Below are 210,393 nucleotides of genomic sequence, written 5' to 3' on the forward strand. Positions count from 1 at the left end.
AATAAACCAAACGCAATATAGCACCCAAATCGGTATACCTTTTCTGAGATTAATGCTCACAAATACACGGATAAACCGACAAAATATCTAACCATTATTGTTTTGGTATCTCTTACATTAATAAAGTCTAGTCCAATAATAGATTTTCTCATATATCTTAGTAACTGCTGCCGGATTTTTTAATGGAATTATATTATTAATCCGCAATACGAATACATATAAATGTGTTATGTGCGACTTTAAAATATTCATCTGCGTATCTGTTATATTCTATATATCAGGCGTGTAAGTTGACTATCAGTCACCGAGCAAGCATTTGTGGGAACAAATTCTTGCTTAGATATGAATGCACTCGACATCCAAAATTCTTTAAAACTAAAAATCAAAACAAGTAACAGATTATTTGCACCCAACGTTTAAATCCCGAAGCCTACTTAGAAAGTGTGTGTACCTATATATACTAGTAAAATCCACATTTGTTTACTTTCCTTTTAAAAACTGCTTTGTTGCTGTTATATATATATATATACATTTCTGATTTATTTTATATAATCTATTTAGAATTTATCAGATACTCTAAGAACAAATAACCTATTAGTTACATAGATAACTATTTTTAACTTAACTATTTTCTTACGCCAGAATAAGAATAAAAATACATAAAATTAGATTTTATATAGAAACTTATTTTTAAGACTGAAGTGATAAATCAATCGATTGTGGTCGGTAGGTATTTTCGAATTATCGATAACACGGTATATAGGACATCTGCACTGTCATCATCAGACATCGCGACATTACGTATACATACTTTTAAAAATGTAGATGGATATCGAATTCAATATTGATATATTGAAATATTGAATTCGATATCCATTTTCCATCCAATTTCATCCATTCGACTTCAAAATGTGAACATTCACTGAGGATCTCTATTTTACATTCAATAATTGTAAAAATCTATTCGCTTGCAACTTTTATTTATACATTTTAATTGATATATTTTCTAATTTGATCCAGTTTTGATTTTTCAAATAGTATTGCAAACTATACTATAGCGTTATGGAGTCAAAAAATCATAACACTTTTAATGATGTGTTACTGTGCTACAACTTATAACTTTCAAATTAGTGACTTGAAGCTGAATCAAATTTATTTTATTACAAAAATGAAACTGTAAGTTCAAAAAATGTAAATTACACAATACTTCAGAAATTGTATACCTATACAGTTCAACACTTCATTAATGAATTGATATAAATCTTACATAATATAGAGTTATATCTATCACCTAATCTAATGTATTGCTTGCAAATTTGATGTCTAGTAATAATAATCTATACCTACTATTCTAAGTATTGCGGCTGGCAACGGCAGTGAAATAGGGTAATATAAATAAAATTACTTACCAAAATTATAGATGTATTTAGTGGTAGCGTATATGACACAATGTAGCAAAACAATATAATAAAAAATATATGTCAAAAATTGTATATAAAAATATATGGTTTAAAAATAGAAATATCTATAAAAAGAGGTCTGTCGCCAACATGGCACGCCCCGGTGCAGAGCACCAATCTATAGTGGCGACTGTGCGCAGTTTTCTTGGGTGCCCTGCTCTAGGAGTAAGGGCAACACTTTGCGCACTGGTCTTTTCAAGATCCCCATGCTTCCCCGGATCTCCACCACCCTGACCACTCCGTCAGGACCGGTGAATATCTTAGAAATACGGCCTTTGGGCCAGGTTCCTCGCGGAAGATTTGGATCCGCCACCAGAACTGGATCTCCCACTTTGAATTTGGCTTGCGTCGATCCGGCCTTTCGTGGAATCAACGTGGGTAGGTATTCATGAAGCCATCTGGCCCAAAACAGCTCCGCTAACCGCAGTACCTTCCTGTGGTCTAAGCGACGGCAAAGATCTGCATCGGTGCGGGGACGGACCAACTCGGTTGATGGTGTGCCCAATAAAAAATGGAAGGGTGTGAGGGCCTGTAGTGTCTCCGGCTCTACTGGTACGTGTGTCAGCGGGCGAGAATTGACTACTGCTTCCGCTTCCAGAAGTAGGGTACTCAATACTTCCTCTCTTGGAGCTTGTTCTTTCAGGGTTACGGAAAGCGCAGACTTTATTGATCGCACTAAGCGTTCCCACGCACCTCCCATTGATGGTGCCGCTGGACAAATGAAGACCCACTCTATTTTATGGTTGGCCGCGAAGTCGAAAACGTCTGTGAGTTGGTTGGCTGCGCCGACAAAAGCCGTGCCGTTATCTGAGATGATTCTCGCTGGACATCCTCTACGAGCAATAAATCTTCTTAGGGCCATGCTAGCAGCATCTGCGGAAAGGCTTCCTACGATCTCCAAATGAACGGCTCTGATGGTAAGGCATGTGAATAGAGCTACCCAGCGTTTTTCTCGTCTGCGCCCAACGGCAACTTCAACTGGACCGAAGTAATCAAGACCGCAGAAGGAAAACGCGCGCTGATGATGGGATAACCTATCTTCAGGAAGATCACCAAATTGAGGCGTAGATGGGAGAAGCTTCCTAATCCTACAGAAACTGCATTGTTTGGCAACAGACCTGACACTTGGGCGTAATGCTATTATATAAAATTTGCCGCGCAGGAAGTTAACGACGGTCTCGATATTACCATGACCAAATTTCCGATGATAGTGATCGAGAAGGAGTTTTACAATTGGATGTCGACCGTCTAAAACAATAGGGTTAATGTCCTGCGCGGGAGCATCTAATACAGCACGAATTCTTCCATTTAAACGGATTAAACCGTCTTCTCCCAACATCAACACAAGACCTCTAAGCCTCCCTTGATTAGTTGGGGGAAGACCCGCGATAAGACTCAAGAATTCGTGTTTAAATGATTCCAATTGAGTATATAAAAATAGGTGCCTCTCGGCCTCCAAGATTTCTGCGGCCGAAAGAGGTTTCAAAACTTTGAAAGAGACCTTGGAGGCAGCACTCTTTGATTTTGAATTTGGAGGTTTTTTCAAAAACGACCGAAATATTTTAGCACAATGATGTGCACGAGCGGTTGCTCTAACCAACCGAACCCAACGACCGAAATGATCGTGATTCGCTACGACCGGAGATGGCATTTCCGGATGTTCGGTTAGCAAAAATGTTAACGCGTGTTCGGGTTTTAGTTCCTCAATTACTAGTGGAGCAATGACCGCAGGCTCGCGAGGCCATTCTTCTGGTGGAGACAAAAGAAAATCTGGGCCAGTATACCATCGAGAGGAAGAGGAAAGAGAGTATAGACCGCGTGTAGCATCATCTGCTACATTTAAGGCCGATGGAACATAACGCCAATTGGCAACGTTTGTAGTCTCTAATATTTCTCCTACACGGTGAGCAACAAACGGCTTAAACGTGCGGGCATCGCTACGCAACCACTTTAAAACCGTTAGGGAATCCGTCCAAAAGAAAACTCTAGAAGCAACAAGACGGTGTGCCTCCAGGATGTAAGTTGCGAATCGAGAAGCCATGAGAGCCGCCTGTAACTCGAGCCGTGGGATAGACACAGGCTTTAAAGGGGCTAGGCGCGCTTTTCCACCTATAAGAGCCAAATGAACAGATTGGTCCTGGTGGACAAAACGCCAAAACGCCACACAAGCGTAAGCGGATTCACTTGAGTCGGCTAGGACGTGGAGCTGGCATTCCGCAGCAAATCTGGTTCGGTAACAGCGTGGTATTTTAATTTTGGCCGAGACTTCTGCTATACCGGCGAACCAAGTCTGCCACTTTGCCTTAGCAGAGGCGGGCAACTCCTCGTCCCAGTCAATACCCATTCTCCATGTTTCCTGAAATAAGATGCGACCGGCGATGGTTAGTGGCATCAAAAATCCAAGAGGATCGTAAACCTTCATGAGATGGGACAAGACTACTCTTTTTGTCACACTGGTAGGTAGTTCTATGGACTTTCTAAAAGAGTATCTTCCTTGATGTTCCAGGCCACCCCTAAAATTCTAACTTGCGAAGGAGATGTCGGTCCGAGACCTACCTCGGATGTGTCGGCAGCCCACAAGTCAGGACTTATTGTTGTAAGCGCTTTGGGGTTGTTGGATACCCATGAGCGCATCTCTAAACAGGCTGCTTTATGCACGGTGACGATATCTGCAACTAATCGAGCGGCGAGTTCTGGGCTGTCTACACTTCCAAGGTAGTCGTCCATATAATGGTCTCTAACAATAGCCTCTGCTGCTTCGGGTAACTTAGTCTGGTGCTCTAAAGCATTTTTATTTTTTAGAAAAATGGCGGTGCACGGACTGGAGGTGGCGCCGAAGATCATGGAAGACATTCTATATTCTGCTATAGGTAGAGAAGGATCGTCTCGCCAGAGAAAACGTTGTGCATCTCTATCTTGTGCCCTAATTTTTGTTTGCGGGAACATTTCACGAATGTCTCCGTTGAGGGCTACCTCACCTTCCCTAAAACGCATGAGAATTCCTAATAAGGGTTGTAAGAGGTCAGGGCCAGGGAGTAGCAGAGAATTTAGGCTAACTCCTGAACATTTAGCCGCGGCATCATGAACGAGCCTCAGCTTTTTCTTTTGGGGGTGATATACCCCAAAATGAGGCAAATACCATAAATTACCTAAAGGAGGTACATTAGTACAAAGCTCTGCGTAATCTTTCTCTATCATCCCATTTATATACTGTTTATAAGCTTCGGCATAATTTTGATCCTTTTTAAACTTTCTTTCTAAACTATGAAATCTGGATAAAGCTAATTTATAACTGTTTGGAATTGAGATGATATCAGGTCGCCAGAGCAAACCAGTCTCAAACCTACCTGAAGGAAGACGTTGGGTGGTTTCATTTAAAATAGCCAAAGCCCGCTCATCGTTTATGCTGTGGAAGTCCTTTTTTGTAATGCCAATCGAATCGAGATGATAATGTTCTTTTATTAAAGATTCTAAATCGGAAACCGAGCTATGATGGATAAACTCCGCGGATTTACCCGGAAGCCTACCGAACATTGTCCATCCTAGAACGGTTTGGACAGCCACAGGTTGGTTACGAGAACCGCGTCGGATGCCATGCGGTAATGACAAATGCCAATTGTCAATACCAATTATTAAGAGAGGCTTGGCTTCCTCGTAAGACAGTTCTTTTACCAAATCCTGAAGATGTGAGAACTTTGTAACATCTACAGTACGAATTGTTTGGCATGCTACACCCAAATTAGGTATTGAGCGAACCCGTTCTAAATTAAAGATTTTGTCAGAGTGTTTGCCTTTGATGTTAATATCAATGTAGGTTACTACAGAATCTTTCGCCAAGCCGCCCACACAATTAACTTGAATAGTGCCTTTCGGCCCTTGTGCACCAATTGTGTCGGCTACTATTTGGTCAATCAGAGTAACTGTAGACCCGTCATCCAATAAAGCGTAAATATCCATCTCACCCTTTGGTCCAGTTACAGTTACCGGCAGCACTTTAAGAAGTGAGCGCGAAGGAGAAGGCGTCTCGCATGATATCGCACTGCTGCCGTGAGCGTGGGCCACAATTACTGGTGCGACTTCACTCTCCGACTTACTTCACGTTCGCCAGTTGTTGTTGAACTGTAATGAACAGAATTTGTTAACTGTTTGTGAAGTAACTCATGATGGTAATATCCACCTTTGCAATTTATTACCCTGCAGTTACCTTTGCAAGTCCTATAATAATGTTTGCCCCGCTTGAGACATCTTTGACAAACTTTATTATTTTTAACCCAATCCCATCTATCATTAACAGAAATATTTTTAAATAAATCACAATTTGAGACCTCGTGACCATTCTTTTTACAGTATAAACAATAAGCAATAGAGGGAGAATTTGAGGGCCTATTGTTATTAACTGCGGCCGTAGATGGAGTAACTTTGCCTTTTGACAACTTACGAGCTATGGAGTTTGAGGCGGTGGCATAACATATGTCACTCGGACTTTCGTCTGAGCTGACATTAGTCGTGACATGCGTGCGAGCCTTTTCTATGGGCTTAGGGCGCGAAATGTCATCGACAATGCCAAACCTCAAATGAACTCGAGACTGATGTGTGAGAAAGGCGGAAAGTAATTCTAATTTATATTGGAACCCGGTATCGGCATTTATGAATGCATAATCAACCCATTTCTCACGTATCAGTGGAGTTAGTTTAAGTAGCACACTATGCAATAACTCTGGAGAGGCGAGGTACTCCACAGAACCCAACATCTTTATGGTGTGGACACAGTTGCGTACCACACAAGCTAACTGGTGGAGTTCCTTGCCACCGTCAGATGCTGACAGCTTGGACATGGCCTTAACTTCTGATACTAAGTGACGGATCAGAAGCTCAGGTTGACCAAACTGCTCCTGCAGAGCCTCCATGATTTCCTCTGGGTCTTGCGACAAGGCCAGGAGCGAAATGACAGCATCACGAGCGGCTCCTCGGAGTGCATTATTTAATCGACCTATATTTTCCGTCGCCGAAAACATTTTTTTGGAATTTAGATATGAACTTCTAAATGTTAACCAATGAGTGGGTGACGTGCCGGAAAATATAGGCAAGCTAACTACCGTACCTGGGTTAATTTTTCCACTGCTACAACGGGCGAGGTCACTTATGACTTCAGCCAACTTCAGGAAGTCACTGGGTTGGTTTTGTGAAGTGGTAGGTACATGTGAGCGGTCATTTTTATTTAGGTTACAAATAAATTCGTTTTGTGTACCTAACGTGTGTGTCTGTGTACAAGGATTATGAACGTGAGAGGGCGGCTTAGATTGAAACGCGCCAGCTTCATTTGTAGCTCCCAGTGTCGCAGTAATGCCTGGCTGAGGCACACCGTAGCTGTAGTTTTGGGTGGAGGTTACGCCGTGGGCACTTGATGCTGCCACTGCGTACGGTGCGGGCGCAGAAGGAAGCGCGTGCTCGCGCGTCGCAAATAATATATTTGCAACGCCTGGCGAGGCAGCGCGCTTGCGGCCGCATCGTAATGATGCTTCCGGTACTTCCAATGACGGTTGGACAGATGCGATGTGGGGCGCGTGCTCGCGCGCCGCGGCACTGACACTGATGCCAGCGACACAGACGCCAGGCGAGACCACACGCTCGCGGTCTGTGGCCAGCATTGGGCAGGAAACACCAGGCACTTGTGGCGCAGGTGTGTGCTGGGTCGGCATAATCTGTCTCTCAGACAAAGATGTGTTAGTATGAGATACCCAATTTTCTACTCTAGAGCTTCTAAACGACTGTGAGTGCAAGCTGGCAGCTTCATCAATAGCCGCTAATTCAGCCTCTAATTCTAAGTTAGCTACCATACGGTCCCGATCGGCGGCGGCTCGCTCGCGCTCGGCGGCAGCGCACTCCCGCTCTGCGGCGGCACGCTCTCGCTCAGCGGCGGCGCGGTCTCGGTCGGCCTCAAGTTCGGCTAAGCGACGTGCATGTAGTGCTTTTGCCGCAAGACGTTGAGCTCGGAGTGAGGTCGATGAATGATGGGAGCCGCGATGTGAACCGTGGGGATTAATAACACGTGAAGCGCTAGCGGATACCTCTGAAGGAGGGATATCTAGATCCGTTGGGGCGCTTTGTGCCGCTGCCATACCTCTTGTCAACACCATTTGTTGAAATATTCGGAAATAAATTATATAAATTTTTGTTGTATATAAAATATTTAATATTAGCTGGTAATTACACCGGTAGAAGGACCAATATTGCGGCTGGCAACGGCAGTGAAATAGGGTAATATAAATAAAATTACTTACCAAAATTATAGATGTATTTAGTGGTAGCGTATATGACACAATGTAGCAAAACAATATAATAAAAAATATATGTCAAAAATTGTATATAAAAATATATGGTTTAAAAATAGAAATATCTATAAAAAGAGGTCTGTCGCCAACACTAAGGGTTCAGTATTATTTTAACTACATATATTCCTCAATTCATACAAGAAGATTAAGTAGATAGATTACGCAGCATAGTAAAGTTTCAAAGTATATTCTAAAATATAGGAACAACAACAAAACTGCACAGATACAGGTATTTTATTAGAAAATTGAAGTTTTATGGAACACAAGTTCTATAAAAAAAATATACTTTTGGTAGGTCTTGTGAAGTAGTCTATTATTAAATAAACAGTAATAAACCTACTTTTAATAGTTTGATATATTTTTATATCTGCAAAATGACAAGTGCCTAACAACTATCTTATCGGAACACGTGTGCGGACAGGCGTTAAATAATTTGTGTCTCGACTTGGTGATAGAGGACGTAATAACGTTTTATTTATTATATAATTTTGACTTCAACAACTTCACTCTATACAGAAACAAAATACTAACACGCCGATCTTTCTCTTTCCTTAACTTTACCTTCTCTACCTAAAAGTTATCTGAAAGAGCGATTGTTTAGCGATGAGACCACCCGTTGTATTAGTTCATTTAAATTTATTATTTTAATTTTTTCTTCGTCTGGTGCAATAAAGAATATAATTAAAAGAAATAATAAAAATATGTAGACCACGGGGTAATTCACAAAAGATCTGTTATGTAAATCTTTCTTTTACCTAACTGGGCTGGAAAACACGACGGCGTAGGTACCTACTTTCATAGATATCTTGACCTTTCCTATTTGAAAAGCTTCAGGAACACAATCAACGTCACAATGACGTCCATAGAACCCCCGATACGTTGTCATCCCTCCGTACCCTGTGATTTTACTGCTATATACTGAAACCGAAACAACATATTGCTTGGCAGCCAAAATAGGTGACACGCAAACAACATTGTCTGTCCTTTTGTGGTAAGAGTATTCGCTAATAAACATAGAAATGTTTATATCGAAATATAACTTTTCTAACGCCTACACAGAATTGTAAATATTTTAGCGCTCGCTACCCATCTGACAAGACGAATCAGTTGATACGTACATTGCTCGTAGCCGACACACAGGATTTGGCCATTAGCAGCTCCATAAGATCTGTGAGTTTGGAGTGCCATCTACTTGCCTCCTATCGATCGTTGAAACTTTGCTGCCAGCTGCGCAAAACAGCATTAGAATAGTTTGACTTTCTTCAGCCATTAATTACCATCAATCACACAAAGTATTACTAAAATTAATGTAGCTAAGTACAGATTAAATAAGGCTTGAGCCATATCTTGTCGTAATTTATTTGCAAGTAGCTTCGGATACGATACGATAAAGGAGACATAAAATAAATACTTTGTACGTCAAATTATATTTCTGACTGACTCTCCGGTAAAAGACAACAGACCGATACGAAACCGAGAATAAATATTAGAGACGGTAATAGTAGGTTCATCCCCTGCTATGTTTTTGTTTAATGGATGATAATGATTTAATACTGATTATCTGTACGCCCGCCTGCGCTAACGGTTTACGCTGGCAGAGCACCAATGGAGGATGATGACATGAGTATAAGGGCAGGTCAGTTTGCCCATCGTGATTAAATAACCAGGAATTAACCATGATGGTTTCCAGGGGAACCGCGTGGAGGTCGACCTAACATGGTACATTGCTAGCAAAGTGCCCATTACTGACAAACCCCTTCCTCCCTCCTCTGCCATGTAAAATTCAAATATACTGAGGGAAATGTGGGCATATCAAGATTTGCGTTCACCACACCACAATGCTTCTGACTACCCCATCTGGGATAACAGTCCCGGCGATATGTTATATTTTTAGGTACTGATATGATAATAAATAGGTACATACAAAATATCAAGGTCCTCGCTGTTAAAGTCGCGGATTTCGATAAAATAATCCCGAATGTATAAACATTAGTAGATAACTAATTTACACAAATGATGACAGAATACAAATAGCGACATTGACATAAATTTGATGACGTTTAATAGTACCTACATATATTCTGAGAAAATTAATAGTTTTTCGAGACATGGATTCGTAAAATTAGTTTAATTATCTTACTAAAATGTAACCCTGTAACCTGTGTACCAAACTCGTCCAACCTTTAAAAATCTTGAACATTCAAATATACAATCATTGTATTTATATTTACATAAGTAGGATCAATTATAGTCTCTACATTGAAATAATACGTTAATTAACATTTCCAGGACAACTACATTAATATTAATTGAGGGACATGTAGGTACTGTAAATTCAATTTACTATGTCGTAATTTTCCAACATTTCCTTCGACTAAATGATGTTAACATATGTATGTTTTCAAATTAATCCAGAAATCTTTTTCGGAACAATTATAAAATGATAAGAGTAAGAGGAAATTGTCGGAAACTGATAACAGTAGCAACAAAGACGGCGACTTTGCGCCAGAAATTAAACACATTGCCTTACTTTTTGAAAGTAACAGGTTCGATGCCAACTCAAAACAAATATTTGTATTTGGTATATATTGTATAGCCGGTACTATATTTTATTATTGTAATCTTACCTAAGTTTATATATAATAAATAATCAGTCTCTTATTGTATATTATTTAGACCTGTATATTTAAGTGGCATTAAGAAGTATAAATTACTCGTGGATAGATGGGCGACTTATATGAGTTCATACTTTTTTCAGATATTTAGTACAAACTCACTCAATAATATGTAATAATCGGATTATATTTCTGCTCTACATTTTAGAAAACAATCCTTTCACGTCCTTTAAAAATCCTTTAAAAACTTTCACGCCATATTTTAATTACTTTGTCATTTGAAATGATCGTAAGAAATGTACTGAACCTTCAACATGCCTCAATAATAATATAAACATTTAAAATGTAAACGCAACAGTTCATTGGGCCGATGTAGAAACCGGTCTGCCTTTGTTCGGAGTTTACTACGGCGCACGACTTCCCAGTAACAACGGGTATAGCTGACTGTACGATAATGATAATTAGTGGTTAACTGGTGTGGTGGACAGCTGACTAAAGGGGGGAGAACGACCGATAATCTAACAGTAGAGTACGATACGTACGAGTCTCTTGCGCAGTGCGGTCGTATCTGACGGTTTAGGCGCACGTTGGCGTCGCCTGATTACTCTTTGTTTACATCCAACGCGATCCTTTGTTATACTAGTAGCGCGATGGAAAACCAACGTATAGTTTATAAGTTTTATTAGTTCTGTGTTATTTGAGTTTTAAAAGTGAAAGTAATGTATTAAATGCAAAAATGAGCAACGATTCAGAGTCTCAAGATAATTCATCGTCAGAGTTCTCTCTGAATCTTGGCTTTGAAGATTTACAATACTCCGTGAGACATGGCATCTTCACTAGAGGTGAGATTACGATACATTTTAATATAATAATTTTAATATATGCTTGGTAACACAATTATACTTGTCAAATGAATATTTTCTAATCAACTCTACAAGTTTAGTATGACCGAATAATTCGTATCTATGGCTTCATATCAAGATGTTGTGAAAGAGCCCGTTAAAGCGATTATGTAGCTAGTTTATCTACAGTCGAGCATACATTTATCTTTCTGTGATAAATGTACCGAATAGTGTTTCAAGAACGATTCCTAATGCTGTAAATATGTATATAAAAGTTTATGACCTATTGTACCCCATTTCTGTAATTAAATTAACTTTTCAACATTATTGAACACTTATAACGTAATTTAATAAACATATCTTTTTCATCAGTAACGATATTCCGTAAATATTATTTCATTTAATTTTAATTGCAACTTGATAGTATAAATCTAAACGTATCTTGTCTAGTATTTAAAAAGGTGACAATGGATAAAATTATTTTGATAATAAATTTAATTAAATACCTATAATATAGCTATATACCGGCTAGTTGTAGTTGTAGTACCAATGACCAGCATCAAACGATACTAGTAATTATAAATTACGTGGAAGGTAGGGAATCATAGTTGCATTCTTTATACTAGTTAATAAAAAATCAATTAACAAAAACATTACCAACAGACAACATCCACAGCTCAGCTGATTAGTAAAGGATACTATTAACTGAATCATTAAATATAATCTAATTTACATTCCACAAATATCATAATATTGAACACTTCATTGTTCCTCGAATGTGTAAATATGGGTAAAATTGTCATAATAATTTAGGCGAAAAATACACATCAAGTTCTGAATGTTATTTTATTATATATTATATGTATGTATTATATTAAACATACAACATTCTTTAAGTTGCAAGATCACAATAAAATGACCTGTTAAAGGTGCCCATAACCATATACTCATTTGATTTGACATATTATTCGCAACTCTCTCGTTTTATATTAGGAGCACCTACCAATGCCTCCAAATGAAAATTAAAAACTATTTATATACTTTAATACAAGAGCTTGCTATTAATAATCTATTATTATTATGATATAGTAAAACTCTAATGAAAATCAAACACCAACGGAAAACAAATGTTCCGGTGCGGAAGTGCATATAAGGTAAATTGTCATGTCTTATGTCTTTACTCGTACATATATACACTATTATAACTTTGATAACGTATTCAATAAAAACATATGCAATTCAATTATTACTACGATAGCTGTAAATATAGAACTATCCTGAATTGGTGCTACATTACAAGGCAATGTCCTGCTACGTAGAATTTCAAAACTAGGGATCAAAAAGTTTTACCATGAAGAAGACTGAGGCACAAGTGTTAGTTATATTTATGGTTACATATATATATATATATATATATATATATAAATTAATATGATATTATATCTTACATAGAAAGTGCTAAAACACTATTTATATATGTAGAGCAGTAAATATAATAATAATACGTTAGCGTACCAGAATAATTGCTTTTTAACTTTAATGCAACTTCTAAAACTAATATTCTCGTCAAATTAAAATTTATATCATACTAGCTGTGCCCGCAGTTACACCTATGAAATTTATAGTCTATGTGTAAGTAAGTTTATATTGTGTTAATTAAATAAATAAATAAATGTGTTATTCTGATGTGTATGCTATATTATTGTAAAGTTTTATCAAATTTCGTTCAGTAGTTTTTGCGTAAAAGAGGGACGAACATCCATCCATACTCACAAACTTTCGCGTTTATAATATTAGAAAGATTATATAATAATTGTAATAGGTAAATTATATTGATAAACAAATTTCATGCCTTTGTGGTTGCAGGATTAAAAATAAAATTTTAAAAATCTTAATAATCCTAATTCATGATAAACAATCGGTAACTTTGAGCAAGAATTAAATGCTCATAAATTTGATAACTTAATTTGACCTTTGTCCCACAACGGTACTATATATAATCTCTTGTTTGTTGTCAATATGATAAAAAAAACCAAGCTTCATAATCCCATACAAAAATTGACACCAATTGAAATTAAAAAAGTGGGTTTTAAAATATTTCTTTTATTTATGTAATATTATGTTATCTATGATTATAATAAAATAATGCTTCGCATAGAAATTTTGAAAAAAAGAAATTCCAAAAAAATTTCATTCGTTCAATGTGGGTTACGAACAAATTTTTTACCTTAAAAAATGTGTAGGTACATGTACTAAATATCCATACAAATATTATAAATTTGAAAGTGAGTCTCTGTTTGTTACATTTTCATCTTGTTATTTTTGTCGTCTAAACGACTGAAGGGATCTTAATGAAATTTGTCACGTAGATAGATTGAGCAATTAGACTAAACATTGAATATTTTACACAGTTTATCTATTAGTTTTAAAAAAAGCAGTTGAAGTAGCGATTTACAGCTACGTTATGTTTTGATAATTGGTGATTTCTCAAAAACTGTGTTTTAACGAATGTTCTTTAGGCCACGGTATTTTGCTTTTCTATGTAAGATATACCATTATATTTCTTATTTCATCTAAAACATCGAATATTAGAGAAAATGATTAAATTTTGCATCATCACGCTAATAATACATATAAACAATTTATTACTAAGTGTTACGTGCCCATTGGAAATAGTAATACTCGTAGTTAGAGTACCTATTCTTTTATCTTTCATATAAATGTTTTTAATTGTATTTTATTTCATGATAAAAAGGTTGTTAGGCCAGGAGAACTATCCCTAATTTTACAACTATGATAATTTTAGTTGACCCCAATATTAATGACCTGTTCATTAACATTTTGCATTTTACATTCAGGTAACTAATACCACAGATAATATAATATTACATACTAATACTATTAAGAGTTCTGTAGTAGTACACTAGTAGATAATTATAATTACTCTTTTGCAAAAGAATATAGGGTATGGAAATATGGTATTGAACTATGATGGACAGGACGCCTTTTAATGGTATTTTAGGGATTACAATAATTGAAACACTGTGTAGACTTGTTGCTCGGTCGGCTTTTTCTCCTAAAAGGAAGATATAAAACAGGACCGTGCTTTTATTGAACATTACCATAGACAACAACATTTTGATAGGTATATATTTTTGAATACTTATCGATCTTTTTAATTAATTTTATATTATTTTTATATGGTAATGATATTGCAAGCTGATGGCTCGCCTGATGTTAAATGATCACCGTCACCAATACGGACATCACGTTATCATTCTACAGTTATAAGTCTCATATGTAGCCATTGTAGCCGTTTGGTGACTGAAATAGATGAGACTGAGGAATACACCGACGAACAATTCTAATTCATCAGAAATTACCTTCGAAAGTTGCCATTCCAGTAGTAAACCAACGATTAACAAAACGCCAAACCTGAACCTAAATAGACAAAACCTCAAAATAATGATAGGGACAACAACGGGCCACTGTTTGTTAAACAAACACTTGTAAACAATAGGTGCTACAGACAGTACCCATTTGTCGGGGCTGCTTTTAAGCCGATGAAACGGCCGCTCACGTACTCCAGGAGTGCGTAGCAGTGGTTGCTTCTGCAAGGAGCTTGGCTGGTTACTTTAGCAGCATCGGCAATACACGTACAACGGCCCAGACGAGAGGCTGATTGCGGAAATAGAGTCCAATTTACATTTTCATTCATATTATCGAATGTTTCTAGGGGACTGCGTGAAGTTCGTCCGACAGTTAATTGCTAGACTATGACAAACCTGCGCTGTCGTCATATAAAAGCACAAACAAGTTATCAACTGGGCAAATCATACCCGTTATGTAGGGCAGATGAGAAAAATGATGTGCAGTATCTAATCATTTACTATTCATTTACACTGTTAGTATGGGTTGATTAACACTTCCAGTTGTATCGAAATGGTTCAATTATAAAATTACAGTTACGCTAAATGAACCCAAATCAGTTCAGATCAAGATGTCCTTACTAATATAATAAAAGTAAAAGTTACTATATTATTATTTATGACGATTGAAAGTCAATAATATTACAAACTAATTTATTAATCGAATATAAGTTAAATAAAAAAAAGTTGTAAAATATGTTATTATAATAAAACAAATAAATATTTGCATAATTAGAATAAATTTTGATACATATTTATTTAGATACATTTTGTTTTTTAAATACATAATATACTTAGAAAATACCTTTTTTATCGTGTGGAAAACTAATACAAATAAACATACTCATGGATTCAAACGTTTGTATTATGCGAGGAATCAAACCGCGATAATCGGAAGAAATGCTAAACCAGTAGATCACCAAGGCCGTACGTTCTAACTTTTTGTAATCCTTTTCAGATTATAAAACTCAATTATCTATATCTATATGAGCTCATTAATATATTAATGCACATTAATTTATCAACAGAATGTTTGTAGCTAGCATATGCTTTGACTATTGTCTTTATGTCACAATTATCTCTATTCTAATAATTAATGTCAGTCTTTATCAGATTAGAGATAACTGAGATGTTGTTATTAGATCTTCTCAGTATTGATGAATAATGTAATGTATACGTAATAAACATATAGTTATAATTATTACGCAGTAAAAGTAACATAAAATTGTTTGAGTATAATAAGTAACCGATGTAATTTACAATAAAACTTATTCTATATCATATATACAGGTATACAAAAAGGTACCTTATAGGTACATTTTTTGTGTGCCTGTGTTGTATGTAGGACTCCATTTTCCGCAATCAGTCTCTTATTTTGGCCGTTGTTTTCAACTCGTAAAATGTTATATATATATACACACTCTCTCATTACGAGTTAATACTATAGACACATTATACTTTTCGAAAATAACTTGGACGAGGTTGTTCTGGGTTGTGTTGTTCACCCACCCTTTTTTTTATTTATTTCTAAATTTAGGGACTTTTGTAGCATCTAAGTACATGTCGTTAGTTACATTTTAAAAACGTATGATAGGCACATCCGTCAGGAATGCGAACAAAACCATTATTATAAGTAACTAACTACCTAGCCCATCATTTCGGTGCGTCTGTGCTTGTAAAATATAAATATTTTACATTTGCATTAGATTTTCATAATTTTAGACATTTTCTTTAATAAAATACTTTTTAAACAGAGAGAAATGTACTAAAATTATTCGTAATAATAATAACCCAAAAAAATCTATAGTTAAGTTATTATTCTTACAACAATAAACTAACAAAAAATACAGGTGTATCATTTAAGACTGCCTCCTTTTGCAGTTACAGTGATTTACTACTTCAAAACAAACTTATTATTCATATAGTATAATAATATGGGTAATTTTAGTACCTAAAACAGTCACATATGTATTCTCAACTTACGCAAATTGAATAAAAAAATGATTGACATATTGTCAAATCTAAAACAATAATATTAGCTATTTTTAATTTAAATAATAATTATGTACTTAAAGTACATAATTATTATTTATGAATGTATTTGAATATATGACATCTCTAGGTGTCAAATAGTAAAAATGATCTCGGTCCTGTCGTCTATTTGTTTCTCCGCTTACTCATATGACGCAGAGCGGATTTAGTTTCTAGTCATTTCTTCCTGACTAGATAGTCTATGTATACGGCCCATCTGATAGTAATTGGTTACTCTAGCCTATGGACGCCTGTGACGTGTGCGTTGCCGACCCTGACTTATTATAAGTGTCTCAAATAGACCGTGAATTATAGATATAATAAAACGATATTTTTATTTTGTTTCACTTTAAATATATTTATTTATCATCTAACCGTTCTTAAGGATATCCCTCAAGAACGGTTAGGTTAGAAAAGAGAAAACGGTTGCTATAGATTTCTTTACTTTCGTAACTTATCACTCGCCGATACCATAAGCCAGCATATGATTTATCTCATTATGTTTTATCTATGTAGGCCTAACTCGGTGCCTGCATCCATATATTTTCGCATCATTTATATATCATTCTATATTTTTTAGAATACTTCAATTAACATAACATACTAGTTATTCCCAGGACAATAATCAAATCACTTAAAATTAATACTATTTGTTTTGCGTAAATATCTTTCAATATTATGATATAAGAAAAGCTACATATAAATAGTTTAAATTTTTGAGAGGTTTTGTTGATTGATTTGAGAGGTTGAGGTTGATTATTATCCTGGAAATAACTAGTATGTTAATTTAATTATGCTAAAAAATATACATATAGTAAAACGTAACTGAATGTACATGCAACATATAGTAAATACTGTTACTGAAGTATATATTAAATCAACTTAATATAATGCAAAGCAACCATTATTAGAAATGTTTTTTCCTTGTCTGTATATTTATGGGCAGTAAACACATAAATAGCTTAACCGATTTGTGTGCGATTTTCACTAATGTATTGCGGTAAGATGGTCTTAAATTAAAATGTGGTATTATTTCATTCTAATTGATTGATGGACAAAATAGTTATAACAATATTATTATCCTTCCGAATAACACGGATATGAAGTCGCAAGCTCACCTAATTTAGAAAAACAATTATATTGTGTATATACTTACGTCATTAATAATGATTACAAAAAGTTAAAAATATTGCTAATGTTCTTTTCTTTATTTTGTAAAGGGCGCAAGTGCATTCTGAATAACATTTCCGGCACTTTCAATGCTGGGGAGCTGACAGTTATCATGGGACAGTCGGGCGCAGGCAAAAGCTCTCTCATGGACATCCTAGCGGGATATACGTAAGTAAATAATAAATTACATTATATTACATTTCGTTATGAACTATCTCGAACTTAGACTAGTAAATGTTCAAATCGGTCACCAAAAAAATTTTTTATGTCAAATTATTAATAGATTCGTAGATTTCTATTATGCCAGGTGTTGGAAACACCGATAACAAATAAAATATACTACAGACGATATTGGTAAGCGTACTACACTATTATGCAATCAAACGTAATAATACAATCAATGGTATGACGTCTATAATTCATAATGTCTCTAACTAAACAAAATTCATAATGTTGTGCAGTTGGGATACTGCACAACACTCGTAATGGTAAAATTATAATCATAATATGAGTTAGAAACATGTTTTAATTACACAAAACACATTAATCATTTTAAAACTAAGTATAAAACTAAAATGAATTAAAAAATATGGTCCGAAAAAGCCTTCAGATACAAATTATCATTTGTCTTCTCTATTTCATGGAACAGATATTAAATCTATTAAGCAATTTACATCATACACCAACATAGATATAGATAAAAACTAATAATATTATCTTTAGGATTATATATACACCACACACATTCACGTGTATGTGTTTCTATGGCAACTGCCTATAGGGGAGATAATCAATGATATAGATTTTGTACAAAATAGTATGTATGGGTACTTTTGACTCGCCTCTATTTCGACTATTAAATAAAAAGTAAGTGACAAGGATTAGTTACCGCATTATTAGCTACGTACCTACCATATCAGGTCTATCTCTACATATCTCTCTACCACCATGATGACGGGTATACTTTAAACAAAGTAAATTTACCCGTTGCCGAAATATCGGGAACTCAATAAAAATCAAACGCGGTAAGATCCCATGATTTACTAATTATACGTAGATATAATGACCGCGTCAAATTTAAAACAGTCTATCTCCAAGAGGGAATCCTTTGAAATCCTGATGGTTACGCTGAGATGGGCTACCTAACCTGACGTCATACTTATCCTATTAAAACCCCATTCCAAATTCATCCATTAAAAAAATAATACCCGTCTCTAACTACGAAATATTTTCCCGCTAGATTAACCTAGTATTTACATGGATGTGTTATTAAACATATTTGTTTAGTATTTATATATTTAACGGCCTCGGTGGTCTACTGGTTATACACACCGCTTATTTTCCGATGGTCACGGTTTCGATTTCTCGCACGATACAAACATTTGTATTCATGACTATGATTGTTTGTATCGGTCTGGGTGTTATATGTACGTATATGTATATTATATATGTATTTACAAAAAAAAGTATTTATTTCAGTCGTCCCATAACACAAACTCTGGTTAACTTGGGCTAGATGGCGCTATGTGAATTGACCAAGAATATTATTATTATAATATTTAATTAAAAAAGACACGGGTATAGGTATCTAATTTGTTTAAACATAAGCGGTGAAACCTATAGATTAATCGCATACTATATGTGCTCATTTATTAGCAGAATACTGAAAAGTTTAGTTTTAAGTAACTATCTATTTATATATAAGTATAATGATAAGTTTATTTACATCGTTGTCACCATTTATCGTTTATAATAACTATAAGCACGGTTAAGATAAAACAATATTTACTACTATTAAGTAGTAAATATTAATAAAGATTGCAATTTATAATATAAATAAAATCTATACATAATTTGCATCAGTTAAATTTAATTATTGCTCACTATTACTACCGTATGATTAGATTTTCATAGAAAGGATTACCAACCTTCATAGAATTATTAACCTCTTAAGGCCATAGTAATTTAACCGAATTTCATAGGTCAAAATCTGTTACAAAATTGAATGTGTACAAGAATGAAAGGATCCTCATACCAAAAGCCAAAATCTCGAATTTGTACTAGGATTATCTATCATCTACTTATTTAAAGATTAATTAAGGCTGTTTGCACACACCACTACGCGGACGATTGGAGTAGGTACAGTGGAAGTTTATACTGTAATAGATTCATTCATTCACTTACATCGGTTCTAATAAAAATAATAAAAAAAGTTGGCAAATATAATAATTTCATATCATAATTATGTGTAAATTATATTTTTTTACATTGACAATTTAAATAAATAAATGTTAGTCAAATTTAATGCTAAGTTTGCGGTGTTACCGTAATCGATACTAACCCTAAAAAGTGTACACAAATGTTTATCTGTTAATGCTATCTCTATGTTAGGTAGTATCTACGAGTATGTTATAGAATCAATATCATGCTATACTATGTCTATGTATATCTATATATATACATGTGTAGGTAACATCCATGATGACTAATAAAATACATCTATACTAATATTATAAATACGAAATATCCGTATGTTACCTTTTGGTGACTAAATGACTGAAATCGATGTACAACGAAGTTGGCCATGTCTATCAAACTCAAAAGAGTTAGAGAGTAAAAGTTAGTCCCGTGTTATTTTTCCAAAACTAATTAGTTAAATATTATTCTCCTCTTGTGGCTGAAGGACCCGTGATGCAGTGGTGCAGTTGCAGTGGGATGTCAGTGCGTGGTTATAGTATGGTGTATTGCAGTCTTTTTTTTTAATATGGTTGGTATGTCAAACTGACGTTCCACTTAATGGTATCCAAGTGGTCAATAAATGAATAGCATTGCAGACATCACTGTATCACGGGACGGCCGCAATACTACGCATATAGGTATACGTTGCCATTTCGAATGACTAACATGTCCTACTTCCGTACTCTGTATTTCATTACCATATCTCACTCGCCCAATTGAAATACAGCATACGAAGCATGCTGCTTTATAGCAGAAATAGATGGAACAGGTACCCACACAGACGATTTTGCACTAAGTGTACCTAAATATAAGTGTAAAAACCCTACCAAAATAATGATAATCGGCGTGTGATCCGATTAATTAAATATTCAATAACTTTAACAATGGAATATGTAGAACGCTATTGAACCCAAGTTCATACATTGAAGGCAAGGTCTGGGCTAGATTATGTTTATATTCTGTGAGAGCATTTAATTGACTTTTCGAATTGTGAATCTTATTCAGAATAATTTCAAAGATTTGAATAAATATTTGAAGACCTTTCACCACACATTTCGGCAAACAAGGTGTACTTCTCAGATGTTCTTTGTTTTTTTGTTCTCTCAATAAATATTTTAAAAATATAAGTGTAATACGCAATAATGACATACATACATCGTATCGTATACATATGGATTTTAAAACTGCTATTATAATTTTAAATTACTCTGTTAATTTCGACCGCAATAGAGCGCATTATACAAAAGTAATTATTTTAATTGTTTAAAGTATAATAACTAAATGTTATGAATACCATATACATTTAAATAAAAACTTAGATGCAATGTTCAACGATATCTATAAGATGCAACAAAGCCAAATTTGTAATTAACACAAATAAACAAAGAATAAACACAAAAATAATTATTATATTGTTCTAAATGCCTGCACTATGATCACTCTATACGTCACTCACAATTATACACAATATATCATTATTAGGTAACTACTGAAACAGTATACTCATACAAAATAAAGGCGAAGTGCATTCAACATTGTAAACACTTAAATGAATTTATATTATTTTTGATAGTTAGAAAACATTCACAATTTTTATTCTTATCTTGTCTACAAAATATATAACTGTCTAATACCTAAACTTTAAATATAATTTAAAAGATTAATCAAATAGTCACATTACTTTTATTGAATAAAATTTATCGTATATATATTATACTCTGGATTAATTCCCTCAGTGAATTTTAATATTCAAATAAAACGCAGAAATACGAATTCATTAGATACTACCGACTGACTTTTACAAACATTACCTGCGTGTAACACATTACGATCAAACAAAGCCATCCAGCATGTCGGTATCTGTATCAAGTTATATGTAACATTCTTAAATGATTTTATGATACAAAAGAGAAAGCTGAATGTGGATTTAATTTCGAAACACAAAACTCCTTTCCAAACAACATCTCCATATACCAAACTCTTTTAAATCTACTTTATTTGGCAATCATCCTAGTGACAGGACCATTGCCTGTGAAATTAATTTAATTTCACGTGAAACAAGTTTCTCTGGTACTACAAAGTTGAACTTGTTTTGCCTGTAATTCTGTTGATATCAGAACTTTCATGTTAACAAAACTATCTTCTTCCGATTCACGACAACGTTCTTGTTCTAAAATTATTTTCATTTAGAATGGACAAAACTAATAAATAAAAAAGATTTGAAAATTTCAATCCAATTAAAATTTAAATTCACCGACAACAGCCGAAACATAGAATAAACAATGCGAAAACAGCAAATAATGTAGAAATATAGGACAACATTTTTATTATCCATACATTAACATATATTCACTTCATTTTTGTCTATTATTTACTGATTGCTCTAATATCTACAGATATAAAAAAGGTTTAAAATATTTAAAAGAAAAGCCAGTAATACTTGTAGTCATAGTTAGTAATAACCCAACACGGTCAATGACTCTTACAAACTTTATATCGCATAACTTGATATAATAGAATTTAAATAGTTTGTTAACACATAGGAGCTAACACGCTATATGAATGCAAAAATTATTCAAAATGTTTATTAGGCCATATCTACACTGAGTAAAACTTTTAATATTTTAAATATGTATTTATTTTATTTATTCATAAACAATTTTAATTGTGTTTGAAGTATTAAAATTAAGGATACATTTTCATTTATTATAAAGTAATGATAAACAATGACAAACCTAACTTAAAAAAATGTCAATTTACAATTTTTTTTATATTTTTAACATATAAGACCACAACAAATTAGTCCACAGATAAAAATTCATTTATATCCTAATTCAAGATATGTACTATGTACCATGTCAGCTCGACTTCGACGTGGTATCATGGTAGGTGAACTAACTAACATGACTTCATGCTCATCCTATCATGGATCACTGGTACCCCACCAGGATGTCCCGTTAGCACTGGCGATTAAAAATCATCCTATCATGGATCCAGTGATCCATGATGTTGATTCAGTTCCAGTGTCCACGCTAACGGGACTTGCTGGCAGGGCTGGTACCCCGCCAGCATGTCCCGTTAGCGCTGGCGATTCATAATCATCCTATCATGGATCACTGGTACCCCGCCAGCATGTCCCGTTAGCGCTGGCGATTCATAATCATCCTATCATGGATCACTGGTACCCCGCCAGGATGTCCCATTAGCGCTGGCGATTCATGGTCATCGTATCATGGAAGACTGGTACTCCGCCAGGATGTCCCGTTACCGCTGGCGATTCATGGTCTTCGTGTCATGGACGACTGGTACCCCGCCAGGGTATCCCGTTAACGCTGGCGATTGCGGTATTCTATAATCATCCAATAAATCCAAAAATATGTATCTACGACAATATTATGGAGTATTAGAGCTCCACAACTTAGTTTTTTATGGAGAAATAGCGACTTTGTGTGTACACATACCCTTACATGTATTAGAACATACTGTCCATCAACATTATTTATCAAAAGTGTAAAGTCCAATCACAGTACTATTTTATTCCATTGTTATACAGTCTCGCAAGTACAGTTGCTTGCACCAATATAGTAAACACTTTTGTACTTGCAACAAAGAGATCATTGAGGTAATATTTAATAATGTTTGGAATATACATAATATAACTATGACAAAGTACTAAAGTGTTTACGTTACATTGCACGTGGCTGTGTTTCTTTGTCTTAAATATGACTTACATTCAGTAATTTATGATATTGCATCCTATTGTAGATATAAATTAATTTCTATTAACTCTACAAACTTCTTTGATACATAATGGCTATATAGACAGTATACTATAAAGATCTTTAAAAACAAAATTTAAACCATATTAACTAAATTATTTTTGACTTAAATTAGTTATGTTAGTTAAACCGTGTTATATTACTTTAAAACTTTTAAAAAATATTTATAAAATTTTCAAGTTAATGCATCAACATATTATAAAGTTCTGCGGACACAAACATACGGAAACTGTTATTTTTATATATACATATTATCATAACATGTAATAAGGAAACATGCCTGAGGTATGGTAGCAATGGCATCACCGTTGACAAGACCATTCTGGAATCTATATTAATCTAAAAGTCAAACAGTTAAGTGGAAGTATCAACTACTGGAATACCTATGCACAATAAGGTATGTCCTTATACATGTTTTGTACAGACAAAATGATTTTTCAAAACTAGATACAACAATACAAAATAACAAACCGCCCCCGGCCCCGGTGGTCTAGTGGTCCAGCTCACTGCTTTACACCGATGGTCGCTGGTCGATTCCTAGCATAGTACAAAAAATTGTATTCACAAGTATATTGTATTATTTGTATCGATCTGGGTGGTTTCTATGGATATTCTGTACGTATGTATTTTACAAATAAATATATGTAAGTATTTATATACCGTCACGGCTGTTACATCACATACACATACCATCACAGAGGGCTAGGGGTAGCCAGAGGGCATTGTCAACTATCCATGTTATAGTAAACGCAACAATGGGCATGTCCATATATGTATTTGAACCCAACGTGACAGGAGGCGAGCCTTTCGCATCTCTCAGCCTCTTATTCAATATTTCCTTCGCTGATGTATCGGTCAACAATATTAATTTATATAAAATTATACAAAATACAAACCAATTATTGTATTATTTAATTGTAATGACCTATAGGCTACTATAGTATATAATACACCAGCCTTATCGGATTATTGAACCATAATAACCAATAATCAGTCAACAATACATCAGCCTCACTACATAAAAGAACTCTCTTCTCTGACACTGTACTGTGCTGTGCTTTGTTTCACTTATAGCCCAAGAGCCCACGACGGCCAATCATACGTCTTATTAGTAAACGTGAAAGTTCTTGTATGTATGTCCCCAACACAGGTAGGAACAATCCCCAAACATGAAACCTGGATCGTGGTTCCTTTGGAAGGTAACAGGTAACAAAGGTTTAAAAAATTTCATATCAAATTCGTTATTTTAAGAAACTCCATTTTTTCGTATATTGTTCGTAGCAGTATTATAACTTGCGCTGCTTATTGCCAGACAGAAAATTTTGGGGACACACACACATAAGACGTATGTCAAGAACTATTATGGATAAGAAAAATAAGTGATAACACGTTTCTTACTTCGTTACCACATGGAAAATCATGTCCAATTTTTATTTCTACATAAAATAAAGGTTTTATACTAACTAGATAATACATACATTCACAATGACGATGGAATAGAAATATGTTCTCGTTATAGAAACTGTAACGATAACGATATACGGTTGTCATCAGTGGAGGATGACAGGACAACAATGAAGTCGGCCCTCGAATTTACCAGGTATTCATGCTCTTCCATACCAAGATACTTCTGCAGATATTATGGAAACCATTAGCATTGAAAAAAAGGACGAAATTGATTTAACAAAATTGGTATTGGTATGAACACTAACATTAAAAAAAAACGTAACTTGTACATATTTAAAGTATAGGAGAGAGGATTTCAACCTATAGATAGTTAAGCTTCGTTAATAAAATTTTGTTTAAGAGATATAATATAACTGTTTTTGTATTAAGATAAGATTAAAACTAAAACAACTTAAAACCCAGAATAATTTCATATCAAGTTTTAGGTATCTCTTATTATACTTAGCTGCTCTCAGGAATTTAGAACACGAGGAAATATTCATTCGTGGCCTCAACTAGTTACCTTCCAGTATGAGTTACATTATGGCACGCAACACGTTCATGTAAACGCTAGTTATTTCTCGCTGGTTTGTTTGCATAAACCCATTCTCTTCCGTTCGTGCTGAAATTTCCATGGCAATATACAAAAAATGCATTACCTCGCTTTGCCTAAGTGAATTAGATTTATAATACAGTATATTTTGTTCTGAAACATTATCAAACCTGTACACAATTTTTACATAAATTAGTCAATCATTCAAGCGTGTTTGTATAACAATCGTCTAAATATCCTAACAATCTTTAATTGCATATTAAGTAGTATAACAATTAAAATTACTGTTGCATAAATGTTTATTTACTAAAATAAGAAAATTTTCAATCAGATCAATAAATTTAGAACAATTCAAACTATTATAATTCCTAATTTCAGTTCCCTAAGGAATTATTCAATCTAAAATATAAGTGTTACGTTACGTGTAACAAAAAGTTTTAAATTTCAAATTTTAAAAGGAAGTTACTGTGTCTAAATCTTTTTTAAAACATTGTGTATTTTAATTTTAATTTTTTCATAAGGTTAAAGTTTCTATAACCGACTGCTTTTTGTATAAATTATAAATTATATTATTTATACATAATATATTCTCTAATTCTGTATTCTATAACTCCCTTGTTGGTTCCATACTATTTCATCATGATTAAAGTTGGTTTTTAGCGAAAAATACGTTTATACCATCAGTGTTGCATTAACAATAAGTAAAACTGCTCGTATCTATATCATAGCTAAACGATATCACGCATCATATAAATCGATGAACCAAAACATACGCAGAGATAATATAATTTTATCATAAAGTATCCGCAGATATTAAACTTACCGACAAATTCTGTCAATTATAAATTCAACGTGAAAATGAGATACAAGTAATACTATAGAATAGAAATAATTTTTATTTAAATTTGCGTACTTTTAAATAGTTACCTTTTTTTCGGTCTACCATCTGACTGCTACGATGGTATAGCGGTTTAGCACACCGCCTTATGATGTCGCGGGTACGATTCCTCGCACGATGCAAAAATTTGTACTCATAAATAAGATTATTTATACAGTCTGGATATTTTCTATGTATAATATATACGTATTTAAAAATTATATCTAATCCAGTACCCACAACACAAGCTCTGTACCGAGGGACTAGATAGCGCTGTGTTAATTGTCCAGGGGTTAGTTATTTATTTATTTAAATATATATTGACAATACAGTTCCAGACAAGAAGAATGAGCAAGAAACTTGCCTGTTGCTCATTATAACAAGTGTTGTTACATTTTTAAAAATGTTAAAATTATGTATGACAATTCATATATATATGAATTCATTAGAGTGAAAAGGTTAAACATTTAACATATATATTTAGTAAATGTAGGCATATATTGTTATGTATCTATATGTTACTAATGTTATAATCGTAATGTAATCAGTTAGTTTAAATAATCCACGTTGAAATATATGTATACAAGATAAGAGGCGGTAAACTGAGATAGTGATAACGTCACAACCCAAAATATTTAAAGAATTACCGCGCGAATTTATCATATAGCCTCTTATGTCTTTCTCAATTATGATAAACTAGTTGACTGCCGTAACCCCGTTTATGTCAGATTAAAGAGAGAGAGGGTTGAAAGTTTCAACAATTTTCTCAGTTTTAGCAAAGCAAAAGCTGCATCTTCAAAGCTTCTCTCTTCTTCTCTTTTTACATAGTAGGCCGACGAATAAAATTAAATTCTTCTATCCAAAACTATAATAAATTTTCAATTCGAACTAGTAGTTGCTGAGATTAGCACGCTCAAATAAACAAACTTATTTATAATATTAGTATACTCGTAGATAACACGTTAGGTATGGTAAACACTGCGATTATTAGACACGTCTACTATTAGACATTAGTGCTGCATAAGTAAATATTTAAGAATAGATTTTATACTAAGGAAATTACCATTTTTTTTCTATAAATATAACTGTTATTTGCAAACAAAAATCGGCGCTCAAGATGGCATTAAATATCATCAATAATATATGAGAGATTATTATCAAATAGAATGCATTCATTATACAGTCTACACGTATAACATTGATACAAAAGGTGTTACACTAAAATCTATTACCTAATAATTGTACAATTTTTACAGGAAGCCTACAAGTGGTAATTTATACGTGAATGGCCAACTGCGCAACGAGGACTCTTTCCGACGAAGATCCTGCTATATCCTGCAGGAGGATCAGGTCCAGGACATGCTGACGATATACGAGTCACTCACAATTGCCGCTGAACTTAAATTAGGAAATCATGTCACAAAAGAGCAGAAGAAAAAGAGGGTATGTAATTTTAAAAGTAATTATGAGTAGATACATATATTAGTTTTTACCGGTGGCTTCTATTATGGACACATGGAATGATAATAGTGGAAATGATCTTTCGCCTCCTGTCCAAATAAATAAACTCATAAAACACCACTATGCCACAATAACAAATGTCATCGTATGGGCCTCAACATACTGTTCCGTAAAATGGTGAATAAAAAATACAGAAAATTTCTAAGTGTGATACAAGTCATATTCGTCTATGAGGACATGTTTTATATGTAGCACCTGTAAGAAGACAAAGGTTGTTTTGATGATTATTAATTATTTTCTGTAAGAAGTATGTAGTGACTCTGTCGAAACTGTGATATTTTTGTTACAAGTTACAAGCTTGTAATCATATACCTACAAAATTTAACATTACGGCTCCAGAATATTTGGTAACAATGGTTATTAATTATTTGCCCATTGCAGATAGATGAAATAATTACGTCACTCAGTCTTGAACGTGCACAAAACACTAGAGCTGGTGATTTATCTGGAGGACAGAAGAAAAGGCTGGCTATAGGACTGGAGTTGATTAGTGATCCACCAATCATGTTTTTAGACGAACCCACTAGGTATGTCATTTATATTAAGTATTATTATATATATTTTTATGAATTAAAATCACAAATTAGATATACATATATCAATAGCACTGTAGTCCTCATTGTGATCATGTGACCGTATACACCTCTTGCAATGAAATATTTGAGGGCTAAAACATTAAGCCTCTGAACTTAAGAATTTCACTGTCATATCTCACCCTTCAATATAGACGGTGATTTAAATATAAATTATAAATATAATCGTAGTAGTAGTATAAAAAAAATCATAAAAACACACCAGTCACTAGATTGTTTTAGTGTAATATATTTCTTAGCAAAATTTCAATTTCGAGCTTCGTCTGCCATACCGGAACAAATGTAAAAAATCTATCTGTATTCCATTTAATATCAAATACGGGTATCATTTGATATTAAATGGAATACAGATGTGCCATATTTTTAGTAAATTATTATAAATAATCATCGTGACGAATTCTAAAAAAAAAGTACTGCGATAATATCTAGGAAAGATTGCGTGGAGGTCGCCCTGATAACGTACATATTTTGGAGGGAGCCATCCAGAGGGGACAAATTAGGATTGGATTCACTCCTTTCTGTTTTTTTTTTACTACAATGGTGGCAACCAAGCCAATTCATAACTTAAACTACCAATTTAATAACCACGCCCATATTTAAAATTAATATTAAGTAAACGTATTCTAAATTAAATATTAAAAAAAATTAAACATTGTCATCATTATTCTCTCATTAATCATTATCAATAGCTCAGGTTATAGAACCATTTCACTGCACCAATCGACTTTGTAAAATACTGCAAGTCGTTACTTCATTCTAATTCAGGCATTCTTGTGTGAAAGTGATTTTTAGTACCGAGGACTTTTTTAGTGTATAATAAGCAAGAGCGGCTGAATGTTCATTTATGAAATAAAAATACAGCGCGTTCTTAGTTTTTTCCCTGCAAAGGGTCGTACTACAGAATGTTATTTAAATAATCACAACTATTACCTATTGAAATCCAACGGGGACATCAAATACTATCCTATATATCGACTCATATATATCGACTTAAGCCTTTTTATTGTCCACATAATTAGTGTCTGTATGGTGATAAGATGAGATAAACAATGATTCATCAACCTACAATACTGATAACTCGTAGCCGCTACTAAATAAAATACAAAAAACTGATGTACACATACGTAACCAATGTTGTATTTGATGACAGATAAAGTGCACCTGGATAGAATTAATTATTATTATCTCTGAATTGAATATTAATTTTGTTTAAACTAGATAAAAGTTTTCCGCTACACTAGATTGATACTTATAATGATGTATGGAGCGGCTAATTATCGAAGGTTCAGTTGAGGGCAAACGCCCTCGGGGTCGATCACTAACGCGATGGACTGACCTTATAAAAAAGCCTACAAAGCATTGTACAATGTTATCGTACAGGCAAAAACCGTACCAGATATAGACAAATTGCGAGGACCTCTACGAAGAAATACCGTCATAAAAGCCACGATCACTCTGACATGAGTGAACGACTAAAGAAGAAGAAATTTGATAAATCAATGTTTAGTTCCAACTGGAAATCATCATCATTAATTACTACTGTATTCACCATAGTGTGCTAACTGATTTAAAGTGATTCTGCAAAGATATCTCTCATGGATGATTATAAAATAAATATGATCTTCCCTATCAGTGGAAGATCATATTTATTTTATATTCATCCATCATAAAAAATACGTATTGTAACCAAAAACAAAAAGTTGTGAGAATCCACGAGTATATATTAGTTCAGTATGCAACATTCAATGAATATAAATAGTAACTTAATATAGATATAATTATGATTTGTAAGATAATTGCTTCAATCTAAACGTATCTGTAATAATTGATTAAGTGATGGCACAAAATTGATTGAACGAGTCGATGTCTGAGCTTGATGCGGATATATATTTCCTATCTACATAATAAATGGAAAGATAGATGCTCTGTATAACATGTATTATTATATTTACAAAGCAAAAAGAGTTTAATTATTCCAGTTTTATATAAGGATTTTTTTTTAATAGGTTCCTTAGGAAAAACGTAGACCAATACTTATTTACTAAACGGAATGTATTCGACCCCTACTAGGTCACGAACTGACATTGCTTTGTCTCTAAAGTTAAAGATTAATATATAAGATAAAGTATTGTTAATGAGTAGATAAGGTTTGTCGGTTTGTCACCATTTGCAGCTGTAGTTAATGATAACGTCTCCATTGAACAATGAATAAAAACCTAAATAATTTTGTGCAATAATAGTATTATATATGTAATAAACGATGATTTATTTATATTCTAATTATCAGATCTTATTTAACATCTGTTTAATAATTACTACAGCTAGATTGTAAAAAGTTGTCTGCGCAGCAACCTCAACTATTTCAGCTTTGCTTTTTAGGCTGTGTTAGGGTAAGATTAGGGAGTTAAATTCGATTCCTCGCATGGCACAAACATTTGTATTCATGAGTATGATTGTTTGTATAAGTCTGGGTATTTTCTATGTGTAGTATGTATGTATTTACGAAAAATAAATAATATCTATGTATTTGTATCAATGATTTAGTACCCATAACACAAGCTTTAGCTAGCTTAACTTGGGTCTAGATGGCGCTTTGTGAATTGTCCTGAGATTATTATTATTACTATTATATATAAATAACTTGAATAATTCTTTTATATTTTCAGTGGCCTCGATATCTCAATATCAAAACAAATATTATACCTGCTACATCTTCTGGCCAGGCAGGGAAGAACGGTGGTAATCACCATGCACCAGCCATCTGCCACTCTCTTACGTATGGTCGACCGACTATATACCGTGATAGCTGGCAGGTGTGCCTACACGGGTTCAGTAGACTCACTAATTCCGTACCTAGAACAAATGAATTTAAGGTGTCCGCCATATCATAATCCTGTGGATTTTCGTAAGTATATGTTTAACAACAAATAATTATTATATCCATACAATTATTATAAAAACTACATCTGTCTGCCTGTTTTTGCCTTTTAACGCCTAAACGGCCTAATAAATCGTTTGCATAAATAATAATACAGACGAACTCGCGTATAACTAGTAATAAATAAATCAAACTTAAAAAGTGACTTTTATCATTTGTCTAACATCTTTAAATAATAACATAAATAGGTAACTAGACAATATCTATTTATTCGTAATAAATAACACAATAGCTATATAAAATAAACAGCTATATAGTTTAATTGTCTAACATGTCATGTTAAGTGACCATTCATTTGTTTGTTTCAGTTATCGAAATATGTGCAGAAAATGCAAATAAATTAGTAGAAGCTTCACAAAATGGAAATAATAACGAATGGAACATTAATAATAAGACTGAAAATAATCTTAAAGGTATACCAAATTAATTTATTAATAAATCAAATAAAGCTATTTGTTTATACGTACGTATCTACCAAATAAAAATCATTAGCAACTACACTGAGGAAAAATGAAAAACTGACTACCAAATTTTAGTAATAAATCCCAATATCATCAGCTTCTTCATCAGCATTATTTATTTTTTTATAAATATTCATGTTTATTTCTAAGGTTTGATAAATTCTAGAATAATGCAACTAATTTAATTGAATCAGTGTAACAGTACTTTCCTTGTAGTATCCTATATACCTTGCTTTAAAAAATACACTAATATAGCGGTTTATTTAATTTAATAATAAGCGATTAATATTTTCAGAATCAATAAGGAGCGATGAGGTGTTTCTAACCACTTTGCCTTCGCCAAAGGAAGATCCCACCAACAAAATACTATTAGCTTTAAAAAGTACATATTCAACATCGTATTGGAAACAATTCACCACATTAACTAGAAGATCCATATTGGTAATTTTTTTATAATTTTTAGTTCATATTCCATATCTTAAGGACATGGTTAAGCAAAACCAGTTTCCTTTATATATAATACTTAAAACTGTCAAACCAGTCCGTTTAATTGCGAATCAATACATTTATTATGGGTAGATTAGCATTTAGTAAGGTATAGCGCAATTTTATAAAACGGTACCGGCAATTACTGTATCTACTATATGTACATTAAGATTTGAAACGAATTTAAACATTTCTAAAAATATGAAAAATTATCACAACACGGTACATTTCAAAAATTTGTATATACGAGTTGGAATGAGTAACTATCGACAACCTTTTATTTCTATACAATTGTAGTCATATGTAAATTTAGTAAAGTTTTGATATATATAAACATGTAGTCCAAAAATATCATTAAGAAATATTTGTATCGTTCCTCGTTTTCTTTATACAGTATAATAGTTTCATTAATTTCAACTTTTTACTATTTATCTTTCAGTCTCTATGGCGAAATCCAGTGTTCACAATCATAATAAGTGGAATACATTGTTCAATGGCATTATTTGTGGGTTTGCTCTTCTATAACATTGGCGGTGACGCCAAATACATAAGAGACAACTTCAGCATGCTCAATTACTCCCTTATGTTCCTTATGTTCACTGCCTTCAGTGCTGTTACTATTACCTGTAAGTAAACTAAGACAATTTTATATATTTTCAATTTTATTGATAATTTCAAGAATATAAAAATATTACAACATACCTTGAGATTAATTTAAAGCACGCGTTATATAAATCGTCTGCATGGATACATCATTACTTTAAATAACTTCGTCTAATTTTCTGTAATAATATTAAATCATTATCAATATTAAGTACATTTTTATATCAATTTACGCAATTTATTATTCCTTAGCTATGCATCATCAAAAAGTTTTCTTAAAGAATACATTTATTATTTCAGTCCCTGTACAAATACCAGTGATCAGACGAGAACATTTTAATCGCTGGTACTCCACCAGCGCGTACTTCATCTCCACGTTGATATCAACGCTGCCCACCCAAACTGTATGCACACTGACCTATGCATGTATTGCATACTGGCTCACCGGCCAACCAGTAGAAATAAAGAGGTTCCTCACATTCTCTTGGACTCTTCTAATGGTGTCGTATGTTGCTGTTTGCATTGGTCTACTCAACGGTGCTATGTTTAATGTTAAGGTAATTATACATACTTATAAAGCAGAAAAGAAAACAGAGGAAATAATCTTTTATTTCAGATTCCTTTTGATAGTCTAACATAAAAGTCAAAAAAGGATTATGTACGAAATAATCAATCGTACGTAACAGATGCATCTTTTAATTGATTCTATTCAAACTGTAGCTCTAAAATTCTGTCTGCATATTATTAGCTTTACATGACCAAACTGCTGTTATAAAACACTATTCCGTATTGTTAAATTTGATGTTTAAATACTAGTTTATTTAAAAATACTATAAATCCTCAACAAAAACATTTATCATCTAAACTAAATTCAATTCTTTGAATTAAGATTGTATTTTGTATTCTGGATAGCTAGGTTCTCTATTGTACAACTTCACTTATATAATTTGTCGTTTAATATTTCAGAATGGTGTAGTCTTCGGCCCTTTCTTCATAATGCCATTCACAATCTTCTCTGGCTTCTTTCTTCGATACAGCGACGCACCATTTTACTTCAGGTGGCTGTTCCACATTTCATTTCTAAAACACGGCCTAGTAGGTTTAATCTTTGCTATATATGGTATGGATCGCGAGAAACTCCCGTGCTCCGATATATACTGCCACTTTACAATACCCAAACAGTTCATAACTGAAATGGAATTAGCAACTGAGAGTTATACATTCGTAGTATTACCATTACTTGCTATTGGAGTGTGTGTTTTTTTATGTTCATATGTTATATTAAGAATTCGGCTCAAGAGTAAATGGTGAGTTTAGTTAATTTAACAATATACGAAATATTGCCCTAATTCTTGTGTCAATTTGACAGTGCAAAAGTTATTTTAATCTTATATTGTAATGTGTATAGTTCAATGTTAGTATAAACGAGCAACAGTAATTTTCAGAAGACTAAAAGAAGTTTTCGTTATAAAGATACTGGCCTTTTTAATACTAATGGCCATAAAGTCATTAAAAAAATTGTAATTAGTACGGGTGTATTTTATAAATCGAAACAATTTAGTCTGAAATTAAAAATACTTAATTTTTACACAAAAACCAAAACGCATAGTTTTAATTAGCTAGTCAAAATGTTGCTAATATTTGAGTAACTACAATAAAGGCCAATAAATATTAATTCTAATATAGGTATAAATTAATTCCAAATCTTGATGTTGGTACTTATGATTTAGTTCAGTTTGTACTTATGATAGAAATAGATACAACTAATTAAATAACTGTATAGAACATAAATATTATTACATTAATGTCATGAACAATATTATATTAGGATAGATATAGTAGATACATATTAGAAGGGTATAAAGTACAATAAGAAATATTAGAAATGTTATTTACTATATTTGATTTAGATTTTACATATACTAGAGACCAGTCAATTTACTTTATGGATGCTATTTATATGTACTTACCAATTTTCACTTTCATTTCCATTGGATCTAAATGTAGTTGTAAATATGAAATTTATAGAGATTTAGGTTGATTGTAAAGATTAAGAAGACAGAAAGACAAAGATGTTTGTCACGAATTCCGGTGCCAGAGAAGTCAATATAGTGGTATATCAACTAAATTTATAGGACAGGTTTCAAAACAAGTTATAACAATTAGATACTAGCCTACATGGATTCTTTTTTCAATTACTACTTCAATTTATATTGAAAAATAATGAAAAGGATATTTTCAAAAGCTGGATGTTAATTTTAAGCACCTCAGTAAAAACAGTATTCGAAACATGTGCATCAAATTAGAACGAGTCTTAATTTATAATTGTAATTGGTACTCCCACCAGAATTGCGACACTTGTGTCTTAATTCTTACTCTTAAAGAGACACTGAATATTTCTGCCAAACAACTATTCAAAGTGTACAAAAATTAAAAAATATTTAGTGTAAATTATAGATATTGAACTGTACCTATAATAATAGTTTTTATTGTAAAAATGCAAATAGATACATATTTGTATTTAAGCATTAAACTGTGATGTAGAACATTATACAATAATTTTAATCTAGAGTAAGTAAGGAACAATTAAACCTGAACTCTGAAACTAAATAAAGAAGAAGTATAAAATTGAGTTATCTTACATTGATTATAAGACTTTGTGTAATAGGATAATAGCCCGTTTTCCAAGATATATAACTTATTAATGGGTAAACAAAATATATTATATGTTCTTTTTGTGCCGTACATAAAATTCTGATTCAATAATCATGAAACAGTTATTTTCTACTATAGTGTTCACCAAAAACCAGTAAACATATTCTAAATTCGAAATAAAAAATTACGTGACAAAATTAAAAATATAGATAAATTATGATAGTTACGAATATTTTGAATTGCCTTTTCTGACAATTGTAATGACACGTCTGAGCCATATTTCTAAAATTATTTTAACTTTCAGCGTTAATATATACCCACCTAATCACTAATGCAATTGGGGACAAATAATTACCGATCTACATAGACTTGGGTGCCTTAATTTTTATAATGAGACATAATTTTGAGACAGACGTAGTTTTGATATTTACATAAGTCAGTTGGCGTAAGTTTACGACAGCCAATGTATATTTCATAATTTTGTAATGTTATAAAATAGAGTGTATTATATATTTCTGTTATAGTGATGATATTTCTTTGCTATTTTCATAATAATAAATGTTCTTTAAAAAGTATCGTTGCTAACTCAACTCAACTTAACTAATTTTACAGATTTTATTTTATGTAAACTTGCTTACTGTACATATAGATAAATTTACTAACCCTTGATCACTCGTGCTGTCAACACCTCAGAGATATTCGAGTATAAAAAGGGATGATAATACCTTCCACGTATACTTTACATACTATATATAAGACAAATTAATAATAGAGTGTTCTAGGTGTTAAAAAACTGCAAAAGTGGTCACGGGTTAAGCGGACCATGCCCCTTATCTCCTTATAAGTTCTTATTATTCCGTGTACTCATGTTTGTACATTGTACATATTCTTTCCTTAAAATAAACTCATTCATTGGCACGTGTATGGTGCTACAATAACTTACTTATATCACAATAGTGAATTTATAATCACAATATTAAGAATATTTTAATAACTTTTACAACATGTATAGTGATAAATTCTTAATCTACTTGTACAAAAATAGAGAGTCGGAATAGTATTTTTTTTTTGTGATCAAATATTTGGACGTGTTATATACTAATAACTTTCTTATAGAAAAAAATTGTTACAGAAATTATCATATCAAATTATATTGCAATATATGTATTTATTTCACGTAACTTAATGTTAACCTAACCTAATATAGGCCCATATTTTATATACCTTAAGGACTAATATATATAGGAAATAATAAGACTCAAATGAAATATGAATATGTATTATACATATTCATATTTCATTTGAGTCTTATATATATATAAGCACACAACCATTATTAAAATAGATTTTTTAATTTTAATAATATGACACTTATTATATTATAAATATTATATTACAACGCTTCATAGTAAAACAAACTGTAAATAATTTAACATTTTAAATAGTCATCAATTGCCATTTTATTATAATAAAATATGACGAAATACGTGAAATTGAATTTAATAAGTTAATTAGTTATGAAATGACAATTTTAGATAGTAATTAAAGTAAAACAAGGCCACCAGATTATAATGACTATTGATTGTCATGCTAACTTACTTGGAAATACTAGTTGATTTTTATTATTTGAATACATTTATTTGCCTGCGCTAACTGTACATGCTGGCAAGACTAGTACAGGTGAGTCTCAATAAGGTGACTAAGAGATCAGCTCAGTTAGCCCATCGTAACGAATTCATCAGGAAACCACGATGGTTTCCAATGGATGGATGGAGGATAATGTGTAGCTCGACCTGACTCGACCTAGTATATTGCTAATAATAGAGTCACTGGTTTCCATTATCAACAACTCTCCCCCCCCCCATTAGTGTAGATAATAATTGAATACTTATGCGACATTAAATATCAAATCCTCTGAGTTAGATATGATATGCATGACAACGATTGGCGTTGTATTCATTTTCATAGCAGACTTGCTGTTACCCGTGACTTGGTCTGCGTGGATTTGCTTTTTTACTAATTTTTTTAAAATAAAAGTAGCTTAAGTTACTTCAACACTTACTTACGTTAAAACTTTGCTCTACCAGTGCAGTGAGTGACAATCCCGTCAAATCGATCCACCGATTCAGAGATTAGCAAAAACAAACAGACAGTCAAAAATGTATTAAATTATATTTTTGATGTAAGTACCGTATATATATACTATCATATGCATTTAATGAAAAACTGTTTATTAGAAATTGGGAACAGATACTTCAATTTAATTTATTCATATAGTTTACTAATAGGTATACAACCGTATAAAGTTAAGATCAAATAATTGGTATGAATTTGTGAATGATAATATCTGTAATTTACCTACTGTAATAAATTATATTCTAGTAACAAAATCACAAATGACTGATTTTGACATGTATAGAATAATTTCAATTAGAAAAATTATAGTCTTCTCATAATTATAATAAAATTAAGAAGGTCTATCACGAATTTTACCAAAGTCTTGCCGTTGTGTATAATATAATTGGCTCATATATAATTACTTAAATATGTATGGTAATCATTGCTTTGGCATGTTATTTCGTCATTTAAGAATGATTGTAAAATCTAGTATAATGGAATAAATAATATATACATTTTTAATTATTTACTATGTTATTTTATTTTTAATTACACTTATTTGCCATATATATATATTTCAAATTATCAATTAATATGATAGTATAAATATTTGACGGCCTCAATGGTCAGAAGTTCAGCATCGGAAGTAAGGCTACACCTTACTTCTGATGATCGCGGGTTCGATTCCTCGCACGGCACAAACATTTGTATTCATGAGTAATATTGTTTGTATTGGTTTGCTTGTATTTTATGTATAATATATATGTATTTACGAAAAAAAATCAGTTATCTAGTACCCATAACACATACTTTAGCATTGTCCAGAGACAATTATTATTATTATGTTATAATAAAATGAATTCTGAAAAAAATATTTAGTAGACTATATTTTAAATTAATTAATTTTGTTTCACAACTGGCAGCTTCTGCTTCTTTGAGTGGTATAATACCAGTTACGATCAATAATATTCTACTTTTCAGGGATAATATTATTATGATACTTATGTATAGCAAAAAATATATAATAATATAGAAATAATCTTTAGTGAAACTTAATATAAACATTTTTAATAGTCGTAATCATTTATTCTACTACTAAATCGATAAACAGCCTCATCGCAATAACGGGCAAAAAACTTGCGTGACACTCGTTCAAATAAATCTTACTATAAACGCGAAAGTATGTGAGTATGGATGGACGTTTGTTACTCTTACACGCAAAAACTACTGAACAGATTTTGATGAAACTTTACAGTAATATAGGCTATGATTTAAAGGGATATTATGGGTGAAATATAATGATAAATGTCAAGTGACGCAGACGAAGTTGCGTGGGTCAGCTAGTATTACATAAAATAAAAAAATTTAATTAATTACATTGAATGACAAAAGAATGGTGAGATGTATTAGAATAAATTATCAGTAGATAAAATATGCGTTTTTAATCTGTAAATAATCTTACTTAATCGTAGTTACTCATGTAATAAATAATGATATTTTACTGTATATTTATTGCTTTATATCACAAAATATTTAAATATATTTTTTATTATCAATAACAAATAATAAATTAATGATTGTTTTTTATATTAATCTTACATAATACGCATTGTTTTTAATAGAAAACTATTTAAAACAATACGTAATATATTGAAGTTAATTAAAATTTTACAATAATAATCATATTAATGTATTATAAACAAATATCTTGTCTCTAGGTTCAGTTAACTTTGCTATACGTTTCCACACATTTACACACTTATATGTTCCAAGTTCAATTCTCGCTCCAATGGTAGTAGATTCCAACTAGTCTTAACTCGACAGCTGCCTAATATAACTCTCTACAAGTCACAAGAAGGTTATGAATTGTATTCAAGTAATCATTCAATATTAGATACGAAAATAAAAGCTGCAAATTATTAATTTGCATACAAGGGTGCTGAGAAGACCCGCGTTGTTGGCAGGGCAGACGGGTAAACTGGGAAGAGTATCTCTAACTTGCAGCAATGAGTAGGATTTACTCACGGATACAGGGTTTACATCACTGAGGTAGCGATAGAATACCTGAGGAGTATGACAAGAACTAATACCGTAGTGGTTTTATCCGTGATGCAGGCAGTTCTAATATTAAATATTTCCCCACGTAAAAAAAAGCGATGACAGTATAGTAGTAGTATAGTCCGCTAAGTAGTTACTGAAAACCATTGAAAGTGCTTAATGAGCCCTTAAAGGCTTCTTATGATTATTATATACAACATGACCCAACAAAAAATTCACATCAATCATAGTAGATTAGTTAATATGAACATTGTCATAAACAATAACGATGACAACGGAAATGTAAAGTCTAAGCACAATTTGCTTTGCTAGCGCGTCACATAAAATACACAAAAATTGCTAGAGAATTGACAACCTCCTTCTTGAAGAGTGTAGTACGTATATTAAATAGTAGCCTAAATAATACAATGTATTGCACCTATATCCCCCTCTTGCAACTAAGTGAAAGCTAGTACCCGTCGAGACGAGAATGAGCAGTATCAAAAAGATAACGCGTTCGTCAAGACGGTGCACGCGGCGCCACGGCAAGCAATTTTTCAATTCCGCGGTCTTAATAAATACCATCCGGTCTTATTCTTGAAATAACAAAACGTAATATCTAAGTACCTACTTATTCCAGACAAAATGGACGTTGAATCAGGAAAGGATGATTTAAGTGTTGAAGATGGGAAATTGGTTGTTTTCGTCGATATTGCGTACAAGCTCGAACAGGCTGCAAGTAAGAAATATAATTTATTTGTCATATTTGTTTTATATCATTAGAACGCATTATTGTTACCATCATCCTATATAAAGTGAGCAGGATTGAATAATTTCAAATAATATTAGAGTATCATATTAAATCGAAGCTGCAAATAAATGTAAAGAAAAAATTAAGAATGTAAACATTAAACATCAATCGAAACAAACCATAGGTTAGTAAACATATATTAGCATTAACATCCAATATAATCTACGTCATCTATATTATATGAAATTAATTTGACCGCGATTCCATTATATGAATAAAATACATTTTGTTCTCCTAAAGTTCAAGTCCGGAAGTTTATTAAGTTACATACTTTGTAATTGCGACATACTCGTACATTAACAAATTCAGTTCTTTGTCACATTGCATATACACTATTTAATTATATTAAACCTAATAGTCTGCTGTGGCGCCTTTTTGGTACATTTTTTATACCTACATAACTACCCAAAATATAAACAATCTTGTTCGTATTCTTCCTTTCATGTGTTGTAGGTACACTTGTACACTTTCTATATTCTTCCTTTATCTTTTACATTGCATTAACGTATCAATTAAATTATGATTAGTACTATTAATGATAATATTTATGCTGACAACAATTTTAATGATTAGTATACACACGTATAAAATCTAATGAAATATTAATATTAAGATACGTTATAATAGGTTGATAGGAGTAATTATTCAAATAAAAAATGAATAATCTAGCAAAAGATTAACGTATGTGTTACTACGTGGAGCATTACATAAAAAAAGACGAAAGATATATAAGAAATATTTTCAATTATTATAGGAACTATGGGTGTATGTATATCTTATTTTTTATTATATTTTATTGTGTTGTATTATAATAAAACTTAAGAGTATTTTTCTTTGTTCACTTGATAAAGGCTAAAATATCAGTATGATAACAATGTGATAGACTAGATTTTTAAAATAGAAATTGGTACATTTCTACCGCCTGTTCAAATGTATGTGTATATAAGAATCACATTGTAACATTAACATAATTCAATTGGATAGGATTAGGATATGTTCTCTCCATGTAACATTAGGTAAGACAGTAACAATATTTAAAATAACAAATATTATTCCAAACATACAAAAACACAGGGTACTTGCATATTACGCATACTCATTGTAATAAAAAAGGAAACTTATTTACATAACCCGATGAACAACTTAAGGTCGACACCAATGACTCCATCTTTGAACAAAATCGTATAACATAGATGTATTTATAATCTATATATCATCCATTAAGATTGAATCTACGTGTTGGACAGATAACTCCGAGCACTGGTTTTCTTCTTTAAAACGAGAATTTTACAACCCACAAATTTAAGTATAACACCGTTGCGTAAATTTAATAATCTTACTTTCTGTTCTCTTCCAAGGAACATCAACATCTTACATCAAATAAATCTGAATAAATATATAGGTACCTAACATATATTAAATTTACAGATTATTTATAACAGAATAATACATCAACAAGAATAGTCTATGATATATATGCACAAAATATATTATATACCAATTGACCGTGGTAAGTATGTAAGTAAATTCGTCACATAGTATTCAACATTGGTAATCAACGTCTATGTGACAGATCGACCCATTGGCTTTGCGGCGTGATATTATATTTTCTACCGCATATATCACAGGGAGTGTTCTGAGGAATTGTTCGGATTAATACCAGCTACTGAGTTTCACCACCGTACCACCCGCCGAAACTGAAATACCATCCTGATCATCTGGATGAATGGCGGTCTTCCACAGTACGGTTTTCTAGAAACTTTTTGCCTCGCACAAGCACATTGTGGAATCACCTTCCAGCAATGGTATTTCCGAACCGATACGATATTGAAACCTTCAAGAAAAGAGCTTATTCCTTTTTAAAAGGCCGACAACATACATATAATTCCCCTGGTATTGCGGGTATGGGCGGCGGTAATCACTTAATGAGCCGCATGATCGTTTGTCTGTGTTATAAAAAAAAAACATAGGTAATAAATAACCGTACGAAATACCAAATATTATTAATGAGTATGGATGGATAATGCAAAAACTACTGAACGGATTCTGATGAAACTTTACAGTGATATATCTTATACATCTGAATAATATATAGGCTATAAATTTCACGCAGGTGAAACCGTAGGCACCCATAGTATTATACATATAGTAACAATAATCATGCGTCTAATTGCGTTGAATATCAAACCTTAATGAACCGAACTAAATAAATATGTAATAAGGTCTGGTATAATAGCCAATCAATGCAAATATTGTAGATATCGAGGCAGCTAGATGCGATAGAGAATGCAATATACAAGTGTTCGTCTTGATCTTTCTGCCCTATAGAGATATACATATATATATCTACCTACAAATCAACCTGTTACAATAATACTGTTATCATAGAAAAATATATTTAAATATGACATAAAAACAAAATTCTCACAAAACTATCTCTATTAAATTTCTTTAACAATCTGAAACCTTTTTCTTTATTAACAAATTATTAAAAAATAGCAAAGACAGGACAGTACAGCCACCTATATATTTTTTTATACATGATAGTGGAATGCTGCACCCGCCTGTGCTAACTGTTTACACTAAACAGCACCACATGTGTTGCTATTTCGTAGGACTAAGAAAGCAAGGACTAAGGTGACAATAGACAGTGAAATTACAGGATACTTTTTTTCGAACTATTTTAATGTTGTTGGTCGCAGTTGGGCTTCACACCTTCACCAAACGATAGGGGGCAAATGCAAATGACACTCCAAGCTCGTGGAAAAACTTATGGAGCGGCTGAAGGAAGTAACTCCTGCTGACGTATATATATTTCTTTAATCTGAGGGCACACTAGGGGTTTGAATCGTAATTTCGATCCCCATTTGAATTCGTCGGGGATCGATCGGAAGCCGGATACTGTCTTATCCTGTAATTTCATAAACTAATGCCAACGTACACGAGTATGATGATAGTGTCATCATAACTAATACATTAACTATTATTTAGGTTTCGTTTAATATTACTATATATATAGTATATTTTTTATTTGAAAAAACCACAGCATGCTTGTATTACAACACTATATTGCTAATGTTAAACATATCTAAATAAACTAAAGTTGAAAGATCATTATGAATTAATATTAAATTACACTATTGTAATGTGACAAACATTTTTTCTGCGAGATCATTGTATTGAGGTACTGTACAGATGACAGGTGGATCACGATCCAAATTAGATATGCATTGTTTTTAAATAGTTTGCAAGGATATATGAGTACATTAAAAAAAAGTCAGCTAGGGAGGACAATCTGTACGAATATAATTAAATAAAAACTTTGAAAATTATATTCGTTAGCGTCTTTAGAAATGGCAACGTAGGCATGATAGACAGGCAGCACCGGTATCACAAAATATATTCATGACATTCATCTCGTGGTCAGGGCTACTGATACTTACTGATGTACTCAGTACTAACATAGTAAGTAATACTTCAAAGTATGTTCACATGTATAGGCGCCACATTCCGTTTGAGAGGTCAGTTTTATCATATATAAAAACAAAGTAATTTTGACACTGCGATATATCGATAGTAAAAAATTAATTGGACAATACTTATATAGATAGTGTTATTATCTACTAAAAGTGTATTGGGGCATATGAAGTACTACGATACGCCAGTTCACGCGTAGCGTCGAATGTGTGCAGTAATTATTAAGTGACAAATTCCAATAATAAACAAAGTATACATACGATATATGTCTACTGCGATTTCTATGGATATTAAAGTGGAGTCTGAAGACCACTTAGATAAAAATGGATCGGCATTACATTTCGATATCAGTTGCAAGGTCCCAAATCATGGTAAGTAAATGGTTTATATTTCGTGGTGTAGTGACAGAGAGAGAGATAACAGTATACATTAACAATGTGTCCCACTCGTTGCCAGGATATCATAATGTGCGATAGGGAAACGAAACAGAATATACCAATGCCAGAGGAAAATATATCATTACTATACTAAGATAGTCGATTGTCCGGCATGTAAATAATAGCCATTACGCTTAAAATGTAATAATCACTAGCACTAACTTTACTGGAACATTAAAGAAGGTTTAAGATCTTCAGATTATTTTCAGTAAAAATCTCTTTGTTTTCTATGTTTCATTGTATATGAATTTTTACTAGTTAAAAATTTACTGAGTTCAAAATATTTTTTCATTTCCAGTAAAGATTTTGTTAAATTATTATATTTCAAGTCTTAGAAGATTATATTGTTAGAATCCTAATTGTCAGCAGGAAGGTTTTCTTAATTGAACAACCTTATTTAATTTCCGCTAAAAATGAATGCATTTCTATAATGCTGTGTGCAAGTATTTATTTTATGACAATTGCTATGTTTTTTGACAACAAAATGACCATGGGTGTTGCTAAATATATTGTTACAATCAATTTTATAATAATCATAATAATAGCAGATTATATGTATAATGTATATGTACTTAAAACATACATTGTGATTATGTTAATTGTTTTTTTATCTACACAAAATATTCATAATAATTGGTAGATCTAATGTACTTATACATTTCTATTTTTAGTAATAATAATACACACAATAAAAGCCTGCAGGTTAAAATTATAAGTACATACGCGGCATAATTTTTAAACCTAATTTATTTAGGTATACGGTAAAAGTTACGAAAATTGCGAGGACGGCGGAATTTTAAATTTCGCACACTTATAGTTAATGTAGAGATATTATAATTTCTGTTTATTAATGTTATACATATTGTATATATACTAATGTTTAATTATTTTTTATATATTACTGTTTATATACACTCATACACACCCTACGGAATGTGGGTATGGCAACCCCATCTAAGAGTCGTCACATTATTTTATTTTAGGCTCTTATATTCTATTTATATTCTTAGAGTTACTTATCAGATACATGGCACCGAACATCATTATGCTTTGTCAGCTAATAACACTGATAAGGGAATATTTAGGTAAAAACGTTTTTCAACAATTACAAGCCGAAATTAAAATATATATAAATTATATCGAGTACGTCATGATGTCAGTTATATTTTGCAGTCATCCACACCACTATTTAGCTCTGCTTAGCTTCGTACTAGATGGCACTGTGTGAATTATCAAAAATAAAAAATATATGTTCACCTGTCTGCTCGTTATCTTTTCATGACCAAGGAACATAATACTCTAAAGAGTTCATGACTAATCGGATGAGATGATGTATCTACCGCAACTGATAAACCTATTCCTAATATAATTCACTTTAGTATCATGTATTCAACTACCGACCTCCGTATTTATAGACCAAAGTCAATGTAGTAGGTTGGTCTATAAATACTAGATGGCGCTATTTACAATTTTCGTAATAATCCTTACATTGGGTACTTCATTAGTACTAAAAACAAACTACCTTCTTTTAATATATTTTTAAAATATAGGATTTTTTCTACGATAATGAATATTTATATGAATATATAATAGATTTTCGCATATATAATATAACTTTAATATTAATGTACCATAATTAAACAATTTTGAAGTTTTGGACTTTTGGCATTTATCATATATTACAATTAAAAAATAAAGATATGAAAAAATAAAGGTCACAAATATATATAATGGACTAATTACGTTATCATTGTAACAGTGTTAATTATTATTTTTAATGTCATGTACAGTTATACGTATGATAATAGTGAGATAAAAAATAAGTTCATAAACTTAAACCCGATAAAAATCGCACAAGAAAATATTCTCGAAGTACTAGTGTTAACAGCGAATTTTTCAAAATTTTTTAAATGAAAAGTATTTTAATCCGTCCTAGTTACACTTTATCTGCATATCAAATTTCATTAATATCTAGTCAGCCCTTTAGTCCTGAAAAGGTAACAAACAGACAGATTCTTAGAACAGAACAGTTTTTAACCCGGTTTACAAAAGCGTAGAAACTGGTCCGTCAGACCACTCTTCAAATGGAAAAAAACACATGACGGTCTCTAATAAAACATTAAAATGATATTGTGTTGAAAATTTTAATGCGTGCCTTTTAACTATAAAATTGGAGTGTCTGTTTGTGATATTGAAATAACCATTTTTTACTACATGCATACGGTACATACACCAAAGTATCATTTTTTTATAAATTTTGTCTATCTGTCTGTCTGTCTGTTTGTTCCGGCTAATCTCTGAAATGGCTGGACCGATTTTGACAGGACTTTTTTTGGCAGGTAGCTGATGTAATAAGGAGTCACTTAGGCTACTTTTATTTTAGAAAAATAAAGTTAAATTCCACGCGGACGAAGTCGCGAGCACAGCTAGTATACACATATATATTAATGGAAGAGCAACCCCTAATGAAATTGGTGGTCATTGGCATGACAGGTTAAAAAGGACTAATTGCTGAAAGGTTAAAAAGGAGAAAAGATTGTCATACGACTTTGTAGGTTATGATTTCAATGACTTACTTCAATATGCAGCATATATAAATATATTTATATATTTTCACCTGCATCAATATGCAGGTGAAAAGTGTATCTGTTGTCACATGCATAAAATTTAGTATTTGACGAATTATTAATTTTTTGCTACATATATACGCACTTGATGTTAACAATAAGTATGATTAATAAATAAAATTTTGCATTATTGTGTCTTAATACTCAGTATTATAGTAATTTTCTATCTATATCTAAACAGTACCAGACTTTAGTTGAAAACGAATGCCGGTATTGGTATCGCTACAAAGATTTCAGTGATTTCTGTAAGAAAGTTGCTGTATGTCCTGGTTCTCCCATGAAATGTAAAGTGAAAATATCTGTCAAAACATAATGCAACATAATTGTAACTACAAATTACTAAAGATAAGATAATTATATATTAGTATGTCTCGTGTACAACAAATATTTGGAAAACCCTTGCTAATGTTCTTAGGCAATCTTATCTGTTATCTCACCAGAACCGTAATTATATGGTACCTATTTGTTTTGTCGTGTAGTCAGAATTTACTGTCGTCCTATCGTCTCTGTTATACATTATAGACAAAAACTTGGACATTTTGTAAGATGTTTACTACATCCATATTTCCATATTCATTTTATAAATGTCAAAGTATGTTTGTATCTTTGTTACCTTTTCAATAAAAAGGGTGCTTTTTCAAAATTAAGTGAACAGTTAAAAATTAAATTAAACGTTAAATTAGATTTTTTCACAAAGACGTTCTAACTCAAAAAAGCCGACGAAGTCAAGGTAACACTACAAATCCATCATAACACCTTTTAATCGCAAAAGGCGATTAGGGAAACGACAGGAAACCCCTGAATTAAACTCAATACCAGACGTATTGTGTTCCACGTAATAATAACCGACTGCTTATAAGACTAGACCCTAGTATTTTCTGATTTAATGTTAAGAAACCTGTGCTCTGCAGTTGATTTTGAACAACTTGCTGAGCTCCTACGAGGAGCAGAAAACAGTTCAACCATAAATAATAAGTTGTAATAATTATAGTGATCAAGTCTATCAATTTAAATACGAATAGGATGTTTTTACTTTTTAATTTTCATTTGGTTTCCTAAAAAATGAAATAATATTTAATTAAAATGTTTCGTTCCAGTTCTCTTCTCTCAATTTTTAATATTTGAGTATGCAGGCCCATTTCTTAAAAATATTGCCATAAATGTTTGAAGGTCTCTTGATTTATTGATGTCTGATATATCAACGTTTTACTTTATACAGAAAGAGGTGGATGGATTAAAAAGAAAACCGCTGAAAATTATTCCAGTATCTTGAATGAAGCATGTGGCGCCATACGACCTGGCCGCCTTACCTTCATCCTAGGCCCATCTGGCGCCGGGAAAACTACTCTTCTGAAAATATTAGCTGGGAGAAAGTAAGTATGGTGAGAAATAACTATTATTTTACATTGCGAAATCTTCTACTCACAAAAACTTCACAAAAATTTGTTGTTTGGTTGTTTTATCATAACGTGTAAGGGCATTATACCTATTTTATAATTAAATTTGGAACGCATAACTTTCATTTGCCACCGACAAGAGCGTGGATGTTTATTCTTAAGTTCATAACTTAAGAATAAACATCCGAACGAATATTCAATTGTTTCTAGAATAAATTATAATTAACTGAAATGAAAAATATCATTACGGTATTTTATTTATCTTCAGAATTGAAAGTATGACTGATACAGTTTAAGTACCTACATAAATATAATGTAAATACAATAATGTTTTTCAGAAAGACAGGCGTAACAGGTTATTTACACGGTGCAGGTCGTAACTCGGTGCTTGTGAGTCAGAATGCTACGCTTTTGGATACGCTGACAGCAGGGGAGACGCTATTGTTTGCATCCAGACTCAAACTGCCCAACGTCAACAACCGCGAGCGGTCACATGCGGTATATTTTAATAACTATTGGACACAAAGTTGCCTATATTGCAAAGTTTTTTTATGCATAAGTTATCACATAATGGTGCACCCTTCTGCGCCCGAGGGGCGACCGTTGAATGATAGGATGAGCATGAAGAAAGGTCAGATAGTCTATGATAGCAAAAGTTTCCTGGGGATAAACGTGACATGTGAACGTGAACAGACAGAGCTAGTAATTACGTATTAATTAGTAAATACATTATTAAAAAACTTCTCCCTCTCATATGGTTTTATACAACATTTTTACCTACAGAAATGTATGTATATTTGTATTATACCAGACAATATATAATACATTACCTAAATAAAAGTATATTATCTATATACACCGTAAAGCCCACACTAGTTCCCCATCTAAAATATTAAAAAAATTACCTACGACATTTTCTATCTTTTTTGTACATACAAAGTAAAAACTTATATGATTGGCAACCCTAATTGGATATAGTAATGTTTATTGAAATTATGTGATCAGAATATTGAATTCATGGTCACGAAGTATTTATTACTTTTGACACTTAGATAATATTAGGTAGGTATATATAATATTATCTAATATAATAGTGACTGTAATAATTTCAAATTATACATTCTAAACAGAATTTTTCTACAGAGGCATAACATCTAATATAGTTTATATAGTCATTTGACATAGACTATAGTCGCAAAGAACAATAAAGAATGCTAAATTACTAATGCTAGGATACCATGGATCATAGTTTTTGATTTTTGGGTATATTGGAAAAAAGGTGTAAAATGGCAGTGAGGGGTTATTTTAAGGGTGCATATTTATTTTATTATGTGTATGTCATTTGTATATTTTTTGTAAATGTTTATAATATATGTATGTTTGTATTTTGATATATACCTAATTATTATTCACGTCTAAAATAGTTTTAACATTTCCTTTCATTCCCTTTCATTTACCTTCTTGTCCATTCTCCTCTACCCTAAGGTTGTCTGGTAGAAATTTATTAAGAGAAGAGATCGTCTTTTTCACTCAATAATTATGTTTCTGGTGCTAATAGGTAATAAATAAAAACAATATATTTTGCAGATATCAACAATATCATTACAGTTGGGTATACACGAGACACTGAATACTAGAGCAGGACATCTGTCTGGTGGTGAGAGAAAGAGACTTACCATTGCTTGTGAACTGTTAGCTGATCCTACCATACTATTATTAGATGAACCGACCAGGTTAGTTAAAATGGGACTGAGAGATAGTTACATTTAAAGTAAATTGGGGGCCGGTCGATTTACTGCCGAATATTGAAACGAAAAATTTCGAAATCATTTCGATATCTTAGAGAATGTAATTACAATGACCATGTTGGTAAATAGTTCTCTATAAATCTTGTTTATCTTAAATACTCGAACTTAGTATTTGTTTACAACTTAATTGTTTAAGTTGTAAACAAACCCTGTGAATAGATTTAAAAGATTTCTGAGCCCTCACACCTTCCAGTACCCTGTTCAATATGTGTTATATTGAAATGGATAATAATGATAATGCCACATTTAATCGTATCTTGTGCCATATAAAATCTGAAATAGTAAATAAGGGCATTAAATTGTGTTAGTAATTTTATTAAATATAATGAACAAATTATTTAAATAATTTAAGTACCTAATTTAAAAGTGCTGCTATTCCACAGTGGCTTGGACTCAGTATCATCCATGTCAGTGGCCCGAGCTCTACAAGCCATAGCTCGTAGTGGCCGAACTGTAGCCTGCGTCATCCATCAACCCTCTTCTCAACTGTTTACGTCAGCAGATGACGTGATACTGCTGGCGAACGGCCGCACTCTATACGCTGGATCTGTAGCTGACTTACCTGACACACTAGCCAAAGCTAACTTCGTATGCCCACAATACTATAATATGGCTGATTACTGTAAGTAATTAATGTTGTAGTTACCTATTAGAAAACATTCTAACAAAACATAAAAATATGCAAATTCATCACACTATTATAATTGAATTAAAAAGAAATACCTACATATATTCATATGTTTAAGCATATCTTATATATCAAATTCTCGTGTCACGATGTTAGTTACCATACTCCTCCCAAAAGCTTGATCGATTTTATGAAATTTTATATGCACATTCGGGAAGTTTTATTTTAAAATTCTTTAAGCAGATTCATAATTACAAAAATCTTAATTTAATTTATCCAACCATGTTAAGGAAAAAAAATTGCTAACTCTCTCATCGTACTAAGTACGTAGTAGTAAATTCTTTTATATATATATATATATATATATATATATAGTGTTATACAGAATCTTATATATTTAATGTAGAGTATTCTTCATGGCAGATACCTACTGTCAAATTCTTTTCTCAGTAAAACCCTAGCATGATTTGAACACTTTTCCAAAGTTACTTTTCTTTTCTACAGCGATGACGCGTTCTTTTAGCAGGCTCGTCCTCGCGTAGAGGGAGCTTCTCCCATTCGTGGAGTTAAAAACAAAGAGTACTCGGCATTGCTTGGACTCCTAATATGGACAATATCATTAAGTCACCAACCCCGTATTTGGTCTTTGCTAAAAAGACAAACAAAAGAATGCATAAACTCCTTCCTTCAAAATTACTGATACTAGATAGTATAGATCTAGATGTATGTGAAACAAAAAAACGCAAGACATAAACATACCTAGTAAATTTAACACAAAAGTCATGAGTTGGATGAATGAAGTACAAAGTGAAAGATAACTTTAGACGAGAAACAATAGGTACCTATATTATAATAAATATACCTATAAATATTACTACGTACATTGTAAACTATGACATATGTAAAAAATAAATTATATGCATAAAGTTCAATAAGTTGACATTTACTTAATAGGAATAATATACCTACCTATAATGATTTGTTGACGACGGCGACGGTAGCGTTGTATTAATTACTTTTGTATAGGGTCGCCACTGTCATATTGGATTCAAATGTATTCAATAATACATCAAATAAAACAGAACATTTTAGTCGCTTATGAATGTCTAGTTTATTGTATTAATATTTTTTCCGTGCCGTACAAATACTCGGTAGGTACTAAAAATATAATATACTACAGTAATGCCTCTGACTACCTCGATATATTATCCATTGATTTCAAAGTATAGGTATTTATTCAACTCTAAAAATAAATGAAATTACGTATTACTTGAATTGTATTTGTTGAAGAGTACCTATTTACTTAATGTACCTACATTGTATCGTTTAAGCCTTAAACAATACAATGTAAGGTACATTGAAGTACAACACGTCTATTAACATTGCCATAAGCTTTAACTTTAAGGAATATCAGTAGATTTGAAACATTAATTTTTACAGTACTAGAAATAGCGAGCGGTGAAAGCTCTGGCAACCTAACACTCCTGGAAACTGAAGCTAAAAGTTTTACATATGAAATGAAAAGAATTGCGAAAAATGACATCGAAGAGAAAAGTGGAAAAGGTAAGGTTATACATTTTGGACGATATGGAAGATTAACTGACTAAGGCTATAATTGTAATCATTATACAAAAGTTTTTTAAGTATTAAAGCTATAGGTAGCTTTAATACTTAAAAAACTACTTGTTATGTAATTCGTTTTAACGTTAGAAGGCATATCCAGAAACTCTACATTACTCTACGTAACTATAAAAATAAATTGATTGTTTGAAGATTAATCTTAGTAGTAAACAATTTTGAGTGTAAGGTAAGGGTACATTGCACTCAACATTAAAAATCGTGATTATGTAACTTTAAAACAATTTCGCAATAATAATGTGACAAATATGTATAAATTTTAGTGATAAATACGGAAGCGGAAGCTCTTCTAAATACACAAAGCACACAATCACATGGGTATGCGGCGAGTTCATCTCAACAACTAAGAGCTCTTCTTTGGCGTTGCTACATTGGGGCATTGAGAGATGTACACTTAACTCAAGTATGGAACACTTATTAAACAGTAATAATACTCTATATATCTTCACAACCATCATGATCAACCAGATGGTGTAATCAAGTGTCGACGTTATGATGAACAGAACACTTCACTTTCCTACATTTAGCTAGGTAAACTTATTTGAATTGTGGTGTCCGACCTGATACGAACTGACGACTTTTACGTTCTATTCTAAGACAAAGTAAAAAAGTAACGAGGCCACGACTTTCCTAGAAATAAAAACTGCCATTTAATAATATGTCGTTTAGTGTAGTCCTCTTGAATATATTGTATCTTGTACTAGCAACCCGTCCCAAACTTCGCACGAGCCCAATATTTGTTTAACATTTAAACAGTTCGACACATTTTAGTACGAGTAAGTAAAAACATTTTCGTAAATAATATGTTGTTTTAGAAGAAATATGATTACCATACAAAAAGTTATAATGAGTCAACTTTAAAAGTCCGTGACAAAATAGAAATATGTTGTCACGGACTCTTTTTAGAACTTTTACAGAAGAACAATTCTGGCATACTTTTAACATACGCGTAACTACGAGTATAACCGTTTACGCAGCGCACGCAAACGGAAGCATTAATTTTTCATTGCTGATCCGCTCCTATAGGTCGTATCGTAATGTTATATAGCCTATAGCAATCGACCTTCTTTTTGAAAGATTTTTTATAATATTTATGTATAAGTAATACAGATTACGAAATTTAAACAGATCCGGCTAGTCTGCCACTTGATAGTGGCGCTGCTGCTGGGGGCATTATACAACGGCGCAGGCGCCGATGCCGCCCGTGTTATGTCAAACACCGGTTGCTTGTTCTTCTTCTTACTCTTTTTGTTCTTCTCTAATGCCATGCCACCGATACACACATGTGAGTTATCATACCTACAACAGAAGAATTAACACTACGTTTTATGAGAGTTGGCGCCGCCGTGATAAGAATTTTATCAAAATTAATTCTATATCTTTTCAAATTAAAAGAAAAGTGTTTTATTTTAATTAAGGCGTGCTTATGAAATAATATCTATTTTTAAGCTATATACTATTATTTTACTAATGTGATACTATTTTTGCAGTTCCTGTTGAAGCATCAGTTGTTCTACAAGAGCATTTGAATAAATGGTATTCTCTGACAACATACTGCGTTTCCAAAGTCTTAGTAGATTTGCCCGTACAGGTAAGCTTTGTTCTAGAAATCAGGACATACTAATTAAATAAGAGGCTGGTATAACCCCTATTTATGGCTAAGAAGGTACCATAAATTAACTCAGTACCATAATTCTTAACTCAAGTAGGTATATAACTAGTTTTTCATTAAAACAATTTATTAAAATCGATAATAACATCACTTAGATAGAAGTCCACATGATAGATACTCAATATATAAGAGAACATTTGCTACCTATCATTACTCACATCATCAATTCTTCTCTACTCTCCTCCGAATTTCCTACATCCTGGCTTAAAGCATTTGTGCTTACCCTTCCTAAAGTTTCCTCCCCACAACTCCCTAAGGACTTTAGACCTATTTCAATCCTGCCCTTCCTCTCAAAAATTTTAGAAGCTGTTTCCCACAAACAATTATCTGCTTTTGTATTGACTAACAAACTGTTGAGTCCTTACCAATCAGGTTTTCGTCCTGGACACAGCACTACTACTGCTGTACTGAAAATCACCGAGGATGTGAGGGAGGGCATGGAACAATCCAAATTAACTGTTCTGGTCTTGGTTGATTTTTCCAACGCATTTAACACGGTTGATCACGACATCCTACTCGCCATCCTTGCACATCTTGGGATTTCATCATCAGTCGTGAAATGGTTTGCCTCTTATCTTCGTGGTCGTCAGCAAGCAGTCCGTGTAAGCCAGTCTTTTTCTGACTGGTGCGAGCTTATCGCTGGCGTTCCACAAGGCGGAATTTTATCTCCTTTACTTTTTTCTATCTTTATTGATTTTATCACTACAAATCTCAAATGCTCTTATCATCTATATGCGGATGATCTTCAGGTATACTCTCAAGCTGTAGCTTCTGAGCTTGGTGAGGCCATCGATCATTTGAATATTGATCTCGATCATATTCTCAAATGGTCCAAAAAGTTTGGTGTTTCTATTAATCCTTCCAAGTGTCAGGCTATAATCCTTGGAAGCAAACAACAACTTAGCAAAATTGAGTTTGGCACTTTGCCTCCAGTTCTCTTCGGCAATCAAACTATTACCTACAGTGCGCATGTTAAAAACATCGGCTTGTTGATGGACAGTACTCTTAGCTGGAACAAACATGTTAACGAGATCAGTCGTAAAACTACAGTGACACTACGTAACTTATACAGGCTTAAAAATTTCCTCCCCATAAGTACCAAAATCCTGCTTATTCAATCCTTACTCCTTCCCACCATTGATTACGCCGATGTGTGTTGCTCTGACATGAATGTAGATCTTTTAAACAAATTGGATCGTCTTATCAACAACTCTATCCGGTTTATTTTTAATCTCCGCAAATTCGATCATATCTCTTCTTATCGTTCTCAGCTTAAATGGCTACCTATCCGCTATCGTAGGAATGTCCGTATGCTTTGTACTCTCTATTCCATTCTATATGATCCAAATTCTCCTGATTATATTAAGAATAAATTTCATTTCCATGGGGACAACACCAATCACTGTATTCGTACATCCAGAAAATTTTTACTTCATATCCCGGCTCATTTGTCCGGTTTCGTCCACTATTCTTTCGCCATTCAGGCAATCAAACTTTGGAATGACTTACCTCTTGATATCAAAACTGCTACGAATAAATTATTTGAATTTATAACTTTCTCTCTTCTCTGAATTCACTTTTTTTCCATTTAACTCTCTTTAGTTCTGTGACTGTCAGACTATTTGGTATATATTTAAGTTTATTGCATATATATGCATATATTTATGTGTATATAGGTATCATATTTGTATATATATATATATAAACACCTCTTTGGGCACTTTGTTGATCACGCCACAAGCGAAACACTTGCTGATTCCACCTTTTGCACTGAATAACTTCACACCTATCGCGTATATCTCAGGCGGTATGGCAACGTCGCATTCTATTTTGCGATGCGGCCATATATATTCGTCGATAGTACGATATACTCGACACTTTTTTTACTAATAATTCGTGACTGAATGGCTCCGAACGGCTAAATTTTTGGTATACACAAAGACTTTTTGGCTCTGAATATATTCCAAAAATCAATTAATTATGTTGATCACTTTATATACTCGTCCTTACTGCGATACTTATTTTCATCCGAATATATATAGATACCGTAACGGTCTATCAATTATGAATTTATTAATTTACTAATGTAGATAATTTATATTCGCAATGCTCCATACATGCAAGCTCCAGCAACGGTGGAGGCAGGGTCCCCCCTGCACCGTACACCGCACCTCGCGCACACAAACAAATTAGATATTTTTTGAATACACAAAGACTTTTTGGCTCTGTATATATATTTCAAAAATCAATTAATTGTGTTGATCACTTTATATACTGGTCCTTACTGCGATACTTATTTTAATCAGAATATATATAGATACCGTAACGGTCTATCAATTATGAATTTACTAATCTAGATATTTTATATTCGCAATGCTCCATACATGCAAGCTCTAGCAACGGTGGAGGCAGGGGGGAGCACCGTACACCGCACCCCGCGCACATAAACAAATTAGAATAAATTAAATTCATAAGATTATTTATATATTTCGACTGCCTCGGTGGTCACACCGCTTTACATCCGATGGTCACGGGTTCGATTTCTCGCACGGTGCAAACATTTGTACTCATCGGTCATCGATTGTTTTCATCGGTCTGGGTGTTTTATATGTATATTATATATGTATTTACAAAATAAAAATATCTATTTATATCAGTTCAGTATCAGTCTGTGTTAATTGTCCAGGGCTATTTATTATATTTTTATAAACGGTTATCTTTTTCCATCGCACCGCTCGCTATCGACAGTGAATTCATAGAAATGTCACTCTAAAAACAAAAATAGTTTTGTGTTTTGTATTTCAAATACTAAATGCAAAATAGGTATTTTCAAAATACTTTTTCAAAATAAAGTACCTTTTGAATTTTTGTCCAAACCTCAGATATTTTATTTATTTTAGGTATATCAATCATTACATAGTGTAGTATAAAACAAAGTCGCTGTCGCATCTAACAGTACATAAACAAAGAAAGAAGACTTTTTGGCTCTGATACCGTAACGGACTATCAATTATGAATTTATTATACCTAATCTAGATATTTTATATTCGCAATGCTACGTACATTGTAATATGCGCCTCCATTCATTGTAACGGTGGAGGGACTAAATAGTTGAATAAAACTGAATAAGCAGTTGCTCCACTCTATAGGTATGCGTCGTCGTCGTATGCTGTTCATTTTTTCACTCGTTTTGGCGCCAAGAGAGGGTCACATAGTCGTGGTCAAGTTAAGAACTTATAATTTAATTTTAATGACAATAGATACAAGTAAAAAGTAGGTATTATATTAATGTACGTAAGTACTGTACTTAAAAATATTTATTCTTTATTGTACATTTGAAAAACTTAACACTTAAGGACTTGTACATATACACGTACATACTGCCATTTTCTCTTAAAGACATCCAGAGAAGCACTATTTATCAAATACGCGGGGTGCACCGACCTTTGACCTTATAACACCTGATTCGCGCGTAACGAATTACATTGCTACTTACATTACTATTTTATAGTGGATATTTCACTATAAAATATTATTATTTCTTTAGATTATGACGTAATAACATAGTTTACATGATTTTAAGGGAAACATACGATAAAAAAAATTCCCGTAAAATGTAAAAGATAAAAAATGGTTATTGTTGGTTATCCTTAAGAGATAGACATATACCATCACGGACTTTTTTGTTGACCTTATATTGATACATCTCGAAGCACTAGACAATACGCATTTTCATTAAACAGTAGTGTATTTTTATTTATTTATTTAACTTTAATGCACAAAAAAATTTGTACATGTGGTGGACGTAATATCTTGCCGCGTTAATTACCAGGCAACTATGAGTGGTGCAGAAAAAGATTATTGGCGGTGCACTAATATAAATAAGAAATGTCAAAAAAAGATATATAAATACAAAGCAAAATATAAATTTTTATAAAAAAATAACAATATACATACATAAATATATATGTAAATATAACCCATAAATGTATAAATATTCTATATAAATGAATACATAATGATCCGATAATCAAATTATAAGTACAGTCTCAAATTGAAAGTAAGAAAAACATATAGAGAGAACTATAGGGATATAACAGAAAGATGTGAAAAAAGGAGAAGGACAGTAAAAAAGTTACAAATTTAAATAATGTTCCCGCAATTTCTGTTTACATGAATTTATTACATTATTATATATATTAGGCATACGACTAGCCTTATGACTGTTACTTTTTTTTTAATCTATACATCTATACATGTAAATAAAATTGGAGTGTCTGTTTGTAATATTGAAATAACCGTTTTTTACTACTTGCATATGAATATAAATACGGTACATACACCAAAATAACATATTTTACAAGTTTTGTCTGTCTGTCTGTCTGTTTGTTCCGGCTAATCTCTGAAATAGCTGGACCGATTTTGACGGGACTTTTTTTGGCAAGTAGCTGATGTAATAAGGAGTAACTTACGCTACTGTTATTTTAGAAAAATAAAATAAATTTTCACGCGGACGAAGTCGCTTTGGCCAGCTAGTCTATAGATATACCGAGATTTAATATTTAAGTTGCTATTATGTTGTTGACAAAATTTTACTGTAATGTTACTATTACATTATCCTACACAATTTGTATTATTTTGGATGAATAAATAAATAAATAAATAATAATCTATACATCTATACATATAAGTAAAATTGGAGTGTCTGTTTGTAATATTGAAAAAACCGTTTTTTACTACATGCATATGAATATATATAAGGTACATATACCAAAATAACTATTTTTATAATTTTTGTCTGTCTGTCTGTCGGTCTGTTTGTTCCGGCTAATCTCTGAAATGGCTGGACCGATTTTGACGGTACTTTTTTTGGCAGGTAGCTGATTTATAAGGAGTAACTTAGGCTACTTTTATTTTAGAAAAATAAAGTTAAATTCCACGCGGACGAAGTCGCGGGAACAGCTTGTTTTTAATAAAAACGGTTTATTTGATAGAAAAAACATCTTTTTTGTGGTACTTGAGAATGTTGAAGCCTGTTGTTTGTAATATTGAAATAACCGTTTTTTACTACTTGCATATGAATATAAATACGGTACATACACCAAAATAACATATTTTACAATTTTTGTCCGTCTGTCTGTTTGTTCCGGCTAATCTCTGAAATGGCTGGCCGATTTTGACGGGACTTTTTTTGGCAGGTAGCTGATGTAATAAGGGTACTACCTAGTAACTTAGGCTACTTTTATTTTAGAAAAATAAAGTTAAAAACCACGTGGACGAAGTCGCGGGAACAGCTAGTGTATAATATATTAGAGATACCTACGTGTTTTTTTATTGATGACTAGCTGTACACGGGATTTCGTCCGTGTGGAATTTAACTTTATTTTTCTAAAATATAAGAAGTTAAATTCCACGCGGACGAAGTCGCGTGTACAGCTAGTTGTCGGTAGTCTAGCGATTTAGCTAGCACACTGCTTTGATTCCTGCTTGGTGGTCGAGGGTTCGTTTCCTCGCACGCTGCAAACATTTGTATTCATGAGTAGGATTGTTTGTAACGGTCTGGGTGTTTTCTATGTATAGATAATAACGAAAAAAAAATCTTTATTACTATTATTATTAAATGGTACACAGGTAAACTACTAACTAGGCCATATTGGTGTTGTTTGTTATGGTGAAAAAACTAGTATATATATAAGTTACACGTACAATTTCAAAGACTTATTTCTTCAAAACTACTGGCCATTCTGAAATAAAACTTTAGGGTTTGTATATGTAATGTTTGCATATAAAATATGATTAAAGGTTACCAGTGTATTTACACTTTTACTGAACAAACAGAGTTGTTTAATACTGAAAATATTGTGTGGAAGGCATCAATTACTTTCAGTGCATGTATAGCTTTTCTCTTTTCCTAATTATTATTATTATTAAGTTTAAAGTGGTTGAATTTTACGTAAGGGGTATTTATACATTATTTCTAATTTACCATTTATTTTAAGTTTTTTAAACTCTATTCATCGAGACCTATCTAATGAGTCCAAACACGATATTTCTGCTGTAAGTTTTCGAAGAGTATGTTCATCATCTGATAATACTGGTGCCAGCATGAAGTCAAGGTTAACAGATAACTAATTACTTTTATTTCGTCAAAATCTTTAGATTACGTATAATAAATTCATAATATCGCTACCTATTCAAATCAAAACAAGTATTAGGTACTTCATGTACTAGTATATAAATTCATCAACACACAAGTAAATGATTTTTAAATATATTCAGAGCCAAAAAATCTTTGTGCATTTAAAAAATTTTGCCGATACGGATTCACTATTGCAGGAAATTGTTGAAAAAATATATATCGAGTATCTACTACTATCGACGAATACATTTGGCAACAACGCATGGTCTCGGCCGGAACGGCAACATCGCATATTAGAATACAAAGATAGTGGTAGAACGCGGAACGGCAACATGTTGCCGTTCAACCACGCTACCGTTATAGTGGTAGAAAGAGAGAGACAGTGGAATCAGCAATATCTACGGATCGTGGCTGGATCAACTAAGTGTGCAAGTTTATATAAATGTATATATATATATACATTTGTCTTTAATTCAAAGGAAATATAAATAATGAACGCATCACATTTAAAACAGTATAAATAGTTAATAATTTAATAATAAGTTAATAGTTTAATTAGTACGTACGTAATATTATCACATGGTAACAGCACGTATTATGGCAAAAATAAACATCGGCTGATTTGAAAAGATTTATTATAGTAATAATAGTAATCTCAAGACAATTCACACAGCTTCGTCTAGACCCAAGTTAAGCTAGCTGAAGATTATGTTATGGGTACTAGACAACTGATATAAATACAAAGATTTTTTGTGGTAAATACATATATATTATCTATACATAGAAAACACCCAGACCGTTACAAACAATCATACTCATGAATACAAATGTTTGCAGCGTGCGAGGAATCGAACCCTCGACCACCAAGCAGGAATCAAAGCGGTGTGCTAGCTAAATCGCTAGACTACCGATAACTAGCTGTACACGCGACTTCGTCCGCGTGGAATTTAACTTCTTATATTTTAGAAAAATAAAGTGAAATTCCACACGGACGAAATCCCGTGTACAGCTAGTCATCAATAACAAAACACGTAGGTATCTCTAATATATTATACACTAGCTGTACCCGCGACTTCGTCCACGTGGTTTTTAACTTTATTTTTCTAAAATAAAAGTAGCCTAAGTTACTCCTTATTACATCAGCTACCTGCCAAAAAAAATCCCGTCAAAATCGGTCCAGCCATTTCAGAGATTAGCTGGAACAAACAGACAGACGGACAAAAATTGTAAAATATGTTATTTTGGTGTATGTACCGTATTTATATTCATATGCAAGTAGTAAAAAACGGTTATTTCAATATTACAAACAACAGGCTTCAACATTCTCAAGTACCACAAAAAAGATGTTTTTTCTATCAAATAAACCGTTTTTATTAAAAACAAGCTGTTCCCGCGACTTCGTCCGCGTGGAATTTAACTTTATTTTTCTAAAATAAAAGTAGCCTAAGTTACTCCTTATAAATCAGCTATCTGCCAAAAAAAGTACCGTCAAAATCGGTCCAGCCATTTCAGAGATTAGCCGGAACAAACAGACCGACAGACAGACAGACAAAAATTATAAAAATAGTTATTTTGGTATATGTACCTTATATATATTCATATGCATGTAGTAAAAAACGGTTATTTCAATATTACAAACAGACACTCCAATTTTATTTATATGTATAGATGTATAGATTATTATTTATTTATTTATTTATTCATCCAAAATAATACAAATTGTGTAGGATAACGTAATAGTAACATTACAGTAAAATTTTGTCAACAACATAATAGCAACTTAAATATTAAATCTCGGTATATCTATAGACTAGCTGGCCCCAGCGACTTCGTCCGCGTGAAATTTTATTTTATTTTTCTAAAATAACAGTAGCGTAAGTTACTCCTTATTACATCAGCTACTTGCCAAAAAAAGTCCCGTCAAAATCGGTCCAGCTATTTCAGAGATTAGCCGGAACAAACAGACAGACAGACAGACAAAACTTGTAAAATGTGTTATTTTGGTGTATACCGTATTTATATTCATATGCAAGTAGTAAAAACGGTTATTTCAATATTACAAACAGACACTCCAATTTTATTTACATGTATAGATGTATAGATTAAAAAAAAAGTAACAGTCATAAGGCTAGTCGTATGCCTAATATATATATAATAATGTAATAAATTCATTTAAACAGAAATTGCGGGAACATTATTTAAATTTGTAACTTTTTTACTGTCCTTCTCCATTTTTCACATCTTTCTGTTATATCCCTATAGTTCTCTCTATATTTTCTGTTTTTCTTACTTTCAATTTGAGACTGTACTTATAATATGATTATCAGATCATTATGTATTTATTTATATATAATATTTATACATTTATGGGTTATATTTAAATGAATTTAATCGATAAAATCGTTGTTAAGTATTAAATTAATTTTAAGTGATATTAACTATTATATTATGCATAAAAAATATTTGTAATAATAAAGAAAATACATTTAAAATGTTTTACTTGTTGTGTTAGTTATTTATAAGATCTTACTATAATTGTTAGCTGCTTTACAATTTAGAAAGTACAATAGGTAATGTAAATTAAAATTAATTGAATACTTAACAACGTTTTGTTCGATTAAATTCATTTAATTATTAAAATAGTTAATTTAAAATTAGAATATAGACAAAAAAAAATACCAAAAAAAATCGGTGGCGGGAATCGAACCTTGAGCGTCCGTTTGGTAAGTTGATTCAAAGGCTTATTAAAATCAAAATTCAAAATTCAAAGGCTTATTTCTTCGAAATTACTGGTCATTTTGAAATAATACTTAGGGTTCGCATACCTTTATCGGATACTACTACTACACGGAGTTTCGTCAAAATAAAATATCTAGGTTAGGTATAATAAATTCATAATTAATAGACCGTTACGGTATCTGTATATATTCGGATCAAAACACTATACTATGAAATAAGAACGAGTATGTAAATTGATTAACACAAGTAATTGATTTTTGAAATATATTCAGAGCCAAAAAGTCTTCTTTCTTTATTTATGTACTTGTTAGATGCGACAGCGACTTTGTTTTATACTATACTATACTATACTATGTAATGATTGATATACCTAAAATAAATAAAATATCTGAGGTTTGGACAAAAACTCAAAGGGTAATTTATTTTGAAAAAGTATTTTGAAAATACCTATTTTGCTTTTAGTGTTATAGTACTTTAACTGATATGTTTTAAGTAACAATGTTTAATTATAATTAATACTACTGCACCAACACTCCGATCGTGCAAAAAAATTTGCTGTTTCATTATTTTTTAGTTCAATTAGTGGTCTACCTAAGTCCTGGGCTAAGGGGGGGAGAGTCATGACGCCCCCATGACTCCCATGACCTCCATGACGCTCCCCCCTGGATCCGCCGTTGCGTCTTCTCTTTATTCGCTTAGTAACGTTGTTACAAAAGAAAAGATTCCCGTCCAAAAAAATAATAAGTATTGAGGTTTGATCTGGAGTCACGTTACTCCAGACTGATTTCTATGAATATTTAGATTAGATAGACTATTATTCTTGAAATACTAGCTAGACATTATTAAGTTACTGTAGCCATAATGTAGTAGCCCAAACGTGCCAATGAGGAAGCCCTTGGCAAATGCTGCACCCTGATTGGCCCGTTTGAATTGGATCAAGAACTGCTCGTATGCCAAAAAGGTGGATATATATATATATATATATTGTATATATATTGTATATATATTTTTGTTCTGTTTATATTTTGTTGCATTTTGTTTATGTTTATAATTTTGCACCGCCAACAATTATTCTCTGCACCACCTATGGTTGACTGGTAGAAAATACCGCATGGTGTTAAGTCCGCCAAATGTACTATACTATATATTATATTGTGTGCATTAAAGTTAAATAAATAAATAAATAAATATTGGAGTTTTGTATCCGAATTTATTTTGTTTGTTTGATCGTGAACTGCCCTCACGATAGTAACCAGACATCATATTGGTAGACAAAAATGCCTCACGTCTTTTGAAAACATTCTAGAATTTGAGCACAAAATACGAGTAGTTCCTAATAACAAATACGAGTAGTACTTAAGTTTATTAGAAGTTTGTAGAATTTATAAATAACATTTGCAATACTAATGACATTAGCCAAGCGTTACGGATCCGTATGTCATGAAAGTTTATATATTACAGTAACCAGCTAGAACTTGCACCATTATAGGGCTTATACCTCACAATTATTACTGACCGTTACTACCATCAAATTATTTAATTAACATTTCAGCTACTATGTGCAACCCTGTTCGTGTTCCCAGCGTGGTACCTCACATCACAGCCGTTAGATTTAAACAGAATGGGACTGGCGTGGTTCATATGCGTCCTACTCACCATACTAGCTCAAACATTTGGACTTGCTGTAGGAGCCGCGTGTGGCGTTAAGGTATTCATCATTAATTATTATGGATTAAAAAAATATATTTTCAATGTTTGGTACTCAATCTTTTCTAATAATATATAGAGGTTTTGGGTTTGGATAATTGATGTAATTTACGGTACGATGATCCGATTTTGAATGTCTTGTCGTTTTAGATACTCCGTTTATTAAGGAAGGAAAAATGTGTAACAGAAATTACACATATCAACTATGACTTTTAAAAATGACAAATAAAGAACTTAATGCACAACCTACAAATTATTATTACCTTTGATTAACAAATAGGACACTATTTTTAGCAGAATACATATTCACATGTATATTAGAAGTTTTTAAATTTTACATATGCTGTTAAGACTTCCGTAATGGACGTATGTATATTTTTTCTTTTATTTTCAGCTCGGACTATTCGTTATCCCGGCAGCAAACATACCAATGCTCATGTTCTCCGAATTCTTCATTCCTTACCGTGAGATACCGGTCTACCTCCGTCCTTTTGCCGCCATATCATATTTTCGTTACTCCTTCGATGCATTTCTGGAGACGGTATACGGACTAGAACGGCCAAAGCTTCCGTGTTTAACAGAAATATTCTGTATGTTTAGAAAACCAGAAGATTACCTAGAATATCTCGGTATTTCCAGGGATATTAATAGAGATATAATAGCTTTAATAGTGTGGATAATTTTTGTACAAATACTACTAATCTCAGTTTTACTGTTCAGAGTTTACAGAGCCTGTAGATAGTGATCGAATAAGGTGCCTAACCTTATTTACGAGTTTAACAAGAATGAAAGCCCTATATATGAGTACATTGCAAATATTTTATACAGAGGTGTTACAGTTAATACCATGTATAAAAGATGCTTCTATTCAAGACGCCAATTATTTCCGTCTGATAACAGAAACAGTTTCAAATATAAATAATCTATATTATACTAACAAGTGAAACCAAATAAAAACTTATAAACGCTCCTGTACTAAACTGTCTTTTTTAGGTATTTGTTTCGTTTAATAGTTCTGTTATAATAATAGACAAAAGTGGTTAGATGACTAAATATTGGGAGAATAATATATTATTTAGGTACTTACATATTACCTATTAAGGTATTAGGATAACAGGGTTACAGCGTGGTTGAATGAACAGATTTTTTTAGTTATTTATTAACATTTAATATTTAACAACTGTTTAAGACTGGTCTCTCTATTATTTTAATAAATATAAGATTATATAATTGCATTTAAGTACATTACAAGTTATGATAGCGAAAATATATTCAAGTAATAAAGCTGTTGTATGTATAATAATTATTTAATCTTTCTATAATTTAGACTATTTAAGAATAGTCTTTAAGCAATAAAATTGCGTTATGTCCTACACTTAATCGTTATCAGAAACGTGTTTCTCTATGAAAATAAATAATACAACTAAATAATAGACGTAGGTATTTATTGTGTATTTTGTTGCCGTGAATTGGACTTATTTTTACATCTTTGAAATAACAATGCATAAAGCTGATTTCAGCGATAATTAAAGAAGCATGTTGTTCTTGAGTATTTATGATGAAAAACTAGATTAATAGATAATACTATAGACTAGACTATATGACTATTATGATAACATCTATAAGTAACAAATATGCTAAAGCAAATTGTTACAATTGACTCTTGACAATAAAAACTTTATGGTGCTAATAATTTTTATATTTCTGAACTGAATACAATCATATATAATTACGGAGGAATTAATCGTTCAATATTAATTACACAAATATTTCATTAATAAAGATCTGACTTCACTACGAACACTGAACGGTAGTGAGGCAACGCAACATGACGCGAGCACAATATTGCACGACACGAACTGTTTGTGACTTATATGATACAATGAATTACGTGACAAATTTTCTTTTATATAAATGATGTGACAAACAAGCGACTTCTGTGACTACCCGCCATATGATAAGTCATAAGCATGGTCAATATACATGAACAGCTTTCCATTCCAAAGGGCTAAGATATTATTATTATGTCTCTTATCCTGCACTGTGTGCTGCGTGCGGACCTTAATAAGAAAACGTTCAATTGTTTTATTTACTATACTACGTTGCCCGCTACAGTGCAGTGTCTCTTTAATACATACTCAAAATAAACAAAATGTACATCACAAACAATAAACATATAGGTATTATAGTCAGAACCCAATCAAATGTAAATTAACAAATTGTCACGTCCATCTAATTTCTAGTCCATGTTTATAAACTAATACACATAGGTACTTCTACGCATAAAACATTACCGATATAAAGCTGGAGCGGTTCATATCAGTCTACGAACAATAACCATACAACTAAGACGTACGTAATAGAAAAATTCGTTCGTTAATGTTACAAGTTCAAAAGATATCACAAGTTCCATTTAGTAACTTGAGAAATAGCACTGTTTGTCTTTCTTAAACCCATAAACTGGATAGAGCTTGTTACCAGTTATCTCGATATAAGCACAGCCAAGTAATAAAAAATCGTCTTGCCACTGTGTAATATTTTTTTAGAACGTATTAAAAATATTCACTTTGTATCTAAATGCTAGAAGCCTATATGTATATCAGTGTATTAGCTAGGCAAATACGATTTTAAATGTTCCGAAAAATAATATTATTTTAGATAACTTTCTGAATAACTTTGTCATTTCACAGCCTTATAATGTTAATATTGTTGTATACTTACGGTTTAAATATTGTAAATATCTATTGTAAAGCAGACGTAATTATTTTTAATAACTTAAAACATTAAAATACTCATGAAGTGTTATCATTGCTGATATTTATTTAATAGCAGCACCACCTACAATATTCCTTCTAATATCTTTACATTTTTGTTAAGGACCGGTCTGCGCCTACTTATCATCTAGTAAGTTCGTTACTTTTCACAATTAATTGGTAGCATTTACAGGTTTATATAACTTGTATAGTAAAATAGAGCTGAACATTTTATTTATAAATAGCGTTTTGTTTTTTTAAATTTTAACTTAATTAATTAAAAAACTTATCTTGGCGATAAATTCTATAATACGGCTGCAGATTTCGTAACACGGCCAATATTAAATTAGTGGAGATTTAATTTAACGTCAAGTTTTGATACAATGCATCAGCGAACGTAGCTTAGATATTAATTTGCAATAACATTACATAACGCCTCTATATCATAATACGGCTATTAGCTAAAACGACAACTTATATTTGATAATAAACATTTTCACTACTATTTGTTATAAATAGTGTTCTTATACACATGTGCTGTTTACAATGTTTGGAATAAGTCCAGTCAGTAGTTCTTAATTGTCTACCTCCTTACGTTACTATAGATATTTTCATACTCTCCTACTCTACTAGATAGTAACTCGGATAGTGTATCTATGTGTTATTTAATTATTTTGAGGTGGACATTCTATATCTGTTATGAAAGATTTTTTTTACAAATTTTCCACCTTTTCATGATATTATCTATGCCAGTACCCTGGCTTACTATAACCATTATAAACTCCATTGAGATATTGATATGAACCACCATATATAACAAATCAAAATCTAATACAGAAGAAAAGAACCTAGTTTATTTTATTTCAATAAATGCTGTATGAAATGCGAACTCGGCGACTGTAGCGCTGTTGTCATCTCTTTTGTTTTCTAATAGCTACGGTGATCCTGAGTATATATTTTTATCAGTAATCTAGCATATAATACCATTTATAATTCGCGGTAAAAATTAAGTACAAGTGGCAACGATCACCACGAATATAATGTAACTGGATTCTAACGCGAGTTCTAAGCCATTAAAATGTTAAGTGACCATTAAAGGTTATTTCTATTCTGTATAACTTTGTATAGAGAAAAAATATCCATAAGTTATACACCGTAAAGAAGTATAAGAAAATACTATACATTTATGAATTACTCACCTATTCCAAGCATTGTTTTACGTAGGTAATCTTACAAAGTATTATACGAAAATATATCTATACATTTATACTTGAATAAAAAGTGTTTTTAGAAAAATACACAATACAATTATTTCTCCAGTTTCATGTTATGCTAAATAGATGGGTATATACATTATTAATATTAAGACACTAAAAAGTTCATATTACGTTTGTTAATTTCTATTAAAGTTCATTTCACAAATTAAAAGAAAAAATATACCCAGTTAATTTAAATAGTCATGTTTATTTCAAACTGACTAGGTTGTTTTGATACTTAGTCAATTTATACTAATAATACAGAATAATTTAATGTTAAAATACTACATGTTGTTATACTTATTAAATAAGTACTTAATGCAATATTCATTATACAAATAATTGGAGATTGACTATTAGTTGTAAAATTATCACAGCTTTAGGTAGTTACTCCAACTATCAATTTACATAGGTAAATTCAACGTATACTCCGCGCGTTGTAGCATGATGCGGACGACACCTGATATTTTAGCAGTTCAAACATTTACAACTATTGTTTTTAGTGACGTGTTCATGTGTCATGCGCATCGCGGTACTAGGCGCGAATATCAAATTATAAAATACATAAAACGCAAATGAGTAGGAATGTGCTTTAGTACAAACTTTGGCGTAAACAATTATTTTAAGCGGCTAAAGCCTCTTAACATCTAACATGTAACATGAGTTTCACTTGTTCGATAAAATTAGGTATTTTACATTCTTCTGGGCGAACAATTTAATTATTAAGCACTAACACATCAATTCTTTGGAATACATTCCGAAATTTCAAATACTTTGCCACACAATTACTATGATGACAAATTATTTAAGTTTATCAGTTTTCTGTAACAAATAAAAATACATAATATAAATAACTATTAATACTCAAATTATAGTCAGAAACTGGACACATTATTAATTTTTACTTACCTGCCATAATCTGGGGGTAGATTTGTAGTTTTTAACCACAAGTATACACTCAAGGGAATACTCCAGGTTCTCAATGGACCAAACATAAATGCCATTGTGCCATACTCCAGCCAAAAGAAATAGGCTAACAGTAACTGTATGGATAAAAGAAAAATGAATGGCAGATTCTTTATTAATCGTTTTAAACCTCTAACATGATGATAAAATAGTCTATTTTCCAAACAATGTGCAAGTACAAAAATAAGTGGTATTTGTACAAACATTAGTTGGACACTACCATACATGTAAGTAAAGGCCTCTGGCAAAAATGCACCCCTTATTACGATGCCCCAAGCAAAAACAACTCCTATATGATCATCTATTAAATTACCAATCGCCCATGGTCCAAAGGGCAAATAAACTGTGTATAATATAAGTGGATAAAAAATTCTGTCGATTTTGGTGAGTAGCCAAATTCGTCTAAGAACATGGCTACCAAATCTTCTATGATATTTTGGTGGACGTTTCTGCAGTCGTAAGATTATTAAAGGCAGAATATTAACCAAAATAAGTGTTGCAAATATTCCCTGAAACTGAAAACAGTAAAATGTATTTAACAATTACTTTTCTATATGACCAATATAATTAAATAAGATTTACACTTACCAAAACACCAGCATCCATCATAAGTAGAATTCTTGGAGTTACATCAAAATTAACTAGAGACCCATCTAATGAGAATGGATGTTCAACTACTGCTTCTTTGCCAATTTCATCTATAACTATTACATGTAAAATGTGTAAACCTTTTAGAAAAAGGTGTGGTAACCACTGGCAGACATACAGTGGTCCTTTTGTATGTTTGCATTTCATCCAACTAATTTGGTCAAAAGAAATTTTTACCTCTATAATGCTGACATCACTAAAAGCTAATATTCTAATATGAGTTGATTGAGGAATCAATTGAAGAGGTTCCCGCCCAGGCATCATATACTGTGCATGTTTTGGATTGGTCACCAAAACAAGTGGCCATGCATTGTGTTTTTGGTCCACAAATGAGAAAATACCATGATCTATAGCAATCAATCGAAACATTCTGTTGTCTTTCCAATCCCCTAACTCCAGTTCTAAATAGCCTTTTTTCTGTTTAGTATACATTTTTGGAACCAAACCTCCCATAGAATGCAAGTGCCCACAAACATATACCTGCGAGCTTGGGCTGCTACCCATTAGTTCTCGTAGGTTCAATCTTTGAGAATCCTTTTCTAAAGTCAATATACATGATGTTGGATAATGCCCAAACCAAATAATATGGTCAGCTCTAACATCAGCTTCTGCTTTTAATTTCTGTATATGTTGTTGTTCTTGCATATCTAAAATTCCTATAAAGTTGAAAGGTCTTCTTAGACCTGGATCTGGACAAGCATCAATACCCAAGAAAGCAACATTGACACCATTCTTGTCTTCAAAATGCACATATGATTTTGTGTGAGTAGGTCCTTGCACAGAAAAATTTCTAAAGTAATTCTCTTTAGAATTTATGGTTTGGATGTTGAAATTATCTGTAAAATCATTCATTTAATTATTATCTCAATATACAGACAGAAGTTTTAATTAAATTTTATTACTTACGCCTGTGAGGACTTTATGAAAAAATATTCTTAGGATAACTATACATTGAAGGAATATAATATAAGGTGAGATAGAATAATAATTTTCTAAACTTAATTAGATTAAACATTCTCTTCTTAAGTATGTTGACTCACAAAACTTATTAAGTATATATAAGTAGTAACCATGAGTAAGTAAATTAATTTCAATCTCAAACCTACAAATGATGATTTAATTTATCTTACCATGATTTCCTCTGATGTCTAACCATACTGTATTTTCAGTAACTCCCGATTCCTTAATAATATTATGATAATATACCCACTCTGTTTTGACTTGCGAACTACCTAGGTTGTCTTTGGCTTTTGCATCAGTCAAGTCACCCGTTGCTAAAACTAAGAGTGGCATAATCTTTCTTATAGTACTGTCACAGAACTGTTGAAATTGTGATATTCGGCCTGGATCACGGAATATACTTATATGTATGTCAGAGATCTGGAAATAAAACAAATACATTCTTGTTATAATTATGACATCTTAGCTTGAGCATTAATAATACAATACAACACATAGTTTTCACAATTATGACTAGGCAAATTATAAATAGATTATATTGTTCAATACATGCAAACACAAAGTAAAAATAACTTCTTATCAATAAAAAAAAACCAGTCACTTACTTGTAAGAACCAAATTAAATTTTTAGTATCATCACCAACTGGACCGTATTTACTACCAAGGTAATTTGTGTGGTTCAGGCCCTCATTCTTACTTTCAGTATAAAAATTGTGGTCAGTCGCAATAGAATTAAGGAAACTTGACATCATTATTGATAACAACAAAAGAACACATAACACAGATATTGCTGTCTTTGATAGAATCATTATACAATGTAAATTGTAAGACACGAAAAGACCATCAATATACACTTGTAAGTAGTATAAACCTACAACTTAATTTTTAATAGTCCTCTATATATGTTGGAATAGTAAAATGATTAGATTATAAATGTTTATTGAATCAGCTGTTTGTTGATTTCCCTATTTGTTTTCTATTGTGCTAGTGTTATGTTAATTCATTCAAAACACAGATTCAAAGTCCGTCATTAATGATTTTGACTTTTGGTATCACTATTCCCAGATCAGTCAGAGACTCAGAGAAATTATCAGTGTTGCCATTAGCAGTTTAGCTATCCTCTCAGATTGTGCTCAATAAAAAAAGTAAAATGTACTAAAACTTAACTGACATTAGAGGAATAGTGGCATATTATTATATGCTAGAATAATAGGCTTCTAGTTTTAATGTCTAACAAGGTTTAATCTAATCGAATGTATAACAATTTCGAGTAATAGTTATTGAACAGCTCGATTTCAATAATTTTTTTGCTTATATATATATATATATATATATATATAATATATATGTTAATAAATATGACAATGTGATAGCTGGAAAAATACTGTTCCCTCACTCTAATTTTTTCCCCTTTAACATTTGTTTCCCGTAAATTTTCGAAAATTGTTTTTAAATCAACCTAAATTTAGGGAGCTTCTCACAACCTGGCATCATTAATTATGACTGTTCAGATTTATCCAAAGCCGTAAAAGTTATTGGAATGATCTTCCAGTCTTCGTTCTTCTCTGTAGTATCGATTTATAAAACAAAGAACTAATGATAGATAAGAGTATAATGAACCAAATAAAATCCTTCTTCATTTCATGATACTTATTCATTACGATTTTGTTTACATTATTTAGTTATGACGTTCTTTAATTATTTTAAAAGTTTTCTGACAAAAAAATATTATATATTACATAAACAGTAAAGCATGATATTCCATTCAAAAATAATGAGATTGCACTGCTACTGCTGCTGCTGCTGCGCAGACACACTACAGTTAGGAATGATATCTATTCACAAAGTAAGTGTTAGATAGAGAGTGCAGTCATAGTCTGACTGCCACTTTAAAAATTAGTAACAACCAAGAAGAACTGTCATCTTCATAATAATAATATAGTATATAAAAGAATTAACAGGATAAGGTAAATTTATTTTTATTTATTGAAAAGAAATATTAATTTAGTAACATGACGTGATATCTAAAATAAGGGGCAAGAATACATCAATGAAAATTTAAATACTAAAATTGCGTTCTTAAGGATAAGGTTCTTATTATACAGATGACGATGAAATCAGTATAAATGATGGAGCCCATAACAGCATTTTCGTCAGAGACTTAACTGCCATTGTTTCCACTTGGAGTACGAGCTACGAGTACATGCTAGCAATATAGCTAACAATGCGTTAGTAACCATACCCCAAATTGTTGATATCGGTTATTAATAGTAGACTAAACTTATATAGATACTATTTCTAATTGTTATTTTCTCATTTACCTACAATGAGAATCACGAACAGTTTTATATATTCGTTTATTCAAAATATGAGTATTCTTTTTATATTGTTTTATTATATCACTTCAGTCATTGCGCTCTGCTGTATTAAATGTCTCTAAGCATCTGTGCCTTGATACCACATTTACTGGACCTGCCAACGAGAAAGGCGAACATGCATACGGACCAGAAGACGGGGTTCTGTCCAAACTGTTAAAAGGTTCTACAAATTGTTTTAAAAGTTATATTCTAACTTCTATGCAGATATAAAAATAAAATAAATACTTATTAAATATTTTTGGTACGGCTGTTGTGATAGGAATACATAAGAAGTTAAAATATCACAATTTTAACTTATGTAGAAATACAGAAAATTATTTTACAATTTAGATAATCATTATACGGATAAGATAATATTACATCCATTACTGTCTATTTATAGTAGGTAAAAACCTAGTCCTTATAGTAGTACCTATCTAGGTCCCTCTGGTTTCTGAATTCTATAACTAGTAAGACATAAAATATAATATCATTCTGTTATACCTAAATTAAATTTACTCCTAAAAGTAATATTGTATAAAATTAATCTAACTGTAAAACCGTTCATGTAAACTAAACAAAACATTAGTAGTGATCATAGCTAGGTCACCGTGGTCCGGAACTCGCGGCATTTGAAAATTGTATTTATTTTAATGGGCAGAAGTTGACCGCGCGCATTCCGTCGGGGCGACGACGCCGCGCCGCCGCGCCGCCGCGCCGACGCGTACCCATACCCTACCCAGTGCCCACACGAAGGCTCCGGCGCGGCGCGTTGTACGCCACAAGCCTACAGCAAGGCTCGGTCTATACCCGAGCACCACTATCTTACCGCATTCCACTGGCTCAAAGCCGCGGCGCGCCCCGCGCGTGCCTTCGCCGACCCACGCGCCCGCTTCGCTTCATTCGAAACTCAGTTGCTCATGCGCGTTCATCGTTTCTGTTCGTTTAATGGATTGGTGCACAACCTCACATATGAGATCGCGCGATTAACAGTGAAGTGAAGTGCCAATGGATGCGGTTTACCACGGAACATTGTGCTATTATATTTAGGGGCATTGGATTTGTCTATTCATGGTAAGTTAGATGGACACCTACGACATTTTCGACGACCGCAATGGATGCGCGCGCTTTCTCGATGCGGCCACTTTCATTTCATACGCATAGCTCGAATTCCGCGCGCCCGCGTCGACCGTGCCGCGGCCGCTGACCCTGCGCCCGCGCGCCAAGCCTCTAAAGCACAACCACATCATGATCACCATGTTTCAAACGCTGGTACCCCGCGGCACATTCCAAAGTGTATCTATCCACTATTATGTTTTTTCAAGCTCTACGGCGTATGAAATATGTATACCTATTTATATAATATATAACAGATATGATTACAAAGATATAATGCTTAATTGCATTAAACTTAGATAGGTACTTCATCTAAATTTAATTATAAATCAATTACTTAAGTAATTTTAAAATATTATTCCAATTATTTACCAAAATCATAATATTCTATAAGTACTGTTACGATTTTTCATTCCCCACTTAAAGCTAAACAAAATTTATCTATATAGGTTATTTAATAATTGGAGGTACAAATTTTTGTTAATCAGATGTATCCTTAGTAGTTATTATAAAAATTATTATAAATATACATTAAATAGGTACTTATTGAAATAACTAACCCAAATAATAATTGGGTACCTATAGGCAACATTTTATTAAGTTGACACTAGCTTCTAAATGCTTACCTAATAAAGTTTTTTGCAAATAAATAAAATAGAATAAAAAGTATTACACCACACACAGTTACGACAATTATAGAGCATTATTGCATATTATAAATGATTGATAATCCAATTTAACATCTGAAAACTACTATAACGTTAATACTTCGAAATCGTTGCCCAAAGTGCACACAAACACTATATTTGTGTCAGAAATAAAGAAATATATGTACCTATATAGTTGTAAATACTATTTAAACACTAGTAGGTACTGAATAGAAAAAATCTAACACAATTATTTAATCTGTGGAATTCCTATTTACGCAATGCCGCAGAATACCTAATAATATATTTAGATAGACCTATGTAATGAGTACTCCCTCATATTATTTATCTGTATTCATTATATAATTTGCAATATTTAATAACAATTCTCATATGATACAGATTGTAATAATAAATTTAGTATCATGTAGGACCATTTAACAGTTAAATTTAAACGTAAGTAACACTAAAATGTTATGTACAATATTTACAAAAATATAAGTTTGATTTGTTTTTATATAATCATCTGTTGGACTATACCTACATATACTTTCATAACCACTAAACATCAAGACATCAATCGCCGCCAATCCATCATCAACAACCGTCATACGAATCGCGTGGATTCGTATGACAACCTGATATGGTACATAACTAATAATTGATAAATTCCATTACTAAAAATGGACACTGAAATATTTCCTCGCTGTTGTTAACACACGTTCTACCACTGATGATGCAGATGAAGGCTGTATTAGGCGGATCGTATGCCTAATTGTTATCATTGTTTTAAAGTCTAAGGATGATCGATACTAAAAAAACATCGATGTGGACATTGATACACGATAAATATCGAATGAGAAACATTGATACAGAACAATTTCCTCTTGACCTATCATTGAATGACACTGTTTTATTAATATTACCGAATATTTACTATTAATATATATGAATAGAATACTACTTACTTGGTACAGTACCTACTGTGAAATTCTTGATAACTTCCTATATTACAATACTACGTTCAGTTATCAGGGGCCTAATTATGTAACAATGCTTATTGAGTAAAGGCTATTACGAATAAGTATACTGTTTTGAAAATGATTACTCAAGGACAGCCATGTATGGCACTAGTTATTCAGGCACGAGATTTTTTATATAATCAGTACTAGCTGTGCCCGCAGTTTCATCCGCATGAAATTTATAGCCTGTGTTATTCTGATGTATAAGTTATATTACTGCAAAATTTCATCACACCCCGTTCAGTAGTTTTTGCGTGAAAGAGTAACAAACATTCATCTATCCATCCATACACACAAAATATAAGATGTTAGACATACAAATAAATATATTCATTCATAATTTAAGAACTACCTAAATATTCAAAATAAATTTATTTAGCTTGGAAATTCTTCTTAACTAGTAAAGTAGCTAGTCTATTTAGACTTTGTTGACTTGATGTTGACTTAAGACGCGATAGTGATTTACAAATAAGTCCTTAATTGGCAAAAAAAAATCTATAAGTATTAATTAGTTTGTCTGTGAACACCGTTATAAAAATTATTTTAAAACAGATTCGTATTTTGTAATTAGGTACGTACAGACAATTATACATTGGTAATTGTAAATCGTATAATTTAGTTTGCATGTGCAACTCTCAAATGTGGAAATTGAGTATTTATAAGCTTAATTCAGCATTTTAACACATTTAAATCTACATATTATGCAGAAAAATAAATATAAAGCAAAAAAATAATATACCTAATTAATGTTCACAATAAATTAATTGCAAATTGTAATTATGTAAAGAGAAGCCAAATATAAACTGATACAATAAGATTTTATAATAAAATCTTCTTGACAATTCAAGAAGTCGGCAAGAAGTTTAAAATTGTAGGTAACTCTATCTCCTCTCTTTCCTTGTCATTGTTTTTCTCCTTTCATCAACTGCCTATGATGAGGATTATTCAGTTGTCTATAATTTCCTTTCTTATACAATTTGAATTGTTAACAAATGATGTAATGCTATACAAATGGCGAAGGAAACGGAAACTAACCTAGCTAGATATTTTTTCTAGCGACATCCAAATTGTAGCTTATGGGCTCATTTATATTACTTGCATGACTAATTTATTCACTTCTTATTAATCATAGATATGAATAATTCATTGTAACCAAATCTGTTTAGGTATTTTAATGAACAACAATAACTCAGATGATTGCATTGCTTAGATTAGAATGCGATTCTTGATTCCTCTAGAATAAGATGTATACATTTTTTAAACGATTCTCAAAGATACTGTCAATCAATTTTGAAAGATATTGAACTAGTGACTAAGTTACTACCTCTTACTTTATGATTTATATCAAACAGTATCAATGAGCTCGGTATTCTTTCTTCTCCTATCGGAATTTGCACTGTAGTGAAATAACAATCATATAATTAAATATTTTATGTCCCTAGTAACCACTCCAATAAATTGCAGCAAATATCTTCCATCTATCCATCTTGATGAGGTCAGCTTTCAAACAAAACAAAACACATTACGTTTGCTCCGTTATGTTAGACGCTACTATGCCAAAGACAGACACAAAAGCATGCGTCTTTTGCTGCGGCCCAGGCGTAGGAAGGAGCACTTCTCACTGCCAACCTAGATGTATTGACATCAAAACTTATTGACTCCTACAGTAAGGTTAAAATTCGCTATTTCTTAAATTCTTCTTTCTTGCATGATGATGGGAGCAAGACATGCCTACGACAAGAAAAGAGTTTAGGTTTCATAGTCGCAGGCTTTTGAGGTTACAGTCCTTTGCACTAAGTTGTCCCTACAGCGGATCACTCACTCTAGAAACTTTGGCAGCACTGCCCCAACAGGTTAGGTACGGGTAGATTTGACTATCAACCAAAATGCCAAACCGTTATGGTTGGGATTTGTACGTGGCTATGTACCACTGGACCTTCAAAATAGGTGATTCAAATTGCTTTTACATAATAAAGGATCCTCATCACGTCTGTTTGAGGAGAGTAAGCTATTCAAAAATATATTTAAAAAAAGCATCTAAACTAATCACGTCACACTGGATAAATACCTAATTACTAAGATACATTCCAGTATAAAGTCCTGTAAAAGGAGAAAAATATTTCTGTCAGTATAGTAGTAAGTATAAATTAATATAACAAATATTTTCCGAGTATTTAACTAATGCTACATGCAAACAAAGTATTTTACGTAGATGCTCAAGTTGTTTCACATTGAACCCTATTTACTTTACGCATTGTAACACTACAAGGAATTCGTATTGTCGTCTTCAGTTATGTGTACCTATTGTAAGTGTAAATAGGTATTATTCTTTAGAATAATTACAATTTTATGTAGAAGTCGTAGCTTCATCAAAATGTATTATTACTATCCGTCAAAGTTTTACATTAGTTTTCGTTTAATATATCATTTTTTAAATATAGAATGAGATAATTTTAGACCGTGAAATACTCGTATATACAATAAAACATATTTTATCACTACGAGTAGATAAAACCATTTCCAGTGGACAGCTAACCTAGCAAGATCGTTTCTTATGGGAGTGTACAGAGGACCATAGACTCCTATATTGTGCGGTCTTGAGCTACCCCGCATCCATTGACTTTCTGCAATACACTCGTCTCTTCATATTGCCTTTAAGAGGCTATTATCCGAGAATCTTTTATTCACGTCAGTAGTCAATTCTCCGGTCCACCATAACCGTACTATCATATCAGCTTACCATTAGTAGGTAAATTATACATGAAGATAATTTTATCATTCACAGATTCACGGCCACCAACATAAACAACAGTAGATTAAATGAAGATTATTATTGTTATTATCACTATTATATTAGCCCACTCGCGTAATCATCATGGCCTGGCATTTGTACCATTCTTTGGGTTAGCGCTGTATGTCATCTTCTTCCACTGATCCCTATTGGCCGTCATATCCAAATTTACTCTCCTTTTTTTGCATATCGTATGTGCACTTGTCTAATATTTGTATAATAATAAATAAGATTGATATATTTATTATATTTATTATTATTGATATCATAGTTACCATGAATTAGGTGTATGGTAAAGGTACCATAAGAATTAATCATTATGCTGAGCTAAAGCTGCGTAGTTACTAGCTCTGCATATTATTATTGATGTATGAATCTACCTACACTAGGCATTATGTGTAATTTGTGGTACTTGTGACAAATCATTAGTCATTACGTTATGTTATTTACCTACAATTATACTAAGTACAGAACGTATAGATAATAATTTTCATGATAATTATTTATCATGACAGTTTTGACTACATTTAAAAATCTTAATTTAAACCTAATTTGATTTCCTAAAGGCTAACTAGTAAAGTACAGCTATTTTTCTATAATACAAGTCAAATTGACTTTAACTTGGTTGATCCAGTAAATATTAATTTTCCCAAAACTGATTATTCAAAAGCAAATCTAATTATGGGCACTTTTTGGATTCAAGTTGGCATTTGCACAGTAAGCCAAATTTAATAATAAATGGTTAAGTTGTTTCAGTGTTTTTCTTGGACTTAAACACATATGTATAATTTAATACGAAAATTAAGTAATTAATTCGATTTTTCTTTTTCTAAGTCAAATATTTAGCGGATAAACTGTAGCGGATCCGTCCGAACAAAGTTAGTATGTCTATAGCAGGTATATACATACTTAAAACACAATTTATATAGGAATATACATTATGGTTAAAATTGACTCTATTAGTAGATATTATATTATCAAACATCGTTGCAGTGCCTCTTGCGTCCTGCGTCATTGCACTACAATTAATAGAATGTGATGGAATGTCGACGAATGTTAATGATCTTTACTAATTATTATGACCTACCTAGTTAATAATCTGTTCAAGTAAAGAATATTGTATACATATATTATACGTATCCCATTAATCGTAACGGTGTCATAATAATCCGTTCCCGCTTTCCACTGTGCTATCGATATCTGTTTAAAATTCCGTCCATTATCGTCCTGACAATTTGTGGGTGTCAAAAGTGGTGGCGAGATGTCGAAAACTGGAGGCAACGACGGCTTTAGGTATGCGAGGACGCAAGATGCGGCTGGCGATGAGGGAGGGGCGCCCGGCATCTGAAGGTCGTCCGCATTCCTCGCGTCGCCGTCCGCTGCTACCGCGCTTACGTAGCGCCCCCCCGCCCTCCGCCCCGCGGTGATCACCCCGCCCGCACGCTCACGCCTCGCCGACCGGTCTGACTCTGCCCCGCGCGCCCCTACCATCATCACAAACTATCGCGCATTTACTAAAACAAAAAACATGTTCTTATGGCTATCAAGAGCTGAGGAGCCGCAGAGGTACCGGATGGGATGAAATTTATTCGCGTCTAGTTTTTTAGAACCTGATCTTGTGGTTCTACATTCCAATAAGCGTTTTTATAATAGGTGGGTACCTACACGTAGGAGTACCTGACTTATTCATGCTAGATGGATACCTACAGCATGATTCGCACTCTTCGGGAAGGATACAAAGTGTTATGAAACAACTTATTTGTTGTCTTTGATTTTTTAAATTTAGACTATAATGGAATTGGTAAATAATGTTAGTGCAAGCGGCACTAACAGTATATGACAGGGGAGTTGCAATGGAAGACATTAGGAATGAACTCAGGTCAGTTACTTAGTCTACCGTAGCATACCTATTCATGCGTATTTGCTATTTGCGTACATACCTATATCTATTCGTATATATATATATATATTGACCGTCAATTTATCAATTGGTAGCAAAGGAGCCACAGGTCTATTAAGTATAAACTAAAAGTCTGTCTTTAAAAGTAATTAAATTAAAAATGAAAACCAGCCTAATAACAAAAGTCAGCGAAATTCCTTCGTCAACTAGAGATAGTTTTCAAACGCCTAATCAGATCTTTATAAATGATAGCTAAGAACCATTTCGATCTCATCTGCTTCTAAACAAAAAAACCGCATCACAACCGGTCCGACCTTTTGGGAGCTATGATGCCACTGTCAGATACACAGAAAAGTTAAACTTATAATACCACTCGTCGTCTGGAATAAAAATTGTGTTTCAAGTTATACAGAAAGGAGAGTGCATTAGACTTGTCATTGTAGATATGGAGATATACAACATTTTCGCACTTAATAACAATTACTTCTTTTATTACATGCATTTAAGTGGGAATATTATATACATATAATATAACTTCACCAAGACTTAGATCAAATTTTCTGATGTTTTTTATAAAGACGCGTAAATATAACAATGTCAACATGCCTTAGAGGCAGCAGCAGGTAGCAAAAAGATTGTACTGTACGAAAAAAGTTAATGGAATGCACAGATGGCGCAGAACCGACATTCCAGGTGCCGCGGCCGTAGCCGATGTGAATAGGAAGATATAAACTTAAACGGATGTAGCTACCCAAGTATTGTTAGTTACTGATTTTTAGGTACTCCAAACTAAGTTTTCAAAGTTTAATAATAGTAGCCCGCAAAATCATTGAAGATTTTATAGCAAAAGTGTTGAAGTACAAAATAACGTACCATGTACTAAAGTAGGTAACATTAATAAGTATTAAATCTGGTATTTTAATTAATTTAATATAATCTACATGTATCTATATATGAAGTCGCTTTTGTAATTAACACTTTATAGATAGATAAGTATTACCTAAGATGCTATTTACCTGTGAGTTGGCAGGATGACAATGCATATCTAGCTACATTTAAATATATTTTCTGTGATAAATATCTAAATGAGTATTCATGAGTATGGTTGTTTGTATCGGAAAACACTCCGTTTTCTATGTATGTATTTACAAAAAAAATATATACGTATTTGTATCAGTTATCTACCCATAACACAAAATTTAGCTAGCTTAACTTAGGTCTAGATGGCGCTGTGTGAATTGTTCTAAGATTATTTATTTATCTGAGATTATTTATTCCGACTTTGGCCTTCTTTAATTGTTCGGATTTATGAAATTTAAAAAAATAATATAAAAAAATATAACGTCCACGAAGACCTCTGTGGTCTAGCGGGTTAGAACACCGCCTTCTTTCCAATGGTCGCGGGTTCGATTCTTCGCACAGTACAAACATTGTTATTTATAAGTATGTTCGTTCGTATCGGTTTGGGTGTTTCTGTGAATTATACTGATAGATTACTATTATTAATCTTATTCAAAGTAAATGATATAAAATAGTTACCCGGATTTTTTTTATAACTTATCACGTCTCGAATATATGTCATCGAGTAATATGCGACCGTATACGTAATACCTAAGTATACGAAGCTGGATCAAAGCAACGCTTAGTAAATAGCCTAAGGTGTACTCGAGCTTTATATAATTCACGCTGTGTACCTACTTATTATTTGTTATGTGATGCCGTAGTAAGTGTATAGTGTGGGTAAACATAAAATAGAAATCCACAAAAATACGTACGAGTAGGTACGTATTTTTGTGGCTACAAAATTTCACCATACATTAACCATGTTCCATATGTTTGAGACAAGGAGTAAAGTTAACGTGTTTTGTTGCAGGGCAAGTAACAGGGGTCTCGAGATGCGACATGCGTGCTCTGTGTTCGGTTCGCGGGCCGCTGGGCGGCGAGACGCGCGCGCTAGCCGCGGGCGCGCGTTTGCTTTCTCTACGCATGCCTGGCCAGCCTCAACCTCTGCATTTCGTCGTCGAAGCCAAAGCAAGAGTCAAAGAATTAAAATCCTTGGCCACCAGTCATGCCCAGTTACAAGGCATGACCGACACCGACCTCTTTGGCTTAGCCATAATGCAAAGTACGTACAAATTGCTATTTTAACTTCTATGTAAATACTATTACATTGAAATTAATGTGTTAATCCATTAGGTATTGGGATATTCGTTTATTATAAGAGCATTCAAACAGAATCACTTAACACCTTGACACGTCTAGGATCTCTATGAAAAACTGGTCCAGAGTTCTAGATACTCTCAAATGCTATAGATTACAGTAAAAATATCTTACTCTTTATAAATTTTGTATCTTATTCTAGAGAAGTCTCTATCAATATTAATCTAAACATAGCTAAATACGCTAAAATAATTCTTTATTTTTTCGTAGGTAATATAAGTGAACGTACTCGCAATATATATATACCGACAATATTTTTAATGGTAACAAAGTTACACACTGTTTTTCCTTAATTCATTCCAGGTAGGCTCTCGGTTATGATTTACAAACATATGATCAAATAAACAATGACACATTTACGAATCCTTAGGCAATTACCAAACGCTACTCCAATCCACGACCATTGTACTTATGTACATATGCAAACAAAAGGCTATTGTGTAATCAGGGTTCTGTGCATGTTTGTACCAACACAACACCGCATCACCGTGTCGCATTATAATGACAATCTGATAGATACCTACACTGGTGTGATGCTATTGTCATATCAACATACCCTTATGTTGTATTTGGCCAATCATTTTTAGTTATTTCTTTTTATGAACTGTTGTTAATTACTACGTTTGATTTCAGATGGAGAGTACTTGTTTGTTGACTTAGAAAGCAAATTGTCAAAATATGCGCCAAAGAGTTGGAGATCTTCCCACACACATGTAAGTTATTATCATTGATCAAATCAAATAAAATAAAACTCGAATACATTTTATATATACCTACGCACATGGTGTTCTTGCATAGAATACAGCCAATCAACACAAACAATTACTCTCATTACTCAGTCAATTATGTAGTACCCACAAAAATGTTTACATTGTACGGATATTAAACCCTTAATCTTCCAGATACTGTGCTGAAACATTACGATATAAAGGTTCATATAGTTTTATATCTTTTTTTAGTCAATCTGTGTCATCTAACTATATAATATTTCTTTTTATTTCAGGGATTGGATGCAAATGGAAAACCGCTCCTTGAACTGCATCTAGTAGTTCAGTTCCACGTGGAGAGTCCACTGCTTTTGCATGATGAAGTTGGGCGTTATTTGTACTTTCTGCAAATGCGGCATAATGTGCGGACAAGAGACGCTTTACCAGCGGAAGTGCTTTTGCTCCTTACTGGTTTAGCACTACAAGCAGAATATGGTGATGCAAATTCTTATGAAGATCGTGACTATTTTAAAGTTGAAGAATATGCACCGCCTTCCCTTACTGGAGATTGGGTATCTGCAGCAATGAGAGCCTGTCATCGGGAGCTCTGTGGCCTTCCAAAAACAGATGCACAAGTTAGATTTATACGCGAAGTCTGTCTACTTCCTGATACTATCAATTCTCATAGATACCGCTTGAAACAAAATAAATCAGAACCAGATACTGGAACAGTATGGCTTCTTGTTACAGCTAAGGGCATCAAAATTTTACCAGATAATGGGCCGCTGTCTAATTTCGTGTGGAGTGCAATTGGAAAACTAAGCTTTGATAGGAAAAAGTTTGAAATAAAAACAGACGAAGGAAAAATCACACTTTATTCAATTAGTGAGGAAAAATGTAAATATTTATTCGCCTTATGTAAAGAAACACACCAATTTTCGATGAAGATTGCACCAAATTTTAATGAAATCTTATTGAAAGAAGAAGAGGAACGTAAAATTTGTTACGGATATTCCAAATCTTTAAACTTTCAATACAATCAAAATAAGAGTGAACAAAGAATATCCGTCATCTCCACTACAAGCTCAAATACAACTTCTGGAATAGTGAGTGACAGAGTTCAATCAGAAGATGAGTTGGAAATTATGATAGATTCACCCCCTGCACCTTCTACCGAAAGTTTGGCATTTGCCCATTTACTAGATTGTTCCAATTCCTACTTTATTCGCCACATTCCACAAGATGAACCACCAACAAAGACATCTTCACTAAAATTACAAAAATCTAAAAGCCGAATAAAAAAATCAAAAGATGACTGTGAGCATGGGGCTAAACCAGATAATAAAATATGTGATACAAATATAATTAAAAAAACTACAAATCAATTAGAAGAGTCTACTTCTTTGTCTGAAAAATGTGTTGCCGAAACAGATAGCCCTGTATCAAGTAAACTAAAATGTACAGGATCACAATGTTCTTCATCATGTAGCACAGTCATAATGGCACGAGCTGGCCTCAGCACGTTAAGTAGAACCTCTGATACTAGTAGTTTAGAATTGGGTTATAGCCACACAGCACAAAATTCTATGATAAGTGATAATAGCGTAGTGGGATTAGATGTCGAATATTCAAGAGACACTGCTTTAACTTTATATGATGGCATAGGCGAAGCTGTGACTGTAGCTGCCTCTAGTGAAACAAGTGGTGTATACACACTGGGTAGTTCAGAATTAACAACTCAATCAAAAATTGATACTTTATTTGAAGATAGTCGAACAGACTATGGAAGTTCGCATTACGACAGTTATAAAACATCTAAAAATAATGATCTTGCTGATTTCGATAGCGTATCATCAATATTAAAGAGTAAATCAGATAGAAATTGCCATTCATCTGAGACGTTACGATTACGGGCTTCACTTGCAAATACCGATTGTGTGGACGGCGCTAATAACTTTTCAATCCAGGATCACAATGATAATAGTAATATATTCAGGGAACGAACTAATTCCAATGTCAGTGCTGTTTCATTTCATGGTGATGGTAGTGATCCCACAGATAATAAGCACAATTTACTAACAGCTACCGAATTAACAGATTTGATTGTCGGGCGAGGTGTTTATCCAAAAAGCCAATCTGTAAGTGATACATTAGATTCCGTCTCGGATTATGTCAGGTTGCCCTTACCTTTTTGTGGAGACAGTTATATACAGGGACATGAAGACACTGCTCCTTCAGATGATAACTATCCCAATACATCTTTCTTTGACCGACCGCCAACACCACCAACAAGAAGCGATAGTCGCAAATTACTTAATTTATCTCTACCCAATATACTTGACATAGACGAAAATGTAAGACCTACCGTTCACGATAAACCGCCCCCGCCTTATGAATTCAATCATAATACATTGTCATCTTATCACGTCAGTCCATCAAAGTTACCCCCTGCATACCCCGGATCATCATCTTCAACTGTGTCGTTAAGGCAAACGGGAGAAAAAGAAGAAGTGGCGGCCAGATTAGTAACATCTAAACCTATGATAACAATTCTCAAAGCTGAAGCAGGTGAAGTTAATACTTCTATTGAAAGAACATTCGCCAGTCCAATGGTAGTGGAACATCGATTTCAAAAATCAAAAAGACATCAAGCGTCTAGTCGTAGAGCTGAAAGATCAAAATTAGCTCAAGGCATTAATAATAACCTTTCACCATCCAGAGAAATACCTCCTCACGCAGTTGACTCCAATGTATTGGTCGCTATGATGAAACTGCCACCACCGCCACCACCACCACCTCGGCGAACACGTTTACCACCCCCTCCGCCTGCTGCAAGATTACCTCCACCGCCACCGCCACATAATCCAATTTTCCATCAACAATTGTACAGTGATGTAGATTACGTTTATTATCCTTTACAAGACCCGGTTGTATCGCAACAAAATTATATCGATCATAAATTAACTGAATCAAGACTATCTAATATGCATAAAAACAGTGTACAATACAGAAGCACGCCCTATTTATCAACTTCTATATCAGGAACATCCTTATATGGTTCGATACAAAATCTTTCAGATTCCTATGTGCAACTTCCTGGCACAAGAACTAGCTGGTACTCCTTGACAAGTAGAACTTCATTGAGTAATCATTCCATAAATTTCGACCGACCATTAAGGCCCACACGTATTTCTGAAATACCAAATTTCTCACGAACAAAATCTGACGACAACTTATTAAATAATAAGGATCCACCGCCAATAAAGATGAGACGCATGCCTCCACCGCCCCCACCACCATATGAACACAAGAAAAAACTTCCAACGCATCTTAGGGAAATAAAGTCTTCAAATTATCCTACAAATATGAACAATATTCCGAGTGCAAGTAAAGTGAAAGATAATTGTGATTTGGACATAAAAATTATTAGAGAAAAAAGCAAGAATTTAGACTTGCCTCTCATAGCAGCGTTGTGTAATGATCGTTCGTTATTAAAACAAACTAAAGCTTTTGGTGCTCCAAAATTAAGTAAACAAACAGGTAGTGACTGTGAAAGTGAACGTAAGTGTGCCAAGTCTGTTCTAAACACCACCGATAACATAGAATTTAAGAATAAACAAGAGTGTAATGTAAAAAAAGCAGTGCCAGGTTCTCAAAAAAAAATGTTAATACGAAATCCTACAGATAAATTACCAGCATTACCGGGTTCCGATAGTCATACGCCTAGAGCAATGTCGAACACTTATGTTACCCATCCAAGTGTAATAAAAGTTAAAAAAAATCAATCAAGCTCATGACATCGGTAACATGTGAATCCTTCCAGTGCTATGAGCATCCTTCCACCGAATTTTATGCCAGAAAGACTGAAATAACATTCTATAAATAAGGTTGGTCTACGCTTGTATGTTTTCTCACATTAATATTTATTCATTACCTAATACAAGTAATATATTACGTACTAAATTTACCTTATCAAACCAGAATTGAAACCTACAAATGTAGACCTATCTTAATCATTATTTTAGGACGTAAATGTATCATTTTTATATAATTATTTATAATATAATTCTTTAATAATAACGGATTAAATAAATCTGTTGTAATACGTAACAATAATCTCATTTATTAGTTATTTAATAAAATGTTATCATGAGAAGTAATGTAAGAAAATCCAAACCAAAGCTGCATCTGCTAAATTTATTATGCAATATTATAATTGTTCTTCCCTTAGTTAATTCCAAGAAAACACATTTATTTAACCACAACTTTAAAAAGTTAAACAATATTAAAAATTAAATTAATTGTTAGTCTCAGTAGGATGGAAACTACGAATAACTTGAACAAAACACGTAACGCTACATCGGACTAGGGAAGTGTAATGTGAGAAAACTCTCCTATCATTGTTATGAACATTAATTGTATGGGAACCGACATCTTGTTTGGCGTACTATATCATTACTGCATCTGCTATCACAACTTCCTTTCATTGAACTTCCCTCAAACAACGGTTCCAAAGCAACATTATTTATGTAAAACTTTTTTAGCATTAGAAACATCTACATTTTTACCTATTACATCAATGTCTCTATAACACATGACAAAGACAAAGTTTACCTAATTATGTAAGGAACTGAGAACCTGGTTTAAATACTTTTAGCTACCTATGTGTTTTTTATATACCACGCTGCTCATCCTTTTGAAATGTAAATAGGTGGTTAATAATACTTAAGAAGGTATTAACGCAATTGTGAAGTGGCCTTTATTTATCTGCCTCCGGTGAGTGTAACAAGCCTTAGACGGCTACGAAGTAAATATCGAAAAATTCTGGCTATGTCAGTAAAGTAGGTACAAATTTCTAGTGTCTGACTAACCTTTCGGTTTCGGCCAATTTATTTGCAAAATCGAGGATTTTACCAGTAAATTAACCCCAAATAATAAACATAAATAGCCAAGTAAAAATAGTATTTACATTAAATTACGATAATAAATAATGAGGGCGATTATTTATTATCGTTCCCTAAATTAAAGACTTAAGTCTCATATTAATTAAATTATATCAAAATAAATATTATAAGTTACAAAACTATTAGTATAGGAAGAAAATCATACATTAATAAATAAACTTTAAATATAAACTTAAAGGCTATATACTAACAGACAGAAAACTATCTAAGTTTATTCCAAAACTGAAACATTCTGTTTTCATCGTAAACCGAATTTTGGTCGGACACTTAATTTTTACGATACATCACAGCTGCTATAAACATTATTGAAGTACGAAACATCAACAATTTTTATATTTAAATATTTTTGGATTTGTAAACATTTCATAAATACAAGTAATAACTCAAAATTTTAGATTGTATAAAGTATTTTTTTTGTTAACGGTCTCGGTTTCTAGCAGTTCCGCACAACGTCACTTCGATGGTTGTGGGTTCAAGTCTCGCACGATACAAACATTTTGATTCATAAGTATAATTATTCGAATTGGTCACGATGTTATGTTTTCACAAAAAAAAAATTCATCAGTTTAGTACCCATAAAACAAGCGTGCGTGAATTGTCCTGAGTTATTATTATTATTATTATAAGGCTGTGTTCGAGAACAATATTTTATTTACTTTACCTATTGTAATACAATTACAAAGTACCTCTAAGTAATCTGCTGTCTATTTGTTGATTAATTCTGTTACATTCAATCCAATTTATTAATTTGATCCTAAGAAACTTATTAATGTTAGTAAGAATAAAGTAATAAGAATTTACAATATATCATTAATGTGTACCATAATACCAAGGATTCTATAAAGTATTCGCTATAGAAATGTACTATGGTAATTAAAGACAATTTTAAATACTCGCTGTTTATCTGATATAAAATACTGAATTTGCATTGTAATTAATTAAAACTGAAGTCATTAAATAGGTTTAATAAATGATGAAAGTGTTATATGTCAACAACTATTTATTTCTTTAGAAATTATAATAATAATGTATATATAATATAATGTTAATAAATATACTAAGTACATAATACCTATTTGTTTCAAATGTGTACAAATGTATATTAAACTTTAATGATAATTTACATTTGGCTATTTATTTTTTCTTTTATCCCCTCATCAAATAAGCACTGCCATTTATAATACTTATATAAATCTTTGGTATACACTAGTTGAAGGAACTTTCATAATAAATACTTAATTTCTTTGAGGTAAAATATTTGCAAAAAATAACAGACATCAAATATTAAATAACTAATAAAGGCAAAAGATTTTCCATATTTTTTCAGATCATTTCGGTTCACATTTTTAGTAAAAAATAGAGATTACGCTCATTAATACCATAGGTTAACAATTAATATTAAATATAAAATTAATCAAATACATTGAATACAGGTTAAAAAATCTAGACTCTAGAAAAGCAAATGAAACCCATGTAGGTAGCTAATATGAAAACATTTAAATACAAATACTAAAAAAAATAGATTAATAATTATTTGATAATTCTTGGTTTACTTTTCTAGTTTCAATACTATTGCTGAATATGGCGGAAATGTTACTTCATCAAAGTACAATGTTTGACCTATAAGAGAAGCATTGGTACCAGATACTACAGTACCACCATAGAACATTGTGGATAAATCCGTTGTAATAGATATGTTTCCCAGATTTCCAACGAAGACACATGTATTCCTTCGGGGATACCATCGTTCTATCACAACTAAATTCTCTTCTGTTTTTCTTATTCCCATATTCTTTATTATGCTGCCTTCTTTGTAAATAGCTCTCAGATATATTGTAGGATTATTTAATCTAAACTCTGACAAACTTTTTATATTATGTATGTATTGATATCTAGGCTCTAAAAGAGACCGGGAATTCCATGGTAATATTCCAACATTTTCATTTTTATCACTATTTGAAAAGTTCATCATCACTAGATTATGAGTATATTTGTGTTCATGGAAGTCTTTCTCAGCTTCTTCTACACCGCCCAATCCTATCTCATCTCCATAAAATATGCTAACAGTGCCAGGCAATACAAATTCTAAAGCAGTTAATGCTAATGTATTGTTTACATGTTTTGTAGATATTCTCTCACTATATACATTGCCAATATTCCAGTGCACCCATGGATAATGGGGTTTGGTCCACAGAGTGCCTGTGATGACTTCATCTATTCGGTTCTTCAAGCCATTTATTCCATGACTTAAATCTAAATGGATATCGATAAGATCAATTCTTGACATCAAAACATTAAGAGAATTACCACTGGCTTTTTGCAGTGTTTCTTCACTTGCAATAAATATTTTGTTGTGTCCTATTATTTGTTTCCAAAATTGTAATGATCTTCCAAAATTCAGGTCATCAACAAAATTATCTAATTTTTTTAGATAAAGTCCATCAACATTGTTAATCTGGGTCCAATAAACAATTGCTGCTGTAGTAACGTCTGAAGTTCCTACCAGAGTATTGTTGGTAAACAAATGAGGTTGTGATGAGTTCACTATAGTATTTGAAGTAACCATTGATGATACTGGTAAGTCAAGTATTAGTGACATGTTTCTTTTATGGACCTCAGTTACTAAATCCTTAAAATCATCAACTGTACCAATACTTCTATCAATATTTATTAAAGAGGTTACATTGTAATATTGTTCTGGATAATTATTAGCCTCAAATATACAATTTAAACGAATTGCAGAAACACCTATGTTTTCAATGTAGTCAAGTTTTTTAATGAGCCCTTTAAGGTCTCCAATGCCATCATTATTTGAATCCTTAAAACTAGCTGGAAATATCTCATAAAATATTTTTCCTTGATACCAGGGGAGTTCTGGGTTACATACTCTTGGCATAGTGACAACCATTGCTATAATTGCTCCTAAACATGCTATCAAAGCTGAAAGAACAACCCATAGCAATACCTTTCTAATAATACCCCAATCCCAGTTAACAAAATCAGGTAGTTTCCTGTTGTTTATGTTGAGATGTCCATTGAGTTTGCAATCTTCAGCCTGAAAATGATATATTTTTATCATTACTTACATTAATGTAACTATAATGAGTGAAAACCAAGAATTACATATTAGGCTGGAAGATGGGAGATAATAGTGTATTTTTTTAAGATATAATATAAACTAATGTTATACATTTTAGATAAAAAAGATAATTAATAAATAATAAATCTTACCGGTCCCATTATCAAATCATCATTTTTGCTAAGGGTCTGATAATCCAACATACTGATATTATTAATGAGTTGAGCACTTACAGGGTCTTGCACAACTGAGTTGGAATCAGCTGATGAACTAGAATCACCACCTAATGCATCTGAAAATAAAATAGTTAAAATACTCAGTACTACTAGTACTCTAAAATGTTATATGTATAGGCACAATAATAGTAATATTACACACATTTTTTTTAATATAGAATGGGCCATCTGTCTCGGGCAACAATGTATTCTGATGATAATATCAGAATATACTGCACTCCACTATTGTGTACCATTCCATATTTATCCACAGAGTGCCTGTGATAACTTTATCTATTATATTCTTCAAGCCATTTATTCCATAGGTACTCCACCAGTATCCACTACTAGTGGACCACAGGATGAAGTCAGGTTATTTAATCCATACATCATAAATTAAACATAATGGTTTTCAGGCATAGGAATACACCTGTAACAGTAGATTGCAAGTAATGATATTACTACTAGCCATTTTAAGGTTTTGAAAAATACTGAAAAGATACTATACAAATAAAATATGGCAATGACAATGTTGCTTATCCTATTCTAGAAGAGGCTGGTTAGAAGACATCCAAAACCCACAATGTATTAATACTATAATAACGTATAATATAGACCCATGCATTGAATTTAAGAATAACCTTGTACTTAGTACACACCTGCATTTTGCAAACTTGTGATATTGCCTTCATCATTTATTGGTAAAAATGGTTGTTCACTCATTTCCTCTGATAGTGGATGTTTGAAATCCAAAGGTGTAGGGCTCGGAGTGGTTGGTAATAAAAGACACGTTGACGACTTTACACCTCGCAAATAATCCAAGGTGTCTAAATCTGAGCCAGCAGTATTGCTACTATTTTCTGGTAGGTCATTCATTCTTACTGGGTCAATTTATTGCAGGTAAATAATGTAGGTACTTATTAAACTGAGATAGAATGAGACTCGCACTACTCCACCAGTTAAGTTTTAATTTAAGTACAATAGGTAATTGATTCATTCTATGATTAAACTCGATTTTATATATTATTACAATTACGTATAATTAAAACAACACAAAAAATCAACTTCAATTTTCTTGTATCCACAGATCAAAAAATCAAAGTGGTTTTTGGTATTTTCGCTCATATTTTATTTGACAACTTGTCAATGTCAATGTCTAATAAATAGCAATATCACATACTTTTCGTGTCACAAAATATCATTCATTTTTTCATTTAGTTTTAGTTTGTTCTTTCTACTTATTAATTGTAATTGTAGTGTTGTTAATTGTATCTCTTCTTATAAATTAATTTATGTATTAAATATATACTACTGATATATACTTTCAGTTTCAGTGCACGATCAAATTCATTCCCTAATATCAGTGTACTGTAACTCTTATATTTATAAATATTTTTAATTCCTCGGCATATTCATTACAAGACACCGATATCTACGGAAAAAAGACATATTTTATTTACTTATTTATACATAATTAAAATTCATATTACATCGCCTTCCTTTATCGGTGGTCGCCTGCTGGAAATTATCGTTAAAAAATTAAGTAGGTACAAAGTAAAACTGTTACTAATTATGATTACCGCAAGTAAAATAATCAAACCTACAAAGACCTCCATAACACTGCATAGTGGAAATCCTTATGTACTTCAAATTAGAAACACTTCAAGATACAGAAAAATTCGGGATGTCAACTACCAGTACATTCAACAAAGTAAACTGCCAACTATGCACTTTCAAAAGTCTTTACCACGGTTACCTATACCGGATTTATCCAAGACTGGTGAGCGTTTCCTAAGGTCAATAAAACCATTGCTAACTGATGATCAATATAACCAATCTGAACGCCGTACCTTAGACTTTGTAACTAATGATGGAAAAATATTGCAAGAGAAATTGATAGCTAAAGACAATCGTTGTAAAAATACAAGCTATATATCTGAATATTGGTTTGATTTATATTTACGAGATCGTGCCGCTTTGCCTATAAATTATAATCCATTGTTGGTATTCCAAAATGATTCTCGTACTGCCTACAATGACCAGTTATTAAGGGCTACAAATTTATTAATCAGTGCTGTGAGATTCATGTCATCACTGAGAGAACAAATCTTAGAACCTGAGGTGTATCATTTAAATCCAAAAAAAAGTAACACTCAGACATTCAGAACTATCACTGGACTTTTACCAGAAGCTGTATCATGGTATGTAACTAATACTGCAGTGAGCTGCTTCATTATTTTTTTGTATTAATTATTTCTGTTCTAGATCTATTATAATATCTATCTTTATTTCATAGATATAACAGATTTATTTTTATTTTATTATTCAATTAGACAAAATTATTTTATTGAATTTAGACTTAAAAAATATACTTTACACACTTCATTGTATATTTATAACTTATTTAATCTGTTATTTATTTAGTGTAATTTCAGTTTAGAAGATCTAGAATCTAGCAATTCAACGACATGCATAAGTAAATTCCCAAATACTCTTTGTAAAATTACAACCAAAATAAAGCATTTGTTGTCATCAAAACTTATTTATGGAAAAGGAAAAAAAACATGTTATAATACTTTATTTTGTTTAGTACTAAAACATACATTATGTAATGATAATTGATATAATGTAATCTTTAGGTATGGTGCATATTTATTTAAAGCATTCCCTTTGGACATGAGTCAATTTGTTGGGTTATTCGGTGGGACACGCCTACCTCAATTAAATAAAGATAAAATATTTCATGACCCATCAAGTAAACATGTGGTTGTGCAGAAAAATGGAAACTTTTATATATTTGATGTATTTGATGCTGATGGTAAGTGTATATAAATTCCATTTATTAAGTTCTTTAATCTTTGTTTATATATTTTGAAATAAAGTTCCTCAGTAATTGTTACAATTCAAATCATTTTCATCACATTTAGAAACTAGACTAAATTAAGTAGCTATAATCTGTTCATATTTTATTGCTGTTTTTAGGGAACATTTTATCACCTTCTGAATTTCTGGGAAACTTAAGTACTATCATCAAGGATGATACTCCAAAAGCAGCCCATCCATTAGGCATTTTGACATGTCAAAACCGTGATGTATGGGCAGAGCAGCGTGCACATTTAGAATCAACAGGCAATCAGGAGAGTTTGCGCAAAATAGATTCAGCAATATTTAATTTAGTACTAGATGATATTGTGATACAGGACGATAAACACAAGATCCTCAAACATTTTCTACATGGTGAAGGGACAAACAAGTGAGTCAAATTTTTAATATATAATTATTGATTACGAAATCTCTATCTGTTGTTTATGGACATGGCTTGTTAGATGTGAATTAATCTTTTCTTATTTACAAATATATACATGGCCCTTGCAGATGTCATACTGCCATAAATTCACTAGAGTGGTTATGGCAGTGGTATTGTAAGTTTTTTTACAATATCAAGGTGCCTTGATATTGTAAATGAAAAGGGATACACTAGGGAGTTCGAACAAAATGTAAGAATTAAATTAAATATATTATATTAATCAAATAAATTTGTCAAAAATGTTTTTTTATAAAGAACTGTCTAGCCAACAAATACTCATTAATATAGTGTTACCAATGAAAATTACTCAAGTATGTACTTTACTCTTTGGATATCTACCTTTTTCTCAGGCCCTTTGCATAATAAATATAAATAATTAAGCAGCAAAATTGTTGCCTTTGCCTTTTATTTAATAATAATAATAGCCCCATTTCCCGAAAGTTGGGGTACATTTGTTGTTTTACAAAATGTCCTGCAACTCGGTGTGCCTTTTGGCATAAGCCTCCTCCAGCTCTCTCCACTGAGCTTTATCTTCCTCAACCCTGTTCCAGAACGGTCCCAGAATCAGGTTGATGTCATTTTTCCATCGTGTTCTTTGGCGGCCCTGTCTTCTGCCTTTTATTTATTTTTTATTAATAATTCCAGATGGTTTGACAAGTCCTTCAGCCTGATTGTAACTGCTGATGGTGTATCTGGAGTGAACTTTGAACACTCGTGGGGCGATGGGGTTGCTGTACTCAGGTTTTTCCAAGATGTATACAATGAAACCACATCTAAACCCTTTGTCCATCCAGACACCAAGCCTTCTGACAGCAACATAACTGTTAGTAAATTAGGTAATTAATATAAGTAATTCTTTTCTTTAACGCTCCTGCACATATCAATTGTGTCAGCTTTGACTTTCTTTTAAATAAAATGGGAATTTATATTTCTTTAGACATAGAATTTATGCCGAGAACCTAAATACCAAAAGTAAGCCATTATCATCCAGGATGACTCTACTTTTATTTGTATTTTATTAAATTTATTTTTCTCTTATGTTTCAATTCTGTTTAGTTCATGTTTTTTACAATGAATTGACTTTTTTGTCTGATATGCAATTTGAGCCAAGAATAAATTTAATTCAAGGGTTCCACTCACTGCCACTCCAGCATTTATTGAGTGATTCTGACCTAACATTGTATTTTATTTTGTTTGAAGATTTCAATTTGGATGACAAATCAAAAGATTTCATAGAAATGGCAAAGAAAGAATATAATCAATGGTGCGAATCTCTAAGTATTGACTACATTTTATATGAAGGCCTTACAAAAGAAGCATGTAAAAAATTTAAAGTCAGTCCGGATTGTATTATGCAACTGGGATTTCAAGTAAGTATAAATATGAAAGCCAATTTGTATAAAGTAACACTCATATTATCCTAAAATGTGTATATTTATATGCAATTAAACTATTGCATAATGCTGAAACTAAATATTACTAATATACTATATTATCTTAAACAATTCAACAAATATAGCTAATATAACGAAGATGAAAATAGTATCCAGATGTAATAAACTGGTACTGGAAACTCGAATAAACAAAAGGCAAATGAAATTAATGTTGTTGAAGTAATTGATACAAAGTCATACAACTCAAGGTCAGAGTTAACAACTACAAAATATTATTGTGCCCCTGTAAATGTTATAAATAATGTCATGTAGACCCTAATAATCTTCCATCCATTTGTATTTACAAATTAGTGCCATAGGAGTCCAGATGTGTTATCGTCTTTATTCAATAGATAAATCCATATGTGTTTTATCTTTTCTAGTAATAATTTGATTAGAAATAGATGACCGTTATAGCTCTTAAGCCACCCTAATTTCTCAAATTACCTAAAACTACCCAGGTTTTACGTATGTCAGTGTTACTCATTACTCAGTGTTAAATTAGTAGTGTTAGTATGTTTTTATATATGTAAATTCTGCATGTGTGTTGTAATATTTATTAAATGACAATGTTTTTAATTTTATTGTTACAAACGAAAATGGCAAAATTCGAATAAAATGAACTTGAACCAAGTTTATATCATATAACGCAAGCATATGAGGATTATCTTTATGTTATTGGAATAACGTTATTCCGATGCTCAGTCTTGATTTTTTAAAGGTGACAATATGCTGTGATGTACACATGCGCTAGGAAATTCTTCTGATGCCCGACTGTATGCGATTATTTACAGTGCTAGAATGGATAGATTTACTATGGATGGTGAAGAGTATATTAGTATTTGTCGGTAGGTATATAATAGTATCACTGTAACTATTTAATTTATTATTATTCAGGCTGCTCACCATCTTCTTCGTGGAAATTACGTTGGAACATACGAATCCTGCAGTACGTCTGCTTTCAAACATGGCCGGACTGAAACAATGCGACCATGCACTGAGAAGACTAAGGTAATGCTTTAATCTTTACATTTCTAAAGACAAGGTATGTAAAATTATGGTTAGGTCATGTTATCCCCATAATATCTTAAAAAGAAGTTATTAAAGCAATACTAAATTCGCCAAAGCGAAATAAATAATCAAATTATTCTTAAAAGGATCTTTCTCTCAGTTTTGCAGTGTACTTAAAGGTCAAGAAAATTCTTTATTGGTCATGCGTACGTAGTCTTAAAGTATTGTTCGTAAATATGTATAGATAGATGTTTAAAATTATATATGTCCTCTGGAGATTGAGACAATAATAGACATTCAATGAACGCAACCTGTTAGTCTGTTTGTCTTTGCATTAACAATTTATAGAAAAAAAATCCTATGTTATTCGTACAAACTTATCTAAACTTTAATTAACGATCATGTTGATATCAAAACTCCTTTGTTTTGACGCGGTTCCCTGACCTTTACTATTGACATAGATAAATAATTCTATGAGCAATCTTTTTTCTTTTTATATATATATATACTGAATACATTCAATTACAGTAACAGTTCTAAAAACACATACTTGGCACATACTACTATGATATGAGCACTTTTGAATAGTCATATTTTGTGATTCTACCAGTCATTCAGAACGCGGACTTATCACAAGAAAAATTATCTAGTATTTGCGTGTTGCTCAAATAAATGTTGTATATATTATTCGTGAATACAAACTGACAAGTAGGATAATAAATAAATAGTTACTTGCGTAACAAAATAAATCAGTCATACTTATCAGAGCTGACCAATCTCTACAAGCCCATTCACGAATATAACGGGTGAGTCAGTTATCACTAGGCTGAACCATATTATAAGGAGGTAAATGACTCGCCGACCACTCCACAGCCTGTCTGGACATTTATAACGTATACAATACAAACATATTAACAAGGAGGCATGCGACAAGCAACATAGAAACCGCTACACTCTTTTCTTTTGTGCAATCCGATAATATTACTATTGTTCTACAAAAATATTACATATTATCATTCATAAATTCTTCAATTTTCTAATAATTTTTTTTGTGCCAGATTTAGAACAGACTCAATCAGTTAGCTTAGCTTAACTAATACCTTACTTAAAACCTTACGCAAATCCCATAAAACTATATTCTATTATATTTTTTACTTCCAGGAATTTTGCGACTCACTGCACCTCAATAAATCTTCTAAAGAGGAGCTGCGAGCCATTATGCAAGAATGTTCGACGAACCACAGTCAACTGGTGAAAGAAGCAGCTATGGGCCAAGGTTTTGATCGGCATTTATTTGCCCTGAAGAAAATAGCTGCGGAAAATAATTTACCAAGGCCAGAATTATATGACTCATATGAGTACAAGTACTTGAATAAATCCATATTAAGTACAAGCACACTGTCAGCGCCGAGTGTAATGGCTGGAGGATTTGGACCTGTAGTCAAAGAAGGTTTCGGTATAGGGTATGTACATTGCATTTCTTTAAATAATTTATATTTATATGCTTTAAATAAATTATAATTAGACTTACTGTAAGCGCTATTATAGAAAATAATAATAATAATAAACTCTTTATTATGTACATCGAAGAAATACAATAAGAAAAAAATAATAAATAGAAAATCAAGAACAACAGGTGGTCTTATCACTATAAGCAATTTCTTTTCCAAATAAAAATATACTTTTCCATGATTATATTTGGACCGGACAATTCTCTGCACTGTCTATGCTTGATACTGGTAGAAAATACCGCATGGCTTTAAGTCTGCCAAATGTACAGTGTGCATTAAAGTTATAAATAAACATAAGCATATGCAGCACCATCTAGTCTCATGATTACAAATGTATGTTGCGAGGAATCGCTTCCATTATATAGAACCTCTGGAAGTAATGCTGTACTTAACTGCTAGACTAAGGTTAATTTAACATACAGTTTTCAGAGATCATTTCTCCTTGCCAAAGCCACAATTCAACAAACTATTCAGTGTACGCGATGTCTTCGCAAATTTCTAAATTATTACAATATTATATGATTTATTTTTGAAATCGGTAAGGTTTCGGTACTAGTTTCGTTTAATACCATTGTTGTCACGATTGAAATATTTTTTCATAGAATTAAAACTTATATTGTATTTAAATAAAATATTTAAAAATTGTATTGCAGATACTCAGCCTTTCCTGACAAATTGGGTGCCGCAGTAACTAGCTACAAACACTACAATGACAGTTCACAATTCATCGAAGCCCTACACAAATCGTTTGTTGATATCACAAAAATTTTATCATGTTAACATAGAAAATATTATTTCTACATAATAAGAAACTGTTGGTTTATAAGAGAAAGTAGACGAATTAACTATTTATTTACACTTACATAATAATTTAATAAATTAGATTATGATAAATATATAACATATATAAATTTATCACTATAGTCAATGGGTATGTAGGTAATAGGGTAAATATAGAATCATGGGATTGTATTTTTATATAAGCTTTATTAATAATTGGGAAAAAAGTCCAGGGTAATATTTAAAGGATTATTTAGCTTTCCTTGTGAGTGCATTATTACTACACCACCAATATGTGTATATATGGTATTATGTAAGGATTAAAGAAGTTTTTTACCACTTATACTAAGCGACATACTTGTAATACAAGCCAACATTTTATTTTTTAATATCATAAAAAAAATCACCTATTATGTAAATAATGCATATGTTATATATCCGTCATATTCATTTTGGCAAAAATACATAGTGTTATATTAGAATACATAATGTGATATATTAGCAGATATCATGTATCTGTGTATGACTGACAATCTCGAATAATACAGCATAATTTGTGAATATAAAATTGATTTTTACCTTCATAACGCACTGAGTAGACATTTAACATAGATCTTTAGTAATTTGCGGTAATTTAAAAATAATTTGTTTTCAAATTTCGTCCTATGTTGACAATATCAGGTAAATTAAACTAATTAACTGTTGAATAGTTAAATCATTTTCTTTCTCGTGGAAAGATTAACTTGTAAGTAACAGTAATATTTTTACAATGGGGTCTAAATTATAATTAAATTATTAGATTTAGTCATCGTATATTATTGCCTGACAACATTTGTTTATTCGTAACTTTTTATTTGTAATCGAATGATAATTGCTAGTTGACTTGTAAGTAATGGTGTTATATTTTTTACAATGGGTATAATTCTATTCTATAAATAAATTATTGATTTAAAACTTTTATTTTATTTTGTAATACCTACATAATACATACACAATTTGGTGAGCCAGTCACAGATGTCTATGGTTGTCATCACTGGGTTTAGGTTTAACAAAATTAAGTCTTTATATTTTATTGTAATTGTTATATCGATATACTAGCTATGAAAAAATAGCTAATATATGCATAATATATTTTAAACTATGTTAGCAACTTACTAGGCTATTAAAATTATGAAAAGATTATTTTTATTATTGTTATGAGAAAGAAATTTTATGACCAAAAAGACTTCGATGCCTTACGGAAAAAAAACCTAAAGGATTGTCACGTCTCGAGACGTACACAAATCGAGTGGATTATACGGTACTCCGCCTATTGTGCATAGAACGTGTGCAAGTAGGTTGTCTCTGGTGCTAAAGCGACTTTTTTCGGTACTGGTAAATTCCCGAAAATTTGAAAGAGGGATTTGGTTAACTCTATCCCTTAGAAAGGAGATCACTCAGATCCGGCTAAGTATTACAGACCACAGCCTTTCATCTTTTTATACTCAAAGATTATGGAAACAATTGGCAATCGTGAACTGCTACGATAATTGAAGAACAAGTTGATTTCTGAATGTCAGTACAAAATTTGCAGAGGTCACTCAGGGGATGGTTATACCTAATGGGGGAGTACCATCCAGTCAGAGGGCCCCTTAAACCATCCTCGTTTTATCATCTTCCATTAATGCCACGCCAACGTATACCATTAGCAAGCGGGTGTAATTTTCCATATTTATCCATTCCAAAGAAATAGTAGGTATTCCTACTTACCTAATTCATATTATAAATGTAATAACTGATCACAAAATTAATTTTATATTCTAATTTCGTTTATGTTTCTAATGGCAAACAAGCTAATGGTTGTCTATAGGTATGTATGAACAGTCTCAACGACATCGTACCGTCATACCCGTGCCCGTGGATACCCTTTATTCTAATGCGTCGCGATTCTGAAGAGCCAGGGTTTGTAACCTGTGACCTCAATTTATTTCCCTTTCCATTGTATCCATACTGTATATATAGGTATAGGGTAGGTAGATATTACGTATCTGCGCATTGTTACTATAAATAACTACACCGTGTTCATAACTTACGTAACGCCTATCTGCGGATGCTGTCTATATTATTAGTAACATCGTTCGAAATAATATATATATATAGGTAGGTACCTACTATCTAATATTAATTTTATATAATATTTTATTTATACATACTATTTTAATAGGTAGGTAAGTGTATAATTAATGAAGAGTTCATCCCAAACCACTACTTGGCCAACAAAATTGATAGGTATGTAATTTTCACGCTTCCACTGTTTAAACGGGAGAGAACCATGTCGGGTACTTAGACATTATTCAACAATAATGGACTGTTATAGAATGAATAGTTAGGTACATAACGTGATATTATTAGTATGTCAATGAGTCGAGATTTCTGTATCTGCAAATACAATGCCAGTTTTTTTAATTCACAGACGACTGTTATCGATTTTCCCGTGTCCATCTTGTAAAGGGAACATTATTCATAGTGTGCTACATTCTAAGATGCGCATCATCATATAAAATTGATAGTGATAGTACGTCCCCACCGCCTCATATGTAGGTTAATTTACTTACTAGTGATAGTAACTGTAGTACTGACTAGAGAACAGTGAAAACTTAGGGCAGGTAGATTCCTTTCTGTTATTATACAGTATAACAAGATAAGCAAAGGACAAGTAACGAAAAAGATATAAGTTCGTAGGTATTTATAGCAATCAAATTATTTTCAACCATCTACGAAGATAAAACGACAAATTATTTACAATCTACCAGTTTAGTCAAAATTTAGGAAATGTGAGAAAAGCGAAGGAAAAAAATATTTTGTTTCAATAATCTGTACTTGGCATAGCTATCTACTTTGCTAACGACGTATGGTGTTTTTTCGCTCAGACTGCGAAAATGTACTCTACACTACCTTGACCGATTTTTTATTTAATTTATACCTATAGAGGGAAGGACTATGGATAGAAATTCAACTGTATCCATCTACGTTTTCACTATCTCCTGCAGCGAAGATCTTATGCCATACACAATAGAGAATATTTTGACTTTGAGAACAGCATTACAAAAGTTTGTACTACTGTACGCAGAATCAACAACGTTCCAACCTACAATCGCGTATCATGTAGGTTGAATATACCTATATATATTTATTTACTTTAGTTTGTGGACGATAAATGATTGATTCTGTTGTTGTACTTGTAAATTTAATAATACAGGACATATTGAATTTTTCAACAGCTACTTGTTAGCAACACGAAAAAAGATAAAAATAAAAATTTCAATAGGTTTGTGTGTATTAGTGTGAAACATGAAAAGGAAAGGAACGGCGGTTATGCCATTTTTGCATTGGATGTTTGCAAATGTGAAAATGTCAAAGTTCATCCTTCTTCTCACGGTGGTTGTGTTGTTTTGTGACGATAAATTCTAAATATTGAATGAAAATAGTACAATTGAGAAGAGACACTATGTGATATTGTGAAATAATAATAACCAGTGTGAAATATGTTTTAATTTATCAAACTTTTAATGTGCAAGTGCATTTAAAATCAAGTTTTACAGGTAATTATTTGAACGACAAATGTCATCAAATCAATTAAATTACCCAATTGTTTGAATTTTTTTCTATGTAATAGAAACATATTAAGTAATTTATGAAATTTTCATAAATATTGCAATCCCATTCAGTATATTACATTAATATTACTATTCCGTTCACATTTTAATTTATATCCAAAAGGATCAATAGACATTTAGGATTTTATTACAGTAATTTAGTCATTCGTGAACAAATTCCTTCTAAATAATATAATATAATGAAAATAACAGCAGACATCGATTTTTCAATAAGTTCTTTATAAATTTAAGTAACTATCTCAATCTCATAATCATAGAGTTTCAATATCTAAGGCGTTCAATACTAGGTCATCAGAATAGTGATATTTCATACTTTTGTAAACAATTTCTTTAAACTTTATAAAAAGAACGTGAGAAATGCAGGTGTCAATTATATTATAATGTATGTTTTTATTGGTTTTCTTTATAAATATGTTTCTTTTATTATTAGAGATGAGGAATAATTAACATTTTGTTATTTGTTACCTCTTTCATACAAAAATATCACATACCATATATGAAATTTTCTTTTTTCTAAACTATATAGTCACAACCTCAAATGTGGTGGTAGGTGTTTTTTTAATTTACCTTAATTAAATAGATTAACAATTATTATGTGTCAACAAATTTATTTTAGAGCCAGGCAAATAATACAAAAACAGTATCCATGTGTAGCATTTAAAAATTAATGAGAATATTTAACTTAACATAGGATGGAAGGGAGGTGAAAAGGATGTTGGTTGTGGGGTTAGTGGTGCACTTGTTGGTAATTACCATTTAAATATCAGATTAAAAAAAAGAGCATAGTTGATTATATTTGTTAACCAGTTATACTTACTGTCCGGCCTACACACTCACACAACTTTCGTAAATATGGAGGAAAGGGGATTGTTAGTAATGTGGAGTAATAACCACATCGCCAGTAATGTTCTATGTCAGGTTGATCTCCACATGGTTCCCCCTGGAAACCATTGTGACAAATTCATGGTGAATTTACCATGATGAGCTAACTGACCTGACCTCATACTCATCATATCATCCACTGGTGCCCCACCAGCACAAACTGATTAGCGCACATGTGTGCATCATTCCACTATCATCCATAAATGAACAAGCTTTCATAAATATATTCTTTACAGACAAAACTTTCATATATATATATACTAGCTGTCCAAGCAAATATTGTTTGCCTTTAAAAAAAAAAATTTAGGGGTGGACTACCCCTAACATTTAGGGGGATGAAAAATAGATGTTGGCCGATTCCCAGACCTACTCAATACGCTCACAAAATTTCATGAGAATCTGTTAAGCCGTTTCGGAGGAGTAAGTGAACAAAAACTGTGACACGAGAATTTTATATATAAGATTATATATATTATAAAATAATATTCAGCTGATGACAAACAAATATTTATAGTGCAAACTTGGAAAGATGTTGGATTACTTTTTATAATTATAATTTTCATCAACCCTTTTTTCTTAATATTATATTATTGTTTAAAAATATGAAGAGAGAAATAATATGCAGGTCTATGCTATATTTAAAATAAGCATAGATATTTAAGGTATCATTATGCCTGGCATCATTATATCAGGGTATCTTATCTGAGTTAAAATTTTACAAATATATGCTCTGACCATATATTTCTAGAACTTTACACAATAACGAAGCTAAAGGAAGTATACACAAAGCAGATACATAATATTGTGTACCTGTATTTATGAGTCATTAACAGTTTTAGCAAGTTTGAAGGTTGAAAAAATGACTATGGCCATCCATGATTACTAAATATTAAGTATAGGTGTATTTTATATTAGCTTTTTTAATAAACAGTTATATGGGCAATGGGTTGTATTTAAAGGAATATTAAGAGTGAACTTCATCATTGTCATCAAACAACTAACTTCTACTAGCAAATTGCTTTTACATTAGTATGAGTCCATAATAGTATATATGTACATAAATACATAGTTCACTATATCAAGATGATAATGAATATCACATGAAAATTTGTTTGAATTGATTAAAATAATTAAATAACTAGGCTTAAATAAAAAAGTATGGTACCTGGAATGATAAGGCATACCAATGGTATATAGCTGGTTATATTTTGCCATGTTAAATAGCATATTCCACGATCTGGGTAATGAATGGTAATAAATAACTATGTGCCAAATTGCGTCTAAATCAACCATTTTTGCATGATTGAGCAAACATACATACATTCTCATCTTCTTTATCTTTTATCTTTACCTACTCTGTAAGAAGATGGGGCTAGTTTATCATATTAATTGAATAATGTTATCTCATAATTCAATCCTAAATGAAATTTCTTTTGTTTCAGATAATGTATAAAATGTCAAGGAATGAATAAATAGGTACAAGATGCTTATAAAAGAGTACAGAATACCTCTACCACTCACGGTAGAGGAATATCGGATCGCCCAACTGTACATGATAGCTAAAAAAAGTAGGGAAGAAAGTTCTGGCGAAGGAAGTGGTGTTGAAATTCTTGTTAATGAACCTTATGAAGATGGGCCTGGAGGTAAAGGCCAGTATACCCAAAAAATATACCATGTTGGCAGCCATTTACCTGGTTGGTTTAAAAGCCTACTTCCAAAGTCTGCCTTAACAGTCTCTGAAGAGGCTTGGAATGCCTACCCATATACTAAAACAAGGTATACATGTCCCTTTGTTGAAAAATTTTCATTAGAAATAGAGACTTATTATTATGCTGACAATGGCCACCAAGAAAATGTCTTTAAATTAAATGGAAGTGATTTAAAAAATAGAATAGTCGACATAATAGATGTTGTTAAAGATCAATTGTATGGTGCAGATTATATCAAAGAAGAAGATCCAAAATTATTCGTGTCACAAAAATGTAACAGAGGCCCTTTAAGTGACACATGGTTGGATGATTATTGGAAAGAAGTTCAAGATAAACCTCAACCTCTTCCAAATGGAAAGTCACTTATGTGTGCCTACAAACTCTGTAGAGTAGAATTTCGATATTGGGGTATGCAAACAAAATTAGAGAAATTTATACACGACGTTGCATTGAGAAAGACCATGCTTAGAGCTCACCGACAAGCTTGGGCTTGGCAAGATGAATGGCATGGTCTCACAATGGAAGATATTCGAGAAATAGAGAGACAGACACAATTAGCTTTGCAGAAAAAAATGGCGGGTGAGACCAGTGATGAGTTAGATGTTTCTGAAGATAATTCGAAGTCACTTGCAGCAACAATGAGCAGTTTAGAGAAAAATGAAGATATACCAACACCTATGGTTACAAAAAAGAATACTTCTGAAAAGCGAGTTCAAAAACATTTAACCCCCGAAGGGACACCGCCATCTGAACACAAAAGTTCCAAATCAAATCTTAGATCATCTTCCTCTGGTTCAATAAAAAGTTTGCAGGCACAAGTCGCCAATTGGCGAATGGAAACTTTAGTTAGGGAATCGGAAACTGAAACGGGTTCTGAAGATGAGTTTTATGATTGTGAATCATCATTTAATAAGTGGTCATCGTTATGTTCTCTTGATGAAGCAGATATCGATATATCTCCAACTCAAGGAGAACAATCCCATGAAGACAGCATATTTAATCCAACATTTTTGAAAAGAGTTACGTCAGAAAGAGGTTCTCGAAGATTGCTTACTTTACAAAGCCACCAAAGTATAGATGGTTGTCCGGATACTCCAGTGCATAGCACTTGTCCAATTACTGTACTGATATTGGTATTTCATGCTGGAAGTGTTTTAGATGCAAATGTCGATATGACAGCTAAAAAATCTGATGTAACAACATTCAAAGGTGCATTTGAGTCTGTAATGCGACAGCATTATCCAACATTGGTTGGTCATGTAACAATAAAATTAGTTGCGTGTCCTTCTGTTTGCACAGAAGCCCTTGGTGTTCTTTCTACTTTAAGTCCATATAGTTTTGATTGTTCTCCATCATCTCTGGAGACGCCATCTCTAACTAATGATCTCATACCTATTGGTGCTATACCATTAATTGCTACATCGTCACTTGATTATGCTGAATCTGTAACAAAAACAATAAATTCCGCTAATGCTGTATTTAATGAATTTATTAAGTCTGATGATGGTAAAGGATTCAATGGTCAAGTGTGTATTGTAGGTGATAGTATGGGATCGGTATTAGCGTATGATGCACTTTGCAGAACTTTACAGTATCAATCGCGTCATGATAGTGAAAACAGTATTTTAGATACTGAAATTACCATTCCTAGTGACCCTACTGACCACTATTTAAATAAATCTCATTTACAAGCACCAACACCTAGAAGAAGATCTTCTTCCACTAGTGAAAATCATGTAAAATTTGAATTCGAAGTTAGTGATTTCTTTACGTTCGGTAGCCCTTTATCGCTTATATTAGCGTCAAGGAAAATATCTGATGATAAAGCACGTGATATTATAAAACCCCCTGTTCAACAAGTATTTAATTTATTCCACCCTACTGATCCCGTTGCTTCGAGATTAGAACCTTTACTATCTGCAAGATTTACTAATTTACCTCCCATAAACGTTGCTCGTTATACAAAATACCCTTTAGGTAATGGTCAACCATATCATTTGATGGAATTAATTCAAAGTCATCCTCAATTGTTTGGGGACCATCTACAAATGCCACCAACGCCTGTTTTACGAAGACTTTCAGAAGCATCTGTTCAAAGTACAGTTAGCGGTTTGGTAGATAACATTCCATTAATTACAATGAATGCTTTGCAACAAAAGTGGTGGGGATCTAAACGATTGGATTACGCCCTTTATTGTCCAGAAGGTTTAACAAATTTTCCCACAAATGCTCTACCACATTTATTTCACGCAAGCTATTGGGAAAGCTCCGATGTCATAGCTTTCATACTACGACAAATTGGACATTTTGATTTAGCCTTGTATGGTCATTCAGAAGATAAGGAATGTCCGATATTTAAGCCAGGACAAGAAAGAGAGAAATGGATGAGGAAAAGGACATCTGTAAAATTAAAAAATGTAGCTGCCAATCATAGAGCTAATGATGTAATTGTGAAAGAGAATACTCCACAAACTTTCATAGCTAGATTTATGTATGGTCCTTTGGACATGATAACGTTAACTGGCGAGAAGGTTGATATCTATATGATGAAAGATCCCCCGGCTGGTGAATGGACACTGATGTCCACTGCAGTTACAGACAAAACAGGAAGGGTGATATATACATTGTCAGATAAGCAAAGTGTAGGTTGTGGTATCTATCCAGTCAAGGCTGTAGTTAGAGGCGATCATACCAGTTGTAATTTCCATCTCTCTGTAGTTCCACCACAAACGGAATGTGTCGTTTTCAGCATTGATGGCTCTTTTACAGCAAGCGTTTCTGTTACTGGTAGAGATCCGAAAGTTAGAGCTGGCGCTGTAGATGTAGTGCGCTTTTGGCAAGACTTAGGATATCTTATCCTTTATATTACTGGTAGACCTGATATGCAACAGAGAAAAGTTGTTTCGTGGTTAGCTGAACATAACTTTCCACATGGATTAGTCTTCTTTTCTGATGGATTCTCGACTGACCCATTAGGACATAAAGCTGCACACTTAAACAGCCTTATTAATGATCATGGAATTATTTTATATGCGGCTTACGGTTCAGGGAAAGATATAAGTGTTTATCATCATTGTGGGCTATCCCCAAAACAGATATATGCCATTGGCAGGATTAGCAAAAAGTATGTAAATTTAGCCACTACTTTGAATGATGGATATGCATCCCATTTAGCGGATCTGAAACTACCTGGTGCTGTCAGAGCTGCTAGAGGCAATGCTCGGCTTCTTGTACCACGTCGATTACTGGCTCCAGTCACCAATAACACTGTTAGTCGCAATCGACGTTAATTGCTTAAGTGTAACCCGTTTTCTGCTGTATAGCACGCTCCTTTTAGTGTTGTGCTTGTGATTTTAAAGTGGTAATATTTTTCTGAAGTATCAAGTTACAAACTATGTACAAATTGTTCTAAATATCTATAATACTTACCCGATATACATTATGAGATCGAAAATGTTTAATACCAACATTTTATATGCGTTGTAGAACTACATACAATGCTGTGATGAACAAATGTGGTTATAAATTCGTAGTCACTGTGTACCTAACTATTGGTAATTTAAGCTAATATATTGCTTATTTATTAACTGTTTTGACTTACATATTTTAAGATCTTGTTACATCTCTATTATAATGATTAATAATAATCGAGCATTAAGTATTTTAAATAATAATATTATCGATATTTCAATACATATATGTATGAAGGAAAGTGAATCTCATTATCATCATGAACAATGCTTTAGTATAGTAATTATTCGATGTATTTAATCAATTGAAGCCCTACTCGTATTATTTTATTCTGATATGACGTTTATAATGTTAATAAAATTAATGACTATTAAGCTATTTTGACTGCTATTTCGAATTTTACATAGAACCGAATATCTATAATCTCAATTGTACTTAATATTTTATAAAAGCCATTATAGTGGCTACTATTTAATTTCATAAAAATAAATGTATCAAAGTACAATAATTGTGTCTGATATTGTTTATGCAGCTACGTAAATTTTAAATATAAATTAACTATACCTACATACCTCTTTACTAAACAATATTTTCTATTGCTATTTAAAGTATATCTGCTCCTAATCAGAAATCCCAAGAATACTTTACTTAGTATTAATTAATCTTATGTGTTTACATGATATTTGTTTATGTATCTTATTATTGTTATATACTGTAATGGCTAACTAACGTTTGAATTTTTTATGACTTAGAACGTAAAGGAATATTTTATTATATGACAGTGCTACAAGAACATACTAAGTCTTTGGTATTTTGTAATCAAGTATACAAGATTTATATGAATCCGAATCGACAAAACATATTTTAGCGAAACGATAAAATATGTTTTGTCGATGAATTACTTTGTCTTTGTATTACCAAATATATAATATAATTCTATTTCGTATACACCTACGTAGAGGTTCAAAAACTTACCTAATTTTGACTTAATAACGTAAGTGTGTCTTTATGTACTTGTAAATGTTTGACATTAAATTATTTAGACCACGCAGTTAATCTTCCTAAATTACATTTTAATGACCGTTCCGCACATCACATTGTATATTATATTTATTTTGATAACTTATATCAAGCATTCCCATACTATATAACTCATTTGGACCTGCGTATATAATTTGGAAGTCCTTGGAGTAGATATTTGCACGTAATGATAAAATACCAATTTGCACGTACTCTACGATTTACAAGGCACATGTCTAACGAGAACGAGGCGCTTATGTAACTGTACCTATAACAAATGCGGTTGATAAATATTCCAAATAGTTGAAAATATGCCACCCTCTGCGCTGATCTTTATTTGTTTAGATTTCTATCGCTTTACTTTCGTTTTAAATATGTAGTTGTATTAATAGTTCCCTAAGTCATTTATAAAATTGGCAATATCATGTTCAATTTTATAATTAAAAATACCTATTATATCGTATAAGTATATTATTATATAAACCAAATATAAAATTATTTTTCTAGTTCACCATTTTAGTTCTCCGAGAACGTAAAATAAGTAAATTATATTAATTAAATAATATATATATATATATTAATAATCGTTGTAAGTACATTCCTGTTTCAGAGATATTTCTATTGTTATGATATAATTGTGGTTATGAATTTAATTATAGCGTTAGATCGTAGTTCGTGGATAATGTAATTTGTATTTAAATTAGAAAATTAGTAGGTACTTAGCATTGAATTGCTAAAACAACATTTATTTTTATGTCATCACTTCAATGAAATTGTAAAAGAAATATTTTCCTTGTCTTCAATTTAATTCGAAGAATAAGTGTATTTATTTAGTTAATATTTTTATCATTCTGAATATAACGAAGTAAATACAGTGCCATATTGTATGCACGCGTTATCTACAATATTATATATGCAAACATAGACATATGCATTAGATTAGTAGCAATGTAATATTTCTGTTTATTTTAAAACTACAGATGTAGATACTTTTAACTATTTTTTACTTATTCTGTATATCACACGAGTTAATCATAGTCATACACTTTGTTTACGTTTCAATTGGCACGCTCGATATTGAGTCGTATCTACATGCAATATGTGTCACTTCCTCTCCCTTACGGAGCAATTCTGGAAAACAGCGAGTGCTTATTTTATGACATCGTATAACGTTTTCGTTGTGTATTTATCGAATTCTATTCCCCATATATCTACTACGTAATTCTATTCGTCATGTATCTATTTTCGTATCTTTTCTTAATTTCATCAGTTCTCGATAAGATATTAAGCTGTATACAAAGATTGACATTTCTATCTCTATCAAAATGTTTGATGTCTCTCAGTGGCTGCATTCTTACATTTTTAATGTAAATTTATAGATATTGCCACGGTTTGCCCTATAATCTTTTATGACGTTCTGTATACAATGACGGCATCTTATATGAGTGTTTTATTGCTATTTGGTTCCGATTGGTGGTTAGCAATAAATGCCAGTCATCATATTTACTTTGCAAGTACCAAAACTTGCATTGAAGTATATATGCCTATCCTTCCAGTTCATTAAAATTCTTGGAAATTAAGTAAGCAACCTTGGACAATACTCTCGGGAAATTAGCTACCGAACATAACTTAGATGCCTAATATATTTAACAGGAGGGTAATTTGGATGTCGGTCCTATATTACCAAGTCGGTAGTAATCCGTGTAACGATCCCTAAGCTACACAAGCCAGAATATAGGATAAAACTGCAACCGGACCTTGTGTGGCTTCTCGAGGCCGGCCTCTTATAAATTTATCCGATTGCCCATGATTCACTTCAAAGACGACGCTCGTATAAATATTATTAATAATCAGAAAATTTATAAACATGTCTGGAAAACTGGTCTGTGCATCTGTAAATCAAGACTTAGATAAATGAGTCAATCTCGTTTGTTAATGTTTATGAAAATGCATACATCAAACAAAAAAATATTATACCTACTCGTATGAAAGTAAGTCAAAGAGCTGAACAAATTTTGATGAAATTTGGTATAAGGGTTCTGAATTCTGAACATTGATTTTGAAATAATTAGAATTTGTTGTGATCACATGAAGGATTTAAACAGATAGATTTCTACGTCTTTTTCTGTGTTATTATTGTAGCTAGAATTAATAGGGATAGCAAAGACAAAACTGGCAATTGACGAATATAATCAAAGTTTAAGAATATTTGTGTAGTTCTCAAAAACAGTCTAGTACCTAGTTATTTAAGGATAATATTTTTTTAAGATTACCTTGTAGGTATTATATGAATGTACTAATATAGACAATTCAAAACTTTTCCTAACTATTTTTCTAGGTTCTGTAGGAAACTGCCAAAATATTATAATTTGTCGATCTACTATGCGTTATGACACTACATCAAAACTTGTAGTATGTAGATCATCGATGGTATGTTGATTCTCATAATTACCTCACTACTAGCTGTTACGAGGATTATAAGAGGATTTACCTTGCAATTACTAGACCATCTAGGCGATTTATTTACAGTACAAAGGATTTTCTTTCCAGTTATAAATAACTGAATATATTTTCTAATTACTATTCTTAATTCTAATTCTTAATAATATGTAAATGAATAATTATACTTATCTTTAATATGTTATTAAATATTTATCGACACTATTTCGGTCACAAAATATTCCAACTTTTCGTTGTATATGTACCTACTTGACTTACGTAGGTATGTAATACCTACTACCTATTTATTAGACATTTAAGTATGTACTGGTCACAAAATGTAATGCTGAGATAATGCATTGAAAAATCACCTTATTTTATTCACTTTATTACCTTTATTTTATGACACCCAGTATTGGGTTGGTATCTAATCATGTATTTTAATACTAGATTTATTTTATATTTGTCTGCCAATTTTCTATATTTTACGAGCACATTTGCATACATTGTCGTTCGTAAATCTCGTGCACACCAACTCCTAAGTTAATTAAAATAATTGTTTAATTAACTTAGGAGTTGGTGTGCACGAGATATCTACAGCTACTTAATACTTTAAGTAGCTATAGATATTGAGAACTTATATAAAGAAAGAACTTTAACAGTAATTAATTTGAATTTGAACATTAAAATGTAAAGTTATTTCTTTACATTTTAATTTATTTATTATTACATTGTACTCATATCTCCACGTTTCCACCAAGATTATACGTGTTGTTTTACATGCCTATACGATGTTAATCAAAGGTACATAACTATAGGTATGCACTGTTTTCTGTTTGAATAGTGACTTTATTAAAGCCTGCGCAGACAAGGCACAGTAACATTCTATTATCTTCCACGGGTGCCCCATCAGCGTATGCTATTAACGCAGACCGGTGCACCATTCTATAATCGACAAATAATACTCCTAGTATATTCATCCAACACAAAGAGGGGTCCTTTTCTCTGTAGGCCTAGTCTACGCATACGTAATTAATCCCATTACTAATCATATAAGGTAATCGTTGTTATTAATCACTTATTTTTAAATATTTTTACTACAAATCTCATATAGTTATGGGTGGAAGCGAGAGGCGAGGGAAAGAAGGGTTTTTAGAAAGTTATCAGTATTTTAGATTTTATTTTAAAATGTGTTATTTTTTTAAAGTCATAAACCTAATGACTATAAAGGTTACGGTATTTAATGTAAACGTGGAATTAGATATTCTGATTGTGAAACTTGTTTCCTTGACATCCCGCCTAGTGCTGTGCTAGCTTCAAATTGTTCTTTTATATTTGTGTAATATCTAAATGTGTGGATATAATAAATTATTGTTGTTGGCTATTATGGTTTCATTGTCTTTCGCACCCAAAATGACAAACAATAATATAATAATTATGAAGTTTATTTACAACAATCTTTCACAGCTACAAAGGGACTTAATAAATATTTATAATACAAACAATATAAAAATGGAATCATACAAATGACAAATAGTTTATCTTAAATATATGTAGAATTAAAATAGATGTAGAATTATGATTAAATTTGACAATAACACTCGTGCATGATAGATGCCTGCTTTATAAATGTTACAAAAAAATGACAGCATCCGACATATTCATAATTTCGCAGCTACGAATGCCTCAATGACTATTATTTTGGCTTCCACTACGATACTCATACTATATTTCGAGCCTCTTTTTACACGGTAATTAAATATATTGAGGTTGCGCAGGGCTCCGATCGCAGCTGCTCTTGGGAGGCCCAAAATGGTTACGGGCTATATAGAAGCGATTCTTTAAGGCCGCATTCATCATATTTACAAACTCCTAGTATTTTCGATAATATGAACAATGTCAATTGTAATAATACTTATGTTCCGTCAGATGAAACATGTTGGCGGTGGAGACTGTTATGTTAGAACATTTAAGTGAAACGAATTATAATATAATTATGATATTCTCTCGCAGTTAATTGCTTTGTCTATTAAAGTTGCATTGCCTGTCACGTCTATGAGACGCGGAGTATAAAATCTAACTTGTAACTCGACAACATAATACCTAATATTGAGTTCAATATTATTATATTTAAATATGTATATCTAATATATTACTGTCTAAAGCCCTTGTTTCATTTAGATCAGGGATGAGCAATATGCAGCCCGCAGGCCGCTTGCGGCACGTCTAACATGTTTATGCGGCCCGCCAAGCTTTTATATAATGGAATTTATCTTTTCCACTTTCTCCCATCAGTATATTGTTTTAATTATAATAAAATGGTAGTCCATACTAAACAGATTCAGTTTCTTGTGACGAGTGACTCAATTATCGGCGTCTTGTTCAAACATGCAATACGAACGTTTGCATTGAAATTTGTATAGGAAACTTTACTTTATTAAATTTTATGCCAATGTTTATCATAATTAAAGTTTAATATTTATCACAATAAATTTGGCCGTTAAGTAAATAGGTTCTCACCCCTGATTTAGATGAATTCTGCGGGAATTCGCAGAACCGTGCCATAGATACAATATGGTTGTCTATGAGTTTCTGGGTTTAGTGTATGCACGAGTTTATAGTCATAACTCGTAGGAATTGTAGTACGTACACAACAGATACACACTTATATACAATCACATGTAGTGTACAACAGTCGCATGTGAACACAGAATCACTCGAAATAATATATAATCCTTTCATTTTAGATGAATGTATTAAAACTAAAACCATTTGTTAACAAATTTAACACGTGACTGTATCGACTATAAAGAAATTTATAGGACTACCATTGTATTTACATAAAAAAAACCCATAGTAGATACATATAGCCGAATAAAACTTTAATTGAAACTGACCATGTATAATGAAAATATAAAACATATAACAACTTTTGAAATGTTTATGTTTGCAAGACTATTATACTATAATTTCACAATAAATGAAGATGGCCCTTTTTCAACCCAGTTTTATTTCCAGTTTTTTAATCTTGAGGTTAGATATCAATGGTAAGTATGTTAAACAGTAACTGGTGTAAAATTACAATACATACATAATAAAAAACTTAAAACTTAAACTACAATCTATACAATACTTTTACAAGAAATTCCAGATCACATGACATTATATATAATCATTGCTTGATTCTGAATCGTTGTAATAGCGTGCGTATGTATCTGCTATTGTATCCACATATGCATATGTTCTACATGTATACAATAACAGGTATGCAATACCTGCATGTAGTAAAGCCAATAATAATGTCAAACATAGGTAAATAAAACACTAACACTATAACTACACAATACTATTATTTAAAGAGAAAGTTTAAAATTGTGATGCAGTTCCTTATATTTATTAAGTTATAACTCAGCTCTTTGACTCGTCACTGATGAAGATGAACTTCATCAGTGATGAGTCTTCGTCATCAGTGACGAGTCTTACAACTTCAGAACAACTGAAAAGCACAAGACGAACACTACCTTCTTAACAAATGATCTCATTTAATATATAAGACTAGCTAACAATTTCATTAACTTATTTCTAAAATTTTGTTTATTGCTGTATGACGTTAGCGGTATCGACGGAGTCAATTTATTTTCAAGATAATTTTGTATGTTAAATATGGAAGAGTTCCTAAGGTGATAAAATAGAAAAGAAAATAAGTTTTGATATAATTGTGTACATTATTGTGTTAAGAAACTATTTTTCATTGTAAATTGATATAATAAAAACTATTTCCTAGTAATAAAATAATTTTTAAATAAAAATTATATAATAATATAATTTTAAATGTACAATCAATAATCTTGTTACTTTTAATAGCGACAGAAGAAAATGATGTATATAATATGCGGCTCACTGGTAAGTGATTACCACAGACCTTGAGCAACTACAACACCAGAGGACGTAGTGTCGGCCTTTTAATCCCACCCTAAGCTGAAATTTGTTGACATTATATGGTGAAGACACTCTCTGTTTGATTTATGTTAATTATTCATGCTCAAGTTAAGAGTTCGAGATAAATAATCACAGTACGGAAATAGAATATATAATAAGAGACAAACCTATTCCTGCTGAAAAACTACTCTGTGCACTTTTTTCCATGAAAATGGAATGCAATAGGTATATACTTCTCATACATTTTCATATATACATATATGCTCCGAAAATGTATAGTGATATTGCAGTGCGGAGAGATCCTTAACATGTTATCAATTAATACACAATTATTTTCGACATAGGAAAAATCTATTCAAATTTATACCGAAGGATACTGTATACTGGAATGAGCCAATTATTATGAGAATTACAATTATACTAATTTAATAGCATTCAAAATTATTTCTATTAATCACGGAGTCATAAATGTATTAACTAAGTGCTTATAATCAATTAGTGTTTTTTATGCGGAATAAATATGCAACATGTATTCCTTGTTTTGTACAAATATAAATAAACTATGTGTACATACAGTATGTGCCGAAGCTTAGTAGAAACAAACTCTCATAGTAGAAAAACGGATTAAAAAATAAACAATCTGCAAATATTTAACAATTAATAATTTAAATAAGAAAACGTGTTGTTGTTGGTTGATATTAAACTTTATAATTGGCACTATACAAATTTTCGGGAATATCCGAAATATAAGTATTTTATAAGTCAAGTCAAATACATCAAATATAACTTAAATCCATAGTTAGCTATTTTAAGACAACTTTTAATGAATTTCACGAAATCTTGCCTCATTATCATAGTAATCGGCTACGAAACTATCTTTATAATGCACTTAATCACTTTGATAGATAAATTAATTAAAATATAAATATTCAGAATTTAATAATACAATATTAATAGCAACTGTATTAGTAAATTTATCTTCCAATCTGACCCCTGGCTTGGGTTGAGTAAAGAGAATCATTTTTAAGAAACACGTCACAGTACAATGCTTGTTAAACACTATTCGATTATTACAAAACACTGAACAAAACTGGGACAAAATTATATTAAATGTTAGTATCAAAACACACTATCGAGTTATATAATCGAATTGAGATCTACTTGTACTATCTCTTAAAATACATTATATATTATTATAAATTACTGTACAATATTAAAAATTGATCTATCTTAACAATTGAGTAACTATATGTATACAAAATGTATAATAGTATTTCCTTCATAAGATTGTTCATTTTAGTGTGCATATTACAAAATAAAATAGCTGCAGACATATAATAACACTTAAATTTTATAATTTATAATAATCAAATAATATATATATTTGGCCTATAGAATTTGTCAATAGCGACATACATTTCATATTTCGCAAATTCTCAGTTATACCTATCTGTACGATTTCAACTTTGTATAGTAATTTTAAAAATTGTATAAAAATATTAAGCTGATATCTCTTATAAATATTGTTATTATAATAAATTATAGATACCAAATAAATAATTTAGAAAATAAAATAACTTTTCACTCGTAAGAAAGAATAATCAAGTTTATATGTTCTCATCATGTGTCTAGAGTCTATCTATAGATAAACTTGAACGCTCGTTCAGTTCATTTAACCTTCAATCTCGTATCATATCAAGAATCTTGTAATGTAGTTTTGTTTATGACAAATCTGACATTGCTTTAATCATTAAAATCTGCTACAACATACTTCAAATTGATTGTACTATAGATAACGTGATTGTACCACGAATTTCCGCAATTATTACTTTTGTAACTTCGTAACCATAAATATATATATAATATATTTCAAAATATCGATATGCAATTTCATCTGTAAGATACAAAAAAATAAATAGCAAATGCAAATTTATACATAAATATTGTTCATCACAAATTCATGAAATAAACAAAAAAAAATTATGTACTTTATTTTCCAAGTTTCATTCATATGCTGTGTCTCTAAATCTCAACACTTTCAATGTTATAATCATAAAACATCATATTAACAAAATGTGCTTGTTTGTCTACTTATTTCAGTCTTGTATATAATAAGTAAGCTTCAGCATTGCGAAAATATTGCCCAACCATACTCCACATTAATGCTTCATGTTATAGTAATAACAGAGACCACACCATGTCATGAATCTTAGTTAATAATAAATTCTTTAATATTTTACGATATTAACATTATCTTAGGTATATATTTAACGCTATTTATCTTGTTTCTTTATAATTGATAAGGTTGGCACCTCACAAAACGTTATCCAGCAGGATCGTACCAAATTGTGTCATGAAAATTTTCAAACTAGTATATTGTTTTTTGTGCTTTTCATTATTTATGTTACAACTTATTCAATTTGACTTAAATTTCACTAAGTTAACTTAGAAAATACGTAACATGCATTTTTGCTCTAAAACACTTTATCATGTGCACTTTATTAGGTACGTTGACTAAATTCGACATACAGATCTATAATCCGCTTGAACGTCTTTCTATAACTGAACATAAATGATCAAGCGATCGGAACTGATGAGAGAATATTGGCATTCACTAGGTTTTTGAGAGATCTGCCCAAATAACATGAGCGCGTTGCTCATTAAGTTTTGGCATAATAAATACCTCACCACTTTTAAGTTGGATCTATTCATGCTATGAGAAAGCAGTGCCATTCTTGTGCGCTGCTCGCGTGAATATCACCTCCTCTTCTTCGGCATTGACGCTGTCGGCGGTGGTCAATGCTACCGTGTCGCTGTGTACTACGTGTGGGGATTCGTTGAATTCGTCTAGTTCTTCTATGCCCGCTGCAATGAGACAAGGAACTCGATAAATTTGTATCTATATCAACTTGTTCATAATTTATGTGACTTTACCCCCTGTTTTCTTTGGGAAAATATAACATAGTATTATTGATTCTCAATGAAAAAATTACATTTCGGCAAACTCTGCAAAGTTCACCTTTAGTAATTAGTAATTAACATTTTTTCTGTAGAAATTGATACTCACAGTCTTTCTTTCATTTTTTACAAATATATTTCTATTCTGTTTCAGAATACAATCGCTACAACCCTATACTCTTTTAAATTTATGTGTACAGTACTTAAGAAGAGTGTGTGTGCGCAATCAAATTACTTCATACGAATGAGCTAAAAACCTTTTGTTTTGGTGAAAATCGAGTTTATGGTACGTTACGAGATCAATTTTTTCAATATTCACCTGTGTAATCTGAGGGTGCCAGCAACAAGTACTGTTCTGAACGTGTAGGCCATAACAGGTGTGCCATGACACAAAACGCTAGGCAGTCCGCTGAATATGTTATACCTAAAACATATTACACAATAATAAAAACTTTGTTTATTACTCCTCAAAAACATGGGTGGCAACAAATATATATAATATTTTGGACTAATACAATGCATAAATTTATTATTACAATCAATTGTTGTGAGAAGCTGGTGTCTGATAGAATACAGGTATAACCTGAAATACAGATAACCAGGCCCCTAAACGAATGCACATATTATGATATACCTTAAATAAATTACAATGCATATACTACACCATGTATAGAGGTAATAATGTTTAGCGGTAAACAAAAAATAAAATAATGCATCAATATTTGTCAAGTCAATATTATGAATATTAATGTGGTTTCGTTTGTTACACCAAATTATTGGGGTCAATTATTGTAAAGTGGACCACATTCCTAGAAAATTACCATGTCAGGTTGTCCCCCACACGGTTCCCCCCTGGGAACCATCATGACAAATTACTGGTGAATTTGTCACGATGGGCTACCTGACCTGACCTCATTTTCATGTTATCATCCTCCACTGTTGCCCCGCCAGCGTGAACCGTTGACGAAGGCGGATGCAAGTGATGCAACATACCATTATCATCAATTAAAAATAACACAGTTTTTACTGGCAATGATATATTGGTGACTTCGGTGGTCTCGTACATCGCCCTACTTTCGATGGTCGCGGGTTCCATTCCTTGCACGATATAAACATTCGTATTCATGAATATGAGTGTTTTTTTATTATTAATGGGTTTCTATTGGACTGGGTGTCTTTATGTATGTATTTATAAAAATATACTTGTAATACATAACATGCTATCAATTTGCAAATATTTTCCAAACGTGTGTCTGTCGGTCTGTTTGTTAAACTTTTCACGATTCTGAAAATACATTGGTTGTGTTTTATGTTAAAAAAAAAGCAGAATAATTTGCGGGATCAAACTAGTATAATATAAGAAATTTTTTAACATTGTAGGATGCATACCTAAGAGAAATTTGAATCTCCACAGCGGACTGATCTGTAGCGCTATGAGCGCTATAATCGGCAAATACACGAACCATACAAGACTCGAAGCGCCAAAGTGCAGGAGAAAGTTCAGCTTTGGCATATTGTGCTCGTACATCATGGTATTCCGCAGTTCCAATACGAACCACGTCATAATGGCCACACGAAGTGTTAGTATCAACCAACCAGGCCATGTTTGGTACTCGTCTATTTCTTCTATTATATCGACTTCCGTCTACAATAGATATATTTTCACACGTTTAGTGGTTGAATACAATATTTTTTTATTCCAAGAAAACTAAGGCAATGTGGCTTTATTTTCTTTTAAAAAAATATTTATTCTTAGTTTTATATTTTTGTAATAATGGAATAAATATTTAATTCTTACAACTAACTATTAATTTCAAATAGAGAAGAGGTATATTTTAATTTGAATATATTTTTTTATAGTATAAGAGGCATAAGCCTCCGAGCCACTAAGGTACATCTAATTGTAAATGATTATATCCTCCTATGAGCACCAGCATGGCCAGGAGAAGATGCCGATCTTTTAAGGGTTTAATAGGGGAAGGCATTAGGAAAGGAATATGAGGGAGAAGTGTGGGTATCCGGAACCCACTAATGCTAGTGTTCAAACACAGTGTGGTATTTTTCAATCATGTTAGTTTGTTATCAAAACGGCATGATCAAGGTCATAGGCTATTTATAATAGCTCTAAGTTCTAAGACAAGCTATCCAGTAATAAATTATATATCAAAATTATTTCTTCCAATAACAGTAATATTATTTTTTTAATAATACTCTAACAAATTGAATTATATGATAAAATACTTACAGTGTTCCACACGTAAAGTAATATGTGTACAATTCCATAACCAAGCCAGACTCCAAACACAAGGGGTTTATAGGTCAGCTCCAGTCTTGTCACCGCCCAGCCTTTTGCTAATAGAAGAAGAAGTAGCATGAATAGTGTCTGAAAAAATATTAGATTTTTTATAATAATTTTAATGTATTTATTATCAACATAATTATCTTCTTTGCATTTCTACCTCTCTTTAATTTGATAATTTTTCTAAGCTCTGATCGCCCACGTGATGAAGTGGTAAACATTAATATATGAACAGTACTATGTGTAGCTATATATTGTTTTTGTGTTGCCATTCTGGAGAACTAAAATGCTTGCCTCTAAGTACCTCATAATCATATTAATTTCACTTTCACTTACAAAACACATCTTACAAAACAAACGGCTTAAAAAATGTGAGACTCACTCAGACAACTTTATAGTCTACCTGCATTGCTTATTAATAAAAATTAGCATCTATTAAGCATATTTTAGTCAAAGTATTTTAAATGTGTCAGTAATAAATATATGTGTGTAAAATAAACTGACCATCAATATAAAAGGAACTTTGAAAATACAATATTTTTATATTGTAGGAATAAAACCTAATATTAATAGAATATTAAGTACTTAGTTAAAAACAATAACAACACAAAAATCATATGGTAGTTACTTGAAACACTATAATAAAATATGCAAGTAAGCAATTTTATCTGTCTGTCTGTGATAGAAATCTCATTTCAACATTGATAACCTCATAAAAATAATGTCATTTTACTAATATTTTGTTTGTGAGATCATTCTGAATAGTCTTATTAAAGATAGGTTTACAAATATGAATTAAACTTACCCTACTCATAATGTCTAGTATATCTCCGGCCACTGCTAACCCAGCAAAGCCAACACCATCAGCTGCAAACTTAACAGTATGAAGGACATTGAAGCAAAGTGCAACAAATTCCAGGACAAGACTAAATGTAAATAGCTTTGTGACTGGATGTTTTTGTGTTCTGAAACAGAAACATAAACTTAATATTATGAATAGGTACTAAATACTTAAATATAATTCATCAACAATAAATCATACATATATATATATATATAATCTATAGATTGATATCAAAATCTTTAAGAACCAGAGTTCTGAACCATATTAAGAGTGAGCCAACACTATCCAAACAAATATGTTATTTAGATTCAAGAGCATTACTAGTTTCTGAATCACATATTGACCAAATTGCTCTATCTTTATCTATATTGATCAAATAGCTTACCATACATATATTGCCTCATAATATATACACATGTATAGTATATGTGAGCTTTGAGAGTAATATAACAATATGCTACTATTCAGTTATAATTTAACTGGTAGCCGTCAAGATTATATAATTTTGGCTGGGATTAATACAAGTTATAATATTGCCTTATAGAACCTAGGTTAACTGGTAGAGAACGCCCTTAGGTGTTAAGTTTGCCATATGTACATTTATATATTGTATTTGTGCATTAAAGTTTAAATAAATAATAATTACTCAGTAATAATCCTTGTAAGAAAACATACCTGACAGCATATATTTGTACTGGTAGCAAAATAATGTAGCATAGCCAAAATACTAAATACAATTCAAGTGTATTTTGACGATCAAATGAAAACTGGTACAATAATGTATTGTAGAATGACAAATTTGGGCTCCCATTTACCAGCCAAAAATCATATTGTAAATTTTGTGGTATATCTGTCAATGTTTTATTATCTGGAGACGGTGCTCCACTGTAGTGATGCCAAGTGCATGTGATCTCGTCCAGGTAACATGCCACCATGGATACATACCAAAATCTGGAGACAAATTTAATTAATCATTAATAATTCTCAAGTTTATCTTATTTCAACATAAACTAAGTAAATATTTACTTGATAATAATGACTAATTATTATTTAAATCATTGTATACTATATGGATACTGCTTATAGTTTCATAAACAAATATTTGTACACTATCAGATATAAGCAGATTTTGCAAGGGCCAAGTTTTCCATGACATCTTATAATGTATCTAAAATCATTTACAAATATATAATTGTAAAAAACCTAAAAATATTACAAAACATTTTAAAAACTATAACCAAAACATAAAAAGGCTATCATGGACTCCTGCACTCTTCCAAGTCAAACTTATGTAAGCTAGACATGGGGCTACAGAAAAAAAGTAAAACACAAAATGTTATCTTGTCATTATGCAATGGCAGGAAACATTTTGAAACTTGAAGAATATAAAAAAATAGAAATATAAACATTTTAATATAGATTAAATTGACAGATGCTCTTCAGTATAAAACAAAAATAGAATTGGTAAAACAAAAAAAGATACTGATACTGATGATGACAAAGAATAAAGCAGAAAAATTGTGGATGCAGACTACCATGGATATAGAGGGTTGGAGAGGATAGGCTTTTACAGTTACTAAGATAGCACATTGCTTATACTAAAAAAATCTTGTTTTTCTTGAAGTCTAATAACTTATTAATTTGTTCTTTCACAATAAAGGCCAATGTAACACTCTAGCAATGCCAGGATCGGAAGATAGCTTTATTAGTAAATAATATTTTATGATAATAATAAAAAAATAACAACAACCATATTGTTTCAATGCTGGGCCTGAATAACTTCCAGTAAGAAGATTAATTTGCTTAATGTCAGCAGCATCATGAACACTCTAATTATATGTATGTTTCTCTTGTCTTCATTCTCTAAGACAATTGTATCATTCCACTTACTATATTTTGCTTGTACAACATATGGGGATGAAAGAAATAATGATATATTATCATTCTTAACCATAATAAAAAAAAGTTACAAACAAAATCTCACCTGGGTTGACCCGAATTCTGGATAACATAAGTAAATTGATTTTTCTTCACTACATTCCAAGGTGTATCTTCATCAACACATAATTGATCTTTCTGGCATGGTATTCTTCTAAATAAATCTTGACCATTTGCATTGCATTTAGGGTGATATGCAGAATTATTTAATTTCTGGAACATCTCTTGACATGCTGTTTCTTTGTTCTCTATATTGCGGCTATTGTAATAATGTAAAAAATGCCTTCTATCTAAAACGGCAAATGTTATGGGATATTTGAATTGTTTGTTTGATGTTATATTTCCAAAAATGTAGCCATATGTTTCTTTCTGATAATGGATATCAGTTTTCTGGAAGCCAAATTTTACCAAGAACTTGAAAAATTCTCCTGTTGAGAATTCTCCTACAATGTGTGTTGAAGATACAGTAAAGATTAATGAGCAAAATAATATTAATTTGAGTTGACAGCACATTTTGATAACATTAATTCACTAAATAATAGCATTAAGTCTTTGTTTTTATCATTTCCAAATACGCTTCAGGATTTTCAGGTCACTATAATAAATAGATTTAGGTAAACTTCGTACATAGAATATTTTAAATTATTTATATGGGGCTAAACAGAAATATACAAATTAATATAATCATATAATCAAAGAACTGAAGGAACGACGAACCGAATTGACAGAAAGAATATATACAGTTTGCATTTGCAGAATACTAGAATAGGGATGGGATGATCGATATTAATTGATGATGATTGAACATCTAAGTTTGTCATCAATGTTAAACACCCGATAACACAGTTGTCAAAATAATAATGATAAACATCACCATCATCATCATTTTAGCCTGTATATATCCAGTGTTGGATATAGGCTTTTTACAATGCCTTCCAGTATGTGCAAAACTTCTGCCTCCCGCATCCACTCCCAGCCACCTTCTCGATTTTGTCGGTCTTTGGAGTGCGCACGAAACTCTGTTTACCAGTACGCGGCTTCATGATATTATAATGTGGCCATGATAAGTATAACCAACATAAAAATCGTTAATAATATATATTATAATATTTGGGACTATCGATGACTCAAGGCTGGCAAGTGTGAACAAAGGAATAAAATATAACAAAATGCTTTCACAGTGATAGCATATACTAATGGCATATAGGTACAATAAATAATTGTACCTACATGTTTTATCTAGAATCGTTATTCGCTCATCGACATATTTGTATATATGTGAAATGTATATTAGTCTTCATCTTAGACTATTAATACACTAACATACTCTGTTTTTTTTTCGGACTACTCTAATGCTGTTGGTCGCAGCTGGCCTTTACAACTTCACCGGACGATAGGTGGCGAGTGCAGATGGCACTCCAAACCCACGGAAGGACTTATGGAGCGGCTGAAGGCCAACTCCCGCCTAACGGATACGACTTTAATCTGAGGGCACCACTGAAGGGTTCGAACATCGGCTCAGACCGTCGTAACATCGATCCCTGTTGGATTGGACGGGGGATCGATCGGAGGGGGACTTTCTCTGTCTACGGTATTCACATTATATTTCCTGTATGTACATCCTTACACTGTGTTTTTTTTTCTTGAAAAATATAGATTTTTAAATATATTTGAACTAATCGGATGAATTGATTCACAACAACCGATTTTATTTTTTCAAGTCTATATTGAATAATAAGGAAGATACCAAAGTAAACGATTCCTTATCAGTAAAATCAGGTATTTTTTCGTTTACTGAATCGATTCAGTACTTTAAAAAATCCATATTTAAGAAATCGATGTAAAACTGGCAGACATTATGCAGCATCCTTCAAAACCGTCAATCAGTACGTCACTGAAATCAGAACATAGTCACTGACTTAGTGTCACTGTCAGTCGAGGATTCAGTCAGTCAGATATGGCGGACCGTTTTCTCACTTGTAAATGAATACCTATAACTTTTCTGAACTCTTTTTTTATATTATTTGTGTATAAATTATAGTTATTATGTACTTGTAATATGTGTGTTTCCTGAATTACGTTGCTGCGATGGTATTCTTCTTAGAACTAAGGTGTTAGGACACGTCAAGTACCCTAGCAACAGTCAACAGTCGACAAACTCGCCCATTTTCTTTGTGATCTACTTTGCTCCAGTCGTTAACTTTTTTATATTAACTGGTTCTAAAAGACGCAGTATTATTATTTGGAAATAAAAATGTTTATCAAATACACTAATGATGCTCATAGAATTAATTGCAATGATACATTAAAAAGATTTTAGGAAGTGTAACCTCAAAACGCGGAAGTCTGATATAAACCGCTCTGCATTTGTAGAACCTTCATTAAAAATATCGTGAAATTTGTATGAGTGTAATAGTGTTTCAAATGAAATTCATGTGGTTATAAAAATAATGAGACAATGGTCGAAATAGGTGTTCCTCATGAGTCGGCTGAAGATAGCCTGGAGAACGCTGACTGGTATTGGGGTGATATAACTCGGTATGTTTATTTTTCTGTATTAATCATTAAATAAAAAGTACAGATGAGTCCCACTAACTTGTCTGGGTAATTCATCAATCTTGTGTAATTTGAATACTCTAATATCATAATCTTACTTTGTTTTTTTTTTAACATTTGTGTAGTTATCTTTTTGTAATTAATTTTCTGTGCACATAATAATTATGTTATTATAATATTACCTTAAAATAGGAAAAGCTTTTAGAATCTAATACTGTTAGAGTTACTAATTTGATGCAACTAGGCAATAATAAACTAGGGGCCACTTTTTAAAAAAAAGTGTTGAAAAGAGATTCAATGCTATGTTATACTCTATTTATATGGAGAGATGTTAATAAAAATTTTAAGTTTTTTATTCTATAATATTGCTATGTAACTCATACATATTATTAGTTCTACTACTGAATACATAATTATGAACTGGTCTGTTTTTTAATCTCAGAGACTAATGTTTCCATTACTTCCATGTTTCCATGTCTATGAATACATTTTATAATAATATATATAGTATTTATAGTTGTAAATATATAGCAATTTTCATGTAGATTACTTTTATCATCTACTTTAAAAAAATATTAATTCCTAATCCTGGAAGCCATATCTAATGTCTATCAATAATGGAATATACAGGTTTCTTTTATTTTGACTACCCACCTTGATGTTATTACAATTGAAATAGATTTAATTGGACAAGTTTTGGTTAAAATTTTAAACTTGAATATGTGATAAATGTTATTGTGTGAGCTTAATTTCTACCAAAATTTTTTTGCAGAGATGAAGCTGCGGAAAAACTTCTCGATACATGTGATGGTACTTTTTTAGTTCGTAATGCATCAAATAAAGATGGGGGCTACACATTGACAGTTAGAAAGGGTGGCACAAATAAATTAATTAAAATATATAACCAAGATGGCAGATATGGATTTTGCGAACCCTTTGAGTTTAATTCTGTTGTGGATCTAGTTAAGTTTTACACTGAGTACTCTTTGGGTCACTGTAATAATAGTTTAGATATCAAACTTACGCACCCACTGTCAAGGTCACCTGAATATGATAGTGGTGAAAATGTTAGTGATGAGACTCTAGAAGCTGAGTATAAAAGGGTACATGAGGAATATATGGCTAAAACTAGGGATTTTGGTGAACGTTCATGCAAGTACATGAGGTTAAGAGAAGAAGTGAAATGTAAAAGGCAAGCGCTTGATTCTTTTAAAGAAAGCCTCAGGCTATGTGAAGAACATGGTAAGCTAAAAGAGATAATGCTAGCAGATGCCCAACCACATGAAAAAAATGATATAATAGAAAATGACAAACTCTTGCAACAACGAGTGGCTGAATTGGCAAAAGCAAAGACTAAACTAAATGATATATTGAGAGATGCAGTTTCGGTTAATTTAGATCTTGAACGACAGATTTATAAGCTTAAATCAAAAATACTAATTCTTTATACAATGAAAGAACGTTTTAAAATGTAAGTTTTATTTGTAAGTTTATCTAGTTTAATGAAACAAAATTTATAGCTATTAATGCATGAAAAAAGTATAATATTACTCCATGATTAACCTAGACCACAATATGTTTCAGCGTCAATTATAAAATATTTTTTTATTTCAGGTCATTACTAAAGCGTGGCAAGACCCTTGAATATTTACAAGCACTTGAAAATGACAGTACAGATGAATTGGAAGAATTATATGCTCACCGTGAATCAATTACATGGAAAGTAGATAATTGCTCCCGAGAAAAAGCTGAGAGACTTCTTCAAGGGAAGCCTCAAGGCACATTCTTAATTCGTCCAAATTCCACAGGACACCTAGCACTGTCCATATGTTGTAATAATATGGTCTACCATTGCATTATATTTAGGACTGAAAGAGGTTATGGGTTTGCAGAACCATATAATGTTTATAAGTAAGTATCAGTTGATAAAACGTAACCTACTTAATTTTTTTTTTTGTGTTACTCTACATTTTCTAAATATTTATTATTGATAAATATCTTCTTACTGTTTTGTTCATGTACTATTTTGTTAAACATTTTCAAGTCTTAGTAAGTTCGTAAGTTAGCATGTTCTTATCATTTTATGTCACAATTTTAATTTCAGAACATTAAACGAGCTTGTACTACATTATGCTGTAAATTCATTAGAAGAACACAATGAGCAGTTGAAAACAACTTTGAAATACCCTGTGTATGCAGATTTGGTAAAAAAGCCAGAAAAAAAGAAGCCCCAAGGCACAACAGTAAGAGCACAAGGTACAAATATGGATACTTGACATTATGTGAACAGAGATAGTGTTGCTCCTGATTACACTCCGTACTTCTCTTCTGTTCTATTCTGTGAATAGAATGATTGGCGGAAGTCGATTTTAATCGCGTCTTTGGATTGTGAAATATGAAATTAATTTGTCTGCATATTTACTAAATAACCAAAGGTGTAATTATAAATTAAAGTAGAGATCCGTTTTTATTATACATATATATTTATAGATATATACATTTACATACGTTTAAAACAATATTTACGTCATTTATCATTTTGTGTGTGTATATTAATATATTTTTGTCGTATTATTCTTCCTTATTTAATATAGCATACATAATTTATATGTTACAGTGCACAATGATATTTAAAATAAGATGCATTAAAACTATGTCATATTTTGATCTGAATGATTTTAGTATGCGAAGCAGAGTGATTGCACAAATGTTTTGATGTAACTAATGTTTGTATGTGGAGCATGTATGTGTCATGCAGTGTGGTTTAAGTAATTATAAGGGGTGTTTTGATAAATGGAATGGATATCAACAATACTGAATTATTATATATAATAATAACTGGGCACCAACTCGGTATTATGTATGCGACTGGAATGTCATATAATCTGAAACCCACCTACCCATACAGTGCTACAGATAACGCGTTTATAGTACCTCTCATGCGTTACTATTTCCGAGGACCAAGGTGAAGACCTATAATCTCTGTAATTTTACTGCCATATCTCAGCCATCCACCAGCAAATTTGCAATGCAAGTTGCTTAATGACAAGATTAAATGTCACAAAAACTTATTATACCGGAATATCTAAATAACATTAGAAAAGTTAAAATATTATGTGGCTGGGACTGTATTATATTATGGTGGTGGGTTTGAACCCTGAGTAAATTTTCACTTCTGTATTGACTGGTTATACTTAGAATACTTTTATTCATCGATAAAACAGCCTTTGTGGTACATAAAAGTTACAATATCTATAGAATGTGTTGTTTAGCTTTCGCCCATGCGTAGCTGCGGGCACGTGCTGGTTTTTAAATTGTAACTATGTGTAGTGTTATCTATTTAGTTTTCTTCATATTTGTGATAATAATGTGATAATTTCGTTTTTGTTAAACTATTTTCAAACTAGGCCTTTAATATCAGTAACATTTTTTACATAATATTTATGTAGCACTTATTTGAATTTCTGTTCATTGATGAAGGAATACATTCTAAATTATAATTACTACTATACTATTAAAGCCTAAGTGGAAATGATCTTCCTTCATAACAAAAGGACATAAAGTGGACACCTAGACTGAATAAAAAAAAAATATATACGGTGTACATAGAAACTACAATACTCAATAAAAATTACAGTATAGGTATACAGTAACAACTATGCTTCTCTAAAAAACGAGTAATTATTAATTTCCTAATGTTCTGTATAAACATTGATTTTACTATCCTCGATTGGTACGTCGTCACAATTATCCACTTTTTGTCTCTTTTGTCTATGTGTAGAATTAGCTACGTGGTAGAAGGATTAGGGGCCTTTCTTTTGTGGATCAAAAGATTTGAAAAAGATGTGATGATTATTCAGTGGTCAAATAGAGACCATCAAGTATGAATATGAGAATGAGATATCATTCGTAATAAACTTTCTTGTATTGGGTCTGTAGTCTACCATATATCTGCTTAAGGCCCACAGTATACACGATACTTTTAGAATCGTCGATCACTGATTTCGTCGCTGTATTAATCGTGCAATTTACGACTTCTCTGTGTACAATTATTATTAACAATACAAAATGACGGTTTGTCAATTTGCTGTCTTTGATCGTATTGTTATAATCGCATATTTCGCGATTTTATTAATCGATCTTTCAAACAGTAATGTTATCGCGAATAGAGCTGAAATATTGACCGCTAATACTAAAAATATTGGGTGTATTACGGCGCTAAAACTCATGTTATAACGTAGACCTAATGTGCTTGATATTCTATGAAGTAGTTTAGTAATTAAGGATCACAAGATGTATGTAATACTTAGTCATTAAATGAACTTAATTGTGTGTAAAGTTGATTCATAAACGAAGCATTCGTCAGAAAAAAATATTTTCGGTTATTCCAAGCTGATATATTTATGGTTCTTTGTCTGTAGTCCAATGACAAGAGCTGTTTATAAATTTATTTTAAACTGTGTGCCCATATGAATTAACGTTATGTCATACAATAACTGCGTGTTACATGCACTTGATAAGTTGAGTACCACATGTATTATGTAGTCTATGATATTATGTATCCAGAACATTGTCTGTCTTTAAGAAAAACTTTAATGCTGAAGTGCTAATATAAACATGTTTTCTATCTACCTGCTGGTTCTGATGAATGGCTAAACCTACTTAGTAATCTATAATGCGCAAACGAGGACCTTTCCATGAATGCGAGAAAATGTGGAAACAATTTTATACCGCGCCAATAACTAGCAGCTAACAAATGCGGCCTCATTGAATCTGGACAACACACACCATACTGTGATAATTAATTCCGAATTCACAGAGAGTTAGAACTATCGAACCAGCGACCACGCTCGATCGATATTTTAAGCGTTCGTCCATTAGTGCTGTTTACAGTTAATCAGATATGGCATGGAATTAAGAAAAACAATTTGCTAATCATGCCACGTAGACACGATAAAAAAAACGTTTTTCATTGATAGGAATGTAAATAAGCAAACGGTCTATCTGATCGCATCCATGCCCTTGCGATACAAAGTCTCAAAGGATTTTAGAATAGCTGAAGAGACAGCTGTGCGTGCTAGAGTAAATGTTTAATATAAAATTAGGGTTGATTATGATATTAATATAATTAAAAAACTTTATTAGCATCTGTCAGCTGTGACATGTACGAATACGGTATCTATATTTTAAGATTATAAATAGTTTGTATAAAATATGCTTTTATATTCAAAATTATTCCTTATTTTTTCATTAGAATAGAATAGACTTTCTTTATTTTATTTTATTAAATGTCCTAAAAAAAAGTTGGTTCATTGATTAACAATATTCGTTACTGACATACATATCACATTTTTTAAATTGAAATGATTTTATATTGTTTGCAAGCTTCTCAAAGGATTTTAGAATAGCTGAAGAAACGTTGGGATTGTGCTTTAAATAATGCTATCAGTGTTTTGTGTATCCGCCGTGCAGGCGTTAAGTACTTGTATTGGTCGTTTGGTGAAATTATGCCGGGTAACTTTATTTGCCGTTCGGAAAAATAAAGGTATATATATATATGCTATATAAAGTACATTTGTTTGTTGTGTGTAGTGAAAGTACACTTATAGCAAATACTAAGCGATTTGAATTTCTCAAAATTTAGTGAAAAGTTCAACCAACATCGTGGAATGCTGTAATGTTTTACGTTGATACCTACCAACTGTATTTACGATATTTATTTTTGGTTAATAGTAAAAAATATTTTGTCTAATAAAAAAACCTAATTCTAATGACATTAAATTTTGAAATAGCCTTCTATATAAAGTAACAAAAAAATAAGTCAGCCTACAGTCATGTACCTATTATGTTATATTTTACCCGCGTATTAAACAAAGTAATCCGGTATATTTTGCGAACATGTGATAAGTAACTATACGCAAAACTACAAATTTGTATAAGCTACTTATCTACACAAGGAAAACTTACAGAGTAAAGAAACTTAATGCAGTGTATTACATTTAAAAACATTGCGGTTAAACGCGCTCAAATAATAATATAAAAAAAATATTAATGCTGAATATGTATGATGGATTAACATTTGAAGGGTGGATGAACAAAAATACGCGTCATTTTTCCTCGTTTGCGCAAATCTTATGAAAAATTAAATATATATTTAATTTACTAATATGTATTATTATGTTGTAATTTATACTGACAAGTACCCTATATAACTGATATGTAAGATTTGCCGAAAACATATTAACTCGTCTGAAACAAGAAAATTTAAATTTGTATAACTTATTCAAAATGTTATTCCTATCATAATAATTTGTGTAAATTAGACAAATATTAATTTTCAATGTTTGGTTTTAGCTTTAGTATTCGGTACTAGAAATATTCATCAGTTAATACCAGCGCTGACCCATTTAAGAGTTCCGTAGCTAATAGGCATAATATATTATTAAATATTTAAAGAACGATTGGTTAAATACAATAATGTCGTTGAAAACCTAACATAAAATTAAATCATAAACATCATTAAACATAAAATCGTCTGTATTTTAGCTTTTATTTTTGGACTTTTCTAGACTTTTTTAGTCTAGGGTCACTAGTAGTATATGCTTAGTTTTAATCTACCATAAATAAGTAATTGTCACATAAAATAAATTATTTCATTTTCACAAATAGAGGATAAAATTTAAATATTTGAATTGCAAAATAAATGTAAATTAAATATACAATATATGTCCTATACAAAAAAAATATAATAATCAAATACTAAATAATAACTAAACATTGCTTGGCTACGGAACTAAACTAACTACCTTTATTATTTTGTTTTGTAAAAATTAAGTATTATAGACTGGCATCGGAAAGCGTTGTTATTGTGGTACGTTTAAGTACTGTTATTTTTTTATAATTATAACATTATGGTTCGTCAATTAATTGTATTTATGTGTATTTAACTGTTTGGAATAGGCTTTAACGAGGAAGAAACACGGTAAGTTTGTGACTGTAGAGTAGGTAGAACTAACAAATTTAATTGATAAAATATGTCATACAAGTACCTTGTTTTCCAAATTATGCTACAACTTTGCATGCATATATGTATTAGTATATTTTCGCTAATATGTACTAATGTAACCACAAATTTTTTATTTTTTACATTCAATTGGCAACAACAATAGGATTTATTAACTAGTATTGATATTTTAGGTAAATAATATAATCATTTATCACGGATGTGCACAGACTGACAATATGATCAATTCTATAGTCTCTCTCTGTGTATAATGTCTGATTTGCTCTGATATTGTACTGTTTCTTTAAACTTAATTGGATTTTCTCTAAAAATGCTTATATTAATAAATTTCAGTACTCATTTTTTAATGTAAGGACAATGAGTACCGGCATCGAACTTTTATATTCCACATAAAATAATTGAAAAAACAAGGAACAATAAATACTTTAATTTTAATTTACTTAAACTATATCTTCTGTAGCAATAGTTTATAACTTTGAGTCTATTGTATATTTCACTTTATGATTCTCAAACTTTTGGTCTTTTTCATACGAGAGCGCATGGCGGAAGTGTGTGTTGAAGGATAGGATGGCAGAATGTTCAGTCTGTTAAAGTATAAGTTTAAGCAGGCTTTGTCAACAGGCCATACCCACCAGTAAATTTTCATTTTTATGTAACACTCTTTTTAAATAAATAATAATTTATGTGCTTATAAATCAACATTTAATTCCGTTAATTTTATAATTAAAACAATAAATATTTTATAAATAATATAAAACAATCGTGTATAAAACAATACTTGAAATATTAAAAAAGATAAAAAATAAAAAAAAAATAAGTACAAAGAGACAAAAGATAACTCTACCGGTAATGAAGCCAGTCTGATTTAAATATATATGTATTATTATAATTTCAACGATTAATTGCTGTCTATGTTCCGCGGTTTATGGAGGTGTCTTTGAAGGAATAGGAACCTACATTTGTATTTTTATTTTAATTAATTTATTTATTACCAAAATCTGACGCGACCTACCTGATTTTAGTGTCGTGTGGAGGCGGTGTAGTAGTTAGTAGTAACCTTATGTAGGTTACCAAATATTTCTTGTCAAATACCTTATTAATGATCTACCGCCGCCGCCATTGCTTCTGTCATTTGAAAGAGCGCTACGCTATTACACCGTAATTGTACTTTCAATCAGTATGAATTATATTATGTACGTCCCCATGTGGCAATTACGGAAAGTATTCAATTCAACTTTGAAGAATCACAAAGTGCCTGATTTAAAAAAAAATATTGTGATCATAAATAAGATATTCGTGGTGGTAGTAATATTGGCCCCAATAGATATTAATAAATTTATTTTGGATTTAAAGCGGATATTAAAGACATCTGTACTACTTCGGTGACAACAAATTTATTACTTGATGGATTTATATTATATAACAAATTTATTTCATTATCTGATTTAAATTTTTTAACTATTTGCCATTCTTAATGTCTTTTTAAATAATTCATTAATTTACTAAAATATATAGCGTATATTGCAAAGTACAAATACCTATATATTGTAATCTGAAGGGTATTTCAGTCTCGTATTAATCTAATTTCTTTATTATGGCTTGTGGTTAGGGATGTTATGTCGAAATTATGGATCATGCTTGATTTGGTTAACTTTATATCTTTACCGTCCCAATTTTTGAGTACATATCAAAGCTTTTAAATTTGAAATGTGTATATAAAATGCTCCTCTTGCGAACAGTCCAGTATGTAAGTAGTACTATAAGAACATCTTTATACAATATGTCAGGCATGAGCCCAATTTGACAGAATGTGAGCCCTAATATATAGGTCATTAGCTTTGTGTTGCAATCTTTTATGAAACTCATATGAAATACAGTCCCACCATATATCTGTCATATTGCATTAATACCCCTGAAGAATTTGACACAATTCCTTATATTCGATCTTGTATTGGATTAGAATTGTTAAATAAATCACTAACGCAATATATACTAACGGACATAATCTATACATATAAATAAAATTGGAGTGTCTGTTTGTAATATTGAAATAACCGTTTTTTACTACAAGCATATGAATATAAATACGGTACATACACCAAAATATTTTTTTTTACAATTTTTGTCTGTCTGTCGGTCTGTTTGTTCCGGCTAATCTCTGAAATGACTGGACTTTTTTTGGTAGGTAGCTGATGTAATAAGGAGGCTACTTTTATTTTAGAAAAATTAAATTAAATTTCACGCGGACGATGTCGCGGGTACAGCTAGTACACAATATAACCGAAATTCCATATAATTAATCAGAATCTTCAAAATTCTATTATGTGCTTTCATTAAAATCTTTCTTTTTTCCAATGTCCATGTTTTATCTTAGTGCAACGACTGAGAATAGAGATCATTGAGAGCTCATTGTAAAGGTAATCATTAATACAACAAATACATGCCCAAATTTTAATATAAATAATTATTATTTTTAAGAATGCAAAAATATTTAGAGTTGTAGTAGGTACGACTTATGTATCATACATAAATATCATATATATAATTACCTAAGTATATTATGTACATTTAAGTTGTTTCTTAATAGATTTAAGAGACAGTAAGTTTGAGCAACTTACAAAGAGACTGCTTAAGCGATAAGACCGTCTTTTGTATTTTACTACTCTGTTATTTATGTTCTTCATGATACACTTCTGGTGCAATAAAGAGGTAATATATAAATAAATGAAGTTAATATCAACAAATACTGAAGTTGTTGTTGTGAGAGCAATTCATATTTGGTAATTTGGGAATGGCAATATCTCACTTACTGTCTCCTAAACAAATATATGAGCAAGTTAAATTTAAGTGAAATTATTAGATTGGAATTATTTTTGTATAAACTTTGGTGTATGAATGTCTATTAGAATGCAGAATCCTAAATGATTATTATTTTGGGTTTATTTCAGTATAAGTCGTATGATTAATTTATGTGGTTATCGTGAATATTGATCTCATGAGTGGTTTGTTTTCTAACCTCAATGCTTTTATGCCATTTGTCGTAATCGTTGAAGCTCATATATGCTAATTTAGAGTTGACGATAACCAAATCTGAATGCATAATTCATAGGTAAGACAAACTGTCGCCATTTTGTAACAATTGTAATAGTAGCATTTTAATAAGTGTTAATACATAAAGAAACTCGATGAGCAAACTTCTGTTTAATTTATTTCCAGTCTCCCCTCACTAATTGAAATTGTATCCTAATAATGCTAGCGACCCAGGAATGACCAGAGTCAACGTGAAAGTTGCCCGTCTGACACTCCAGATTTCAAAGTGGTTTTCCGTGTAGGATTTCTACAAAGAAAGGATCTCACGACACGCTGAGGAAGGAAGAAATTCTTAATGTAGGCTTCATAATTAACAAAGTACAATATCAGAGTCGATATGGGAGAGGAAGTTGATAGTAACAGGGAATAGTGTTCCATTCCTAGCAATGTACCATTTTAGGTCGACCGCAACACGGTCCTGGCCCTGAAAATTATTATGTTTATTTTTAGTAAATTTAACGTAACGATTTCTTTACTGTCTTAACTTCTTACTCATCTGTAGTCTTTTTCTCTATGGTACCTACATATATCGTTAGCGCTGGCGAGTGCACCATTTCATTATCACCCATAGAAAAAATCCGGTCAATCTCCACGTAATGTTTCCTAGAAACGTCGACCACTACTTATAAATAAAACTAGGTCTTAATCTTCTTCATTTAATATTATAGATGCGAAAGCTTGTGAGTATGGATGCATGCTACTCTTTCACGCGTGACTACTGAATGAATTAATGAATTTTGATTAAACTTTACAGTCATATAGCTTATAGATCAGAATAGCACAAAAACCGCGGGCACTGGTAGTATATTATATACGCATATTGAATTACATATATAGATATTTATATACTTCTGTTTTCTTGCATAATTAATACACGCCGCGGTGTGGTGGCGGATATAGAAAAGGCACTTATTCAAGTAGCCTTGCAGAAAATTAGAAAGTTTTCAAATATACGGTCTACTCTTGACTCTATAATCAAGAAAACGGCGACAATATCACATAAGACGATCAGTGTACCCACACCGTACAATTTTAATCCCACACCACTGAACCCAGATTTCCGCTGATTTTACGGTAGTGTGTAGACAGTTTTACGAGAGACCTTAGAACGACGTATAAACTAATTATTTCTTTCTTGCTATTTCGAGAGTTCAAGACGGTACATATAGAGCTTTCTAAAGTAACCGACATCGCTGGTCGCTAGGTACAGAGTTTCCGCTAGGATATTGGTGTTCTGTGGTACAGACAGACCGCACCTTACAGTAGACCGGCTGTGAGGTTGACGTGTTTAAATTAGTACTTAGAGAAAAATTCAACTCCGGTGTCTAATTATCGGTTATTATAAAAAAAAATAAGTTCCACCCAGATCCATCCATCACTAGAACTTAACATTTTTTTAATATATAATTAAATAAATCTGTAGAAAATACATTTAAGTCCTTAATTATAAAAAATGTTATGAACTAGCAAAAATAAAATTAATCATCAATGCTATCAATGGCTATCATGTAATCCATACTTATACAGATGCTTGTTTAAGAACATACATATGAATTTAGGTATTTTACGTAATTCTACAAATCACTGATATTTTACTTTGTAACTTTATTAAATATCTTGCAATAAATTATAGTATTTATGAAAACCGATTTTAACCAGATTATAGTATTTCCGGTTTTTTAGAATCAGAGTTAACCACTAGTCAGAACGCCGCCGCGCCATATTTGCCGGCCGCCATTTTATTTGAGTTCACTTTCTTCGACTTTATTCAATTTTATGTACATTGTGCGTCTAAAAATCAATAATTTGATCTATAAAACATTTAAATTGAATAAACTTTTTTTAAAGTGTGGGAATGAAATTTTTGACTACTAGATATCTATTCATAAAGTTATAAAACAGGTATGACCATCAAATAACCACGCTCATTATAAAATTTAAAACGCAGTATCTGTATTTACCTGCATAAAATATCGTGTTATTTTTAGGAAACATGTCACGATACGGTGACTGTAAAGTGTATGTGGGTGATTTGGGAAATAATGCAAGTAAACCCGAGTTAGAAGATGCTTTCTCATATTATGGACCGTTGAGGAATGTTTGGGTAGCACGGAATCCGCCTGGTTTTGCTTTTGTTGAATTTGAAGACCCTCGTGATGCTGAAGATGCCGTAAGTAGATATAAATATTGTAACTAAATTTAATAATTTTATGTTCTCTTTGTCACATTAACGTGAATAAAAAGTGTATTGTTTAATTAACTCAAGTATTTTTGCATCATTAATTTTATGTCAGACTAGCTGTAACCGCGACTTTTACGGGTGGAATTGAACAACAAAGTTAATTTTTCTAAAATAAAAGTAGCCTAAGTTACTCCTTATTTCACCAGCTATCTGCCAATAAAAGTCCCGTCAAAATTAGTCCAGCCATTTCAGAGATTAGCCAGAACAAACAAACAGACAGACAAAAATTGTAAAAAATGTTATTTTGGTGTATGTATGATGATGGATTGTGTTACGTCTTTGATTGCACATCAGATGAGGTTGAAGAAATCAAATTCACTCTTAATTTCATTAAATAAATTACATGTTTTATTATATTTCTATTTTTTTTAAACATTTTCTCATTTATTATATTAATTCAATAAGTAATTGTAAATTTTATTTACAGAGAGAAATACAGAATTATTATACTTGAATACAGAATAATTTCCAGAATAATTTCAGATACGAGGCTTAGATGGTCGAACAATATGTGGTCGCAGAGCACGTGTAGAAATGTCCAATGGAAGCAGAGGCTATGGTGGCCGTGGACCTCCACCTCGTTCCCGTTTGCCACCACGTCCATATGATGATCGCTGCTATGATTGTGGTGACAGGGGTCACTATGCCAGAGACTGTACACGTCGTCGCCGTCGCAGGTGACCAAAAGAATGCATTTTGGATGTAACAGTTTTCGCTGTTAATGTGTTATGGATACATTCCATGGCATGGAATCTTTACAATACTGCAAAGACTTGAGCATTGATAATTATTTTCAGCTATGATGTTTTAAAATGTTTGTTTTTCAATTTAGTTTATCAGAAATTCTACAAGAAAAAGGTTAAGGTAAAGATTCCAATGCAATGTTTTGGACTCACATATACCAATGATAACTATGTTATAGGTTATCATTGGCCTGTGCGCCGAGAACGAACTCGTCAGTGTCTGCACTTCTTATTGTCTGCGCTACGTAGCTTTCACTTCGCAGCGTGAACTCTGCTAAAGTCAGCCGCATCGGTAACTCCATTCTGCGAACTACGTAGCTACAGCCTACGTGCACACTTCACTTGTCGAGAACTTCATTGAGCATTATGTTCGTTCTGCGCGTCGCAACGCACATCTATTGTAATCACTGCGTGCACTCAGTGAGTTACACATTATTATCCTGTCTTTGTGTACAAAGAAGACCTGCTATGTTATACAATAACATATATTATTTTTCAGTTTAAAAAATATTGGTAATGATTTACAGTCTGCTCTCATTATTCATACACTTGCATTAGGATATAAAGAACATACAATCGCCTAATATTCTTGTCATAAATGTTGTAGTAATAGCATAGATAATATTACCCTAAATATTAAGCAATAATTGCATAATCAATAGTTATAGCAGTCTTCAGGATAATGCTTTCGGGCGATATAACCTTCATAAGATAAGATTCTTGCTGTACGCAAGTATGTACATTAATTTTCCAATTGTATCTCTTTTTTTTTCTGTGGATGATGGTCAGATAGTGATCGGCACTCACGATAATTTACCAGGAATTCAACATCATGCATAGAGGTCGACCATGCTAACTATTGCAATTTAAGTGCTCCCTAATCAGGGATTAAGTTGCTGAATACAGTAAGTTAAGTTTATGTGGACAATAATGAAACTAAACTGTTTCTTCTTGCCGCTGGTGTGGAGGTCTCCCTGCTATCGAATCAGACTTTTGCGATTTAAAACAATCCGGTAATGGAATGGCGTGATGAATGTTTCGACATTCACTCAGCAGTCTTGCTAGTAAACGAACGCACTCCAACAATCGCTAGTATAAAGGCATTCTCAGTTTTGCATAGGAGTTTTTATATTTTGTTTTTATATTCACAAAATTCTCTTAGTGGCGCATGTTCTTATAAAGCTCGAACTCCCGTTTAGTAAATGTAAATAGTGTGTTCGCGCTGCATTATTAACAGTAAAGATGTTTTCATTGTATACGCTAAACATATTTTCATTGTACATATATCGTATAAGTCCGACCATAAAACGTGAATTATATAAGTTTATCAACTGTTTCTTTATTCTTTTGAATCGATAGTAATTTTTTTGTTACTTTAATAAGAATCCTGTTCTATGATTTAGATTTTTGTATTTTATTATTTCTTTAATGGCAATCAACTGAAATGATGATTTATACCAATCAAAGGTCTTCTTGCCTATTGGCTGCCTTTTCTTGATGAGTATTTTTTAGTTATCTTCAAATACTAGTGAATATTGAGAGCTAACTGTAAATATAGCAGTTATTGACACTTCAAAGAACATCGTAAAAAGACTGGAAATAATGGATGGGAACATATTATCAAACTGTAGTAGATTCTTTTATTTATAGGCATACATTTTCGCAACATATTTCATTTACGTGTGGAAATTTATATTTCATTCGAATGAAATTAAATGCTCCTGTGGAATTTACGGCCGACCAAATAAATTAAACGGTGAAATAAAGTGTACTCTTGCGAATTAGCACTAATACCAAAATGGTTTCAGGCGTGGCTTAAGAGTACTATCAAAACAAAAGCACAAAATAAAAGTATCAAACAAAAGCACCAACCCAACAACAATGGAAATCCTATCGCGAAAATTGTTCTGTAACTAAACTGCAAAATTTCTATTATATTTGAAATCTGCTCACTCTTCTATCGAAATCGCCGTTTGAGACAACAGTACGAATGTATTGCGTCCCCATGCGACCGAACATATTGTTTGCTAAAACTTAATCATTTGTTTAATTACAAACTAGCTGTTTCGTTCTGCTTTGTCCACTTCGATTAAAGTAAAAAATATTGAAAAAATTGTGTATTGTAAAAAGTGTGTATAGTTACCAACTTTATGTGAAGCAGTTAAAAAGAGATTCAAAGTTTCGTTTATGCAAATTATTAGAATACTCGCTATACGGACTTACCTAATACGCATAAAAGTGTATTAGTGTATTACATTGTTGTTATTATTTCGAGTTTGAACTTATTCAAATTATATGTGTATTAACTATAGGCGTTTTTGTGCATATAGAAATGCACCGGTTACGTAAATAATAATAATCTTTATTTGTCTCAAACAAAAACTAATACAACTGTTGCCCATACAATAATATAATTTAAAACTAATGAATGAGACAAAACGGTCTATAAATCAGTGAGGGCAGTGAGTCCACCCTCTCTGCTATTCTGTTATAGCCTTTATCAGTAAAATAATACAATATGAAATCGACGACGACGATAGCACATTAAGTTCTGAACTAAAACTAACAAAGCAAACATAAAAATTGACAATAACAAGATTACAAACTAATAAGTAAAATTAAACTAATGCATTTTTATACAGTAGTTCTGTTATTACTGTAAATATAGGACTACTCATAATTTAAAGACAAGTGCAAATTCAATAAAAATATTTTTTTACTTATGTAGGTTTAGTTTAATATACATTTATCTACCGTCAGTTCGGGATGCAGCTTGTGCAGAGAAGAACTAACAATAACCTCTGAAATAGGATTATATAGACTTATATATCGGTGACTAGTGCGCAGAACTCGATAACTAGACGTATAGTAAGTAATTACCCATTATTGTCTCAAACTCTCAAAACTCAATTTGAATTTATATGTGTAATATATAAATTTTTGAGGGATAAGAATGCTTTGAGACAATAAAATTGAAAAATCCATAACGGGTTGTCAAGTTCTTCCCGCCAGCCACGGTTATTAGATTTCTGCATTGTATAAAATATATTTTTAAAATATTGCATGATGGTATGTTTACAGCCGGTCAAGGTCTCGCCGTCGCACAAGATCGCGCTCGCCGCGGTCAGGCTCCAGGTCACGCAGTCGCAGCCGCTCGCGTTCTCGTTCCAAGGGACGCTCTATGTCGCGCTCCAGGTCACGTTCACCATCCAAAGATTCAAAAAAATCCAACTAAATGTACTAGTACATTGAACAATCAGACACTCCATTATTTTTAATAATTTCTAAACATATTTGTAAGGAATTACATCTACTAATGAGATATTTGCCATTCCTTTGCATTCATTTTGTAATAATAGACACAGTGTAACAATGGATATTGATTTTGAAATCAATAAACTGTCATTTTAATATTAGTATTTTTATTTATTACAACTTCTTTTGACATCCTCTCTTCGTTATTATACTTATTACAGCTATGTAAATGTGCAACGTCAGAACCAATAACTCTGGTGGATGATGTTTGTAAGAAATAAAATGGCATAATTAATAGGCATGTGTAGATGATTCAATTGATATTAAAATTTAAAAAAGAAATTTATTACTTTATTGACTAGGCGGATTGTTAATTAATTATTTAAACATTTTTCAGAGCTGTATATTTTAGCATTTGTATAAAAGAAAAATTTTAACTACAATATTTATTTACTACTAAAAATATACTTTTCCGTATGTTTTTAGCCATACAGCTCATATGGTGACATACATATACACAACTTGGAGGATGATAGTGGTTAGTGTATTATCATAGAAAATTTAAGTAGTTTATTATAAATTGTAGTTTGACAAGGTGAACATACTACTTTTGACTATATATTCCCTAATTTTCTCTGAATAAACGTCATCCGGTACAATAGATAGGCAATGATAATTCTGACAATTTTCACAATGATAGAATAATCTGCTTTAGATTTTAATAATAAATATATACTCTCATGAACTTTACTGGGCTTTCTTTTATTGTCCCGTCACAAAACGATTTATGTAATACCAGCTGTTATCTGCGATTAATCGTCGTGGAATTTAACTTTTTTTAATTAAAATAAAATTGGTAAATTATCCTAAGTTACTCCTTATAATATTAGCTATCTGAGTGAAAGTTCCATCAAAGTTTGATACGGCTCGTCATATCAGAGATTCGCAAGAACAAATAACAGATAAATTTTAAAGTATTATGTATATTTGCATACTTTAGTAAAATTGGGAATTGCGAACAGATACTCAATTTTATTAATTTGTATATATATGAATTGAACTTTTTAAATGCCTAATTATTGCGTAACACATTTGCCTTCTTGCCTAACGGTATATGCTAAATTGTTATGTGGTATACCCTAGGGAATTGCTAGTATAAAGACGGTAGAATGAAAACCAACCAGTCAACCATTACACCAAATTCCTCAGAAATTTTTCACTATGCTTTTCAGAAGTTTGAGAGATCTTGTACTAGTTGTTTGTTACCTCGCCTTGCATCTAAAAGGTTTGGGTGTCAATGTATATTTCAAATCGACTCAAGAACTCTCCGGTGAAGGAAACAGCGAACAAACTGATTATTCCGAGAGATTGCAATAGGCTCTCTCTCCCCTGTTACGTTAGATTCAAATACATACCAGTGAAATTTTGTCCCGTTAAGTGTTGAATTCACCATGACGTCGATAATTAATGCCTGTGACTATCCCATTTGAAATAACAGTTGTAATAGTTTTCGGAGAGTAGAAGACCGTATGGAGGTGGACCTAATAGGATACTCTACTAGCAAGTGGCTATTACTAACAATTCCTTCCCAACATTCATATACACTCAATAACAGTAGTAAAGTAGTTCATATAATTTGTATACTACTAATGTCGGTATGGATATGGGAATATCTTAGCATATATTTTAAGCAGTAATTAATTTTATTAGTTCATTGGTATATAGTAGCAGATATCAAAACTTTAATTATTAGGAAGATATTAGCGGTATAAAATGAAATATCAATTTTGTTGATTGAAACGGCATACGTATCAACTATTTATTAATGAAATATTATTTCGTACTGATAAACTTTCACAGACATTAACACGATATAAGTGATATCAGGAATACTTAATGCTACTTCGCTATTGATATATATCGGATATTAATCAGATGGTATCATCTGATATTGTAACTGTATAAAGATATGTATAGTTCGTGACTATGCTGCACTATAAAGAACTACAAAACTTAAAACTATTAATGAAATGTCTACGGTTCTCAAAGTGCTGTGTTACTACTACTCGTTCCACTTACGATATGATAGACATCAAAAAGTAGATGTACTTTACAGTTTACAAATTATTTGTAGCTATTATGGTTTTTTACTAGACATTAATTTATTAAATAATAAATCTTAAGTTCTTTTATGTTCATTTTTCGCTTTTCGGAAATAATTGTTAAGAAATATCAATGGTTTTTTTATTAATTATTTGGAATGACAACACTGAAAAAAAAAACAAAAAAGCAATGTATCGGACGGACGTCGTTTTCGACTTTTTTATTCCGTCATGCAATAATTTTTGTCATTCATGATTTCGTCGATAAAAAATATTTTATATGCTCTCACCTATGTGAACATTAGTTGAAATATATATAATAATGTGTTAGTATTTGATTTCGCGTAGTTCGTATTCGTAGTTATATATGATAGGTGTGTGACAAGTTCGGTAATGGTGGCCATGTCATGAAAATCCCAACAGCCATGGATGATAGCTCCGTGTCTCATCACAACGGAGGGCAAGTGGGATCTCAAATTGGAGTCAGTGTAAATAACAAACAGAATGACGAACCTAGCCAAAGTGTCCAGTATTCGATACCGGGCATCTTGCATTTTATTCAACACGAATGGGCGAGATTTGAGCTCGAGAGATCACAATGGGAGGTGGACAGAGCTGAGTTTGAGGTGATCTTTTTGTTTTTTTTCGTATTTAATTAATAACTGTGGTGTTAATGAACTTTTTGTGTGGTGAATGCTATACTCTTTTCTATATTTATTACATATGTAAATTTAAATGCACACATTTTACAACACACAAATAGTCTTTGAATATTAAATTGATTCTTGATTGAAAAATGTTATGTTTGTTCTATAAAGCATCATTAGATTATACTGGAAAAATATGTCAGTAGTAATTAGATTTCTTTAAATTACATAGGTATATTATTATAACTAATATGAATATCTTTGTTTTTCAATTAAAAATATAGGTATATATATTAATAAGTAATATTTAATGCAAAGAAAAGAAAATTGAATAAACATATGTAGAGTTACATAATTATTTTAATTTGTACCCATATTTATCTATTTAATTTCAGGTATTAAATAGTATAAGCATTATATAGACAATGTATGTGCTATATCATCACACTGAATATTACTTTATTGATATATAGAATTAATAAACACCTACAAATAACTAACTGTAATAGAATATTTTTTATATAGAGGAGTTTCATCTGAAAGTGGAAGTTAGGATTGGTATACTTACCTACTTTGTTTATAAACTGTAACACCTTCAGTTATAAGTAAACAAGAGCATAATAATATAATATAACAAATTTTATCATTTATAATAACTAATCTGTTTATATTTGTATAAACAGATGAAAGAATAAAAAATAAAAACAGTATCTAATAATGTAATAAGTGACATTAAGTAACCAATTAACATTAAAAACATTTTTAGCAAATTTGTACCTTATATATCTAATTATTTATTTCAGTATCTAATTACTGTAATTATTGCATATATAATTAGTCAATTTACATTATACATACATACATAAATATTTTTTTGCTATGTTGATGTTTATTCAAATGAAGTTAATAGAAAGTTAATAAAACTACACTTGTTTCTGTAATTAGATTTGGTGGTAGAGTCTTAAATCAGTAACAGTGAAACTTAAGTTTTAATTTGTATTGTTATACAACTGAATATAAATTTTGTGTAACACAGGCACGGATCGCCTTCCTCCAAGGAGAGAGGAAGGGCCAGGAGAATCTAAAAAATGACCTCGTAAGGCGGATCAAGATGCTTGAATATGCATTAAAACAGGAAAGAGCTAAGCTCCATAAACTTAAATATGGAGTAGAGCTTCAACAAGGTGATATGCGTCCACCACCTGAAGAACTTCCAGCAGAACCTGAGCCAGCAGAGAGGGCACAGTGGAAGCAGGGACAACAACTAATTAAACAGTACTTGCAGGTAAATGGCACCAATAATTACTTTTTGAAAAAGTTAATCCCACACCCTTCACATTATTCCATTACAAAATATAATTTTGTAACACCACTCTCACTAATGGCCTTATTTAAATAAAAATATAGCTGATAACTAAATTTTATATTAATAGTTCTATACAACTTCTTTGTCATTTTAGTTAGTAAACAGTTTAACAAATAATACTTAGTTCCACAAATAATACTTAGTTAAAATGATTTTATAATATGTTCTCATTTTTTTGCTTTAGATTTCAAGAGCTTCATTAGTATTCAAAGTATGATAAATGCCATGTTTATGAACTTTCTATTACATTAATAGTCTGATATGGTATTTATAACCAGTGCTGAATTGCAATTTTCCTGTATGATATGAAACTGCAATTATAAAATTTTAACACACAAAAGACAAAAACATTTATGTCAGTAAATTAAGATAATTTTTTGTCTCTCAACTTACCTTAAAAACATGGAGAGAGATTTATAATATTACTATTAAAAAGTCTACAAATTTTTGCAATGATACAATATATAAAGACTTTGTTACTGAAACTGTATATTTTCATTTAATCATTTATGACTTGTTTTCATCCACTCCTTTTGCCTCTTGGACTTGATACCTCTATCTAAGTTTTTAATATGTATATGTGTTTTCTGTATTTGTATTCTACTAATATTAATTTTTGCTTGTGTGTTTATAGGAAATAGGTTATACAGATACAATTCTGGATGTGCGCTCGAATAGAGTGCGAACCTTACTGGGGCTGAATAATGAAGAGCAAGCAGAGGATCCCAATTACAGAAATTATGATAAACAACAGCGTGATAGATATGAGATTTGCAGTAGTCATGCCATGAACTCTATGGGTCGAAAATATGACTATGGTATGTTTTATTTTTGTTGTAAAATCAAAAGAATAGTACAAGGAAGTGAGAGAGCTTGCATAAAAATAATATTTTTTTTAATAATTTCATTTCTTTAAATTGCTATATAAATGAAATAGTTGCATTGTTTAATATTTTATATATCTGTCCTATCTCTTACATTAATATAATGCAGGAAGCATCTATTTATGTATATTCTTAGTTTTTTTCTTGTTCGTTATTTTATGTAGGAAATTATTGTGTTCTGCCATTCTTCTTTTATCTGCTTTTCTTTTTATACAATTAAATATGCTACTTATATATTGTTCCTAAAAACCATCATCATTCCATAATTATATTTACCAGCCTAATAATGATACAGTTCCTTTGCTCACATGCATAGCATAAAAAATAAATATGAAAACTTTATAAGTAAAATTAATATGAATGAATGATGATTTTTACAATAATTTATTATTAATCAATAAATAAATATAACATATAGATGTTTTAATCCATTGATCTGTGTTATATTTTATAGGTGGTAAAGAACCACGCAAGAGTGGTGTGAATACTGGCGGTGGATACAATGAAGAAGGGTTATCAGTGCAGGAAACAGCTGCTGTCTTTGCTAACTTTGAATTTCTGGCTAGTCAGGAAATGGATATGGATGAGATTGATGATCTGGATGCCAAGCAACCACATCATGCAACAGGCAAACAAGGTATTTACGGTACAAGTTCAAGCTTTACTTCATGGGAATAATAAATAAGTAAATCTATGTATCATATATTCTAAAATGTATAGATGAAATAGAGGATGAAAATTTGTAGGGACAATTAATAATATCATAAGTAAGGAATACAAAACTCACTAAATTAGACTACTGGAAGTAGGGGAAGAAATATGGGTATCAGATTGTATTATATGTAATGAACTCAAATTAGGCCAATTCATTGTAATGTAAAATAGTTTTTATCATACTTTTATTATTATCACTTTTTATACATTGTTTATTACTGGATATAGAGGACTTACATCTTTTGCAGTATGGTACGGTAAGTTACACATATATTGATTGTCATCCTACAACATTATTTAAATCCTGGCTTGTGCATGGAAATACATGCTTGTTGTTAAATTACATGTTTTATATGTTTAATAATATTATAACAATTTTTTAAACAGGTGAAGAGGTTGACCATGAAGCTGAAGAGGTTCTGAATGAACTAAACCTACTGACAGAAAGTGAAGCTGATGGCGGTGGACAAGGTGATGAATATCCAGTTGGTGAGTAACTTCTGACAATAAAACTTTTATTTTATATATTATAATGAAATGTATATAATTTAACTTTGAGTTCAAGCAACACAAAATCTCATAAAACATTAATATAATAACTGATTTGGACCAGGTTTCAGAGACGAAACAGAAATCTTGTATTTTAATACAATATTGTACTGTAGATTTGTACAGTTTGATCTTATTGCCTAGGTAAGGTAATTTATATTTAATACAACATGTAAAAAATAATAATATATAAACAGTCTACATCCATAATTATCTGTTTGGAGTTTTCTGTTTAATTATTTATGTTTTAATGCATGAGAATGGTGAACTACATACCTGGCTACAGTAATAGTATATGTTGACATTGCACTTGTGGAGGAGTATAAGATGTACATAAAGTTAGGTTAATTAGCCCATTATGGACGTGCACCATGTATTTTTGGAGTCAATCTAGTTTTGGAGCGTTTTTGAGCGATTTTATGATTTCGTATTATAGGTAAATTTGCAGGTGGCGCGGGGGTGGTGGGGGGAGTAGTGTCGGCCGCAGGGGGCGCGGGCGAGGCGGACGAAGAGCCCCTGGCGTTGGGCGAGCTCGCTCAGCTCACCGTCAGCAACGAACCAGAGGCTTACGACGTCGCCAGCGCCAACAAGGAGTCTTTCCGTAAAACATGGAACGCAAAATATACGTTGCGTTCTCACTTCGACGGGGTGAGTTTTACTCGAGTATCTTTTTAAAACGCATACTTTATTGGCACAGGCAAATGTTTGTAAGCTTGTTGTAGTAATAAGAAAAAAGACTAGGTAAACGGAGAAATTATATTAATATAGACTACTGACAATTAGGAATAGAAAGAAGGAATTGAAGTATCAAAAACAAGAATGTAATATAAAAGAACTATAAATTCAAATACAAATTTAGAATAAAAAATACATATCTGATTAGCCAGTTACAACAAAGCTGATGGTAATAAGTGGTATTATATGTATTATAGGTGTATATCATATAATTTGAAATATGTACTGATTGCTTTTTGTATCTATTTCTTCTCAAAATTCTTAAAAAGAAATCCTTACACAGAGCCTCTGACTGTATAATATTGAATAGTTATAATTACTATACTCCTGCTATATCTTTACATAGTATAAAATGAAGCCGCTTCCGCAGTCTGTTCGTTTAGATCTCTGAAACGTACGGATTTTAATGCAGTTTTTAGCAATAGGTAGAGTAATTCAAGAGGAAGGGTTATATGTACATTACAGCTACAGGTAGGTAGTATTAAATAGTACATGTTCGGTTGTAGGTGCGTGCGCTCGCGTTCCACCCGACGGAGGCGGCGCTGGTGACGGCGTCGGAGGACCACACGCTCAAGCTGTGGAACCTGCAGCGCACGGTGCCCGCCAAGAAGTCGGCCGGCCTCGACGTGGAGCCGCTGTACACGTTCCGCGCGCACTCCGCGCCCGTGCTCTGCCTCGCCATGGGCGCGCCGCGCTCCGAGGAATGTTTCTCAGGCGGGCTCGACGGCACCATCCGCGTGTGGAACCTGCCGCCGCCCACCGCCGATCCGTACGATCCCTACGATCCCGCCGTTCAGGTGGGTTTCATCATGTAAATTAAATTAGCATGAAATGTAGTTAGAGTTCATAGTAGTGAATTGACTAGCAATAAATGAATGATAGTTTCCAGGAGGATGGATTGTAGGTGGCACTGTTAGGGTTGAATAAAATATTGCTATTGTCATAATTTATTTTGCAATCAGTCAGGATATATTTCTGTGTATATTTGTCTCATACATATTTTGTTGTGATTAGATTAGATTTGGTTTTTGCAATAAATCATATATGAAGTACTGTTTCAATTAGATTATATTAATATGGATGGATGAATATGGAATAATGTACCTATAATGTCTGCACTAACGATATACTCTAGCCGGGTGACATTGGAGAGAGATAGAATGAGCACGAAGTTAGGTCAATTTGTGCATTTCAGCAAATCGATCAGCACTTAACCGTGATGGTTTTCAGGCGGGAGTTCCATAAATCCTTCCGCGGCCTTCGTTTCCCTATCGTCCGGTGAAGCTGTAATGGTCAGCTGCGGCCAACAGCACTAGAGTAGTTCGAAAAAAATCCCTAATGGTATACAGCTGAAAGCGCGTGCAGTCAACTCGACTCGGTATATGGGTGACGGATTTTGCTAAGACTAAATGCGGACAATAGAATCCACAACCCCGTATAGATAAATGTGTTTATGAATGAATAATGGGCACGGTCGGCGCAGGGCCCGGTGCTGCGCGAGCACAGTGACGCGGTGTGGTCGGTGGCGGCGTCGCACGGGCGGCTGCTGTCCGCGTCGGCGGACGGCACGGCGCGGCTGTGGGCGCCGCGCGCGGCGCGCCCGCTGCTGGCCACGCTGCGCGACGACGCCGTCGCCGCCGCGCCCGCCGCCGCCGACTTCGCGGACGCGGGCGCTCGTGCGGCTGTCGTCTACCGCGACGGCACGCTGCTGCTCTACGACCTCGAGACCTCACAGGTACGAGTATATAAACCTTATAGTAAACCAGGACGATTCACGGCGCCGTCTACTCACAAGCGAAGCGGAGCTTGTGTTATACGTACTAGACGACTGATAGAAGCGCTTAAGAGAGACCCATACAAATAATCATGCTTATGGAATCAAATATTTGTACGAGAAATGGAATCAGCGGTCATTGGAAATAAGGTGGTGTTTAAACGCCACCGAGGCTGTCTAAAACATAATAAAATGAGCACTGTGTAGATATACGAGTGATGTCCAGAACTGAGTACTCAAATTGAATAAATACACTATCATATACATAACCAAATCTAACTACCATTTGTTTACGTACATTTACTCAGATCAGATCATGCTCACGTTGACTAACCAATTTCATTATATTTATCTTTCTTCAATGTTTCAAATTTAGTAAGGTAACTTGACATATAAATTAAATGTCATGTCTCGTATAATTGTTTCTTACCTTAAAAACTCAACACTTCAAAGATCACTACATATAAATGTTGTTCATTCAAACTTCAATGCACAAATAAATTTATACATCATAAAAATAATATCGAAGAGTGTTTTCTACCAGTCGTATTTTTTTCATTGAAGGGTTGGGACTATTGTCAGGTGTTTAGACTTGTAACACTACGACATACACAGATATATTCTTAAGAGTGATGATTTTTATCTCCTCCGAATAGAGTAAAATTTCCAAAGAAGATATTTCGTTTATATATGGGGGCTGCAACCACATAGGATGTGTAGTGGCGTTTCGTAAACTGTACGTCATTACTTGGTTTGTTACAGACGGTGATGCGCGTGTCGTGCGACAGCCCGATGACGCGCGTGCGGTCGCACCCGACGCTGCCGCTGCTGGTGACGGCGCACGAGGACCGGCACATCCGGTTCTGGGACGGCGTGTCGGGGCGCTGCGCGCACGCGATGGTGGCGCACCTGGACGCCGTCACGGGGCTGGCGCTCGACCCCAACGGCCTGTTCCTGCTGTCCGGCTCGCACGACTGCTCCGTGCGCCTCTGGAACCTCGACACCAAGACCTGCGTGCAGGAGATCACGGCGCACCGCAAGAAGTTCGACGAGAGCATCCTCGACGTAGCCTTCCACCCGCTGCGGCCGTACATCGCCAGCGCCGGCGCCGACGGTCTCGCCAAGGTCTTCGTCTGAGCGCACTCCGACTATATATAGTATATATATATAATAAATACATGTAATTTTACTTTCGATACGAACTCTATGTTACGCAGTAGCGAGTCGCGTCATCGCTCGTAGACGGGCGACCGGTACTCTCGGATTATGTGTCTAGTCCCTTCGGTACGGTTATGAATAGCGACGTATCCGCGATTCGACGACTGCCGTGTGTACGGACGGAGCCGCCGGTTCGTTTTATCGTATTTAAATATTGTAACGTAATGGACGCGCGCTCGATGCTCGTTATAAGCGCGTAGTGAACACTCATCTATGTATAGACATTTGAAATCTATTATAATATATTTTTAGACTTTCATTATGTGGACTTTAGGTTTTTATCACGACTTTTTCACCGATTTCACGATACGCAGTGAGAATATTGTTCGTTTAATATTGCATCTGTAAGCCATGCCTTGTAATAAATAACTTGTGGATACAGACTATGTTTCCTTTATGCGTTTTTATGTTTTACATGTCTGTACAGTTAGATGTTATGCAGTATTTGCTAATCTCACAGAGATCGAATAGTGTTTCTTTTTAGCTAGTATGATTTATTTAAATCGATTGGATTTCTATAGCCATATTTTACTTTGTTTTGTGACATGTACGAATATGCTCTCGTTAATAAATAATTTGTGCAGATGTTCAGATGATGAGCGATCGAACAAAAAATATATGATTGAGTAGAAGTACTATATCGAAAATAACATAAGTAATGTTTGTTCATATGAGTACTGCGATGTAGAATATATATTATAAAACATTACATATTCCTTTATTTTCTTCGATTCTTACTTGTACACACATCCAAAATTCATAGTAAAAAGCAACATAACCGAGGTGCATGTTGTTTTTTTAAATATTCATTCTCATTCCCTACATCCATAGATATAAGTAATGATTTATTCAATATTACGTGGATTCTACAAAATGGATAGCCTGGACAAGAAGTGAATGAACAAATTGCATAATCTGATCTTTTAGTTATAATTTGTCGTTGTTATTAAAAAAAATACGTAAATTCTTTCATCTCCGGGCTACCCTGTATGCCTTCACACGATAGTTGTAGTGCCCCAATACACTTGAATTTAGACCCGGTGTTATGCATATAAAGAAGCCTCCTTTTTTGAAAATTTTAATCGATGTGTTACAAACAAAATCTTTATAATTTGATAAATTTCCTTGTACTGCGGTCTGAATACAGCGACGACCGGCAGTTTCCTAAAATGCTTTGATTCACATTATAATATTAAGACTGTTTACATATGTAACGGTAAGGTTCGATGAAATATTTTTATAAGAGAATAGAAATTACGTCAGTCTTATAAGAAGTCACTAGTTTAGAATTTCTTAGGAATATGTATATTTAGCATTGTTCTGTCGGAAAAGTTTGTGTCGTATAAGTCGACATTGTGACTGAAGTATCAAAAATATATAATTAAAAAAATAAATAAATCTTGCGTTATAATTATTCTTAGCAGCGAATGTAGCTTCGTATTATTAATAAAAAATATATTTTACGCCGCAAGTTTCTTATTTATATGTGCAAATATAATTTATAATAATAAAATATTAATATAATTCATTATTAATATTAGAGTAAATTTCTAAATTATTGTTTTGCGGGTTTTTGTATTAAAAATATTTTATCGAACAAACTGTAGTGTGAATCGAGCTTCATTTTGGAATATTCTTTAAATTGACGTCACCATCATTTAGTGCAATCACGAGATATTAGTGTATTGTATTCATCATAAATATTTTCTACCTCTCATATATGGTAAGGAACTAATAACATAATCAGTTCAATTCTCTTTCTGTTGCCCTGTAACTTGGTATTTGGAGAATTATGAGGGAAATCATATTTAGTGACTTTTAAGTTACTAACTAGTGCTGTTGCGAATGTGAAATTATATTCGTTGCCGTGGTAATATTAGATGTTGATATCTTATGATTTGTAAAAAAATCAGAATATATTAATGGCAACTTTTGTGGAAATTCTACCTACTTCGATGGTGTTCATTCTCTGGGAAAATGTGCCGATGATGTGTAATTAGTTCCTGAACCACTTTTATTTCAACAAAAACATTTTTTGTAAAGATTTGATTATGGTTGAATGAATAACTTCATACAGCAAATATAGTCAATAAAATTTATTAAAATATTTCTATCGATTTTTTCATGATTTGAAATTAAAATATCACGCTAGCGTACCCTGTATTTTACTATCATATTTCATCCTAGAATCCAAAACACAGCTTACAAAATAAGGTGACGAAATAGGGGAAATAGAGGTAGGTGGTATACCACACAGGTACACACACCAACGACTGTATACAAAATTTACAGTGGAAAAGGTATATCTATAAAAAATAAGAACTAAATAAACTTGGAAAAATTCACATAGTGGCCTGTAGTTCAAAGTTAGCGGAATTATCTTATGGGTACCAGACAATTGGTAGAATTAAATGCACTTTTCTTAAATCTCAATCTGTTATATTATAAAGAGGAATGATTTATTTCTTTGCATTGAATAAGCTCCGAAACTACTGGACCGATTTGATAAATTATTTTATCATTAGATTTCTACACCATAAGCGATAGTTTAGTTAGAAGAGTTCCGTATGAAAACTTTAGTAAGGAAATATAACTTTTGGAAAAAATACGAATAAAATCGTTATCAAAAATGATAAACTTTAACACACACACACCATAAATATTTGGATATTGATGTCTACTGTAACACTAATATTACTGCTCTATCGTCAATAATTTTCGGGGCGTACGTAAAACCTACGCTTTTGTGATATTCACAAAAGCGTAGGTTTTACAGTTTTTTAATATCTGAGGCTAAATATGTGTGTAAAATTTTATAATTTATGAAATATTTGTTAAATTGGTCTGAATGTTCATATAAACATAATATGTATGTATATACATATTTATATAAACATTCAGATCAATACAAAAAGAGACCTATATCTTTTTGTATTCGTATGTATAGAATACATAGGGGAAGAACGGTGAATAGCATTCACTTAAGGAAAACATGGTGTATTTTATAAATTATTTATTGCAAATCAAAATTAAGAAAAGTAAAAAATCTTTAATTATCGAGTAACCAATAATTTAACAACAAAAGCATTTAACTTTATTCTACTAGTAGTAGGAAGACATTATTTAAAAAAACATGTTTGAGCGGCATTGTCCCTGACTGGGTAATGCCGCTCAAGGTACGGGGTAATGTAACCAGTAAAATATATTAATTAAAGAAATATTCATAAGATCAACCTTAAATAATAGAAGTAACATCTACAATCCCCAATTATACCCATTTCTACGTAAAATTAGCCTTCTTCAATAGAATAAATATAGTACAGGCTTAGATGTCAAATCAACTTCAATTATTGTAAGAAAATATAAAATAATAATTATTAAAGGTAAGACAAATTACAAATAAAAATATTTTATCCTTGGATACATAAATCACATATACCTATATTTTATCTATCTGTGAATCCCTGAACATGTAGCATGAACCCACAGACCGCAGATGGTGCAGCGATACCAGAATTCATATTCTTTCCCAAATTCCTGTTAAATGTTATTATAATACATTTGTTATAGAAATATAACAAATGTATTATACATTTTTATAATTTCTATAATTTGTTATAATTTCTATCATCCACATTCATTTTGTCGTAACTGTCATCGTCGTCGTATCTGAAGATTTTCATTTAAATTTTTCTTTTAAGATTTTTGTATCATGTTTGTATTCTTTCTCTTGGACAAACTTATTTTAATCATAAATTTAGCAGGTTGAGGGTCTTTTTCGGTCTAACAACTTTAGCGGCGATCCTTTGACGTAATCTTAGCATATCTACAATAATAATAAAAAAAAGTCACAAAGGGGTAATGGTGCTCTGGTGAGCGGTATAACTCCCAAACGGTCGTTTTGTAATTAACTGGAAATAAAAAAAAATCATACGCAATTGTTAAAAATTGATCTAGACACGCGGCAGCGTGTCAAGCCGAGTTTCAAGTAAACTGGCCTGCAGCACCGTGTGTATATTTACACGAACCATTTGGAGCCACTTTTGACCCCCTCATAACTCAAAAACTCTTTCACATAAACCTGTCAAATTTGGTTCATATATTGAGACTTGCGAGATAAATATGTGTTCCAAATTTCATAAACATATCTCAAACAGTTATTTAGATATTAATGTCCAAAAATCGTCATTTTTATCACTGATCAACTATAGATCAAAATTATAACCCACTTCCAGATGACCTAGGAAGTTCAAATTTGGTATGCAGATAGGTAATTAGGTGAATATAAAGGAAAAAATCTGAAACTGGTAAATTGTTATCATTTTACTACAATTTTTCACTTTAATTGATTCTATTTCAACTTATACTGGACGAGTACTAAAATTCTATGAAAACGTCGATAGCCACCAATTGACATTGATCCCTGGCGAAAAATCTCATCTTGTACTGGACGGAAAGTAATATTGTATGTAAACGTCGATCATTACCAATTTACGTTGACCCCTTCACATCAGTGTCGATAACTAGCAAACTTCAAATATTGCATTGAGCGGTAAACACTAGTTGCTATAATTTAGATTCTGTCTAAAATATACTCGTACTTATAACTAGGAGTATAGTCGAATTTCGTATTTATTATGTTATTAACTGAGATTTGGTATTAATTATTGTTTCATTATTTAGCGCACATCGATAGTGTAAAATCATTATTTTTATAAATAATTATTAAATAATAAGCATTTCGGTATAGGGCGCCGCGGCGGCGCCGTGTGGGAGCGGTGCGATAAAACTCAATGTTTTTTTTCTCGATATCTAACCTATAAGGTTGCGATTTATTAAATTCATAGCTTTCTTAAATTATACTTATATATTTGTGATTATATTATTATTACATTATTTTAGTAAATACGTATGGTATAGACAATAGTTTAAACCAAAAATTAAGCCAAAGTTCAATTAAACCAAGTTTCAGATATTAAATAATGTATATGTTGAAAGAGAACAATTCCGTATTTGCTTAACATATGCTATTACTATCCACAAATCACAAGGCCTCAGTTTTGGCAGTCCTCTTCTCAACATAGGCTCCTCTATATTTAATAAAGGGCAGGTTTACGTTGGACTCTCCAGAGTTAAAACCTTAGATGGAGTACGTCTTAACAATTTAGATCCAAGTCACGAGAGCTCTATTGTAGAGTACAACCATCTGTGGACGTTATACCGCCCCGATTTGCCCAAAAATTCCTGATACTGAATTGGCATTGCACTTGAACATTTAAAAGTTACAAGAAAATATAGAAAATAACACAAAAAAAAAGACAATTATACCCCGTAAATATACGAAAATACAGTAATTTATCAAAAATAATTTGGTATTAATTTAGTTATAAATAAGTACCTCGTATAATTTATGTACAAAAAGTAATGATATCCATCAAAAACATAAACGTGAAATGATAGCCGAGTTTAATATTATGATATATACCTTGACTTCTACGACAAAAGAGATGAGATCTAAATGGGTGCCAAGTTCAATGGTCTGTCCTGAAATGTATTTATAACAATATAAAATATCATTTCTTCTTATAACTTAGGATAATATACTGTAGCCTAAGGTCTAACTTGGCTAGTTTTCATATACGAAATATACTGTAGCCTTCGCAAGTTCTAAACATGTTACTTGTCGGTTCCTATTTTAATATTAGTAGTAACTAGCAATCGAAAGTAATAATTGGTATATGAGAACTGGCCAAGTTAGACCTTAGCCTACAGTATATTATCCTAAGTTATAAGAAGAAATGATATTTTATATTGTTATAAATACATTTCAGGACAGACCATTGAACTTGGCACCCATTTAGATCTCATCTCTTTTGTCGTAGAAGTCAAGGTATATATCATAATATTAAACTCGGCTATCATTTCACATTTATGTTTTTGATGGGATTGCATTTACATAAAATAGAATAGTTTTATTATCATAAAAATATACTTAATAATTAAATAAGCATTAAAATTTTAGACTTACCGCCATAAAACACTAATGCAAAAATTTGATCAGTATGGCCGCAAACGAAAATCTGACTCTGACTCTGAGCTGCCTGTCTGTTTGCATTGCTGTCTTTTAGAGGCTACCTATCCTCGTGCTTTAAGCAACGTGGCGTGTTGCTACATTCCATTTTGATAGAGTTACAGGGCTGAGCGCCATTACCTGGTCAGCGCTATTCCCCCTCGCTCCCGTACATATATATCTGTGTGTTCTATATTTCTATGAGTATTTCAATATCACCTGTAATATTCTTATTGTTTTCTATCAGGTAAGTCATCAGATTTTTCCAATTACAGCCGTTATTGTCAGGCAAAAGTTTAGGCATTGGCTATTTGCAGCGTAAAATGTTAGTTTTGATTTAAATTCTGTTGCATGAAATCAATATAAATTTAATTGATAGTTATTGCATATAGCCAGGTACAGTTGAACCACGTAAAATAATACTAAAATTGTGTACCCACTGTCTTACGTCGAAAGACGTTGCTAGGAATTTTGTTGTTGGGTATAAAATATACAATAACAGTAAACATTTATACTTTCCATTATAATCCAGTACAAGCTATACTATTACATATCTTATGTGTGATAATGGAATGGTGCACCAGCCTGCGCTAGCGGCTTACGCTGGCGGGGCACCACTGGAGCATGATAAGATGTAGGTACATGAGGTCAGGTCAGTTAGTTGATAAATTCATGGTGAATTTACCACGATCGTTTCCAGGGGGAACTCAACCTGACGTAGTACATTGCTAGCAATAGGGTTATTAGTCCACATTACTAACAATCTCCTTCTCCCCACTATAACATATCAAGATTACCGATTTGGCAGAGCGAATTTATTTTATAATGTATTTTTTCTTTTTAATGTAACAAGTAGTGTGGCAAGTTGAATAATATATATACATTAGTTTTTTATTGACATCTTTAATTAAAATATACAATAATTGTAAATACTTACTAAAAATACTTATATCGCATGGATATCGCTTTTACTGAATTTTAGACACGTCTATTGTATATTGGCATGTCGATTGTTAATTAAATCAGTATTTTAGTTCTTTGGATGGAAAGTGTTCGTAAGGAGTAAAAACGCACAATACGGGTGTCTTGGGACATACGTTTCGAAGGAAATAAGCATGTAAGTTCCTAAGTGAGTTCGATGAAATAATAAGTGCTCAGGAGTGAAGAAAGTGCTATGTAACTTATAATTACGAACACTCAGATACGTATCTATATACAAACTGTAGGTCTCATATTTTCTATATCTCAAGGAAACATTCATTTTTAATGGATAAATTTTAATAGGTACTTCACTGACTTAAAACAGGTAGGTAAGTAATTTCACTATTTGAATGGTAGGTACATTCCAGAGTGACATAGGCTATATATATTATGTTAATATATATATACAGAATCTTCTGAGTTGTGATGTAAGCACCTAGTTAAAAAAACAGTTTTTAGAATTTATTTTGTAGGTATCTCTGTGTGAATTTTTATATGTTAATCTCAGACAGGGCGGAACCGAATTGAATGGAATTTTCACTGATGTAGCAAGCTTCCTCTAACATTTCATATTTCTCATAGTTCAATCGGTTCGCAAATAATAAGTTACTTAACTATAAATTATAATACTATTCTTAACGGCATGCGCATATACCTACCTAGGTACGAAGCTACGGATGCTGCTTGTTATAAACACTAAAGTTTTAATAGTAAAAAGATTATTCCCGTTATTAGTTTCTTTAATGACTAGGATGCTATTTCAGGTTATCAGCAGTGAGTTTGATAGTATATGGATTAATATGGCTGACAAAGAAGCTGTCAGAGTTGCCGAATCCCCCTCCGTGGGACCAGGAGACCACCCCAATGCCTGATCGTCACATGCCACCTAAACCACCGATGCAGGGATAACCATCAACAACCGTCCTTTTTGGTTATTTGTGTATATAATAAATTTATTATATTTAGGTATTAAAAACATTGTATTAATTTTTTGGGCTTATCAACTTTATTAGATTTGGACCACTATTGGGGATTACAATTATGAGATTATTCAAATTATTTTTTATTTAATAAATATTAAAAGTAAGTACATAAGTCTGCGAATTCATAAGCGTAGAAAATGGTAGTATCATATCGTTTTTTATTATCAGGAAGGACAGTAGTATAATGTGTTGTAGCTTATATATATATGTAGATTAGTATTTTTATGTAGATTTGCTGCATACATATTCGTAAAATAGGACATGTGTTGTTTACAGTACATATATATCGCATTTTTGAAAAATATTTGACGTTTGATCTTGTTTACCTACTACTACGCGTTTACTACGCGTTTTTAATAATGATAACGTTCATATGTTAGAAATCGCACAAGAGTTGCCGTGTTGAATCCTGGACCAACCAACCTGGATGTGTCAAATAATATAGGAACACCGAGAATTTTTTTACTATCTTTTCTAATTGGTTTCTATTTTGTTGTTTCTAATTCATGAAAATCAAGCATAACTCGAAAGAGTATAATACAAATAATTATTTAATACATTTATTTAGGCAAACACTTATTATTTATTGAAAAAGGTAGTGCCTTTAAAATTGCAGATGTTTGCATAGTTTACATCGACACTCCTGTAAAGCAGTGCCCACCTTGTTACAAAATGACCGTTGGTAAGGGAGGTAGGCTATCTCCGTATATTCGTCCACCCACTGGTAACCACACTGAAAAATAAAAAATATACTATTTATATAATGAAATCATTAAGAATACACATAACAAACATATAGATACAAAAACATAAATCGGACATGTAGTTTAGTTCTCTAATATCTTGTAAGTTGTGGATACGGGCATTCCGTGTCAACTACAAATATTCTGCAGACAGATAGATGCAATTATGCTCTTGTTTGAAGGGTTAGAAATTGTACCTACTGTACTGTAAATGAGTACAGTCACTCGTAAGTCTTCTTGTTACAAGGGTGCCAAATATGAGCTGTGTTTGGTATTGTAAGTGTTCATGATTTGAGATGGCCACATACCATATAAAAAGACCACTTAATTGTTACTATTTTTGTTATATGAAATAATAATGCATTTGTTATTAAGAAACACGAACAATATAGAAATGAAAAATAGAAAACCTTTTTATGTGTACTTAGATGTAATTTTGTTTAAATCCATCTAGCGTGAAAGAGTAACAAACGTCCAGCCATTTTCACGAAAGTTTGTGTGTATGATATTAATAGTATGAAATCACTAATCACTAACAGCTATAGCCATATTTCTGTAATGCTGACGCCTAGCGTTCGGTGTCGCTAGCGTGGCAAGCAACGCCCACGCTCGGCCTGCTCGCCTATCCAGCTTCAGCGCTTGTACAGCACATGCCACTGCATACGACTTAACTAACTTCTTGTCATCCGTTGTATCGGCTTCACCACCTTTTTCTGTTGCTCGCTAATAAAATATTGTCAGAGTAGAAAGGACAATGCAAACAGAGGAGGATGCAAAGAATGAGGTACAAAATATGTAATACTTATATACTGAAAATCTGCAGATGCGTCCGCGTAAATATGGTTCTAAGATTAGAATGTGTGTCGAAAAGTAAAAGACAAAGGAAAGGAACAATATCATTAGTATTTGTAAGTCCGAAACATTAAGATACCTTTATCCAGTCATCAGCGAATGCCATCCAAGCGTATGCGTTTGGTTCTCTACGTATAAGATCTACCAAGACAGAACGCGCTCGCTGTGGCTCATAGTTCGGCAATGCTAGCAGTATACTGTAAAATAGCATATTTTTGGATACAAAGACTGAGAAGAGTAATCGCAAAATAATTTAAAAATTTAAAACAATATCAACCTTCAACATTATTAGGTACATAGACGCTGACGCTGTAAGGACTAAGTGCGCTGAGGGTAGGTATGTATATAACGAGTCAATATATATAGTATCTATATGTGCTACCCGTACTAATATTGGAAATACGAAAGTTTAACTGTTTGTCAGTTACCGTTCAAAATATTTGAACGCATCTTAGTGAAATTTGACGTAAAGGTCGTAGATACTCGTATTACGACGACGATTTTAGGCCATTTTTTATATAAAAATAAAAATAAATTGAATAATAAGTCGTGAGCAAACCGTTTATGCATATTTACTTCTGTACACTTATTCTATTTATATAATACTGTGCGATAGAATGTAAAGCCAAAATGTTAAAAATATTATACTTACCTATAAGCGCTAATACAAGTGCCTGCTTTTTCCAAGCAAGCCATAGAAGCATTGTAATCTTTATTCTTGTGTAGGCACTCAGCTTCTAAGGTTCTCATGTAACTAATCTGTTGTTATAAGATTTTACTGGCAATTTAAACAAACAAGGGTCCATATGAACAGAAAATGGTAATGATGGTAAATATTTTATATAGGTATGAGCATGAAAAGTGAGTGCTTTGCTTCTTATGCTACACTTTCAATCAAGCAAGAGAATGCTCGTTCTATCCTATCGTTCTTTGTTCAGCCTAGTTAAACATAGGTAAGTCGGACTATATTCTAATAGATTAGAATTACATTTTGCTCCAAGTTCCAGTAATGTAATATCTAAGACAGGCAAGTAGGTAAATAAATAATAATTTGATATACTTCACCAAACTTCTGTATACCCCGACGGATATGACAAAGAGCTTCGTCGATGTCGCCACGCAGTCGATAACATAATGCTACTAAGTGGAAATAGGCGGCCGTCTCACCCGCTTCAGACAGTGCTCTTGCCACACACACCTCTGCCAACTTGAACCGAAACAACCAATATACATAATAAATAATTATTAAATTACCATACCATATTAGAATTTTCATTGTCGTAATTCGTAAAATACAAAACCATGTAAAATGTTATAGATCCCATATGATCTATCTATATTTTATATAAATTTTAATATACATTACATTTAGGCATGTTTTTTATTGTCCTAGTGACAAAATGTAACGTATGCATAAATATTACTATTATAACAATTACACCAATCTGTTAGAAGGCCTATAATTTTTTATTTTCTTTTGAAGTAAAAAATCGTTGCATATGTTATTACAACAAATTACTGGTAGGCTAGTTTGCTGTATTAGTTTGTTGTTTGTACCTAGGGGTGCATTCTATAAAAGTAATCTATTTAATTTCTAACACAGATAACTCCCTATCTTGCTTTGTACCGTGTTTCTATAAGCGGATGAATGGGGTATTACAGGTCAATGGGTAATTGTGCCGCCCCTTGAGTTGTTAAACTATTTGTATCTACAGTAACGCCAAAAATATCCTATATATTTTCAGGATACCTTGTATATTTGACAAACATTATTCCAACAATACATTTAGCGCAGATTTTTTTGGGTATGAAAGTGGAGGATAATTTAACAGTAAATAGATATTTTTATTTTAACATATGATTTAATTATTAGTTGAAGGCTAATGTAATGGATACGATTGCTTAGTTTAATATCTGTATTAAAAATAGGAAAAAATGTTGCATTTCCTCCATAAGTAGATGGAGGAAATGCAATTTTGTTTTCTATTTTTAATACAGATATTAAACTTCACCGATTGGAAAAAGTTAATAAATTAGGATAGTTAGCTTTAAGAAAATATTTTAATAAAAATATAATAAGCAATATATAGTAATACTAGTAAGTATAATAAATTAATATATTTACTGTTACAGCTCGTAATCTCAATAAGAGGTCGGCTGCGTCGTAGTATGGACACATTTCTGGCAACAGTGGCGTGTAGTCCCACCAATCACCAAGTTCGTGGTCCCAAGATCTTAGAAAGCCTAAAACATCTGTATAGCCTTTTGCCTGACTCCTAAAATTTAATATCAATAAACATATATTGGATATAGAATAGGCAAACAAGCTGAGAGTGATACCCGTCACGTTCATAGACAAGAATCAGGGGTTTAATTATGTAACACTGTTACTAACCATTTAAAATATATACGATCCAGGGATAGATTGGACGATTGTTAAACCTTTAGGTACTGCGATTTTGTAAATATTAAATTACAGGCATGATATTTTAGTCCTCCAACGGCAACTCATGAGTGCTATTGTGGGCGTCCCATTATAATGTGCATTGTGCTGACCATGTTTATAGGCGACGGTTACCAGTTTCTTGCTTGATATTCTAATTACATACGTGAAACCTTACTTTTTAATATAGATCATGACTTCGTCCGCCATATTAAAAAGTTGCCGATCTGAATAGTACGCGTTAGCAACAACCCAACCGGTTGACCAAAACGGGTACAATGATAACAAAGCTACGAAAAATATCTCAGCTGCTTCAGGACTGTTTTCAAATATGATAGACGCTTTAGACAGGAGCCTAAAAGAAATAAACATTGTATAAGCATATAGGTAAATTCGAATGTGTTTGCTGATGCGAATGTGAGTGGTTTTAATGTCACCATTTGAAAGCGTAGTGCCTCACTGCTCAATAGTCTAACCATTCCGTCTCTACCACGATCACACACACTCACCCCTCCGATCAATAAATACACTGTCCAATTCAAATGAGGATCGAAATTATGATGGCCTGAGCCAAGTTTCAGTTCAAGTTCATCCTCTAGCGGTGCCCTCATATTAAAGTCATATCCGTCAGGCAGGACTTAGCCTTCAGCCGCTCCATAAGTCAGATCATAAAGATTAAGTTGCAAATCATGTAAGTTTCCAATGAGTATTGGCTTAAAAGTTTTCATCGTACATGCAATAAGGCTGTTTCAACGGTTGTCACACCAATTGAAGGAAATCTTGAAGGGATTTGTTATATTAATAATAAAAAGTTCCTATATAACAATCAATACTAATATCTACTCACGTTAGGGGGTGCCTGGGGTTAAGTTCAATTGATTTATTAATGCAAACATTAGCCCAGTCTCGATCTACGTCCAATAAACAGGTACCTAGTTCTCGCCAGTAGTCTGCATCGCGAGGTTTTTCTGCTACTAACTAAAACAACCCATAAAGGTGTATAGGACATGAATTTTGGTAAAAAATGAAAACCACTCAAAAAGATGAATTTATGACCTGATAGAGATTCTATGCTGAATAAATATTAAAAAAAAATTGAGATATAAGAGAGCTTCTGTCAGTTCACGTAATACAATTTATATTCACATTCAATTTTATTAAATTTGTTCAGCCGTTTTCATGGAGAGATGACAAACAGACAGATACGATTTTGCCTAGGTAATATTATATTAGTATGAATTGGTTAAGTAAATTCTTATTTAAACTAATATTAAAAAAATTGTTTAATACCTAAACTAATATTTTAGAGGTAAATTTTCACATTAAAATTTGTTTGGATATAATATTTTTTTCATTTATTACAAGTTTCTTTATCAGTTAGTAACTTAACATGGTATCAAGTAGCATTTTATGGAATTACAAATTCATACAATAATTACACTGGTGTGAAGCCAAGGTGCGTGAAATTTATATCGAGTTTTACAATAATCATTCACAGATTGTTCTAGTTTTTAGTACGGATACCTCACTTGGTTAGTTCTCGCTTTAAAAAAGGTTTACGTTCTTATATTATTATAAGTCATTTTACCTGGAGATAAAGTTCTGTTGCGTGTGGTATGTCTTGCAAGTGTCGAGCATGTCTCGCTGCTCTTAGAACTGGATCCATTCCGTGTGGACTATCTGCACCCACAAGGGTTTCACAAGTTGTTTTCATGAGGCACGCATGTGCCATCATTAACATCTCCTGAAAAACAGCAAACACTCGATTTCGATTAGGTAATTAATTTGGTTATTGTTGAATTGTTATTTTTGATGCATAATTTTTAGTTTGTAATTTTGTTACTGTTAATTGTGTTATTGTACTAATTTGCTAATAAAGGCTATAAGAAAATAGCAGAGAGTATGAATTCACTGCCCCCTCTGAGTTATAGACTGTTTTGTCCCTATTGATAACTTTTAATTTTATTATAAGCAGCAATTACAATAGTTTAATATTTGAGACAAACAAAGATGATTATTATTATAAAAAATATTGAACAATGTTATAAATAATAAGATGATATATTATAGACTTTTTTATATATAAGAAAAGTTAAGGCCATTGTTTTCTGTATATCACCATGACCTAGCATGAAATTTAGAATAAGGGAGCTGACTGAAAACTTTTTGATTTATATAATAATGTAATTAATTTGGTAGGTACCTTGTAAAGTTCATCGGTGGAGAGGAAATCTTGTACAACGAAGTTATTATTCACGTATACGGCAGCGTCCTGCCAAAACGATGTCGTTAGCTCCACGCGGGTACGTGTCTCGCTCAACTGACGGTTGAAATTACAAAATTCAGTCTTACCTGTTTAATGAAAAAGTTTACTTTTATTCTTTATTATTATTAAAGACTTACACCTGTATCGTTCTCGGCAGTTATATCTAGATGCTTTTAAATTTTAGATATTTTTTGCTTCCAATTTTAAAAAGTAATCAACCGATTTAAAGAAAACGTTTTTAATTCGGCAATGGAGCATGTGATATCTTGGCCAATTTAGCATTGCTATTCATGATTCTTTTATTTTACTCTCATATTAATCAGTTTAATGTATTATCAGGGTTACCATGTCAACATTAAAATAGCTTCGTACGAAGAAATAAAAAATGTTATAAAACTCGTATATTCGTTCAATTTGACTTTCTAACTATGTACGTACGTCTAAATATCGTAGAAACTTGGACGAGGATGAACATGGACTTGTACCGAAGGCCAAGAAATCTCGTGTTTCTATTGAGCACCTTAATACGGTTGGCATCCCTGATTAATGATTAATGTTATCATTTTTTTATATTGAAAAAAATGTAATAATACCATAATGGGGAACTTTTCGTAAAGAGTTGACAGCGGATCGAACAGTCGCGTGCCAATCCCTGTCTAACTGACCGCGTCCAGTGCATTCTCTTTTATTAGAACCACCTTCCATTTCTTTTAACATATCTTCTATTTGTGAACTAGAATATAACTTTGAATGCTTAGTTAATTAGTCCACCGCTCCTAGTCATTTTTTCCCGCGAAAACAGCGAGATCTTGGTAGTACTTAATTGTATTCATTGTGTAGATAATTAAGTTTCTATTTTCAAATTTTCTGGATAGTACAACTTTTTTTAAAATTCTAATGGCAACTGATCCTAAGATTATTTTTATGGAAAATAGCAATCGTAGTAAGTATGCCTATACCCTAGTATCCTTAATTTGTTGCTATTTCTGATCATTCTGATCTATACGTGCTCTACTCACACTAGTGACCTAAAAGTGAAAATATGACACAATTTAATTTTGAAGAACTTTGACAAATCTTTTAATCCAACTATACGTATTTGAATTAGATAAAAATTTGAACTTGGATAAAGAAATCGTTAATTACTTAGTGATATGAGGCGGTATAACTGCTTTCTGAAAAGGGTTTTTTAATTTGACTTCCACAATAACGAAAGCAGAATTTTCATTGGCTCCTGTAGGCCTGGTAGTATATCCTATGTCAGTGCTCGTGCTGGCCGGTGTAGAGTCGGTAGTGGTCCTGAAATTTGAACAGGTTAGGAGTAAAACTGTAGCATATATTTTCTATGGTGTAGCAACACACAATATTGTATATTACAAGTTGAAAGTGAAATTAATTTTGTTCCACAAGAATTAACCATCTACCACCAGAAGAATAGTATAGATGAAATTAACGTTTTTTTGGAATTTGAATGTCAAACAAGCTGATGGCCCGCCTCATCATGCGAACCTAATTACGTTCTCATGACACTCCTATTACTATTTTACATTACTAATCTAGAAGATTAAGATAACTCTTATCCACGTTATGTCCTATCATAGGAGCTCTAAAAAATTTCATAACAAGTGCAGAAATGGCGAAGTTATCATGTAACATACAGAAACATATAAAATGACAGTAGCGGGTCACATCTTGATTAAAACACTTGATCGAAACATAACCTAAAAAATTTGATGAATAAGGTTTAAGATGATGATGATAAAAAAAAACAAAAAATAATAGTCTAATTAGGAAATTTTCATGTTTTATCATAATAAAACATTTTTATTTCTTTACTTGTTAGGTTTTTGTGTACTGCCTGAAGTTGAAGGTGCTCTTTCATTGGGTGTGAGCAGTAAGTTACATCCACAGTTCTCCATCATTGTCTGACTATTTATCCATTGTAAAGGCACAATTAAACGGAGCGTTGTCTCTAAAATGTTTTTATACTTAGTATTTAATTTAAATAATCTAACACATAGCAATCTAATTTGTTGCTAACAAATTATTGCAATGTACAGTTACAGTTACAGCAAATAAATTTTCCGATACAGTCAGCAATATCATTCAAATCTATAGTGTTCTATAGCCAGTATTACGATCATTATGTATATAGAAAATTAATATTGTATGTTGCAATAATGAATTGATTGAAGTGATAATAATAATCCAGGACAACAGACAAATACTTAAATTAATTTTCTTGTAAATGCATGCATTATATATAACAGGTGAAGCGTATGTCTTCATTAATATTTGTTTAAAAATATTATCTTCATACCTATATGTAATTTTTGAATACTTTTGTATGTCTCTTAACTTTTCCTCTTGAAATCACTCCGCTAGTATATGTATAAATAAATTATTTCTTATTTACTAATGGAAAAAACTTAGGAACTCTATTTCAATGTGTCGTCAGTTGCATACATCTCACCTCCGGGGTAAAGTAGTTTAAATAGGTCTAGAAAAGCCATGAAACTATAGCCGCCATGTTCTCCATACATATGTACTTCCAACGGCCACTTATAATGTCGTAGATGGTTCCATAACCAGGTGTTATCCTTTAGCATTAGAGTACGATGAAACGAGCCCCACACTGTCGTGTCTATAGAATTAATAGTAAATAATACACTCCAATAACGTTAACCAACCTTGTGTTAGAACAAACGGTAGGAGTAGGTATTATCCAGAGGTTAATCTAGAAATTAATTTGAGATTTACGAAATTACGGCTTACAATCTAAGATTGTTTGCCTTATTTAAAAAATATATTCATTATAATAATAAGGTAAAGGATTTAAATGATTAAATTTGTTTAGTAATTTAGATATGCATATTATCTTAATTAAAAAAAATTCAAAATCTGTAGTATTCGGAATTCCTAAGAATATTTGCTGATTGGACCGAATTTTTAGTGAAGTATTGGCTTCACTAGTAGCTATGTACCATGTCAGCACGATGGCTTCCAGTGGTGACCCGTCAGTGTATACCTACCGTTAGCAAAGGCAGGGTCCGCCATTAGTGCTTTCACGTCTACAATATAATTTTGGTTTGGCACCTAATGTAATGCCAGATGAAATTGTAAGAGTATAAGTATATTTGATATTTTCAATACAAAATATAAACTTTATTGCACTTTTAACATTAAAAAAATAAAGATTGTTATACAAATATGTGAGCAATGGTGGGCTTATCTCTGAAAGAGATCTCTTCCAGCAATCTTAACGTTGTGACAGAGGTGGTGGTTAGCGAGCAAGGATAGTGTTCGAGTTTTGTAAAGACATACAATATATATAACTTACAAGGATTTCTTGAGCTATGAATATGTCGATTCACGTCTATACCATTGGGATTATATAAATCTTCTATATTAATACAAAAAATTTCATCTCCCTTTGTAAAAACATCATCGCCGAGTCTGAGACTTTCCCATTTAGGATAAAAATTATTGCATTGAAATCTCTTTGGTATTCTGTAACCTTGATTAAATGTTACAAGACCGGTATTCTAGAAAACAATTTTATTTATTTACAACTGGTAGCCTTATGTACCTGTCAAATCTATGAATGGCACAACATTATACTCCTCAGGAATGTAAACGCATGAAGAGCACAACTTTATATGATGGCGTGTTACTGTTATATATGTTTCTGTTAGCATCCGTCAGTCTGCCAGTTAGTTTGTTATGTCAGTGGTTACATCTTTACAGTTTTATCATGAACTTTTATGACTAAACTAACCGTTTCGTTATATAGAGGCGTTTTTGAAGCGGCAGTGTACATATATTCTTCATTATAAGGTATTATCATATTGTAAGAAGCTACAACCGTTAACTTCATGTAATTGGCTTTCTCCAATAATCTGTGATGGTGCACATTCAGCGGATTCCGTAACACAGAAAGTTCTATTGTGAGTAAAAGTAAATTGTCCCAACTTTTCTGATGCAATACTGAAGGTGCAAACATTGGTTCCATGCTTTTACTTATACACAGTTTGTCTTGATCTGAAATAGTATTTTAAATGGGCTATGAATGAATAGGTAATGTCGTGTACTTGCTTGTATGAACGGTATACTAACGTGGCGCCAGCGGAGGAAGACAAGGTAAGGATGAAATGAGGTTAGTCAGCGTATTAGGGCAAATACACCAGGAATTATTAGTTTAATCAATTTACAAAGCGGGGGAAGGGGAAGCTCCGCCTGGAGGTAAAGCTAATATAAAATGGTATAGCATGCTGGCAATAGTTTCTCTACCCCCTCTATATTTAAAATAGTTGACGTAGGTACATCAATGATTAGGAAAGTGGAAAAATCTTAACAGAAAATAAACTTACTCAAAAAGATCGACAAGATATCAATGTTACAACAGCTTATATCCGGTACGCATTTGACAATCGGATTTGAATTTAAACTGTCCTCCATTTCTCCAGACATGTTTGATTCAATACTTTTAAGAGGCTGGACGTATACTGTAATAAATAAATAGCTTACTTCAATGAAGTAAGGAGCTATTAGATGGAAAAAAAAATACGAAACACTGATACAGGTTTTATTATTTATTTATATGTTGTAAATCTTGTAACACAATTTTTTTGTCCAACATTTGTTCGCTTATTATTGTTAGGTAGTAAACCGTCTTTGGAAAATATAGCTTATTTTCTCGGGATAATTTTCTGTATATGTACACATTTCCCTAGTTGCGTGACAACCGTGCGGAAAATATTAAAGCATAAATAGACTCTTACCAACTAAGGGACAGTCGGCAATAAGGCACATTTTCTCATAGTCAGATGGATCATAATTCATGTCACCACTAGCTAATACTGGACTTTTTTTTGTTGTTTCTCTATTTCCCACAGATTTGATGACTGCTGTCAATAACAACTGATCGAAAAACGTTATTTTAATGGCATATTGTTTAGGATTTTCATCTGGATCTCGTAAACTCAACACTTTTACAGTCAACACATCAAGTGGCGGTATGTAGATTTCTTCTTTAAACTGTATGTCAGATTTTGTAGAAATGGAAGCATCGGAACGAAACTATAAGTCGAATATTATAAATACATCATTTATTAGATATATAAACTAAAAAAGAAACTACACGGTTATGCTGTTTTATACCTTTCCTTTTTTCATTACCTATATATTCTAATTATCAATCTACTTTACAAAACAATCAAGTATTACAGTCGTAATAAATTATGAACATACGTATGTGTTTACCTGTAATTAATTATTTAGCTGTCATTTCAATTAAATAGTTTTTATGCAGACAGAACATTGATAAATCAAGAAGGTCTAATAATTGTGAATAATTAATGATTTTAGCAATATCTTTAACACAAAACCCTAAGTAGGCAAGTCATTTTCTTTTCTGTAATTGGAAATGCTAACTAGCTGAGATCATGAATGTGATCCATGATACGATACACGATAGATATAATAAAATTAATTGTGACGCCGTGGTAATCCTAATGCTTTGCCATTCCTGGGGATTAAGATGCCATGCTTTGTAACTTCTCTGCCAATCTCGAAGAGTTATAAGGAAGCCTTAGTCGGTATAGCATAAAAGTTATTTTTATTCCGGATCAAATATATATAAGTTAAATAAAATTCGAAAAAAGTTTGTTTTAGATATGCAAGTATCATTTTGTAATTCAATACTGTTAAAATGTTCTCGTTATTTATGTATGCTATTTCAATGTAGGTACTTAACTACAGTAATGATATTGTCATTAAACATAGATTAGTAAAAAATGTACATTATGGTTTAGTGATTATCTACTTTATTTGATTCTACTAATAATATTCAACAATTTAGTATTCATACCTAAGCCTATATTGTTATATCGGTGAGGACAATCCATGCCATTACAACTTCTGAATCATGAATTTAATATGTTACCTGTTTAATGTAATATTACTTTTATTCAGATCCATTGTCGTTGCACAGATCACAAAAAACCCCGAAAACTATGTAAGTACAGCTCTAATCATATTACAGATGTCTTGTACATAAGAGATTTCATGATAAATGGTTCATCCATTTATCATGAAATCTCTTATGTACAAGACTTATATGTATAGAAAACTATTTTTTATGCGCTATTTTGTCTTATAATCTTGATTTTGTGATATAATCTATTTTAAAGCAAACTCTAAAAAACAGACAGACACATTCAATATGAGAATGGATTAAGTAGAATTATTTAGACTGAAAGGCGCCTTGCATATGTTTCATCTATTTTATTTATGTCGTATTTATTAAGCATGTACCTATTATATACCTACATAGTTATTGAGTACACTATTAATTTTTATATTGATAAAGTATACCTAAAAATACCTGTAATAAATAATTCCTACAGAATAATGTTATTTATTTGTTTTATTCGTTTGTATAATGAACATTTTTATATTAATTGTTACCAGGGCCCGTATTTAATGTCGACGTATAACCTGACACTGTGTTCTGGTCCTAAACATAAAAATTTAACAGATATTGAAAGCGATATACGGAGACAAGACAACTCGTTCCTGGGTATTGTTAAACATACATTTTTAGAAAGAAGTCGAATCGAAGAGGTACTAATTGATCATTTTTAAGTTGGATAAGTTTATCAGAACAACCTTTAATTGCACACAGTAGCTATTTTCATCTATATATATATAACTCAAAGGTGACTGACATAGTGATCTATCAACGCACAGCCCAAACCACTGGACGGATCGGGCTGAAATTTGGCATACAGGTAGATGTTATGACATAGGCATCCGCTAAGAAAGGATTTTGATTAATTCTTCCCCCATGGGGATAAAATAGGGGATGAAAGTTTATATGAAACTTTGTCAATTTTAAACCGATCGGGCTGAGACTGCATGCATAAAGCTACTATGACGTAGGCATCCCCTAAGAAAGGATTTTGATAAATTCTACCCCTAAGGGGATAAATTAACGCGAGCGAAGCCGCGGGCAAAAATCTAGTATAATATAAATTTCGTATAATTTGTTAACGTATGATAGAAAATGTAATTTGACTGTATATGACATTAGTTTGTCTTTGTCTGCATATGCTTTCATTCTCAAATGTCATTAAGATTGGTTTAGCTGCTTAGTTGCTAAAAAGGTAACAAACAGATCTGTTACTTACCTGTACACACCGACACATTTCCGCATTTATTATATAGTTTTAAAATATCATACAATAAATGTAGACCCAAATATGAATGTTCTAATTCTATTACCTTAGCGTGTTCTAATTCTAAATATATTAGGTTAAACGTGAATCCTGAGCATTTAGTAACATACAATTAGTAATAGTAGTGAACTAAATTAAAGTACATAATCCATATACTCTGTACTTTACTGAATTATATTTTTATTCAAAAGAATTGTTATACATTATTAAATTTTCAGATGAAAATAGACGTGTTTGCCTTAAATGAGAACCGTAAAAAATTGTTATGGCGGTACAAAGTGAAGGATGTGTGCAGTCATTTCGCTGCAGCAAGCCTGATTACAGTTAACTTTAAAGCCAAAGATTGCATCGTGGAAAAGGTTTGCGAGTTTTAGATAATTATTACAATCTAGTAATATGATATCGGTGATTTTCGGTATTATACATAAGCATAATTAGAAAATAGGTACATAAAAAAACTCTTAATATATATATTTTTAAATCCGTTCCTTAACATGAAACCGAGTTAATAGTCTTCAAATTCCTGAACAAATCTTATAAATTATAGCTAAGAACCACCTCGATCAGGTAAGTAATAAAACAAAATGAACTTCCAAAGTATTACTTCGTGGTATGTGTTACTATTAGCGACTAAATATAATTAGTAGATAGTTATTATGTTTGTTTCATCAGCATTCTGTTAATTATGTCTTTTTAATTATTTTAATTGTTGTTTTTTTCTATGCTTTTAGGGCGAGTACATAAGTAATGTAAATTTTACACAATTAACGGAGAACTTTCTGGGATATTCATTCTTCTATGGCACATTTAAATTTCATGCTGTATCATTTTCGAAGAAAGGTAATCTATTTTGTTACCAGATAAATACTGTTTTTGAAAAGAAAAAATGAGACAATAGTTCATAAAGTACAATATCTTTAATTAAAATATTGTTGTAATATAAATAATATTTTTTTAATAAAATTTTCAGGACATATAAAACATGCAATAATATATAAATATTACGTATTTAATTTAGTTTCTTGTTTTTTTCTTCAGTATTGACTCATATCTAACAGCATTCGACTTTCATATGCAATAGTGCATTCATATATATTAAAGCATAAATAAATGATTAGAAAATTATTTAATTATCTCTTAGAACATTTTTTATATAATTGAAACGGCAGATGATAGCGCGTCTGACCTGTAAGATGTATAGAGGTATACGACGACATTATACAGAATCTACCTTATTAAAGATTATTAGTTATTCATGTACCTACTGGATAAAAAATATGAGAATTCCAAACATTATTTATAAGTAGGAATTATCAAAACTTATACTTTTCAGATTACTGTTAGAAGACTGTATTGATCGGTTCTTTAGATATCAAGGATTCGAGTCAATATATAATAATAACTGATACTATATTTCATTGAAACTAATTAGAAAGCTAAAATAATATAAATTATTCATAAGTAGTTTCTTATATTGTTTTTAATATTAATTCTTATCTTTTTTAAATTGAGAACCTTATATATTTATGGCCTGATTCAATGCTGTCAGATGAATTGAGAAACATAACACTTCAATACTTGTATAACGATATTTGTAAGAAAGGTCTGTTTGATTAAAGGTATGATTTTTGGAACGTAATCGCGTAAAATGGATAATTATAAGACAGGAACGTTACCAGTAAATTAGCTTTTAACTTAATAATAAAGGGCGACGTAATTACATTAATCAATTGATTGTATCCCATATTGACACTTTGTGCTATACTCACATGAGTAACTAAACAATGAACGTCAAGGTTAAAGTCTTCATTGGATTGTCTTACATATATTTTTTTATTTGAAAATACTATCAATTAGGCTTCAGTAACTACAAGCTTTTTACGATTACCTTTTTAGCATCAATTAACGAAATCTAAATATATATTATAGAAATATATGTTATATACGTTTGAGATACGAATACCCTTACTCATTTGTTGTTATGAAATAAAGAATTGCTAATATATGTTTTTTAAGACGATATTTCAATACTCAACTGGCTGAACTGGGGATATTACATGTATATATTTAGAAAGCAAGGAAAACTGCACAAATGTATTAGTATAGTATAATCACCTTATTATGGCCTTTACATGATAACATCATTAATGATATAAGTACTAAAACTATAATAATACGCAAATTATAAACAGATTAGTCATTAGCCTTTCTATGTTTTAGTAATATTTAACCCTTTATAGATACATTTCATAAAAAGAATATACCGTGTATGAACATAAATACAAATATATCGGCCGAAGAGAAGGAAAACTCGACATTTGACTCCAAATCATGTCCCATTTCCACACTGGTCGCTAGACCGGCACTGGGAGGATAAGGGTTTGTTACGATGCGACAAATAACTAAGGAAAGTTTATTTAGAATTTGTCACTAAGAGTCGATTTTAAAGCATTGTGGTTTATGGTTTATTTTTAGATAAATCGAAGTAATATGTCTCAACATATTGATAAGCTAAGAACACATAAAAAGGGGAAGAAGTGGTGACTCTGTAATATAAACTTGCTGTCCCCAAGTATCGTTAGGTATAAAATTACAATAAGATACCAAAGAACATACTGGAATTGCCCTTCAATAAATTAAAAATATCTGTTAAATCATATTTATTGAGCAAAGCCTATTACTCACTATACTATTATTTGAATGGCAAGCGTACATGGCAATAGTTGTTCATCCCTTTCGTCCGTCCCATCCGTTCATGGATTTTTACATTTAATGTTAGACATAAACACATATATAAACATAATTCCAGTATCTCGGCACTCCCTAAGGTTGGCTGGTGAGAATGCTATTAGCATTAAGCCCGCCTATTGTACAAAATCAATAAAGTTTTAAATAAATAAATAAATATACATTGTAAAAATACTGGCTATAAAAAAAGTTACTGAATTGAGCTTCTTGCTAGTTCTTCTCAATTGGATCTATGTATATACTGAACTGGTCGGTAGAGAAAATATTATAATATAAAAAAAATTGGTTTATAAGCGGTTAAAATGTCCTACATGAATAAATGATTTTTGAATTTGAATTTGTAGACAAATGTAATGTACGTCGGCTCTCAACGAAGAGGAGAGGCATAAGTAGACGACATTGGTCATGATCGTTGTAATAAGTAGCATGGTGGTGGTACAATTAAGGATATGGAATATGAATGCCTAATATGATGGTAACCCTAATGATATGTTCTGTGACAATTTTAATCAGAATTTATGTCAGATTTTACAAAGACGAACATAAAATAGTACGATACTCAACATCTAGTAATATATGAGGAAGTACTTATTTAACCTTTGACATTAGCTTTAAGAAACGAGTGTCAAATGAATGTTATTTATTATGACTTGACATATTAAGAATCATATACCGTATACGTATGTGATCAATGACCTATGCAATAGTTATGACATGAGCGAGTACACCTGTATTCAAGTTTTTAAGTAGAATTTTCCTATATCTAAGACTAGTATAATATATATAAGTAAGTGCATCAATTTCCATTTAAAATCTTTGTTTCCATATAAAGCGAATCCAAGTAAATTATGTTCTATAAAAATATAGACTGGCTACCAATTTGGACATAAGTTATATGAATGTTGAAAGAAGGATCTCAATACAAACAAGACATTGAGTTGAATTAGAATAAAAGTTGATTAGAATAAAATAAAAGTTTCTGTATATACTATATAGTAAAATAAATCCAGTCCTAAATTTGAAATATGGATAATTTCTAGGAGTTTATTCAAATAAAACAAAACAAAATAAAAGAAAACATTTCTGTATACTACAGTTTGATTCAGTAAAAAAATATTAATTGTACTTATGTAATATTTCAATAAGTTATACTTAAGTAAAACCTCAACGGTGGGAATAGAAATTAAAATTAATTAATTAAGAACTAAATAACATTACGTATTATCAGTTTCAATAATTAATACAGACTAATTTAATTATCTAACTGTTTATAGTATAACGGTCTCATTGTAGTGTTAATTATTTAATTTATGACCAACCTAAAACCATAGAGACTCCTTTACTTAACTAAAAAATAAATAAAATATTATCTACATCTTTAGATTAACGTTAATTTTAACAATAACAATTAGCCATTTATTATATGTTATTTGTTTTTAAGAAATTTTGAATTCTGTAACAATTCATCAATCAGGCTGCACAAAATAAGAAATTTTGTGCAGCTTTATTCTAAAACGGCTCTCTCTAAAGGCTCTTACTGTGGCAATAGTATTTTAAAAATTGTCTTACTAGGTATAGTACGATGCTATAATACTAATTCACTATCTCTATGTTATGTGTCTGCATTATGTTAGGTGGCCGCATTATAACATTATTTTGTGGCATATACAGTAATTAAATTGTAACTAAACTTTATGATATCGGATTCGTTATTGTTTATTTCCCGGATTTGTATCATGTGCCGAAAAGCATCCATGTAATCTTCAAAGTACTCATTGAAAACATCTAACGGTATTTTAAATGGATTGATCGCTTGAACTGCCTCTGAAAAAATATTTAGAAAAATAAATATAAAACATTTTTTTAATGGAATATTAATAATGTTCTATATTTGAAGTACAAAAAAGTTATAGATACGCGTACTTCTTAAATATAATATTAAACAACATAAACAAATTAACTTTGCAGACAGTCATTTGTCTTCGAAATATGGAAATTGAGCGCGTTTTTCTAAAGCAGGAAGTAAGCAGAAAGCTTAATTGTGTCTAGTTATGGTAAGAAAATGACAGTTTAGACACTTACTTTTTAAACTCTCCGGATTATTGTAAATAAAAACCTTTTGCTTGGACGAGACCTCAATGTTAATGTAACCTATTTCTTCCATCATTTTTTTTATTTCCTTTTCCGGATCCTGGAATGTAAAACAATATATTAAAAAGAATGAAATTACTCAATAATAGGAAACTAACAAAAAATATTAAACATTATATTGAAAATCGAGTCATTATTAATTTGATTTTCGAAATCGGTTCAGTAACAGTTAAAGTTTCGTGAAATGTTTATAATATAGTCATGATTGTTATTTTTATATAACAATTTTTAATCAAGTTCGTGTATAGGAATATCATGCGTAATTTATAGCCAGTGTCATCCCTTGACACACACCCTCAGTCTCATTATATAATTTTCTAAGGTTTAATATATACGGTTTCATACCTGCGAATCGTGGTATGGGCTTATGAATCGGTCTACATCCTGCAACCACGAACTCCATTTATTATTCCGGGCGAGTATCCGGTATGCTTCATATATGGGGTGGTATCCAATAAAAACCAATAAACAATCCCCGCCAACATTTAACATATTGTATATATTCGTAAATGCTGTTCTGGAATGGAAGAAAAGAAACATAAACAAAACGATTAAAAGAAACCGTCTGTGGTCAGATTTGTATAGAATAAATCTAAGCATAATTGTAAGATAGAAATGTGTACTTGTATTATTTATGTTAAAGTTTTTATATAGAACTTTAAAGGAAGTAAGAATAAGTAACAAATATAATTACTAGTATTTACATAACCTAATTGTACAACTAAGAACCTAAAATTAAAAACCTTAAAATAGAATAAATTTAGGGCTATATTACTAAACCTAGTTTGCCCCATACACTGGTTATTACAAATTATATTTAAGTGAAACAGTGGCCAATTTTGCTAACGATCTTGAATTTATACAGAAAGGTTTTTCGTAGCGAAATCAGATCGATTATTTGATAAAAAAATAATAAGATATTGAAGATATATACGTGAAGTATGATGCATAATTTGATTTATAACGGATTTCAATATAATGATTATCCAGTTGATTTGTACTATTAAAACTACGAATTATAAATAGATATGCTACGCTACGATATCAATATTATTAGGTCTACGAAAAAAATGTTTGCTCAACTTACATTATGGGATATCTATCTATATATGGCTATGAAGTTATAAATGGAAGCATTAACAATTTTAATTAAGTTAAATAATACCATGTAACTAATGTCCGTCTTGACTAATTGTAAGAAAGTTCATTATTAATGTGCTTTTTTAACTGGTAAATATATCAATTACCTTTATTATATAGTGTACCGTTTGGCTTATATAAATAAAAAAGAAATATAAGAAAAAATATATTATGGTATAGTATCGTATGTCTATCTCATATATTTTCATTAATATTAAACTTTAATTGACAAATGTAAATATTAGTTAATTTATTATTGAGAAGGGCACTAAAAAATTACATTTAAGTAAAATATGCGATTTTAAAGTATTCAAGACTAATAAAATTTAATTTATTGAACGTAGCCAAAACTTAACAGCCCTATCATGGCTTGGTCGTCATTTCTGTTCGGTATATTTTTACTTATTAGAGAGCCATTATAAAAATATCACTTACTCTTGATGCTTGATCCAATGTAGTACGTAAAATGAAAAGGCATGATCGAATTTATTCTTCAAAGTTAGAGGCAGGAAACCCTCTATATCAAGTGTAGTGAAATGAGTCCTTTCGTTGCCGTGATGTATATTTGCAAAGTTTATCATATTCTCGCTGATATCACACCCCACGAGTCTCTCAAAATTTTCGGGCATATATTCTTTCAAAATATTAATTGTAATGCCACCGTCTCCACAACCAATATCTATTACTCTGTCGCCGTGTTTCTTCCATCTAATTTTTTTTGCGAATTCTTCTAATGCATCTAGAGCGTCTCTCTTCTGGAGAGAATTGTTTTTTTGGTATAACTCAGCATTATTCATAGTGATCGCTCGATTTTCAGGTGTACGATTGTAATTTTCAAATTTTTGTTTTTTATTTGATGTGCGCGTGCGCTAGGTCGCCGTACTGAACGCGGTTTCGGCGTGCAGTCGCGGCAACAGGGCTGTACGTATGTATTTATATGTGCCACCGTACGACATCGTCGTTTGCTGCGGCAAATACGGCCGGTTGGAGCAAGTGACAACGAAGGGTTGAACCATCTGAAAAGAGGATTCAAATTTGTTAATTACCAAACCTGATTGATTTGAAACATTTGTATTGTGTGTCTTGAACATTTTGGCGTTTCAATTTTTAAGACTCAAGATAAACATTTGAGGTTTTAGAATTTTCTAGAAGTATTTTACATTTAATAGGTTTATATAGTAATGTGAAAATTTTAATTATTAATGAACAAAAAATCATTTTACTCTGCCGAAGAAAGGTAGCAAAAAATAATTAAGATTTAGATTATGTACGCTGCAATATTTTGTGGATTGAGCAATATCCGTGATGCTATCCATCAGTAAATGAAGTGACTTTCGTTGTCTGTTCGTTTAGATCTTTTAAACTACGCAACGGATTTTAATGCAGTTTTTAGCAGTAGATAGAGTTGTTCAAGAGAAAGATTTATATGTATAATACATATACACCCTTGCGCACCTGCCACCGCCCCGGGTAGCTACCCGGTACCCGGTAAGACATAAATGACATATATCTAGCATAAGACACTGGTTTTTTCTTATGACGTAGATTCATTCAACTATGGCGTTACAACATAGGGTTGTAAGTCGATTGTGTATCGTTAAGTTTTTTACTTTGTAGTGAAATCTTTTAATGAAAAACACGCACAATAAAACATTAATAAACATTAGTATACGTACTAAAATACGTTTAACTGTTATATCATTACATAATATAAAACAAAGTCGCTGTCGCTGTCTGGCTCTATGTACGCTTAAATCTTTAAAACAAAGCAACGGATTTTTTTAATAGAGTGATTCAAGAGGAAGGTTTGTATGTATAATACACACGTGCGACGTGCGTGCTGGGGCGGGTAGCTAGTACTATATATAGTGAAACTGCCACTGTGTCTATTTGTATATTTTATGTAATCTGTATTATTTTTTAATATTTATTGACACGAGGTGAAAATTAATCCATATAGTAGTCAGGAATAGTAACAAATGAAGAGTTAGGAAAGCGTTACAGGATCAATATAAAGTGCATTGTTCCTGTGTCATATTGGCGGTGGTAGCAATTTTTTATTGAGTGTAATGGCCTCGGTGGTCTAGCGATTTAACGCACCGCCTTAATTACGATGGGCGCGGGTTCAATCCTCGCACAGTACAAACATTTGTAATCCAGAGTATGATTGTTTGTATCTGTATACTAAGCATGTATTTACAAAACAATAATATTATAAAGCATTTATATCAGCTGGTTAGTATTCAAAACAAAGTAATCAATATTTTACAAAAAAGAGTGGAATGTAATTAGAGACCATAAAACAAATTTTCTTTGAAAAAGGAATCTCATATATGGCTCTCAAATACTTTTAATGTGTGTGAATTTAAACGTTCAATTTTAGAAAGCCGGTTAAAAAAGTGACCTAAGGATATAAAATATGTAATGTATTATATGTAGTGGAATATAATATAAATATATATTATTATTATCTGAGTATAACTTGCGTAATGAGAAGAGAAAAATACAATGTTACCTCACATACATTGTATTGTATCTATTGTCATACAGTTTCCTCATAGTCTAATTTGCATTGCGTATCATATCAGGCTTACATCCTGATGTGTGTAAGGTCAACATTCTACGGCAAGATTACGAAGTTCATACGACTTAGTAATATCTATTCATTACAAAGACATAAGTTCTATGATTCTATTACAAAGTTGCACGTTTTCAACCGTTTGTTGAAACTTGTTTGTTGGACAGAATTATATTATTATTAGTATATTAAAGGTTATAAAGAAAAACTGTAGCACTTGTATAATTACTATATTCTGTTTAAATATAAAAGCTAACTAATACATATATATTATTATATGAAATCGATAATAACTCAATTAATTACAAAAAGATTAATAGAAATTTATATGTCAAGAAACATGTTGAAAAATATACTGCTAAATTGATAGAGTATCCTATTACCTATAGGATTAAAAGCCGTATTGTAATCTGTCTGGCTGTTTGGACAGAATCGTAATAATGGCGATGTGATATTCATAATGATCTTCAGGTATTATTATGTGTTATATTTCAAAAGCTTTACTTATTGTTTAAGCCTCCAAGTCGTCAAGACTATTCTATTTTAATAAAAAAAATCAAGTTTACCGCAAAATTGCTTTGTGACTGAATGTAACATGAAATTACAAGTCCATGCGATTAGTTAAAATACAAATACGGGTACAGACAATTAAAAGTTCATTGTTTCTACACTCCTTTCTGTTGATATGTATATCCATACCATATATATACTACATTTATTATGCATTAGGTTTATTTACCTTATTAAACTGTTAGGAGTTTGTATATATTTACAAATTTGGCTCAGAATCTTCTTTTTACAGATTAAGATAATAAGCTCACAGGCAGATTGACAACCACACTTTCTCATTTAATATGTTAGTAAAGATTTTCTTATTTCTGCTGTTTATATTATATTGTGGAATATTTAGCATGTTTCTATACATTACATAATCATCACTCTCAAAAAGTAGTTTAAAAATGCGTAGGAATACCTGCGAAATGTTATTATTCCATTTTGATATAATTGTTTTGATTACAATTTTCCTATTTTGTTATAAATTAGATAACTACCCCACATCATCGTACTTGTTATATTATGTTAAGAACATGTTTAACATTATAGTTTCATATAAATAATACTCAAGTACTTTATTTTACATCTGTCAATCAGTAAAGTTTATCTGTTTTTATATTACAGTTTCACTTTATAATGGGTGGGTAATTAATATGAAATTTTCACAAAATACGTTGTTAAATATGGTACAACCTATAAGCTAAAAAAAGTTAATAAAATAACTCAAAAACACGTATCATAATTAATTTCGTATACTCCATCCTTAAATTTTATATAAAAAAATAATAGATGACTTTTATACGACACGACTTATTTACTGTTGTCATTTGATTATCATTAAGAATCTACGATCTTAAAATGTATACAAAGACACGGGTATCAATAGTTAAGATACATATAATTTAGTACACAACATCATAACTATTAGCAGTAGCTTTATCAGATTACATATGTACGTTACAAGTTACATTCATTCATGTTTTTGTTGTTACCTACACTTCAAGACTACATACTCTGGCTTAGGTAATAAATACACTTAAGTAAAATTATTGTAAACTACTTACTTTACATACACGAAATATACAAATAAGTTAACGATTGCGATGACGGTCTATAGGTCTAGCAGTTTAGTACATCGTTTACTTACAATAGTTATGGGTTCAATTCCTCACGCGGTACAAATATTTGTGTTCATGTATATCTTTATTTGTATCGATCTGGATATTTTCTATGTATATTATGTGCGCATGTATAGAAAAAATATATTTAAGTATTTGTATTAGTTGTCTAGTACTCATAACATAAGCTCTGCGTAGCTTGGGACTAGATGGCGCTGTGCAAATTGTCCATAGTTACTTGTGAGGTATTAAACAGAAGATCAACATATTTTAAATAGGTCTAAAATATTTCCTCATTTGTAACTACGTTTTCTTTTGTAATCACAAAGTAACAAGGCGATTTCGTACTGTACTATCCAAAAATAGATGGGAGGTATCTGAGATTCCCATCGTCAATGTGTTCATTGTTGTAAATGCTCTTTTGTAAAGTAAATTATCAAATCATTGACCTTCATCTAAGCTATTTTTAATTTATTTGTGCAACTTTCCGCTTCTTTCATAATGCGACTTATTTCTGTAGGTAGTCTTTACATTTAAACGTAGTTTTATTTGGTACATAAATAAATAAATTTTAAGCTAATGGGTCTCCCCAGACACTAAGAGTATGCACTAGCAATATATCAAAACGGTTCCTTCTGAAAATCATCATAATCAATTCCTGGTGAATTTAACACAATGACGGCATCACGTTATCATGTAATACCTATAATATCACTCATGGGTTTTCTTTCAAGAGGACTAAATGGTTACGTATTAATTAGGAAGTTTAATGCCTAGTAAGTTAATAACCCTACAACTGAAAGAGAGCTTATTAAATAAGCTTACTTGGCCACTGAAATAGTGGTACTTTTTTATATATATCTCTCTGGTTACACAAGTATGATTATATGACTTTCATTTCTAGGACACTATATCATGCACTGTTGCAGTTTTATAAATACTCAATATTATTTTCTATTTAAAAGACATGTAATGTGCACAACAAATTTTGTAAGAATTGTTTGAGTCGTTAAGACATACCAATCAAATAAAATGACATCGACGGTTTTAATATTAGAAAGGGTGTTCAAAGTTTCTAATATTATATATGCAACTATCTAAAGTAGAAGAAAAAAATATTATTAAGTTAATAAGAAATTATAATAATATTATTGCTAGTAATTTTTTTTTCGGACTACTCTAATGCTGTTGAGTGCAGATGGCACTCCAAACCCACAGAAGGACTTATGGAGCGGCTGAAGGCCAACTCCCGCCTGACAGATACTTTAGTCTGAGGGCACCGCAAGGGGTTCGAACCTCAGCTCAGGCCGTCGTAAAATCGATCCCCGTTTGAATTGGACGGGGGATCGATCGGAGGGGATAAAGTAAGTAAAGGAAAATAATAATGCTTTATATTAATATTATATATGCGATTTATCTGTCTTGCTGTCTGTCTGTGTTTGTTAAACCTGTGTCTGTGTGAGTTCGTACAGATATTTATAATAACGGCTACATGGATCTTAATGATATTTCGTGTGAAGAAAGATGTATTATAAGCTATCTATTATGTAAAAAAGCAATCGATGTCGTGAGTGACAGATCTAGGTTCATAAATGTCGTGTTTTTCAGAGCACAAGCATTAGAGACATTAGAAACTACTTGTTTATTTGTCTGTTAAAAATGACTGTTCTACTTGACTACTTTTTCTCCATACTCTCCTTATATCATAATGTCCATTTTGTATAAAATTTATAGTTGGTACGAAGACTAAGTATGATTACTTTGATCAAGTATACGAGCCCCAATTTCAAGGATTGCGTTGTTTTATTGTTTACAAAATGACCAACACAAAGTATTAAACAATTGGTGTAATATGGGCAACTTCTAGCTTCATCTTCATATAAGTTCATTGTTATAGGTGTTCCACACTCTCTGCTTATTACCTTTTTAGAAATAAAAGGATCTTAATGAAATATGACGTAAAAATACCACGAGAACGAATATAACGGGTATAGCTGTCAATAACAGCATCGTCTGCACAAAGTTTAATTCCCTTTTTCGCATCTTACAAATGAATATTTGTGTTCTGTGTATTTGCTTGTGATATATTTCAAATTTAATTAAGATCCGCTCAGCCGTTTCGTCGTGAAAATGTAATAGACAAACAGACACACTTCCGCATTTATAATATTAATAGTATAGATATTGGATCAGAACTGGAAGATATTAATGTGCCATATTAAGATATACAACGAACCGTTTGAAAAAAAATAGTCAGAGGATCGGTATTAAAAGGAAAAATCAAGGGAAAAATATAAGGACAATAAGGGAAAACCCTGTTATCACGTTTCTATAAAAATTTCTAAAAACTAACAATAGCGTCTATAAGTTTAAGTAGAGGGGGGTAAGAAATCTACAGAAATGGAACTTAGAAAGACATCTCGACACTTTCACATTGAAATTTACATAGAGATAGTTTATTACTAGGAATCTGAAACCACAACAATTGAGATTTGACTTCCATTTTTGTATAGATATTCATATCTATGATTGGAACTTTGTAGTGTGTGTGTGTAGACCAGGTTTGTATAAGCCAAATAAATGTATTGTACAATAAAAAATTTAGAGAGAGGATGAGATTGTAATTTATAATTACTAGTGGGCTTATTGCTAGCAATGTACCTATTATCTAATAATGTATTAGGCCAACTTCCACGCGTTTCCATTTAGAAAATCGTGTTTAATTCCTGATGAATTTATTACGATAAGCTTACTGATCTCACTACATTGTTATTCTATCTTTCACAGAGACCCCGCCATATTTACTGTTAGCGCAGGCGGGATCATCATTTCATTATCAGCTATTAAAAAAATATATAAGTCATACGTTTTTCACTATCTTTCTGTGTAAGTGAACAAGGGTGCTTTTTAACCTCCCATAAACTGTTTAAACCTCTGCAAAACTGGGTAACAAAATGAAAAGCCTCAATAATTCATATCTTAGGAAAAAAAATCGTAAGTCTTACATATGTACATTAGGTGATTAGTTAATGAGTGTTGTATATATTTATATATAGATTTTATATTATACCTAAGAATCATGACCTTAGTTACACTGCCAGCTGCGGTTCACTTCGGTTTTACATGCCCTTACGCAACAGACTTTGTTGATCGCTGTATGCTACTGCAATATGCACTTTATTACATAGCAAACTTAAGTTATATATTGCTTAAATTCTTATTACTCTCATTACCTTGTCTCCTTAAAGACATATATCGAATATACAAAAAGAAATATGCATATTTGGGAATATAAAATTCGTCAAAGGAAATAATCTTACTTAAAGAAAAATGTAATAGGTATGTATAGTTACAGTTAAATAAGAAATGTATAACGAACGATGTAAAGTCAAATTTACATTAAAGCATGTAGGAGTAATTGTGATCCAACTCACGAAGTTTGGGCAGGACCGGGTGCACACGATCACACGATCTTCTTTGACCGACCACCAAAAGTGCATTGCCCCGGCCGCTGCGTTTGCCTCACTCGTTTTACACTTTTTTATTAACGTTCATGAATTGACGTATCTACTCGCTTGGGTTAGGAATCTTGACCTAGCTTAATGTGATTTGCGTTGATGACGCAATGGACGATAACGGGAAAACAATTGGAAGGCTGTTCTGTCATATGTTTATAAACCGTTTCACAATCCACTGCAACATTTGCGTGTCCATATTACATATTAAATACATTGGTGGTACTCTCGAGATTTCTAACAATATTTTACACATATAAATAATGCTTAGATGCATGATGTAGGTAGGTACGGTAAGAATATTTATAAAGTGTCCGTACGTCCGTTTTTCAAAAGTCGTATTGCGACCATAGAATTTAAATCAGAATCACATCTACATAATAGTTTAGTTTTAATTTTATACTCAATACTATAGTATTAAACATACCGTATTAATGTAATAGGAAATATATTGTATCATAAAATATCATAATGAAAAATTTGAATCTTTTTCAACCATAGAGATTTTTTTTAAAGAAATTTAATACTCATCAAGACCTTAAGACAATTGCTGCCAAAATAAACATTATAGTAGAAAAATACTTTGTCTGTTTCTAAAAAAAAATACTTTGTACACTGTCATCATGGAAATCCATTATCGGTCCATCTACTAATCTTTACGGATCTCTACCAATTGTGTGATCTCTACCCTGCAGTAGAATTTATTTTTTAATTACTGCGATGGCCTAGTATAGGATTTACTGTGGAATTTTACTTTTCTTGCACCTATATATTATTATGTGCAAGTTCCTTCTTACACCATCTTGTACACATTGTTATTACTTATCCAAATAAGATGCGAATTGATAAATAGAGTGTTATTTGATAAATATAGGGCCTACAACTGGACCTGTAACCGCGATATCGCTTTTTATTTTTTGTATAATAGATAACCTACATATATATGTATATAGCCTCGTAATACGTCTTTAAGTCATAATTTAATAAGATCCATTCTGTCCTTTAAGTACCAAACGAACAGATAGACTCACTTTTGTATTTATAGTAGTGGTCGCCTAGAAGTCGCAATTCGACTATAATCATGCCCGCAATTTTCGCAATAAGAGATACAAAGTTTTTGTTTCACGTGTTGATATATATAGTTGATAGATAGTATATATGTATAGTATATGTCTTATGATCGTGTTAATGCCTAATCTCTAGTAGGTTACTCTGTTGCCACACTATAGTTCGTATCCCAATTGACAGGATGTGTACTGTATAATATTAAACATTAAATTCGGTATACGTAGCGTTTGCGAATGTAAAGCCAACGTTTCGGCTATATAATGCACGTCGTAATCTAAACTTGATATTCAAGGACAGAAACCGGCGAAAAAAATTCAGCACTGGTGCATCCATACGCTATAATGCAAGTGCACTGCATATTTAAGACCAACTACGGCGTAACTATCTTGATACTTGTTAGTTTTTTATGATCTCCAATAATAATAATACTTTCAGGACAATTCACACAACGCCATGCAAATTAAGCTAGCTAAAGCTTGTATTATGGATATGATATAATAACTGATAGAAGTACATAGATATTTTTTTTGTTAATACGTATTCATGGAAAATACCCAGACCGATACAATCAATCAGTCCCATGAACACAAATGTTTGTGCCGTGCGAGGAATCGAATCCACGACAATCGGAAATAAGGCGGTGTGCGAAACCGGTAGACCACCAAGGCCGTCAGTAAATAAGAATAAGAAAGTAACATAATGTCACAGTATTCATAATATACTGTCATTTGTCATATAAAGTATATTTGCACGCAGTTAGATACGTATCCTATACCTAACTTAAATATATTGTATTCGAGACATATCATCAAGGGATATATCTTAGTTTTTTTGTCGCGATGGCTATTAGTACCAATCTCTAAGTGGCAATTACTCAGATGAAAAAATGTAATACTATTGACAATGACGACAATGTAAAAATGTCATTGATTGAAAGAAACTTCTTCATATAGTACCTACAAAATTGTAGCTACTTATATGCATTTTATTTATATTTTCTGGATTTTATATTCTCAGGATGCAACAACAATTGCCTTTATAATTATATATATAAACAGATAGAACATTTTGTTATGTCTACAGTTAAATAAAGTTTATAAAATAATATTAAAATAATAATCCGATATAAAGTATCAACGTACTCTTATAGCGCGCTTTAGTCCGCAATGTCACCTCGGCATGGGTTCAATCGCCGAATGCAAGTGGAAAGAAAGGGCTCAAAGGGATAATTATTTTATTAATATGCGTATTATTTATATCATTAATGACTGCATTATGTCTATATACTATAAAGTATATGTTCCATACTGGCTAGGTTACTAACTCCGAATACTATTATAAATTAAACTAGCTGTGTGCGCGGTTACATCCGCGTCACATTTATTGCCTATGTATTATGTAATAAAATAATATAACATATATAATATGTATAAAGTTTTTGTGTAACAAACATCCATTCAGACAATATGCTAAAAAATAAACATCGGTTACCTCGCTGCTATCTATACTGAAATAACATCTAAACTAATAGTTATACGTTTACGACTGTGAACTTGGAAAGTCACGAATTTGTTATCCAAGTCCTGGGGCCGTATTATGAACTCTTATTCCCATTCAGTTTACGGCTTAAACTGAACTGCCTGGAAACTGACTGGATTTTAAAGAGTTCATAATACGCCCCCTGGTGAACATAACATATTACCACGTGCCCCAGAGTATAATGGAATAAAACGTGACAGAAAGCAGGACTACCATCTTCTCTCAGATTAATGTTTTCTTTGTTATCAGTGTTTCTATCACCAGAGTCAGAAAAACAAATTAAAAGTATTTTAGTGTCGGTCATACTCAAAATCACCTTTTTTGGGATAGTATACTATTAAGTCACGACAATTACTATCATTTAAAGTATTAGTAATTAAAAAAATCAGCTTGAGTAAATTGTTACTTTAATTATAAATTCATTTCTAAAATATTGTATTTGTGTTTATGAAATTCTTACATGTTAGTAAAGTTCGCACAATTCAAATTCCCCTGTATAAATGTTCCAGTACCTAATGCTTATTTGTTAGTGCTATCAAAATTATGCTATCAAAATATATTTATTATGTAAAATAAATATACTTAATACAATGTTATCAGATTATTAGTTACATAGTCAAGATACCAGCAAACTTTGCCAATTGTTAGTTAAGGAAACAAAAGAGAAATTCATTTATCCAGTCACACAGTCACTTTGTGATTGGACAAAATAATTTAGTAGACTTTATAAATATGTAATTATATGTATTCCGGCATATTGTACATTGTGATATTTATTTTCTAATCTGTTTTACTACATATAGTGTATACGGTTACAGCAACAATAATGATGGTCAATTACGTTGCCGAAACTGATGCACAAAAAGATTTATTCATATTTGTACAATTGCACTATCAAGAGCTGCAATCTTTCACTTAAATTATTGTAAAAAAAATTCGTACTTTCGTCCTCTCCCAACCAGTTGCTGAGTGCATTGCCCCTCGAATTGCTGTCCAAATTTAAAATTGATTTTCGATCTCTGTCGTTCAAGTAACTCGTTTTTATAAGAGCGAGTAAGAAGGAAATGTTGCTTAGTCACCGACGTTTATATTCGTCTCTTATTGAAGTCCCAATGGGTCACACCTTAAGGCAGGTTATGACTAAGGTCATATAGGGTAAGTTGACGTAGGCTTAGACATGCATGATGCGTCACATTGTACCGCTAATTCTCTATTATATTCTAATGTGGGATACATTCAATGGCCTTTTATGGTCTTTGCCTATTACTATTTCCAGTGAGAAATGGTAAAATTTAATTTATTATTAGCATTATTTTACAATAATATAGGTAAGCGAGTATATTATATGTGAAATAACTTCTCTCAATTTGCTGAGTAATTATAGGTTAATTAAAAAATATATATTTTATATAAAATATAAAAAATAAAATATATATTTTTTAAATTGATATCCATGCCCAGGTAAGATTTTGTTATATTAATGTTCATGAATCCAGTTTAAGGTATATTTACCTCCAGAATTTACTTACAACAAGCCAAGTAAGTATGGAAGTGATTAAAGCTGATACAAATAATTATAATGTCAAGTAAAGCTGGGCATTAACGCATCCAAACGGATGCCGGCCAGGTGGCTAACCACGCATCACCTATTTTGTTTTTCAGAAAATTTACATTTGATTGAGCAAGAAATGGTGAAAAGAAATTAAAAAACAATATGAACAAACTATGAGAAAATTCTAATTGTAAAAGATTATTTTTTTGAACTATTCTAATGCTATCGGCTACAGTTAGATAGTAGCTGATCTACATAGGTGTACCATGTATATTCATAATGTCTGTAGCGAAGTCTGTAATTGTCTTGAAAAGACTATACAGACTTGATATTATATTTTATTAATGGACAACCTTCGTAAAAACTCTTTCATAAAAGAGATGGAGTTATAATCAATTGTTAAAGTTGTGTTCACCGCCACTACAACAATGTTTTTTTAACTTTTATAAATTTATATCACAGTAAAAGCATTAGTATGTTCTCTACCATACTTTATTTTGTTGTATTTTTTCGATATACATATTGTGTACATATTTAAAAAAATAATAATACGCCGAGATATTATCTAGACAGAGCATTATCTAGTCCCAAGCTAAGCAGAGTTTATGTTATGGCTACTAGACAACTGATATAAATACTTAGATAAATGTTTTTTTTTAATTCATACATAATATAGATACATCCAAACGAATACTATCACTCATAATCATGACTACAAACAATTGCGTCTTGCAAAGAATCGACTCAAACCCGCGACCATCGAAATTAAAGCGGTATACTAAACCACTATACCACAGATGCCGTCAAATGTACAAAATGTACACTACCATCTATACAGTTTTATGAATAATTATTATGATACAAAAGTACTACTCAGTTTTTCTCCAAAATGAATGCTCTTCGCAACACTAAAACTGTATTTGATTCCTCATAGAGCTCAGAGATGGCGCATATAATAAAAATGGTTATTATGTTAAAATCGCGCCAAATGAATTTATTTATAGACAACTATACAAAGCGATTTACATTTATTTCCTGTAATTATAAATGTCTTTTGCACAATTATTTAAAGAAACATATATATATTTATAAATATGTTATGAATGATACAATGCTACCACGGAAAGATGATTGTATAAGACTAAAGTTAAGTCGATTAGTCCACCGCAGCAAATTTACCGGGAATCAACCTTTATAATCACAAGACATCAAGATTAAATAAGTATATAAAAGGAATGTATACTGTATGGCAATTAAATTATACAATAACTTAAGTACTTAAACTTACAAAATATATTAATTGAATCCAAACTAAAAAAATAGGCTGTCGAATAGTAATTTGTACAGTAAAGAATAATTGACAAAAGTGTAGATTTTCTTATAATTTGCATAATTCAGGTTATAGTAAATATTGCTGTTCAATATTCTTTTAATGTAACCTATCTATGGAACCAATATTACGAAAATATATAATTTCATTTAAATACTGAGGAGATATTTCTAGTGGGTTACTTTGTGGCGTCATAGTTGAAGATGGATATAATCAAATGATGTCGGGTGAGGTACTTAAGTTTGTGTGTGTGTGTGGGGAAAAGAGAATCTGAACTCCATAATTTGGTCATATCGATTGGGATGTAGTTCGTGTCATCCGTATAACTAATCGGCATTTAACACAAATTAAAATAGATTACTAAACGTAAAAGTACATTTCATTTATCTATTTTCAATAAACAAAATAAATATAATTTGTTGATGCAGGTAAACAAAGTTAGGATTTCATTAAATCGTCATAAGGTCACTGTATATTTTTGGTATCCGCGCTCCCAGCCCCCAAGATACAAGTCTGACCTAGTTTGGGGACTACAGATAATAGAAATACGAGGGCTACACTGAAAGTTTTTAGAACTGGCTACTTGAAAGCAATATAATAAAAACCATTGTTAAAATTTTGTAAATGGAACTCTTTACGAATAATACTGAGTATATAATTTATTCGTTTGTCATGTATTTTACAGATTGGCGGCAAATTGAAAATAGTCTGTAACGTTATCATGAACTTAACACGAGAAAACTTTTCGTGTGATGATTTTTTATGACTTTCGATGTCATCTAAGTCAACAAGAAAGTTATGATAGACTACGATTGGTCTTCCACGATGAAGCCCCGTCTCATGCCACTGTTTACAACTGGTTTAATGAGTTTAAACGTGGTCGCACTAATTTCACCGATGATTTGCGTGAGGGACGGCCTCCTACGGCGACAACCGAAGATAACATCAGTGTTGTGCGGCGTATGATAGAGACTGACAAAAGAGTGACCTATCAGCAGATCCGGGCAAGCTTAAGGATTGGTATGAGTCAAGTGCACAAAATCCTCCATGAACATTTGGCGGTCAGGAAGCCTTGTGCCCGGTGGATACTTCATAATTTCACTGAGGCTCAAAAACTCCGTCGGGTTGATTAGTGCCGTGAAATGCATGAAAGATTTAACGGAGGTGACTCAAATTCTGTGTTTGACATAGTTACGGGAGACGAAAGATGGATTTACTGTTATGATCCCGAAACTAAAAGACAGTCAGCTCAGTGGGTGTTTCCTTCCGAGGAGTTGCCAACTAAAGTGAAGGGAGGTCGAAGCATAGGAAAAAAGATGGTGGCTTCTTTGGAAGAACAGGTCATTACGCGACAATTGTTTTAGAGAATCGAAAAACAGTTACTGCAGTGGTACAGTAACAATTATTTGCCAAGTGTTTTGAAAAAAGTGCGTGAGAAACGACCTCGCAGTAGGATCCTCCTTCACCACGACAATGCTTCGTCGCACACTGCCAGGCAAATGATCGATTATTTGGCGACCTCAGACGTAGAACTACTGGGTCATCCGCCTCATAGCTCCGACCTCGTACCTTGCGATTTTTATTTATTCCAAAAAATGAAAGAAAATCTTCGAGGAAAACGTTTTATGGACGACGAGGATTCGGTGGCTACGTTTCAGAAGGCCGTCAAAGAGACCCCTAAGGACGAGTGGGCAAAATGTTTTTCTCAGTGGTGTCTCGGATGCAGCGATGTATTGACGTGACACTATTTTGAAAAGATAAAATAAAGGTAATAACTTGCTTATTTAATCAGTTTTTGATTTTCTAAGAACTTTCAGTTTGACCCTCGTATATAAAAAAATGTATTGTAGTAAATGTAATACTATATATAAATGTAAATGTTAATCTATAAAAATAAATAAATATCCGCACAACTGACTACACAAAACGTGTGAGAATATCTTATGTGCCACCCATTGGACCTCAGCGTGTGCCTTTGAGTAGGAAAAGTAAGCATATCAAGTTAATCATTTACTATGACGTTAATAGTTTCATTATATTTTATCACCTAGAATAATAATCGTGAAAGTAATCTATTATAATACTGGGAATTAAATATTAAATATATATTAGTAATAAGTTTATTGAAATAAACTTAAATTAGACACGAATTCTTCATCTCACAACGTCTATTATACAAAAATAAAACGACCAGAACCGGGCGTCAATTTGTTAGAAGAGCCTACAAAGAAAACGAGAATTGTATATACAGGTTATTTACTTACTTACACAGAGACGTACGTATCTAAAGAATACCTAAAAAAATATACAAAAAGCTTTTCCTAAGAATAAGCGGGACGGAGTGCGGATCTTATTTTTCTCGCGGACGTTTCAGTCGCTCCCGGCCCGGCGAGGAGTTGGAGGTGTGGAGGTACACCACCAGCCACCCACTGCAATAATACTGCGTCACTATTTTGCGCCATTACCTACACTTGCTTCCTATTCTATAAGTAGCGAGGACTTTAGGACGTAACCGGTTTCAAATTACAGATTCCATCTATACAAAATAAATAATATTGATGTGTCTGTATTATTTAAAATGCTTTTCAATAAACATATAAGAAAATATGTAACGTACTTACATAAATAAATATTTTGAAAATATTCTTTCTGTCTGTTTGTTCTTGCTAATCTCTAAAACGGCCTGGACCGACTTTGAGGAGACTTTCACTTGCGGGTAGGTAATATCATAAGGAGTAATTTAGGCTAATTTTATTTTAGGAAAAAAGAAGAAACGTTCTTATTTTATAAATCAAAATATTTGTATTTCCTTTTTTTTTGTTTTTTTATTATTTTTATATATAATAATTAAAAAACCCTGAACAATTTACTAATACTCACCGCTTCTAAAATTTTTTGTGATAAAAGATTGCTTAGGTTAGTCCATGTATCATATATTGAAACTCGGCTTGACACGCTACCGCGTGTCTAGATCTTTATACCAAATTTTATAAAAATCCGTTCAGACGTTCATTTATGAAAAATTAACAAACAGACAAATAGACAGATAAAGACAAGATCCGTATTTATATAATATTAGTATGGATATTCATACTAGATGACACTGAGTGTGTGTAGTAAAAATTAAATAAAGTAGGTTTGACTATAAAAACGGTTACATTCTAGGTCTCTCAGGATTTCGAGTGCTAGCGCTCCGTGGAGTTTGAGCTGCTATATATGTGTTGCGCTCTTCCAACTCGTAGGTATAATACTTGTTCTACTTTTACATAATATGTATATATGTATACTAGTACTAGATAATGAAAATATCCTGAACATGATATATTTAATCGCATGTTTAATCGTTATAGTTTTTAGTACTATTTACTTTTGGTGCATAGTAAAGCCAGCTGTTACAATAAGTGTATAATATATGCAAATCTATACATCTATACATATAAATAAAATTGAATGTCTGTTTGTAATATTGAAATAACCGTTTAACATGAATGAATATAAATTTTGTACATATATAGTGTATACACCAAAAAACCACTTTTTACAATTTTTGTCTGTCTGTAGAAAACAAACAGACTGATAGCTGTTTGTTCCGGCTAATCTCTGAAATGGCCGGACCTATTTTAACGGGACTTTTTTTGGCAGGTAGCTGATATAATAAGGAGGAACTTTGGCTACTTTTATTTTGAAAAATAAAGTTAAATACCACGCGGACGAAGTCGCGAGAACAGCTAGTAATATATATAAATGGTGAGTTCGGATACTAAGACTCCGTTAATTATCGGTATACAATTTACGATTTCAAAAATATGTCTGTCTATTTGTTACTTTTTCACGACTATGTTGGTTGGTTGAACGTATATTATGAAATTTGACATGAAAATATATTGTATCGTGAGTACAAAGGCTATCTTTATTATCTTTCATCCCTAAAAATATTCAGGAGGCTGAGGTATGAAATAGAGAATGAAAGTTTGTACGGACGAAGTCGTGTGCAACAGCTAATTATTAATATATTCTTAATGTCGCTTTTTTAACTAAATTCAATAATGTTAAGATTCTTAGTAAATTATTTTAATATAATATTAGATTTCTACTCAATGTCAATATATTCAATATATCTTAAGTCAGATTAACTTATTTGTCAAATATCATTATAGTAGTGTTTGACAAATAGAATTTGCCAACCAAACTAAAACATTAATGAGTGTATGTACATAAAATGCCGTTGTAAATACTAACAATACATTTGATGGAAATAATTTCAGCAAACAATAGATTAAGTCTGAATACACGATGGGCGGTAAATGTGAATTATCGACAATCGATAACACTGCCTTCACTTCCACACAATTGGATTCGATGTAATTTAAATGAGTGGCTTGCCCTAGTGGTTCAAAGTCTTTACTCGGGAAGTTAAAGATGTGGTTTTCAGTTCGACTCTAGGCATGGCATATCAATACGAGAAATTTGCAAATTTTGTTTATGATAATTGTATCATAAACAAAATTTGCAAATTTCTCTACTACCATTGGGTAGACTTGCTCACTTGTTGGATGGCGAAATCTTGTTAAAAATATGGATTAGTAATAATTACTAATAATAGACACCAATATTCAGTGTTCAATACGGAAATCGCTTGTCTTCGATAAAGATATATCTTTTTCGTATGTAATCACCACACAAAATTTACATTTGCACAATTAGTTTACCTAACCTTTTGGTACAAAGTTATTAATACACCTATATTGAATAAATAACGAGGTTTGCCTTTATTTCGAAAAGCATAGCGCTTTCTATATAAAAGTCTGAACTAGTGCAAACAATGTTAAGCTTCAATAAAATAGTTATATACAGCGAACTGGAAATGCAACTATCTGGTCGGGGGACATCTAAACATACCTTTAGCGGTATAGGCTTGGAGACAAACTATTTACCACTCATTCACTTTGAAACAAAGTATACAATTTTAACGTGTTCCATTACTGCTTTACTTCTTACCCCTCCGACGGTACAGATACGTGAACCGAGCAATGAATGGATAGTACGAGAATTATTCGTGCTATGTAATGTCAGGGTGGTGTTGTGGATGCGGGAGCGGGTGTGAGGCGACGGTCCTTTGATTCTGGCGAGATTAAACGTGCGGCAGACGGTGGCGCCTCTATCGATTGTTGTTGTAATTACAACGCTATCCTCGCCCAGTCGCAAATGAAATTGTTCCGGACAGAGCCAGCTGTGGATGCCAACATGTTATTACAGTTGTCCCTAGCAAATGTAGCCAGATTGTGAACTGTATATCGGCACGATAAGGTTGTATATTTAATACAGGAAAGTTGAAGCTGTTATCAATATGGTTGCGGGTGCATAATTGCATACTATGCAGTATCGAGTGTTTCGATGAAATTGTGGTAAAATGTAAAATAACTATTATTATGTCTCTTTATGTCTACATGTTTCACTGTAATTGTATTACCTGTTATTGTTATTACTGAGATACTTAACAAATTATAAGATATATATCTACACGCCAGATTTCTAAACGCAATGATGATGATCCCTTAACAAGGATTATAAATTATTAAATATGTTATAGTAATTAAGCAGTATAATTTATTAAATAATTTACTACTTATATGTTAAATTAAAAAGGAAGTTTATCTATTTTAAGAACGACCATAGCAATATCTTAATCTTTTATTAGTGTCTTCTATTTTTCTTATTGGTATTCTCAAGACCGTTATACGAAATAGTGAAAAAGTCTTAAGAACTAGAACAAAAGGCTACGACTGCGCACTGAGAACATTACGACCGCAAATCCACATCTGAATTCAAAATACGAATGGGGACTGAGAGAGAGAAATCCAATAAAACATTCGTAACGTTCAAACGTATCTACGTCTACGTGACGTAGACGCCTCCCCGCCACGCATGCGTACCACACTCGTACAGAACAAACGGACAGTTCCAATTTCAATTGTAGAAAAAAAAATAACCAATTCGAATTGGAGAAGGCTTCGCGGCAACCAATAGGAAGGCTCACAGTCGTAATGCCAACTGTGTGGGCGGAGCGAGTGATATCTAGCATTGGAATGCTCGTTGTATTTGTTTTGCCCGATTCGAAGGCTTTATTGCTTGGTGTTTGAGCCTCTTTCCCCTTGAGGGTGGGAGCGGCGGAAAGCTCGATATGGTTTTGGGATGAGGCTCTTCACATTATATACCGTTGTCCTTTGTAGCCTACGGATGGGTGACCTACATACTGAATGATAAATAGAAGGTTTTGTGCAATGTGATTTTAAAATAGATACAATCATGAAAATACATCAATAAAAGCCCAGTAAAAAAAATTTGAAAAAAAGTAATGGAACAGGAATATGTGGCTACTTATGAATTAACGTTTAATAAATTAAGGAGTGTCGCTCTTCCGACTTTATGAAACTGCGAGTATTGATTTTTAGATAGGGAAAAAACGAAGGCAACGATCTATGCAGATCTGGAGTGCTCTCGGCACATCAGATGGCACCGGCGGGGCAGCCTCCGCAGACAATCGAACGGTGGGGGGCACCCCCCACTGGAGGTCGGGGAACTGGCATAGACTATGGATCGTGTTCTGTATCAGAAGATGTTCCATTTGACATCACACTAATTGCCTATACTCAGTAACACAATACTTTTTTATTTAACAATATTTATTGGAGTAAACTCCTAAATTATAATATACTTATATACTATAATATATGTGATGATACTATTTGTCATCAAGTAATCTGTTGTATTGATTACCAATTCAAATCGTATAGTAGATTAAGAAACGTTACAGATATACGTCTAAATAAAATGTCTTTTTTTATATTATCTCAGTTAAAGTTGACGGCTATACAGATAATAAAAATATAGCCGTTTGTCTATACATAGAAGAAATACGAAAAAAGCGGTCAACCTACTAACACAATAAAAATGTTAGAATTATTAATTTTAACATCTGTTTACTGTGTTCTCTGTTTTCTGTATCTATACGGCAAACAGATGTGTTTTGTGATGAGCTAATCTCAAAAATAGCTTAAATGATATGGATGTTGTTTTCACTAACGTATTATGGTAAACTAACCTAACATATGCTTAAAATATTGTATTCTTTTTATTCCAGTTGTTTTACAAATAAAAAATAAAAAAAATATTCTGAAGACCGCACCTGATTGAATTTGTACAACTTGTTGAGCCCGCGACTTCACCTTCTAAGTATGTCCGTAAAATAAGTACTCACATGTATTTTTAGTTTAGGCATAGAAACAATTGTAACTTATTAATATCGTATCTCGCACAACTTTATCTTTGGCGATATCGACCCGTCGGCGGCGACTTCCCATTCTCGAAGTAAAACACGGCGGGAAGGAAACCGCGGGATAAACCGCCCCCCGCCGCCTCCCGTCCACCCCCAGCCCGATCTTTACGTTTCAGGAATAAATATTTCAGAGCGTGTGCTTCGGAAGTTAAAGTTATGTATCGCCCGAGCCAGCGGTAACAATCCGAGAATGAGAAAAGCTCGCTTTCCTTTTATGTTACTTTCTTTGTATGTGGTTACTCGTATATTATATTGGAGTATGTATATTACATTTGAATCTTTGATATTATAATTAAGTAATTAAACAAGACGTAATGATTACAGCGTAATAGTTTGATTTCATAGAACATAAAAATAATAGAAATCCCGCACGATTCACACAGCCCCAAGCTTTGCTGAGCTTATGTAGCTTGGTACTAGACAACTGATTTTAATACCTTAAGACATTTTTTTTATTAGTACACATATATATATACCTACCAATACAAACAATACTTATAAGTACAGATGTTTGCATCGTGCGTGATATCGAGGCTGCAACCATTGGAAGTAATATAATATGATGACCGATGAGGCCGTTAAAATATTTATGATACTGAAAATCTTTTCTAATTTATAAATTAGCCTAATTAGAGTACAAGTTACATGGTTTTTATTTTTATATAAAAAGTAACATATTAATGTTCAGTAGTCGTTTTAATTTAACTTGGAAGAGATTTATTTATATTTAAATAAAAAAAAATTAAACATGATTAAAGTTCAAACTTAAACAATACTAGTATGGAATATAATTATTTTTTCCTAGAATTATAAAATCGTGAAACTTAAAAATACGAAATAAAAAAAATATTTCTATATTTTTATATCAATGTTAATTTATTACGACACAGATCGAAGTTAGTTATTTTTTCTCAGAATTATGTAATGATGAAACTTCAAAACATGTTATTTTTACAGAACACAGTAAATTATTGTTATTTTTTTATTTTTCTTTGAATTTACTTTCAATAGCTTATGTATACTCAAACTGGAGTATATAACTAAATTCATAGAGTTATGTTGAGTAAGTAAACTATATAGGTACATTATGATAGGACAAATAGATATGTTATTACTCGTAACTCAATTATTATAATTAAGAAGAGGAATAATAATCATAAGAATTGCTTTATAAACATTTTTCAGTTTTGTATGTTAACCTTCAAATGGAATCACTGCTCGAGTGATGGGACATAATGGGAGCGAGATTACAGGGTAACGAGGCATAATATCTTAGTTCTTAAGAACAGTTCTAATATGGCAATCTATGAGAGGTACAAACTCTTCAATGTCACTCACTCATCAATATGATGACCATGGGAATGTTAATGTATACGAGTATAGACCTTACGACTTTGTATTAGACAGACTTTAAGCGTGTTTGCACTGCAATTAAAAATATCTTATATAAAATGAACTCGGTTTCTCTGTTTGTTCGCTTATATCTTTTAAACTACGCAACGGATTTTAATGCAGTTTTTAGCAATAGATATGGTGATTCAAGTGGGGGGTGCATATGGAAACCAGGGCGAGTAACTAGTATACCTATATATAAATAAAAGATTTGTATAAAATACATCATAGAATGCAATAAAATTCTACGATTACGTGTGTATCTATAACAGCGTCGGTGCATTATTGTACGCATAAATCGTTCGCTTTACTACGCACAGCGTAAATTTTCATTATCGTCCATTTTATTGCCATCGTACATAAGGTCACGAGATAAGGAAAGAAACCTTGTACGTTACAAGTCAGTGTATACTTTCCTTGTCTATTTTATATTGAAATATAAATATTAAATTATATCATATGAAACAAAATTGTTTAAATATAAAATCAGAGTAAAAAATTAATGTTAATGTACACTTGCTAAGCGGAAATAAAAAAAATGTATGTGTAGTATATTACATATAATCCACCGAAATTAAAATTTTATTTTCGAAACTTTAGTCTCCATTTAAAATAAAAAAAAAACACAAAATAAATGTTTTTCTTTTCCAATATAGTTTAGTTAATAACATTATTTTATATTTACTAGATTTTTAGTAAATGTTTCTATAAAATCAATTCTTGTTACCTCGGGTCACGGAAACATTTTGAATTTAATTTTTACGCGCTCTCAAATTTCTAGAGAATATATGTAGATTATAGTATTTTATATTTGTTTTTAATAATTTGTATTTGTATTTGTATTAGTTTAAACCTATGATATATGTACTTAAAATTATGTGGAATGTTAGCTATTGATAAGTCAACAGCACTATCCTTGGGCTAGGTCGCAGCCACTTGTGATTGTTGCACTGCTAAATAATTGGTATTTATCAAGCAATTGATACTAGATGTAGATATACCTAAATAGTATCAGTTATACAATAACTTTTGTTACGTTTTTTAAATGTTTATGATTTTTTAGTTAAGATTTTTAATTGGAAGATTGTCTATGAAACATTGTTTGCAAGTAGAGTTGGTCAATTTAACTTATAAAATAAAAATATATGTACAAAAATAAATTTTAATATTCCATTTTATTATTTTCCTTGATAATTTATTTATTTATCTTTACAGTAAGTTGAGGCAGGCCAAACATTCAGAAACAAGAAAGTATAAATATTTACATTCACAGCTGACTCTCGCGTCAATAAGTTTACATCATTTAAGTTAATGATTCACAGTATTTCTAATAAATAATGAAGTATACAATAAAAAATACTTACAGATCAGTAGTGCCAAAGGAAACTGTCACAGAATTATTTTTAAAGTAAAATATTCAAGATTGTTCATTAGCACTGCACTGAACTTACAATCGAACTGTGTCTACTCGGCAAACGTACAATGTTCTTTTATAGATTCAATGAATGACTCGTAGACATATAGTAGTCGTATTTGTTGATACGTAAATTTGTGCTAACTCGTAAGTAAATTGAAACTACGCACAGTTTTTATGGCAATATGATCTGATGGCGCTACTACGGACTGCGTGTATCCGGTTAATTTTGGAACTTAAATACTGTGAAGGCATCCCTTGTATAAATTATTCATATATATCTATATTTAATATATATTTGTATTTGTAGGTATCTTACGTAGTAAATATTATTTGAGAGATAAATAGAGAAAGTAGATGAAAACTCTGAAAATGATGTAAAACTTGCATCACAGCAATAACTTTTCAATAATGATTCTAAAAACAAGAAAATATAATTTCCACTTTGGTTTTTTTTGTTTGTAATTGAATCTGGTTGTGTACAACATATTAAAACATATATTCGATTAAAACTGTAACATTCTAAACGTAATGTGTTGTAGTGATGTAGGTATTTATTAGGTATATGACGCAAATAGTGACTTTCGTCACTTTATGATCTAAGAGTACTAAAATGTAATGTGAAATTAGATTGTCACACCCGTACTATTTTCATTACTTTATGTAATCAATCTACATATGTATGTATTGTGTATAGACCCAACTGTATAGGGCACAACACAGTTAATATAAGGTAATAGGTAATAGAAAACTGTTTACCACAGCTACTAAAGCCGCTATGGTCAATTTTATATACTATCAGTCCGATTGAGAAGTCGTATCGTGAAGTTCGTTTTTTACATACACACAACTGGTACTTGAGCAAACTTGTTATATTAACACCGATATGTTTATGTGCTCGGTACAAACTGAAACCGGCTTTAAAGAAATAGTTTTAAGTTGTAAGTTAATATGATTAGTTTATTGATTCCGTATATAATATAGTTGTGATTAAGACCGTATTAGAGGTTTACAGTAAATAAAATGTGCGTATTACCCTCTCTCTTTAGAGACTGTACAAAGTCGAGTGCATATTACCTCTATCTATTACTGTATCTAATAGCTTGCTTTCTAAGGTATGTACTAATTTAAATATATATCCATAGTATATGGTAGAGAAATAATAGAGTACGATGGGCACAGATTACTCTGTGATGTCCGAGCTGCTCTTTTCTTGCTTTAGGCGACAGTTTTGTCTTTCCATAAAGTTAGTTATTTTCCATAAGTCTAGTTTAGACTTTCCATAAACTGGACTATTATACTGATTTTCTTTGGAATTTTAACTTTTTCATGTTTGACAAATCTGATTTTTTACAACTTTGTGCCTGCTGCATTAGAATTTATACTATACTATGGTGATATATTATTAAATGTATCTGTCTTGAGTTAATCTGTATCTTAAACATACTGGTACTTTAAACCAGTCTAGCTGAGTATGACGTATTACACGAGAAATAAACAGCAATATACATATATTATTAATGAGTGGAAGTTATTAGAATTTAATTTATAAACAAATAGGAAAATTAAACCCGATTTATGTTCTAAGAATATCTATACATCTACTTCATTGAAGTTGATATATCTTGCTTAGAATCGCAGATTATAAAGAAAATAAATAAGAAAAATTCTAGTAGTAATAATTTGTTAAGACGCAATTACATATTTTGTAGAGTTTTTATTCGATCTACTGATTGAAGTTTATTGTCAAGTGACAATCAAATTTCAACTTTATGATAAAGTGGAAAATTTCAACTTAGTGCGCAATTAGTGCTCCATTACTTCTTGTATAGTATAGCCTATGTATGCTCGTAGGTACATAGAAGCCTTTAATGTTATTAAATAGAGTTTCTGTTTTATAGTTCACAATTGTATAATAGTAGTATTTCATTACGTAAAGTCTGCACGTGACTTTGTTATAGTTGAATATTTTACGATTGGAGCAAAGTAGTTGTAACAATTACAACGGAACATAAGTGTAAATATTATTTAATATATGTCGGTCTGGTGATGTTGTTCTTACTTTTGGTATTGGTTTATTTTTGAGGAAGAATTTAGTTATCTACATTTTTGTGAAAGTTTTCTTTGACCAATATAAAAGTAACTCATATTCGTCTGCATCCCATTGTTTAAGCTATTAAAGACTTATGTAAATAAGGAAATAAATTAAAAATTAAAGTAGAGCATTAATATTAATAAGATTTTTTTTGTAAATTAATAGATGACGACATGTTCCAATAACGCTTGTAAATAAGTTTATTTATCACCAGTGTGGTAAATATTAAAAAAACAAATATTTAAATATCTTTTTTTTCACTTCAGTATTAACACACAATTCGAGAAGTTTCAACTGATTGCATATAGATATGTTAGAAGTAGCACCAGTAATTAATTTATTACTTAATGATTGCTGACTAGTATATAAATACTTATGCTACTTATACACTGGACAGCGTGCGGTAGGGCAGGAATGTAAATACAATGAACAATGAACGAGTCACACTCATTAAGTAGCTACGCAATGTTGGCAGAATTCTAATCAACATTAAACATACGCCGACGTAGATTTTAATATATAATGTGTTCATACACTGTAGTCAATCAGTGTTTCAGTGTTCCGAATAATAGTTATATGGCAACACTAAAATGGAATTCTCAGCGTCTATACGAGAAAATACAGTGAAGTTAATTCAATTTTAACTTTTATTATATTGTTTTATTTGTGTATTCTAATGCTAGATTCATTATAAAATAGTTGCATAATAGAAATAGAAATCATCAAATAAACAGAGTAGGCCAGGGACACATACCTAGTGTCCTAAGAAACTTAACTTCTGATATGCTATTGTTATAGTAACAATAGTAGCCTATAATTATTATTTGTGGCTAGTTTATTCGAATGTATATAATGTTTATAAAGTTATCTAGGCTTTTTACCAGGATTTTAATAAGCCTCGTTTCTAGATCTTGGGTATAAAAATTACAACTCTAAAGAACCGAAAGTATTTTTCGAGAACGTTCCGAGTGATTGCATAGTCAAACGCATGTCGATTAATTTTATTTATTTAAAGAGAAATATAAAATGTTTATCTGGCTGTTTGCACAGTCATGTCGTCTAATCTTTGGCCCGCGGCGTACGTGGTAGACTACAAATACAACATAGTACGCATTTATATACGTAGAGAAAACAGTAAAGAATGATCGCGACATGAGACAGCACTTGGAAGAAAAATAACACTCATTCTATCTCCTTACAGCTACAGCTGTATGAATAACTTCTAATAAAGCTCCGGGTTAAATTGCGTTTACGAACGTTTTCTTTAATAATATTTTGATACTGCTTCTTTTCATATTGAAATTGTACATACGTGGAATTTTATAGTAGATATTTTTATAATTTAAGTTTACAAGATATAATACTTAAGAATAAAATAAGGTAATACGATTATAGTTTGTTTACTTATTCGTGGACCATTGCATGCATTGCATGCATGGATGCATTTATTATATCGAGCAAAAGTAGTCAATAATACATGTATGAATGAAGTATGAATGTGAATTTAATGGGTTTAAATCTTAAAAGAAAATGAATATTTAAACGATTATAGATATAATTTATCAATGTGAATATATTTGTATCTACATCTATAACTATAATAAAGACTCGTTATCTAATGGTTAATGTTATGCTAGAGTTAGTTACAATGGGTTGTATTATAGGAAAAAATGGCATCGCAATCTCAACAAATTAATCTACGAAACCCGCAAATACAGACGTGACATTACGAAAGAAATTTGCGAAAAAAGGGTCAGAGAGACCCACAAAAATCAGCGGCGATGACTAGCCGATTCTACTCGGGTTACGTTCCTAATCCCGAACCCTTCCTCGCAATATGATTTGCGTCAGTGGAGATGCGTTCAGAACAGATCACCGGACGGTAACCGAGTGGAAAAAGCGCTTCTCATCGGGACCGTTGCTTGAAGTCTTTTGAATTCGAGTGGCGTTTCTGAACTACCAAGTCTTGTTTAAATAGTAACTTGTGGCTAGGTATACATAAATATATGTAGAATTACGTAAGTGTTTAATAAACATAATTATATACCTATCATATACTAGTAGATATGTACGTTATATGTAATCCAATATATATATAGAAAATATTTCTAAAAAAGTACTCAGTTTGTACGCTTAGATCTTTGAAATGACGCAACGGATTTTAATGTATAATACATGCATACCATAGTGCAGAAATCTGAGAAATTCAAACATCTGTAACGATCTATACGAACCCGGGGCGGATTACTAGTAAAATAATAATATAATCTCTGAACAATTCACACAGCGTCATCTTGTCCCAATATAAGCAGAGCTTGTGTTGTGG

General features: G+C 32.0%; 15 protein-coding genes across 22 annotated transcripts; 9 read left to right on the top strand and 6 right to left on the bottom strand.

Moving 5' to 3' along the window:
* Positions 1 to 1,578: 1,578 nt before the first annotated feature.
* On the bottom strand, positions 1,579 to 3,804 carry LOC131842022 (uncharacterized). The gene has a single exon (XM_059190453.1). The coding sequence runs from the start codon at positions 3,802 to 3,804 to the stop codon at positions 1,579 to 1,581; it is 2,226 nt and encodes a 741-aa protein (XP_059046436.1).
* Positions 3,805 to 10,974: 7,170 nt separating this feature from the next.
* Positions 10,975 to 37,033, top strand: LOC131841919 (ATP-binding cassette subfamily G member 4-like). Its single transcript, XM_059190312.1, has 10 exons — positions 10,975 to 11,249; positions 17,929 to 18,046; positions 28,028 to 28,214; positions 28,674 to 28,819; positions 31,552 to 31,790; positions 32,132 to 32,236; positions 32,580 to 32,725; positions 33,210 to 33,396; positions 33,674 to 33,930; positions 34,340 to 37,033. Exons 1-10 carry the CDS (start codon positions 11,144 to 11,146, stop codon positions 34,682 to 34,684), a joined length of 1,836 nt encoding a protein of 611 aa, XP_059046295.1. The 5' UTR covers positions 10,975 to 11,143; the 3' UTR covers positions 34,685 to 37,033.
* Positions 37,034 to 40,701: 3,668 nt separating this feature from the next.
* On the top strand, positions 40,702 to 66,067 carry LOC131841886 (ATP-binding cassette sub-family G member 1-like). Of its 5 annotated transcripts, none has more exons than XM_059190247.1 (11): positions 40,702 to 40,922; positions 48,755 to 48,908; positions 49,271 to 49,430; positions 50,520 to 50,665; positions 51,124 to 51,362; positions 52,809 to 52,931; positions 53,270 to 53,409; positions 54,135 to 54,291; positions 54,497 to 54,597; positions 65,109 to 65,264; positions 65,658 to 66,067. In XM_059190247.1, the coding sequence occupies exons 1-11, from the start codon at positions 40,829 to 40,831 to the stop codon at positions 66,003 to 66,005; spliced, it is 1,818 nt and encodes a 605-aa protein (XP_059046230.1). In that variant the 5' UTR covers positions 40,702 to 40,828; the 3' UTR covers positions 66,006 to 66,067. The 5 variants fall into 5 exon arrangements, with proteins under 5 accessions (XP_059046230.1, XP_059046232.1, XP_059046231.1 ...); XM_059190249.1 differs by having other exon boundaries at positions 40,842 to 40,922; positions 48,755 to 48,917; positions 49,275 to 49,430; XM_059190248.1 differs by lacking the exon at positions 40,702 to 40,922 and adding an exon at positions 44,678 to 44,842 and having other exon boundaries at positions 48,755 to 48,917; positions 49,275 to 49,430.
* An 89-nt stretch (positions 66,068 to 66,156) lies between these two features.
* Positions 66,157 to 72,830, bottom strand: LOC131841885 (transmembrane protein 62-like). The gene is made up of 5 exons (XM_059190245.1): positions 72,452 to 72,830; positions 72,017 to 72,266; positions 70,827 to 71,722; positions 70,182 to 70,753; positions 66,157 to 70,094 (listed from the first exon to the last, which is right to left on the bottom strand). The coding sequence occupies exons 1-5, from the start codon at positions 72,653 to 72,655 to the stop codon at positions 70,061 to 70,063; spliced, it is 1,956 nt and encodes a 651-aa protein (XP_059046228.1). The 5' UTR covers positions 72,656 to 72,830; the 3' UTR covers positions 66,157 to 70,060.
* A 2,133-nt stretch (positions 72,831 to 74,963) lies between these two features.
* Positions 74,964 to 90,593, top strand: LOC131842095 (protein expanded). Its single transcript, XM_059190599.1, has 4 exons — positions 74,964 to 75,277; positions 83,553 to 83,804; positions 84,533 to 84,612; positions 84,903 to 90,593. The coding sequence occupies exons 2-4, from the start codon at positions 83,582 to 83,584 to the stop codon at positions 88,401 to 88,403; spliced, it is 3,804 nt and encodes a 1,267-aa protein (XP_059046582.1). The 5' UTR covers positions 74,964 to 75,277; positions 83,553 to 83,581; the 3' UTR covers positions 88,404 to 90,593.
* A 26-nt stretch (positions 90,594 to 90,619) lies between these two features.
* On the bottom strand, positions 90,620 to 93,934 carry LOC131842097 (4F2 cell-surface antigen heavy chain-like). Its single transcript, XM_059190600.1, has 3 exons — positions 93,524 to 93,934; positions 92,802 to 92,941; positions 90,620 to 92,625 (listed from the first exon to the last, which is right to left on the bottom strand). Exons 1-3 carry the CDS (start codon positions 93,738 to 93,740, stop codon positions 91,120 to 91,122), a joined length of 1,863 nt encoding a protein of 620 aa, XP_059046583.1. The 5' UTR covers positions 93,741 to 93,934; the 3' UTR covers positions 90,620 to 91,119.
* A 157-nt stretch (positions 93,935 to 94,091) lies between these two features.
* On the top strand, positions 94,092 to 101,842 carry LOC131841888 (carnitine O-palmitoyltransferase 2, mitochondrial). Its single transcript, XM_059190251.1, has 8 exons — positions 94,092 to 95,065; positions 95,504 to 95,682; positions 95,847 to 96,117; positions 96,817 to 97,007; positions 97,372 to 97,541; positions 98,502 to 98,615; positions 99,777 to 100,078; positions 100,780 to 101,842. Exons 1-8 carry the CDS (start codon positions 94,437 to 94,439, stop codon positions 100,904 to 100,906), a joined length of 1,983 nt encoding a protein of 660 aa, XP_059046234.1. The 5' UTR covers positions 94,092 to 94,436; the 3' UTR covers positions 100,907 to 101,842.
* A 2,487-nt stretch (positions 101,843 to 104,329) lies between these two features.
* LOC131841922 (protein retinal degeneration B) lies at positions 104,330 to 115,459 on the top strand. The gene is made up of 2 exons (XM_059190317.1): positions 104,330 to 104,487; positions 106,887 to 115,459. The coding sequence occupies exon 2, from the start codon at positions 106,928 to 106,930 to the stop codon at positions 110,441 to 110,443; it is 3,516 nt and encodes a 1,171-aa protein (XP_059046300.1). The 5' UTR covers positions 104,330 to 104,487; positions 106,887 to 106,927; the 3' UTR covers positions 110,444 to 115,459.
* An 88-nt stretch (positions 115,460 to 115,547) lies between these two features.
* LOC131841982 (transmembrane protein 145) lies at positions 115,548 to 126,769 on the bottom strand. The gene is made up of 7 exons (XM_059190409.1): positions 126,108 to 126,769; positions 124,799 to 125,074; positions 124,085 to 124,244; positions 123,226 to 123,363; positions 122,370 to 122,625; positions 121,300 to 121,404; positions 115,548 to 120,887 (listed from the first exon to the last, which is right to left on the bottom strand). The coding sequence occupies exons 1-7, from the start codon at positions 126,572 to 126,574 to the stop codon at positions 120,736 to 120,738; spliced, it is 1,554 nt and encodes a 517-aa protein (XP_059046392.1). The 5' UTR covers positions 126,575 to 126,769; the 3' UTR covers positions 115,548 to 120,735.
* Positions 126,770 to 128,006: 1,237 nt separating this feature from the next.
* Positions 128,007 to 131,095, top strand: LOC131841958 (phosphatidylinositol 3-kinase regulatory subunit alpha). The gene is made up of 4 exons (XM_059190373.1): positions 128,007 to 128,599; positions 129,390 to 130,088; positions 130,232 to 130,528; positions 130,722 to 131,095. Exons 1-4 carry the CDS (start codon positions 128,520 to 128,522, stop codon positions 130,891 to 130,893), a joined length of 1,248 nt encoding a protein of 415 aa, XP_059046356.1. The 5' UTR covers positions 128,007 to 128,519; the 3' UTR covers positions 130,894 to 131,095.
* A 9,334-nt stretch (positions 131,096 to 140,429) lies between these two features.
* LOC131841960 (serine/arginine-rich splicing factor 7-like) lies at positions 140,430 to 145,137 on the top strand. 3 transcript variants are annotated; one of them, XR_009357475.1, is made up of 5 exons: positions 140,430 to 140,633; positions 140,720 to 140,901; positions 141,457 to 141,650; positions 141,896 to 142,136; positions 144,798 to 144,890. XR_009357475.1 is itself a non-coding variant. In XM_059190375.1 (4 exons), exons 2-4 carry the CDS (start codon positions 140,725 to 140,727, stop codon positions 144,949 to 144,951), a joined length of 525 nt encoding a protein of 174 aa, XP_059046358.1. In that variant the 5' UTR covers positions 140,432 to 140,633; positions 140,720 to 140,724; the 3' UTR covers positions 144,952 to 145,136. The 3 variants fall into 3 exon arrangements, 2 of the variants coding, with proteins under 2 accessions (XP_059046358.1, XP_059046359.1); XM_059190375.1 differs by lacking the exon at positions 141,896 to 142,136 and having other exon boundaries at positions 140,432 to 140,633; positions 144,798 to 145,136; XM_059190376.1 differs by lacking the exons at positions 140,430 to 140,633; positions 141,896 to 142,136 and having other exon boundaries at positions 140,721 to 140,901; positions 144,798 to 145,137.
* Positions 145,138 to 147,259: 2,122 nt separating this feature from the next.
* Positions 147,260 to 155,669, top strand: LOC131841981 (striatin). 2 transcript variants are annotated; one of them, XM_059190407.1, is made up of 9 exons: positions 147,260 to 147,699; positions 148,757 to 149,005; positions 149,721 to 149,904; positions 150,425 to 150,607; positions 151,072 to 151,173; positions 151,670 to 151,881; positions 152,475 to 152,765; positions 153,452 to 153,703; positions 154,505 to 155,669. In XM_059190407.1, exons 1-9 carry the CDS (start codon positions 147,481 to 147,483, stop codon positions 154,877 to 154,879), a joined length of 2,067 nt encoding a protein of 688 aa, XP_059046390.1. In that variant the 5' UTR covers positions 147,260 to 147,480; the 3' UTR covers positions 154,880 to 155,669. The 2 variants fall into 2 exon arrangements, with proteins under 2 accessions (XP_059046390.1, XP_059046391.1); XM_059190408.1 differs by having other exon boundaries at positions 151,682 to 151,881.
* A 7,929-nt stretch (positions 155,670 to 163,598) lies between these two features.
* LOC131842023 (uncharacterized) lies at positions 163,599 to 174,547 on the bottom strand. The gene is made up of 19 exons (XM_059190454.1): positions 174,459 to 174,547; positions 174,080 to 174,377; positions 173,669 to 173,803; positions 173,077 to 173,339; positions 172,639 to 172,843; positions 171,772 to 171,942; positions 171,135 to 171,270; positions 170,445 to 170,597; positions 169,892 to 170,031; positions 169,236 to 169,384; positions 168,621 to 168,776; positions 167,880 to 168,010; positions 167,211 to 167,387; positions 166,715 to 166,865; positions 165,650 to 165,796; positions 165,242 to 165,348; positions 164,669 to 164,786; positions 164,275 to 164,460; positions 163,599 to 163,727 (listed from the first exon to the last, which is right to left on the bottom strand). Exons 1-19 carry the CDS (start codon positions 174,471 to 174,473, stop codon positions 163,599 to 163,601), a joined length of 2,967 nt encoding a protein of 988 aa, XP_059046437.1. The 5' UTR covers positions 174,474 to 174,547.
* Positions 174,548 to 180,935: 6,388 nt separating this feature from the next.
* On the bottom strand, positions 180,936 to 205,987 carry LOC131841914 (juvenile hormone acid O-methyltransferase). The gene is made up of 5 exons (XM_059190291.1): positions 205,923 to 205,987; positions 183,011 to 183,591; positions 181,781 to 181,952; positions 181,367 to 181,475; positions 180,936 to 181,108 (listed from the first exon to the last, which is right to left on the bottom strand). The coding sequence occupies exons 2-5, from the start codon at positions 183,370 to 183,372 to the stop codon at positions 180,936 to 180,938; spliced, it is 816 nt and encodes a 271-aa protein (XP_059046274.1). The 5' UTR covers positions 183,373 to 183,591; positions 205,923 to 205,987.
* On the top strand, positions 196,583 to 196,963 carry LOC131842024 (protein GVQW3-like). Its single transcript, XM_059190455.1, has one exon. It carries the CDS (start codon positions 196,583 to 196,585, stop codon positions 196,961 to 196,963), a length of 381 nt encoding a protein of 126 aa, XP_059046438.1.
* Positions 205,988 to 210,393: the final 4,406 nt, after the last annotated feature.

Source organism: Achroia grisella, unplaced genomic scaffold, assembly GCF_030625045.1.
Source record: "Achroia grisella isolate CSIRO2021 unplaced genomic scaffold, CSIRO_AGI_Agris_v1 utg204, whole genome shotgun sequence".
NCBI classification, from domain to species: domain Eukaryota; kingdom Metazoa; phylum Arthropoda; class Insecta; order Lepidoptera; family Pyralidae; genus Achroia; species Achroia grisella.

What these genes read in the sequence shown, in the direction of transcription:
- LOC131842022 (XM_059190453.1), bottom strand. Translation starts at nt 3,804, where the DNA reads ATGGGTATTGACTGGGACGAGGAGTTGCCCGCCTCTGCTAAGGCAAAG.
- LOC131841919 (XM_059190312.1), top strand. Translation starts at nt 11,144, where the DNA reads ATGAGCAACGATTCAGAGTCTCAAGATAATTCATCGTCAGAGTTCTCT. An exon ending in GACTGAAAATAATCTTAAAG is followed by an intron (nt 32,237 to 32,579) that starts GTATACCAAATT and finishes TAATATTTTCAG; the next exon opens with AATCAATAAGGAGCGATGAG. An exon ending in CAGTGCTGTTACTATTACCT is followed by an intron (nt 33,397 to 33,673) that starts GTAAGTAAACTA and finishes TTATTATTTCAG; the next exon opens with TCCCTGTACAAATACCAGTG.
- LOC131841886 (XM_059190246.1), top strand. Translation starts at nt 44,737, where the DNA reads ATGTCTACTGCGATTTCTATGGATATTAAAGTGGAGTCTGAAGACCAC. An exon ending in ACCGCGAGCGGTCACATGCG is followed by an intron (nt 49,431 to 50,519) that starts GTATATTTTAAT and finishes TATATTTTGCAG; the next exon opens with ATATCAACAATATCATTACA. An exon ending in TAGTAGATTTGCCCGTACAG is followed by an intron (nt 54,598 to 65,108) that starts GTAAGCTTTGTT and finishes TTAACATTTCAG; the next exon opens with CTACTATGTGCAACCCTGTT.
- LOC131841885 (XM_059190245.1), bottom strand. Translation starts at nt 72,655, where the DNA reads ATGATTCTATCAAAGACAGCAATATCTGTGTTATGTGTTCTTTTGTTG. An exon ending in AGACATCAGAGGAAATCATG is followed by an intron (nt 71,723 to 72,016) that starts GTAAGATAAATT and finishes ATGATTTTACAG; the next exon opens with ATAATTTCAACATCCAAACC. An exon ending in CTACCCCCAGATTATGGCAG is followed by an intron (nt 70,095 to 70,181) that starts GTAAGTAAAAAT and finishes TATTTGTTACAG; the next exon opens with AAAACTGATAAACTTAAATA.
- LOC131842095 (XM_059190599.1), top strand. Translation starts at nt 83,582, where the DNA reads ATGCGTGCTCTGTGTTCGGTTCGCGGGCCGCTGGGCGGCGAGACGCGC. An exon ending in TGGCTTAGCCATAATGCAAA is followed by an intron (nt 83,805 to 84,532) that starts GTACGTACAAAT and finishes GTTTGATTTCAG; the next exon opens with ATGGAGAGTACTTGTTTGTT. An exon ending in GGAGATCTTCCCACACACAT is followed by an intron (nt 84,613 to 84,902) that starts GTAAGTTATTAT and finishes TTTTTATTTCAG; the next exon opens with GGATTGGATGCAAATGGAAA.
- LOC131842097 (XM_059190600.1), bottom strand. Translation starts at nt 93,740, where the DNA reads ATGAATGACCTACCAGAAAATAGTAGCAATACTGCTGGCTCAGATTTA. An exon ending in CACAAGTTTGCAAAATGCAG is followed by an intron (nt 92,942 to 93,523) that starts GTGTGTACTAAG and finishes TTTTATTTTCAG; the next exon opens with ATGCATTAGGTGGTGATTCT. An exon ending in ATGATTTGATAATGGGACCG is followed by an intron (nt 92,626 to 92,801) that starts GTAAGATTTATT and finishes TATCATTTTCAG; the next exon opens with GCTGAAGATTGCAAACTCAA.
- LOC131841888 (XM_059190251.1), top strand. Translation starts at nt 94,437, where the DNA reads ATGATTACCGCAAGTAAAATAATCAAACCTACAAAGACCTCCATAACA. An exon ending in CATGGTGAAGGGACAAACAA is followed by an intron (nt 96,118 to 96,816) that starts GTGAGTCAAATT and finishes TAATAATTCCAG; the next exon opens with ATGGTTTGACAAGTCCTTCA. An exon ending in CATGCACTGAGAAGACTAAG is followed by an intron (nt 98,616 to 99,776) that starts GTAATGCTTTAA and finishes TTTTACTTCCAG; the next exon opens with GAATTTTGCGACTCACTGCA.
- LOC131841922 (XM_059190317.1), top strand. Translation starts at nt 106,928, where the DNA reads ATGCTTATAAAAGAGTACAGAATACCTCTACCACTCACGGTAGAGGAA.
- LOC131841982 (XM_059190409.1), bottom strand. Translation starts at nt 126,574, where the DNA reads ATGTGCTGTCAACTCAAATTAATATTATTTTGCTCATTAATCTTTACT. An exon ending in CAGAATTCGGGTCAACCCAG is followed by an intron (nt 125,075 to 126,107) that starts GTGAGATTTTGT and finishes ATTTGTCTCCAG; the next exon opens with ATTTTGGTATGTATCCATGG. An exon ending in GTACAAATATATGCTGTCAG is followed by an intron (nt 124,245 to 124,798) that starts GTATGTTTTCTT and finishes TTTCTGTTTCAG; the next exon opens with AACACAAAAACATCCAGTCA.
- LOC131841958 (XM_059190373.1), top strand. Translation starts at nt 128,520, where the DNA reads ATGGTCGAAATAGGTGTTCCTCATGAGTCGGCTGAAGATAGCCTGGAG. An exon ending in ATGAAAGAACGTTTTAAAAT is followed by an intron (nt 130,089 to 130,231) that starts GTAAGTTTTATT and finishes TTTTTATTTCAG; the next exon opens with GTCATTACTAAAGCGTGGCA. An exon ending in GAACCATATAATGTTTATAA is followed by an intron (nt 130,529 to 130,721) that starts GTAAGTATCAGT and finishes TTTTAATTTCAG; the next exon opens with AACATTAAACGAGCTTGTAC.
- LOC131841960 (XM_059190375.1), top strand. Translation starts at nt 140,725, where the DNA reads ATGTCACGATACGGTGACTGTAAAGTGTATGTGGGTGATTTGGGAAAT. An exon ending in CTCGTGATGCTGAAGATGCC is followed by an intron (nt 140,902 to 141,456) that starts GTAAGTAGATAT and finishes GAATAATTTCAG; the next exon opens with ATACGAGGCTTAGATGGTCG. An exon ending in ACACGTCGTCGCCGTCGCAG is followed by an intron (nt 141,651 to 144,797) that starts GTGACCAAAAGA and finishes GTATGTTTACAG; the next exon opens with CCGGTCAAGGTCTCGCCGTC.
- LOC131841981 (XM_059190407.1), top strand. Translation starts at nt 147,481, where the DNA reads ATGAAAATCCCAACAGCCATGGATGATAGCTCCGTGTCTCATCACAAC. An exon ending in GGGTCGAAAATATGACTATG is followed by an intron (nt 149,905 to 150,424) that starts GTATGTTTTATT and finishes TATATTTTATAG; the next exon opens with GTGGTAAAGAACCACGCAAG. An exon ending in TCATGCAACAGGCAAACAAG is followed by an intron (nt 150,608 to 151,071) that starts GTATTTACGGTA and finishes TTTTTTAAACAG; the next exon opens with GTGAAGAGGTTGACCATGAA.
- LOC131842023 (XM_059190454.1), bottom strand. An exon ending in ATACCGCCTCATATCACTAA is followed by an intron (nt 170,032 to 170,444) that starts GTAATTAACGAT and finishes GTTATATTCTAG; the next exon opens with TTCACAAATAGAAGATATGT. An exon ending in ACGAAAAGTTCCCCATTATG is followed by an intron (nt 169,385 to 169,891) that starts GTATTATTACAT and finishes TTCATTAAACAG; the next exon opens with GTAAGACTGAATTTTGTAAT.
- LOC131841914 (XM_059190291.1), bottom strand. Translation starts at nt 183,372, where the DNA reads ATGAATAATGCTGAGTTATACCAAAAAAACAATTCTCTCCAGAAGAGA. An exon ending in GCCCATACCACGATTCGCAG is followed by an intron (nt 181,476 to 181,780) that starts GTATGAAACCGT and finishes TTTACATTCCAG; the next exon opens with GATCCGGAAAAGGAAATAAA. An exon ending in TAATCCGGAGAGTTTAAAAA is followed by an intron (nt 181,109 to 181,366) that starts GTAAGTGTCTAA and finishes ATATTTTTTCAG; the next exon opens with AGGCAGTTCAAGCGATCAAT.
- LOC131842024 (XM_059190455.1), top strand. Translation starts at nt 196,583, where the DNA reads ATGATTTTTTATGACTTTCGATGTCATCTAAGTCAACAAGAAAGTTAT.